This window comes from Condylostylus longicornis, unplaced genomic scaffold (assembly GCF_029603195.1).
Source record: "Condylostylus longicornis isolate FDR11 unplaced genomic scaffold, ASM2960319v2 ptg000080l, whole genome shotgun sequence".
In the NCBI taxonomy this organism is placed as follows: Eukaryota; Metazoa; Arthropoda; class Insecta; order Diptera; family Dolichopodidae; genus Condylostylus; species Condylostylus longicornis.
In genome coordinates, this window is record NW_026578048.1 from 961,907 (window position 1) to 1,250,264 (window position 288,358).

At 24.7% G+C, this 288,358-nt stretch overlaps 11 protein-coding genes and 2 long non-coding RNA genes across 16 annotated transcripts; 6 read left to right on the forward strand and 7 right to left on the reverse strand.

The window, feature by feature from the left end:
- Positions 1 to 13,592: 13,592 nt before the first annotated feature.
- Positions 13,593 to 16,467, reverse strand: LOC129613005 (centrosomal and chromosomal factor-like). The gene has a single exon (XM_055526881.1). The coding sequence runs from the start codon at positions 15,777 to 15,779 to the stop codon at positions 13,944 to 13,946; it is 1,836 nt and encodes a 611-aa protein (XP_055382856.1). The 5' UTR covers positions 15,780 to 16,467; the 3' UTR covers positions 13,593 to 13,943.
- Positions 16,468 to 19,881: 3,414 nt separating this feature from the next.
- Positions 19,882 to 23,161, reverse strand: LOC129613095 (heat shock 70 kDa protein cognate 4). Its single transcript, XM_055527016.1, has 2 exons — positions 23,006 to 23,161; positions 19,882 to 21,991 (listed from the first exon to the last, which is right to left on the reverse strand). Exon 2 carries the CDS (start codon positions 21,983 to 21,985, stop codon positions 20,033 to 20,035), a length of 1,953 nt encoding a protein of 650 aa, XP_055382991.1. The 5' UTR covers positions 21,986 to 21,991; positions 23,006 to 23,161; the 3' UTR covers positions 19,882 to 20,032.
- A 1,715-nt stretch (positions 23,162 to 24,876) lies between these two features.
- LOC129613097 (pseudouridylate synthase TRUB2, mitochondrial) lies at positions 24,877 to 26,575 on the reverse strand. Its single transcript, XM_055527018.1, has 3 exons — positions 26,334 to 26,575; positions 26,082 to 26,273; positions 24,877 to 26,023 (listed from the first exon to the last, which is right to left on the reverse strand). Exons 1-3 carry the CDS (start codon positions 26,458 to 26,460, stop codon positions 25,413 to 25,415), a joined length of 930 nt encoding a protein of 309 aa, XP_055382993.1. The 5' UTR covers positions 26,461 to 26,575; the 3' UTR covers positions 24,877 to 25,412.
- A 652-nt stretch (positions 26,576 to 27,227) lies between these two features.
- LOC129613098 (18S rRNA aminocarboxypropyltransferase) lies at positions 27,228 to 28,394 on the forward strand. Its single transcript, XM_055527019.1, has 4 exons — positions 27,228 to 27,532; positions 27,619 to 27,762; positions 27,824 to 27,892; positions 27,963 to 28,394. Exons 1-4 carry the CDS (start codon positions 27,388 to 27,390, stop codon positions 28,331 to 28,333), a joined length of 729 nt encoding a protein of 242 aa, XP_055382994.1. The 5' UTR covers positions 27,228 to 27,387; the 3' UTR covers positions 28,334 to 28,394.
- Positions 28,395 to 28,464: 70 nt separating this feature from the next.
- Positions 28,465 to 29,953, reverse strand: LOC129613096 (nuA4 complex subunit EAF3 homolog). The gene is made up of 5 exons (XM_055527017.1): positions 29,855 to 29,953; positions 29,679 to 29,797; positions 29,489 to 29,594; positions 29,177 to 29,429; positions 28,465 to 29,124 (listed from the first exon to the last, which is right to left on the reverse strand). Exons 1-5 carry the CDS (start codon positions 29,883 to 29,885, stop codon positions 28,548 to 28,550), a joined length of 1,086 nt encoding a protein of 361 aa, XP_055382992.1. The 5' UTR covers positions 29,886 to 29,953; the 3' UTR covers positions 28,465 to 28,547.
- An 890-nt stretch (positions 29,954 to 30,843) lies between these two features.
- On the forward strand, positions 30,844 to 35,540 carry LOC129613094 (centrosome-associated zinc finger protein CP190). 2 transcript variants are annotated; one of them, XM_055527015.1, is made up of 5 exons: positions 30,844 to 31,799; positions 32,041 to 32,149; positions 32,255 to 33,145; positions 33,202 to 34,313; positions 34,374 to 35,540. In XM_055527015.1, the coding sequence occupies exons 1-5, from the start codon at positions 31,389 to 31,391 to the stop codon at positions 35,229 to 35,231; spliced, it is 3,381 nt and encodes a 1,126-aa protein (XP_055382990.1). In that variant the 5' UTR covers positions 30,844 to 31,388; the 3' UTR covers positions 35,232 to 35,540. The 2 variants fall into 2 exon arrangements, with proteins under 2 accessions (XP_055382990.1, XP_055382989.1); XM_055527014.1 differs by having other exon boundaries at positions 32,041 to 33,145.
- A 173-nt stretch (positions 35,541 to 35,713) lies between these two features.
- LOC129613074 (cytochrome c oxidase assembly protein COX16 homolog, mitochondrial) lies at positions 35,714 to 36,214 on the reverse strand. Its single transcript, XM_055526992.1, has 2 exons — positions 35,998 to 36,214; positions 35,714 to 35,944 (listed from the first exon to the last, which is right to left on the reverse strand). The coding sequence occupies exons 1-2, from the start codon at positions 36,117 to 36,119 to the stop codon at positions 35,770 to 35,772; spliced, it is 297 nt and encodes a 98-aa protein (XP_055382967.1). The 5' UTR covers positions 36,120 to 36,214; the 3' UTR covers positions 35,714 to 35,769.
- Positions 36,215 to 37,715: 1,501 nt separating this feature from the next.
- Positions 37,716 to 38,337, forward strand: LOC129613031 (uncharacterized). The gene is made up of 2 exons (XR_008697289.1): positions 37,716 to 38,131; positions 38,226 to 38,337. It is a non-coding gene; the product is annotated as an uncharacterized LOC129613031 (long non-coding RNA).
- Positions 38,338 to 38,449: 112 nt separating this feature from the next.
- Positions 38,450 to 126,207, reverse strand: LOC129613030 (mucin-2). Of its 3 annotated transcripts, none has more exons than XM_055526915.1 (7): positions 126,161 to 126,207; positions 121,703 to 122,222; positions 88,754 to 88,951; positions 41,676 to 41,780; positions 41,449 to 41,599; positions 41,248 to 41,369; positions 38,450 to 41,182 (listed from the first exon to the last, which is right to left on the reverse strand). In XM_055526915.1, exons 3-7 carry the CDS (start codon positions 88,829 to 88,831, stop codon positions 39,203 to 39,205), a joined length of 2,436 nt encoding a protein of 811 aa, XP_055382890.1. In that variant the 5' UTR covers positions 88,832 to 88,951; positions 121,703 to 122,222; positions 126,161 to 126,207; the 3' UTR covers positions 38,450 to 39,202. The 3 variants fall into 3 exon arrangements, with proteins under 3 accessions (XP_055382890.1, XP_055382888.1, XP_055382889.1); XM_055526913.1 differs by having other exon boundaries at positions 38,450 to 41,185; XM_055526914.1 differs by lacking the exon at positions 126,161 to 126,207 and adding an exon at positions 123,157 to 123,367 and having other exon boundaries at positions 38,450 to 41,185.
- A 43,961-nt stretch (positions 126,208 to 170,168) lies between these two features.
- LOC129613009 (dual specificity mitogen-activated protein kinase kinase 4) lies at positions 170,169 to 173,271 on the reverse strand. Its single transcript, XM_055526884.1, has 6 exons — positions 173,044 to 173,271; positions 172,215 to 172,984; positions 172,018 to 172,158; positions 171,859 to 171,947; positions 171,556 to 171,725; positions 170,169 to 170,978 (listed from the first exon to the last, which is right to left on the reverse strand). The coding sequence occupies exons 1-6, from the start codon at positions 173,069 to 173,071 to the stop codon at positions 170,932 to 170,934; spliced, it is 1,245 nt and encodes a 414-aa protein (XP_055382859.1). The 5' UTR covers positions 173,072 to 173,271; the 3' UTR covers positions 170,169 to 170,931.
- Positions 173,272 to 173,846: 575 nt separating this feature from the next.
- LOC129613006 (BLOC-2 complex member HPS5 homolog) lies at positions 173,847 to 177,390 on the forward strand. The gene is made up of 4 exons (XM_055526882.1): positions 173,847 to 174,039; positions 174,091 to 174,453; positions 174,591 to 175,603; positions 175,943 to 177,390. The coding sequence occupies exons 1-4, from the start codon at positions 173,956 to 173,958 to the stop codon at positions 177,285 to 177,287; spliced, it is 2,805 nt and encodes a 934-aa protein (XP_055382857.1). The 5' UTR covers positions 173,847 to 173,955; the 3' UTR covers positions 177,288 to 177,390.
- Positions 177,391 to 181,160: 3,770 nt separating this feature from the next.
- Positions 181,161 to 183,701, forward strand: LOC129613091 (uncharacterized). The gene is made up of 3 exons (XR_008697291.1): positions 181,161 to 181,298; positions 181,844 to 182,432; positions 183,285 to 183,701. It is a non-coding gene; the product is annotated as an uncharacterized LOC129613091 (long non-coding RNA).
- Positions 183,702 to 266,954: 83,253 nt separating this feature from the next.
- On the forward strand, positions 266,955 to 269,791 carry LOC129613072 (intraflagellar transport protein 56). Its single transcript, XM_055526989.1, has 6 exons — positions 266,955 to 266,986; positions 267,092 to 267,226; positions 267,326 to 267,732; positions 268,448 to 268,895; positions 269,037 to 269,497; positions 269,572 to 269,791. The coding sequence occupies exons 1-6, from the start codon at positions 266,984 to 266,986 to the stop codon at positions 269,768 to 269,770; spliced, it is 1,653 nt and encodes a 550-aa protein (XP_055382964.1). The 5' UTR covers positions 266,955 to 266,983; the 3' UTR covers positions 269,771 to 269,791.
- The last annotated feature ends 18,567 nt before the right edge of the window (positions 269,792 to 288,358 follow it).

The window sequence follows — 288,358 nt, forward strand, 5'->3', positions numbered from 1 at the left end:
TAAAATGCTTATGGATCCCATAATAGGTGTGAATCTCATTTTTTTTTTTTTTTTTGTAAATCTACTTTAGTCAAAAAAAAAGAAGCAAAAGAAAAACGAGAATTATAACAAAATAGAGAATTAAAATAAGACAGCTGTATAGCACATTTTTTATTTCCTTTCTTTCTTTTCTCTGCCTATATCTTTCTCTTCTCTTTTTCTTTTTCTATTCACTACACATTCACATTCTTTTTACGTTCATTACAAAAACAATATAAAAGAAAAAAATGTAAACTATTTGTTTATACATAACAGCCATTTCAAAAATTTTACAAACCCATATACAAAATTAATTTCGAATTCGATATACAACTACAATTTTCTATTGCTGCTAAAACAACAAACAAAAAATTTAACTCATATTTTTACTCATATTCAGCACCTCAATTTTGTATACTAACTGGTTGTTCCTATCAAATATATTAAAGAAAATTCACTCAAATTACATTTGTGTGCTTCAAAACAAAATACTACATATTATAATAATATAATATGTTAAACTTTAATTTTGTAATTGTATTGCAATACTGCTGATTATTTGTTATACACATTCTTGCTTACTCTTTTTCTCACTACACCATATTTTAGATTTTTTTACTAATTTTACTTACGAATTAAATTTGTTTTTGTAAATAAACCAAACAGCTGTGTAATCAGATTTTTCTTTTAAATTTTTGTTGTTATACAATTTACCTTCAGAAATCAGAATACATACATACTACATATTTTTATACTGTCTTTTTTAACTTGTTTTTGTTATTTTATACTTATATACATACGTATAACTTTATAAATTTAGTAAGAATATTAGTGGGTATGTATTCTAAGATTTTTTACTCTATTTTTATTTATTTATTACTACATGTTTTATTCATTTACTTTTATTTGTATAATACTTTATTTTTACTTTTTATATTTAGATTTTAAACAAAAATAAAAGCATAAAAGAGACAGAGACAGCAGCAAATGAGAGATTTATTTTCTTAAGAAGAGAAAATAATTCTGCATTAGAGCTAATATATGTATAATAATATATTTTGTGTAGTTGTATGCAGTAGTGTAATTTAATTAATGTTAAAAGAAAATATAATATAAAAAAAATGTACAATGTAATACAAATTATACGATATATACTAGTATACTACTACTGTAAAATAATATCGGCAATTTTGGTTGCTGCGCATTGTTTATTATAGATCAGCTGATTGGCCAAAATACTTTAGTATTTTTTTTTAGTTTTTTTTTCTTTTTTAATTTTTTCGAATTCTTTCTACATTTTTTATTACTTTTGAATTATTTTTCTTTTTAATTTTCATTTTTACAACCTGCCATTTCATTTTCACAAAATGTATAGTAGTAAAAATGTATTTTTTGTAATATGGGTATACTATGTTGTATATATGAAGAAAATAGAAAAATATTCCATGCTCATATAATATGCACATACAATATATTATATTATATAATTACGATATATAGCAGTTAGTACATAGATGTAAGCAGATATATAAAAATTTAATATTTTAATAAAATGTTAGTACGTCCATCAATTCGTAAAAATGTATGCATGTTTGTATTTCATTGTAAATTTGTATAATATATTTTATTTAAAGTGCCTTGTCAATACGATATTTCATATACGTGCATATACCTATAAACTATACATGCACCATACACAATACTAAAGAAGATAAGAGGATATATGTATGTATATTTAAATGGATGTAAAATTAAGTAAGGATAACGAACAAGGTTTATTTTATTGTTTTCATAATTTTTTTTATTATTGTCCTTACTATAAAATTCTTTAGGGGGTATATAAAAGAATAACAATAAAAAATTAAAAAATCCAGATTTAATAAAAAATTATAAAAAAAAAAATTACGATATTTATGAAAAGGAAAACCAGAAAATTTTTGTAAGAAAAATATTAATTTATTTTCCTCTATAATTTTAGGGTACTTAATTGTATTTTTATTAATCATAAAAAGGTATAATATTAATTATGGTGAATTAGTAAACTTGTCGAATTCTCTTGACCTAATTCTCTTGTATTTGATATTGTGTATGGTGATTTTTACTCAATAACAGTATAGGAAATACACCATAAGTGAATTAAATTCCCGAATACTTGTCATACCTTATTTGTATTCGATAAGAATTTACCACACACATGACACCAAACTGTAACATTTGACTGATTCCTTAGCGGATTTGACATCCATTGTAAGCCTATTTACCTGATGACATATATTATGTATGTACACTTTAAAATTTGTAATTTTTACTGATTATTGAAATAGGATTATGTAAGTTCTTTCTTAATTCGACGTACACATAACAGAATGTAATGTATACCTTATTTATTTTAGCATAATTTTTTTACACATAAATAATAGGAGAGTACACCATATTTCGGCCGCTAGAAGTGAATGTAACAAAAACAACGTCATATAATAATAACAAGAAATCTTGAACTTTGACGGAAAAAAGTAGGTCTAGAATTTATTATAAACTAATGTATTAAGTACAATGTAGCATTTTTATTAAATAAAATAACTGTACTAATCTTTTAGTCCATTAACACTAATTTCAGTGTTTTCAATACATTTCAAGAACTCTTAACCTTACCCAACTCTAAAAAAAATCGTCATTTGGAATCCACCTATTGCGATTGGTTTTTTTTTGTTTATTGTTGTTAAATAATAACGTAAAATGCTTCTTCAAACCTGTGTTTGTACATATTATTTTTTGAAATACATAGTTGTATTTTAATAATGATATAATAATAATATGTGTTATTTATTGTTGTTCCAATTTCATCTAATTTAAATTTTCTGTTTTAATTAGCACAATGACTCCAAATTATAGGACCTCATTATAATGGTTGAAACGAATGGCTAAATAAATCAAATGAATTTGACAAATTCAGAAACATTTCAAATCATGATTTCATTTTACAACTCCAAAAATTATGCCACTTGTAGATATAAAAAAAAAAAATTTTTGTTTCATTAACACAACTTATCGTAGAGAATTTTTATTCAATGATTTCAGCAACTGATTTGCCTATAATTTAGGTCAATTCTTCAATTATTTTAGCAATTCCAAAAACTCAAATGTTATTCATTTCGCCGGTCATGATAACACCCATAATGAAGCCAACTGTATGCAGTAATTTTAATTTCTTATCACAAACAAATTTTTCTCATGATTGAGTACATACTTTATTTAGCTATCTACTTTGACGTTAAAAGCAACTCATGCTTGTTTTAAAGTGTGTTCTAAAATCAAATTTTCAAAGATTATATAAGTATGTTTCTTTTTTTTCGTTGTGTAAAATATTACAATTGCAATTTAAATTGTCTTACTAAATTAAATCTATTTTAATTTCGAAAAATTTTTCAAAAACATTAAAACTTCTGTTGCGAGAACAATACTTATAAAAACTCCTGTTTTACATTAAATCCCAATACTTCAATTAAATTTTAAAGCAACAACTTATAAAAAAAAAACACATTTTTTTTTTAAATTATTAGTTACACAATATCATGTTGCAAGACATGAAACTCGGGACCTTAATTCTCTGATAAAATTGAAATTTATTTAAAGAAACAATGAAACAATTTCATAGTATTATTGGTATGGCCTCTTTGACTAATTTTAACGATCTTATTTTATTATCTCTCTTTCTCTTTCTCTCAGACAGGTGATAAAGTAAGGTAGGTCTTTTACGAAAATATTTGTAGTTATTTTTTATTATTAAGAATGATATTTTATTGAAATATTCAAAAATTATGGTAAATAATTAAAAATAAAGAAAAAATTTTTATAAAAAATAAAATGGGCAACATTTCCTATGCTTCTATCCGCATATTTTGTGTTACTTTTTTTTTGCTTTTAATATTTTATAGGTAATTTTAGGGCTTGTCCATCAAAAACAATTGGGGGAAATAATCATTTTTTTCCTTTCTTTTCCTTCTTTTAGCTTGTACCTAAACCTATTTGTACTATAAAGTAATAAAGAAAAAATCATGTTTTTTTTTAATATTTTTATAATTTTTTTTATTTAATTTTTATATTTTTTTTAAGTTTTTTTTTTTTGATTTTCTATTTTTTGTTTTCCTTGTATTATATTTTCAATTTTTTATTTGTTTTGTTTTCTTTTATTTTTGTAATTTTTAGCCTATAATCAAATACTAATAATAAGGTAATTTGTTATTTTTTTTTTCATATTTCAATATTTTTTATTATTAATAATATTTTTTTTTTGTTTGTTTTTTATTAAATATTTTACAAATTACGTGTTTCTTATTTCTTTGGAACTTTTCTCATTTCTAATGTTTTAACTAATATTGTTTTTTTTTTTTTTGTTTTTCATAATTCTACTTTCATAATTTTTGCATTTTTCTTTATTTTTGTTTTTTTTTTTTAATTTTCATATAATTTAATTTATCGGCATATTTTTGTTTCTGTTTTTTTTTTTAATATATAAATATTTTTTGTAAATTTATTTGTTATATGTATATAATATGCTTGCTTTGTTTGTTTTCTTTTTTTTTTTCTTTGCTTCTTGTATGCAATCGAAATATTTTGTTTTTTATATAAGTATTATGTAGTTAGAGTGTGTAATATTTGTTTTGTTATTTTCTTACATATTTTTGCTATTTTAATAAAGTATTTAATAATTTCTTTATTTTATACATTGCATATTAAGTTTTTAGTTAGTTATACAATATTTATAATTCAGTGGTAGTATTTCAGTGATTTTTTTTCAATTACTTATATAAAAAAAATTTTGAATTAAAAATTTGAAAACTTAAAATGTTTTATTTTTTTTTTTAAATTTAAAATAAGCATTACAATTTTCTAATGAAATAAATTAGAACAGTAATTAAAATATACTAGTTATATCGAAAATTAAAGTAACATGTAAAATGACAGATAATGTCAAAATTTTCAAATTTGACAATTTTTGAATATAAATTATTAATTATGCAATTTTTCAACACAAGAGTTAAAAAAAATTTATTTATATATGCATATAGTTTCAGTGTGAATGAATACAGTTTTAGTTCAAAAATTAAGATAAGGATTACGTTTAAGAAAAATACAAAATTCTTGTACTTTTTTAAATAAAAGACATTTGATTTCCGTAAATTCAGAGAAATACAGTAGACTCATAATTATATTAACATGCACGAATATGAACGATAAGTAAATTATGTAAACGCAAAAATAATTATTTTATAAACAAAAATATAACCAAAGAAACATTTGTGTAAACTTATTTGAAAATCAATTCAATTTAATATTTCAATTACTCAATTAGTCTGTATATTTAATACCCATTTCATTTATATTGGGTTAACAATTTCGTTAGTTGAACCTTTTTTTGAAATTAATTATAGTTCATATAAGTAGGAATAATTATAGTTCACTGTATACATTTGCTTTTTTATTAAATTATTCAGAATAGAAAATTTTATAATTATAAAAATTTTAAATTTTATTTGTTAACAAAATTCTTGCAATACATAATACATAATTTAAATTATTTCAAAATTAAAAATAATTAATTTATATATACACAAACATTAAAATTTGATTGAATTTTTTTTAAGATTATTAATTGAATTCTGTACATTTTACACATACATAAGATCCACAATATTGCATATTTAGTATTAAAATTTTCCTATATACCCGCAGTTATGAATAGACAAAGAAAAAAAAATATTACTCATTTGTAATTCAAGAACTTTAATTTTTCTTTCAAGAACAAATTTCAAAAGAAAAAAATTAATAAGAAATTAAATATTTATCAATTTTTAAAGCTCTTATTTTTTTTACATTAAATTTATGAAAATTATGATAATTTTTTTAATTAATTTTTAAACAAACAATATGCGTCATTAATATTTGCTTACTTAAATATTTTAACTATTATTGTTAAATATGTGAATACAAAATTTAAAAGAATGAATATTAAATTTAAAAAAAAAAAAAAATAAAATATTTGTCATCACAACAATATTTTTTTCATCTCACTGTACAATAAAAATTAATCATCAAATTTCATTAAAAGAAGAATTTAAAATAGTTTTGGAAAATATTTTAGACTATTAAATTTTAAAATTAAAAAAAAAATATTGCATAAAATGCTTTGTTCATTTAAAATATTTAAAATATACACTGGTATTAATCATACATTGTATATATATATATAATTGTATAAATCTCAATGCATATCCTACTGACACATTTAAAATTAATCATCTCATTTAGCAGGTGTATTAAAAGAAGCCGGTAATATAGTTTTTCTTTTCCAAATTTTCGACATTGTTTTTCTCGTAAACTGTAAGTTATAGAAGAAGTCTACAATTATTACAGTTTGACAAAATTTGATATTACCGGAACAAAATTATTTTCCCTCTGGATACTTATATTAGAACAAAAATTATTATTATCATTACGAAATTAGCATAATTCCGCAAATTTTGCGAAATTAACAAAATTCTCTACTTTGTAAGCCATTTGAGCTTATTCTGAACAACTAATTACTAAATGATAATGACATATTTATGATAGTTTTAAAAACTTTATTTATACATACATAAATACTTTTGACTCATTTGTATGAATTTATTTGTGTTTACAATAATAATATAGAAATTTTTAGTCCCATGAATTTGATTCGAATTTATTTAACACAATGATCTTATTTAATTTGTGATAAATGGAATATTAAAAAAATAAAAACAGGCTGATCTATTAATATTGATAAAAAGAAAACACAATTCAGTATATGACTAATAGAAAACTAAATTGGAGAAATTTAATGGGAAAGAAATGATTTAAAGATTCTCCTGAAGTCTTTTTTGTAACAATATTAAATTCTAAGATACTAATTACTTATTTATTGAATTTTATGTAATACTAGGAATGTTATTGAAAACATTAATGCTTATCGTAAACGGAATATATTCTGTAATGTAAAACGTTGTAGCAGTATAAGAAACTGTTACCTTACTATAAATAATCCAATTACCATTAACATTAACAAATAAATGGTATAGCAAAAAACTTTTTATTTGCTATTGATTTTATCGAAACTTAAACGAAATTTTTGTCTGCGAATTGTACAATCTACTCATGATTTAGCCATGAGCAGACCATATCACAAAGGCCATAATTATTCAACAATGGCAAGCAAAAAAATAAATATTTTCCAAACAAAATTTAATTTTTCAATTTTAAACAATAAATTTTATTTACATATATGAATGTGTACATATGCCCGTGTTTTATTTCATTTTAAAATTGTAAAACCTTTAAAAATAAAAATACACCCATAATAAATGAATGTATATATATATATATATATATATATATATTGACATGTAATACTTTTCAAATTTATTCAAACTTCACATATTATAATTAAAAAAAAGTAAAAAAAAAAATAAAAATATTATTTAAATACTTTATATTCTGAATAATTAATTTGTTATTGGAATGTTTTACATACTCGTACATACATATGTATGTATATATATGTGCATATGTAAGTATGTATATACAATATTATTCTCATATTTAATTTGACCCTAAAGTTCGATTTTAATGCGTGCGCATAATTAAGTTTTTCTTTTCTGTTCTTTGTTCTTTTTCTTTTTTTTTTTTTTGTTGTGTTCTAAATTGTTATTTAAATTTTTTTGTTTTGCATTTATTTCATTAAAAAAAAATTTTGCTATGATGACACACTAAAAAAAAAATTGAATATGAAATTTATTTTTTTTTTTTCTTTTACAAATTTTTAGTAATTTTCAATTTTTCATACGTATGTACAATAAAAATTAAAAATATAATATTTAATTTATTCTTTTACAATAAGCAAATACTACGAAAACAAAAAAAAAATTTAAAATTTGACATTTAATTTAAAATTAAATTAAAACAAAAATGAGAAAAGATTTGCATTTTTTTTTTGTATTTTTCTTGTTTTTTAATTTAATTTCCATGTAACTTTTATACAATAATTCTACTATCACATTAAAACAGGGCAACAGAAAAGTTGCAATTATTATAAGTTTTTTATAAGTATTTATAAATTCTGTGTACATATGTATATATATATATATACATATATAATATATTACAAAGTAATTTAATTAATTATACATTATTACGAAAATTTAATTAAAAATTAAAAATACATACATATACACTTTTACTAATTTTTCTTTAAAATTTATCATATTTTTTCTTTTCTTTTTATTGTAGAAATTTTATTATTAAATAATAAATTTAATAAATTATAATTTTAATAATAATTATGGTGAATTTTATAATAATCACTTGAAAATATTAGGACAACAAATTTTAATTGATTCCTTAATAAATTTTCCTAAAACAAAAAAATTTAGTTATTTTTGAAATATATATGCTTAAAACAATATACATACATACATAGGAGGCTTTCGTTAATTTAGTTCTAAATCAGTTGTAACTTGCAGCATGCTGAAAAATTTTACGTCATTCGGAAATTGCTCAAGAAATATCAGAATAAATGACACATAGATGACAGAAACATGAGAACTTTCATTTTTTCGCTGTCGTGTGAGTTGTTTTTTTTTTTTATTTATATTTAAAAATTATAAAATTTCAAAATTTTAATTTTTATAACAATGGCATTTACATAATATGTCATTTTCGAATGGCTGATTATTTAAAATTTTCAGAATTTGCAGACTGTGTAAATATAAAAAAAACTTAACTGAAGTTAATGTTCTAATGTAAAAATTTAACCGTGTCGTACTCAAATGAAAATTGCCATTAATTGCTAAAGCTATTTAAGTATTTGAAATGGAATGAATATTAATTTATGAAAACTGAACAACAATACAATAATTATAAATTTAAATTATTTATTTTGCATTTTTGATTAAAATATTTTTGATTTCTTTTTGATCTAATAAAATATTTTTTGTTGATATTTTAATATTTTTTGTTTATTATTATTTATTTATTACTCTTATTAAATTCAAAAATAGAGAAGTGAATATTTAATATATTTATTGCAAATTACTTAATAAAAAAAATATTATAAAAAACAGAAATATTAAGTGGGACTTATTTGAAGTTAGCTTTAAGCACAAATTTTTTTCCATTAATAATTTACCTACAAATTTTTTTCCATTAATATTCAATCTAGGGGTACTAATCAATAGGGATTTTAAATATTCGATTTTTTTTTAACCTTTCTACTTGTGAATTAAATAATTTCAGTTTCTAACGAAAATTATTTTTATTTAATTAGTTTTTGATATTCATATTTATTTTTCTTTATTATGTTATTATCGTAATAATTGGTAATAAGTGGAATATTAATTATTTAAGGACTTAAAGTACTCCTTACACATTATACAGCAAAATCTAATTTTTTAATCTGTGTCTGATGCCGTATGTAAATGTAAATAATAGAAATTTTTGCTTCGGCAGACATCTAATTTTTAGTTTTGTAATTAGAGTTTGATTGCAAATTAATTGCGGGCATATTTAAGCAACTAAACTATTTGAAATTACTAAATTTCAAATAGAAAAATTAATTTAATAATTAATTTGTAAAAAAAATACAAACTGTTAATTGCATGCGATCACACAGTAGCATGTGTGGACGCGTAAACTTATAGAATCAAACAGTTACAAAATTAAAAATTGCATATCTGCATGGGCACTTATTTATCCTCATAAGCCAAGTAAAATTGCGAAAATTAAATTTTTTCTGAGAGTTTTTAATAGCAATCAACAGATTTTCATTTTAGTTATTATTTTGTTAGCAAATTTATTAAATTTTAAAGTAAAGTCTGAATTCAATCATATAATTTCAATCTGACATCTAACCAGTCATTAGACTTTGTCTTAGATTCTGTGATATATGTATGCAAGCAGCACCTTAGTAATGAATGTTGCGCATTATTGCATTTCTAAGGTTAAGACACACAAAATACTTGTTTTTTTTTCTTGTTAATTTTTTTTTTTTTTAAAGGGTATTTGAATTAGTTTTTTTGTTTTTGCCTAACTTTTAATTATATTGTATAAATTTTGCTGTTCTAATATTAGTCAAAAAAAATTTTCAATATACTTTGTATTTTTTATTGTTAATAAAATTTTGATTTTGTTTTCATTTTTATTTTTTTGTATATATGTATATGTAAGTATAGATGCAGCTATTTTGGTTTTCCTATACTTTGTTTGTTTGTAATATAATTTATTATTTTATTATTTTTTTCTCTAAAGTTAATTTATTTTTTATATATATATATCGTTTCAATATATAAATATGATAAATTTTAAATTTTTATTTTCTTTTGCAATATGTATACTTATATATATATATATATATATATATATATATATAGGTAATATAAAATATACACAATATATCAATTAATATATTAGTATGTACATAATATAATTTAATATATATATATATATATATATATATATATATTTATATTTATAAAGAAGTATATTTATTAAGATAATATATAAGTATATATATGTATATATGTATGCAATAATATAAGTATATATAAGTATATAGACTAGCTATTTGGTTCAATTAATTTTTTTTTTATTTTAATATTTTTTATTTTCTATTTTTCTTTTTGATAATTGTATTTAATTTAATAGTATTGTAGGTAGTTTTTTATTAACTATTTATTAATGATTTTTGTATGTTTTTATTAATATTTTTTTTAATAATATTTTTAATATTTAAATTATAAATCTGTTTCGTGTTTTGTTTGTATTTTTATTTTATTTTTTGTTGTTTTTAGTTTTAATATATAAAGTATCTATTTTCCATTAGTTTATATTTTTTATTATCATTATTTATATTATTATTATTTTTATTATTATTATTATTAATATTTTATAAAGCATTTACATATATGTATTTATATATATTGTTTGTATATATATATATATAAGTATATTATAATATATTGTACGGTATTTTTTTTTTTCTCTTGTAATATTAAATGTTATATTTTCTGGAACTTGTTATTTTTATCATTTTTTGTTCTTTTTTTCTTTCTCTCTTGTGTTTTTGTGTAATTTATTAATTTATAACATTCGTTTTTGTTAATATAGTAATTTTCTTTATGTTTTTTTTTTGCAATTATTTCATTTTTCATAATAATTCAATATTATATTTTATAAATGAAGCGTATATATTATTATATGTATATTATATATGTAATATATAATTTTTATTTTTTTTTTTTAATTTTATATTCTTGTAATTTTTTTTATTTTATTTTTAAATTCTATACCATTTTTTTTTTTTAAATATTATATTTCCCTTTTCAGCTACTCTATGAACTTTTAATATTCTTCCTATATAAGTAGGCTTTTGTTATATTATGTAGTAATTTACATATTATATTATGTGTATATTAAAATTTTTTAGTAAATTGGAAAAGAAAAAAAATTTTAATAATAAAATGAATAAGTATTAAAATTAACATTTTCATTTAATATAAATTTTCAATACTTAATTTTGGAATCAAAAAGATAACCAAAGCAAGGGAAAAAAGAAATCATATTTTATTAAATATTATTGACAAAAAAAAAAATTTCATCATCACTGATTGAAGAAAATTAATGAAATACACAAATACATATACTGGATTTAATAAATAAGAATTGCAGAAAGGAAATTTTTGAATTTATTTTAAAAATAAGTATTATTTTGTTATTAAAACAAGAAATTCACTAAATAAGAATATTAAAATTTCGTAATTATTAAATATTAATGAATAATAAATTATTAATTGTTTTTACCAAATTATATTTGTTCCATTAGCTAACGTAAATAACTATTGCAGGTAAAAAAAGACAACCCAATATATTCAAGCACTCTAGTTTATGAAAACATATATCAGTATGTATGGAATTACCTACAGGTGAGTTCTTTTTAAGTAAAAATAAAAAATTATAATTACTTAAGTGATTCTTGTAAAATTTTCAATTCCCTTATTACACATATACCAGTCAACTTGAAAATTTTAGTTATATTCAATAGAATAATTAGTTCTATTTAATAGAAATTTAGTTCTATTCAATAGGAAAAAAAGTCATAATTATTGAATTCACTGTATGGAAAATTTAAATTTAAGTAATAATTTAAAAGATCACTTACACACTTCTTTACCGTTTCTATTAAATATTTTTTATAAAATATTAAAATTCCCAAAAATTATGGGGTTGTTTCCACATTTAACATAATATGCGTACATATACATATACTTATACATATATATTATATATGTACATATATGTATATATATTATATATGTACATATATGTATATATATCATATAGGTATATGCCAAAATTGAAAATTATTAGCTAATTTGAATAGTTAGCTTTTTAACCCAACTAAGAACAATAATTGCAATAATAAATTACAGTAATCAGAACTGTTAAATTTTGTGTCAATTAATGTCAAAAATTATAAATCAATAAAGAAATGCTTCTCATTGATATCCGAACATTATTGAATCGAAATTTTAATATTCTTTTTGTGAATTTTGTAAATGAAATTAAAATTTTCCTTTCTAAGTATTCTTTTTTTTTTTTTCCTATAATTTTAAACGAAACGACATAAAAATTTTTCAACATAAAGGAATGACATTTTTCGTCCTATTTTTTTTATTGTTTCGGTATTAAGCAAGTATGACTGTTATATTATATACTATATAAGAAGTAAAAAAAAATCAATACAATTAATAAAAAAATTTTTATAATTACCTCGATAATTTTATTTTAAGTAATATAGAGTTGATTTGCATGTTTTAATCCATTAATGAATAAAATGTAATCCACATAATAATTGAAAAGCTTGTAGTATAAAAAAATTGAAATATTATTCTTGTTATACTTAAATAATTTAAATATTGTATATTTTTTTTTATCCATGTGTGTTTAAGGCTTAAACAAATAAATATATACATATATATATATATATATATGATGTGTGAATTATTATTTAAACTTTTAAAATAAGGCAAAAAAAAAAAAACTTTTATACTTGATGAATTTTTTTTATTTACAAAGAAGAACAAAAATAAAATTACCAGAAATTTTTCAACTTTAAATTTTAATTATTTTTTTAATACAAACATAAAAAATTAATTTACATTATTTAATTTTTTTTTCCATTATGCATTTATACATGTATTCTTGTGTATTATTATTAACAATATAAATTATTTAATCACTTTTATTCAATTAAATTTATATATATATATTTGTATATATTGTGTATGCTTATATATTTATGCAATAATTAATTTTTTTTTCATTGTTAAAGCATGTATATAGGTAATAATATTTTCTTTTCAGTAATTTTTTTATTATTAATAATTGTATTACAAATATAATACACAATATTATTAATATACTTATATTTATTTATTTTTTTTTAATTATATGTATGTATGTATGCATGTACATTTATATATATATATATATATACATATTTTGTTTCTAAACTATTTTCTCTATATTTTCGGATATAATTTTTCATTTTGAAATTTTTATCTTTTTTTTTCATTTTTCCAATAATAATCACTTTTCTGGTATATTTTTCAATTAATTTTAATTATTAATATTTTTTTTCATTTTCTATAATTTTCATTTTTAATTCAACTGCAATTTTTATTTTTTCAATAATAATTTTATTTTTCTATTTATATCACTAAATTTTTATATCCAAATATCACTAAAATATAGAATAAATAATTTTTTTTTTTTATTTTGGATATTTTATTTTAATATTAATAAATTTCATTTTAGTATGTATTTTTTTGTTTTGCAAGAAAATTTTAATGTTATACATTATAACAAGACATTTGTTGCATTTGTTGATGATGTGGAAAATTAGTTACAGATGCTAATTGAGAATATGTTGAACCTAAATTGCTTGTATTTGACATTAAATATGGATGAATTCTATGTGATTTTAAATACTGTCTATATTTTCCATTAATTTTATCATTATCAATAATATTACGATTTAATAATGCTGCAGTAGATGAAGCAGACGATGATGATGATCCAGATGATGTTGATGATTGTTGTAAAGATGATGTTAATGATGATAAAGATGTACTATTATATGGTATATTATTAATTATTGAAGTTGATGTAGTCTCTGGTCCAGCTTGATAATTACTAGGAACAGCTGCCATTGGACTACGATGAACAATTAAAGAATTTGATGCATCCCACATACGTAAATTAGTTGCTGTATCTATTAGTGATGTACAATTTGCACTATTACCATTATTAATTTTTGTAATATTATTATTGTTACTAATTCTATTATTGTTATTATTATTATTACTATTATTATTATTATTATTATTTTGATTACTAAAATTATTGCGATTATTATTTAAATGATTAGTGGTGTTGTTACAATTGTTGTTACTGTTACTAATATTATTATTATTGGTATTACTATTATTATTGTTGTTGTTACTGTTGACATTATTATTACTATTATTATTTGTAATAATATTATTGCTACTGCATTCACCAGATATCATAGCATCTCTTTTACCAACCGGTTTATTATTATAATTTGATGTTTTTCCTATTAAATTAACAGTTGGAACTATTGATGATGATGCCACTGATGATGGTAACGTATGATGCGCTGTTGTAGTTGATGGATGTGTTGAAATTGAAGATATCATACCTAAAGATGTTGAAGCTATTTTATCCCATTGAGGTATTTGTTGTTGTTTTTGATGTTGATGTTGTTGCTGTTGTTGTTGATACTGTTGTTGTTGTTGTTGTTGATTTACAGCTCTTGTTTGAATTATTGTAGCCCGTCTCATAGCTCTTTCATTATAATCATTATTTGTAATTGATGTTACTGATGATTGTACATTTGATGACGAAGATGATCCTAATGCTGATGCCTGTTGATGAGATTGTATATTTGAAATAATAGGATAACGGGCCTGTTGTGATAAATGTTGTTGTTGTATCTGTTGATTTAATAAATGATTTGAATTTTGAATGGAATGCAAACTTTGTGAATGATATTGTTGTTGCTGTTGTTGTTGTTGTTGTTGTTGACTCTGTTGATTAGCTAATGCTGTTGATGAATTCGTTATAACATGTTGCTGTTGTTGTGTTTGACGTTGTGAAGATCGTCTAACTGTTGACGATGATGATGTTGATGATGATGTTGAAGAAGATGATGATCCTAATAACGAAGATGAAGATGATGAAGATGTAGATAATATTAAAGCACTATTTCTTGTTGAATTTGGCATATTATTAATAAAAGGACTACGTCTTTGACTTTCCATTTTTCTAAAATAACATGGATGTATCATAAGTAAAGGTTCAATACGTTGACCAGCCGGAGGTTTTGGTTGATTTGGTAATTCATATTCAACACTACAATCGACATGTAATGGTATACTATAATCTTTTTGTTGTGCAACAATTGATGAAGATGCTGCCGCAGCTAATAATTCAGCAACTGATGATATTCGAGTCTGATGTTGAGATTGTTGCTGCTGTTGATGCTGTTGCTGTTGATGTTGTTGTGAATGTTCTTGATGCTGATGAACATGATGAGCATGTTGCGTCGGCAAATTATGAGATAAAGACATATCATAATTGGCATAACATGCAGCCATCATCATTTTTATTGAATTTTTGGTTTATTAAGCAATTTTTCTTTTTTATTTTTAAATTTAATTTTAAATTTTTTTTTTTAGTAATTGAAATTATAAAAAAAAAATATTTTTTTTTTGTTTTGTTATTTTTCTTCAAATTTGCATTCTTTCTTGGCACTATTTTTTTATTCTTTGCTTTCTTTCTTCTATTTTAAATAAAATTTTTTTAATTTGTTTTGTTTTTAATTTTTTTTATTTTGCAAAAATATATCATTTTTTTTTTATTTTATTTTAATTTAATTAATTTTATTTAACACACATTTTTTTTTAAATTGTTAACAAGGAGGAACATTTAATTCACTTTTTAAATATAATTTTTTTTTTTCTAAATTTATTTGTTGAATTTTATTTCGATTTTATAATTTTCAAATTAAAAAAAAAAAGTAGAAGAAACGGTGAATAGGGGACCATTATTTTTTTTTTGTTTAATTTCTTTTGTTGCTTGTAATTTTGTGTTTGGTAATCCAATGAATTTTTCTAATTTATTCACTATTCACTTTAAACAAAAAGCATATTTTTACATTATTATATTATTTAATTTACATATATATACATATCTGCATATTAGAGTATATATATGTATGTAAGTAGATATATAAATCTATTTATTTTTATTTTAAATTTATTTTTATTATTTAGGGCGTGTAATTTGTGGCTTTATGTACTTTTATTTACAGATTATTCAAAATTTTAACAATGTATTTATTTTATTATTTTATATATATATATTTTTAATTTTTTATTATATTTATGTATTATAGTGTTGTATAGGCTGCAAGAACTCAGTCTTTATAAAAAACATTTCTTTTTTTTTTTTTTTAATTTTTTTAATTTTTTTCTTTTTAGTAATAATGAATGATAAAAAAAATTTAATCCGTTTTATTTCTCTTGTTGTTTTTTTTTTTTTAGTTGTTCTGTAACCCGTTTAATATGTTCTTGAGCTCAGTCTTTATTTTCCCGTTATAATAGAAATGAAATTCTTATCCATAAAAATTTTGGTTATTCCGGTTTTGAAGTGTTCATCGATTTTTATTAATACACATATTAATGCATGTATATATATGAATGCACATATATATATATACTTATATATAACAATAGTCATATATATATTTTTTTTTTATATAATGCGGTATACACATAAATATGTACGTTAGAATGAAATAGAATATAAACCGACGTTTTGTCCTATTATCCCTTGCGTTTACAAGATATATACATATTTATGCTCATATATATATATTTATATATGTATATATTTTATTCTTTGGCACTTGAAAAAAAAAAAAAAAAAAAACAAAGACAAATTTTTCTTTTCAACGATTTTTCCTTTCTTATTTCTTTCTCTTTATGAATCGATTTTTCACGAGATAAGAACTTCCTTTTTTTTTTTTTTGGTATTAATTTTATAATTTGTTTCTCAATTAGTTTTTTTTTCAAATATAATTAATTGTTTTATTTCTTTTCTAATTTTGATGTTTTTTTTTTTTAAATAATATTCTTTATCACAAAAATTGAAAAAATTAATTTTATTTATTTTTTTTTTCTTTATATATAAAAACAAAAAAAAACCGAGCTTTGATTAGCTCTACTTTCTTTACTCGAGCCCAACTGCAGACTAAAAATATTTTCGAAAGTTGCTCATTTACTAAAATTTTTCTATATTTTCTTTTATGCTCTTTATTAAATAAAATAACCTAATCGTATATACCCTGTATGTAAATGTATTTGAAAATTGAAATATGCAAGTGTATTTCATGTTTAAAATAATTATACACATACACCAGTGCCAGTTAGGCTGTTAAGCTTGTGTTTATTTAGCTGTAGAAATTATATTTGAAAAAGAAGATGAAAAAAAAGAGTATATAAAATGGTTTAGAAAATTGTGTTTGTATATGAAATTTGAGGGGAAATGAGTGAAATTTTTTAACAAAAATATCTATAGTCATCTCTTTTTAGTTTTCTTAAAAAAGGAAATAAAGTAATTTATTGAGAACATAGGGTAAATTTGTGTAGAATAATTTTTTTGTATTATGTATTAAAAGAAATCAGTAAGTGACACAGAAAAAAAAAATTATGTGTTTTTTTACTACAAAAATATTTTGGTTTTATGGTCCTAGGTTCGACAAAATACGGTTTTTATAGCAACAAAAATTCATTCGTATACGGAAATTTTATGTAATTTTATATATTTTACAAAAATAAAATACAGATTGTTAGCGATCACAAGCAAATCCAAATAAATCAAAATGTTACAAAAATTAAAATTTCATAAATTTTAATTAAAATAATTAAAATTGAAATATTATTGGGACTAGCCATGTCATAACTTGGGCAACATGTCAAATAACCTTTATTTTCTAATTAATCCTTAAAAGTCAACAATATAAAATTAATTTCAACTATAATCGACTTAAGGCTGAATGTCAAAAATTTAAAAGGTTTTAAGTTTTATGCAAACTACAACCTAACTACAGTAAGATACAACGAAAAGTTTCCAAAACTTAACGAAAATTTTAAGAATATTATAAGCTAAATGTGTGATATTTTATATGCAATCATTTTCGTTAAAAGTCAATCAAATATCAAATTATGTATGCATGTTAACGTTTTTTATATCAGAACAGATTCAAAAATAGATCTGGGTTCGTTTACTACCTAAGAGCGCGCGAACTTAATAGTGAATTGGCGTTGTTGTTTTCAGATTTAATCATAACACTCAAATTTAACGGAGCTTCCACATAATTTTCACACTTTAAGTATAAAAAATTATTAAATGACAGCAAAAGCTTTATTGAGTTCGTCGTTAAAATCACGTGCATCAACCAAATTTTTCTTTCATTTGAAAAACTAAAAACCCCTACATCCATTTAAAATAAACTTTACCGAATGCCTTTTGCTTTATTTGTCACTGTTTACCTAAAAAAAAGAATAAGAGAAAAGGAAACAAAATATTTAAATCAGTTAAAATCGACAACTATTAGCGGTCGGCAGTTGGACAACTTATAAAACCATTTTTTTCTCTTTTATGTTTCTTCAATTTTTTGGGTCTATAAATATGAATAAACTTATAACACAAAAAAAAAATATACATATGACTACGAATTACGAACTTAGCTACGACACACACTTTTGAACAGTCATATTTGGTCGAATAATGTGTCTATCACTATTAGACAAAATACACATTTTATGCCAAATTTCAAAAACTTAGTAGCTAAAAGGAGTTTAGTTAAAAAACAAACAACTTTTATTTTTTTAACTTACAGCCTATAAATAAATATATAAATAAATGAAACCATCTTTTTAATATTCAAAATAAGAAATAATAAATTTACAAAATTTCAATCAGAGGCAATTGCTAAATAAAATAAATGTGATACATATGTCGCACAATCAAAGCTTGCAGTGAAACCTTTAAAACTTTTTTCTACAGATTTTTCAATTCTCTTTTAAAATGCTATTATGCCAAAAATTCTCTTGGCACAATCTTTAAAAAACTCAATGCAAAACTAAAATCCATTATGCCAAATTTTGCATTGAAATTGGTAATATAGCAACACTGCTTTTAAATGATCACAAATTCTTTTCCTAGAGATTATGAATCAGCAATGGTAGCACCATTTTTCGGAATCAACTGTCAAATGTTTATTCATTTTTTTATTGGTATTTTTACCAAGTAGCTTTTATAGGGGTATTCTCAAAAAATTTAAATCTTGACCAATATCTTCAAATCGCTTGTTACTTGCGATTATTTCTTTCGTACAATTTTAAAGGGTTCTACGAACGTAATTTTTTTACTCTTAAAAATATTCGGAAAATTTTAGAAATTTGAAATATAACATTCATAATTTTCTGAATTTCATGACTAATGTGGAAGTAGGGCCTTATCAATAACACCCCTTATAGCTCTGAGGGGTCCACAGTCTATTTTTAGTAAGGTCAAACTTCGAGGACTTCGCTGTTTTTTCTCTACGTTAGAGAACAACAAAAATAACCTAAATGGAAAGAAATTTAACTTTTACGTTTTGAAAAAATGAAAGCATCAGTTAAATAAGAAAAGTTTAAATATGATTTTAGCTATTTTTATTTTGTGAACAGCCCAGTTTTAAGCATTTTGGAGTTGCTATTACAAACCATTAACAAAAAATAAAATGCAAAAATTTAATGTTTCTCATATATGCAAAAATACTGCATTGGCTCTTTCTGCAACCGCATATTTAATCGACTTCTTCAATAGTTGGTCCGGCACCTGCACCAGCTCCAGCTCCTGGAGCAGCTCCACCAGCACCTGGGAAGCCACCTGGCATTCCACCTGGTGGGGCACCACCACTAGCTTGGTACAACTTGGTAATAATTGGATTACAAACAGCTTCCAATTCTTTTTGACGATGTTCAAATTCTTCTTTTTCAGCTAATTGATTGGCATCCATCCATTTGATTGTTTCATTACATTTTTCTAAAATAGTTGATTTGTCACTTTCGGAAATTTTATCTTTAAGGTTATCTTCATCCATCGTAGCTTTCATGTTGAAGCAATATGACTCTAAAGCATTTTTGGCAGCAATTGTTTCACGTTGTTTTTCATCTTCGCTGCGGTATTTCTCGGCGTCATTAACCATTCGTTCAATTTCTTCTTTGGACAAACGACCTTTGTCATTTGTAATAGTGATTTTGTTTTCTTTGTTAGTTGAGCGTTCTAATGCTGTTACATTTAAAATGCCATTAGCATCTATATCAAAAGTAACTTCAATTTGTGGTACGCCACGTGGTGCCGGGGGAATGCCTGATAACTCAAATTTACCCAATAAGTTATTATCTTTGGTCATAGCACGTTCACCTTCATAAACTTGAATTAAAACTCCAGGTTGATTATCCGAATAAGTCGTAAATGTCTGAGTTTGCTTAGTTGGAATGGTTGTATTACGTTTAATTAAAATACTCATTACACCACCAGCTGTTTCGATACCCAACGACAAGGGTGTAACGTCAAGAAGTAAAAGATCTTGAACTTCTTGGGATTTATCTCCGTGAAGAATGGCAGCTTGTACAGCAGCACCATAAGCTACAGCCTCATCAGGGTTGATAGATTTGTTCAATTCTTTTCCATTGAAGAAATCTTGAAGAAGACGTTGTACTTTTGGAATACGAGTGGATCCTCCAACAAGTACGATGTCGTGAATAGCAGCTTTATCCAATTTAGCATCACGAATTGCCTTTTCAACTGGTTCCATGGTTGAACGGAATAAATCAGCGTTTAATTCCTCAAAACGGGCACGTGTAATCGAAGTATAGAAATCGGTACCTTCAAATAAGGAATCGATTTCAATACTGGCTTGTGTTGATGATGAAAGTGTACGTTTTGCACGTTCGCATGCTGTTCTCAAACGACGAAGAGCTCGTTTATTCGAAGTCAAATCTTTTTTATGTTTGCGTTTGAATTCTTGAACAAAGTGATTGACAAGGCGGTTGTCGAAATCTTCACCGCCTAAATGTGTATCACCGGCTGTTGCTTTGACTTCGAAAATACCGTCATCAATGGAGAGAATTGATACATCAAAGGTGCCCCCACCCAAATCGAAAATTAAAACGTTGCGTTCACCAGATGTTTTTTTATCTAAACCATAAGCAATTGCAGCAGCAGTTGGTTCATTAATAATACGTAAAACATTTAAGCCTGCAATTGTGCCAGCATCTTTAGTAGCTTGACGTTGTGAGTCATTAAAATAAGCTGGTACAGTAATAACAGCATTCGTTACTGTTTTTCCTAAATAGGCTTCTGCAGTTTCCTTCATTTTGGTTAAAACCATGGAACTGATTTCTTCTGGGAAGAAAGTCTTCTTTTCATCTTTGTACATAACTTCGATTTTGGGTTTTCCTTCAACACTTACAACTTCAAATGGCCAATGTTTCATATCAGATTGAACAGCTTTTTCATCAAATTTGCGACCAATTAAACGTTTTGCGTCAAAAATTGTGTTTGTAGGATTCATGGCGACCTGATTTTTTGCGGCATCCCCAATGAGACGTTCAGTCTCTGTGAAGGCAACATATGATGGTGTTGTCCGATTACCTTGATCATTGGCAATAATTTCAACCTTTCCATGTTGGAATACACCAACACACGAGTAGGTTGTACCTAAATCAATACCAACAGCTGGAGCTTTAGACATTTTAATCTGAAATTCAAAATAAATTTCGAATCAACATTAAGAAAAACAAATAATTATAATATTCAGATATATATGTGTGTAGTTGTATTGGAGTACATTTTAAAATTAATTTCAACAAAAAAAAAATATTAAGGGCTTATCGATTAAACTTATACTTATAAGTATGTACATATGTATGTACATACTTATAAGTATATACATACTTATGAGTATGTACATATATTCGTATGTTGCATATTTTTAGACAATGCCTTTACATTAAAAAAAAAAAAAATCTTTTTCTTTTATTACAAAAAATCTGTAATGCGGTCTGTAAAATAATATATTTTTGAAATACCAATCACGTGTTGTTCTTCTGCATTACATGCGAATCGTTACACATGCAAGTATCTATGTATGTATTTCTGTATATAAGTGTAACTATTTCCCTATTAAATTCTAACTGAAATCCATTTAACTAGCTTCAAAAGCTAGATAAACCAATTTTACTTTTTACACACGATATGCATGTACAATGAAAATTTTAATATAGTGACGCAATTTGCTTATGCAGCATTTTCATTTTTGACTCATACACAAAGAAAAAAAAAATGGCAGACGCCATTTAAAAATTTTAATAAAATCAATGTTCACAAACGCACATACATATATGTACACAATTCCAAGTATAATATATGTATAAAGATATCTAATTCAGTGTATATATATAAATATACACTTAAATCAATATTAAAGAACACTACACATGCTGAAAGAACAATCTAGAAAATTCTTAACTCATGGCGATGAAAAAATAAAATTTTTCTTAGTAATTATTCTACTTATATATATATGTATGAATAAATAAATTTTTACAAAAATTACTGAAAAAATGTAGATATATTTTATTTTACAATTCAATGCAACTTTTTGATACGATGAAATCTCCCTTTTTCTATTTTGCAACATTCCATTTTTTTTTTTTAAATCAATTGTTACAAAACTTTACCTAATAAATGTTTTTAAAAAATAATTACTTACATTTTTTAATTGATTTTAATTTTAAACACAAAGTAAACGATTCTTTTGTAATTAAAATAATTTTCCACTTATATAAAATAAAACTTGATCAATAACCAGTTACAGCACTTCACTTTCAGAGAGACTTTTTAAAAATGTGATTTCGAATTAGTATGTACAAATATTTTATAATTTTTCATAGTACAAAACCAATACTGACAATTGACAAAATCCATTTTTCATGTTGGTAATATGAAGAATTTTCCAGAACTATAAAGTGCTGCCACTTGAAAAATTTTAGAACATATTTTTATTTTGGACACGAATCTTCTTATAATTTTATAATATGAAAAAATTTTTTAAATAATTTAATATGAAAAAAATGACAGCTTAAATGCCGGATAATTCTGTTTTTATCCAGATCTTAAATATTTAGTAATTCTGTTTGTTCTCATAGAAGGGGGATGGTGTTGGAACGGTCTCCTTATCCTCACAAGTTGCTTGAGTGGATCTCGAGCGTGTGTTGTAGGGCATGCCCCCGCTCGGATGGGGTGCACAATAGATTCTTATACGTAGTCGCGATGCACTGTTGCCCCCGTTGTACAAATCAACAAATCTACAAGTCTAATTCTATTTGTTACGCTTTTTACATAGTTTTTTTGTTTTAAATGTTTTTAGTTATTACGTTGTTATAGAGTAAATGACATTTGATTAAATAAAAAATGGAAAATCAAAGTAAGAGGTACGTTTTAAAATTTACTTAAAAATTTTTATTTCAAAAAAATTGCCATAATAAAAATTAAACAATTATGATTTTAGATTTATAATATAAAAATTAAATGTCAGAAATCAAAACGTTATTTTATGTAAACTTACCAACTTAAAAAATTTATAAAATTCAAAACTCGAAACGTTCTTTTGAATTTTAAAAAAACCAGGCCTTAAACCAGAGCAAAACAACACGGTTAATATAACATACACACGGAAACTGATGATGTAAAAAAAACCGCCAGTGGTAAAATAAGAATTTTAGGATAGAACTCATTTAAATACATATATGTATTCAACATGAGTTTTGACTTTTCGCCGCGACAAATCGCCTTTGCTCTGTTATTAACTTAAAAACGTTATCAAAATCTTTTTAATGCGTTGAAGGACCAATTACAGTAGTGGACAGGGCTGTTATTGGCTCTAATCGGAGCCATTTGGCTACGATTTGAAAATATATGACGCCGGTTCCTCCTTTTGCATTTTGACTTCGTTTTTGCTTTTTCCTCAGTTAAAATCAAAAAAACATGTTGATAATTATTCTTATAAAAAATTTTCAGTTGAAAAGTAAAAAAAAACTTTTTGTGCAATATAAATTTGTTTTCAAAATCTTAAGTGGAAGCTAAGTACATATCACTGCTGACAGAAATGATTTTTTGTAATGTCTAGGTACATACATGTTAATCAATTAACCACATTATGTACAAGTTAATCAATTAACCAAATAAAGTGCCAAAAACCGAACTTCTGAAAACGCGTCGACAGATAAAATCTGTTTGTGTAAGATTTTCACAATAAACGAAAATATTACAATTTATACAATCACTATAGCCCAAACTTTAAAAAATGTAAAAATGCATATGTCTGCTTACAGTATATGAAGTTTCATATAAAAAATATTATATATTTTAAGCTTAAGATTTTAATGTGGATTTATTTATTTTTTATTTTCGTGATTCTTTTTTTTTATGTGCTCTAATGTTAATAAATCGTTTTTATATGAAATATGGAAATTGGCTCCTTTTTTTTCGGCTTCCCATACAAAAAGTCAAACGACAGCCCTAGTAGTGGATTGCCAGAATAAAAGAAACAACAATATCAAATATGTATGCATTGAATTTATTTTAAAATAGATTCAAAAAATTTAAAAAATCTTAAATATTATTCTACTATAAATAATCTAATACGTTTGATAGGTTTTCAAAAAAATTTCAAAATTTAAAAAAATCTTGACAAATGTTAATTATCTTGCAGATTTATGATGTTAAAAAATTATCTTTCTTGACTCATAAGAACGTATTAAGTGGCTTGTTGAGAGCTGTTATTTTAACCTACCCACAAGCTTGCTTTTTCCGGTTTCAAGAACTTCGAAAAGTTTCTTAAATTCCATGTACAAACTTAATTTTTTGAAAGAAAAAAAAAGAGATGATTTATCCCCACAAGCCTGTAATTTTCAGATTGTACCGTGTATGGTTTTAATAAAACAATACACTTCGATATCGTATTTGTTATTTTACCAATTAACATTTTTTAATAAACGTTACGTTTAATATAATCAACTAACGAAATCCCATCGTCCTGATGAAAATGGCTTTATCTGCTTCAACATCTTTAAACTGAATTTCAACCCATTACCGTCAAATCCTTAGAATTTTCATCGTTAAAGATCAGTAGTAATTTTTATATTTTCCTGATTGGTAAAATTTTCATTACTTTCTATTAATTTCCTACAATGATGCATATTATCAATTATATTTTGTAAATGCCAATCCTTTCTTAATAATGTGTCGTTTACATTGAAATTACCATGGCGAATACATTGCAAATTACAACAATGGGCAACGGATTTTAATTCAATACCAATTTCATGAATTAAGGTTGCCAAGTATGATTGCGTTTCATTGATAGCATGAATTTCTAAAGTAAAATAAGGTCTTCTAAACTTAATTACTTTAATGGAATAAATTACTGGTTGTATATTGTTAGCTGGCCTAATTAATCCTTGACAAGCTAATTCATAAGCTGATTGAGACTGTATATCTACACCACACATCTCATACATTTTTCGAAGGTGGGAGGCCTGTAATGAAGCAACCAAGGAAGCTAATCTACTTGCACTAATATGTTTGTGTGTAGCTCGAGCAGTTATAGCAGAATCGGCTAAATGGTTTTCTGTTGCTGTTCCTAATTTTCCTGTCACACAATAAGCCCTAATTGCTCTTGCTTTTTGAATTTTGTTTGCTAGTTTAACTCCTGAATTTAATCCTAATACTAAAATAATAATAGTTTTGATCATTTAAAATATTTAAGTAATTTTAAAATAGTATACATAAAACTCCACTTGTGTACGTTTCTAAATTTACAGCAGGTCTAAATTTAAAATCTTCCATTTTATAACGAGGTCCTACAGCTAATATATCGTCTGATAAATCAGTTACATTTTTTAAAATTTGTCCATAAGATCCTCCTGGCGCTATGGCCATAAGCTTTCTAGGTTCCCGGATTTCTAATTCATTTAGCTCTGAAAGTGATTAAAATTGGTTTGAACATATTTTTTAAGCAACATTTATTTTTTACTTACCTTTGCATATGTTGTGTAGAATCGCATTGCGCACATGTATAACTTTTTTCCCTGCTGGTTTATATACCGCTAAGACACCGTTTAGATACTTAAATACAGTTGGTGCATCATAAACTTTAGTCAACATTTTTACATTTAATTTATTTTAACTAAAAACTCATAAAATCTGCAGCAAAATTTATTAACTTTTATTAAAAAACTCAAAACCTGAACATAAAGCGAATATGTACGAGTACTTGTGTCTATTGCCTAGTACATGCTGTTGTAATTATTAGAAATCAACATATTAAATATAATTTTATAAATATGAAAATCTCTATTATTTTGGACTTGCCGTTGTTCCATTTTATTCAGTCTATTAATATTTGACAGTGCACGATTTATTCGGTTTATAAAGTATGAAAGCCGTATAATATTATGTAATTTTTGGAAAAATAGTTAGTTTAAAATTTTTAATATTAATCGCCAAACATATCTCACTGTTTCTATAATATCCAAAACAGGCTAAGGGCTTATCTTTTTTTCTAAGGGCTTGTCTTTTTTTTAAGCAGATTTCTAATTCTTCCAATTGAATTTCTCATTTTTCTCAAAAGATTTGTGAAAAAAAATGAGATACACAATACAAAAATATCTTACTCGAAAATTAGAATGTATGATACTCAATCAGTTTTCTTTCATCTGTTGATTAAAAATAAAGATATACAGCTGATTAAGGCTGATTTCGACTAATGTCAAATGTTTTGATCTTCATTAATGTCAAAATTTGACATATTTTGATCGAAAATTAATATAAAATCTTGTGTTGTAAACTAACGAACATGATGTCTTTTAAATTGTCACTTGTTATAAAAAATGGTAAGACTTATAGCTTTTCAAAAAATTTTTCGCCTCGTGAGTTGCGATCATATGAGAATGAAATTTATTTTGTTTACAATTTGTAGAGTAAAACTATCGTAGTCCGTAGATAAATATTTCGGTTTCAATCAAAATTAACTACATATCTATACCACAAATACTACGATTTTAGTAACATTACAAGCACAAGATTGCAAAAATGAGTTCCAAAGGAAGGAAAAACCAAAAATTTAGAAATAGCAAACCAAATCATAGAAAAGAAAGAAACTTAGCGGAAACGTTAGCTGAAACAGTCAACCATAGTAGCTCCGATGAAGACAATGAACAAAATCGTTTTGAATCTGGTTATAAATTGTTTTTTTTTTTGTTTGATAGATCGTAGTATCTATTTAATTTAGTTAATTTTTTTTATATGTAATCTAAATTGCAGGTAAACCTGCAACATTTCCAGTTGCGATGTGGGATTTGAATCATTGTGATCCAAAGAAATGTAGTGGCAGGAAATTAGCCAGAATGGGATTAATAAGCAATTTAAGATTAGGACAAAAATTTCAAGGTCTACTTCTGACACCAGGTTAGGGCAAAATTGTGTTTGTACATATATAGTTTATTTTTCAAATGTGGGTTTTTAATAGTTGGAAGAAATTGTGTTAGCCCATTGGACCGCAACATTATGGAGGAAAAAGGAGTTGCAGTTGTAGATTGTAAGAATATTTTTTTTTATAAGTAATATGAATATTATGTAAAATTATGTTATGAAAATTTTTATAAAAGGTTCCTGGGCAAAATTAAGTGAAACCCCATTTGAGAGAATGAGAAGTCCTCATCCAAGACTATTGCCGTTTTTGGTTGCCGCTAATCCAATTAATTATGGAAAGCCCTGTCAATTGAGTTGTGTTGAAGCAATTGCTGCTGTGATGTATATAACAGGAATGAAAGAGGAGGCACAATTTTACATGAGTAAATTTTCGTGGGGGCATTCGTTTTTAGAATTGAATGAAAGTTTACTCGATAAATACGCCAGTTGTAAAGACAGTAAAGAAATTCTTGAAGTTCAAGACAAATACTTGAAAGAAGCAGAAGAAGAACGACAAATGGAACGTAAAATAGATTGGCCATCATCTTCTTCGGACGACGAAGATTAAAAACGAAAATCTCGAAATATTTCGTTTAAAATAGTTAATAAAAGTATTTTATGTTTCTAAACTTGTTAGTTGTTTTTTATATTAAAAATATCTTGAAATAATATTAAGCCTTTTTTTTAACGTATACTAACCTACAGGTATTTATTTCTGTTTATTTTTAGGAATACATAAAACAAGGCTTAGAGCACAAATATGTGATTTATAATACAAATTTTTATTGTGTTTGTCGTTGATATTCTGGACTTGAATTAACAAAATTTGACATACTAAAATAAGTTGCACTATTTTTTACCAAATATTTAAGGAAATCGTTCAAATGAATTAATAAAGTTTGCACTGATTTTTCGTCTAAATGTGTAAAAGCCAACATTGAACCCAGTTTTACAAATAATCTAAGTAAATGAAATCCTCCATATATTTTCGACATTGGTTTATCAGGATGTTGAGTCAAGATTTCGGAATACTGTGGCCTTTCGAATTTGTATAACAATTGCGAGCCCAGCATCACATTAAAATATTCAATAAGTCCATTTACTACATCATTAACAGCAATATCTTTGCTAGCACTAGTTGTTTTAGCTGATTTTTTGTATTCTAAATAACTATCCATAATTTTCTGCACCGTAATTTTTGCAGGTATTTCAATTAACTTATGTTGACGTGTAATAGCATCCCAGTCGTCTACAAGACATGGTTTGAGTTCTTCAGGAATTTTTATTTTTATTTCCACTTTTGTCAAAAATTGTTCTTCAGTTTCTACAGAAGAGTTTTCAATTTTCCCCCGTTTTTTCCTTAAAGAAAATAAATATTTATAAAAAATTATTTTTTAAAACAAAAGTTTACTTTGGCTCTTCTTCCTTTTCTTTTTCTTTGTCCTCTTTTTTAGAATCTTTTTCTTTATCCTTCTCTTTGGATGTTGCACTTGTGGAGTTATTTGCTGAATTAGATGTACCAGTGTTTCCAGTTGTTTTAATAGGTCTGCCACGTATAGGACCTGAAGGTGTAGAAGTTGCTCCCACATCTTTGGTTGTGATTTCTTTAGAAGGAGTTGACGCTCTTGAGTCACTGCTAGAATCTTTCTTCCCTTTTGACGCACCTACATTAAAAATAAATCACTACTATTTGCCATAAAGAAAATATTTTACAAACAATTACTTTTTTTATTTTTAGCTGCAAGTTTATGTTGTTTTGAAACTTCCTGTTGTTTTTGGACATTTGCTTCATTGTACTTCAGAACTCGATTTTCAGGAACCCATTCATCCTTTAAACAAAATTTTTTTATTGATTCATGAAATAAAAAAAATGTTACCCAGTTTATTGTTAAATGAAATAAAAGAAAAATTACCCAGTTTTTGTTCCATCCAGCGTAATGAATTAAATATTTTATTTGTTTATCCTGTACCTTAACTTTTAGTGCTTTTGCTTCATATATGAGAGGTCCATGAAAACACAAAACCTTCTCACCTGAATAAAAATAATCTTTAAATTTTTTTATAAAATTATTTTCTAACATATTTTTACCTTCAGCAAATTTAAACTTTTTATCAGTCATATTTAAGCATATAGAAGTTAATTTTTAAATTGTTTTGGATGCGTCTTTAGTCTTTACCCAATGTTTTCTCGATTGTCGATAAGTTTTACAATTCACTTTTTTATTCAAAAATTTATCGTTATTTAAAAATACAGAGTTGTTACTAGTTTGAGACCTTTTTGTAAAAAGCTTATTTGAAATTAAAAATTTGACGTTAGTGGGATAAATTTTGACAGCACTTTTGTGTAAACTGTAGGTACAGAATTTACCTGTTAAAACTGCTTATGAGTAACTAAAATTAACCACAAAAAGAATATCTTGAAAATATGCGTTGATAATCTGCGCAAATAAGGTGTTTTTTTTTGATTTGATGAAAATAGTATTTTTTATTTACAATAGGGGGATTGTGTGTTTTCGGAGTTATATTGGCATTTAATTATAATATTTAAATTGAAATGTATTTTTTTATTACAGACGACTTTAAGTAAGCTGCCATAATTACATATGTCAAAAAGTTTAACTCAAGTTAAAGTTGCTATGGTTATGACGCAGCGGAATATTAATAATTTCCATATCCATCATTGCCGTTCATATTATATCAGTAAAGAAGCTAACGCAATAAACGCAAAATAAGATAATCTCAATCGTTTACAATGGTAAACGTTCAAAATTGTCTTGAAATAATGCGGATGGTGTAGTATATGTACATATATACGAAAACGTAAAAACAGTGTAAAACTATTTTTGAAAATTTGTTATCAAAAAAATTTCTTTCCGATATTAACACAGAATTAAAGAATAAATTATTTTAAATTTAGTAGGTATTGAATAGCATGTCACAATTCTAAAAGTTGAAATTTTCTTTTTTTTTGTCATTTTGTCATTGCAGCCAATACATAGGATTAAAATGCATCGTCGTCATGAAATGGACGCCATGTCTATTTTTCATATTTTTAAATGTTGGCAATGTTATTTAGGTTAGCGTCCCTAAGGAGAGGTGTTTACAGTAAAATATCAGTTTTAAAAATAAATTCCCTAGGATTTTATATTTTTTTTGCGAATTTCAAAACAATTACATTAATAGTTTAAGTTTAAGTACATAAAAAATAGTTTTTGCTTTTGTGGAGCAAAATAATATTGGAAAGTTGCTCGTCTTAAGATTTGATGGTTTTGTAATTGATAAATTATTCGAATACGGCTACGTATGTATGCACATACATATATTTATTAGTACGTACATACGACATAATTACTTTTTTATTGTGCTATATACAAGTAATTACTGAAGGGAGTAGATAATTTAATATTTTTTTTTCGAAACACAATATAAATTATCGTTAATTTGGTTTAAAAACTAATATAAATGTAAAGTTTTGCATGCAACAAGAGTGGCAGCCATAACATCCTTGATTGTAGTGTGTTTATGTACATAAGTATAATAAATGGAGCCTTAAGTATAAAGTGTGTTTTCGGGATGTTAAATTTTTATTTTTAATTGAGTAACCTTTCCATATATAAATATAAATGAAATCAAAGAAATTGGAAAATATGGGTGAAATAAAATCAGTGAAAGTGGATAATTGGGGAGTATTCTTCCTCCAGAAATTACAAAACTTTTTTAATAAGACAGATTATTGCGATTTGACTTTACAATTTAATGATAATTCGCAGTTAAAAGTTCATAGATTAGTTCTTAATGCATGTACGGACTATTTTAATGTCTTAGAACAAACTTGTGAAATGATTGATGATGTTTTAATTATGCCGAATGAACTTCAGGCTGATTTAGTTGTACCAATTGTAAACTTTATGTATACAGGAACATTAGAATTCGAGTTAAAAATTTATGGAAAGCTGCTGAAAACTGCTAGAGATATGAACATGACCGTTTTGTTGAAGTTATTGGAGGCACATAGAAGAACGATGGAAACAAAAGTAAGTAAAATGTTTAGGATAATCTCCAAATAGAATAAAATAGAAATTAGTATGCAATATGTACATCCAAACTTCTGACACTCATTATCTATCTTGCAATGAAAGCCAAGAATAGTTGCGACGACTTTCTTATGAAAACACGAAAACAATTACGCATTATATGTAAAATTGAAATTTTGTGTATATTTATATATATTTGATTATACCTAAACTAAAGTTTTCAATTAAATTATGTTTTCAGCCAAAAAATCAGAAGCCTGCGAAAACAAGCAGTTTTCAACAAATGAAAACAGCGATGCCAAGCATTACTAAACCTTCTCAGCAAAAGAGCACAAATCGACCAGTTCTAGGTAACTCTGAATCAATTTATAAAACTTTGCAAATTAAGCCTTATAGTTCAAGCAATTTAAAACCCGGAACTATTTTGTCAAAATCTCAATCAAAAATTGTTCCAGTTAAAGGTCCAACCAGATTTGAATATGAAGCAGGTGAATCACTTACATCATTTGATCCAACATTTGATAACATTTCATATGAAAGCAAACCCCTTAAAGTAGATTACGGGGAACAGATCGGTCGAAGTGAAACGTCACCCTTCGAACAATTGAGACAAACTGGTTATAATAATAACAAAAGACCGGCTCAATCGTTATTAGAATCACCACCAACAAAAAAGCCTAATATTCAAGATGTTAAAGAATATGCTGAGCAACAGAGAATGCGCAAGCAAATTGCTGAAGATTATGGTGAGGAACCTGATTTCGATAGTATTTTAGATGATGAATTTCATAATGACGACGATGATGAGGAGTTTACTAGTATTCAGGAAAATACGAGACCAACAACATCTAAATCAACATATGTGCAGCAGACATCACCTCAAAAAACACAAGCTAGTTTAAGGAAAAGTGACTCTTCTACTCAACAAAAACCTACAATTGTTGTTAAGGAATGTTCTTCATCGAATGTTGATCATGCGAAAATTATAAGTGAAGTGCTCAGAAAATATCCACATTTAATAAAAAACAATAAAAATATTAAATTAAAAATCATGCCCACAACTAGCGGTGGTGGAGCTCAAAAGGTTTTCATCAAACAGGAGCCTAGTGAACAACGTTCCACTGCTCCTACAATCAAAACAGAACCTGTTTCTCCAAAAAAAATGAGCCAAGCGGTTTCAACGACCTTAATAAAATCTGAATCCTTGTCTCCGTCAGGTAAAAATTCACAACTAGTTGCACAGAAGCCTGCTGCGGTTTCAACCTCGTCTACTCCAAATCAGCCGAGAAGAATTGATAGTAAAACTATGAAACAATTGATAGCATTAGGCGCTGAAAATACAACAGGTTTAAATAAATTTTTTTTCGAAATATTTTTTAATATTTTTACTTTTATCTTCTAGGACCTTGGTTATGTTTGCGTTGTGGAGTGAATGGTCGTCCTATAAGTATTCCATCATATAGAGGTTTTAGAAGACATCTAGTTAATACGCATAAAGAGAAAATCGATCCAAGACTCTGTGAACACTGTGGTTGGCGCTCAATTAATCAAAAGGAATTAGTTTTCCATATGTTTACACAACATGACGTTCGCACATCTATAAGTTTTCCAAAATGTGAACATTGTGGCACAATTGTATTTGACATGCAAGCATTAGATCAGCATATAGATGATGTTCATCCAGAAGTTAAAGAGGATAATCAACAATGTATTTATTGCAATAAAACATTTTCCACAGAATTAATGCTTTACAATCATATGAAAGATCAACACAAAGAACGGGCGCGTGATGACGGCGTTATTGATTTTTCTGAAGAAGATGAAGCATATGAAGAATATGAGCAGAAAATGCAAAATATGACCGATGCAAAAAGTGGTTCAAAAATTCAAATATTGTCTGATATTGATCTACCGAAGTGTATATCATTGACTCAAATTACAAAACCTGATTCACATATACAGTTTGATGCAGATAATTTAGTGGAAATGCTTGGTCGAGATAGTCAAATTATGCAGCCGACAGACTTGATACCAACAATTTCTTCTGGAATGACGAGTGAACCGAAATTCATAAATGCAGACGGTAATGTTATGGAATTGACCCCAGCTCAAAGAGCTGAAATAATGTCTCAATTAGAACAAGGTGGAGACGGTGTAGTCATGGTTTTAGATGAGTCATTTAGCGAAAGAGTGACAGCTAAAATTATAGATAATACTGATGATGATGCTAGCCAAGAAGGGGCAGAACAAGATTCCGATCATAATATTGCAGATGTGAACAATATCGCTGAGGAAACTACGGAGCAAGTAGAAGAGCAGGTTATGGAAGAAGAAGCAGTTCAAGATTCAAATGAAGATAAACAAAATCAAACTCTAGCTGATGATTTGGAAGAGGAGTTAAATGCATGGAAACCCCCTGAAATATCCCGAAAAGAGAATACTAAAATTGATGATCCAGTTGACAAAGATGATTTGGATGAATCGAATGAGAATTTAGATGAACAACTAGAGAAGGTGAAATATTTTATTTTTATAGAAAACAGGTAAGAAACTGAAATTTAATTTTGATTTTAGTTAACTCAGATGACTCAACCACTACTGGAAACAAAAAAGGTTGAGAAAGTGTCTAAAGATGAGCTTGATGAAAGATTAAAAATGCTTACAAACGATTGGACTGATGATGAAGATGAGGAAGTAGATAACTCATTAACCAGTCAATCTACTTCAAATAAATTGGAAAAGGAGAAAAACGACGGCTCTAAAAAAGAAGTCAAAGATCATTCGAAAATTGGTGAAGACAACGAAAACATTGAGAAAGAGGAAAATATAGAAGATATCCTTAAGGGAGATTTGGAAGATAAGCCAGAAGAGCAATCTGATTCAAAGGACGATAAAGAAAATGAGAAAATTGAGAGCGAAACAAAAGAAAAAACGCCGGAAATAACATCGCAGAAAGATTCGGAAAGTGCAGATAATTCTTTGGTGGCCCAACAGGATTCGGGAGAATCAGATGATGAAGAAAAAGTTTTAAGAGAACAACCAATTTGTGCCACGGAGGAAGATACGCCAGTTGAAGATAATACTGATACTGATAAAAACATCGGCACGATTACACCACATAACACAGAAAATCAAAGCGATGGTGACAAAGACGAAGAAAAGTCTAAAACGTCAGATATTGAAAAAAATGAAAAATCTTGTGAATTGCTGAAAGATGAAATAAAATTTAAATCAGAGGAAAATGAGCATAAAAGCGAAATCAAAGAAGAAAATCTAGAGGTTGAAATTGAGAAAGATCATAAAACAAGTAGCAGTTCTGAAGAAAGCAAATTAAAGCCTCAAACTAAGGAAAAATCTCCGGAATCTAAAAAAGAAGAAATTAAAAGCATAATTAACGAATGGGATGATGGTAATGAGGATGATGATCTTTAAATAAAATTATTGCTATTAGAATTTGAAACTACTTTAAAGCATGAGAAATCGTTGTCTCTTTTTAACCTACTTATCCTTTCATCCGATTTTATTTTGAAGCAACTTGGTTTTAGGTGAAATAACAACTTTTTCTTTATTTTACTACAACACTATAGCTGTTATTAAATATTGATAAAAACAATTATGTTATGTAAAACCTTGTAAAAAATTAAAAAAATTGAGTAAAATATACATTACACTATACATATGATAACTGTAGATGAATACGTTAGAATAATACCATAACTGAATGGTAATAAAATGTTTCATAAAAAATTTAAATAAAAGTTTTTTTTGTTGATGAAATTTTGATTTTCAATTGTACTAAAAATGTAACGACAAATGTTCACATTCTTAGTCATTTATACTAATTCAACTTCGCAATGGTGCTCTTCAAAAATCCTTATGATTCTAATTTTTGCGGAATTCAGAAAAAAAAGGAATAAACTGAATAATAACTATACATATTTATTTGTCAACCTAAATATTTTCTATAAGATCATGTTTGTTCTTCCCATGGTCGTGGACCACGTTTATTTTCCCAATTTTCAATATCCAATTTTTTAATTTTTTCAAATTCACTATCTAATGTAACTTCCTTTGCATCCTTCATCTTAACACCTAACTTTTCCACTTCTTCTGGTGTAACTGTTTGCTTCTTTGAGTATTTGTATCTTAAATTAAACAATTTTAGCTAGTTATAATGAAAGTAAATGTTAAACTCTACCTAATACTTGTAAATTCTCTTAAAGCAAATGAACCTCCAACAACTAAAATTAAAAATGGTAAGCCATATTGCAAAAATTTGTTTTTTCTAACTGTGGGTTTTACACTATTTAAATATTTCATTTTAACTTTTTATGTCTCATTCAACAATGCAAGAAATTTTATGACAAGTTTAAAATGATAAAGAATAAGAAAAAAATATGTTATTGGCTTATATTAGGTTGACTGACACTTAACATATATAACAGGAATACATGTATTATCCATAATGAAAAATTTTGGAAGTTATGAATAAACGTCAAAAAAGCTAGATTATGCAATTCAAATTCAGCTAAAATATGTCAGGCTTATTAAGTTGGTATATGATACAGTCGTGCTTACGAAACTTAATTGCCAAAAATATTCATAAAATAAAATATGATGTGTCACGGCTGACAGCAAATACACGTTCAAGTTTCCAGGCCTGGATTGTAATGATGAAAACAGAACAAGATCGATTGCCGCGGCGAAATGTCAGACTTCATATACACATATTTAAAAAAGGATTGCTCAGAATCAAGCGAAATAAATCGACGCTTTTTTTAACCGCATATTATTACTGTAATAAAGATAGCTAGTAATTTTTTTATCAAGTTATTTCAAAAGTATTTTAAAAGTCCTTTTATGTAAATGTGTTAATTATTTTACATCTAGAGTCTTTATAATTTTTTTATATCGTTGAAACTGCGTAGTAGATTTAAAAAAAAACGAACGAAAAAAAATTAAAATTTTTCATCAAACAAAAACTAGTGTCAAAACATTTAACTTTCGTTAAATTTGCGTTAGATTAAAAAAACTATATGAAAAATGCATGATGTATAAACGTTGCATATCGCATTATTATCTGTTTATACTTTTTGAAAAGTTTTTATGGCAAGAGGAAAGAAACGCACCACAATTATTTATACAAAAGTCGTTGTGTAAACACAGGAATTTATGGATACTTTTAAATATTATTTTAATGCTTTTCGCCGTCACGTTTTAATAATTTGATAATGACACTGTCTATTTATCATTTTTGTATCATTAAAAGAATTAATTTTTAATTTCAATTACTAAGCATAAACCATTGACGGTAACTGCATACATATTTGTTTTTCAATTTTTTAATTTTTTTAAATTTTCAGGTTGTCAAAAATTTAATAAAAAGTACAAGCTTCAGTTCGTTATTTTTTCATAATATTGCGTATTTAGCTGTAAAAACATAAATGCCAATTGCCAACAAGAAATATATCCATAATAAAATGTTTTAAAGTAATCTGTAATTACTTTAAAATAAATATTTCATTATTAATTACAAAACAAATAAATTTATCTAAACAAAAAAAACTAGCAATTAACAAAAAAAAATCTGAAATTATATTCCTTTATTCTTTCGCCAATTTCAGTCAAAAGAGTCAAAATGGAAAAAAGGATCAAATTCTTCTGTTCGACTTAAAGGTGAACGTTCTTGCAATTCATTTCATTTCCTATTCATGGCAATAAATTATTTCATAATATGTACATATTATATACATTAATGTATTTTTAGTCCGGTAAAGCGCTGGCGACTCATAAATGACGATAAATTACATAATAGCGAGTCATGAATGACGATAAAAAATGAAATGGATATTTTTGACATCTTTCCACGTGCAAAATTTGACACTACACCGCTAATTAATCAAAGTCGAGACTCGCTCTAATTACAATACCAAACAATGGCATAATATAAACATGTTAGCTGGTAATCTCAGAATCAGAACCTTAGATTTACATGTTCAGAGTGTATTAATGATCCGACCGAATTCATAACAAAATTCTACTCAGAAAGGAGGCGGCTATTAATATTTAATATAAATTAATCTATTTCTAATTTTTTATTTTGATTGAATTGAAGCTTCACTAAGAAAAAAAGGATTTATAATTTTATTAAAGGAGAAAAAAAACGGAACAGTTTTAAGGATTTCCTATAATAAATAGAGCTAATCTGGAGAAGGTGATCTAAAGTTAATTTTGAGTTATGCACGCTCAACTTGTCCCTCGAGTAGTATTCTTTTCGAATTTCTATGGAAAGAAGATAAATCCGAGAATTTTAAGAATTACTTAAAATATAAGTAAGTAAAAATTAATATTAATGGATTTTGCAAACGCTATTTTATTTTTAAAAATATATTCGTAATTATAAATATGTATCTTTAATTCTAACAGGTTTTCTTACATGCAGTACAATTAACAACTAAATGATTTTTAATAAATTTTACATTTTGATTGTATTAAAAATATGGAAAATAAAATAAAATATTCTTTAATATAAAATCAATTTCGCATTTTTTAAATACATTTTTATACAATTGTGCGAGTAACTTTAAAAACAGTAAATTCTAGTTATTTATAACTCAGTTAAATTATGAAAAAATTTTATGAATTAGTAAGGCATTCAGATCTCTTATTAATCGATGTAATAATGTAAGGAAGTAATGCCTAAATTTTCCTAAATTGGTGAATTATCCTATATACATAAGTATGCTTAATTATATTAAATGTTATACACGTATATAAAACTAAATAAGATTATTCTTAAATATAAAAGAAATGAATACTTGTGACTTTACTTAACAAACTTATTAAAACTTGTGAAGCATACAATATTACAAAAAATGTATGTATGTATGTACATAAATGAATATTGCAGTTGTATATAGATTTGTAAGCAATATTGTTTAATCCATATTTATGTATTCCTTGTATATACATACATAGATATTCATATATGCGCATGAATTTTTCATATAAAATTTGCAAATTTATATTTTACATATATGTATGTATGTATGTATGTACACGCACATTATGTGGTGCATATGAACATACGAGTACATATATATGTGCACCCAATTTATTAGTATTGCTTCATAGAATAATTATGTATCCAGTTAGTTTGCGTAGGGCTTTTTTGAATATTCGCCAATATTCTGGAATTTTGTTTATTTATTGGTCAATAATTTGCAATAGTTATGAAAACAATGTGAACAGTTCTTGGTTCCACATGCACAATTTATCTTTTTTTTTTAATTTGGCTATGGTTACAAATGTTCTAGTCATAATGATGCTCATTTAATATACATATACATAGTACAATGTATGTATATATTTTATTAAGGAAAATTAAAATATAGGTAGAGAACTTATCGCCTTTTTATACATGGTTCACATGTTCCTGGTTTTGCAAAAGATGGATGGCATTCGGGGCATTCTGGGTTTTCACCGTACCATTTTGATTTATCGTCACTTCTCCGCTTGGGTATTTTAAGTTGAAAAGAATTTTTTGATTCATTAAAATCATAACCAGTTCTACCATTTTCTAAAGGAAATAAAAAGTCTGGAACAGATAATTGTCGTTTAAGTTGTTGAATTTGAAGCTCTGATGCTGGAGAATTTTTTTTATGATTTCCTGAAATTAACTCTCTTTTATTACTTGTTGAAAATGGCCTTGGAGATGATGTTGGTGTTTTTGTCGAAGAATTCACAGATCTTTGACTTTTTGTGGCTAGTGTAGATAGGAACGGATTGTGAGAAAATGGAAATGATTTGTTGTTTTCGCTTATAGAATCGTTAGAATTTGACGAAAAATCAAGATGATCACTAAATGGTGGTTGAAGATCTAAACTAGGAGTTTCAGGCGGAATACCTTGTAATTGTATTTTTTTACCAAATGAACCTTGTTTTAATTGTGAGTCCTGAAGTGAATGTGAATCGTCTGGTAGAAAAGTTGGCAAAACATTTTCCAAAGGAAGTTGCTGTTGTTCTAAAGGAAGTTTTTGTTCTTGTAACTGAGATTGATTAGTATTTCCTTTTTGTTTTTTCCTGAATTCTATTTCATATTCTGGCAAACGTCCTTCTGTTCCAATTGGGGGGTCTAATTTGGGTGGTTCCAGAGCATTTGATGGGATTTTCCAGTCATAATATATTGGTGGACCCTGGGTTGTTGCAATATCATGTTGAATATATTCAGGAAAAGGTGGAACTAGATCTAGAGATGGTGTAACAACTTCATTTAAGGATGTTTGCCCTGTAACTGATTTTAATGCAACACTACTTGGTTTAGAGAAAGATTTTGGAGTGTTTAATCTTTGGCTTTGAGGAATGTTATAGTCGAATATTGATTCTGGAATGTTTTCATTTTCATTAGAAGCTTCATCAGGTTGCGAGGCAACTACAATGGGTTTCTGATTTAATAATTGGGTATTTGACGTCTTTCTTTCTTTTAATTGTAAAGTAGTTGGTTTTGAGTTATATGAAGTTGAAGAAGTTTTACTTGATATTCTGGAAAAATCATAATTATTAAAAGATGTAGGTGCCCGATTTGAAGATTCTGATTGTTGTAAAGTTTCCAAAGAATTGGAGTATTTATCTGTAGCAGATTCGTACGATAAGGTTGTTGAAGCGGTATATTTTTGAGTAAACGGTTTGCCGGATGAAGTGGTTGGTCTGGTTATAGGAGGAGGTATTGGACGTGCCGTTGTAGCTGCTGTTGGTAATACTGAAAATGGTGCTGAAGTAGATATTATTCGAAATGGTGTTCTGGTGGTAGTTGTCGTAGAAATTACAGATTTCTCTGTAGTACTAGTTTTGCTTTCTTCAGATGCGGTGTAATTTTCATTCCAGATTGGGTATAAAAATGGGGGTTCATAAAGTTTTGAAGGAACTTTGATTTCCGTTTCCGATATTGCATTTGAAATTGGTTGTTTTGTAATGTGGAAAGATTTCGGGGATTGCGTTGTGGTAGTAATAGTTGGTTTTCTGTATACTGTGGGGCTATTTGTGGGTTTATAACTTTGATTTTTGGTCACAAATGTTTTCTGGTTATTTATTGTCGTCGAGGTTGACGTTGATGGCTTTGTAACAGTTTGAAATTTATCCTCTTCGCTAGAAACATCAGCTGATGTATTATAATTTGAACTAAAACTTGTACCTAAATCTGGATTAATATCATCTACATCGTCCATTCGACGAATTGATTGCGATGATGGTGGAAGTATATCTCGACTAGGTACAGATATCCTCCAACGTGTTGAAGAAGGTGGTGGGTTTAATTGAAAATGTTTTTTAGCAGCATTGTCTTCATCTTGATCTGAGCCATCAATTTGATTTAACACTTGAGGTACCTGCTAAATACATATTTAAGTTTACAAGAAATTTTCAAGTTTTTAAACAAGTTATTAAGTCATACTTCATATTGATTCCTAAATGACTCTCCTGAATAATCTGGTGCATATGGTCTATCAAGTAAATCTGGACGTGGAGTCCTTAAATGCTGCTCATCATCAGGAACAAAAGGTTTATCTTTCTGACCTAAAAATATGCAATGAAGTAATTAAATTAATTTTTTTAAAATTTCAAATCGATTTGTATGTATTAAAAAATAATTAACCAATTAATAAGTTTGCATCATAATCGCTTTCAGCTCTAGAACAATTCACCATGTACCAATGATCGCAAATTAACATCCTTTGCTGGAAAAGTGTTGTATTTGGGCAGGAATAGCTGAATTGTCTGCCGAGCCCGTCACACATGTGATAAACCTTAAATATTTTATACATAATTCATAATAAATTTTTTTAAAATATTAAAATTTTATTTAATTATAAAATATTTTACTTGGCAACCAGTTTCAATATCAGCATAATATCCAGTAGAACGTCCCTGACAGGAAAATGATGTTTTTCTATAAACCCTATGAGCGCCTATTGGTCCGTCATTTTTCTAAGAAAAAAACAAAAATAAAAATGTAAAATCAAAATTTTTCGAATTGGCAAAAATTTGTGCATTCTTAAATTTAGTTCGACAAATCTTCAATATATACATACATACATACATATGTATGTATATACATGCGATATGTAATATTAAAACCATATAAATAAAATAAGTAAGATAAATAAAAATAAGCAATCAATACAATATACGAAATATACATGCATGTAGGATCCTTTTTCTTAATCTGTTAACAATTTCAGTACATTTCACATTATTTTTGTACATTTATTTGAGTAGTGTAAACCATGCTTAACTTTTGTAGACTTTTTATTTGTTACTGTAAATTTTAAACAGCTCATATGAATTATAACTTTTCTTAACTTCTTTTAAAAAACTAAAAAGGTCATGCTGTAATTGCTTTATGCAAGAAATAGTGCCTCTTACTAGTAAAATATAAATTGAGAATTAAATTCTGTTTTATATATTTAAATTAAATTAAAATTGTTATTTTGAGTTACTAAAAAATAAATCAGTGAAAAATTATTAACTTTAAAAGTTTAAATATAGTTATTGTTCTTCTTCTTCACTATTATAATTCCGAAATTGAGAAGTATCATTAATTCAACCACCAACCAAAAAATTCAACCACTAACCGGAAGAATCCTACATTCATAAGCATGTATACATGTATATGTATATAAGTGCGATTATTGTTAATTACTTTATTAGTTTGTGGATCATTTTATTTCAGTGGAAAAAGAGCTAATATCGCGCAATTTACACTAGAATACCCGTTATTAAGTAGTTTTAGTGCCTTCTTTACAATATGGCAAAAATTTAAGAAATCAAAAATGAACAAAATAAATTAAAAAATTACAAAATTAATAGTTTTCAGCTATGAAATGAAATTACTATTAACTACATCCATACAAACATAATTATGTATATAAATCTATATAAGTAATAAAAAAGAAAAACAAAATATGTATGTACATATGTATGTAAATTATTCAATAATAATAAGTATTTAAAGTAACAATTAAGTCCTTTTCCTACGTTCCGTGCTTCTTAATGGTATATACGAGTATGTATGTATGTATGTCCTAATAAATACCTAATTATGTATGTTGTAATACATTGCTTAATGCATTTATTTGAATAATAATAAAAAGACAACTGATAATACATTCGTGCCAATAAAAAAATCAAAGCCCTTCTATTGCTTTTACTATTTATTTTATAAAAATTTAAAATCATAGTATAGCTGTATAGTTTTTCAAATTATTATACATAGTTTTATTATATTACAAATGCATAAAATGGAAAATTTTCAAAACTGAATTTAATTTTAAAATCTTACGATAAATTACTAAAATTAAATTGCCAACTTAAGTAAATAAGTTTAAAATTAAAGCATGAATAAAATATTAACAAAATTTACAAATAAAATCGTGATCCTTCAAACTGTTAAATTAATATGGGATTTAGACCAAATGTAGACACGAAAATGAAAATAAAGAGAAAAATACAATCAAGAGTTCAACACTTAACTAATCATGTACAGTGTGTCTCGTAATTGAAAGCATTATAATATTTTAATAGATGACAATCGGTAAAGAAAATTTCAAACAGTTCATTCTACAGATTTCTTTTATTTTATTATATGCAGACATCAAACATGAACAGTTATCAATAGCCTTTAATAATAGCCTTTAATTAAACAGTTTCCCATTGCTATATCAAATCGTAGTTGAAATATGCGTACATGCAGGCATTTCATTCTAGATGTTTCGATTTAGTTATAGTTTTCGTTAGTTTAAGATATTAATTTACTAAAATAAAAACGAATTGAATAAAATACGCTTTTATATTTCGGACTAAATGTGTAATAGTAGTGTTGTTAACAAATCTATAAAATTTTATTTAATTATTTTGTTTAATTTAAATAGAATAGAACGTATAGACGTGATGGTATCCTATCGTAACACATCATATGATATTTTTATGTGATAAAACTATCAGAATATTATTAAACTACACATGTGCATACATATATGTGATATTATAACCTTATGTACTAATTGGATGACTCTTTTTTTCATTATGTCGTTTTCCCCAAAAATAGAACTAAGTGGTTTTGCCGAAAAATAGAACTTAGTGCAGAAGCTAGGTACATACATAACGTAAATTGTTAAAATTTGTGGTAAACAGCTGTCAAAATTATGCGTCTTCTGTAATATAAGTATTAGCAAGGGGTTTGTTACACTCTGTTTCAAAGAATGAAAAGGTATAAATTTATGTATTTTAAATTTTATGATATTGAAATTTGATTTTGAATTTAAAACAAAAACAAACAAAAAAAATTAAAAGACAATTTTATCACACGAATCCGTCAGTCAATCCAAACATTTATATACATTAATATGTATGTATGGATGTACGATAGGAAAGCTAGCCATAGCAATTGCAGGAAAAAATTCTTACAAATTAAGGGAACTTGTAAGGGAATTTCAAAATTTCAGATTATTTATTCACTTTTTTTAATTTGTTTGTATGTGTAGTTTTAGTGTTTGCAATTTTTTTTCATTTAATTACTTTAATTGTATATTTGCAATAGACAAAATATCATCTGGTCCTATATTATTAAGTATGTATAGGTATACCTAGGTATTTATATAGAAAATGGTGTTAAGTATAATTTTTATTTAAAGTAATTGCATTTTGCGCCGGTAAAAAAAAATTGTAAAAATTATATCGAAATTTTGTAACATAATAATAAAAAAAAAAAGTGTTGACTGTAATAAATTAAATGCATCTGTTTAAAATTTCATTGTAAAATAATACTTGTGAGAATTAGAGTAGTTATACAATCTTTCATTGTAAATCCTGAATTAGTAGTCTTTTGTACAAGTATTAATATTTAAATTATATAATCATTTTGATTGGAAAGGAACACATGTTTTCGTCACATTAAATTTAATGCTTTAATTAAAGAAAAAATCAAAGTTTTTTAGGGAAATTTGAACAGATTTTTGAAACTCAATTTGAAATTTACATTATAAATAAATGCAAAAATTAAAAAATTATATTAGATAACTTCATTTAATTTTATGATTATAATTCAATATTGTGTATGCGAGTAAATTCTCAATTTGTAATATTTTCTAGCAGGTTGCAATTGACGTACATAAAAGTCAATATGCAGATATCTGTCCAAAAAACCCCGAAGATGGACAATTTAAATGGACTTTTAGAAGACAATTGAAAAAGGGAAATGCTTTTTGAGAAAAAAAGGGGATGAAAAAGGTACTCTTAGTATTTATTGCAAGTTTTTAAACTATTGATATCAAAAATGTGATTTTTGCAATTTCTGTCATAAATATGCATATGAGCTGTTAATTTTACATGTTCATTCAATACTTACATTTTAATTTTTTTTTCCAAAATATACATATACAAACATACATTTGTAGAAGTAATTCCGTAATTTTTTGTTCTGTCTTGAACCTCTTGTGGATTAATTAACAAAGAAAATCATCTGAATAAGTTCAAGTGGTGTAAGTACATAAGGTATTCATGTAAAATATGCTTAACTTTTATAATCAGTATCCTATATTCTAGTTCAATTAGCTTGTGTTTCTAAACTTAAATAAAAAATTTATTCTAACAAACTCATTATACAATTTTCTTTTACATAAATGTAAAAAAGTTGAGCCAAACTAATGGTTTGTAGAGAAGGACTTTTCTCTTAAACAATTAAAAATACGGTTTTTAAAAACAATCTAATACAACATTTCATTATTTAAATTACTACATTCATATACCAAAATAAAACGATTTATTGCATACATTTGGGATGAGGAAAAAAGAACTTGAAAGAAACGTTATCATAATGGTTGAATTGAACAGTTAGTGAATTAAGAAAAATAATTATACTTTTTGATTTACTGTTACATTTTCGTTTTTATCGAAATTTGGACAAGTTTATATGTAGTTCAAAAAGTAAAATTATTAGTAAAAAAATGGCATTTTTTCATTTTGAAGAGCTATAGCTTTTAAAGCGGGGGGATATAGATAAAAATTTTCTTCTAAAGAAATAAATTTTAAGTTAGAGTGTATTTATGTACAAAAATTTCATCTTTCTATCTCAAATTTCATCTTTCTATCTCTTAGTAGAAGTGTAAATCAGATGGATGGACGTATGGATGAACAGACTGAAACTAATAAGCATTATGTTTTTTTCAAATTTTTTTTTTTGGAAAAGTGCTACAAAGAAAGAGAAAACGAATAAAAACATTATGATTTTTAGTAATTATATGATTGTAAATATTGGAATAGAAAAATTTTTTTACTATTTGAAGTGCATATTAGCGCAGATGTGTAGTAAAGTGCTAAAGAGAGAGATGATTTAAAAATTGTTTTGAATTTGGAATCAAATAAAACAAAAAAACCCGAAAGAAAAGAAAATTAAAAGTAAAATATTTCAGAAAATTATTGAACCTTCACTATGTGCATAGGTCGCATAAATCTTAAAACATGAATCACGATTTTCTTTGTTTTTTAACCATTTTTAAATTATTTCGTTTAGTTTTTTTTTTGTGTAGTGTTATGTCTCAAGGGTTAAAAGATAATTTTTTTTTTCATCTACATATGAAAATTTTTCTTTGTTTTTATATCGGTAGAACAAGAAGTGACAAATATTTCAATTCATATAAGTAAATGTTATAATAATAATAAGGCATAATTGCATACTACCATTGTGTATGAAGTAAAACAAAAAAAATCTGATGTGGTCAGCACATAACCGACCGCATTGTGTATTGTCTAGTTAAATGAAAGTGTTACAGAATATTATAAAAATGTCTGTTAAATACTTCTTTTCAATTTTTAGGACTTTAGTAAGCTTATAGTTAACATACTTAGAAAAATGTAAATTTGGCTCTTAGTAGAGTTTCGCTTTGTGCTACTCGAATTCCCTGAAATGCTCGCCAGTTAGTTTCGGTAACAACCAGAACTCAAATATCAAATTTCAAGAAATTCCATCAATTTGTTCTGTGGATATGGTGAAAAATGTAAAATCGGCCCGCAAATCCGTTTTCGAGCCCTGATCTTTCCAAAAACTTTATATGTTCATTGTTTAAATACGAGGAATTCATATATTAAATTTCAATGAAGTTGGTTGATTATTTCTCTTTATATACACAAAAATGTATATTTGGCCCATAGTAAACGTCTAGTTGCCGATGCCTGATTTCTTCCAAAACATAGAAATTTTCGCGGACGGTTGAGCTGAGCTTATATATAAAATTTCAAGTAAATCGGTTGAATATTTTCTTCAAAATGTTCAAAAATGTAAAACAGGCCCGCTAAAAAGTGCAGTTCCCGAGGCCTAATATATACCAAAAGTTGATCGATCCGTGTCATGGTGGAAACAAACTTACATATAAAATTTCATCAAAATCGGTTCAGCCGATCTTGAAATACACGCGTGCACACACAGACCGACAGACCGACAGACCGACAGGTTGCTAAAAATAGTCTTCCCTACTATGGAGAAGTGCATTCCCACCGAAAACTCGATATGCAAAATTTGTTGCCATCACATAACCTACCTATTGTATACACAATACGGTCGGTAATAATTATTAATAACAAATATTTATCTGTCAATACTATGTACATATATATCCAATAAAAGCGTGTTTTAAAGGTTAAAAAGTATAAAAATTAGCAGAAAAAAAAAAAGATACGTATCAATTGAAAATTTGCCACTTCAGTTAATTTGCATAATGTACGTTAGAGGGATTTGGTTTAGTGAGGTAAGGTACACAAAATAATAATTCTATATGAATTATAAATCAGTCACAATTATGACAAAGATATTTTCTTATTGTGAATATGTACATATAAATATATGTAGGTAAGATGACATTTGAATTTATTATTAAATTAATTATTGGATCTTTTATTTCTATATATAAAGAAGAAGAATTTATTCTGGTAATTTTAACATTGAATATTTGCTTTATTATTTTTATATTACATTTAAAATTTAGGTTTTAGTTATATAATTCCTTTGAATCAGTAAGTTTCTTCGTGTCTGGAATTAAATAGATTGATGAGAAAATTTTAAGGACTTCCAAGAATATATTGTTTTCCGAATCGTCTTCTTAGATCGTCTGGTAAGAAATTTGATAATAAAAAAATTAAATTATTAAAGTTTTGAAATTGATTAGTTAATCACTAATAGTGAGGAAGGAAATAATGAATGTGTGACACCATACCTATTGACGTTGATCTCTTCTTTATTAGTGACTTATTTAAATATAAGGTACACAATCGAATACGCATATGTAGAAGTTAATACTTAAAAAAAAACTCGCTTAAAAACAGATTTTATCCCATTTTTTAATGTATGTCACGCTTTTTACAAATTTACACGGATACATGCAAAATTTGATTAAATATAATTGAATGCATCCGGAAAAAGTTAGTGTGTATTTAAATATTCGTGTTCGACTACATATTTTTCTTCGAAAATTTTGTGAATTGCAAAATTACTTGAAAACTTATTGTAAAACGTATAATATATTATGTAAATGATTATGTAATATACGTATGTATGTACAGGAATTTCAAAAATGAAAATATAACTTTGGTCACTTATATTTCGTACTATAATTAATTACACTTAAATGTACATAAAAAATTTATTACATTAGATTGACTACACTCGTCTTAAACGATTCATCAATAAGAATTTTAAATTGAAATAAATTAGTTAACAAGAACAAGTGACAATACAAACACTTTAAACGTAAATGCAATCACATTACTGTACATCATCTAAATTTTTGAAATTACATGTATGACAATGAATATAATATTAATTAATGTATAAACATACATATTTATGTACACATGTTATATTCCACTGTATAACTCTCCAGTCTCTTATAATAAACTGCCTACTACTTATATTAAACTACTTTATTTAGCATACCATGTAATTTATTACACAAAATATTAAATAATATTGTGTAAAAACCACAATTACAACATATTGTATAATATTGTATCTGTTTTTTTTATTAAATGTAATAATATACCTAATTATATACAAAAATTAACCATAAAAATCATATTTAACTAAATAAGATTGATGTAAAATACCTGTCAAAAAAAAATTCTGTAATATTTTAATTATAAAGCGTTAAGTGTGCCTATCTAGTCAAACTAATGTAAAGTATATAGCTTGTCAAATAAATTCCCATAAAAATGACCAAAATTTAACAAAAAAAAAAGAATAATTAATAGTAGTAAAAACCCAAAAAAAAAATTTGTGCGACCACCAAAACGTAAATGCAAAAAAAATAAACAACAGTTAATAAGTAAAATGTCAGATAATGAGATAAACCCAAATATTTAAGAAAAAAAAAACATAAGACAACAAAAAAACAAAAGATGAAGAATTAAATACATTTTTATTATTATTCCGTTATAAAATTTAATTCCCTTTTACCACAGCTACTGTTCAGCACATTATTTTCGCACTGCAATTCAATTCATCATACAAATTACTCAAATTTCTTATGTTTTTAAATTTATTTTGTTTACTGTTTGATTTTACGCGTTTCTACTTTTGACACAAGTGATTCTTTACAGTGTTGCCAACGTCAAATTGAATCAGTTTTATTCGAAAAATTCGATAGTGTGTTATAGTTGTCAATATTTCGGTCGAAATGTGTGAAAAAATGTTTTAAGATTGTGTTTTTCTATTGCAAACGATTACTTTTTCAATTTTTATAAAAATGATGCGTAAAATTAGCAAGTTTTGTATATATTTTTTTTAAATTTCTAAAGAATAAAGAAATCACCCATTATTTTTGCGTGAGTTAATAAAAACAGCGTGCCACACCGTTCAACTAAGCTTACTCATGAGAACATAATTCTTTCATTCTCTTACTCATTTCTGAAACCAGGGGTGTAATAGTTAATTTTTTTTTTTGCTACACCGAATATACTGTAAAAATTTTTTTTATTATGAAAATAGTAAAATACGAAAAATAACTTTGCTCATTATTTTGTTCAACACAAATTCAAAATAATTTTGAACTGTTGTCTAATTCACACTAAACTTAATATGCCTAATAAATATTTTTCTTATTAAATAAGGCTTTATGACTTTAGATTTCTAATCTCTCGTACATATTTGCTTAGTGTAAATTAGTTTTTGTTGTTTTATTACATGTTATTTAAAGAAGAAAAAAAAATTGTAATGAATTGTTGCGCTATTAATTTGCTTTTAATTTATGCAGAAAAATAATGTAAAAAAAAATTATTTAAAAACAATTATTACAAAATAATTTGTCATAAAAATTCATTAAAGATTTTTTAAAGGGGAGAAGTAGTATAATAATTGAGATATGTATAAGCAGTAATTTATTCATTGAAATAAAATATGAAAAATATTTTAATGTGCATATAAGAGGAGAGGCAAGAGAGGGAGGCGATTATTAAATTTGCATAATTTGTTTAAAGAAATCATCTTTGCAAATATACAAAATTTCATTTAAATTTTTCAACCTTGGTGAACAGAATTAGAGCATTTGACAACATCAAACGAATATGTAAGTATAATTATACGTATGTATAAGTATGAAAATTTTAATTGAAATTTATAACTCTTCTATTGATTTATATATTTCTTATAATCGAAATGTAAACTTTTATAGTTCATGTTGTATTGAAAATGTACGTTTAATAAAAAACAAATAATGGAATTAAGTTGATATTCGCCTATTAAGTTGAATTTTATCTAATCGAAAATTAGATTAAAATAATTTGAATTTTTAATGGTATATATAGAAAATTATTATCATGACCTTAGAAATCGTCATATTTGAAATAAAATACTTATAAAAGCAATGTGCATTATGGTAAAAATTTTGCTTCTGTTGTGAATAATTCAGTTTATGTATATGTATAAAAAATTATTTTGGAATGTGGTATATTGAATGTACAAGACTCAATTCAAACCCTACAGAATAAGAGTCGTATCAAACTGGTGTTCTAATATTTTATTTCCTTATAATATGTGATAAAATTCTCAGAAATAATGTTTATGGGTTAGAAATAAAAATAAGTAGAGCAATTAACCTACATTTTTCAGAGCGAAAACATTGGTTTGGCAAAAACTTTTGTTTGGCTCACATTAATTCGACAAGAAGTAATTGAGAACAAAAAATTAATTTTGAAAGAAGAATATAATTTGATTTGATGTCTTAAATTTCAAACAAAAAAGAAAATGTCATTGCATTTTCCATAATTATTTTCAAATTATTTCCGTGATAATTTTTTTCAAATGCATATAACAGCTTCATTCCATTTCAGAAGTATAGCTCTATGTAAGACATTTTAGTTTTAATATGATTTCTTTTATATCAATTTAGATGACAGAATAATTCGAAAATAGATATGAATAAAGATAACATTGAAAAGGTCATTGAAAATAATTTATATGCGTTATAGAATATGTAGATTTGGTCATGTTCCGATACCTTATTTGCTTATCTATAAATTTTAATATCAAGAAAACAACAACTCTAGTATAAGCTGTACATGCGTTATACTGTTATACAAATGAATTTTTTTTTTTCAAATTATCTAAGTCAACCCACATACAGGGAGGGTCAAGTTTTTTTTTTTCCTATTTTATTACTTAATTTTGAAATTTTTTGGATTCAGCTCTTTTTTGGAGACATCAACAAACATTTCTAAGAATTATTTTTTTCTGTTTTAAATAATCATCACTTTAAGTCAGGAAATTCCGCAGATAAAATATAACGTATAACTATATTGTGATGAAAAGTAAAATTTTTTTTTCCATTTTTAGTTTTTTTGATGAGATTACCAGAAGTATACACATTGTATTATGATTGACCGCAAATTATTTGAGTGTATGATCGACAAAAAAATTATTGTGAATGAAAAATAATTTTGAAAATTGATGAATTTTTTTATTCCGTTCCGTGGGAAGTTTACTAAGGCGACAATAATCAAAAATTAAATATTTTATTCATTAATTTGTTAAAAGCATATCGTTTTCTGCCGCACATACGATATTAATGTTGTTAGAACAATTCAATTAAATTTTCTTGTACAATTAATAATATAGCTCTTCTTATAACATTATAAATAAGAACCTAGTAGCTTGTTTTCGAATATAGAAAATAATATAGTAAAAATTTTATTTTATAAATATCTTATAGCTAAATCATTATTCAAAAATTAATCGCTTTGAATTGTTATGAATGCGTAAATTAATTTGTAGTTTCTCGCTTAAATCTTTTGAAATTTGGAATTTTATAAGCCACTTTTCCGTATTTTAATTCGAAAAAAAATTGTTCTTTGGAATGGAAGCCATATGCTTTATTGAATAGCACGTTTTTGTTTTGCCGCTTGAGCCTACATCTTGGGTTTTTGATATTAAAATAATTTCTAATATTCATACTAATTTTCTATTACAAATTCGAATCTAATACTAATTTTCTATTACAAATTTCTTATGTAGCATAAATTAAGGCGAGATTTAAAAAAATTTCTATTATATAAGTTGAATATAAAAATTTAATTCATTTGCTAATTAATTTAATTAAAGTGTAAGAGTATGAATCTTTTATGTCTCAGTTTAATCGATTGCAAGCACTTTTTTAGAAATTCTATGGAAACAATACAAAAATTTTGATATTAATTAAATCTGGTGTTAAAAATATCTGGTGTTATTAGGAGTTCTTAAACAAGAAAATTAGTTTCAAAATGCAATTGAAAATAAACGGAAAGAGTTGAAACCATATGCCTATTATAAAAGATATTTTCCAAAATGAATACAAGACAGAATTGCACTATGAAAATACTTTAATTACTGTATAGGAATTCTATAATTACTGTGCTCGAACTGCGTACGGCAAGCAAAGTCAAGACGACTTTATTGGATTTTAAATTGGATTTAAAACAATGAAGTGAAATTATTTTTTGAGAATTCATAAATATTTCTAATTATTTTAAAGTCACAATATTAACTTTAATTAAGTAACTTTAATCTTCATTTTGTGAAGCTCTGCATTTCGTGAATATTCTCTAGGTCAATGAATGCGGCCAAAAATATCGATATAAGAATAATTTATAAATAAATATGGGAAATACACCCAAGATATTTAGTGATCTTAAGTGATATTTATCCTGATTAAGTGATAAATTAAATATATGGCTTCATATATTTCCATATTACGTACTTATTAAAAATTTCACTCCACTTCAAATCACTTACGCTTTTTATGCTCAATTTCGCTTTCGCTTCAAAATCGCTTTTTTTGTTCAATTTCGCTTTCAATTTTGTTTTATTGCTGCTATAGTTTTTTTAATAGTATTTTAAACGAAAATGAAACAAAAAAGTAATAAAATTTCCGGCTTAATTTACATATTCGCGTATATTATTAAAATGCGAGCAACAAACAGCTGAAAAGCTGAAAAAACAAAACAAAATTTTAAGCGAACGTTAATGGTTTTAAAGCGTAACAAAATTTGTTTGTTCTCTTTGCTTTTCTTTTTAAATTTTTTTTTTGCTTTTTTGTCTTTGTCCATCTGCTTAAAATTTTTCTTAATAAAATTGGTGTTCGAGTGGTTTTCATGAAATTTTGCACTAATTAGATTTGAATTTTAGTTTAAGCAGTGTTTATAATGTCGATCTTCCATAAAATAATAATATGTAACAGTATTGTGGTTATTATGGCAAAGTTAGATTAGTTCAGTTTAATATAAACAACGCGTTATGTCCGTCCGGTACGCTATTGTTTATTTTTAATATTTGTTTTTTTCTTTTGTATTTTGTTTTTTCACATAAACTTGACCTAAATTCTATTTTTATATTTTCTTCCAAAATTAGTAAAATATGTAAAATCTTCCATTTATATACAAAAAAGAAAAACAATAAAAACAAACAAAAATTCTACTTTATTTTTTTATTATGATTTATTTTTATAGGTTATAGACGTGTTTATAAGTTAATGACGATTTCATAATCATCATCAACATCATCGTGATAATCGGAGATGGTAAGATTTCCATCGTGACTCTTGATTCAATCTGGATTTTTATTATAATTCCCATAATGTATAAATGGCATAAAAAAAGAAACTTATAGTTTGTTTATAGTTTTTGTTTTTTTTCCTTTTGTTTTTTTTGCAAAGTTTTATTGATGAGACAAACCCATGTAAGTAGCATTATGATAGGGTTACAATATTAATTGACGGACTGATGAATATTTAATGGAAAAAAATAAAAAAATAATAGAAATTTGAAAGAAGAGAAAAAAGTTCAGAAAAATAAACAAACGAATATTTCGAAAATTTCTCGATTTCGTTGAAAATTATCTGACAATTGTTTTTAGGGACAATTAATTTTCTATACATATGGAATACTATAAGCTTATATGCACATGATTTTATGAGTATGATTAGCTAATATTGTTTAGAATGTTAAGTTTGTTGTTTAAAGTGTCCTCAATTATGAGGTGCTCAAAAAAATAATTTGCATTTGTGACGAAATTAATTTGCTTTGATTATGAGTGCTTAAGTAGTTCACCTTTCATTTTTCATATGTTTGCAGAGAATATACTTATGGGTTAAAATATTTTATAAATATCAAAAATTAAGTAATAGCAAATGATTGTCAAAACAATCGAAAAATGTTTTGTTACTATTACATGAAATGTTAAGGATTTGACATAATTTTTCGCGGTAAAGATGGATTTCCCTTCAGTTCGGGCACTAGTATTTTTACACAATACAAAAATACTATGATATACGAAAACAAAATTGTTGATTTCCACTAATTCGGCAAAAATAACGTATTCAATTTTTTTTATCGAATGAAAACTTTTGACAAAAGTGACAGGTTTTTCGATTAGACTTTCATTTAAAAGTTGAATAATTTATTTTTAATTCAAAAAAGTGAACAAACCATTCAGCCAGTTTTTCATATATGTTAAAAAATACTGTAAAATTAAAAATTTTCCCCGAGTAATGGGGATTGACTCTTGTGAATTAGTAACACTCAATAAGCTAAAATTTAGCTTATTAAAACAATTTGGCATAAACAATGCAAGCAATTACGTCATCTTTATCGTCTAGAAGTGGAAATAATCGAAGTCGAAATTTGATAGCATTTTTCAGATTTGAGTCTATTCGTGATGTTTTGGCAAAGCACATTGATTACAAATTTCAAAAAGTGATGGCTGTATGACAACACATTTTGACATTTAATTTAAACGCTTTTGTTCTCAAAATCAACAATATACGTTTTTATATACGGTTAAGAAATTAAAAAAAAAATCTTAATTTCCTAAATTAATTTGACTTTATAAAATAATTAATTAATTTAGTTTTTATTCAAAATCAAGTCTTCCAAATAGATAATAAAAAAGTCGTATTTTATATAGGTTAGAAAAAAAAGGCAAAAAAATATGTTTGACTGTTTGTTTATTCAAAAGGGTTTCGGTTGAGCTCTTTTTTTCTCTTTATTTTCATAAAAAATTTTCTTTATTAAAATTATGAATAAATCAATCCATCATCATACTATAGATCTTAAATCTAAGTTTTTTAGACCATGTTTCTTCTTTTTTTTTTAAATAAATTTTATTTTCTATATTACACAAAGATTACAACTTGTCAGATTTTACAATTAAAATGAAATATTCCAATTTTGTATTTTTTATTTTATTTTCATTAAAATGAAACAAAAAATACATATAAGGTCATTGAATTTTTAATTCTTTCATAAATAAATTTGCTATAAAATTTTACAAGTTTTAAATTGATGTAAGAAAAACCAAAAAGCCAAAAGAAAAAAATTAAATTGAAGATTCCATCTAATATGGGATGAATCTGAAATTTTTAAAGATGAAATTTTTTTATTTTAAATCGTTAACGATGACGTTGTATCAATGTGTACATTAAAGTGTGACCTTCGATCACGAAAATACACAAAAAAAAATTTTTTTATATAAGTAGTTGTTTTTGTTTTGAATCTATTTCATTTATAGTTAAAACAGTTAGAATGTAGAGAATGGGAATATAATGGAATGTGAGTAGAATAATATTGTAAATTTTGATGATCTTGTATTAAAAATGTTCATTTTTAATGTCATTAATAATAATTTAGCAATTTTTCTAATATTTTTTTTCCGATCAGTCCAAAGAAATGAAAATGAAGATCGAGAAGAGAAAGAAATACAAGCCGCACTTACTGATACAAAATTTGACAAATTGCCATATTGCAAAACGGACGTGGAAAGCAGCAAACCATTGTCGAAAGAAATTAATTCCATGTATTTAAACAATTGAAATTTCTAATTTCAAATAATAAATGTGCTTTATTGGAACTAAATCATTATTGTCATAGTTTTTGACGTTTACAAAATTATGTTTATAGCTAACGTATAAATATACAATAATGCGCGGTAAAATTTTAGTTTTTCGCACAGGCAATGCAATAATTTTGATACGGAAAATAAATTAGAATTAATTCTACTTTGCTCATTTGTAAAAAATTAGTTTAAGACAAAGTTGAAAGTAAAGGTGAATAATACAAGAACAGCCAACAAAAGATAAAAATTGTCAATAAAGTTTTACAAATAAAATTCGTATAAATGGAGAGCCATGTATCTGTTATTTAATAAATTTCTTTTTGAGTTTCTTTTTAATTAGGCTCAAATTTTCTCAATAAAAGAGTGCTTTTTTGCCAGAATTTCAAGCTTAACAAAGGTTAAAGAAGTGATTGTTACTGACGGATCCCTTACATAATAAAGTTTATCATGTAGATTGAATAATTAAAAGAGTGAATTGGTGTTCTTCTATAATCAAATCGCGGCGCATCTTATACTTATATTTGTGTAAATCATTAGCTATGGTTCATTTTAAATTTAATATTTGGAAAATGTTATTGAATGTAAAATATTGCAGTTTGATGAACGTTCATCAGTTTGACCAACGTTCTTTGATACATACATACGTATATCATACATTCACATATTTATATGATAAGAAGATGATTTTTGTGGTTGAGATTTTTTTAATTTATTATTATTGCGTCTATAATAATAAATTTTCCAAATAAGATTTTAAATTCTTTAAAGAATTTTAATAATCTAGTTTTATTTTTGCGAAAAAAAAACTTAAATTATTATGCAATTTTTAATGAATTTTTGACAGATGTGTGTCAGTGCGAGCATAATAATATTAAAAATAATGAAATTGGTGATCAAGGTTAGTAAGTTTTCTTTGAGTTGAGAATTTGTTTTGTTGCTTTTAATGATGATATCTCGTAAAATTTAATTAAAAATGTTTTTATAGGTTAAGTATAAAATTCATGTTTTACTGATTAGTATATAAAAAACTGTTATCATAATAATATTGAGAGTATTTTTATTACTTTTGTTTAATAAAATGTCAAAAAGTGTAATTTATGTAAAAACTTTCACTAAAAAATTTCAATTTGATTTTATTTTAAAATTTAACTTTTGGAGAATTTGAAGATTTTTTGAGTTAATGGAAGGTAACCGATATAATACGAATTATTGAGTATAATATGATATAACCGCAGATCTGGAGCTTCAGTAAAGCTCTGAAGCAAAACTCTATATTAACATTGGACTGTTTGAATGGAATAGCAATAAAAATTCTTACAACACAATATTAAACGTCGCTATTTAATTATGAATTAATCAACTGTATGGAAAAAAGACTAAAGTATACTAATTATGTAATTTTTAAGGCTTTTATAGGTTTACATCATAATTATATCTATGTATATATTTGAGGATCATACTGAGAATTTTTGTTCAATATGTACAAATTAAACTAAATCGTTATTAACTTTAACAATCAATTAATATTTTTATTGAAGGTAATAAAATTGATTTTAAAAATTTTATTATTTTAATTAAATAATTTTTTTTAAACTAATCGTAATTTATTATGTTTTTTTAATGGTTCAGTTTAAACAAATTTTTATATGTGTATTGATGAATTTACGATAATTACAATTTTAAGATATTATGTGTTTCCGTTTACAAGATTTCAAACCCCCGCCTTAGTTAGCAAATTAAAATTTTTCACAATTTAATTTTCAGATTTTAGCTTCTAAAAATGTTGATTAATCTTCAAAACAGAACTATGTTTTCATCAGTTCATTAAAAAAAAATAAATGGCCTAATAAAATTTACTGTAGAATTATAATAATAATACAAAACTATACTCAATGTAAATATTTTAAATACTGATTGTATTAGGTCATTAGGAGGATATTATTCCTTAGGCTTAACAATAAATTAACTAACTAAATTATGGTTAATAGTTCTGCGAGAATGTAATTTTAAGTACAGATTTAAACAAAATGAAGTGTTTGTCATATTACCTGGTATTAACGGTACATGTCTCGAGAGTATAAGTCATAACAGTAAATATCATGATAGTAAATGTCGCGATAGTAACTGTAATGACAGCAAATTTCACTAAAGTAAATATCATGACAGTAAATGTTATATCAGTAAGTGCCATGACAGTAAATGTCATGACAGTAAATGCCGCGATAATAAATGCCATGACTGTAAATTCTGGTATAGAAACTAACTTTTCAGGGAATTTGGATGGTATAAAGCGAAACTCTACTATTAGCCAAATTCACACTTTTCACCGAATGTTTATTAAAAGCTTACTTGTGTCTTTAAAGTTGCAAAGAAGTGTTTAACATGCATTTTGATAATTTTCTGTAAATCTTTCGCTAACTAAATAATATACATTGAGATCGGTTTTGAGCTCTCCACATTAAAAATTCTTTTTTGAATTTCTAATGCGTATATATTTAAAGACTCAATTATAGTGAAATGTGGCATTTCACACAATATACATATTGGTAGAATTCTTCTATGTATACAAAGTGATATCTATTTAATTTCCTATATAATAACATTTTTAATTAAATAAATACTTATTTGCATAAAAAATTATTAAAATGAATTTAATTCGTTTATGCATATTATTTTAAGTGAATCTTCAAATTCATATTTTAAGTGAATAATTAAAATACACATATGTATCTCTTTATGTACAAAGTATGTTTGTACATTAATTATAATAAAAAATATACTTTATGATCTAAATGCATTTCATATACAACCAACATATATTTTATTAAATTGCAATTAATTATTATAAGAATATTGTCCTTCATGTGTAGCATCTGTATACGGTCTAAAATATTATACTATTAAGAAAATAGACAGAACAATTTTACATGTTAATTGTTCTCATTTAACAAAAAAAAAAATATTATTTGTATGCATTAATTTGTTATTCATTCCACCTAAACAGCACCAGCCTATTATACCAATAAAAATCTGCTTAAGATTTTCTTTTTGTAATTTTTATGTTTCCCAAACGATTTAACAAGAACAAAAGATTGTTTCAATTAAAATTAAATATTTCAACAACTTTAAATAATAACAGAATATGAAAAAAAAAACACTCAAATATGGGATGCTTTTATTATTTATTCATGTTTTTCTCATTATCAATTTTGAATTAAAAAAATAAAGTACAAAAAAAAATTATTTAATATTTTTTATTTAAAAAACAAAAAATTCTTTTATAATAGCGCGTTACGAGTATAAACAAAATCGCGTTCTTTTTTCAATTGGAAACACATGTGTGCATAGCATACTCGTATATGAGTACGTATATGTATGAGTTTGTAAATATAATTTCCTGTATACTTAAGCTGACAGTAAGATGTCAGTAAGAGAGAATAATAAAATGAAAATAAACGTTGATGACCTTCGCATTCAAATACCAATATGTTGGTAATGAAAAGTTCTAAAAGTTCGTAGATCTTAAATACTAAGTATAAATTTTTTTTTGTTTTTTATTATTTTTTCAATTTTTTATTATTTATTATCATTACTATTAATGTGTATTTAACAAAATTTATTTAACAATTGAATTAATTTCATCACGAGTTTATTTTATTGAAATTATTAACGCATCAATATTAAAAGATGAGTTGTATATGTATATGTGTAATGTAAAAATAAATTTTCAATATAATTTTGTTAAGAAAATAGACTATCGGTTTCTTTATGTTTGAAATTTGCTAATTTTAAAGGGCTATCAATGTAAGGACTATTATGTTTCTATATGCTTGATTTATACATGACAGTTAAATTATGAAATTGTCCAAATAAGTCGTCCAAATACAAGTAATAAATTATATAGTCGAAATAAAATGCTTGTAATAGAACGCTTTGCTGTATAGAAATTTTATTATATAAAATTAGCGGAACAAGTGAGGACAACTTTTACTGTCAATTTCTTTTTACGATGCGTACTACAGGCTAATACTTTTATAAAGAACAAAACCAATTTTCAAAGTGAGAGAACATGTTCTGAATACTCATGTCCCGTCTCAACATTCTAATTTTTGATAAGAATGAAAAATTGGCAAAGTCAACGCCAGTTAAATTATTTGCTCGTTTATACTTGTCAAACTTTTGAAAGCACTTTAATTCACACCGTTTTTCATATATAAATTTCCTATATATTGGAAAGAAAACTCCTTAGGGCCAAGACCATTGTAAAACAGCTGAATATGAAAAATAAACTTGAAATTTTTTTTTATGTAAAGCATAGAAATTGTCATATTGTGGTATACAAATATGTACATATATATAAATCATATAAATTGCGATGATTTACGATTTCAGATTATTGGTAATTTGTATTGCGAAAACATTTTATTATTAATTTTACAATAAACATTAAGAAAGAAGGAAAAAAATCAGGAAAATCTTTTAAGTTATTTTTAATATAAAACAAAATTTTTTTTTTTGTATTTCTATAAGAAAAACACACAATATTGCGTATATTTTTATGTAAATTCTATAAAAATAATTAATTATTTTATGAAAAAATATTAATTTAATTATATACACACATTCTAAATATTTAAGATATTCATATCATATTTCATGAAAGAGTCTTAAGGCTATTGTGTGAATTTTGTTATAAAAAAATAAAATAAAAATAGTTTTATATTTTAAAAATTTAATTCCAATTAATTTTATTTTCAAGATATTTATTTAATTTATCACTTGGGGCATAATATATGTATGTATGTACACATAATGAGACATTTGAATATCTGTTTGTATATGGTATTTTTTTTTGGTATATATAATTAAGTTATGGAAATTTTCCAGTTTTATCATTTCAACACAAAATTTTTAATCCCCATTTGAATTGTATGAATTTTGAAGATGCATGATTTTAAACCATAAATCACGTCTGTATATGAAAAGTTGTTTAATCCAAATGTTGACTAAAATTTAATTATATTGAATCAAGTGATTTTTATTGACAACGTAAGAAGAGGAAATTTTCAATATAACCTTATAGAACAAATTGATAATGTAAGTAAAAGAATGAGTTTTAAAGTTAAAAAATTTAAAACATTTTTTCTCCTTAAAATCGAATTGAATCCCAGTGACCCAGTATTTAAACGGCGCTCAAGCAAGTGGGTTATGAGAAGCTATAAAGAAATTAATTGCAACTTGTTCTCTATGTTTTTTTATATTATGATACATAGATTATTATTCTACATAGAATTCTGTCTATTTTCTTAAATTCATAAATTATTATTCTATTTTTACTCATTTAGACTAAAAATAGTACGAAAATAAATTTTATTGGTTAGTCCTTATGTTCATAATATTAAAATTTATATAAACCTGCAGATGTTTGTATAAACTTATGTAAATATATAAGTAAACATTTTTGTAAACAGCTCTAAAGTTACAAAAATGTTCCTGTTGTCTTTTAACAGAACGAATTGATGCACAATGTTCTTGGCGATAGTGAACGGGCTATGTCATGTATGTAACTATATGTGAAGTCTGGGTACCACGGGGGATTCAATGGTTAGTCCTGTACAAAAAAGAAGCAATTGGTTATATTTATAAGCAGACCATATATTACGAGAGAGTTCCATGCAACTGACTGAAAGAAAATCGGTATTATTTAGATAGTATTACATTCGAAAACATGAAATCGCAGAGCTAAACTACAGGAGTCTCTGATTTTCTAGTCTCTGATATTCTAGAGGCAACCTTTTATCTGCTGGCCTAATTCTTAGGGAAATAATAATATATTAATGATTGTTTTTTGTTATACATATTTTTAACAGATTTGGTTTAATTTTAGCTATGTGAAACCACCGTGTAAATTGTAAAGTTTTATATACCCTTTGTTTTTCCAATAATGGAAACAAATATTAATTAATTTTTATAAATATAATTATACATACATATTATATATTTGATATTGCAATGCCATAATGGCAATAAAATTTAATTTTTCCAAAATTAATTGTATTTTTTTTTTTGTCAAATTATTTGGCTTTTTTACCCCCTGTTAATTTTATATACATTCAATGAAATCACAACAACTATTACCTATATTAATTATTTTTTTTAATAAAAATTATCTAAGATCCAAGAAGTTCTTCCTATAAAATAACAACTACAATATTTTCAATTAATACTTAAGTTTATGCAAAACTTTGTTTCACCTTATACTAATAAAAATTTATAACCTTAACAATTAAGATAATCAAAAAATTATCCTGAAATTGCAGTAGATTGCAAAATTATTTCAGAAGGATTTAATTATTCTCATATAGATTTCATCCATCATAAAGATTGAACACAAATTTTTCATTGATAGTTTTGATTTCTAACACTTACGAGTAATAAACATTATTGAACCCGTATAAGTAATTAAATTTCAAAATTTATTTTTCAATTAAGACCAAAATTTTTTTTTTTTTAAATTATTTAAAAATTCGCGAAAAAAAAAAAATTGATATTTGTAATCAGAGTTTTCAAACAAAAATATTCTATAGTTCTTGTTGATGTGTGCATTATCAAAAGACCTGTTTGAAATGTAATGACTTTGAATGTCGTGAAACACTCCCAAAGGTCAATCAATAAAATAAAAATAAAATAGCAATTTACAAAGACAATAAAAAAAAAACAATAAATTTATTGTTGTGAGTTTGTCATCAATTAATTGAATTTAATCGATCAGTTCACAGGTAAATCAATTATATTACCGCCGGTTGAGTTACACGGGCTGTTATAATTTATAGAATTGTGATGATATCTAAATTCTAAATTGTATTTACGAGTATATGACTAGAATATGTATGTTTATATGTATGTATGTTCAATAAATGTAGCATTAAGGTTTGACAATTATTATTGTTGTCTTTTTTTTGTTTTGTGTTTCTTCTTTTCCACCTATTTTCCATATGTTCTAGAAGTTGGAGATTTGTTTTTCATTCAAAATGTTCATTTAATTCCATAGAGAATTAAAAAGATAGAATTTATTTGATAACAATGTTTATTATTCGGAAAATTCTAAATAAATTTTGCAAAAATTAGAAATATAAATAAATAAATAAAAAGTTTAATTATAAACAAAAAAAAACAATAAAAATTATCACGATTTTTTGCAATATTTTAAAAAAAATTATTTTATTTGTTTTTTTTTTTTTTTGTATTTTGTTAAATTGATTATTGCTCACGTCTTCTAATTAATACTTTGACAAATTTACAATTTGGATTTTATTGCGATTAGAATTTTACTAGATATATGGGATTTTGTGATTTTTTCTAATTTAGTAAATAATTTTTTGAAATTTTTAAAACACAAAATTTTTGCACAGTTTAATTGTAGAACGTTTTTAGTAAGCAAATTGTAAAAGTTTTAATAGGACCATAGAGCTTTACATCTGGAAATGCATGTACAAAATTTTGCAAGCATTGCAGTAAAAATTCTTTAGAACTTTTAAATGACATTGCTTTGTACTTGTAATTCTAAGAATAATCCAAATAAATCATAAAAATTATAAAAACCATCTTTTAAAAGAAATATAAAAGTGTTGATCAGGAACTGTAATTTTAAAAATGCTTTAAAAACTGTTAAATTTTCATTATTTTACGAAATTTACTCAGTAAGAATAAAAATATCATAACAATTCTGGTAAAATATTATTAAAATATTTAAAATAAATTATTTAAATATTAAATTTTTAAACTCTAATATTACTACTAATATTGTAATCTAATATTAGAGTAGCTGTTGAATTGACATTACTCTAATACTAGACTACTGTCACAGAAATGTATTAATTAGACCTTTGTTGTTTTTTTAAGATTGACATGTTTTGTTAAAAAAATATTTGTAAAACGCAAATTTCAATGAAATTTTTAACACGTGTATGTGCCAAACATGTAATTTTAGTAGAAATTTAAATTTTTATACATATACAAGACTCGCCTTTATTAGAGACGTTGTTATATCATGAAAACCATAATTCGAAAAAAGTATTTCCAAACCTGTAATTTAAGTTGAAGAAGCAACAAAACATCAAAAAAAAAAATCCCAAATCGCGGTCTAATTTTTTTAAGATCTTAATTTTTGGGCGGGTATAAAGGGCTATATTTTTTAAACTTTTATTTTTAATATTTAAGCTGCTCGAAAAAATCCAGCTATATCTATGTTTGAAACGATGTTTATGTATAATCAAACATCTGTATTATAATTATCATTTGATCAATTCGAGCAAGTACTAAAATCAAACATGATCGTTTATACATGATGTATGATTATGAAATTTTGATAATATAAAAAATTTGATCAAACAAATTTTTGATCAGTAATGATTGATAATAATTGGATCAAATATTAAAGTAGAAATTTTAAATTTATTTACAAAGAAGAATTTAAAATAATATTGTAAATAACTTTAATTAATAAAACTCATTTATTGTACCATGTATATGTATATGTAGTTGTACTAACATGTCTAAAGTTTTAATATAAGGTAAGGCACATTATTATGCGCTTTGTTAAATATCATTGTATCATATAGGTTAAAGTGTTGAATAAGGTTATCAATTACTGCTTAAAGTTGTCGTATAACACATTAATGTATGTGTACTACAACATAATATAAAAGATAATTTTAAGCCTGTTAAACATTTAAATTTTTTTTTTAACTATTATACACAAGATGTATGCTATGAACATATTTAAATTTTGAATTAAAATTAGTTAATTGAATTTATTTTTTTTTTGTTTTTTATTAAATTTTGTTTATATTTAATTTGTTAACTAAAATAAAGTAGAAAAATAATTTGTAAGTAGTTTCTTTGTACACATATACACATACACATATATATAAATTCAATTTTAAGGTCGATTTAAGCAGCGTACATAATTAGTATAACCTCAACTATATTATTAAAATATAAATAATATTAAAGAAAATTCTTCTTCTTATTTTAATGTTGTTAACATAAATTTCCTTCCTTTTCCCTTAATAATAATATAATGGAATTTTTATAAATTTTTATTTTTAAAGTAATTATTAAATGCACTGTACCTTTCATTCATGTTTTTATATATAAACTATTCAAATTTCCTTTTATTTTTTAATATTGTGACCTTTCATTTGAACTCTAAATATATGTATGTATGTATGTACATACCTCAAATTTAATTAATTAAAATTTGGATGAAGAATTTATTCTGTAGAAAATGTTGAATATTATCGAAATTCCATAAATATTTTCTATATTATTTATAGAAGACATTTTGTTTAATCTGGATCTTGTAACTATACTAATATTACATTAATGTTTAAACCTATTGTAGTTCAAATTGCATTATTCAAAAAAGCAAAAAGAACCGATTATGGTTCGTGAGTAATTAACCCTCTTCTGGTGTCTGCGTTAGAATTTTATTATTATTATAAATGTATGTAAGGTAAGCATTGTCATACAATAAAATATTTTAATATTTTATAAACGTAAGTAAGTAGAATAAATTATTATTAAATAAAATATTTGAATTAAATTTTCCAATTACTTAATTAATTTTAATATATTAAACGTATTAATTAGAATGTATAATAAATAATATAGTTTAATAATAAAGTTTATAAGTTATAATAGCTATATGAGTTATAAAATAACACACTTACACTGGTAGTAAATGTTTTATATATTTTATGCATCAAGACGTTTTCCCACTAACGTCATTTTTATATAATAGTATTTATTTCATTAATAGTAGAATAATTACAGTCGAATATTTATATAATAAAGAAAACTCTTTAAATTCAATAAATTTTATACGAGATGCATAGATTTCGCTAACACAATATAGAAAATGTTAAAAAAGAAATAAAAACTGCCAAACAAATTATTCTGTAAGAATATAGGGATAGATAGAGTGTTTACTATAACGAAATTTCACTGTATTTTATTATTCGTAACATACCAATATATATATAAACATTTTATGTGAGCTGTTATGACATAGACATTATTATGTAAGCTGTTATTTTCGAAATATGCTTAAATTTTTCGGTAGTTTTAAAAATGGAAGTCAAAAATACAAAGCATATATGCTCATTTACTTTCTACTTTTCTATAATTTGAGTTTGATAATATAGAAATTTTGAATGTCGGTACTACATATGAAGAATTGTTGTTAAAAGTTGGCAAGGGTTAAACCCCTCTTTACAAAAGAGAAAACCTTTCGAGCACATTTAGGTGGTAGTTAAACTGCATAGAATAGGTTTTATCAATGAAATATCGGTCATATTAATGGAGTTAGAATATAGAAGTTTGAAAAGATTTTATAAAACTATTCAGATTCCACACAACTCAGACACTAATGGAATCAAAGCTATATTAGATACAATAAAATTTAAAAAAATATTCTTTAATAAAAATTTTTAATTTAAATTCTTTAATTAATAATAGTGTTAAAATAAAATTATGATGTAGATTCAATACCATAATACAAATATCATAATTCTAGATTAAGATGTTCTATAAAGGCCATAATTAGTTTTGAATGAAATACAGACATGATATTCCACATTTAAAATTTTATATACTCGTAACAGCAAAATATTGTCAAAAATAATTTATGGTAATATGATGTCAACTCTTTGTTTATTAATTAATTGATATATAATTGATATATGAATATTTTATACATATATGGGAGCATATGAATGGAATTTTCAAGATTGGTTAATTCTACAATAGAATTTAAATATTTTTTAAATTCATGTATTCCAATAATGTTAATATTACGTTGTTTGTATAGTAGTTTGTATATGGATGATTTGAAAAGTACTTGTATACCTATAAATAAGACGTTGGTGTTAATGTGTGTTTAAGAGTCCTGATGAATTTAACAGCGTTATTTTTATAAAGAATGAGACGTCAATTCTAATGATAGATTTTCCAAAAAATAATTTTATAATAGTAAGATATTTTTCGTATATTTGTAATTAAAAAATATTTTTGACAAAAACTATTCTATTTAAATTTATTTATAATATACTTGAAAGTAATTTACGCGTATAATTAAACTTGATATTTACATCACGCATATTTTATACAAAAATGGATTTGTCACATAAAATGCGTGAAACGAACAACGAAATTCCAGCATTTTTAGTTTCAAAAATTCTAAAATTAATTACGGAAAGTGTAGTAGAGAAATATATATATACGTATACATTTGTTTCGAGAACGTGATAGGATTTTTAAATAATTATTTTAACAGTAACTCAAAAAATTATACGGTATGGTAGTTAGCTATAATAAAGAATATTGACGTTCTCCTTATTAAATTGACTTTATGACTGATCTATGAGAGTAAATCAATTCTGGTGCTTGGGAGACGTAATTTAGTCTTAAATGCTACAACACCTGCTATACGTAAGTTACTAAACTATTTAACATGGCTTTTAAATAAAGAATGTAATTCTATAAAACATAATCACAAATCTCGAAGAAGATTGCCAGACTCTAAAAATATATTTAAAAATAATTAATTATTGTCGTTTTAAAGTTGACATTCCCGAAATACAAGAAAAAGTTAGTCCATATTATTGTTTGTTGACTGTCTTAATGAATAAATTGCACTAAGAAATACTAAATTCATTCAACAGATGGCACAATATATAAATGCTTACAATTTGAAATTATATAAAACAAATGTAGGTCCGTTTTAAGCATCCAACAATTTCGTTTGCAACCATGAATTCACATTATATTGGGAAAAAGAAATGTATATGTATACGAAAACAGGGTGCAGCACTTTTTAGTAATATAATAATTTGTTTGATTGCAGCAACAAGTACATATGAATGAAATCTTATTCACAGTAACAGAGTATGTTATACTCTATAAACAATCACCATAAGGTTGTACACGATTTATTTCACTGGGATAAAATTATATAACAAAGGTTCTTATGACATTTTAAGAGTGTTCATAGAAAGTGAAAATATTTCAAGAATTAAAGTTTTTTTTAATTATGCAATGATTTTATTTTATGGTTACTGATATTATGAGACGAACACAAGGGTTAAAACAAATTATGTATAGTGTTCAACATTTTTGTATATTTTTTACATTAATTTTGTATGTAAAGTACATATTTACTATAAAGAAAAAGTATGTAGTGTAATATGCAAACTACAATTAATTGCATATATATACAGAATCCATAAAAATGGAAGATTTTAAGTGAATATAGACGACGACATCAATTTGAAGATGTTATTATGAGTGGAATTTTTTCTTTTTTGTTTCTTGCAATTTTTAAATCGTGACATATTGAAATACATACAAATATACATTAAATTTTTATTGTAGTTTTATTAAAAGTTGGTTTTGTTTTTCTACTATTTAGATTTTTGTTTTTAATTATGTAAAGATTTTGAAAGCATTGTTAAATACCGATAAGCGAAATAATTATTGAAATTAGTACAATAGTAAAATGGGTTACCGTTTTGTTATGTGGTTTTGCAAAGAAGTGAATGAATTTTTTTTTATTTTCGTTTTATTTATAGTTCAAAACAATAAATAAAATGTTTGAGTGAAAAAAAAATTGTGTATTTAAAAACATTATTAAGAAATTTTGCGATACACGGTTATAAGAGAAGAAAATCTTTTTTTGAAATTTTTTCTTGAAATTCTTTGAAATTTCATTGTTTATTCATAATTAAATGAAGACATTTTCAATTATATTCCCAAGGAAGATTACGAAAATGATGAAATTATGAAAAATTTTTATACATTAATAATATTATTAGAGTACCCTACATAAATAGGTACTAGAAAAGATATTTGAATATGTATATATGTATACTTGTGTAAAAATTAATAAAAATATTATTGTTTATTACATAAAATATAGTTATGGCTTGGAAATTAATTATACGTAGTAAATATTGGAAATCTCTATATTTAGCAAAGTATATTATCTTTCAAAAGGAGAAAAATTAATTTAAATTGAACTTTGACTGCAATTGATTGCCACTATAAACTTGCCAAGAAAAATTTAAAACAATTTAGTTGAATAATAAATTAAAAAATTTATAGGTAGGCATAAGTTTGTATATATAATTATTTAATTAGAGTTGTGGATGGCAAGTAAGTTATTAAAATTAAAAAATCTTAAAAAATTTTTTTAATTTTTTTTTGTTATGTTATTAAATTAAAAGCAGATTTTTCATTTTTGAACATATTTTTCGCTTAACCATATATTTGTTAGTCTGTTTGTGCACTCGTTTATTACAAAAGTTCCAGGTAAAAACAAAATTAAATTTTATGAACAAATAAATTCTACTTATATACACGTATTCTTCCAATAGCCTTTTGCAGCTCCACCCGGTCAAATCATTTCAAAATCCCAAATATGCTTTTCAATTTTAACAAGTTTTATAAAAAAAACTATAAGGAGGCTTTGAAGTCTGCAACTGGAAGTGTCCTACATATTTATTTATTATAGCTGAGAATAACCATTCTTTTAAACCGGATTTTTAAAGTCTCAAATACGATTTTTCTCCGAAACGACAAGTCCAAAATGTTTAAAATTTTGTTGTAAACATTAACAGTCTTACTTCCTGTTACATTAGATTTTTTTCCGTGTTCTTCCCTTTACAAAAATTTTTTCATTAAAAATTAAGACTGCATTTAATTTCTAAGATTTTGGCTAGAATGCTAGTACCTATGTACAATTTTTTTCAAAATGCATAAATTTTTTAATATTGCCCCTAAATGTATGCAAAAATGTACGCACAATTTTTTTGGACAACTGTCAAAGCAACTGCTTTGTACTTTTAAGCCCTTGTTGTTTTAAAGTTTATAAATACGTTAATTACTGTATGTCAGTAATATCAAAATATGCGGCACACGGAGAAGCCGAGGAATGGTAGAATGAGTCCAGACGAACACAAAATGTTGAGAGAAAAGCTTATTTACCGAATTCTCGATTTATTTGACATTCAAAATTACCTTCTTTCATGTCTATGATATGAAAATCTATTGGGAATGTATTAAAAAATTAATTTGCCAGAATCATAAATACTAGTTACGCATCTGATTGTATTATTAATTAGATTAACTCCTAAACAACCCCTTATTAAACATTATAGAAGAAACCTCTTATTAAATTTTAATAAAAAATTTTAAAAGAATTCCCAATAGTAAGATTTAATTAAAAATCATTTATGTTAATAAAAATATATAAAATGAAAAACAGAAAATATGCAAATAATACCTTAATTAATTACTATTAATTAATTTATACAAAATTACAATTTATTATTAATTTTTTTATTTTAATTTTTCTCTCACATTTTCTTAATTTATTCAATTTAACTCTTTCTATAAATATTTTTTCTATGTAAATTTTTACAATATTGTAAATATGAAAAAATATTTGAAATTTTTTGTTTTATAATTAACATTTTAATTGCACATACATTTAATTATGTAAAATATCGTTTTATAAAAATTATAAAATTTAATGATAATATTTTTTTTAATTTTCAATTATATTGGAATAAAATTGCATAATTTAAGAGTCACTTTCTTGACACTCACGTGTTTAAAAATTAAAATTTGCCATGTGAGATTCTTTTTTTTTTTTATCTCTACATCTTTATTATTTTTCTAATTAAGAATTCATTTAAAATAATAATAATTTGTTTAAAATATTACGACTATATTTAATTAAGTATGAAAGTAAAAAACTAATTACAATATTGAATTTCCTTTATAGAAGAATTTGAAATTAGAGAATATTGCCACTATATTCGACGATGCATAATTGTGAAAAAAGTACCTTTAAATTGTTGTGTCCTGGCTTCATTAATTTTTAGAGCAAAAATAAAAGTTTTATTATAGTAAAAACATTAAAATTTTTATTTACAACTTCATTTTAATGTCCAATTAAGAAAGATCTTATACGATTATTCATAAAAACTGAATGAAAGATTTATTATCTAAATGATCTGATAAATTTATAAATCATAAATCTTATAGAATTTAATATTGGTCACATTTACTAAATATAACTATACATATATTTGAAAAGTATTAAAGTACAGGTAAATATGGGTATGGTAAAAACACAATGTTAACGTGTGCATAAATACAAGTGTATTGTTTGTAAAGGGTGTTTTTTTTTGTATTTTTCTTCCAGTAAACTATAAGTGATAAAGATAAATGAAAGCAAAATGCGACTGCTAAAGAGAAGTTGGTTCTGTAAATTAAAACGTACACTATACTGAGTTTTTGACACAACAATTGCATTTACTTCGAATTTTCAATTCTAAGGGTACATTGTTGAAACTAAAACTTTGTTTTCATTGTTTTCGAAATTTTATATTCATAAGCCAATATGTATATTCGGCATGCATTATTTTGACGATACTGCGATAATTTTGATTACTGCATTTTGCATTCATTTACATTTAGGTCATTAATAAGCACCTTCAATATAGAGATACTGGCGCCCGAAGAGCATTTCAAAATTATTAAACTTTAACCAATATTAATAAAGACTGCTATTATTTCGTTTTGGGGCACGTAAAATATTTTATTTATATTGGCCATTTATTAATTAGGGTTTTGGAAGATAATTTTGATATTCGTGTGATTTAGTGGTCCGACCAAAATGTGCGTCCAAGTAACTTATAATTGAATCCTTTGAATGGAAAATATAAGACGTAGTCCAATATCTATATGAAATTATATTAAAAATTATTCAAAAACCAAACATTTTAAAAGAAAACCACCCTATATACATATCTACATATTTTCTTAAGCGATATTTTATGTTCATGTTAACTAATTGAGAAACTTATTAGCAGCATGTTTTTGAATACAAAATTACAAAATTATATTAATAATAATACAACAAAGTACAACACCATCTAAAAAATCTAACAGAATTATAGCGAACATAAAAGCTTATCTGAAGATAACAAACTGAAAGAACAGTAAGAAATCAAAAGAAAAACAAAACAAAAGAAACAACAAATCAACAGTATTTATTTGGGTAAAGGTCGAATATTGTTTCCGTTTTTTTTTTCCATTTCTTGTTTAGTGTCGTTGTTGTGATTTTGTTCTTTCTATGTAGCTTCTACACTTTTTTTTTGTTTTGTGTTTGAGAACACATTAAAAATGTGAATACAAGCTTACAAGAGTGTTGTCACATTAATCTGTATTGAAGGAGTTTTGTTGTTTTTGTCTTTTTTTTTTAAATACTTTTTGATTTATGACTAAAATGATGTTAAACAATTTTAAATATAGTTTATAACAACAAGAGTTATTCATTAATAATAAATAATTATATTTAATGAATTTTTATGTGATTATAGAGAACAATATTTTATGAACTTAAAGAAGGAAACGAGGTTATATAAGAGAAGTTTTATAAACCAAAATGCCATTGCTATGAGTTAGTATGAGTTAGTAGAAGATTTAAAACAGTATTCTAATGCAACAGTAAGTAATGAAATTTTAATATATAAATACAAGAGTGTAGCTACTAGAAACATGTAGTTAAGCTCGTTCTTATCTGAAGCTAAGTTCTTATTTAAATTTTATATCACAAGTTAAATAAAATTGTAAGTTTGGTTATTAAAGAACATCTTACTGTTCAAACTCATACAAAGTGTTGCTATGTTTGATTAGTTTTATAAAGTAATATGCAACATTTTACACAATGTGTAAATTACACAGCAATTAAAATTACCACTTGTAAAGATATGATCAGCTTCTTTTAGTTTTATCCAACTTAACTTTTGATAAGAAAATATATTTATATCCAACATTATATGTAATACATTTTGTATGATATAATATTACAATATGTTTTGTATTGAATATTAGAAAGTTTTATACTAGACTGTATATTAGACGCAGAAAAATATTAAAGAAAAATTAGTGAAAGCTTGGGGAACCGACGTTTTCATAGACATTTTAGACATTAGATTTGGTAAAGGGTGGAAGAAATAGAACGATACTGAAATAGAACGATACATTACATATTATGTGTGATTTGTACACATTATATTTTGTATGATTTGTATTATTTCCCTAACATACATACATATATCAAATGTATGAACATATTGCATAATTAAATGAAATTTCAGCAAAAATTCTATGTATGTACATACATACATAATATATGTACGTATAACAATCAATGTTTGATATTAATTTTTGTTTGATCTAATTTAATTGTTCTTTTGTAAGATGGAACAATTTTTAGTAGCAGTAATACAATTGATTTTTTAGCGATTGCTATAATTACAATTTTCATATAATTAATATTTTTTATTAAAATAAAAGTTTTCAGAATTCAAGTATATTAAGAGTGTATGTATGTTCTGGTAACACTATTGCTATAATTTAATTTTAATTATACATTATTTTTCACAAAGACTCTTTTTAAATTCTTAAAAATATTTTTGAGTAAATTTTAAATTATACTATACAATATATGTATGGTTGTATGTATATACCATCAAATGTACCATGTGATTTTAACTTCTATAACAGTGAATTTACATGTAACTAATCCTATATATGTACAAATATAATGTTTGTCTGTATATAAATGAAGAAAAAACAAAAGAATGAATTTGTGTTTACGCTTGACTTAAAAGGTTCACGTTATGAACACGAGTCTTGTATAACGTATATGAATTTTTGTTATGATTTTACAAAATAGCTATACTTAAGAATATTTTTGAATTTTTTGAATAAACTTTTGAGCCCAACCTGGATTTTTAGAGTTTTTTTTTATTTTTTAATTTTAAATTTTAAAATTGTTGATATCTTTAGCTTCTTTTTTTCTTTTAATTTTCTTTTAAAGATTTATGGAGGAAAAAATTAACTCATGAAGAAAAAACTCAAGAAGAAGACAATATAAATGCGGGTTTTGAATTCTTTTATAGTATTCGAAGAAGCTTTTTAATGCCTTTTTAAAGCTTCGCTGCAATATGCGTAATAATTGTTGGAGTAGACTTTATTTTTTAACAGTGATTTTAAGTGAACCTTTTAACTGTTATTGTTTTTATTAATTTCATCTTCTATGTTTTCTATATACACAAGTATGTATGTATGTAATTTACGGTCAGTCATCTAGATTAAATTGATTTTAATGTGTTTTTTGCGTTTTCTGTTGAAAATTTTCAATTCTTATGCTCAAAATTAAATGTGGTAGGTACAAATTATGATAAATTGTATTCTACATAATATTATTATCTGCATTGAACATTCCATGACAAAATCAAAAAAAAAAATTTAACAAAAATAATTTAATTCGCCCTTCATTTAAAAAAATTTTTTTTCAAAAATAACTTCTATTTTTTAAATTTTTTTGATTTAATGCCAAAAATTTTAGAATGACGTTATACTAAGAATGCGTTTATTATATATGAGGGTATATCATAAAAATAAGAAAATATGAAGGATAAAATAATAATTTTGTGCCTGGTTTAATATAGGTACACAAATTTTCTTGATGTATGAGGAATATGACAAAAAAAAAAAATAAGTAATTAATTTTAATTAATAAATTTCATTTATTATTGCTATTGTAGATTTTATATATAAGGTCAATTTAAAAGAAGATGATTATTAATTAAATAATTAATTAATTAATTAATGAAAATAATTGAAAATAATATTATATCATAATATGCATTATTTTCTTTTATTGCTGTCATTTTTTAAATGTTATCCTTGACTAAAAATTTGATTTTATGTCAATCAATAAATATGAATCTATTAAAATGCGTTCAAAGCGTGTACATACATAATTGCGCATATTTTAATGATGTATCACTTAATATGGATTTATTAGACAAAAATATAGAAATTAAAATATTAATTAGTAGCTAAATTAATTTTAAATATGAAGAGCTAAACAAGGTTACACGTGCCTGTTTATGTTCTGCAGGTTTTCACTTACATAATTTATTGAAATATATAGGAATTCGCTTAATGTTGTCATTCAAGTATGATTTTTCATAAAAATAGTTGAAATAGTAGCAACATGCTGTGCACAAAATATCCAAATTGTTTTTGAGTTCAAAAAGAATAAATTAGAGAAGAATAAAATTATAGGAAATTATTTGGGAGATTGATGGCGTTTAAAAAAAAATTAATTTATATATGAAATAGTAAACATAGAGAAATAACCAATTTATCGAATATTTTTCATACACAAACTCTATTTCATATTATTTGATCAAGGTATCACTAGTATAAATTTTATTTATACTTGTGAATTCATACTCCTACTCGTAATAGAACATTTTACTTCGCAGTTAAAAATATTTATTACGAATTGTGTCCATGAATTTTTGTTCATTACTTCATAAATTTCAATACGATATGCTTCTTAAATATTTGAATATATGACAGCTGTCATTTTTGACTATTGACTAATAATGTTTTTAACAAAAATACTCCTCATAATTCTGTACTCTTCAATTTACTCATCGATTTTTCACAACCTTTGTTAGTTTTGATAACAACTAGAGCTTCAGTATTAAATTCCAAGAAGAAATTTTCTGTAGGTATGTTAAAATATGTAAAATTGGTTCCTAGTTCGGTTTCGGAGCGCTGATCTTTCAAAAAAAAATTATCGGTACATTGCTGTAACACCCCGAATTTAAATAAAAAATTTTAGGAAATTTGGTTGGTAATTCCCCTTTATATATATATATATACAAAAATATTAAATCGGCCCGGAAAAAAAGTCAAGTTCCCGAGTCGGTTCAGCCGAACTTGTGATACACGCGAGTTATGTATAATACAGTTTTATTTCCCACAGAATTTTGAATAACAGGAAGTGTTGCGTCATTCATAGCTACTGTATTAACTGTACTAACTGTTTTATACGTAACTCGCGCGCACGCACAGACAGACAGGCAGACCGCCAGACCAACATCCAAAAATAGTTTATTTGGGCACCCATGGAAAATGCGTTCTCACTAAAAACTCGAGGTAACTCCGTCAGTAAAAAGTGCATATATAAGATTTGCATAACCATTTTCGAATTCACTTTATTTACGAAACCTATACTTATGAAAATGTGAATTATATTATGATGCGTTTTTACTTTGAGTTACGCAATTCAATTGTAATTTTGTTACAAGAATAATATAAAAATATTATATAATCGTTAATATTATCGTAAATTCCAATCAAAATTTCCTTTGCAATAAATTTTTTTTTTATTCGTTTTAATTTTATATGTAGAAAAATTTTCACTTCAGTTATCTTCCGTGTTTACTTTATAAATAACTAGAAGTACTTAGAGAGAGAAAAAAACAACAACAACAACAGATTATTAATACTAACATTGTTGTTTGTTTTTTTTTAGTATTTTCTTTTTAATGCAACGAAAATGTTAGTTAAATCAAAAAACAATAAATTCAAGATTTGAAAAAATTAAATTTTTCTTTTAAAATAGTAAACTGAACCACTCAACCACCCACCCACCTGTACACAGCAATAATGAAATTCTTTAAAGATGCAAAACAAAAAAAATTAAGTTCATAATCAGAAAAATCTCATAATCGTATAGACGAGTACTAAAAAAAAAAAATGTGTTGTACCAGTGATATCAAGAGATCATCTCGATTGCCATATTGTAACACTGACTCTTTGGCATATAGCCGAGCTACTATGTTGCTATTTTGCTGTATTATTTTGTTATTGTGGTGTGTGAGAAAATTACGCGTATTGTATGCAAATTTAATTTTTTTTTCATTTTATAAATTAAAATTTTAGTTTTTATTCTTTCACTCGTCTTAAAGACTTTGAAGACCTATTATGATTCAGGTGAATTCACGCTTAAAACATGACGGTTATAATGTTATGTTGGTTATAATGATTGAGAAAGAATGTGTTTTTTGTTTCATTTTTTTTTGGTTTTTGATGTTTAAAATTAATATGAGTTTTTTTTTTAGGTTATGTTGTTTCTTTTGCTTTTAAAACTCATTGAGATAAGAAATACATGAAAAACAAAAAAGTATAATGAAATTAACAAAAACAGAAAAGTTACTATGATGTTACGACGTTTAGAATTGCTCAATCATGGCATATGTATAAGACACTTGATTATGAATCAATATATGAGTAGTTAAAATGAGTTATTTTTCTAGTACTACCTATACCACATTTTTTACTTCTTTTCTAATTTAGTGTAATGAGTATTTTAAAAAAGTTTGTATTATACAGTGAAATTGGAATGTTTTCGAAAATTTAAAAATCACAGGGCAATGACAGGACAAAGTAATAGCATCCTATAGTATAAATACCTTTAAATTTTGTACAGCGCCATTGTGTACATTTTGCAAATAGTGTACGCATAAATCTAGTGGCTAGTAACGTAATTAACGCTCTTCACTTTATATTTTATTTACTAGGTTACAAATGGCCTGTTAATTGAACTACTACTTTGACAGATGAAGTAATCAATTTTTTAATTTGACAAAATTAGAATTTTTTTATGCCTGTTACATTAATTTATTTTCAATGAATATTTGACATTATTGCCGTCAATTTTTCACTATATAGAAACACATTACAACACACTAAAAATGTCATCTCAATTAATTAAGAGAGTAATTTTTATACAATTCGTATAAGACAGTGACATGAAAGTGTCGCTCTCTCTTATTATCTGAGATTTAACAATTCTATCTCTGATGTTGAAAAACTGAATGAAGTTCAAAGCTACTCATCTCGAACCTTGGTGACTTAAAAGTAGTACAAGTGAAATAGCAAGTAAAATGAAGTAAAAAATTTCATTCTCAATATTTTTAGTGTTATAATAAAGAAGATGATATCGTGTTGCTTTGCAACTCTTGTTAAATTCCTTGTAATAACACTAACAAGGAATTTAACAAGAATTCTCTAATTTCTTTTATTAATTTAAATGTAATTTAATCTCAATTAACCGCAAGTAAAAAAATTCTCAATTATTATAAATTAAATTAAATATAAAATTATAAAATTGTTTTTTAATTATAAAAATATTTTCCCAAAATTTTATCAACTTAACCTTAAAACCATAACTTTGCTAGATAGTACACAGACGTACTTATGTAGATTTCTATATTAATTATAAATTCAAATAAAAATGTTAGGATATCAAAAATTTTAATTAATATTTTTTAATTAGTACAAAATAAAGATTTTAGATAAACCGCGCTTTTAATTTATTTTTAAATTCAATTACTTTTTGTTTTTTTATTGTATATGCTCTAAATATTTTTTACAATATAAAAGTTAATAATTTTTGGGGTGACCGTATTTTAGAATTTGCAAAGCATTTTTTAATTTTTTTATATTAAATGAAATATTGCAATAACATTTTGCATTTATTATGAAATTTTGGAAATTAATAAAAGCGCAAACATGATTAACGCGTTTTGAAATTAAACCCATGAAATAGAATTGGTTTTGAAATTGAACCCATTTAAATTAATGAGTAAATGGGTAATTTTATAACGGAAATTCGGCAGTTTAGAAGTCGATAACTGATGGCGTTTTGTTATATGAAAATTTAAAGAAAATTTGAAAATAATATGGGAAACATAACCATATTGTTTTTGATACTCAGCTTAACTTGAATGTTATTAAAAACTGATTGAAAAGTGCGGCACTGCAATTTCTGAAAAAATGACGAAATTTTTAAATTAAAATTTTATTCAATTCAGATTCCAAACTCTTTATAAATTTTTTCTCATACGTACTGAAATTAATCAAATATCAGTTACACAAAATCTGTATACTACGCATTGAACTATATTTTAACAATTTTTTTCTATTTCAGTATAAGAACGCCTAAAAGGGCTCGAAAAATTTGTTATTATATTTCAAACTGATAGTTTTTTTTTAGCTTTTTTTCTTTGTCTTGTTCTAGCATAAATATATTGAATTAATTTGAATAATGCTGTGCATTTTGTTTTATTGTAGGATAATTATTTCGTGATGTTAATGCTACAACTAGATAACTCGCAATTATTGATTTAGAGTTATTGACTTTTAAAGATTTAGCAATAACAAATAATTTATCATGAAGATATATAGTTTTAGTATTATCATTTTCAGATATTTAAGAACACTTTTAAGCTTATAGATATTGGTCGCAGATGAAAGAGCATTCAGTTTTATGAAGCCTTCCATAATTATTTAAAAATATAAAATTTTTGAGTTATCTAGTTGTAGCATTAACTTCACGATTTTATTTCTAACTAGTTTCCGGTTCAACTCTAAAAATATCAACTCCTTGCATCATTTAGTTGTATAACAGTTTGTTAAATCAATTTGTTGCTTTCCAACCTTTATTTTTAAATGATTTTAACGCACGTTTATTTTATTTTAAGTTATTTTTAATTATTAATAAATTTTGAACGTGATTATAATATGTAATTTTTGGAATTTCACATTTAATTTCATGTGAAATTTGTATTTAATAGTAAAATTTTAATGTAAATAAAAAGTCAACAATTAATTTGTCAAATAAGTCTATCGTGATTTATCAGTTTATCCAAAACCATTTTTGATTTATTACTATTGAAAAATTATGATTATTATTAAATAGTAATTAATTATAGGTATTTTTAAATATATTTAAGTATTTTATATTTAAATGAATGGAATTTACTATTTGTAAACAAAAAAGATAATGTAAATTATTAAATTATAATAATAAGTAATAATGATTTAAAATTGGCCAGCCTGTACATTATTATTTCAGTATATCTTTATATAATTATAACTTTAGTGTTATAATCATGAATACATAAGTATATATAATCTGCATTTCATTTATACAAATTACTGTATTATTAAATTAGTGTAAAGAAAAATGTAATTAATACCAACTTATAATAATATAGTTAAAAATTAACAATTATTGCCCTATATAATATGTATATATGTATACAAAATATAATAATATACAATATAGATTGGTACTGTAAAACAAAATGTAAAAATCATTGTAATTATTCAGTTATTTAGATAAACTTAATTATGAGAGCTCATATTTTAATAATACCGCAATTAAAAGCTTTTTATTTTAATAGTATGCATACATACATTCATATGCAATTACAATGATAATACAATTATATATTTTTAATAATTCATGCTAATTTACATGGAAATTTATTAGTTATTATTAATATTAATATGTGTTATACCGTGGTGAACTAGGAATTAAACAATAATTGAGTCGCTTATGTAAATCATTTATTTATTTACTTATACAATATTATTTATTTATTATAATATTAGCAATACCTTCAGCTGCCAGGGGCCATTAGGGATTTAAAAAGTTAATTTACCTTAAATCTAAATCATATTGAAATGGTATAATATTATGGAATAAGAAATTATTGCATACTTTTAGGGTAGTCAGAAATATTAAGTGATTGATCAGGTTTGTATAATGTAATTTTCAAGTTAGAAGGTTATTTTGTGTATTCCAGTTTTTTTTTTTCAAAATCTATGCAAAATTTAATTATTTTTTGTTTTTGAAGATGAGAAATTTAATCGATAACTTAAAATAAAATGCAAAAACCAAAATGAAAGAGTGAGTAATTTTATTAGAAAAATTACATATGCAATTAGAAAAACTATAATTCTAAAAGTGAATTTTTAATGACAATAAATAAGGTGTTTGAAGAGGTGAGATACGTCATAATCAAGCTGTAAAATGAGTTAAAATAATGGTCGGACGCGATAATGGTCGGTCAATTCAGATAAATAATCATAATTTTTGATGAGAACACCACTTTTATATAAGAATTGCAAAAAAATTTTGCAATTTTTGAAACATAAGGGATGGGAAATTGAAATTTTTAATTTAGCTCAGATACTCGTACGTAAGATATACGAATACCTTTTATTCACTAATTCTTTTCAAAATTTTTTTCTTTACTTCATTACTTTAATAGGAGTAAAATATTTTTAAATGTACTTTAACCTTATGAAAAATATAAAATAACTTCTTTGCACACACAGATAACCTACATATTTTAATGCATATGGTGTTATAATTAAAATGATGACAACATTACCATTTTAATACAAATTTTTATAGTGGTTTGAAATGGGTTTAAAATTGCAAAAAAAAAAAAATGAAAAAAAAATTGGCAAACCAAAAACATTTTTCTTTAAATTTAAAAGTATTTTTATGAGATTTTTATTATATTTTAATAATAGTAATTGCAACAGATTATAATTGCTTTTGCAAAATTGTCACAAAAGCATTAAGGTACCTTTTATAATTTCTATAATAATGGTTGTGAAGAATGTTTATATATACCTAATACAGAAATATATACACACACTTACATACATCAGTGTAGCGGCATACATTTGTAATATTTTTTGAAAATTGGAAAATTAAAAAACTTGTATTTTATGCACAAGTTTAATTTTTTTTTCAATTTATTATTTTGATTAAAATTTTATTAAATAATTATTGTTGGCAAAATACAAACGCTAAATAAATATGATGAAAAAGGTTATTATGGTCAACATAAATATATGCGATATGATTTCGAAAGATTTAAGAGCTTTAATTTTGAAAGAGGTTTCCTCTTATAAAATTGTTATGTGCATAATTGTTATAATATAAAAATTATTTATTTGTATAGAAACATTTGTAAATTTATTTGTATAAAAGTAATTTGTAAACGAGAAATTCTGAAAAATTTTTAGAAGTTTCAAAAGCAGGAGAAAAATTGGCGTGCTACCCAAATAATCATATGACCAACACGACAATTGGTGGTTGTAATCAATTTTGTTTTAGCTTGAGATCAATAGTAGTCCCAGAATATACGCGTCTGTAAGTTTATTTCAAAATTTTTGATATAAAATCGGATTTATCGCAAATATGAAGGGTTTGGGCCAAATATCGTAATAATTCGGGATAACGTTCAAATTTTCCATAATTTTTTCTCTTCTTAATCACAATTCATACTCTTTCATAATTAAAATCACTGTCTACATGAAAAAAGTGTTATATTATGCTAGAAATATTTACCTTGTTAAAGGTTGTATAAAATTCTTCTAAGCTGTTATATGATATATGATGGGCATGATAAACTTACTCATTTTTACCGTAACTTATATTTTATTCTCTTGGTTGTTATAAATTTTAATAATAAAAGCCTTGGTTGTTCATACATTTTATGAAATATTTATGTATATAGAAAAGGCGTAATTAATATTTCAAATTTCACAACTAAAATCTTCTAGAATTATGATTGAAACTTCAAATTGATTGAAAATTAAGGGTGAACATTTTAAATTTTATTAACTAAAATTGTTAAGTGCTCTTGTCAAAAAGCTCAATAGCCTTAAAAAATATTGATAATTTTTAAAAATGAACAGAAAAATTGAGGTATGGAATCTGTTCTGGGGCTAAGTTATAACTGCCAATAATTTTTTGGGTTTACAAAATTTCTTAATTTTTTTTTATAGTAAAAAACAAAATTTTTCTTAAAAAAATTTTGATAATTTAAAAATTCCTACCATATACACAAGTATGTTTCTTTCTAATGCCTACCCTGTAACAAAATCGGTACGTGTGTTGTGTATGCTTTGTATAAATCTATCAATCAACACGAATAAGATTTTTGAGTTCATTTCAAAATTTAAAATAATATTCCAAGAATTGTAACGATATTTACACAATATTCAAATCTGTTATACTTATGAAAAAAATATTACGAAAATTAAAATTTTGAAATTTTGGAATTTTCAAAGCTCAAATTAAAAGAAAAATACCATCTCTTTATAGGAAAATGAAGAAGTCTTTCGTGCATATACTTTTGATATTTCGTTTGTATTTTAACTAAAAGTTAAAAAATTTTTAAATATTTTGACATTTAAGTTTTAATATCTTTACGTCTATTTACGACATTTAAAATATTGCACAAAATGTTAAATTAATATCGTACATCTGTATTTAGTACGAGTATGTTGCGTGTTAATAATCTCTTTAATTTTATCTTTCTTTATTAAATTGCGCTTGAAAGCCGACATTATAACAAATGATTAACCAGTTTTACAGAAGAAGCTTTGTTATATTAACATGTCTCTTTGACTTTTTGAACATTTATAAATAAAATTTTCTTAATGACATACAATACCTATGCATAACTACATTTATATGTGTATGATTGTGTATATTCAAAATTTTAACAGTTTTAACTGTTTTGAAATTTATTTATGTATATATAAAACTATGTTTTTTCGATTCTTATCAACAATTTTATAATACACACAATTGTACAAACAATAATTCATTCAAACAATTAAGTCAAAAACAAACAATATTTATGACTTTATTGTGTTTGTATTGACTTATAGAGGTATAATTTTGTATTATAAAGTATATATGTGTATACATACATACACAATTTGTGTTATTGGCTTTTGAATATAAAAGTAAAATATTTTTATTAATAATAAAGAAAATAATTAATTATAGTCTAAAATAATTAATTTTGTCCAACTTAAATTTGAGAATATGAAATATTTGATTAATACGCACAGGTTTATTTAACACAATTTTACAAGTACCTAAGAATTCAACTATTAATTTTTTAATACACAATTCAGCCATTACACATACAATAGAAATTTTGAAGTTAGGAATATTTCCGTTTATTAATAACCCCTTGAATACGACGTAAATAAACGGTAAACACGAGATTTTATTGGAAAATGTTTATTTTTAATAGTTAAATTCTTCAAAAAATATAAGATATGAGCAAAAGTTCTTGGTTTTTTGGAATTGACACATAAAATATGTTCTGATCCTAGCTTTTGTTATAATTTATTTTTCGGATTGTCAAACGAAATTTTCATATATAGGGTTTCGGCCCGAAATGAAATTGTTGCCGAGAAATACAAGATCTCAAAACTATACAAGATGCAAACATTCAAGTGGAAAAGTAAAATTGTGTTTAATGAGCGTATTATTCAATTTGCTCAATATGGCAGTTAATTTTCACTTTGAAAGCAATTTGTCTAAAAACCTATTTCAATTATTGCGTATCGATATTATTTAGTAGTAAAATTACGGGAAATCCAAATTGTTCCGCAGGATTTTTATGTTGCACTGGATTTGCTTATATTCTAAAATTTTAAATTTTTTTATAAAAATTTTATAGAAAGAACAATAATTTTTAGCAATTCGAATTTTCTATATACTTATTCGAATATTTAATTTATATTTCGGAAATCTATTCATTGATCTCAAAATATTTATTGGAGTAGAGATTTATTAAAGTAACTAAAATCAATTCTCTTCGATTGATGGTATTATTTGATACCATCAAATTAAAAAAAAGTTGCTGTAATGAACACCTGATATTCTTTTCGAACTTGTTTTCAATAAGAATTTTATTTTTTCAATTTTTTAAATTTTTTATAAAAGGCGAAAGATTTAGAATTAAATTTGCAGTAAAATAATGTAAAGAATAAAGCTTCTGTTTGTGATACAGAACATTATAAATGATAAAATTTTATTATTATTAATTTGAAGTTGTTCTGATCTTCCGTTCGACCGATCGTTTATCATCTTTAATTCTTCTAATTGGAATTGTTTTTTTTTTCGCTTTTTTCATACATTCTTTTTATTAGATTTTAATTTTTTTGTACAATATTCACGTCATATTAATGAATTTTTTAATGTGAACGCCATAGAAGTACATACATAAATGCTTTGCAATGCCACGTGCCTATATTTGATAGAAAATCAATGAAAACAGTCATTCTTACTTTAATATTTAAGCGGTGATGGTCTTTAATGTATTTTTTTTTCTTTTTATTTTTTAACTATTGTTTTTTTCTGTTTTTTATTTTCGACTTCTTTATTAGTTATTATTAAACGGTTGATTGGACCAACTAATGATGCGCTGATGGTTTGTTTTTTTTGCTCTTCTAAAACATTGTTAATGAATTTATACTTAAAATTAGCCGTTTAGCCTTCAATTTATGAATTAAATTTAGTTAAGATTTAAAAAATAAGGAAAATAAAATAAATAAAATAAATATTTAATATTAAAGATTGTGAATATTTTAATGTAATTAATGTTTAAATTTATTTGTGAGTACATAAATGTAGGCGCATATGCGTATTTTTTGGTTGAATTTGTAATTAAATTCAATTTTATTTGGAATATTATTTGAAAATGCCGTGTATTTTAATTATCAATTAGCACATTTTATAATGAATTTATAATTAAACACTCTTAAAAAGTTTAGAGAAAAAAAGAAGGCAGCTTTACATAACGTAAGTCAGGATTGGAGTTTCAAGTTAATCAAGTTTGAAAATTATAAAATCATATTTGGAGAAATTTGATAGACTTTAATTACATTCGAGTTTGTGGAAATTTTCGGTCAATATTTATTTACGTTTCTGTCAAATTTTAATCGATTTTATTCGAAGTCAACTTAGACGGTTTTGCTTTATTGCAATGAAATTTTAATGCAATAGATTTACAATCGGATAAAAAAATACAAAAACTAATTTTTTATATTTTTAATAAAAAAAAAATTATCAACTTTTCATATACTATTTCAGATTTTCAAAAGTAATGGAAGAATGAGAACTCTAGCTTAAAAAATGACTTGAAAGGTAACTAAAAATGTGAAATACAGAATGAAAATCTGCTTAAGCAAAGTTTTTCAATGGGTTAGAAAAAGTGCAGTAAATAAATGGAAATTAAATTATAATTATAAATTGTTTTTTCAATTTTCAGTAATGGTACAGAATTAATTAAAATGACTAGAGTTCAATTCTGCCTGCTTTGTTTTGATGAATTTTTGTTTAAAATATAATTAAATTGTACTGGCATTATCAAATCCGTCGAAAATTACAATTAATAATTGAAGAAAATTAAAATTTTTTTTTATTAACCTCAAACACGTAAAGAAACACATTTTCTTCAAGAAAATCAACTTATGTAAGTAGTAACAGAGTGCAACCACAATTATTTCGAAATATTAATAGAAATTGTGTGTTATACAAAAAGTTGCATTATCTGTCGAACTTGTGACAATTTCCATCTTAAGTAACAAAACAAGTATCTTTATACCATTAATAAATTTTACCAAAAAAAAAAAATATTGAAATTTAAATGTAAGAAAAATTTTTGTTTTTGTTGAACACGATAATCTCCTGTACATTACCAGTACATTGCTATTATTAATCATTTCAAGGTTTCCCTTAAAAACATGCTATAAAATTTGAAGTTAAAGTTTTTTTGTTACCGTCACGTAAAATTCATATTGCTTACATATTTCTTTGTAATTTGTCATTTTTAACTGTTATATTTGATCTTTTACTCCCATTTGTGGTTTGAGTAAATGATTCCAATTTTAATGCAACTCCTTCAACAGCATCACGTAAACTGATATACGAAATTTTTAAAAGAGGGTTTTCTCTTGTTGAATGTTTTCTTTTTCTTTAAAACTTCTTTAAATAAATTAATTGTCATATTTTTATTACAATAAATGTTTAATTTGTCACTGGAATGTTACGTGCAGTAAAAGTAATTTTTAACACCTACAATCTTAAACAATATAAACGATATTACATAATTTTAGTAACTTTTCCTCTTTTTTTCAATGGATAAAATTCACTTTTCAATTTTTGTTGAAACTTTTATTTTCATTCATAAATAAAAGTTATAAATTAAAAAAATAAAGGTTTTTTGTTATAATGGTTAAGTTTTGTAACTTTTTTTTGTTGTTTTTTTTGTTTTTGTCAAAAATGACATAAAGGCATGGGATGGCTATATTTGGATTTTTGTGGCTAAATTTGGCCGAATTTTTTTTTTGGTATTTTTGTTTTTTTAAATTCCATAAATTTGATTGTTCATTATTATTTCATTGAAATTGAATACAATAAAATTCCAAAGTAATTATTATCGAGACTAAACTATAATTGTTTTTGTTTTTTAATTTTCTTTGTGAGTTAATGGCGAATTTTATTGAATTTTTATTGCTTTATTTGTAAAGAATATAAAAGATGAGTAAAAGTTAATAATTTTCATGGTGCGTGCTATTATCTTTGACTAAAAATTTGTATTGTAATCGATTGAATGGGTAAATTTTATTAGAAAGATTTGGAAAATTTGCGAAGCTCGAAGCTTTGTGATATAATTTTTTTCTAAAATTATTGCATCTATTGTTATTCACCTATTTGATAAGACTAAACACATCTATAGCAAAAAAATTACTAAAAAATAAGAAAATTGTAAGTGCTTTTGATTCAGGCCGCTGTTACAATTTTATTAAGCATTTAAAGACATTTTTAAGGGTATATTTTACAGAAAAACGTGGCTATCGCACGTTACGTATGTACACATTGATATTTTTGGTTTATTTGTAAGACGCATATAAGTTTAACTGTGCCTCACTCTCTGTTCCAGAATTAATTCGAAAGCTAATTTAATTAAGTCATAATATAATTCAATAACTTATAATACAATAACAAATGTCAAAATCGTATTTATTTTTAATTTAATCGGTGCAGAGGTTCGAGGAACTACCATAAAACTTTAAAAGCAATTGGGCCACATTTCATAAGTTATTGAGGTATGGTATTGAAATTTAGAACAGCTACATGTTGTAAAAGAAACACTGTTATCACACTATGTTCTTGAGTTAGAAAATGTTCAAGTCACTGTTGCCTAGTTTAACACGAAATATTTTTGAAAAAAAACAGATACTCTAGATGTATTATATGCCACTAATAGAGTCATTCAATTCGTACTCACTGAATAAACTAGCTCGCTGTTGCTACGATCAACTTTACCTATTTTTTTTTTTTTCGTTAACCAAAATGCATTTTGATAAATAGAAACATAAATCACAATGCTTACTATAATCAACACTTTTATTTTAATTTAAAATTTCCAATGCCTATTTTTATATAACACTGAAATACAACGTCGGTGGCATATAATTAAAAATTTTCGAATTTTATACATATATAACACTACCCCGTTAATTAATTAATTTCTATGATAAAGACAAAGTATTATTTAATAAGTTAATTGTTTTGTTTTTTTTTTTGCTGGTTTTTTTGCAAATAAATAACATAATTAACAAATATTTTTATTTAAATTTTATAATTTTCTAATTATTACCATTTAAATGGTTTCTTTTCATTATTCTCTTTGTTAAAGATAAAAATGAATTTATTTTTGTTTTTATGCAATATGAATTTTTAATTTTAATTTTAATATTCGAAAAAAAAATAATATGAATATAGATGGCGTATAATTCTTTTGTTTTTATTTATTTATTTTACAGTTATAATCTGTCATTTTTGATAATAAAAATAATAAAATAAGAGAAAAAATTAGGGAAATAAAATTTTTAACTTTTACTTTTATAAATGTTATTTTTAACTTACCTGACATTGTGCTATATTAAGTATAACTGTTATACTACTCAGTAATAATAATATCGAATATATCCAATTTTCATTCATTTTCCAATTTTGGTTTTAAATATTAATGATGAAAACAAAAAAAAAAAAGCGATAAAAATTACAAAATTAAAATGAAAATGGGAATAACACTATTATTATATTAAATTTCGTGATGAAAATCTGTAAATAAAAAACAAAATAAAATTAAAATTAAAATAAAAATTAAAAAAAAAAAATAATAATTAAGAAAATTATGTCAAGTTTGCAAACATTTCAATTTTACATTTACAGTAACATACTACATTCAGTGATTTTGTTTTGCTTAAATTGCAGGAGATTCTGTTATGTTTGAGTTTGCTGTATTACTCTTGAGCTAACTGAAGTGCTTAATTTCTTCAAAATCCGTATACAAAAAAATTATTTTCAATATAACTCAAAATGTTTATCATAACTCAATATTATAATATCATCATTGAGTTTATAATAAGCTCAAATTTATCACTTTTGATTTTTATTCGTAATTCTTAACTTTTCTAATTTTAAAACTTCAAACCACCTACTTCCCTTATCAGAATATCGTAAAATTTCTTAAAATAGATTTTGACAATGACATATTATAAAATATTCTTTAATGTAGAGATTATGTTATTTGTCTGTAAAGTATGAAAAATATTAAAACAAATGAATGAGATAAAATGAGCATGATTTTTAAAATTACATTTTAATAAATTCCATAAAATATTTCAAGTAGTATTCAACTATTATATTCGTATACTACTGTTATATATGAATTGAAAATATTGGTAATTATTATATCAAACTTATTTTTCTTTAAATATAACTATTAAATTTTAATAATTGCTATAATAATAATTGATTATTAAACATGAATAAATATATATATGTATATAATTAATTTATAGATAAATTTCAGAACTATAAGTAAGTAACTATATATAACACACCAGGCGTGTATTGATGCTTATATTTTGTGGTACATAAGAGCTATTTTAAGATCAGATCTACAACCTTTAATTCGATTTATTTTTATGTCAGAAAATATTTTCGATATGTATCTATAAATATACAATATGACATTTTTTGTTTATATATGTATATACCTTAAATTCAGTGATGTCACATCATTAGTAAAGTCTTATTATTTCGTAATCAATAAAAATTTCTGTCAATTAAAGCATAATTTTAACAGCAACATAATAGTAATAAAATATTGGATTCTAAAATTTTAGTTTGAAAAAACTCAACGGCAAGATGATGACTTCAAAAGCTTTGTCGTTCTGTTCTGTAAAGTGTTAAAACATAACATTTTTTTGACAATTCTCGTAAATAAATTTTGTTTTTAATTTTTTGTAGTAATTTTATCATTTTATGGCAAAAAATTGGCAAGAACTCTTTGTTACTGCTTATGACTGAATTGAAATTAATTTGTTTCAAAACGTACATAATAAAGGATTCGAAAATTTAATTTAGCCAATAATTTCACTAAAAAATTTTGATATTTAAAGAAGTTCATCTTTAGTTCAAATTTCATTAAAAAATTTAAATTATTTAAAAATTACATTAATTTAGTAACACCAAAAAAAAAATAAAAATCTGTCTTAATAATTAATAAATAAAAGACCGAACACTATGTACATAAATTTTTTGCATTGAACAACCCATCATAATAAAGTAATTTGAGTCCAAAGTTCAATAGATTATTCTATTCTCTTGTACAACCAGGGAGTTCCTATAAAATTCTTAAATAGATACAATATTGTCATTGAATTTTACATTTCTTAAAAGCTCGTATACGAGTATCTGTACATGCAAACTTTAATTTAGTATACTTATACATATATTTGATTATCTAGATGTCATGTACATGAAAAATTACTATTTATGTTAATTAAATTGTAATTTGGGTATAATAATAAGGTACATACATGATTTATTTTTTCATCTATGTTAAAAAATAATCAGTAGTTATTATTATAATTAATTTATTAATAACTATTTCATATGAAAAACAAGAATAAAATACAATAGCAATTTAATTATCACATGATTTTAAATGAATAATGATACATACTTGTTATAAATAAATTAATGTTCAAGAAAATGTGCAGTACTATTTAAAGTTTAACTAATGATTTTAGGGTTTCAGTGTCATTCTGTCACTACATACCTATTATGTACCTAAGATTTTAAAATTTACTTGTGCAGACTCAATGATTTTTAATATGGAAAAATTGTAAAACAAAACCACATGAAAATATATTTGTCAGTTTATTTCATTAAAATTGAGTTAAAACTTTTGAAATATTTATTCAGTGTTTTTAGACTGAAGTGCTTTCCTTTAGACGAATATGAAGTACAACACTGAGTATACTGACATTTTCAAAATAAAAATATCGTCGACTTCAAAATTGCATATTTCAACACAATTCACAGCTATTCATCAATAAGAAATATTATGAGCCGAACTCCAATTTCAATGTGAGGTTACTATAAAATTGGTAATATTGAAATAAATGAATTAATTTTTGTCGAAATGGGAAATATGAAATATTTATAAGCTTTTTTGTAGCGTGGAAATGGCAAAATTGTAGTTGAAATTACCGTTATCTGAAACCCGTTTTTTTCCAAATTTTTGATATCGTTTTTCTTGTAAACAATAAGTTGCAGGGCTGTGAAAAACGTTAAATACCACGCATTCAAAAATATAATTATTTATCTTAACTCACGGAATTAACCCCTGAATCCATTTACACCTCTTTTTTCTGGTGTCATCCTAAATATATGCAATCGTTTAAAATATTTTGGTATATGAATGAAAGTTGTTGAAAAGAAAAGTGCTACTTTACATGCAATTGGTTTGACTTAACTTTTGTTATGAAAATATTGTAATAATTTTTGCGGTTTTCTTATTCTACATGGTGTACTTAATTTAACAATACACCACTTGCTTAATTTTATTTTATAATATACTATAATTTCTATAACGTCTAAAACTGCTGTAATGACCTCCAATAAATGTGTTTTATCTTTATATAGATTTTTAAGTTTTATTTAGGTTTTGAATCATAAAAATATTACTTTAATTTCAACTAAAATCAGTTCTTTTTTCAAGTGCATAATTATCAACGAGCAATTGTTGTGTAATTTGCGACTAATTTTCTAAAAATTTTAATTTCAAATAAATAGAAAAGGCGTTAGTCATAAATAGACGTCATTTTCACCGAAGACGTCATATTAAGCTGAGTATGAATAATTGTCTTATTTTTTTAAAAAATACAAATTTACTTACACTTTGCAAAGTAATATTAAGTTCCTGTTCCCTTAGTGTATTTAATTTGTTGTCATATTATTACAAATTCATATAGACATGTAGATAAGCGGATATTTTTGCAAAATTCATTAAATTATATAAATACATACATATGTATCTAGGTACTACCAAACACATAATTAAAGACAAATAATTTACTGTTAAATTAAAAATCTCCAATTTCATGTTGAAATGCAAATTTTTGTATTAAATGTTTATAGTTTTGTGTTAACAATGTACATACTCGTATTTAAATTAATAAACAAAAAAAAATTTTTTAAAAATTTAAAGATCATTTAATTAAAAATTATTTACAAAATTTTTTTCAACGTAAAGTTGAATAACCAGTTTTTTTTTCTTGCTATAAATTACGTTATTATATTGAAGAGGAAAATAACGGTTTTCATTTTTGTAATCGATTCTCGATTGATTCTGCAATCTGCAACAATGTTCTGCAAGTTTCATAAAACACAACAATTTAATTTTCAACACGTTCAGAATAATTTTATTTCTTTTTATCACGATTAATGATAATTTTACATTTTGTAAATAAATTAGCATTTTTAAAATTTATTGTTTTTTTTTATATTTAAACTGAAAATTTATTTATTGCTAAAAGTCATCGGTCTTCTAATAAATCAAATATAATCGATTTTCATCTATATGTATTTAAAATTAATTTTTGAATTAAATATTTCAAAACTCTAACCGGCGCCTATTAATTATGATATTTTTTTACCTACTATATTTAGTAAAGTTAACACGTTGTATTTGCGTATAATATACAAGTTTTTTTTATATATTTGCAGATAATTTACATAAATATGCCTATAATAATAATTTACATAATATGCCATATAGTTTTTTTTGGTAGGCTCTTTAAAGTTGTTCTTTGAATACATTTTGGGCCGAAAACAATAAATAACAGTTGATTCTGCAAATTATACTTTGAATCATTCGGGCGGCTTTTAAATCAAAATCCAAATTTCGGCAAATTTTTGTATGCAAAATTTTCGATTCGATCGATTTGATTTGATCTGTTTTAATGGCACAAGTAGTCCATCGTCAGTTACTGCTTGTCCACATGAAAAATGAGAGCCTAACGAGAAAAACCAATAGAATAACAAATACATAATTATTGAAGGATTCTTTTTTTGAATATAGTAGAAGCTCCGTTATTCTTCGTCGAGCAAGTCTAGGAATGAAAAATATTTGAACTATTAACTTAGTTTTTTTTTCTAGTTCAAAATAATTATATTAGTGCGACTGGTGCTGATCAATCACATACTTGTAAGTGAAGTGATTTGAAATAACTTTAATTTAAGTTGGACCGCATACATTTCAAAAGCGGTTTCGCACATTTAAACTTACTTATGTTTATTTGTTCATAATTCTTACGATCGCAATTGGTATGTTGATATATATAAGCCAACAATAATCCGGTTTTTCAAAATTTTAATAAATAAATTAACAACAAATTTGTAATCTGGGTGTAATATAATAAATAAAATTTAAATATTTGTTAAATTAAAAAAATAAAAACACACATTTGAAATACAAAAGCAAAATCCATTTTATATGAATATAATCTACTGTTTAAAATCCCATCAATATCAAAAAATAAATTCGTAAATTATCAAAAATTTGATTATAATGGAAAAAAGAGCAAAAAAAAAATTAAAAAATTATACATATTTACATAAATTTTTTCGAATTTTAACATAATCTGTGAGTGATATGTGTGTTTGAATATATTATAGTAAGTTATGACTCTTTTTCTTATTAAAAGCAAAATTTTTTAATATTACGAATAATGCTAGTGACACATTTTTGTTTATAAGCACATAGTGCCAATAATAAAATAAACTAATGAGACAACTGGTGCCAGTGTCATAAACTAAAAACAAAATAAGAAAAATTATTTAAAATCAAACTGTGAGTTATAAGGCAAAGTGTAAAATTTATGCCAATTAAAAAAACTAAATAAAAGCGAAAGGAAGTTTGAAATTTTTTGAACTCTTTTTTTTTTTATGACACCTACTTTTTGAATGGGAATTTATGGTGAAAAAATAATTTGAAAAAAATTATAATTATTATTAAACATTTTGTGCTTTAAATATTATTAATACAATTTGATTAATTTTCATAACAAAATTTCAGATTCGCACTCTATGACGTAATATTAAGCATATCACACATTTGTAACAGTGTGCTGTTGAAAAATCGTGATGATTTAATGAAGTTATTTAATATAATTAATTATAAAAAAAATATAGGTGAAATGTTTTTACATTTCTTTTACATTCATAAATATTTATGAATGTTTTCTTGTTAATAAATCATATACAATAGTATCCGGAGAAAGACTGCTGAATGACATAGTTTTGATATAGATTTTTTTTAAGTGATTAATTAATGTTGAAACACTATTACTTTTTTTCGTTTTGGCATGAAATAATGCTGGATTGAACGTGATTTATAAGTTTTGAATAAATATGAAGTGAAGATTTTATAATTATATTTTGGCAGTTTAAAATGCTGGTATAGTTATGAGCATTATACAAATAATTAATGAGTGTTTTATATTGAACTGAATCTTTTGGTGTTATCCGAATTAGTGAAATATTAAAAATCATCATTAGCATTGAAAATTGTACAATTTAAAAGGTAAGTAAAATATAATAATAATGTTAAATTTTGTATTTAATACAAAAAATATATAATTTTGGAATACAAATTGGTAAATAAAAGTATTACAGCAATTATCGAATCCAAAATGGACTCGTAATTGGTTAAACTCATTTGAATTGCTGAATCAGTTTCCAATTAAGTTACCCAGCTAGTAGTAAGCTTAAGAACGTCTCTGAATGACATATAAAAAATAATTTTATCTAGGCATACCGTAGAATAGTTTTCCGCTTAATTTAGTTTTTTTAGTGATGATATGAGCTTATGTGATCATTTTATGTCAGGAATTTTTTATTATTAAAACAATAAATACGATTTTTATTAATTTAAAATTATTACAATTTTTAATAACATTTTTTTTATACATATATGTGTTCGAAAAAAGAAATTCTTCTTTCCAGAGGAAAAATTCCAATAAAAATAAAATTCTTCTAATATAAAAAAAATCTCATAGTCAATAAAATCAATTGCCTTTATTGGTTGTTATTTTGTTATTTAATTTATATTCTTATTGATTATTGTAAAAAAACAAGAAAAAAAAATACTTTAATAAATAAATTAATTATAAAGAAAAGAAATTCCAATTGACAATTTTAGTTGTACAGCAAAGTAATAAAATGTCATTAGCTATAGCTGTCATTGTATATAATAGAATATAAGAACCACGCAATATAAATGAAATAAAACATTAAAATTTATGGTTTAGCGATCGCGTAGGCATTACTACTGTTCATAGATAAATAATTTTTCTAAAAGTATTTTTAAATAGATATTATTAAGTATTATTTATAGAAAAATATATAAATTTTAATGTATCATATAATAATTTTAATTTTTATAGTTTTAAATAAGAAAGAACACGGATTTTCGCATATTGTGTACACAAAAATAGCAAATACAAAAATGTGTAGATTGTAGAAGATTCAGAAGTGAGTGAGTGGAAGTTCAATAAAAAAAATATGTACAAAATTTTTTTTTAGGTTTGCTTCCGATTAATAAACTATATAATATTGGTTGTAATCAATGATAACCTTTTTTATAATATTTGAGCGCATTTTGTAGGAGTTTGACATTTTCTAAATTAATTAAAATTTTGAATAGATTACCTTTATTTTTTTGGAGTCAATGTCAATTTTTTGTTTTTTTTTTTATTGTTAAAAGAAATTTTATAATTTTGGAATAATTAAAATTATAAAAATAAGTCAAAAGAATGCATTTTATTTTTATAGCTTTTAAACACATACACATACTCATGTATGTTTTCAATATGTTTGAGTTTCATATTCTGTGGTTCGGTTATTACTACTCGTAATTCGGTTGTGTTGTACTGAGCGGAACAGAAAAAAATTGGTGAGTAATGAGTGAGAAAAATTAGTGAGTAAATTAGTCAGTCGCGCAATTTTTAATTCGTGTAATATGGTTTTCAAGTGAGAAGGAGAATGTTTTTCATATTATTGTACGCATTTGATTTTTTCAAAAAAACTAGTGAGTATTTGCAAAATTAAGTCACATTTTGTTTTGAAAAGTGGTAAGATTAGTCGAAATCTTATATAACATACATGAGAATTGTTAAGCATTATTATAGGAACGGAAAGAAGTCTTGTTACGAAAATGAGAAGTCTAATCTGGGAATTAATTGAAAATGTAGCTAGACAAAATCGAAATATTAATTGAACATATTGTAACATACAGAAAGAAGTTCATGTGGCACTATTCCTGACATAAGTATATAATATTACAAATTTCTTTGGGGCACAACCAAATTTGAACAATTTCCTATTATGAATGTCAAATTAAAAATACTCTATTATTGTATAAAATTTTCCATGAACTTAAGACTTTGAAAACGAGAGGCTGTTAAGAATTCTTATTATATTATTAACGAAATTGCATTTGGTCATAGTTGTCCATACAACTAAAAACGGAATCATACTACATAATATTATTCTTGATTCGATCAATATTCTTACATATGTGCATATACGTATGAGAGTTTTATTAACTACAAACAATTACAAGAGAATTATGTATCATTTTACCATTTATGCATATATAAGATTAAACATCTGATAATCTTTAAAATTTAATTGATATTTTAATATATAATAAACCAATATAAATGAATGAAATCTATCCACATTATATTGTCGGTTAATGCAATATTAATAATGGAAAATACAAAAAAAAAAAACAAAATCTGTACTGAAACTTTTCTATGGCTTCTATCTTTATATTCATATCTTAAATTTTTATTTCGAATTTCAATGGCGCTTAATGAGCTCATCAAATTATAAAGTAAAAAACTCTTAAAAAAATTGTAATAAAATGTTTTTTTTTTCACGTTAAACTATTATCGTATTAAAATTGCATTTTTATTCTGAATATTGCAATAAACATGGGTTTTAAATAAGAAAATACGATTTTTTTTTCTGCTTTACAACTTGTATTGCAATTTTAATGGTATATGATTCGATTTTTAAATTCGTTTGTAATATCGTTTTTATTGTGTTTAGGAGAAAAGAATTCCGTATATATGTATATACCAATCTCGTAATTTTCAATAATTTGTTATTAAGAGAAAACAGATGTCAAGCAAAAAATGAAAGTTTGTTACGTTTTTTTAAAAATCTACATGCTTGTACCTCTTAAATCATTGTGCTTCTAAGGTTATGCAAAGATCAGGCAGTATTGTTTTTTTTATTAAATCACCTATTTATAATTACTTGCAGTTACGTGTGTTTTTTTGATATTATATGTAACTGTTATTTAAAAAATGTACATCATTTGTAACTTATAAGATTTTATGCGATCATAGAATCAAGCTTCAATTTAACTTTAATTTAAATTTGATTGTTAGAAATTTATCCCGAAAACCGGAATTTATGTTATCGAAATACTTCCAATTTTCATAGAACAAAAACACCAAGCTACCTCAAAAAGTTTACTCTTAAATGAGTTGCATTGGTACTAAATACGCTCTTTGCCATTAAATATGTATAAGATACCTCAAGGTTTCTTTCACAACTATTTACTTACACTTAAATATTTTTGTTTTTGAACTGTAATTTAAAAAAAAAACCACAATCATAATAAATATTATATAAGTGATATTTGCCTCACACTTACTTTACCAATACAAATTTACTTTATAATATGGTTATATTAAAATTAAAGAGTATAGTTTTCAAAGTTGATGAAAATTTACAATTTAAAAATTTTAAAATACACACATACACAAACATAGTATAGATATGTATATATGACATTGCTAGAATTCACAGTACAAGCTCAAGATTGAAATTATTGCATAAAATTGTTATTTTTATTATCATTATTATTATTATTATCATATATACATAAATACATAGATTATAATATAACAGATATACTGATTTGTCCATTACCTATGTATAACATTATATATTGTTATATTCATTAATGGGTGATGCATTTTTATTTCTTGCACTTTTAATTTTTGTTTTTAGTAACTATAAAAGTTGATAATAATAAAAAAGTAACATATGTTATTACAATAATATAAAAGTTTTTTGTTTTTTTTATTATCTTTATATTATATTTTACTTATTTTATAATAGTTGTATTTGTATACTATATTCAAGCATTTTAAGATTGTCAATTCACAGTAGGAGAATAGATGTGAACAGATCGAAGTTTAATAAAATATTTACATATAATCTTTGTGAAAATTAAATAACGCCATCTGTGGTAATTTAGTTGCAATACTATTTTTGGTTATATACCAATGCATACATACATATGTATACATATTATACTGAATTGGTCGTACCTATACCGTATATCTATTACAAATTTGAATAATTTTATTTTAAAATTTAAGAATTTAATTTTTTTATTTGAGGACGCATGCATTAGTGTTTTGGGCACGCATACATGTATGTACTCGTATTAGTTAATAAAATTCAATAGTGTAATTTGAAATTTTTTGATGTTAATTTTTTCTTAAGTTTATTCTCCATTTACACGATATACGATATTGTATTTTATTTAAAAGTTTAATTGAATGTACGCATTCAATCTTTTAATTTATGAATTTTATAAATTGTATTTTAATGATTTTTTTCAAGTAGTAAATTTAATTTTTCTTTTAAATTTGTTTTTTTTTTTTTTAGTTTTTCAAAAGAGTGGGTTGGAAATTTTCTAATATCAAAAGATTTTTCTAAATGGAAATATTTTCAATATGAATATATACGGTATAGGTTGAAAACATTGTTGAATAAATAAATTTATGATTTTTGATTAGTAAACCAGGAAAAAAAATACATAAGGAGCGCGCTCTAATGTTATTTAAATATAAGAATTACTACTCATATAAATTCAAATAATATACATACATAAAATATGTTAGTCAAGGTGCTTGAAAAATTTAAATATAAATATAATATGTAAATAATTTGCTTAATATAAAATACGATTTTAATAGTTAGTTAGAGTTAAGTTAGTTCAAATACTATTTTGAAATCTTTGATATTGAAGATTTATAGGTTATAGATTATTGCAGTACCCGCATAAAATAGTGTTATTGAAAGGAGGTTAGAAAGATAATATTTATGATATTTTCGTTATTGTTTTATGTTTAATATAAATTTAGGGTTTCAAAGATTATACGATTAAATTTATAATCCATTTTTTTTACATACACATAAAATTACGGTATATGTAAGAGGTATAATACAATTTCAGTGCTAGTATAAGCACATAATGTGAGTGGTTGTCCATATGAGTACTTTAATCGTATTACAATTAAATTTTGTTAGAGTTCATACTTAATATTATTTTTATTGTAACACTCATGTTGCATTGAGAGTATGTGTGTATAAATTGAAAAATTGAAAAAGTACAGAATGTCATTTTTAAAATATTTTATTATATTTTGTATTATATTTTATGCTATAATTTATAGTATAAATGGTATAGATATTATATAACTTAATAAATTGTAATAAAATTTGTTAGGATTGTATGTATATGATACGAATTTCAAAAATATTATAGTAAAATCATGTACATACTAGTATTAAAGAAGAACAGAAGAGATCGCGTGCAAATCGCCAATTAAACAGGTCAAATTACCGTATATGGAGGTATACCATGTATAGCATTTATTATACATTCTAATACACATTATGAGAGAAGATGAAAAAAAAATTAATTTAGTAATAATGCAAGCATTCAACAGTGTACATATTATAATAATATTTCTAATGTCTAATCTGTTTGTAATAAGTACCTGAATTTTTCAATATAAACTGATTTTTTTATTTATTTTTCCAAAATTTCAGAGCTTTATGAGTCTAGTATGCTGCTTAAACGGCCTTATGGTTTATTATGTGACTTTAAATAACAATTATATTTTGTTTCTGCCACGGAAGGGCTGAAATATAGGTTCGGAAATTAAAGTCTAGAATTTTCAATATGACTTTTGAATTAATTAATAGTTTATAATTTTGTCGCAATAAAACTTATTTCAGCTTATTGATTCTTAAAAGGGTATTATAAAATTTTTAAAATCTATTAATGAGATCTTCAAGAGTTATAGAATTGAACTTGATAGAAAAATAAAGCCGGTTTGTAATACCTTTATCATAAAAATTTCTCTCGATCTTCCTAAAAAAATTCTTGCCCATAAAGCAGAATTTTATTACGGAATACAAATTAAAAAACAATTTGCGTTTATTTTCATTCTAGTTGTATTAAAAATTTATGTATAGAAGTTGATAAAAATTTTGTATAGTAAAATAAATAAATTTTGTTCGCCTAAAGAAAATTTGCAAATTTGCGAAAAAATTAAAAAAAAAATTAAATAAATTGTATTTTAAGCGATCACTTATGTTGGGTACATAAGATTTTATTATTTTAATTTTTTCTAATTCAAATGTTTAAGAAATAAATGGTTATTGAATAAAAAATTCTTGCCATACGTATACACATACTTGCTTTACATTACACCTTGTGTGTATGTAACTTGTGACTAATTTTTTTCTTACATAATTTTTGATTAATGATATAGGTGAAACCATTTGTTTTGTTTTTTTTCTTTTTTTCTTATGGTGACATTTTTAAATTAAAATATTTAAGGTGAGGTATTTTAATCATTTTTAAAATCATTTGTATAGTGACACTTTAAAATTTATAATATTAAAGTGAAAATTCAACTTTTTAGATCTTCTTTCAATTGCACGTTATATAGAAGAATGTTTGAGCAGATGAAGCTATTTGCCCACCGCACATACAAACGTTTTATTCGCACACATTTGAGGAATTTTCTTTTAAAAATAAACAACTTTAGTTTAATTATAAAATTACAAAAAATAATACGCTGCAAAAGTTTTTACTTAACAGCATCGTGTTAGCCTGAATGCCGAAATTTTGATTGTCACATGAATACATTAATTGAATCTTCAATTCTAAATTATCAGTTCAATCATCACAATTTTATCTTCTTTGAATTATCGAAATGCTAACATAGTTTTTCTCTTCAACCGCATTTCGTACAATAAGGGAGGTGGCGTGATTACATCAAATCGACGAGCCAACTTTTGAATATGAAAAAGAAATTGTACTTCTTGTGTAGGAGAATATTCTTAAATTGTCTAAATATCTGTCTGAATGACTGTCATTCTAAAAATTTCAGATTTTCAGACGATTATCAAAAGAATGATTTAGCAGGAGAAATTAGGACCCGGAAACTTTTGACCATATTTAAAAGAATTTTTTAAATTTCTATCCACCCGGTCGGTTTGCTCGTAGAAATTTTTCTGACAAGTATAGGATTTTAAAAATATAGGTCCCTTTTGCCGAATTTGTAAATATCATTTAGAAAATATAAAGGCAGATCAGTCAAACATCACACTGTAACACATTCGGGCATTGTATAACTAGTACATAAATATTGTCTAAGTAAAAAATATAAAAGATAATTGAAGTTCACATTAAACGACCATTGAAATATAAAAAATACTAAAGATTTTGTGAAAGAAAGTTCAAAACAAAACTTTCAAATCTCTATGAGCATAAATTTTTTTTTTTCTTTTCTGGGAAGATCACAATGATTTAGAAAATATTTCCTTATTAGTTTCGCAAATGTTGAACTGAATAAACTCTTCATACAAAACAACTAATAAGAAATTATCATCCTTTTATTTTTATTGTTCATCTCATAAGGCAATGAAACTTCATTATAGTAGGTTTGTACATTTTTTATTGACTAATTTTATTGTAATGTTTTACCATAACGAAAAATGTAACTTAATAAAATGCATATTGGTACTTATGCAACCATATATATATGGAGTATACATATGGGTACACAACTGTATTTTGAATGCGCCAACCAACGATTTGGCAATAATAATTTTCGTTCATAAATCTTCTTTTGTTGTTAACTTAAGTGATTTATTTAAAAATTTTTTTCATTTGGTTGTTTAATGGAGTAGTATGTGAAACTAAAATATGTATGTGAGTGGGTAAGTATAAAATTACATTGACCGCGATGATTCCAATTCTTAAATACAAAATTTGTAAAATAAAATTACTATAAGAATATGAAAATTAAAGGCTTCGAAAATGAATTATTTCATATATTCCTGACCTGGAAGAACTAAACATAATTATTCAACTTTAGTTAAATGCCTTTCTTTAAAATTCCTCATATACACCCATTGATTGCAAACATTGTATGACGTTCAATTAAAATATAATTGATGTTTTATTTTACGTTAGTGCACATACTAGATACTTTGTTTTCATACATACATTAAAAAATTAACCTACAAGTGATTATTTCCGTCAAGTATATTTCGTGAATAAAGTCCTTTATTACAAGCATTGTATGCCCAATAAATGGAATTTAAAACTCAAGATCCTTTTTCTGTACAAAAATTTAATAGCAAGTCAATTCTAATTATAACACCTTTATAAGGGTGTTTGTAAAAATAGTGTTACTAAATTATTTACAAGTATAAATCGATATAATAAAAATTTCTGTATCAAATTTATCAAGACCACAACAAGATGAAGTATCTCAAGGAAAACGTAATTGTAATTGACTTTTACTATAGTTCTAGCGAAGCTGAAATCTCTTTTTCTTGAACAATTCACATTTCGGACTGATATTTTACGATTTTATTGAGATAAAAACAGGAAATAAGTCGGAGAAAATGATTAAGATATAAAAGTACAAAATTTCCATTGTTTTTGTGACATTTCAACGCTAAATATGAATTCAATTTTGTGTGGTAAAAGGTTTTCAAGGAAACTATTATAAGACGTACCTCTTGTTTCTTTTTTCATTGACATGCTCATAAAAAGAAAACTCTTTAACGAATTCTTTAATAATTATCCTCAATTTTTCTCCTCAACGATGTATTCCGTACTGGGACAATGTATTTTGTATTTGCAGGGAAATCTACTGATTTTGTTAAAATTCAAATACTTTAAAAACTGAAACGTAAAAACAAATTGCTTGAGTGTCTAGATTAATCTAGAAACAATATTGTTAATTAAAAAATTTTACATTTTTCGAAGTATGTATGTGTATGACTCCTATTTAATTTTATGTTGTGACAGGAGAGAGAAGAAGAAAAAGAATGCTCACTTTCCAAAACGTTACTGTGTACATTTAAGAAAATTAATCAAGCAATCCAAAATTGCAATAAAATAAAAGCAAGGCATAAGAGGCGGAAGCAATATTTGTTTGCTATACGAAATGAGAAATTCAATTAAAACGTAAATTAGTTCCACTCAAATGAAAAATGAGTTCCACTTAAAATAATTCGATTTAAATGAGACAAAGCAAACAATTCGACTTAGTCATATGTAGGCCATCAAAAATCTAAATTCTAAACCAAGTATAATTCTAATTACTACGTAAATTGATCCACAAACTGGCACTTTTATATTTCGAGTAGAATAAAAAATTTTCATTTAAATTTTAAATTAAAAAAAAACTGGACATAACAACAAAACTTTTAACAAGAAACACAATGATAATACGCTTCTAACGCTTAATTTATTAAAACTAATTAACGATTATGAATAAAAGTATGTAAGTAATTTATGCCCCCCATTTTAATACATAATTTGCAAAAAAGCAAAACCGTTTTATTTATAAATATTAACGTCTATATTGAAATTTATAACAAAAAATAAAATTAATTTTTGAATATTAAAAAATGCTTAAAAAATATTATTATGAATATTCAAAAGGCAATTTTTTTTTCGGAAATAACGGTAAATAAAGCATGTTTTATTAATTTTCATTTTCAATCAATTTTGTGTATTTTTACTATTATTAATTCGCCCATGATTCATTTCAAATTCGTTCAAAGTTAATGTTTTAAGCTAAAACGAAAAAATGGGCAAAAGTCTTAACTAGTTTTCTGTTTTATTCAATATTTTATTTAAAATAGTTATTCCAAATTGAAATTATGTATTTTATTTGATTTTTTATTATTATTTCCCGTAATTATTCAAAAATAATTTTATAAAAAATAAAGAAAAAGCGAAAAATGTAACCATAATAAAAAAAAATGATTGAATATTCTTGAAAATTTTACTTGATCTTTTTTTTTCTTTGATGCACAAAATTTGCCTTGAGGTGAGACTTTTTTTTTATTATTTTTTACTATACATACCTACCAAATAGAATGAAAAAGTATTAATAAAGAAAAATTTGAATAGCCGGCATCAGTCAATAAACTGACCTTTAGATAAATCAAAAAGAAAAAAGACAAAGAATTTGAACCCACAAAACAATAAAAACAAATACAAAAGCGAGCTCAATATAAATTATTTTTGATAATGAATATTTGAATTTGATTAGTTGCTATATTTTTATTAAAATTCAAAAAAGACAAAAGAGAAGACGGCTACACTTAAAAGAAAAAAAAAATCAAATCAGAGCTTGTTAATGATTTTTCATAATTAGCTAGTTCATATTTTATAGATTGAAAATTCGATTTACTTAAATTTGATTGTGTTTTCAGCTGCGTGCGAAAAATTTATAATCCAATTAAATCGCAAACAGTTTTATTGATTTTTCTATAATGATACAGAAACAAAAACAAAAATTCCTACAGCATTACCATACCACCATGATCTTGTAATTTATGTTTGTTATTGCATTTAATGATAAAATTCATTTTTTATTTTGTTCATTATAAATTGTAAGTATGTTGTGTTGTATAACAAAGATTATTTTATAAAATTTTTAAAACAAAATCAACCTTCAAGACATCAAATTAATTTCAAAGTTAAAGAAGAAATAAAAGGCATTTTCATTAGCATATCGCACTGCTCATTTATGAATTAATTTAGTTAAAATATATATATGAAAAAATGTACAGTTAAAAAAAAATATGACGATCAAAAATAAAACCATTGATTTTTGTGATCAAGAACTGCCATATTTAAAATTATATAACAGTTATTTGCAATGAAATGCAACAAAATCACCATATTTTCTTTGAACTAATTTCTAAAAAAAAATTTTTAAGCTTTCTTCGAATTTTTTTGCATAAAATTTATTTTTATTAAAATTCATAAATAAATTTTTTTTATTATATACGAGTATATACTTAAAATTGTATACCATGAAATTGTTTATGATGATTATATAATGCAAATAATAAAAATATATTTAATAAATTATTTATACAAGGTGGAACAAAATGAATGATCTAATAATAATATGGTTATATTGGATAATAATAATTAAATAAGAATAACAAATTAAATTATGTAGTTTATTTAAATAAAAATGATTTAATGTAAATTTTTAATTGTATTTATGTTATTAAAATATATGTATGTATGTGAAAGAATAGATAAATTTCGGAGTTATTGTTAATGGTGTGAATTATTAATATTATAAATAATAATTTTATTCGATGTTTTTATTACCTTTTTTATTCAAAGATGAAGGACTCATGGGGAAACCTTAAAGAAAAATATGTAAGTATTTGAAAAATGCAATAGAAAAACTGTTATACTTGACTTGTTTTCATATATTTAGGTTGTATATAATTTATTGCTGATATAGGATTGAAATTATATAGGAGAACACTTGCACTACAATTACTGATACTCAATTAACTTCAATATTGAAATAACTTGAATATTAAATGAGGCCAAATGTAAACTATTTTTAAATTGAAAATATCTGAAAACTATTAATATAATTTAAAATTTTAGTAATGTCAATTTTTTTTCTCATCACACAAATTCCCAAAGATCCGCTTAAGTATAGCGTATGTTAACATAAAAAATTAAATATAATTTTTTCAAACTCTTGTTTCCAAGAATATTTAACACTAAACATACCATAACGGGTCAAATGACCCATTTTGAACTTTTGCATTGAAAATGCACGTATAATTTTATTGCGTTTGCACATTTGACTTCATGACTTTTTCTAAGTAATTAATGTACAGTTATAACAATTTTTTTTTTGTTTGTTTTGTTTTGTTTATTCTGAGTAATTCTTGTTGTATACCGATATCTACCACAATGGGTCATTTGACCCGCTATGGTAGAAATAGGTATATATTAAGTCTTGGTATGATTAGTGTTAAGTTTTTTGGAAACTGTTTGTAATTGTGCACGCATTATCAAATACTTTCAGTGTTTTCGGAAATATTCTGTATTAAATGTAAATGTGAATTTGTATTTAAAATTAAAAATGCTATAATACTCGTATCTTATACTAAAACTAACACTGCACAAACTGTACATGCAATAACAATCTATGTCTACATAAATAACAAATATATGTACTTATATAGTAGAATACTATTTGATGTCACAAAATAATCATTAAATGAGTAAAACAAGCGTGTGAAAATTTTCATTTGATTTTAATACTACTTAATTCAAGTTTGTACATAATAATCACCATGTTATAGTTGAGTAGTTCTTTTATAATAATTTATTTTAATATTTTTAAAAAATGTATGTCATATCATTCATAAATTTTAATGAACATCATGGCCAGTTAATAAATAATTGATTAATAAAAAATTTATGAATAATTAAATAAATAAAATTAGTGTTTATTTTATCAAAAAAAAAAAAACAACAATATTTTTTAAAAGTACTTGAGTAGACATTTGTGTTATGCATAAAATATTTGGGTTTAGTTTAATGGTCAAAAATATTATTTAACTATTTGACACAGAATAAATAATTTATAACGGTTAGATAAATAAATAAAAGTTGACAATTGGAAAGAGAGTAAAAATTTTGAAATGAAAGCAAATAATTATCTGAACTAATTTTAGACCTAATCGAATAATCGAATCTAATAATTCCAAATAAATTTTAATTTTTAACTTGATCCCAAAAATATGCAATATATGTGAATTATTTTGGTACATTGACGCATAATAATAGATTTAAGGAGATATTTTTTTATTAGAAAAGAAGTGTTTCCATTTGCTCAAGAGAAATGTGCTACTTTATATACTTTCAAATTTTTGAATTATGCATTTAAATTATGTAGATTAAGTTATAGATATTGGTTAATTTTTCTTCCAATATAAAACACGATTCCTTTGAATTAAAAAAAAATTTGGGTGGAAATAATAGTTTAAGTTCATTTAGTTTAAGCAAAAGGACAATGTCCTCTTAATCCCAGTTTTTTTTATTAATGAGTTTTAATTTATAAGTTTTAAATTTCAAAAAATATTAATAATTGTCAAAATTTTTAAAATACTTTTAATTAATTTTGACAAGTCATAAATAAAAAAAATTATTTTATTGTTTAATTTAAGATTTTCTCTTCTGTAAGGATTACGTTTTTAATTTATGAGTTTATTAAAGAATCTTTTATAATTTTATAATAATTGACTTTTCCTTTCGTTTGTGATGTTTAAGCTTTACATATTATGGATTTGCATTCAATATAAGGTCTATTTACACACTTTTTTAGCAGAAATTAAAAAAAAAGAGAGATGAGATTCGAAATTTAAGAGAATGTGAGAGAAAAAAAAAATTATGTTGAATTAATGAGAAAAATTACAGCAAGAACAACGAAGATCAACCGTTTATAACCTTTTTTTATAATTAAAATTTTCAATTTTTCCAAAAATAAAAATTTCATTGACAAAAATATTGAAAAGAGGGCAAAATTATTATATGCAGAGACATTTTTTGTGAATAACTATTATGAGAGCGAATTGAGGCATTGTGACTTTTATGACTCAATTTACTCTTTGTGTGAGTTCGAAAAGATTTCTTATTAAATTAATATCTTTAATAGCATAACTTTCTCATATCCTATAGTTTGACATAATGTATATTTACTTGAAAGAAACTTATTTGAAATCATTAATTATGTATGTATATGTGTTGCATATGCATTGAAAAATTTTCTAAAAACTTCAGAAGTAAAAATTATATTCGAACACATTAAAATTTATGATTGATTGATGATAAAATCAATTCTATTTTTATATTTTTGATGCCTCAAAATTATTTATTTGTGCATACAATTTTCCGTCTTACATTTTCGATTAAACAAATTATACATTATGCACTATACAAATATAATGAACAAAAATTAGTAATCATTTCAATTTAAAATATTATAAGTGGCAGTCCATCACATTATACTATGTACAATAAAACATGATTAGGCTTTCATATAATTTATCAGATTAAAAAGACAGAAAAACAAATAATTTGGTAACAAAAAAAAAAATTTAAAAATAAATTTAATGCAATAAATCAATCTTCAAATTAATGATTTGTTCAAAAATACACAACAATTGGTAAGATTTTATCTTAACAAATAATTGCAATTTTTATAAAATAAGAAGCAAATTGTCAGAAATTTTGAAGTTAAATAAAATTAAGAAAAAATGTGTCATAATTTTCAAGATCGTTGATTGCATTCTCGGTATAAGATTTTCATCATTTAATATGATGCTTTAAAAATGTCCCTAAATTTAAATTTTTAATTAGAATTTTGCAAAATTTATTGAATTATAAGATGTGAGCAACATATAAAATTTAGATTTTAAAATTTCGAGCACTCTCCAAAGAAAAATGTTGTTAAATTACTCAACATCATTTTGGAAATTTTTTTGAAAAATATTCAGTCTTCATTCTTAATAATTGTAATATTTCACGTTCAGACAAATGTCCGCTTGGGTTGTAGCACAGAAGCATTGACACCTTCTATTGTCTTGAAATAGAAAATGACGTATTTGCTTTGAGTTTGGCAAAGCAATTGCCAATGTTGTCAATAATTTATGATCATGATATAATTATCAATACAAATAATTTTTGGTACTCTGCAGCATTTTTTGATTGTTGTACAATGATTATTAATAAACATCGGAAGTTTCTGCTATGAAATAACACTTACTAACACTTATATTTCTTGTTTTATCATTACAAGAACCGGTAACATTTAAAATCTTTTTTCTCCTCTTTAAATTTTATTTTGGCTTGTTTATTAAGTTTTTTTGGTGTGACAACCACGGCATTATACAAAGTTGATGCATCATATAAGAAAACGTGAATTTATAAACTGTATGTACATGTGTACATACATATATGTAAACAGCAAATAATTTTAAAGTTTAAAATAACAATCAATAATTTGTTTAGGTGTACCAAAATAATAAGAGTATATTCAAACCTTCCTATGTCAACAAAATACTTGAAATACCTAAAGTTTTTTAATACTGAAAATTCAATACAAAAGAAAAATAAAAAACAACTAAAGTACTTGATGGTGGTATACTAATGTAATCATTGGTAATCAAATTCATTATGATTATTATGGGTACCTACCTATATAGATTTTTATTATTTACTTTCACTTTTAATAAATATGAAAAAGAAAAGGAAGAGAAATTACAATAAGAAATAATTGAGAAGGTTGTGAGCAGAAGATGAGCAAACATATTTTCAATTTCAAAATTAAAAAATGAACAAAAAAATTTAAGAAAGGAAATTCAAACATATATGGTAAATAAAGTGTGAGTGTGAGTGATAAAATGAATTTTATATGAATAAAAATTTAAAGTAGTATGTTTACTACATTATGATAAAAATCTACTATAATTACTTGTAACTAAATATTGTTATATACAATTAGATTGTTGTATAATATAAGAATTACTTAACAATATTTACAAATATTTAAATTTTATCAAAATTGGATAGAAGGCAATCAAATTGTATATTTTATTTATTGAATAAATAAATATAAACCCCTCAAATTTCCAGGTTTCGAAAATCGCATTTAAATCAGCAATTCGAAATTTTTGTTTTAAATCAGCAATTTTAATTTTTTTTTAAAGAATTATTTATAATATTGTAAATACGTATGCAATAGATGTCCTAGTTTCAATTTTTTACACTGCAAGTCTTATTATAGAATTAGTTCAATTTACTTCCGAGTATTGCCGAATATATCGTTTTTCAAAATATTTTTAAATTGCAGCGTCAAAATGTGAACCATTTTAATAAATCAATTTTTATACTATCGTATTTGTATGATCAATTATTATATAAATGCAACTGTTAACTGTTATATTATAAGAGTACAACTGTTGGTTTATAAACATAAATTTATTTCAGTTTAATTTAATTTAATAATTTAACAACATAAATTATTAAAATCAAATTTTAAAGTCTTGATTTTAATGATTGTGCGTCAGTTTTCAGGGAAAATTCTATCCGAGAATATTTAATTTATAGCAAACTTTTTTAAATTTAAAAATTTGAGAAATTTAATTGATTCACTCATTTAAACTGATAATGAGAGACAGTTTAATAAGATCATCCACAGCATTAATATTAATTACGTTCACAAAAATACCGTTAAGTTATGAAAATTTTCAACTAATTTTTGTCAACTTTTTATTTCTTTAATAACTACAAGTTATCTCGTTTTGTATATTGTTAAAAGCCTGCATTATAAATATTTAAAAAAAAATAACCAAAAACATAAATAGATAGATAGATTATTAAAATAGAAATAAATCATAAAAATAACTATGATTTTTTATTCCGGTAATCAAAATCTATAATATGCATAATTCAAAAAAAAAAAAAAAATGAAAAAAGATAAATGGTTTAAGAGAGTTCAAAGGTTTTTGGCCATTTCTCATAACAAAAGCAAAATTATATTATAAAATTTTATTGCTTCATGTATATAATATGTACGTACATATATATGCATTATATACATTTAGTTAAAAGCACATTATGCTATAAGAAATACAACAGTTCTTCCGGATTTATAATTGGTACCATGTATAAAGAAGTAGGAAAACAAGTATAATAAACGTGCATTTCTTTCCAAAGTCGTGTTGTGCATTGTATTCTCTGTATGAAAAACTTGAATTTTAAAATCATAAATTTAAATCTGATGCGCTAAAACTGATTACTAGACAATACAGGAATTCACACAAGTTTTTTTCTACTTTTTTCAAAAAAAAAAAAAAAATTTTTTTTTATAAGTTCATCTCTGTGTTCATTTTATTCATATAACTTTAAATATATATACTTAAGTATTTACCCGTATATATCTGATTTAAGCCTATCTATAAAATATGGGAAAACAAATTGTGTTATAGTGTCAAATAGGATAAACAGAAAAAAAAACCAGAAAATCAAAACAAAAATATTATAAAATGTTGCAAATACAACTTTCTTTGCGTAGGCAAATCAAACCTGTTTAGAAGTTATGTGTTTATTATAAAAAAAAAAAAAAATTTACTGTTGGTATATAAAGTTATTTAAATGTTTTAAATGGTTTTTTAATTAAACAGCGTCTTTCAGTTGAGTTGTTATGGTTTTCGGTTTTAGCATGAACTTTATGGTTATTATACACTTGAGTTGTTTTAGAATAATGCAATTTTTGACACAAACTTTTCTAATAAATCAATATTTTGGTTTTGGTCATTGCAGTTTTGGCAGTATCTCATACAAAATATTACAAAGTCGAACACATTTCTTTAAAACATTTTCAAAAAATTTTAGAAAACATGTCAATCGGTGGTCAGTGTGTCTGTTAAGGAAAAGTTGAAGATAAGAACCTTAATGAAAATGTTCACCTATCTTCAAATTTTTCCAAAAATCTAGTTCTTCAAAATTCTATAAATAATGCCAGTTTTCGGCCGTGCTAAAATCATGAGAAATTTTTTGAAATTTTTTAAAATTCTAAGATTGTTAGTTTTGTCATACAAATTATCGAAATGAAGGAACTTTAATTTTTAATAATTTATTATTAAAAATAATAATTTTAATTTACAATAAATTAAAACCTTAAATATTTTATAATATTTCAGGTTTTAGTAATCAGCTTTCACATCTCAAATCACCCATACTCGAAATATTAAATACTTATATAATTTAATTATAAAATCGCCGTCATATTGAAAATAGGGTAAATAAAATGTTATTTCCCTATTAAATTTTGTATGTTAGTTTTGATTTTTGCAACAATATTCGAAATTTATGTCACGACTATTGAACAACCTTGTCCTATATATATATATACGTTTTTATAAATATAAATTTTGCACATACATATTTAATTAGAATTCCTCAAGAAAACGAACATCTATACTTAAACATTTTGAATTTATTATAGTATAATATTAATGAATAAATTATAATTAAAAAAAAAAAATAATTAATTGTGAATTAAAGCTTTTTGAGTTATCATCTTAGTTTTGGAATAGTAAATTAAATATTCTTCTAATCAAAATTAATTTATTGCTAAATTTTATAACATTTACCTACATACTTAAATGAAAAATAAAAACTAATAAATAAACAATTTTCATTATTAATTCATGTCAATCAGGTTTATACTCGTATAGAAAAAAAATTTTTTTTTTTAATGAAAGTATAAATTTTTGACAAATAGATCATTCTTCAAAAGAAAAGATGAAAAAACAGGAAAATTATCACGTCTAATGATCAATTTTATCATATTTATTTATTCAGGTTACTGGTTACTGAGCTGGTTACTGATTTTATTTATCCATTTATTCAAATTAGTTCAGTTTATAATAACAATATTTTCATATTTTAATAATTTGGCTATTGTGAACCGATTTAATTAGATCTTTATAGAATATAGCGTTTATAGTGAACACATAAATATATATCTACATGTAGTTTTCCAATCCTGTTCTTTTGCTCGTTATTTCAATGCAGGTTGGTACAGTTTTCAAGCAGTGATTGAAAGTCTTTGTGTCATGGGTTTAAGTTTTGTGTTATTCCTAAATGGATGTGCCATGCGGAAACTTAAGAAAACTTAATTTACCTTAAAATTGCATTTACATTGACTTAATATATTTACACATATGTATACTTAAGCTTACATAATATTATTTTTGAGTAATGATATATTCAAATTAATATTACTAGTTAAATAAATCTTATGAAAATATATACTTGAAATTTATATATGTAATTTTTTTAAAAAATAATTAATTAACTAGTATGTAAAATTCTTAAATGTTGAACAATATTTTATTGTCAACAACGAACTTATTATTTACTGATCAACCATATCAAATTTTATTTAAATATATGTATACTTATAATATACATGCTATTTAAAAAGTGTGCAAGAAAAAGTGTGAGTTAATCGACAATAAATAAAGTAAAACACGGTAACATTAAGTACAAATTAAGCTTGTGGACCTGAAGGTACGAATTAAGTACAAATTAAGATTGTTAATCTTACTAATCCTTAGCATTCCAAAGTTGCCATCAATAATGCTGATATATTTTTAGATAAAAAAAAATTGACACTTCTGTAATTTTTGGAAATTGTCAGCTGGGTAAATTTTGGCGCCACAGTTGTTTCGTACTTGAAGAACTTTTACAGTTTGGTTGAAGTAATAATTTCTTCTTTTCACCGAGTTTTTAAGAATATTAAGTATATTATGGTACGTTTCAATTAAATTATACATACTCGTAATTATGTAACACCCCTTGTTTATACATACAAACGTACAAATTTATTTAACATATTCATAAGGAACCTTATAAAATTCTTATGTTACAAATTTTTTAGTAGTTTTATTATACTCGCATGAATGAATGTTGGAAGGGTATTATAAATTTGCCTTACCGTTTGTAACGCTATAAGAAATAACGATCTGATAATTCATTTTATTTCTTAATCGGTGTAATTAAAGTAATAGTCTGTTTCATAGTCAGCTATTGGCATATTTGTTCGCCTATATCCACCGTTGGCAAACTTTTGTGGGTTATGGTCAAATATGTGCTATGCGAGTAAGAGTATGCCCTACTCGAGTTTCTTACATTACGTACATACAAAAAGAAATGACATTTTCAACTGAGTTCTTAAAAATTTTTTGAAAAATTTTAATAGTCGCAATCGAATATATTTTTTTCTTGCAAGCAGAATAATTGGCCACATTTTGAACTTGGATGGCCCGCATTTTGCCTAAGACTGGCCTATAGAATAACAAGTTCTTATTAGTATCACAGAGTTGACAGGATCAACAATATTTTTTCTTGTTTTTTTTTTTAAATTTTTTTTGTGACATTTCTTCTGTTTTTTTTTTTGTGTGAAAAAGCGTGAAATGTTATTATTCATTTGGCAGGTTTATCTGGAATGTTGTTTTAATTTTTGACCATGTGATAGTGAATATATAAAACTTTATAATTCTTATTGTATTGTAGTTTTTTAACGGTTTTTTTCTCTCTGTATAATAAAAAAATGGAGTAATACAATAACGGAAAATTAATAAGGATAGTTTTGCTTTTTTTTAATTTATTAATGAATTTTAAATTGTTAATGAATTGGAAACAAAATGTATGTGTACATTAATGTATCTGCAGGGTGCCATAATTTAATTTTATTTTTTGAATATAAAAGCTTTTAGTTATTTGAGATCAATTGGTTTAATTGTTTTTTTTTTTTATGAATATTTTATTTTTTAAAATAATATTTACTTTCAATTTTATAAGCTTATCTTTGTGTTTATTTTCACTTTCAAATTGAAATTGAATGTAGTATTTGTGAAAGAAAAAGCTTTTTTGTATAATTTTATTAAATTAAGAATTAAGAATTTTCTACTTAAAAATGTTATGATTGATAAATTTTCAAATTTCTTAATGAAATACTTGGCATTGAGCCTATGTTATTTATAACACACTGTAGAGTCTTCGTATTAGTTGAAGCTAATTAAAATAACATTTAATAAAATTATGTTTGTTGATGTAATTTTATATTAAACATGCAATATGCATAGCTTCACTAATTTAATTACATAGAGTCTTAGATGTTTTCACTTGGGATCGTCAATTTTTTATCCTTTGTTTCTAACCACCATTCTTTTTAACTCTCTTTGAAGAAACACAGAAAATTTTTATCAAACGCAGTCATACAGTTGCGTGTCATAAGAGTAGCTCTCATCGAACATTTTGTATCACTTTCCGAATTTTATGTATTGTCAAATTCTATTATATTTCTAATACATACATATGCATACATACATACATATATACATAATATCTGCGTACCAATTTCATCATCAAAAATAAAAGCTTTGTAGCTTTTATCACCTTAATTTTTTGTGATTTTTTTGCTTTTAAATTTAATATGCCATTTTGAATTTAAATAACTATAACAATAAATCAAATTACAATATGAATTTCAATTAAGTATTAAACAACTGAAACTAATTTAATAGAAATGTAATAATTATTTAAAAAAAAAATAATTCCTCTATTAAAGCATTTTATATAAATTTTTTTTTTAGTAACATGTTGGCGCCACTTGTAACGCGACTTTTTAATCATTTTGAAATTCATTATAAAAAATATCATTTCATAATTTATTACCAAATTCGATTTATCATTTTATTAAGTTTTAAAACAATTTTTTTGTTAATTTATTCATTCATAATTAGATAAATTTATTGTATTCTAAATATTAATTTTTTATTTATTTGTTTTATTTGAATGGCATAATACGTTTTAAAAAAATGGTTTTTTAAATATTTGCTGTATTAAAGAAATTTTCTTTCAAATAATATTAGAAATTCCAAAAGTTTGATCATACATGATTTTATATAACATTGTATCACAAGACTTTTGGGATTAACTCTAAATCTAATATCTCTTTCTAAAATAAAAAAATATTTAAAAATCTTGTTTTCTCTATAAACAGAACTAAAGATTTTAAAAATTTTAAACGTCTTTGACAGAAAATTTATAAAATTATTTCGTAGATAAGCAACCTATAATTTTGATATAAGAAAGTTTTATAATAGTATAAAGTTTCTCCAAATGATTATATGAAAAATAGCTATTCCCTATAGAATTAACCATAACGCTGTCAAAATATTTACCAGTCAATTTAAACTGTTGGCAAAATTTTCTCACTTATATGGTGGTTTCATATTTGCAGTTCTAAGAAACAGCCCGTTGTTATTATTTTACTTTGTAAAGCAGTTCACTTCGGTTTGAATTGTAGTACTGTGGAAATTCTTTCCAGCTAAAAAATTAGTAGTTATTACTTTGCTATTTATTTATTTTTTCACAAGTTTTGCTTTTTTTGCTTTGATACTTTTTGGTTTCGACATCTGTTACAAATTGATGTTTTTGTTAGGGATCTACTAAATGGCTACCCCTCAGCGTTTTATGCGTGTATGGGTATCTACGAATTCTAGTACGCATGTACGCATAAGGTAATCGAATTTAGCACACCGTGTAGTGTAACATCTATTGTCAATTTGTATTATAATACAAATGTACCTACGACTCGTCAAACTCAAAAATTGCAGTGCGTTGCGTAGAGTCGCATATAGCTCATTTAGGTCACTTGATTAAAAATGTACGGGTATGAGAGCATTTTGAGACAAGCAGTTCGCTCGATTCATTTATGCATATGCCTGGGCGGTAGGTTCTAATTTTTTATTTTTAACGCCTTGTAGTTCTCAGTATATAAAATACGTTTTGAAATATAAACAAATACAAATATATATGTGAAATAATTTTATAACAATTATTTTTAATATATATATGTATATATTTATATATACACACATATATTTTTTTTTACCTCGAATCTGATTAATTATAATAGATCCAATAATAAATTGCACTAGGTATTATCGAGGAAAAAAAAACATGTTTTTTTCCACTATTTTCAATTAAATAAATTTAGAAGAAATATAGGGAGATGCTAGAAAACATAAAAAATATACATATGTACATATACGAGTATAATATATAAATTAATTAATACATAGTATGTACGTTTATGTTTGCGATAACCTCAAAGTTTAAATTTATTTTGTTATAAAAATCTTTTTAAACAAATGCTATATAACACGTTATAATTGCTTTTAGAACGACCGCAACACGTTTTAAGCTTTTTTTTTTCTTCTTTTATTATAAAATTCAAACGTTTTATTGTATTTAAACAGTTTGATATTAAAAATGTAATACATATACATATATTGTACATATACATGTATTTAAGGTACATATGTGCATGTAAATGTTAAATATTTTAGATAAACGTATAAGCACGGTTGTTTTATCCAAGCATATAAATTAGGATTAAATTTTTATTTGCGAATCGAATTACGGTTTATCAATTACAAAATATTTAACATTCATTTTGGTTTTTTTTTTACAGTTGGAATGCTAATATACATATGTATGTATGTTTATACATAGGCATGTATTAATATGTACAGATGTATAAATCTCCGTTTTATATCGTGTTTACATGTAGGTTAAAAGTGTTGCTCATCAATTTACAGTTTAATTGAAATTATTTCAATTTTAAATTCCGGTTTACTGTGATGATGATGATGAAAAGAAAAATCTAAAAATTTATTTATAATTAAAAAAAAAAAAAAATTTAATCTAAAAAGTATTAAAAGTATAATTTGTTTGCAAAATATGTACATATACTTTTATAATATTTGTGTGCTTGTGTGTTTGAACAAACTTTAGCAAAAATTGATTTTTTAATGTTAGTTTGTATATGAAGTTTGTAATTCAATGGCAAATGCATTACAATTTTATACATATGTGTTTAGGTATATATGTTTTGTTTACATTCATAGTAGTTTTTCGTATTCTTCTTAGGAAGGCGGTGTAGGTGTAAATTTCATATTTGCTTCAATAACATTTCTAAATATTTAATGTTTGGATTTTAAAATTTATTTACACAAAATATGATATGATTTAATTAAAATATTAAGTAAGTAAGTAATTGAAACATCCTTTGCATAACATGTATAACTGAAAACATATAGTTGCAAAATCAGGTTAAATTTAACTGAATTCAATACTTTTTAGTTCTAATAGTGCAAATAATATTTTTAATAAAAATTCTTTAAGTTGCTATTAGTATTGGAAACTTATATTACAAAATTCAATATTTCACTAGAAGCATTACATAAAATTAAGGCAAATATGTCTATATATAAACGTATGGATCCAAAGTAATTTCGTCAAATCAATTCATTTACGAAGATACCCTTAGAAAATTATTGTGTATTTCGAAAATATATATGTATGTACATATGTAAATTTTTTTGTAATAATTTTCAAATTTTGATTTTGATTATTCAATATGACAATTCAAATTCAATATTGTATTGTTATTCAAGTTTAATTTTTATTTAAGACAACAAATATTTTGTGGCTTTTTAGACAAAAATAAAGAACCTTAACCAAAAAAAGAAAAACCAAAAAAACAGAAACCATTTAATTAACAATACAATGGATAATACAATATTAAATATTAAACTAAAATAACAGTGAAAATAAAAATAATATTTGATAAAAATTTGGAACAGAATAATTTTTGTAAAAATTTAACGAAAGTGTAAACATGTGTAGAGGTCAAAAACATTTGACATTTTATAATATTGAATAGCTCGTTATTTTGAGTAGCTTTATTATGTAAGGACAGATAAACAAAAATTTGACATAATTAAGAAATTTTTAATAGTATGAATATGAAATATGAAAAAATAAATAAAATAAAAACATGAATAATGTCAATAATAAGGGCAAGTTTACCTTTAAATTAAATTTAATTAATAAAAATTTAAAAACTATAATGTCATTGCTATTGAACTTTAATATTTTTTAATGAATTTCATTATTATCTCATATTTTGTAAATTTATTTAAGTATTTTACGAACAATACCCGAGAATTAGTGCATCTAAATGAACTATCATTTTGAATGACGTTTACAAGTGTTTTAAATAATACTACATTAAATTTACATATGCATGTATAAAAATCCTAAAATTTTTAAAGAAAACACATAAATTTATTATTCAAGTAAAATTATTAAGATAAATTAAATGCTTTTATATTTTTTTATTTGCATTAATTCCTAATGTCAAAATAAAAAAAAAATATTTTGTTAAACCCTTTCTGTCACCAGTTCCTTATAAAAAACTAACTTTATTTTTTCTTATGATTCTGAAGTTTGGTAAGATAAATGGACTATTGAAATTGTAATTCAAACTTGTACTATTTATTGACGGTTTGTTAAAAAAATAAGTACTTCTTACTGGAAATTCAGCCCAAACATGACAGATCTACTGGAAATCCAGTCGAAATATGGTACTTCTAGTGGAAAAACCTTAGAATGGTTTATATGGCACTTTTTCAATTTTCGGACTTTTCTTGAATATCTACCCTTTTTCGATATTTTAGTTTGAACTAAGAATTGCGAACGTATAGTTCCGAAGGTGAACTCCCACTTGATGTTCGGGCAATAGTACTTGTACAAAATAAAGTAAATATTGTTACACGCAAATAAAAATGTCGATTCCAGTTATATTGAAAAGTTGACGTTATGCATTATGACGTCATAATTTTACGTAGATTGAGTAGAAATTCGCCTGGAATTTTCAAAAAAATCAATATAATCTTGTAAATAGATTGGTTGTCGAAAATTTTTTCTGTGTTCTTCTTTATATAGACGACGTACGTAAGAGTTAAAATTGATAATTTTATAAAATTCAAAAATTAAACAGAAATTTAATTAAAATTATTTAAGAAGCAAATTAATTCTATTTAATAAGTTTGATATTACGGTAATAGAAGCACGATTATTTTATTTTTTTCAGTAATCTTAAAATTTATATTAACGAAGTTTGCCAGACGAACGTTTGCGAAAAAAATGGATTTTAACAAAGGATTACTATTTTTCTTAATAGAAATTTTCACCATCTTATAATAATAGGTATTTTATTTTAATTCAGACCGTACACCATTTACAATTCTTCCCCATTATCAAATATTGAAATTATAATCTTTTAAAAGCCTGTGCAATATTTATGAACAAATATTTACATCACATTTTAACAAAAAAAAAACAGAAAAAATTGCTTTAAAATATTTTAAAAAAAGATTAAAATATAAAATTTTAAACCACTTATAATTTAAGCAATAATTCTATTTTGCAATAAAGATGGACGACCTTGCAAGGTTTTGCTATAATTTTTTTTCTTTCTGAATTCACAGTTCAAATTATATAATGTAATTCAATTATTTTGTGCGCACTTTAACTAAAAATTTTATATTAAAAATTGTATTTAAAAAATTGCAAAAAATTTCTTACACAGCTGACACACATTTCTTTAAAAGGCGACAAGGTATACGTAAATCTTATACTTTTTTTCTTGATTAAACGGAATATGATAAGGTACAATTTTGGTAACAAATGATTTTTTAAATATAATAAAATGTATAACAATATAATGTATATATAATATTGAAGTCAATTATATAATATCATAAAAATTAAAATAATAAAACAAACAAAATACATTGAAAGTCGTTTAATTTACATGATTGGTGCCATACACCGCAATAATAATAAAAGTGTGTGAATCATATCTTTCAGTGATATATCAAGGAGTAATAATAAAGTTTGTCTTATTATATAATAAAGCAATAATAAAGGAAAATGAAAAAGACATAATGTAGGCACTTACTATACGTTTAAACAGTCAACACTTTATAATATGGACGATTAACATAGATTTTCAATAACTTTTCCCAATTTCAGCTGCGCAGATATACCGCAATACTACAAAGTCCAAAGTTCAAAATTTCCCATTCACATAAATCCGCAAAATCTAAAATGTCACATAAAAATGTGCAGATAGTGACTATTTTGAGTGTAGAATTTACGTTACTGTCATGCCACCGCTTAACATGACAATAACGTAAATATATATTTAAAATTAAAAGAATTATTGCAGGATTATTAAAAATGTCAATATGTCGTTTATGTATTGCCTCAGCACTTTATGAACTTTATATACAATGCCAATAAATGCAATGCGTGTAACACTGTTATAACTATACTATTGGCAAACATAACATATCTGCGTTATACAGTACATATTTGGGCAGTGGAAGTTAGAGTTTACTTTGGATTTTAATACTACGATACTTTAATGTTACCTTGGAATTTTAATACTAGTACCATTTTTTGAAAAATGTGTATGTTGCAATTCATCTCTCATATCATCTTTTCATATAAGCTATACCTAAATGAAGCGTTGCACAGCAACTCAAAAACATGTAACTCAAATACGTGTACAATTACTGCTTAAAATTCTCTTAGAAATTTTTATGGAATTGTTGTCATACACCCCTAAAAGTAAATTGTTATGGTGAAAGTGTTTCGTGCAACTCATTCGGTATAAAGGTCGACTGAAACGGTTTTGTTTGTCAAATTAGTTTCTGTAAAAATTTGTTCTCACTGTATATTTTTAAAAATTAAAGATGTTTCATAATCAATATTTTGTGAATAATTTTGTGTATAAAATAAATGAAAAGGAAAAAAAATAAAAATAAATGTAAACATACCCAAAATTTTACAAAAATCCACAAGAAAAAAAAAACAAAAATAACTCTCTTTCGAGTGGTTTGTTTTTGTTTAACAACTGGTTACGTGTTTTGGTTTTTCATATATGTGAATATAAAAAAAATTCCTTAGCGGGAATTCTGCTGCTTGTTGTTTGCTTGGTGTCACTGATTGTTATTCTTTCGTGATTAATATTTTTTGATATATTAGTTTTTTTTAATTTTCTTTCTATTTTTAAAGAGTTTACAAATTCTTTTCGTATTTTTTTTTTTGTTTTAAAGAAAGAAGGTGTCTACACCTTCGCAATTTTACTTAACTTTTTTGGAATATTTTATTTTGTTTATTTTTTTTTTCATCGGCAGTAAATGTTAAATAACATATTAATTTTTTTTTTATTTAAAATTTTTATTTGTTTTTATTTTTTATTTTATAATTTTTAATTACAAAATTCCAATGTTATATAAGTAGTTTTTTAGTCCAAGTATATTTACATACATGAGTACAATTTTCATTGATATCCGCCTATAATATAGAGAAAAGCTGCACTAATATAAAAAATTTTAATATTATACTTATTATTTTCTTAAATATTATTTATTTCCAAGTTCTAATATCAAATATTCTATAATTTTATTCATGTTTGATTTACACAATAAATGCTCATTTATTGAACCACCCTTTCCTTCCGAATAACAAGTATAATTAAAATTAGGCATAGATAGTAGACACTCTGCTAGTCTATAAAGCAATTTATTAAAATTTTTCAATCCTAAAGCTTATATCCATAATATATAGTTGCCTATTTTATTAATATTTTTAGAATTTTTCCCCATACACAATTAATTTTCATATATGGGATTTTTTAATAAATTTATTCCTTTGCCAATAAAAATTTGTAATAACTACCGTAAAAATTTCTTAAAAAACTTCTTAACCAGTAATATTTTTTTGATAATAAAAATAATTAAAAAAAAAAAAGAATTACATACATATACACACATTTGCAATAAAGTTTGATTTAAAGATAATCAAAGTGCAAAAAAAGAGTTACCAAAAAATTATTTAAAACTGTTAAACAAGAATAACAAAAATACAAAAAAAAAATGAAGATTTGCTATAGGTGCTGCTCCCATATATCGAGCGCGCCGATTTTTATCTTCTGACTCTTATTTTTTTTTTTTGGTATCAAAACAGCTTCAAACGTTAGAAAAAGTAAGAAACAAGATTAAAACACTGCTGTTAATATCAAAGAATAAGTAAAAAAAGAAGAAGAATTACAAGAAATTTGAAAAGAGAAAAAAAAACAAATTTACTCTATCAGATAAAGACAAAAACAACAAAGAAAAAAAAAAACAGAAATTAGCAAATTCAAAAAAAAATTCTATTTTTTATTCTTTCTATTTCATTTTCAATGGTAATAATAGTACACAAATCTATACAAAACTATTCACTCAACTCTATCAAAACAAAATTTGCTGATGAACTGAACTGAAACCAATGACGATAACACGACGACAATGCGGTACGATGCACCCATGTACACTGATATTTTTATTTTTTATTTTCTTTATCTTTCCCTATTTTGTTATTCAAAATAATAATATGGTTATTGGTTATATGTACTATCAGTACGTATAAATGATAAAATGTTGTATGTCCTAAAAAATTTCGTTTTAAAGTTTTACAAATTTTTTGGGGAATAAATTTTGAGTTCACATACAAGGATTCAATTAAAAAATGTCAAGCATATGTGATGTTTTTCAAATAGACTTTTTGAATAAAAAATTTTTTTATTGCGCCTAATTATATGTAATATGTGTTCATATAAATATTTGAAATAAGATGGGAGTATATTAGTGAATTTCATTGATTAATTGAGCCCATGGAGAGTTGACTTGCGTAACAGATATTGTAGCCATTTCTTTATTAATAAATCAAATTTTAATTTATCATTTTGTATTTTTTAGCCTCAAGAATTTGCATTAAATTAAATTTTAGAGATAAGAAAGAGTAGGTACATGATAAATAATGAACTATTATTAAAATTGAAGCTTTACTATTTTTAATTATTAATTATTTATAGAATTTAATTAATATAAATAGTTAACATACATTTAGAATAAAAAATTTTAAAATATAGTATTCACAAAAATTTAATCGAAAATTTTTTAAAATAACATGTAATTGAAATTTGAAAATTTCCTGATTCGCGGTATTCCAATATTAAAAATCAAGTAAGAAACAAGCTTAAAAATTTTGTTATTTATGGAAAATATTTACATATAAACATTTTTATATTGTCCAACAGCTTCCAATTTTAATTTACTTGTATAACAATATTAATAATTATGAAAACTATATATATTAATAATTTACTGATATTGAATTTTTGTAATAATTTTAATGAATTTATTTTTAATAAAAATTTTTTTATCTTTGGGTTCGGCTTACACATATGAATTCATTAACAAAAGTGAAATTTTAATTTAAAATAAAATGAGTTGTTCGCTTTTTTCTTCACATTAATGTTATCCGGTTCAAGTAATTGTATAACAGTTGTAAATAATGTGATTATTATACTATTAAATATTAAGGACTGCGGGGAATTTATTTAAAATATTCTTACGAAACTGATAAGAAATTATTTTATTAAAATTGAACTTTTATGATTTTAATAATTATTAAATAATTTCGAAAATAATAACACGTAATTTGATATGAAATTAAAATTTAATTCAATATTTTGATTATAACTATTTTACATACTGGAATTAATAAGAAAATTGTGTGTTAATCTTATAAAATGTATTTTTATTACGTTTATGTAAGAGTTTAAGTATCTTATTTGTGACAATATTCGAATATTAACAATTTTTTCAAATTGGTATTGGATAGTTGCATCAGCATTAAATGAATATAGCAATTTCAAGTAAATTTGTAGTATTTTGGTACATAATTTAAATTTTTTTAAACAAATTGCAGTACACTTCAAGGAAAATATAAAAAAAATATCCGTACTATCCATAAAGAATAAATTTATATATTGTTCGAAGCAGACATTTTCTGTTTATTTCAACTTTACATTATGCTTAAAAAATTTGCAATTGAATAATATGAATCTTAATGGGCTACAAGTTTTTAATTTAATTATGCTTTATAAGTGAAAATATCTATTGTTATATTGAAAAATATAGGTATACAAACAAAATTATCCCTAAAATTATGCAATTTTTTCATTAATATGAAGATAACACGAGCATGTATTTAAATTTGACGCTTGTCTACCAACGTTATCATATATCGTATTCCTAGTCAGGATCAATAATAATTATCTAAGGTCGTAATACAAAAATAAACTCAATAAAAAATTTAATTTCCCATATATTGCATAATTAAATAATATTGTGATATAAAACATTTAAATTTTCAGTTGACAACATTTTCATATAGAAAATTAATAGAAAACTATAAAAATTATGTAGGTACAAAATACGACAACAACTACAACAACAAAAAAAAAAACAGAATAATAATAATTAAAAGCAATGAAGAAAAAAGAGAATAATATAAGCATAAAAAAAATCAATTGAATTTGAACATAGGCAAATCTGCATGTAATGCAGGTGAATTTTTAACATTGTTTTTTTTTTTTTGTTAAATTTTCAATAGTAGTGTACTTATACTCGTAGTTCTTTTTTTTTGCATATAATTTTTATTTTGCCATTGTTATTGTTATTTTTTTTTCTACGGAAATCATACCCATAGGTTTCATATATATACATATATATGCATATGTAATTTATGTTAATACGATATGTATAAAAATTTTATATTCATATTTTATTATGTTTATATATAAATTAATTATATTTGTGTTCACTATTATTTAACCTTTAATTGAAACATCTTTTTTTTTTTAAATTGACAATAAAAAAATTCAAAATACAATATATTTTTTTTTTCTCTGTGTATTCGTGCAATATTATTGCATTAGATTTTTCAATTTTTAATAATAATAAAATTAAAATTAAATTTTTGATTTAAAAATAAAATTATTTGAATTGAAAATTTCACAAAATTTTATTTTTTATCACAGAAATTAAAAGAACAACACTTTTATCGTAAATTTTATGATTTTTTTTTTCGTTTTGTTTTTTTAAATTCATTTGTAATTTAATTAATTAATTTAATTATTTTAATTTTATTTCTTACAAATTCATAAATTCTCTTATATAATCCAAATTGTTAATATTTTTAGAATTTTTCAAATTTTTTGCAAAACAAAAAAAAAATTTGAAAATTCGAAAGAAATAGAAAAATTTAAAAATCACGAATAAGGTGAATTTTATTGAAAATGCATTCAAATTTTAATATTCGAAATTCGAATTTTCGGAAATCTTACAATAAAAAAAAAATTTATTATACAATTTTAATTTTTGTTTTTTCTTCTTTACAATAACTTGTTTAATTTTTTTTTTAAAGATGCGACTGATTCGTTCGGTGATCTATTAAGAACTGAATCTTAAAAATTGAATTGTCTTTAAATTCAAATTAAAAATTAAAATTGAGCTTGAGCATAATAAAAAGCAAAAACCAAAAGAAAAAAAAATGAAAAAAACAAAAAACCATAAATTTTTAAGCAAATTTTTTTTTGTTTCTTATTTTTCTTTTTTTTTTTTTAATAATTCACAAAAATAGCGAGAAAAAAAGGGAATAAAAGCAGTAATCAAAACAAAAATGTTGCAAAATAAAAAACGAAAGAAAAAGTGATTTTTATTTTTTTTTTTCTTGTTGCTATTTTTCTTTTGTTGTTATTTCTATTTTGCGATAAAAGTTGCGATGCGATGATCGCCTTCGCATTTGTTTTTTTTTTTTCTTTTTCTTTTTATATAACAAACATTATTTAGATGGGAATTAGAGTTGTTAATTTTGAGTTGTTAAAGTTAGAGAGAGTATTAATTTTAAAATTCATTCCGTTATATGAGATCGGCAGTGCAAGAAGTTGAAAATAATGTAAAGAAGACGATTCAATGATGAAATGAATTTAAAGAAAAAGAGAAGAAAAAATGAAAGAGTAATTTTGTGTTATGGAATGTTGTACAATGATGTTGAACCTCGTTTGGTTTTAAGTTGCATTACGCACTCATCATTTTCGTTGTATATAATTTTTTGTTTCCCTTTTTTTCTTAAATTTATGGTGCACTATGTTCGCAGGGTATTATTAATTTAACATTACTCTTTGTATATAATATTGACGGCATACAATTTGTTGAATGAAAACGTACAATATGATACGCTTGTGTTGAGATATATACAATATAATGTGTTCTTGCTGGGCGTTCATTTTACAATTTTTTTTTGTCATTCATCTCCGACTTCGATCCTGTCTCCTTCTAGTCCTAATAGACAATGATTCGAGTAGAGCAAGTAATTACAATTTTCATAAAAAGTTCATCCTAAATAACTCAAAAATTATTAAAAATGTTTGTTTAACCAAATGTATGGGTACCAAATTCAAAATGTATGATTTCTTATAAATTTGATTATAAATTTCAATATCATTTTCTATCACCGTTATATCACCTAGTTGACACGGTCAAATCAATTTATTCTCGTTGTTTTTCTCTGTGTTTCTTGTATACAAATTTCGTTTGCTTTTTTAAGTGATTTCATTTTTTTTTTAATACAAATCTTATCTCTTGAGTTGGTGCTTTTCATCTTTTCTTTTGGTTTTATTTTCTACTAATCTCTCTTTAGTTCGGTTAACTTAAATTTAATTTGTATTACTACGTTCTTCTAATATTATTTAATACTTTTGAGTTTTGAGTCTTCTTCTTCTCATTAATTCGAATCTCTTTGAAAATTTTTGTCTTTCTTATCAAATTTTATTTTCTCTGAATATTTTCGTAAATTTTGTGGCTCTTCTTGTATAACGTTATGAGATAAGAGATTTTACTTTTGGCAATGCAAAATATAATATATTGGGGAAAACTTAAAGAGAAAATGGGAGAATATTTATTGTTTGATTAATTTAAAGAGAAAAACGTTCCTAAGTAACTGTTTATTTGAATACTCTACTCGTAATTTGTATCTTTTTTTCATAATTCTGTTTTATTTTTGTTCGCTGAAGATGAGAAGGGAATAATAAAGTTTTATTTCCGGATTTTGTTTCTTTTTTTAACTCACACATATTTTTTTCTATTCTGTTTTTTAAAAAATTTTTATAAAGCTTTAAATGATTGATAAGATGAATATCACGTAAATTGCATTAGTAACGGAAATCGATACATTGTTAAGCAGAAGAGACTTAGTTATACTAAGAGTTTACAAAATTATGTTTGTATGTTTATTCGTTTTGTATTTGAATAACAATTATGAGTCAAGAAAATCAGAAAAAAAATAAATTTTTTATAAATTAAAATTATAATGCGTATTTAATTATCGAAATTTTAGTATGGAAGATTTCTTGAACAGCTTACATTTAATATGTGAGCATGCAATATGTATAAGTAAATGCTGTGTATTGTATGTATGTATATACATACATGTACAAAAGGTAAAAAAATTGAATCCATGAATACAAGAATGCGTAATAACAATAACGATATAGAAATGGTTACAATTAAAATTTTAATTTCTATGCAAAACAATATTTTCGATAAAAGTTCTAATTTAAGTGTTGTGTTGAGTAATCATCCTCATAACTTATAGTCCATAACTTATAGCATGAGGAATCCATAGGTTTTTGATTTACGGATGCGGCACGAATTCTTCGTTCAAAGTCCTTCCTTCGGATTTCGAGCCTACTTAATGCAAAACCTAGGTGTTCGTATTCAGTTTTCAAAGGATGTTTTACAAGTGAGAATAAGAAGATTGACATCACAATGGACTTAACTGGCCTATGTACACCCTTTTTTTGACAAATGTAATTCAACAGAAATTTTGATATTTTTAAATGCCTATATACATTATATCACAGATGAACTACATTCTGTTCATCATTTTACCCCAACAGCTTACATGACTCATTAAAGAATTCGGAAAATCTCTGAATTTAGAAGAAATATTTTTAAGTTTAGTAAGTATAATTTGGAGTTTGAAATGTCCTAAGACATGAAATTTTTTAAGCTTCAATACTCAGAATTATGCATTACTAGTAACAAGTTAATTTTCTATTCTGAATTGTAAAACCTGTCATATATTCCGATTTATAAATAAAAATGTAAAATTTTTACGGTTTTCAGAAATTCCAACTTTGAGGCCTCATAACTCGAGAAGGATAGTCAAAAAAGCAAAATGTCACTGGATGTTTCTTGTTCGAATGGGGATATTCTATCACCTTACTGCAGTAGTACTGTTGATTCTCGAAAATCCTGCATACTATCTTAGTTTTCTATTCGAAAAAGATATGGATTGTGAGTATTTTTCGAGGAGTAAATCGGTATAAAAAGAATAAAATTTAACTAAATTTCTTTCAGCTTCTCTTTTTTATTTCGCTCTAGCACTCAGTTTATTGATTTAAATTAATACTATTTTATAAATACTTAATTTATTCAAATACTAAAATTTAATTAATATTTAAAATTTTTTCATGTATGCACAAGAATATGTACAACAAATAATATAATATAAATACATACATTAATTCTAGTATACAAAATATTTAATTGCTTTTAATTTATAATATTCAAGGAAGTTTATTACATTTATAGAAATAGTAAATGGTTAAAGGTTAATTATCCTTTTATATATGAGTAACTATTTATTAGAGTACGTATTAAAAATTTTTTTTTTCAATAATCCTTATTTATAGAATAAATTTATGAATATGATAATAGTTTTATTAACATATTATAGACTCAATATATTTATAGTACATTTTATATACAGAATTCATGTAAAATCAAAGAAAAAATAAAAATAAAGTAATGGAAAAAAAAAATTGCTTGTAATTGAAAATTAATTTTTACTTTTATTAATACCTTTATAACACCATATAGATAAAAATTTACCAATAAGATAATTTTTAAGTGATGACAGAATATTTTAATTTTAAAATAAATTCTTAAAAGTCATTTTTTTCTCTAGATAACTTTTACCTTGAATATTTTTTAAAATATTCTTTTTTATATACATATATATACGAGTACTATGTTTATAATTAAAATGGAAAATTTTTATATAAAAGAATAAAAAATCATTTTGAATAAAATAAATTTTTAAATCTTTTTAAATCGAAAGAAACAGAAGTCGAGGGTGGTGGCATAGCCAGATCAAGGTTATAAAAATATATGTATATATATTTTGTTTTTAATTATATATATAAATTTTCTTTCAATTGCTTTCAATTTTTTTTTTTAAATAATTTGAAATATCTCACAGTTATTATATGAATAAAATTAAGATAATCAAATACAAAAAAACAGTAGTTAATTTATCATGCGTATTTATTTTAAATTCTACAATGTACTCACTGTCTATATGTACACATGTACGTGAGTATGTAAATGGAATTATATTTTGTGTACACAATATGTACCATGTGGGTATTATCATTATCTATTTACATATATATTATAAAAGCCGAAGAATAAAATTATCTTTTTATTTTTGTTGAATTGTTCTACATTGTTGAAAATTTTGTGTTAATGTTAAAAAAAAAAGGTCCATACTATACGTATAAATGATCATAAAGTTTTTCCTCTTATTGTATATATATGCACACTTTTTAGAATCTTTCCGAGAAAAAATGTCAGTAAAAATATGGAATATTAGTTTGACTCTGTTTGTCCATCTATTCGTCTGTTTTTAAGAATAGTTGAAGCAAAAAATAAAATTTTTTTACTTAGAATAAAATGTTTTTGCTGACTCGATCTCCTCCAGGTTTTTTCAGTTTCTAAAATTTTCTAAGTTTTCAAAAAAAATTACTGTATCTATACTGAAAACAGCTTTTAAAACGTGAAACAAACTAACGTTGTTTAGAACCATTAATCATCTAATTTCCGCCGAAATTCTTCTCTAATTTACGGCAAGTTGTATTTGAAATTTTGGATGTTAACACTTTGAAAATACGAAACCAATAAAAACTTTGTTTTAAGATAGAACAAAATTTTTTGTAATTTCTCTGCAATCTTAGTTAGTACCTCTCTAAATTTGCAAAAACAACTATAAAAGCAATCTAAAGTAAATGTAATTGTTATTTTACCAAATAGTACACTCTCCTTATGTCTAAACTAAATTAATTAGCAGTGGCTACAATAATTATTGCCAAATAATTATTTACTCTAATATAATTGACATATTAACATAATACATAATTCTCATATTATTATTAATTCGTAATTAATAATAATATGAGAATTATTGGAAGAATCGTCTAAAGTTCGAAGTTCGAACTAAAGTTACTCTTTTACCATTTACAACATAATGTAAGCACTACCTCTATAGAATTAAATTGTTAAAAAGAAATGTGCCATTTTATAAAACATTGTCTTGATTGACTACTTTTTTTGTAATTATGGTAGGAAATGAATGAATTAAAATTTAAATAATTTTGTATTAATTTGTTTATATGCGAATATATTTTTCTTATTTTAATGTAATGAAACTGTTATAAAAATAATGGTTAAATATTTAGTTAAAAATTGTATAAATATAGTTACGTAACCTATTACCTGAATGTTAATATATTTTCCAATTGTTAAAGAAATAAATTACTCATAAATATTTTATATTATTCTTAAACTTATCCATTTTTAGTAAACAGAATTGATAGGGAAGCAAATTAAATGTTCTTTATTCTAGATTTAAAATCGATTCTTTGATTAATTTGTTCAAATTGTTTTGAGTTGAACAAATAAATTAATAACTATTAATTTTAAGCTATTCTTATTAGATTTTCATTAATCCTTTAATATTTTTATGTTTTTCCACAAATTTCCTGCATATTCACATCTAGAATAAATTATAATCAATTTTCACTTTCAATTTGAGTTTTATTAACAGAATGTTGTGAATGTTTGCTGTGTAAATCAAACAATATCGTTTTAAATCTTACGATTTTTTTTAGCAATTTGCAAATTTACAATAAATTTTGTAGAAAACTCTTTGATAAATTCGATTGTTTGATTTTGATTTCCTTAGACCGAACTCAGAGTCTAAAATGTGCTGAACCGAAGCGCGTTCCCATGCATGTTAGGCATTTTGTTTGTTCTATTTTTTTTTAACTTAGAGTACGCCAAAGACTCTATATTTACTCGAAGCCCTTTAAAATATCTAAAATATACTTATGAGCGATGAGTTTCTTTTATGAGTTCAACAATATGAACTCTAAAGAAAAATTCCCATTTGAAAAATTTTTCTGGTCTGTGATCTTGGTCTGTTGATAGATCAAAAAGTTGACTTTGGCACTTTTCCGCATCCACACTTTACAATTTTAATAAATCCATCTTCATACCAAAAAATTTTGAAAATCGATTTGGGAAATTAATTTTTGTAGAAATTTACTTGTGTTTGAAAAACTTAGGCCAATCTTAATCCTTTCGAGCATTTCTAATTAGGTTTGACTAACTCAATAATTGAATTTGGATTTGTCGAACTCATGTATTGAATCACCAAATCAATCAAAAAATTTATATCGGAACTTTTTAAAAATTTATTCAAGTTATTAAAATGTATGTGTGTATGTACCTACATAGCTGCTTTTAAAAGCAGTCGTAAGGAATATTTTCAAATTTTAGTTTTATTAATTCAAAATTATCAAAATTTAATTTGCATAATTATTAAAAAACACTAATAGATCACTGGATAGTCATCACCATTTAATCAAAATTCTGTTTGCACCACTTTGGGTAAATTTATTTGTATGTAATTTTAAATTGATGCAAAACTTTAATTTTCAAAATTGTAAAAGTATTCACATTTAAATTAAAAACACTAAATATCTAAACACACCACCAATTTTGTTACAAAATCTCATGAGTTTTATATGATTACTTTAAATTATAGGCCTTTTTTAAAGAGTACCTTTTAAAGAGCATCACCAATTAATTTTTACAACCTTTCCACTTTATACCTTTATTGTAAATATTAATTCTTTCTCTGCTCAAGTAATCAAGTTTTTTTTGTTTTTGTAATAAATTGGTGTGACTATGTCAAATTTACAATGTACCTATTCTCATATGCCAATATATGTTTTAGTTGGATGTGAACGGGTGTGTGTAAAGTAAAAATTTGGTAACAAATACGTGAATATGTAAATGTCATTCTATGCCATATGTTATTTATCTCGACTTAAAATATCATAGCAATGCAATAAAACGATTTAATCTTTTAGTCGAATCTTTAATGGTTATTTCAATCTTGAGAAATTCATATTTGGCAAATGAAAAAACAGTAAAGACATGAAGCTTCTTTATGGATGTATAAACGAACTATGTACATAAGTACATATTCGTAGAAAATTTCAAATTTGAAATTTGATTTGTAACGCTAAGTAAAAGGTATAAAATATGAAATATATAAAATATTATCGCGATTTACGTCAAATATTTTAGCAATTCAGTTGTGTACGCAGCTGTCAAATTATAATATAAAATTAGGTTCAACTGGGATTAAAACAAAATTTTCACAAAATCCCTAAGCTGTTCCAATAGGTCCATTTTGCTCAGATGCTGTTTCAATATTGACTCGGAATTCCTTTGTAGGGTTACAAGTGTCATATTAAACCCGCCATATTTAATAATAAATAACTTTTCATGAAAGCCCTATTTTAAAACTTTTAAAATCAGATTGTAATTATTTGAGTATAACAGAGTTGACATGCACAACTCCATTTAGACTCATTCTCTTTGAGTTGATTATGCGTGAGGTCGTGAACGCAGCTTTTAATGGAATTGTAAATGTGTGTCGTGCTTGCATATATAAATCAATATGACATCAATATGAACTTCAATGTAATGTTAAATTTTTTTTTTGTTAAAATAAACTTTTTAATTGTTATACTTGCTTCTGCTTTTTCATTCCTTTTTTGTCCATTTAGCATTATTTCTATACATGTATTCAGAGAGTATAATAAATTTCAAGATCAGTTTCGAATAATTATAACATTGAATAATAGCGATTTTTTTTAAATAAGCCACTTTGCAGCTTCAGCAATGAACACATACTTAAAAGGTTTATTTCCAAAGTTTCAGAAAATTATTGATTTTGTCTGTATCCGTGGCAGAATTCAACATAATTGCTTAAGTATATCTTTTAAGAAATTTTAAAAGTTAATAAATTCTTTAGAGCTAATATTAAAATTTTACCAACTTGAGCGTATCTTAATGTTGGGGCCAATCAATATCAGGTTTTTTTTATTACCTTTAATTAAATAATGAACGCAAATGCCTTTATTATGTTGTTTTTATGAAAATTTATGGACCATTTTTGTATTAAATCGAGTTTCTTTTGAATGAAGTGTTTATAAGAATGTTATAAGTTATATAACATAATTTCATCTTTAACAGGATTTAAATGAAGTAATTTAATGGCAGAAGAGTCACAAGGAATTTTCATTAAAATTATTGTGTAACAGCCTACTTATTTTCGTGTTCGTATATATTAAAGTAAACATTCAATAAAGCTTTCGATGGTAAATTATTCAATTCAGTGTGGGTATAATTAATTGTAATAGAGTGTCATCTGTAACTTGGTCTAAATATATAAGTTAGTCCAAAACCAATATACTAGCATATTGAACAATGTATTCAACAATTGTTAACAAAGCCTGTAGGCAATGAGAATGTAGCGTATGTCAATCATGAATGCAAAAGTCCTCGTGTAAACACAGGTACAATGAATGTATGTATTTTCTACAAAAATTCAAATTATTATTTCAGATTCTTAATTATGCAAGATTATGGTTACTTTTGCGCTACACACTCTTCTTATAAGATTATGGCTACTTGCGCTACTTTGCTTACACGTCTATCTTTATTGGGCTTTTATAGGACACTCGCTTTGAATTCAGACCTGCTATGAAGTGACAGTGTTGATCCTACTGCAATATGAAATTAGAAATTAACAATGTTTTTTAAAGATTTTACTAAATATAAAAATTTACCGTTATGCCGGAACAGAAAATGTTCTATTGTAATGACAATTATAAAATGAATATATGTACATACATACATATGTATATTAGAAAAAATGAAAAGTAAGCAAATGTAAAATTATTTGTGTTTTTATGAATGGTGTTGTAAATTTTTTATTATTATGCGTTGGGGACCAAATATTCAACTTCGTAAAAGCTTTATTTGCGATGTATGCTCATGAAATGTGTTCAATGTTCATCCTCATGATAATTGATCAAGTAAAATATCAACAAAATAATGTCACTCATAATATAAAATCCAAAATTTTGACAAACATATTTAATAAGCTAGTTATATTTTCGCAAGTTCTAATGAATATTACGCAACAGATCATAATTTCTGTATTTTTTTAAGATAGTCAATTCGGAATAAGAATTATAAAAAAAAATTATTTTGAATAATCTTATAAGTTGATAAAAATCTATAAAGAGTTTTAAATTGTGTTGAAATTTCTAATAATACCAAAATTTTGTGTAAAATGTTTAGTAACTTATGCGTAGTGAGCGCCATTATGTGAGAATAAAGCATGATAGTAATCTAAGTGCTGAAAATATGTATAAAACTTCTCAATTAATGTCAAATAAAATTCTAATGTGACTAACACGGTGACATTAACAAAATGTCAATGCGGTAATCATAACTTTTAATGTAATATTTAATAGTAAAGTTTTGTTTTGCAATACTGTTTAAAACTAGTCACATGCAATATATAACTATGCTATATTAAAATAAGAAAGTATATACATATATTATGAAAATCTGATGTTATACGAGTACAGAATTTCCCATGCCATAAAATTTTAAGTAGAAGGCATACTCGTATTAATAAGAAGTTGATAGTGTTATATTGAACGTTTTATGTTGGTACTTATTAGGAGTCTAATCAAACTATATTAAGCACATATTAAACACAAAACTGACTGAAAAAGTTAACTAGAATGTAAAAAATGACTTGGAAAGATATCACTGTTCTTAATGAATTGAATTTATCGCGGTCAATGTAGACTAGAAATTAATCAAATGTGAAATTCTACATAAAAGTGAAATGCGAAAGTAATTTTACTGTTGCAAAGAAAAATTCTATTATGGCTTTTGTTAATTAAAAAGAAATATTATATTGGAAGTAGAATGAGTTTACAATGCAGCAAAATAATTTAAATGTTTTCCATAATTTGGAAGCACGGCAATGTTGTAAGACGAGCGAAAGGCAAGTGCAAAAACTCAATACTTATAACTTGGGCTTCGATTACACCAGCTAAACAAAATTCTCGGGATATAATGCTAATAGTGGACTTATTTATAAATACATAATAAATTACATAGCTGTTATATTTAAGGTTTCCTTAGCTGATAATTTAGGTTTTTAAGATGCTTGTACATGAAACCTCATTATTTTTTGACCGCGCGCTCATATATGGTTTATTTTTGGAAAAATTTTACACGAAAATGTTTTTTTATATATTCAATTTATGTTTATTAAAATTCAACTTTTTATATGTACATATATAAATTCAAGCTCAATTATGTGGCATTCCCATTTTTAAAATTCTTAATAAAAAGATAATTTTTAATTAATATTGTTTTATAAAATAAAATTCTATGAAAATTTTGATCTTGATATATTTTAATTATACATTTACTAAATTATCTTTATTTAATTTACAAAACATTTTCTTATAAATCTTATATGCTATTAATTTAAATAGTATTAACAATAGTATACATGAACATATTCTAAGTTAAATATTTTTGTATATATACATACATAGGTAACCGGATGAATTAAAATGTTTTGAATATTATCTAAAGTGTCATCAATTTATAATGAATATAAAAAATTCTTTAAGTAATTTGAGAACATTAATTTTAAGTACCTATATACCTTTATAATGTAACGTATGTATGTATATAATAATAAGTACTTATCAATATTCTGTACTTGAAATTTTTAAATCGTAAAGTAAATTATTTGTAATTCTGTACATTAATTGTAATTTTCATTTTAGTTAAGTATTAACATTAGTTTATTACTACTACTATATTTATTATTACTGTTGATGATATTTTAATGGTTATCGATTATTGATAAATGAATAATAAAATCGAGTATTATTCGATGCTATGTTATTTTATTCTATATGTGAAAAATAATGATAATTACAAAAAAATTACTTAATTATATTAAAAATAATATTTAAAATATTCTTAGTAAAAAAAAAATATTCTTAGAAAATTTAAATTTATTCTAAAGATCGCAATATTGAACTTTTATTTAGCATTATAGATGAGTCATATATGGAAATAAGAGAAATAGTGCAGTGTTTGAATTTAGAAATGATTTTTTTTTTGTGTTGGAATGTTTTAATTAAATTTTTATATAAGATAAATTAGAGGTTGAATGTCTTTTAAGGGGGCATGTTGAATTTTTAATAGCAAATACATTTTGCTGAGGAGTGAATTTTCTAGAAACATTTTTAATTACTTACCTTTAAAAGTTACAACACCATCTTAAAGTCGAAAAAACGCTTTTGTGGCTTATTTATCGTATCGAAATCATTGTACAAACAAAATAATCGTCTCAATTAAATATCATCTTAAACCTGATTTTTCTTCGAAAAATCGTTTTTCTATAACACAGGACGTTAGTGAATAATTTATTTTAATAAAAGATTTTTTTCATTTTTTTTTGTAAATTAGCTTTTGTATAAACCATTGGTTTATTGCGAGCTTATTTTAATCTTGCAATGCTATAAATATTGTGATAATTACAAGATTACATCAGATTTAACCGAAAATTATCAGAAGAATAATGAAGTTCGTATAATTAATTTTTGGTTACGATTTTTATAAAAACTTTCTTTTGAAAATATATATGTATGTACATATATGTATGTAAATATAACATACATATTATGTAGGTTTGTAATTTAACCAAAATGATCGCATTATAATCAGTTTATTATACATATAGGTATAAGCAGATTATTAATATGTATAATAAATTGAATAACTACAATAAATTTGCTATGTCTTATAAAGAAAATAAAATATACATGATGTTATATAGACACACAAATACCTCACCACTTATTGACCAAATTTAGAAATTTTGTTGAATCTCTAAAATTATTTTCAATAACTTATATACCCAATATAGTTTATAAGAAAATTGAAAATTGCTCCAGTTAAACATTTTGTTATATGGCATAATGATAACAATGTGTTATAATGAGTGCTAAGTGTTTCTTTTGTGTTATATAAACCACTTAATATATATGTATATGGCACATTATCTCATATAGATCATTGTTGTGCTATGATGTTATTACAAAAAAGCCATCAACAGTGAAAATAAATGACAATCAATTGTTTTGATGGCACTACTGGAATGGCATTAATTTAGATTACGGAGAGGTATACTCTCAGTACTGTATAAAAGAAATAAGAAATGAAATTGAAAATTTTGAAGTGAAGCTTTAAATGAAAAAGTTGTTTTCAAGTGTTACAAGCAAATTGAAAGTAAATTTTTTTCTTAAATATTTTATGGTTGATTTATATGTATACAAGGTGAATGCAATATTTTGGTAATTTAATAGTAAATTATTTTGGAAGGTTTAATAGTAATTTAATTATTTTGGAATTTAATTTTTATCTTAGCACCTACTTTCTCAATTGAAAATTCGTCTGAAGTGATCAAAAATTCCCATACAAGCATAAAAAGTCATATTCTCCCTTGGAATGATTCACCTTACTTTTGGATAAGTGTAAACCAGGCAGCACATTCAACCATTTGAATCAATGGTGAGATTGGCATTAAACTCCACAAAATGTACGAGTATAATGTTCTAAAGAAAATCAAAACCGCAATCTTATTCCCAATACTAATTCAGTGTGGTCAACCTACAATTAAACTTGAAATTATTGCATATTATATTCCAAATTTTGTTAAATTTTTAACTTAATTTTATTTCGATATACATCTATATAGGTATGTATACAAATAATATTGCCAATCATATACATTTACACCCTGTTACAACATCTTATACATAATACTACGAGAAAAATATTCATTTGTATTGCAAAACAATCACTTGCTGCTGCTTGTCATTTAAAATTTTCGTCATAAAGAAAATCATAGGGAAAAGTGACTAAAAATATTAAAAAGATATGAAAAAAAAAACAAAAATACATAAAAAAAAATTAAATAAATAACGCCTTCCAGGTGAATTTCAACTTAATAACTTCCCATTAAAATGTTTCTATCATGATGATACCTTTTTAGGTAATCAAAATATTTATGAACAAAAAGTGCTTATGGGAATTTTAAATGATTCACAAAAGTACAAATATTAGAGTTAAATTTTACTATTATGTGAATTTAAGATTAATCAATATAATGGATGTGCGTGTGTATGTATATACTGTTATTTTACATGTTTATATGAAATACAGTTGTATTTAAAAGTATAAATCAAATTATATAAAATTTTTTTTTGTATTGTACATTCGTGTGTAGTAAAAGTAAAATGTTATTCATAATATAACGCATCTGTCACGCGTTTGAAGTTTTTTTCAGCTATGTTGTCCTTTATTTTCTGTAACAATCTGTTAGTAATAGACTATGACAATTCAGTGGTTACAATTTATAAGGTGATACGTGTATTAATATCGTTTAACTACAATTAATTATAAGTGTGCGTGAAAACGGAATAAAATATTAAATTTATTGCCTATATTCTTAGCGTATTTAATTCGCATTTAATTATATACTTAGCCAATTAATTTCTTATATAACTGTACATATTAGTTTAGAAGTATTTAAATTTAATATAGCTTTTATATTTTACCAATGAAATTTTGATTGATGGATGCCGACAGATGAATTGTGATTGCAATGCAATATTCGCTAAATTAATTATTATAAACGTCTGCTGTGAAGAGATCAAAAAAGTTGAAAACAAAAAATTTTTTTATTATTATATTTTTTTAGCATAGAAAATTTCATGCGTGCAAGATTTTTTTCTTAAAGGTTTTAGAGATTATTAAATTTTTTGAAAAATTTTGCAATTAAATAAGTTATTTTTTTTCGCATTTCATTTAAATATATACTTAAGTACACTCCTTAAAGTCCAGTATGTATGGTATTATGAATTGATTAAATCGGTCTTAAAACCGAGAATGGAAGATATAACCTATACTTGATCAACTTTTGAAAGCACACACACAGATTGCTGGTTTTCATACCATACCTATGTTTGACGCGTAGCATCAAAACATATGTTTTGCGCAAACATATTATGTCGTAATTGTATACCTGCATCATACGAAACAAATATATGACAGAGTGCAGTCGACATCGGTCGTCTAATGCCAAAACTGTATTAGCCGTATATGCTCTAAAGGTGATTTTGACTACGAAATTTTGACATGGTGGTGCATAGTAGAAGCTTAGATATTTAATTGTCAAAAGTACAATATCAAGGCAATAATACACAATTTTTTTAACAATTTAGTTTACAAAAAAAACATGGCCCATTTTATACAAACATCACAAACATTTAAATTTAAATGCTAAAATTTTTATAATTATTGGCAACAACTTGAAGTAATTTTTTTTTTGACAATTATAAATTTATAAATTTTCTCATTTTATTTGACGCAACCTATTATAGCTCAAAGTTGACTATGACAACTATATCTGTCAGTTGTCTCTGTTCATATTAGAATTCAAGAAGTTTTGTAATTACACTCTAATAAAAGATTTTTGAAAAACACAAAAAAAAAAAATTATCATCAACAGGAAGTTGCCATATTTTTAAATATTTTATTAATTTTTTTATTACTTACTTAATTTTTCTTTTTTTGTTATTTTTAATTACAAGAATGCATTGAGTAACGAAGTATAAATGTTAAAAATTAAATTTAAAAGCGTTGTAATAATCATGCAATAACGGGATTTTTTTAAAGTGCTACACGTAAAATACATTCAAATAAATCATTTTTTTGTTATAAATGATTAATTGATATTTACTTAAAAAAAAAGACAAGAGAAAAATAGAAGAAAACTTGAATAATTTTAATAGCCAAAAAAAAAATTTTTTTTAATGTTAAAAAGCGAATAAACATAAATAACTGCCATTAATTACATGAACTTAACATACATACATACATACTTCCTATTAAGTATGAATATTACTTAGTAAATTTCATAGTACAATTCGGAATACTCAATTAATATTAAATAAAATTTTTTAAAATTTTACTTATTAGTTTGGCAGCTAACGCTTTAATTATTTCGTGCATAAAGTGTAACAAAACTGTAGTCAAATTGATTCTATATGCTTTAAATGTTAAATTGTAATTAAAGATGCTTTGTTTTACAAATTATTGTAATTATGTGTTTAAAAAATAAATTATTTTAATTATGTATCAATTTGAAATTAAGTATAAATTAGAAATTATGGAGAAAATGGTCTCCTTTTAAGTGAATCATTGTAAAATTGTCATAATTTAACTCACTACAATAGCGTAATATCTGATCATTTGGAATGCAAATCAGTGTTGGATATTATATATATACATACCTGGACATCATTTAGTGAAAAAATAAGCTACCGTTTACTTCAAACAATCTTCAATAAATTGGAAACTAATTTAAATTGTTGGAACACTTGAACGGATATGAAAAAACTCATTAAAACGAAAGAGAGAGATTCGAGGCTCTATACATATATCTGTAATTGAAAAAATTTAAAATTTTGCTTCACTAATTGGCCTATCTTTTGTGTGTTGTGTTGAGAGTAACTGTCAGAAATAGTATTTAATAGCTTTGTTCAAATAGTAAAATATATATGTATGAGAATTGTATAATTTTAAAAATTCAAATATGACAACATTCTTATATACAGCTATCTAATAACTGAATCTATAACAGTTAAGTCAGATAGTAACAATTTAGCTTAGCTAAATATACAAAAGTTTGATTTAAATTTTATGTCGAATTCTGGAAAATCAAAAAAACCTTTATACTAAAGCTTTAAACTCTGAAAGTATAACATGATGATGCTTTCAGGATCCTTACTTTGAATGTCTTACTTCTTTTAGAACGAATATTATCGCAAAAAACTGTGAACAAATAGAATATAAATTTGGCGGAATTTCCATAAAGTGTTTGTATAACAGAAAACATTGAAATGCTTTAAATCACAATAAAAGTTTTAGTTATATAATTGTCCCGTATTTCAAATACGACCAAATTCAAAATTGTATATAAAATTCAACTATCTGATAATTTGATATTTAATTTAGAAGCCAACAAACCTATGTGCCCTTATTCAAGATTTCTTTAATCTTATTTAAATTTTTCTTCAGATTATATACAAATATTTGTTTTCGAATCAAAATATTTTCGCGGTTATTCTTATTTAAATTATTATTATTATAATAAGCTTCCTTATATATAATTCTAAATAATTTATATTATAGGGTAACATTCAAAGCTATTACCTTCGTTTAATACATTTTTGTATAAAAGTTAAAAATTATACCCTAAAATACTTAATAAAATTAAACTCATAGTAAAAATCCAAAATTATTACCTGAAATTTGTATACATAGAGAAAAGGTAAGAATTTTCTATAATTAATATAGATAATCGGTTTATTTGGTGACAAAGCATAATACAAAATTTCAAGGATTTCACTATTTTTAAACTCTTTTGAACTTGAATTAAATACCTTCTTGGAATGCTTTCTTTTTTAACAAATAAAGTTTGTGATAATTGAAAAACGAAGAGGAACCTTAAATTCCGAAACAGGAATTATGAAAAATGTAAGAAAAAACCTTGCTTATTATAAATTAATTTTTAAAATATAATATTTTTAATTTATATACATACTCGTAAAAGGCAGAGGAATTTAAAATTTTTGTAATACTGGCTAAAAATTAACTTAATCAGAAAATTGAATAAACCAAATTATTATGTTTTTAAGGAACTCCAAATTTTACAGCATTAGCAATCTTAGAGGATTGTGTGGAGACGGAATTGAACTATAAAATACTAGAAACATGACAGTTAAGCTAGATATACGAAAATACGGTATTATTCTTTGGCACTGTTGCCTGATAATTTTGAGATTATTAATGTGATGCTATTTAAATTTTAATCCTTGGCTAGGACAAATTTAATCATCATGTCGCATGCCATATGACAATATGATACCGCAAAATGAAAAATTTAGTCATAAATACTCTAAGTATAAGGAACTCGGATAAAAATAGTTGTCAGTGAAATTTCACCTTGCACATATATCGAAGATTAGCATCAGGGATTTAGGGAAATACCTTAAGAGGACTGGGTAGCTTAAAAAGGCCACCTGTAATCGTACGCCCAATGACGGCCTGACGGAGTATTAGTAGCAAAATGTAAGTTTGTGCTAATAAAAGTGCGCTGGATCTGCTGCCGTTTAAGAGCTCAAATGCTAAAATAATTTATGGAAATTGAATTTCTAATAAAAATTTCAACTCATTTTAAAGAATTAAAATCAATAACAAATAATGCATGTACTACTTCCATATACCTTCAAAAACGGTGTGTGGTCATCATTACTTGAAAATTAACTGTTAGAAAATTATTTAAATTTCATTGAGGGTATCTTAATCGTGTATATATATGTATTTTTTGTTATCCAATTCAGTTCAATTGATTTCCGTTTTGTGTTCTTTAAAATGAAATCAACAAATTTATATAGTATTGATATTCTGATTGAGACAGCAAAATTATTTCATTGACTTCTCATTTATGTATAGAATAATTTTTCTTTTTAAATTCAAATAGGTAATTTAATCGATCAACTCCTACACGAAATCTAATTTATTAAAAATGATTGGCAGGTTTTATAATTACGATAAAATGAATTAAAAAATTGTATAAATTATGATGGTTGCATCTACTGAATATTTCATATAAAATTTATTTTTTTTTCTCATTCATTTCAGAAAGTATTATACTACATTTAAACATTTTAAGAATCATTAGTATTTTGATATGCGGAATAATTGCGGAAAAATAATAAAAAAAATTTATCATTGAAATGGGCGCGTAATCGTGCGCAATTTCAATAAATAAAGATCATTTCAAAAGAAAGGTAAAAAAAATTTCATGAATTTAAAGTTCTAAAAGATTTTGTTTTAGTGATTGTGTATGTCATTATTACAATTTTATTGAATAGATCACAGCCGTTTGCTCAATTTAGAACACAGCTTCCGTTATTTTAATGAAACTGAGGCTTAATACTCTCAATTAATAATTGATTGCATAATGATCTGGTCAACGGGATGACTTCTACTGATTTTAAGAAAATTTTCTCATCAACTTTCATGTAAATATGTATACGTGATGAACAAATTTTTCACCTACATAAGAATTTCTAATTTGCCTTAACTACTTAAAATATTCTTAATGGTATCGACATTTATTTTATATATTCCTTTTAGTAATAACATTTTCCAAGTTCTTTTATTTTTTAAAATAGTTTAACGCCATTTGTATTACATGCCAATATTTTTAAAATATCCGTGCACGCACAATTATAAACCCACGAATAAATATTTAAAAAATGAGGTTAAAATTATTTTAAATAAGGTACAAGAAATACGATAATAAAATTTTATAAAAAATTATCAAGAATTTAAAAAGGAAAAGGAAAGAAACAAACCTCTAAGAGAATTCTTTGACAACCTCCACAATAATACCATTATTGCAATCCTCTTCATACAAATATGAGCAGAATCTCATATAATTTAGAAGTTCTCATTATTAATAGCGCATGTTATTATCATTATAAATTTTGAGATTCTTAATTTATTAATTATTGTAGGTAAATAACCTCATGTGCAATTAATAACACTATATACGTGAATAAATCGAATTTATTAAAAAAAATATATTTAGATTTTTAATTGAAACAATTGAATTTAATCAAGATATAAAACTCATTTTAATAAAAATTCAATAATGGAAAAAAGAATGTAAAAATAAAAATTCCCAAAAATTTTGGATTTTTTACGATTGAATTTTTCCACTTTTCATTACGTAAGACGTCATTATTATATTGAGTCATACAAGTACTAAAATATGAGAATATCCAAAAGATGCCAATAAAATTGAAAATATGATGAAAAAATTATGCTGAAAACTTAATAATTCGGAATTCGTGTTGAATTTTTTATGTATAAGGATGTTTTTCACGACATCAAATTGAATATTTATGATTTAATTGTTATACATTTGTATGTGTGTAATGTACGTTTAATAAAAAAGCAACTTATTTTAATTATTCTTGTGTATAATAGTTGAATAAAATATTTATAACGTTCCTGTTTCGTGAAATCATAAAGAAAATATTAATAAAATTAAAATTTTAAATAAAATTACCTTAATTATAACAGTTTCCTGACAAAGAGAAAACAATGAAGACCGGGCACCTCATTGACTTGACAAAAATTCATACAAAACAATGAGGACTAGCCACATTTTTTTTTTATGTGAAACCCAAAAGTTCTAAATATAAAGATCTCGTATGGAGAATGCCCATATACTAAAATTTTACTTGGTGTATAATAATTCGGAATTTGTGTTACAACTTAGAATTATCAGTGTCGGTAATTATATGCTGACCAGAAAATTTTAATTAAATTTCAAATAAAGTGGATGCTTCAACTAATAAGGTAGGTGAATTTTTTTTTATTATTGCCAAATTTATAGAGTTCAAAGCCCGTTTAATTTATTATTATAATATTATTCTAAACTTAAATTATAAATATTATTTCTTTTTACTATATTTGAGACTTTGCGATGGATTTTTCTATTTACTTTATGTGTTCGGTCTTAAAATGCAATTTATTTATAAAATAAGATACCGAGGCAATTGTATCTTTTGCAATATTAAGTGATATTAGCTATCAATAACCATGAAAAATTTAATAATTTGTGGTTGTGATTTAATTCGCAGAAGTAATAGTAAGGTATTGGTGTCATAAATTGTTTTTAAGAACACACAAGACTTAAGTTTCTCATTAATACCAAATCATTTCGAAAATATTTATTACCTGAAATAATAATTATTTAAAATATTACTTTAAGTTCAGCTCTAATTTTAAATTTCTTGTCCTTAAGAAAAAATCATTTTATATTAAATTTAATATGGTTAAGAAGTTTAGTATCGACTTTGAGGTGAATATTTCGATTCCATATAATTTTAAAAGTCAATATTCGCTAAAAAGTTTCCCGCTAGAGTCATTTGTTTTAATTTTATCAAAATGCTATAAAATATTTTTAGAGGGAAAATGCATTTATAATCCATAAGTATGTACAGGCCCGATTCGAGATTTGCAAAATTTGCACCACCTTTATAATTTGCGCCTGTATACTAAATCACTTTCGTGTAACGTTATCACTCTGAATGCAGAATTAGTCACAGAATTAAAGCCTAAAATTAAACTTTCAGCTTTTTGCAGTACTTATATACATGTTATCATGTTAATTTTGCCGTAAATAGAAACAAAAATATTTTTGGAAAACACGTAATGGAAAAAATTGGAAAAAATTTTGTTTTATAAGATTTAGTTATTTTTCTAGGATTTTAATGGCGCCCTCGTTTTTCGACGCCAATTGTAAATGCTCTGTTTGCATATATGATACATCCTGCGCTGAGTATATGGGTACATACTTGTTATTATAATAATTCAATTTAGTTTAGCATTGTAGTTTAGCATTGTAGTCTGTTTATTCTTCACAATAATCGGGAATATTTGCAGCAACAACGTTTGAAAACCCATACTGGTGATGACCTAGACCTATAACACAATATTTTAAACAAATCAAATTTTATGTATATTTAATATTCGATTTAGATTTCAGAATGATTTTGGAAAATTGCAAAATTTAAGATTTAATTTTTACTTTCACAAATTAATTTTTGTTATCAATTTTGGTTTACCTTCTATATTCAATTACTTTACGTTCATAATTCACTAAGAGTTTTGATTTCAGTATCGATTTTTTTTTATGTTTTTAATAATTTTAATTTATTTTTAAATATAGAATTTCATTAAAAAGGGGAAAAAATATAGACGCAATCTGATAAGAAACTTTATTTTTGCGCTTTCTTATTACTAAAGACAAAAAAAAAAACAAATTTTGTAAAAAAACAATTTTATTTTCAGAAATTTCCACTTGGGGGTCCTATAAAAGGCAAATAAAAATAAAAGTTATGAAAAATTATGTCATAAAATAGAGTTAAATTAAAAAAAAAAAATAATACGAAAAAATTCTTTATTTTACGACTTAAGGCATGGTGCAAAATGGTGTTTTTAATTTGTAAATTTTCTAGTTTTGTTGTTGATTTGCGTTATAATAAAAAAATTCAAATTATAGTTTATAGAGACATAATAATAAATTATTAAAAAAAAAATTTAGTTTAGTGTTTTTTTCCCAGCCAGTGTTATAAACAAGAAAATTTTTGTCCAAAATAAGAAAAAACAGTAAAAACAAACTAAATTAGCACATGGCTGTTCTAGAATAATTTTCAAAATAAAATAATGAAAGTATACTTATTATAGCTATGGGTATGAAAAGAAGAATTAAAAGATCTCAAGGTTATTTTACTCAATAAAATTTTTTTTTTAAATGTCATACCTTTAATGCAAAAGCGTCATAACAACATAAAAAAAAACGAGAAAAATTTTTAAAAATTTTTTAATGAAAATCAGGAATTTTGTTTTAATAGTCATAGAAAATCTACATAAATATGTAGGTATATACATATATGAAATCGCCTTGTCATTTAATCAAAGAATCAATAAATTCGATTTTAATCTCAAAAAAATTTTAATTTTATAATCGGCCACAAATGAATATTTTAAAATTAGAGCAAAATTAATATTGTGACTATTAAATTCGTCCGAATTCTGCAATATAATTTAAAAGTTATGGTAGAAGAACTCTCAAAATTTTATTAAACTATAAAAATTAAAAAAATGTTGGTAAATTTGTGAAATAGTCGAAAATTTCAAATGAAATTAAAACGAAAGCATTATAAAGATTCAATAGCCAATTCGGATCAAGTCAATGGTTCTTAGTGTAATCAATAATTATTGCATACTTCTTGTGTAACTACAATTAAATGAAACTTTGAAATAATAGCAATATTTCTAAAGCAATATTTTTTTGACTAAAAGCAAGTGAGATATTTTTGTAAATTTTCACATTAACTGGGGGGCAGACGAAAGATTAAACTTTAAAGATTAAGAACATATTATTTTTAAAGTATGTTGGAAATTAGACCAAAATCTTCAAAACTTTTCATCTTCCACAAAAATTAAGTTAAAAATTCTAATTCATCATTTTATTTGACAATTTTTTTTTATACCATTTTCTTTCACTTCATTTCAAAACTCCATCAATTTTTATTGTTAGAAATTGAAAGTATTATAAACAAAAAAGAAGTCATATGAATTTCCTACTTTCAAAAATTGCAAATTCCATACATTAAATTATTTTCGGAAAAATCCTCCAATTCAAAATTTATGAAGAAAGGAATTGCAATCATTTTCAATAAATTAAACATACTTCAAATACATACATAAATGGAATTATCTGATTAAATTTTAAAATTCCTCTCTATTTAATTACAAAACAAAAAAAAATGTTTTTAAAATAGCGATTACAAATTTCATTTTATACGAAAACATTTACTATAAGGCATTTTCTTAATGATATCATTAGCAATTCAGAATCTTATAAAATAATAGAAAATTACCTATTATTACATATAGAAACATTCAATTCATTCAGATGATCGTATTGTGTTTTTTTTTACCGCGCATAATATTCACATCAATAAATCTTTTTAAGGTTCCCATGTAAGGGTACCAGGAAGATAAAATTGAAAATGTATATATAATGAAAATATAGAAGAAAGAAAGAAAATAAATTAAGATGAACGAAAAAAAAAAAACAAATTTATATTTGTAACCTATAAACCTAGTAGACAGCACATATCAAACGTCATATCTGCCGTACAATATAAAATGCAATGACAATAATAAGCGCAGGTTAAAAAAAATTTTTTTTTTCTTATTACTTTTTTCATTATATTTTTGTATGATAATGGTAAAATAAATATTGTTTTCAAAAAAGCATAATTGAATTAAAATAAAGTTTAACATGTCAATTTGGTAAAGAAAATGAATATAATATGAGTGTAATTTTAATTGTGTGATGACAGCGCAATATATTACGACGCAAGAGAAAATTATTCGATCAATTGACATTAGTTATGCTATAATCAATAATTATCTCAAATATTAGTTCCCCATTGTATTACGGTCCCGAATAAAAGATAATTTCCATCAACTAAAATAGAAAAATACTAATGACAATTGAAGTCAATAAAAATCAACATAAAAATTTTACTGTCAACATTAAATAATCAATATCAAAAAAATTGTTTGTACCTAAACGCCACTTTGTTTTTTTTCCTGTTTGTGTAACTTTTATTTGTTAAATTCGCATTTGGGTTAATGCATTCCATGTAAATTTATAATAACACGACAAGCAATACTAGAACCTGCAAGAAAAATGTGCCATCGTCTTCGAGCGTCATAATTTCTGATATGTATGTACTTTATAATTGTCATGAATAATTTTTTACTGAAAAGTGAATTTTCATGAAAAGCTTCAATATACGAAATATAGAAATTTCAAATTAGTATGGAGTGTTTTTTTTTATTTATTATTATTTTTCATTATGATTGAAAGCTTCCTTTCATTAAAAATTTGTTGTTTTAGAAAATGTATAATGCAATAAATACATAGAAACATACATACATAATAAGTAAAAAGTAAGGAATCAAAATATTTCTTAAAAATTTTTATATGAAATCGATCATGCATCATTTATTATGCATGATGTGCTTATAAAATACAAAATATTATGTAATTTTATACTTTATGACCAATAATTCACCCGTTTTATATATTATTTTAGTTCCTACTTTTCAAATTCACCTAAAATAGGGGTTGGCGATCAAGCAATATTTGTTGTTAATTAGTATTTACTAAACATTTTGCGTCAAATCGTTCAATAATTTTTGAACCTCTTAAGTATAAAAACAACCAAAGCGATGAACGACACGGCGGAGGATTTCCGTTTTTAACACAGAAAAAGAGCGGAATAGCAAATCAACTGTTATTTTGCATGTAATGTAACACACAATATGCAAACAGATAGTGTGAAAAAAATGCCATCGGTAAAATAGAATTTTAGACTTTTTCACCGTGTTCGGTTAAATTTTTCGCCGTAATTTCACTTAATTCTGAATAGCTCCATTTGTATTGTTCTCATTTATATTTTATATGAATTTTAACTTTAAAATGGAAATATTTTATTGTGTTGTTTAACGCTTGTGCCGCTGAAGTTTTAATAATTCTGTTTGATATAGCGACAAAGTTACTAAATTGTTATTGCTGTTTAAGATTTTTATTTCATTTTAAAGCTCTCGTAATACATAATTATTATTGTGACAATACATATTTGTCAATATCAATATGCAAATTAATTACGAAACATAATGACATTTCAAATAAATTTATTTCACACTTAAAAAATTAGAAAAATCGTGAATGATTCCAAATACCCTGTTGACATATTTTAAATTTCATATTAAAAAAAAATAATGAACTAGAATAGATCAGAAATTTGTAATAATGTTAAGAGTCATTAATGTTTTTCTATATACTATATACCCACATTAAAAATAAAGAAACCAAAATACATAATAGGTTTTAAAGTGCTATACATAATGACACATACATATATAATTTTAATATCGCTATGACTCATTCAACAAGTTAGTACTTTGCCACTTTAAAAATAAATTACGTGCAATAATGTTATCGACCTCTTGAATTTTTTTTCACTTGTATCAAAACTCATAATAAAATTGGGAAAAAAAATCTATATACTTGCACTTAAACACTAAGTGGCATTCTTAATGTTAACATTTAATTTATTAATAGTTTAATAATTTTTTTTATTATTATTTTTAATATTTTTATTCTCGCTGTGTGGGATTTTTTTTTTTTAAGACATTCGTCAGCTTTTTGTTCACTTAGATCGTGATATTGCAAAAATTATTTCATATCAAAATGCTAAAAAAAACAATTTTTTTATAAATGTATTTTAAATTAGAAAATAATATGAATATGATTGATAAAATTAAAATTAAATATAGAAAAAAAAAATATTTGATTATTTTCTTTATGAAACATGACAAACGTATTATAAAAGTTGAGGCTTTATAAAAACCAGGAAAATTTGAAAAAAAAAATAAATAAAAATAATTTTTTTTTTTATTTTACGAGAATTTCTTTAAATCAAATTAATTAAATGTTTCCTAATAGGTGCGATGTAGGCAAATCAAAAAAAATTTATAACAAATTTTGTAATCTCGCCATTTTTGTTAAAATTTATTTTTATGTTAATAAAAATATGGTCAATATAAAGGGTACATCATATAAGGGAGTTGCTACTGATTTTAAACAAGCAATGTTGAAATAATATGATTTGACAACACTGTCTAGTTTAATATAATCAAAATTTTGACAGATGAAAAATATGGCCTTTTCTAGTACATTATATGGGAGAAGCTGAGGCTATTAATGAATCCTAATGCGACAAATTCTAATATGCCAAAAGTCAATTGCAAAAATTGCTTACTTGCAGATAATTGTCATTTGCAAAATCAAGTGAATGGCGTAGTTAACATATGATTGTCAAACTTTTGACATACTGGGAAACAACCTATAGCTTGAAAATATTAATTTTTAAGAATTTTTAAAATATGTATATGCTTTTATTCTGTACTCCATTAAATTGATTCAATGGACGATTACATTTGTTATTTTTCCAATTGCAGTGTTTATCGATTTATTATTTGATACATATTTGATGACAGTTGCAAAAAACTTGTCATCTTTTAAAAATAATGCTAAATTTGTAAAATATACTCAATAATATTTTTATATTCAAAGACTTCTGATACAACACTGCAACGCAAGATCTAATGGTCCAATATAGTGTTTGCCATTTCATATAGTCTGCTTGTTGGGGGATGATTGGGAGACAAAAATTTTGTAAAAAATTTAAAAATAATTTCAGTTTACCTTTCAAATATAACTTACGCAAATTAATGATATCCATAATATTCTAAAATTAATTTGTTAGTGACAATACAACATTATATTAGTAGTGTTTTTGTTAATTAAAACCCTATAAGATTGCCCGCAGCACATTTCAAAATAAATAAATAAAAAACTATTTTAAACAACAAATAAAATTAATATAGCTAATAAAAACAAGTAAACACGTATAATAAAATTTTTTGAGAGCCACATACATGTGTACAACACAAATATAGTAGGCCATAAAATATCACTTTAAAAAATCAATCATAGCTACTTACAATGAAATAAAGATTTCAACAAAAATTAATCTACGAAATTCTCTTAGATTGTTTAATAATAATTTCCTTAAATTTTTAGTTTTTTTTTGTTTCAAAAAAATTTTATAAAGTGACCGTGCTGTTTTGATATGTGAAATAAAAATTTATCAAAAATCTTCATGACAGTGAGGTGTTATGAAATCAACTGTTATCAAACAAATCAGTTTATAAATATTTTGATTTTTTTTTTATGTTATAAAAAATTTGAAGAAATAAAATAATGGTGTTTATAATGGTAAAAAGATATAATCTTCAACTGTAATGGCATAATGGTGTTAACTGAACAGTATAGTTATGTATTTTTAATATGTTCGAAATAAATAGCTATTTCGGGAACGCGTCTGAGCGTTTTGCTGGCGGAGGTGCATGCAATTTATATGTGTGTGCATTCTAATCTGGAACAGAGTTATTAAGCTCATGCTCAGTGACCTTCAGGGTGGTGTGCGCGTGTCTTGATAGACTAAATTAGTTAGGGTGAGCTGTCGCAGCTCAAGGATGTTCACGCCATTGTCACTGCAGAAGAAAAATAATGCAAATGGGTAGGAATCACCTCAAAACTTACATGAGGTGATTGCCACTTGCAAGTTCTGTGGGGAATAGGAGGTGACTTCAATGTACCCTCTTGGAGAATATGGAGCGTTTATCCACAGCAGAAGGGAGTCTCTAGATGGTTGCGTTCGCGCAGCAAGAGAGCTACGAGAATTTGATCTGAGGAAAATCTAAACTTGAAAAACTGTGACATGGATTTTGAAGTGAAATTGGTATTTTAAAATAAAAAGAAGAAGATCAATAGACCTTTAGTTTTCCCCAGACCGATACACTGTGCTGGACACTTTGTTGTCAATAAGTTAAGGAAGATTTTCATATTTATACTAAAATAGATACTTATGCTAGTTCGTGATTTATACAATCTTAAACTGTTCAAATATGCAAATTGTTCTGCTTATTATGCTGTCTATAAGGACGTCGTGTATTAACTTAAAAAAATATTTCAAGTATTCGTAGTTTATTACCCTAATATAAATTTTTTTAACAAAAAAAAAAAATCCAAAATACTCCAAAAATAGAAAAAAAAAGTTAATTTTTTCTTCTTTTTATGAACTTGTCATCTTATAATTGGAATATAACAGATTTCAAGCACATTTGAATATCTTACAGGTGATTTTTTTTTTGAATAAGAAAAAAAAAAGTCTATGATTTTAATTGCCTCTTCATTTGAGTACCATCATTATTATAATAGATTTAATAATAATCTTCAGCAATATAATTAAAAAGTTTCTTATTAATTTCCATATAATTATTATTTTTGGATTTTTCAAATTTTCTTTTGTTTTTGTCTCTTTAAATAAAATGTGATTTAACCTTGACCAAATAATGAATATTCTCTTTCTCTCTCTCTATTTTTTTGTGTTTTAATAATTTAAGAGAAAAATAATATTGGTCAAAGTAATGGTTTGTAAAGTAGCAATTTTCACCTGAACCAGTGAAAATTCCTATTAAAAAGAATCTATTACATTTTATACCAAAATATTTTAAAAAATTGCATACATTTCGGATGAGACAAAAAAAGAATGGAAAAGATGCTAACACAGTGGTCAAATTCAGAGGATAATTGCGTGATTTAAGAAAAATAATTATATTTTTTGATGGCATGTCATCTACCGCCAGCTTTCTGTATTTACAGAAATTTGCAAAAGTTTTCTCTTTTAAATATACAAGATGCCGAGATTTAAATTTTTAGGAATTTTAAGCGACGATTCCCGCTCAAGTTGGGAACGGACATGGAAAACAATTTTCTCACAACAAAGTTAATTATAAATCAATAAAGTTAATTATTTAATCAATCTGAAGGCAAACCAAAAATTTGAAAAAACGGATTTTAGGTAACGGTTAATTTCAGTTCCCATTTTGTAATTTTTATGCTCAATAATGCCTTGCCGCGATGGAAAAAGTCACTACTATTCTAAAGGTCTATTTATATGTAAAATTTTAGGTTCGTATTTTAAAGGTTGTAAAAATGTTATAAATAAATTCACTGGTGGATAAACAGACGGCACAAACAGAGTGAAACTAATAAGTACTTTTCAAAAAATTTTAGAAATGTACTAAAAAGAAAGCATATTTTGTAAGTGTGTATAAATTTTTAAAACGTTTATGTACCTATATTTACATACTACATGTATGATTCCAAAAATACTATTATGGAAAAGGGAGTTCAATTATAAACGTAGTTAATTTAAATACCCACAACCATCTCATGAGTAATTTAAAAAGATTTATGAATGTTGAAATTTCTGAACGACAAACAATGAAAATGTTTATGTTTATTTACTGTCTGTTTATATACGTACATACAAATTTGTACTAATATCTTTGTTGTCTTAATTGACAGGGTATATCACTCGAGAAAAAGATATTAAACCTTATGTCAGAGTTTACACTATATTTGTATGGTGACTCAAACAGTTGTTTGCAATCTTGCGGTACCATATGTGCGCCCACTTTAATATAATTTAGTGGACACCAATCAAGAACTAAAAATTGCGCGTGTGCCGAAGCTCAATTAATGATTTCAAATGATTGAATAATTAAAAATTTTGTTTTTTTTTATCAGAAAATGAAAAAATTTTAAAAATCAAATCTACGATGTACATAAAACATATAGCTACGTTGAAAAAATAATTTTGGACACAAATACAAAGCATTCATAATGAAATTTCTAAAATTTATTCATCTCAGCTCAGGCTCAGCTTTCAGTATTTGTTACTAAGTGACAAAGAAATCTAGGACAAAAATTTAAAGAAATTTAGAGAAAATAGAATCACTCTGTACTTTGATATTATTTTCCTTAACGTGCTTATATTGAATTTACAACGCGGGAAATATTTTGAACATTAGAAACGCTCATCTAAAATAATAATTTAATATTGTACTCGTACTCGTATGTATTGAGAATTGCTCAAGTATGTTTCAAATGTTATTTAAATTTGTTTTTTTTTCCCATTTTTTAATTAAACAAATTGTTACAGATTTTTGATTCATTGTGGGTGAAAAGAATGTGGTAATTGGTAAATTGTCTTCTTTTTAAATGTTTTAATAAAAATAATTTTAGCTCGAAGCATTTTTAAGCTGATGTTAAAATTTTTAAAAATAAAAAAATCTTGATTACCAATTTATGTGTGTTTTTGATTTCATTTGATTTCAAAATAAACGATTTGGTCTTGCTAATTAATGTAAAAGAACCCCAATGTATAAGCGGATTTCTGAATTATTTATTATGCAATTCTAACGAATAATTATATCAATGCATAATCATGAAGTTTATTTATGAAAGAAATTAGAAAATAATGTTGGAATTAATCACATGTGTATGTATTTGTAGTTTCATATATAATTAAGATGAAATTTTGAAATTGGAATTTCGATTTTGTAAATTTAGATCAAAAATTTGAATGAATGATGATGAAAGTATAGTCAATAATAAAATATTGTTAAAATAAATAAGAAAGGAAGATCAATAATGTCTAGTGTTAGAAAATGTGATATCGGACTGTGGAGGTTAATTTTTAACTACACTTCCGTGACATGCTTTTAATTGAAGAGTTATTGTTTTCTAGTTCAATGAACCAAATATTATAATTTTAAATCACGTCCTCCTCTTCATTAAGGATGTATGTATGTGTGTGTATGTGTACCCATTTGAACAGTGTTAAGCGTTTGATGAAAAACCTATTGTAATATGGAAGAAAGCTTTCTTTTGTAATTTCTTGTATAATTTTTTATTTCATATTCTAGTATTTGAAATCGATACTTAGGTCAAAGATTTTCATTAAACATATTAGAATTTCCAATATCGAAATTAATTTCATTCAGAAAATTATAAAATCTTTGAATAATATTCAATTACCTCAAGTGATGCGATTAAAAGAATATTGATGAATTTTAAAAAATATCCAATTTATTTAATTTTATTTTCAATGATTTTTTAAATTCGTTACTAAAATATGCAGCAGCAGACGTCGCTTTTGATAAACTAACTTGTACAAAATTTTTACTGATTTATAAAAGTTTTTCCAGATTTTGCAAAAACTAAATAAGAAAATCATAATTAAAATATTTACAAATTTTTCTACTGAATTTACCATTTTCATTTAGCTAGACAATTGTAAAAACCTTGTGTTAGCGACTTAGAAAATTCAAAGGAAATGAAATTATTTAATCAACCAGAATCATGTTGTACAGAATAACTAATTTTTATATTTAAAATCAGAAAAATTCAGTAACAATATTAACGTTCAGCCAAAATAATTATTGATTATTTGAATAAAATTAAATAAAAATAAACTTACTCAGTTCTCTTATAGTTTTAAAAAAATTACAAAAATTATATTGCCAAATCCGGCATTATCTAAAATTGTATGAAGAACTATATAGTTTCGTAAGTTACAGAAAATTTAGGAGCCCATGATGATAAAGTGGAATAATGAACAGCGGTTGCATTTTATTAGTAAGACTCTTGAACATTATTGCAATATAATTGTAAAATATAATTGACACTGGGGTTATAGTAATATTGCATATACAGCTTAGTTTTTAAGTGATAATTGTTCATTACATTATACAGTAGCGCATGAAATTCTAACATCAGGATTACTTATTAAAAAAGTTATCAGATTGTAAGTTGCATATTTTGAAGCTTTGAAAATATATTTTGTGCGCATCCATACATAATACTTGTGATTCTTAAACAACTCAATGCCATAAATATGCCATAAAAATGTCATCTATAATTTTGATATTCATTTATAGAAATAATGTCAATCACTTCTGTTTCTATTCTTACAACATTAGGTGCTAAAATTAAAATAAAGAAAAATTATTTGCTCATATTCAATATATTATTAACTTTTTCCAATTCACAATATCAATTTTGGTTTTATTATATAACTATAAAAATTACCATAAAAAGTTGTGTCAAAAAAATTAAATAACTCAATTCGCAAATTCTATATAACTTTCATCTTTCTAATCTCAAATAAAAAAATCTTCTAATTTATCCTATTTTCCGGTTAATAAAAAATTGATTTTGCAAATTGAATATTTTTTTTTTTATTTGTATTAAAATGTAAAAATTATACGAAACTTTTTTTAAAAAATTTTTTTTTTCCAAAATTAAATTTTATTTATTCGATTTTTTTTTTTTGTTGTGGCGCTTATGAATTTTAATGTGCATTTAAAACAAAAAAAAAAATAATAATAAATAAGCAATAAAATTGAATGCGGAAAATAATAAAAAACGACAAAAAAAAACAGTTATTAAGAAAAAAAATGGTGTCAGTAACCTTTAAAAAAAATTTTGTCAAAATAATAATTAAATATGCTAGTTTCAATCATTTTTAACACCTCCTGTTTAAAAAATTTCATTATTTATTTAAATAAAATATCAAGGAAAAGACGGATAACCTTATGAATTGAAGATTGCTAGTTAAGAAAATTATAGTTTAAAATAACATGAAAAAGTTGACAATTTCATTCATGGCAGTTATTTTTATTGAAGAGCTTCCGTATTTTATTGCTCCTTACAAAGAAAGATATCATAGATGCTTAAATTGTATCCAAGTTGCAATTTAATATGTGATTAATATAATTACAATTGTACTTAATAATATAACTATTGTGAATATAGTTTTACAGTACTACATAGAAAAATAATTTTTGCAATGACACAATAGAACTATTAATTTTTGAGTGGCTCTGTTTTTAAATTAAAAAACTTAGTACTTATTTGCGCTAGTCAAAAAATTAGTTCGCTGCAGTGTTGTTCATTTCATCTTGTTTTTCAGTAGCATTTTGTCCTAAAAAAAGTAGTATTGAGAGCTTTAGCGTAGTAATTTGGGGTGATCATTAACACCAAACAAAAAGTAAGGCATTTGACTAAATAGATGCATAGCAGGAAGTGCTTGTGTAAAAATTTATTTTTTTTTTGTTGTGCAAATGGTTTTTGTAACAGTACAATAATGTAGTTTTCATAAACAAATGCAAGTACTGAAATTTTTTAGTATAAAGATAAAAAAGTGGTAAAAATGACTTTGCTGTAGTATAGTAGTATAGAATGCCAAAATGTAGTAAAATACTACAATTGCAGTAAAATTAACATCACTGGTTCGCTGTGTAATTACAAAAATATTGTCTTCTGTATATTACTGTAAACTATACTCGTATACACAATAATGTAACTTAAAAATTTCTAATTAACAAATCTAGATGTTGTTACTGTAAAGTGCTTTTTCATTAAAACTTTTCGATTTGCCCCGCATTATGAGTACGTTATTTGTCAAAAATTGGAGACAATTTGAAAATTTATTTTAGCATTTAAGAAAAATTAGCTTGATATAGAAAAATTTTTATAGGTATTATTGAAATATATTCATTTTCAAACAAAATTTGGTTTTATTATAAAGATTTGTATAAAAAATAATTGGTAAAATATTTTTTTCCGATTATTTTTCTTCAATATAATATTTTTTTTGAAATTCTTTAAGAATTTGACTTGGTGGAATATCAGTTTCAATACGACTTGCTTTCCAATCTGAATTAATATTGAAATCAGAAATGATATCCGTTATAATACGAACTCCTTAAAGTAAAAACAAAAATTAATAAATGTACATACATACATATACATATTTAATTTTTAATTCTAAATTGTCTCTTCTGAAAAGCGTGTACGATGTATCGCGAACGTATATCGTTTCATATTATTAAATTTAATGTCAAATAAAATTTTTGACAAGTCAAAATGAGAAATAATTTTTTTTTTGTCTAAATATTTATTCTTTTTGTGGTTCAGAAGTTTCAAATTTTTTTTTATTATATCGAAATCAAAACCAAAAAAAATAGCAAATTATTGACGATTCCTGAAGAGATTTTCAGTCTTAAAGCTGATGAAAAAAAAATTTTAAGTATACCTTTTGGAGTTTTCGAAATAGTTGTCTTACTTTGGTATAATCTGTCAGAAACATCATCGCTTTTAATATCATTTGATTGAACCTCTCCTCTAGTTTCGTCATATTTCGAGCTTCCCTTTTCATAATTCAAATTTGTTAAAGATTTTTTAACAGAATTTCCACATATGAAGTCGTAATATGAGATAGGAAACTTACGAATCCTAATGGTGAAAATTTTCATTAAAAATACTAGTTATAGTCATAATAGTTATGATTCAGCACCAAATAGAAATATGTATACTTACTTCATAACTTGATTTTCTAATGAGATCTTCTGTAGATCGTCTTTATTTTTAAGGTGTTTGTTACATAAGACATTGTAATTTAAAATTTCTTTTTTAACAAGCTTAGCTTTATAATTTTTTTGATTAATATCATTTTTGGAATTAAAATAATCAAATTGGGTAATTGTTTGAATTCTTGAACAATTTTCAGTTGATGAAATCATTTTCGAATTGAATTGTTCTGCTTTATTTGATTTTATACTTGATGAAAAATCTAAACGCCTTGGAATCGTTCCTTCAATTTTAAATGTTGAATTTGGTTCATATTTTTCCATAATTGCACGAACATTTGGTGATATTCGACGATTTCGTCGTAATTCTGGTTTTTCGATACTCATTTCATTACTTGAAGATTCGTCTTGGTTTTCTATAATTTCTTGTATCGATTTATTTTTGAAATTTAGAGGTCTTTTATTGTTCTTGTATAAATTAGTAGCTTCCATTATTTGATAAAATATATAAAGACTATGGCCACGTTGAATAATTAAATACGAATGTCGTTCTTAAATTTCATCTGAATGAAAAATAGCTAGAAGGATTACGTTTGTAGTAGGTAAAAATTTTATGTGTACAATATTAAGTTGTATTAAAAACAAAATATAATTTTATGATTTTTTAATATTCAAAAAATATTGATGTTTTTTCAAAAAATTAAATGATTTATTTAAATTTAAAATTTTTTATTAGTTTTCAGCTAGGCAATCTAGACACACATATGTATACATACACACAAAAGATATTTTCCTTTAATCGTACAGAAACAGGTTTTCAATTTAAAGAATTCAAAAAAAGCAAACCCGTTAGTTTCTAAACACTAGAAATTGAAACGTTCTAACTTGCTTTTTTATTACATTTTTTAAAATTAAATGTTAATCACCCAGTAATTATGGTTTAAAATAAACTTGGAATATTTTAGTACAAATTAAATTCTGTTATATTAATATAAAAGTTTTATAAGTCAAGGTGAATTTACTTATGTGGGTATAGGTGCATTCTTATATTATATTCCTATAGTATGTGTATACCGTATATAGTATAACTACTTTTACCGACCGCACTGCGTACAATAATATGGGTTATGTCGAGCTCTTGGTGGAAACTTTTCCGGTGTGTGGAGCCGTTACCAAACTATTTTTAGACATGTCTGTCTGTGTAGATGTGCATCTCAATTTCAGTTGAACCGATTTCTATGAAAATATATGTACATGTATCTGAGTTTGCTTTGGTTATGTCACAAATTGATCAACTTTTGGAATATTTATAATCTTAGGAACTGGATCTTTACTACGGTCCGATTTATTATTTATTTAGTAATATTTAGATTAAAATTATATTTTATTATTTATTTCCGATTTATTATTTATTTAGTAATATTTAGATTAAGATATACGCCTCAGTTAACAGTGTAAGATACAACCCAACATTTGATAGACATCACGTGCCAGCAACTGGACATTACGGGGTAAGGTAAAATTTTTGCGCATATAAAGAGAAATAATCAACCGATTCAAAATTTACATTTTAATAGGTATTTAGCTAAAACCATAGCTAGCGGCATTAAAATTTGAAAAAAAGTAAATAAAGGAAATTTTCATAATCTTCTGTAATACTTTCACTAAACTATAGGCAATACACATTGCCATCGGTTGACAACATCAGAAATTTCAGTGCAGAACTGACAGTTCAATTTAGAATTAGTATAAGTTACATGCATAATACTTATATATTATGTATAGGCTCTATAGGTAGTAAACATTGATTAGCTTATATACGACAAAATTTATTATTGATTTATATGGTTAATTTATGCTGCTATTTATGAACGCTTGATAAATTTAGCATTTTCACAGACTAACAATAATAAAAGATATTTTAAATATATAGAAAATTAAATTATTTTTTATATTTATAGCAATAAAATTATATTAATATCGGAAATTACCTTATCTGATTATACATATTATTAAAATTATTATGAAATATAAAAATGATAACTGCAAAAGATTTTATAACCTTCGCTAAAAGTCGATCATATCCAAAGAAAGTAAGCAATATAAAATTAATATGGTGCATTTAATTAAAATGTTAAATTAAAAATTTTTATGATTATTTTTATATAGAAAGTAAAATAATTTTTGAATAAAACTTATAAGTATAAAGATATTAAAAATTTAACCTATTTCTCATGGTTAAAATCTGTTGAATTATAATGTTTTAAAGTCATGTAAGCGAATTTTAAAAACAAGATTGAATTTCTTTAATATTTAAGTAAATAACTGATAAATTATTAAAGCGAATAAACACAATTTTTATTAAAATTTACAATAAATTTGTCTTCCGATCAAATTCATTACAAATTTTATTCAATTCTATAATTAAATTTAAGTTAATATTTCAGTTAATATTTTCAATTTAAAATGCAAACCTTTGCCTAAGATCCCGATTGTGCAAATACCTTACACTATATAAATATTTTAATAAAATAAGAAATATAATTAAATATCAAACAACTTATTTGACACTCAAAAACATTTGCAGTACAAAATACGGTACTATAAAATACTTTTTAATTGCTTCTTTTGAGGAATAGAGCGTTCTCGATTGAAAATTTTATTTGCTATGTTGTGTTTTTGATAATATTCACTTCCAATTTAGTACTAAATGTTTCGTATACTTGGCAATCAAGTACTGAAGGTCAAGTACAGCACGCTGTCAAAAAAAAATGTTTAGTAATACGATACTATTTTTGTAGTTTATTTTACAACTACAACACTACAAGTTAAGATACACGCGCAACAACTGAGTTTGGTTTTTAATGCTGCGGAGACTATTTTGTACTTAAAATAAAATAATTTCGGATTTGGAGGATTAATCAAAGTAAGCTACTCTTAAATTTTGTTATTAATTTAATAAAAAAATTTAGTTTATATTTTAGTGAATTAAATAAAAATTCTGTGAGAGAAAGAAATTCTGAAAAACATACGACAACCTTAGAACTTTTTTTAACTTAGAGCTTAAGTTAAAAAATTTCGATTTTACGACAAGACAATTTTAAATTTACAACTAAATTCTGTTAAAATTTTTTTCTCTTCATAATCTTTTTTAATATTTTAATCGGAAAGTTAAGAGTTTTTATCTAAAATTATTGTGATTTATTTAAAAAAATAAAAAGAAAAAATTTAACTAAATAAAAATATTTTATAAATAACACCCACTAAAAATCCGTTTTCTGAAGGTTAAAAATGACTCATATAATTTGGATTTGATTCAGAAATTTCGAAAATATTCTTCTCATATTTAAGACTATTTGTTTTTACTTCATATATTTTTAAATTAATTAAAGTATTTCGTTTTCGAAAAACGAAAAATAAAAAGATTTTAATCAAAAAATTTTGTGATGAGAAATTAAAATGTTAAAAAGATTTGAAAAAAAATCTGAAAATTTAATTATAATTATTATTGCGTGAAAAGTTTATAATTTGCAATTTTATCATTTAAAAAATGGTATCTATATGATCAGTTTTGAAGGGGCTTATATAGTGAAAAAATGAAATGGTGAAAAAATATATTTTGTAATTTTCACACCATTTAAGTATTTTGCAGTTATTAAAATTCATAGAGTATACAGTATTTATTCACAATTTAGAAGACAAGCAGAAAAAATATAATTATAGTGTCAAAAAATAATTCATTTCTTCACAATTTTTCATCTCAGGCCAGATGAAAAATTATGAAGATGACGCTTGTTCTTTAAATTTAAAACTTTCGTATACCTATTTGTTTTTTGTTTTAATTTTATTAAAAAATTCAAAGACGACCCACATCTTGAATTAAAACAAAAAAAAAAAACTAAAATAAGAGAGTCATTGACTTTGTAATACTTACCGATTTGGTATCCATTCAATTTTAATAGACAATTATAAATAGTCGAGCTTGTTTTTACCATATTTTTAAAAGAAGTTTAATAAAAAAAAAAATTATACAATTATTATTGAATAAAAATAACATAGCCAACACATAGTGTGTTTAATTTGAATTAACATTCTTCTCTTCTATGTAGATAGCATTTAGGTCTCTTCACTCGAATTATAATTGTTTATATTACTACTTAAATAATTGTTCAATGTACAGAGTGTGTTCGAGATAAGTTATTGTACTTTTTAATTCAAAAAGCAATAAATGAACTTTAGATGTAAAAATCAGAAAAGAAGTTCAATAGTTTTGAATAATTTGTGTTTTGTGCATTTATTTTAAATTTTATCCCTTATAGTTTTTGGAAGAATTTTTAAATATAGTGATTTTTTTCGAACACAATTGTGAAAGAACGGTGTATTTTCAGAATTTAAAGTTGTTTCTATACACAATTGTTTTCTTTACAATTCAATGTAATCAATAGTTTCACTTCAATAGTCAGATTTAAACTCGAAGGTTTATGTATAAAATCAAATACGGACAGTAAAGTTTAATAAAATAAATTATTAATTAATATAAACCTTCGCGCTTGTTATTTTTGAGGCTTTTGTCATAATATTTGATATTAAAATGAACGCCATACATTCTGAATTATTAATAAACGTTAGAAGAGTTCAATTTTAGGAATTTTCAGAAAAAGAAAGGATTGCGAACACCTTGTACATGATATGTAAATATAAGGCATTCTGAAAATTACAGATTTCTCCTTTTAGATCATCTTTGCTCCTTATAGTATTTTTAGAGTCACAAACATAATTTTCATATTTGTAAAATTGTTCTTTAACGAAAATTTAGATTTTAGTATTTTCCAAATATGCTCTGTATCGCAAAATAAAAAATGAATATACAAAAATTCTTTATATTTGATTCATAAATTTTTTCATTATGCGTCACCCTATTTTGTCCATTATTAAAATCTTGAAATTTTTACATACTATTTTTATATGTAAAGTCTAATTTACGAAAGGAAGTTAGATTCAGTTTTTTTTTTTAAATTTGCAATTTTTCTATTTATTTTTTTTTTTTTTGTAACTTTTCGTAGGTGACCCAATAATTTATTATTATTATTAAATTTTTTTTAAGTTTTCATTGCGAATTATTATAAATAATAATAATGAAAATTTGCATTTAAAAATGTTCTGAAATATGGACTCTAAAATGTATATGTATGTTTATATGTTTTTGATCAGCGATCAATGTCCCAACGATAAGACAAAAACTAATTGTTTACCAAATTTTCACAAAAAAGATTTATAACAGTAAATGTCGGAACTTTATTTAACTATTGGATATGGTCAAGACAGTGACTTGGGTAACTGCCATAAAATTTCCAAAGTCATTTGTTTTGTATATTAGTATGAGTTTATGCGGTAACTGTCATATATGTTTAAACTAGCAGAACACATATAAAAAGAGATGGTTATGTGAAACATTGTGGCAATTACAATGTAAATTTTCATTCATTCCTGTGGGTATCACAAAATTGACACGGCGAACCACCCTTATCCAATCCGCTAACACCTATTCCAACTGATACTTTTATAATTCTTTGACTATTACCATCATTAATATTTATTTTTTTTATATTTTCTTATTTCGAAAGCAACAATGTATTTTCTTTATTTTATGTATATCTTAAGCATCATAAAAACTATCACGAATTTAAAATAATATAAAATGACATTACACAGCAAAAATAGTTTGGGAGGCTTCTATAAATCCTTTACTATTATTGTTATTGATATTTATACTTGCCGTCGTACGAAAGTATGTTCAAAGCATATTGGTACCAAAGTTTAGAAAACTGTTTATCAAAAATTTAAATTTAGAGTCTAAGGAATTTAAATTTTAATGTTAAAGTTTCAACACAGTAAGTATAAGCGAAAATTCCCATTGGTCGAACAAGCTACATTTGAAGATTTTGTTATTTTGATTAAGATCTATGTAACTTAGAACTGAATTTTCGAAAATCCCCAAATTAGGAAGGGTATTTAAATAATTTTTAAAATACTTTTATTTTTTTTATATATAATTTTTATTTTATGGAAATATTTTTTTTTTTTATAATAATAATAATTATTATTTAACATTTGATTTATTGTCTGGATGACATTTTAATTTATTAATTTTCTTTTCATTTTTTTTTTTTATTTAATAAATTTTTTTAAATTTCCTAAATGTATTCCATGTATTTTTTATTTTTATTTTGTTTAATGGTTTTAGTTTTTTTTTCCTTTTTTTAATTTTATTTAAAATTTTCATTTTCATCTAATTTTTTTTTTTTTGTTTTTGATTATTTCGTATATTTATTTTTTTCTTTTTTATAACTGATATTTAAAATCTAAGGTATTTTTTTTCTTGTTTTTATTTTAAATATTTTTAATTGTTTTATTTTTAAAAAGCTTTTCATTATTTTGCAAAAATAAAAAATAATTTTTTTTTGTTTCATTTTTGGGTTGTGACGAAGTTTCTAATTCTTTTTTTTTACATAGTTTAGTACGTAAGTGTGATAATGATGAAGTGTTTTGTGTGTTTCCTACGAAAAATATGTAATGTTTTTTTTTGCTTTAATAATTTTATTTTATTTAAATAGTGTGAATATTTTAGTTTTTGCTGAAAATTTTTAAAGATTAGCTAATTGTTTTGCTGTTTTTGTGTATTTTTTTTAATGAGTAATTTAGCATTTAAATATATATATATGTGTGTATATGTATTAATATATTTATTTAAATATAAAAAGTATATTAGTATAAAATACAATAATTTTATTAGTGCTGTTCAAAACTACGAAAAACTACGTACAGTATAAATTTCTTTATTTCATTTTTTTTTTGCTTCTTTTTATATTTTTTTTTTCTTCGCTTTTGTAATTTATTTTTGTACATTGATAAAAATTTTATGGTGTTTTAATAACTATTTATTTTTCATATTTAACTTTTATTTTATTTAAAATAACAGATTTTGGAAAATGTTTTGAATATTTTAATGTTTTCTCTACAATTTCTTTGTGAAAAATTAGTTTTTATAAAAATTTTTTTGTAAAGTGTTAGTTTTACAAAAAAAAAACGGACTTTGCTTTTTGTTTTTTTGTTCTATAACAATTTTTTTTTTATTTTATAAAAAAATTAAATTTTAATTTTTTATTTTTTTTTTAAATTTGAACAATTTGAAATTTTGTGGAGTTAAAACAAAAAAAAAATTTCGGTCAAATTCCGTAAAACAATAAATTATGTGAGTATGTAATTAACAAGAGCCAGCATAAAATTTTGAAATTAAATTAAAGGGGAACAAATTATGTTTTTAAATTTAGAATTAGAATTTTTATATTAAAAAGAGCTTCTAAAGGTTTACAACTAAATTTTATTGGAATTCAATTCTTAAAAAAAATCATAATTATTCTTAAAATACATGCACTTTTTGTCCAAATTATTTGTAATTTGTAAAATAATATTTTTTTTTTTCTTTATTTATTGATGTCGTAATGTATCACGATTTAATTTTTTTTTAATATAATTTTTATGCTTCCGCTTAATTTTACAATATGATTTGTATCTGGTAATATCAGATATGAAGCCGTTTTTCGTTTTTTTTTTTTCATAAAGAAACCAATTTTAAGTACGTGCAATAAAATAGTTGGTCTTTTTTATAGGGGCGCATACATACATATATAGTTTGAACCAATTAATTTAAATTTCTTAATTCAAAATTGTTTCATTTTTATAATAAATACATAGTTTGAAGAGTTTTAACTTGAAATTTGCAAATATTTTTAAAACGGAAATTATATTATGATTAAATTCTCAGTTATAAATTGTGTGTAAAAATTTTCTTTTATAAATTGTTGGTTTAAAAAGTCTTATCACAATTATCGAAATCGGCTTAGGTTTTTGGAAAACAAAGTTTTTTAATAAGAGAGTAATAAACATTGATATAATTTTATAATCAATAATTAATTATTATCTTAGTTATAAAAATTTGCAATTTTCAATTAAGACCAACTTTTATTAAAATAATATAGGGATTTAAAATTTGGAACGTAATATTAATTTTTTAATATTCAGGAATTTTACAATTTTCTATAATTTATTTATTTAAATTAATATAAAATTAACAGGCATGTGACTTAAAATTAAATTTTATTTAAAATCATTATTTTAAAACTTTTTGCTTATTTCTTTTAAAAAACATTTTTTTTTTCTTGATATTTATTGCTATATGAATGTAGTTTTTTTTATTTTTAATTAAAATAATTATTATTTTTATTGGCGTTTTTTTTGTTTATATTTATGGTGTGAAATATATTGCTGTTTATTTTTGTTTTGCTTTTAAAAATAATTAAGTTATTTTAAAAAAAATTATAAACTTTTTTTTTTTTATTATGGACGAAAATTTTGTATTTTTCTTTTTACACAAGTTTTATTTTTTCAATGTAAAATTTATAGAAATTCATAAAATTAAGGTACAACATTGTCTCATACTGTATTTAATATTTTATATTTATATTTTTTATTTTTTAAATTTTTGTAGCTACTAGAAATAAAATTCTGTTTTAATAAGAATTTTATATTATATTTAAATTTAATTTTGCTGCATTAATATCGTATATAATTCATTCTTTGAAATAAGAAAGGTTAAAAATTCTTTGAATTTAAAATATATTATTATTTTTATTTATTTTTAATATTTTAATGATTACGTATTTTTAATTTTTGTTATTTGTAAACTGCACTTCTATGGTGTTTTGATGATATTTGGATTTTTATATTTGATTTTTTTTTTTTAAATTCGTAAATATTTTGTGAGATTTTTTGATGCTGAAAGGAAAAATTTTTATTATTACAAATTTATTGATATAATTTGCACAAAGTATAAATCTTGAATGAGTTCTTTTTAGGCCAAAGTGATAATTTAAAAATCTAAAAGATTTTGAAGCAAAAAGTAAAAACTTAATAATATATTTAAATTTCTATTTATTTGAATATTTTGTTTTGGTTGAACAAAATAATATTTGGATAAATAAAGCGGATCAATTGTAACATGTAATCGTTTTTTTTAATTCATGTACTGCTTAAACATCTAAAATTTATGTGGAAATTTCGGCCAGTTAATATGCTATTTTTTTGATTCATTTAGAAAAGTAAATTAATATTTCTCCTAATATCAAATAATATTTTGCTTTTTTAAATTGATTACAATTTTTTAAAGTAATTTTTATTTTTTTTTCCAAATATGAATCTCTTTCAAAAGATATAAATGAATTTTTAATTTCAATCATTACAAATTTTTTTTTTTAAATGTTGCTTTTATAATATTTAATAAATGGAAAATATACTATATTTTGAATATTATTTAAGTAAAATATTTAATTAAAGAGAATAAAATTGATCACTTTGGATTTTCTTAATAATAAGATAATCAAATTAATAATAATTGTAATATTTAAAAATATCCAATTATTAATAATCATAATATTTATATATTGTGCATTTTATATTTTATATAAAATTTTTTATTTAAAATATTACATATATTACGTATTTATAAATATTTCTTATATATACAAGGTATTCAATATAATAATTTTTAAACTGCTTTTATAAAACAAAATTAAAGAACAAAAGCAAAAACAAAAACAATTAATTGATAAAACTTTAAAAACCATAATGAATATTGTTTTAATAATTACATACTTTAGTAAAAATTTAATTTTTTAAGAATTGTTGAAAAACTTCGATGGAATATCATTCAATAAGTTAAAATTTATATATTATTGATATTGGACGCAAATTGGAGTTATTAAAAGCTTCAAACAATTTTTAATAATTATTTACAAACTCCATCAAAATTTTAACATAAATATTTAAAATATTGCAAATATAAAAAACAAAAAAAAAACGATATTTAAAAATAAGAAAAATTAGAAAAAATTTATTATTTAATAAGGCAGTATTAAATTGTAGATAAAAAATTTTTAAAAATAATTACTAGTTTTAAAAAATGCTTTTATCAATAATATAATTATTTATATATATATTTTTTTGTTTTTGAAAATGTTAACATTAAGAAGTTTAATATTTTATTTAATTATTTTTAGTTTTTTCTTATTTTTGTTTATAAAAATAAATTGAATTTCCTTTTATTTTTTATTTATTTCAACCCTTTTTGGTTGGTGTTGATTTGTTGGCTTTTTTTTTATTAAGAAAGCAAATTGATAGTCACGATCTTTATTTTTTTTTCTAAAGATTTGTTTTTAAAATTTTTATTTAAAAAAAAAATTTTGATGTTGTTAGTTTATCTTATACTTCCAATTTCATTAATGAAATAAATTTACTAATTTTGCAAATAAAATGTCATAAGAAACAATTTTAATAACTAAAATAAATGAAAAAATGAAATAAAATAAAAATAAAAGAAATAAAACAAATTACAAAATAAAATTTTCTGTTTATATAATATATTATGTATTTTTTTTCTAAGCAAATTTATTTAAATAATTGTACAAATAATTGAAATTAAAATTTTTTTAAAATAAAAATTCTAAATTAAACATTTAAAAAAATTACATTCCACAAAATAATATAATCGAATAGCACTTTTTTTCATATATATTGAATAATTTTTTTTTCTGACAAAAACTTAAAAATATCAAAAATACTTTTGTCAACCACTTGAACAAGTTTTATTTAAAATTAAATTTTAACATAAAAAATAAACCAAGTTTGATATTTTAATAAAAATTTTTCAAAAGCTGGAGATTATATTCCAGTGATCTCGATCCTATTGTAATTACAAAACAAAAAAAAAAAATAAACTAAAAAAATTTAGAAAAACTTAAAATCTGCTATTAAACGTAATATTTCAACTAATATTTAGTCAATTTCTAAATAAAATCTAAGATATATTAAACTTAAGTCTTAATATTTTTAACAATAATAATGCTTCTTAAGATGTACAATCAGTTTTCTTTTTTGTATTAAATATTTAGCTTTTTTTTTTTTCAAATATCTTTTACTCTCATAATTATTTTATATGATTGCTATTAAATATGCACCATATAAATTTTATTATAACATTACGAAAACAAATTTTGTTTTCTATGAATGAATAATTAAAAAATATCACCTAAGTTTTAACGGCTGACAAACAATATTTTAATTTTCATACATTTTTTTTTTATATTTTCTTTTCTTCCTTTTTTAATTTCGTTATTTTATATATAATAAATCTTTTATGTAAAATTAAAATTGAGTAATTATATTATTAGTTACTTAAGCCATATAATGTAATTTCTTTCTTGCAGACAATAGATACCTAAGGCAAGTTAAAATAAATGTAGCATTTATATGTTAAATTTCAATATAAGATGGTTAAAACATTTAATAGTAATCAAAGTAAAAATTAAATAAGAATTGAAAATTTTGATTTCTAATAAAACAATTTAAAAAAAAAAAGTTTGTAAAAAATTCTAGTGTTTGAAAAAAAGCATATTGCTGTTAATCTTTAATTTAATTACGTTTCATTAAAGCAAAATATCTATAGACCCATTTAATTATTTGATACAAATAATTTATTTTCGTAACATTTTAAATTTTTTTTTGTTTCTGAACTCGAACTTTAATTTTCCCAAATAAAAAAATCTAAAAAAAAAAATATAGATCACAGATATGAAACAGCTCTATTTATTTTATAAATTTCTATACCCGAACAACTTTAAAATACCAGAATTTAAGCCTCTATCTTATTTATACTTTTTCCAAGATTATAAAAATTTTTACTTTGATTTACTTTGAAATGTTGCAATCATCTTTCAATTTTTTTTTTATTTAACATAAAATTATTTTTTAATTATCGAATATACTTTTAAAATATAAAAAAATATGTTATTAACTTTCGGCTGGCTGATTTGTTGTGAATTGAGTGATTCCGTCCATTTCCATTGATTCTAATACATCAGTAACATATGCAGATACATCTGTAAGACTACGTTCCCCACGCTGAATGAATGGCATTTGCAACAATTTACTATATTTAGGACGTTCACTTTCATCTTTAATTAAACTTTAAAAATACAAACATTATAAACTTTAGTCTTTAACATAAAAGCTAAATTATATAAATTTTAAAGATAGAAGCACAATTTGTAACCTATTCTGTAATTTTTTGATCCTATATTCAAATTTAAGCTACTTACCAGGTATTTACAAATTCAACAAATTCTTCAGAAAATTGTAAAGTATCGTTATAAGAAGCCGCTAATCTTGGTGGGTCACCTTGAACAACCTAAGAGCAATTTAATCAGTTGTGTTAAAAAATTTGACAAATTTTGTATTACTATACGTAACGAACTTACCTGACACAGCTGCTCAAATACAGAATCCCATTTTTTATAAGGAAAAGTCCCAGTCGCAACTTCCATTAAAGTTATACCCAAAGACCAAACATCACTGCGAACGTCATAACCTTTAGCTCTTTCAGGATCAATTCGCTCAGGCTATAATTAGTATCATCGTTCACTGATTTACATTTAGATTTCAAAATTTAACTTACAGCCATGTATGGTCTACATCCAGCATCCTTTGTTTTAGCTATGGAATCAACAAGCTGCCCTGAAATGCCAAAATCACATAATTTAATATCTCCACGCTTATGCAATAAAATATTGCTTGGCTTAACATCCCTATGTATAATTTTTAATTTTTCTTTTAAATAATTTAAAGCATTAACTGTGGCTACAGTAATTTTAGCTAAAATCGATTCTGGTATACGCTGCTGTTTCCTTTCGTATATGTATTTGTAAAATTTGTCCAAAGAAGTGTCCATCAGTTCCATGCAAATCCAACAATCTCCTTCTTTAAACAAAGCCCCATAAAATTGAACTATATAATTGCAATCGTTCGATTTCATTACAACCTCCAGGTCCATTAGTAATTGTTTTTGTTCCTTTTCGTCAACTGTTGAACGTATTCGTTTAACAGCCATTACCGTTCCCGTCGTGCGAAAAACCATTTTGTTAACAGCACCAAATCCTCCCCGTCCAATTTCACCTAAATCTTCCATATCATCAGAAGTAAAATGATATTCTTCTTTTGGATTATCTCCAAGTTGAAGTTTACCACTCGCTTGTATTTTAATTCTTTCCCTTGTTCTTTCATTTAATTGTACAGCAGCAGGTGCAGAAATAGCAGCCTGAGGTATGAGTGCTGACTCACCTGTACCATCTTGTAAACTTAATGCCAGTAAACGTTTATTTCTTGTTGGTGAGGATAAATTTAATGTATTAAATCCTAAATCACTAGGTGGAGGACGAGATCTGCTACCTAAGACAATTAAAACTAAGTTAATTTTTTGATTCAATATTGAATAAGTGAAAAAGTACTTGGTTGTTTTGACATATCGTCAGCCATATTTTCTTCTGCACAGCAGCAAAATAATCACAAGTTATCTTTAAAAAACAATTTGTGTTTTACACACATTACACATAATAATAAGGTGTTCACTTAAATTTACTAAAAAATAATTTAAGAATAATATAAACTTTTCTTATAGTTTAGTTTTCTTTGGAAGATGTTAATTATTCCAAAGCAAAGCATTCGTCAGACGTCAAGTGAATTTTACTGTCAATTTTTTTCCTTTGAAATTTCGAAAAAACGAAAATTTTTTTTCTTCAAAAAATATGACAGACAATTCTGCTATGTTCAGAACTCTACAACATTCATAAAAATGAAGAACATGGGATTGATGAAATAATGACTCAAATGATATTTGAACATACAGTATTTCAGATTTTGCTTTTAAATATTCGGTTCGTTCACGACAGAGAGTTCAGTTTTAAATCAATTATTTTTTTAAGAAATAATAAAGTTCGTGAACGCGCTTTTTTCTATTTAAAATAATTTTTTAATTTTTCGACTAGTTATACATGTAACATTATAGAAAAGTATTATGCGAGTTAGGTAAAAGTGATTTTTTACATTATTATTACGGTTTTTAAAAATACTTTTCGATACTCGAAAAATAAATAGATACGAATATATTTTGGGTATGAGAGAGATTGTGTAAAAGTTTAAAAATTCGTTCGACATTGTGGAAGTGTTCCGAAAAGTGTTTGTAAAATTTTTAAGCAATGGCAACACAAAGGTTTTGACATTTTATATGTCAAAATTACATTGAAACTAGAAGGTCTGTGTTTATTTTATCTTTGTTTTTGAATTTGCTTAATTTTTATTGAATATATCAAAAATTATTGAAAATCTAAATAAGTGGAATGTGCACAATTTAAAAAATAATTATGAATGACATATTTACTTTGTCGAACTATTTCGACTATACTTCTTTAATCAATGAACCACTCAAACATACGCAAAGGATTAAGGTAAAATGAAAAAAAGTAACAAAAATATTTAGTAAAAATTTGTGTTTTTAGTATACTTGCTTTGACGCATCACCAAAATACTTCATTTTCGGAGCCACGTCTGGTAGTTTATATTTATTCAATAGAAAACCCGGATTTTGTAAATTTTTGCATTTGATTCCAACAAAATATGGACCAATTAACCAAGTTTTGATATCCCCTGGGGAAAAGTTAGTGGCTTTTGCTACAACTAAGGGCGTAATTTGTGTTTATGTTATTAATTTATCAGCTAATTCTCCGCCTCAGATAATTACTACAGGATTTAATTCAGAAATATCGCAAATAACTAGTTTGCACTGGCATGCTGATGAACGGCAGTTTTATTTTGGTGACAAAAAAGGTCAAGTGAATTTAGTAACTCTGACATATTTTATGGTAAGATGTTAAAATATATATTTTTTGAAACTAATCTATTATTTATAAAATTACTGAATTTTTAAATATTATGTCGTACATGAAACAATATGAAAATCATTTTTTGTTAGTTATATAACCCTATTTTTGATTTTAAGGGAAGAACACTGCTGAATTTGTCAGTACATCCAATATTGTTTTTGGAATCTCCAGTTGTTCAAATAAGTGACTTTGAATCTCTGCTTTTAATTTCAAATAGCACCAAATGTATTTTATGTAATACTGAATACGAAGAATATAAACAAATAGGTAATAGACCAAGGGATGGTGACTATGGGGCTTGTTTTACTATATCATCAAATGAAAATGTTTTTCCTTCCCGTATATATTGTGCAAGACCAGGATCCAGGATATGGGAAGTTGATTTGGAGGGAAATGTGCTAAAAACACATCAATTTAAACAAGCTTTGGCTTGTCCACCGATTAATTTTCCTAAAATTTACACTTCATCTACTACAAGTTCAATTATGCCGTCAAAAGATGAAAGAAACAAGTCAGAAGAAATAGCCGATAACGATAGTGATTATCAAAATAAAGAAGTAATTGAATCTGGTGACGAAGTTGGTACTATAGATGTTGTTGAGTATTATCCTCAAAATTTACAATTTGCAAAACTTCAAACTATAAGAGGTGATTTCATATTCACATACACTGATAATGGATTATATATATTTGATATGCGGCAATCAAAAGTTGTTTTGTGGTCAAACCGTTTTGATAGGATAGCAGATTGTCGAATTGTTGGGGTAGATGAAATACTTGTTTTTACAGTTGGAGGTTTTATTTATTCTATGCGATTGCAAATTTTACAAACTTTAGCTGTGGAGTTAGTTCAACAAGCCAAATATTTGGAATGTAGTTGGTTAATGAAAAAAAATTTAAAGTATTTTGCTGAGAAAGCTAAAGAAGACTACGACTTAGTACTATTAAATGATATTAAGAGTTATTTAATGAACACCAATCAATATGAACTGTTAAATGATTTGTCAGTTATATTTGATAGTATAACACAAGCTGAAAATGAGTTGAGTAGTGGGAGTGGAAGTGGAAGTATACCCATTGATAGAAGAAGTAACAGTAGCAAAAAAAGTGGAAGTAGTAATAACAAAACGTAAGTTTTTTTTTGTATTAAAATATCAGTAGTGTTGAATCATGGCAGTTTATTGTAATAAAGCCGGGTAGAAAAACATTTTAAGCATTGTAAACATTTTTTTATTTCGAAAACATTGCGTCGATAAATTATTCACTAATAACATAATCTATTCAAAAGCTTTTATTCTGAACTAACATGATCTTGAAAATACCTAAAAATAGTTTGCTAACTTTTTTGAGTATGCGCCGTTAGTTATGTTACATTTCAATTTCATTAATATTCTATTTTTGTATTCTAAAATAAAAATTAAACGTCAAATGTTCAAAATGAAATATATAAAATTTTTTTGCATTGTAGTGATTTGGATCAACAGAGCATTAATAGTACGCTAAATGGAAGTGAGAACGGTGTTTATATTTTAGAAAATGCATTTTGTGATAATCTAAAACTTAATTCAGACCGTGAAAAACATTTTAAAGACGCACTTTTAACAGTGACTGGAAAATTTGGCAAAAATATTATCAAATATAAATTTAACATATTTAGTGATGAACAAAAAAAACTAGTAAATGACTTAATACCATCATCAGTTTCGGCAGTAAAATCAGTTGTATCCACAGCTTCTGGTCAAACAGGTAGTTCAAACAATCAGCTTAATTCAGAAATTATTTCGTCAGAAGAAAGAGATTTACATTATCAAAATATCAATTTTACTATGGATTCTAAAGATGATGAAGAAATCGTTGTGAAAAAATCGTCTCGAAAAGTGGCAGCGACATCTGATAATGACACAATCAATACCCTTGCTATAACTAATGAAGAGAAAACCATTTATAATTTATTTTTAATATGCCGATCTTCAAAAATAAGTAATACAAATTTTTTAGATCGGTACAGTTGTGTATTTGATTTGTATACTTCAAATGAAATAATAAATATACTTAATAAATTGGAAAAAGTAATGCGGGAGCATGGTGATGCAGAAATAGATGCAAAAGCTAATTGCTATGAAATGTACTTTAATTATTTAAAACCAGAGTTAATATATGAATTTGACAAAGAGTCCCTGGAATACATAATTAATGGATTTTGCCTCTTGAATACGCAAACATCAACACCTAGTGGTTCGACTCAAAATCAAACAATAATTAGATGTGATTCCTGTGATTTTCCTGTACGTTTTAGTAATAGCTGTCGTTATCATGAGCTTGGTGAGGTCTTATTTAAATTTTTATGGTCACGTAATGACCAACAACGCTGTTTTGATATATTAAAACAAGTTCCAGCAATGTTTGATGTTATTTGTCGTTTTTATATAACTGATATGAATTTTGCAAAAGTGATTCCAATTTCATTAAATTATTGCTCAGCACCAGTTTTTGAAGAAGCTGCAAAATACTATGATATAACAGCATGGAATAAATGTTTCGAAATATTTGCAATGATACAAAAAGGACAATTTAATTGTATTAACTGTGAAAAAGTTGTTAATATTAATGTTGATCGACATTTCTTTTACACGTGGAATTGTTTCTTAAATTTAGCTCTACAATTTTTAGATTCCGAAATAATTTTAGATTATATAGAAAATTATGCTCATCTTATACCAAATGACGCTATAGATAAAGATTTTTACCTTAAATGCTTAGCAAATGCTTCTATTGATTATGATCATGAATATAGTAACGATTCATTTTACTAAATATTTTCGTATATACATACATATGCTCATATATTTACAAATATTGTATTAAATCAATAATTTATTAATTGATAATGCTATTATTAAATAATTAGATATTTATTTCATAATACAATTTGGTGATTGTTTGATCACGAAATATTTTTAAAATATAAAATTTTTAATTTATAAAAATTTTTTAATTATATTATACAATCCTAAAAATAAAATTTAAAACTAAAATTTATTTATTCACTTAATTGACCAATATGATATCAAAAATGTATTTATTCAAAAACTGTTAATATTATCAAAAATAATTAACACTTTTTAAACCTAATTTAAGTGCTGATCTATACGTTTCCTTATTTATTTTATGATTTATTAGTTTAATCTGTATAATGTAAGAATAATCAATTAAATATTTGTTTAAAGTTTGACATGACCAAAAATTAAAATAATACTAGCGTCCTTTCAAATATTTTAATGGAAAACAAAAATTTATTTGCTTATATAAATACTTTAGAGAAATAACAAATTGTAGCTTTAATTGTATATAATTATATTTAAAGAAAATATTGTTTAAATACTTTAATAATATCAAAGATTTGTAATATTTTGCTTCAGTTTTGCAACTATGCTTTTTCAATTATTTGTTTAAAAAAAAAAAGAAAGCAAAAGCTAAAAAATATTAAAAATAGTTTTTTTAATTGTTCAACTAAAATTATTTTAAAAAGCTTGTTTGCAATTTTTAATTTTTTTAAGAAAAATTTCATTGTTTTACTTTTCAATCCGGAGAAAAGTTTTGATAAAATGTGACCGTCAAATGTTTTAACTAATTAATTTTTTAATAATTTAATTAACCAATTTCTTTTTTAATAATGAAAATTATTAAAAAACAATTGGTTAATTAAATTATTACTTCCCTCATACTGTTTCTAAAAATTTTTAAATTATAGATTTCACGCTCAATATTTATAAAGCTGATTTAAAAACTAAATAAACATTAACATTATTTTTAGCGGTCACAAATAGCTTATAAGTATAAATTGTGTAAATTAATTCGACTGATATTTACTTCATAATAATTAATTTTAAATAAAAAATTAAATTAAACTGAGAAAGATTCAAAATAATTAAAACAATAATAACATAATCTTTAAAATACAATAAAATATAAATTATCCCTTATACATACAAAAAATATTTCAATACAGTATTTATGCCAAAAAAAAATCTTGCTATAAATAACTCAGAAAAGAAAATTATGTGTACCAAGGAATAAATTAATAGAAATTAATAAATTAAGAATTAATTCAAAAATTATATATATACATATTAAATTTTACAATATAATAAATATTCAAAATAATAAAAGTTAATAAAATATTTTTTTAGGATAGTTTTGAGTAAATAAAAAGGGGTTCTTCCTTTTCATCTTTAAAATACCAATAAAAAGTATTGATTCAAGTTATATAATATTAATAATAATAATAATGGTATACTCATATTTATCAGAAGTATATAAAAATTTTACTAAGAAAGAAAACTCAAATTGTATTTCATTTCAACAATAATATATTTCAAAATAGTTCATACATAATATATTATGTGAATATTAAGTTACTAATATAAACTACCAAAAAAAAAACATAGAATTGAATTTTATTTATTTTAATTTATATATTTATTTTATTTTATATTACAGTTTAATAAAACTATTTCGAAATATTTCATATGATATCGCTTGCAGTCTTAAGAATATAATCTTTAAAATAACTTTCTTCAACAAATTTTACATTGATGTAAGGGCTTAGTTCATGAAATTCCACATCCTATTTTAGAAATAAATCAAAATGATAAGTTTAAATTAATATTATATATTTAGTTTTAAACAATATTGTAAAAACTTTTTTTATATTTTGAAATATTCACCTTTTGTACAATATTATTTTCAATATTTGCTATAATATTTAATTTTAATTTTAAATTTTCCTTTGCTGCTTTCATTATATTTAACAAATATTGTTCATCAAATAATCCAATTATATAAATATATTTTATGTTTGTTGTTTTTAAAAAATTTAAAAATTTTATTGAATTTGTTTCAAAACTATTAAAATATCCGGAATAATTAAGTATAAAACTAATTTTTAAAATTTTTAAATATTTTAAATCATTAAGAATTATCCAGTCTAAATTCCAAAAATCATAAAAAGAAATCAAATGTAATTCTTCTAAATTTATTAAGTTTATAATATCTTGTAATATCACATTACTATAATATGATGAAACATTAGTTTTATGTAATTTTAAAGTTTTTATAGTTTTTGGGAATTTACTAATGTTAGTAATCTCATAAAAATTTTCTTTAATTGATAATTTTTCTAAATTTTTAATATTTTCAACAAATTTTAAAAAAATATTTCTATTATCTGTACTTATAGCTAAATTTTGAACTGGTATTTTAAAATTTTCACATATTGTGTTAAAATTTAAAATTTGAACATTAGGTTCGAAAATGGAACGTATATCGAGTGTATGTATATTAATTAAATTTCTACATATAGTAAAAAAATATTTTGGTTTAATTGAATTATTCTTGAATAAAATTAAAATTTTTAATTTATTAAATTTTTCAATATATTTTCCAGTTATATAATTACAATCTGTTAAATCTAAATGTATTAAATTTTTGCATTTAAATGCAAATGTTTTTAATAGTTTATTTGGTTTTTCATTATTTTTCACATGCAGCTGTAATTTTTTTAATTTTTCTATATTTTTTGATTTTAAAATCAATTTATTAAGTGTATTATAATATTCAATTTCTAATTCATTTTCCAATTTTATTGTAAAATTATTTAAATGTTTACAATATTTCATTATAAATTTGAATATTCTTATTATTTCAATATTATTTTCTATCACAATAAATTCCATTTCCTGAATATATTTTCCAATTATTTTGAATGCATTTTCAATATCTGTAATATTCCAATTGTTAAAATACTTAATTGAAAATTTTCGATAATTTTTTGAAAAAGTTGCTTTTCTAGTTAAATTAGCCATCAGAAATCTAATTTGATCTTTAAGTTCTAAATAAGAGAAGATTTCATTTAAACAATAATCATCTAATCTTAAATATTCAATTGTATTTAAATCCATTTTAATATAATAAAAGTAAAATTAAAAAAAAAATATAATAAATATTTTTTTGTTTTTGAAAAAAAAACGAAAATAAGAAAAAAAATAATAATTAAATAAGTCTTAATATCACTGGTTCTTTTTATAAACTGATCGTTTTTATTTTGTTTATAAATTAATTCGTAAATGAACTAGGGAGCAAGTATTGGATTGATAGGAAGACTTAGATTTGATATGACTACTTATTTATTTCATTTATACTGCAAATTTTCTGATAGCTTGCTTTTTGTTTTTATAATTTTTGAATTGAGTAGATAAGGAATTTAAAAAAAGAACAAAGTACTAAATACTATCTTTACGTTTTTATAATTTTATTTTATTTATAAAAAGTTTTTTTGTTTTTTTTTTTCACCAACTTAAATTAAAAATATTTGTTTGGAGATACATACGTACGTATATTTGAGAATGTTATAAAGTGTGTTCACGTTTTAGTTTTACTTACATTAATTCATTCATATTTGTTTATAACTTTCGATAAACGTAAATTAAAAAATGATAATATAAAAGTTATTATTTCTTATTTATTTTAAACGAACTTTAAAAGAAAGAGAAAAAATTTTTTAATGAGCATGATAACATTAAATTAATCTTTTATTTGATTATACTTATAAACAAAGTGTTTAAGACTATATATGTAATTAATCCAATTCAGAGGATTGAGATTTCTTAGGTTTTACTTGAGGCAGTTTGAGTTATTAAGTGTGTTTAAATAGTTACAAATTTATTTGGTTGTTGAACTGTAAAATATGTAGTGTTTTTACTTTAATGTGTAAAGTACTACTTTAACCCTCATTTACGGGTTAAAAAATATTTGATAAACTTGTAGTAAGTACAATTTTTATATAAATTTGTTAAAAATTTAAATCAAGAGCAATATTAGTGTAAAGATCATTTTAATTTTAGAGTATAATTTTGTTTTTATGATTCATCCAAAGAATATTGAAAATTTCTGATTAAAATTGCAGACTACAATACAAAGTTCAATTACACAATTTTATTTTAACATTATTTCTGCCACAACTTTCATTTTCATTTACATTCATACACGTACACTTAATAATATTGGAACTGGAAGTGCTTTTAAGTCATTAATCCCAATTTACATTTATTATATATGAACAGTAGTAGTATTATTTTGCTCTTCGGTTCCATTATCTCGGAATTTTTAAAAAATTTTTTTTTTCAATTCAAGGTTTCTTGAAATTGATAAATTATTTTTTGTTGAAATTTCTATAATCAAATTATTTTAATTTACAAAATTTAATATAATCAGTACTAATTGAATTATAATAAAAAAAGGTTCTTTCTCTATAAATAATTAAAATGATAAAAAATCTTATTTTATTCATCATAATTTTAATTTATTTTAGTAATTCGATTCAATCATTAGAATTTAATGATTTACAAGGTGATTTGAATATTTTAGAAGCATTCGGTTTTAAAACTATAAACAATGATAATTTAAGTACATATATACGTTTAAAACAAAGTTATAATAATACAAATGCATATTATTGGAGAAGTGGTGGTTCATCTGAAATTCGAAAATTAAAATCATTTGCATTTGAATGTGTTTTTCGTATTGATGAAAATATTTTAAATAATTTACATAAAAATGAATTTATAATATTTTCATTAGAAAATGTTCAAGGTTCAAAAAATATTTTTGAAATTGGTTTAGATCAACAGCATTCATTAAAATTTAGTATTAAAAGTCAAAATTATAATGATAGTACGACAACATTTGATAAAGTTGGTGCAGGTAGTTGGCATAAATTATTATTATCATATGAAAATGGTAAAATTGAATATTGGTTCGATTGTATGTCAAAACAAATAGCAGAACAAATTTATCCAATTGAATTGGAAGTGCGTCATAGTTCAGCAATTGATTTTTTTGTTTTTATGGTTGGATATTTTAATGAAAATGGAGTTGCGGTTCGAAGAAATTTTGGAAATGTAAGTTTTTTTTTTTTGGTAAAATTTTTTATTATTATGGAAATTTTATTGTTTTTGGAAACTATTTTTTATTTGATGATGTATAAGTTTGATAAAGTGATTTTTAGTTAATTTTAATAAAGTACATTCGAATCGGCTCTCTAGCTCGTCGCAAAATTGCATGATTTTCGCTATTTATCTACATTTCTTATTAGTTTTGCATAAGCACAAATTTAATTTTTAAGTAAATTTTTTACTTATGAGGCAATAAGGTAAAAATTTTATGTAGAAGTGTAAATAAAATTTCCTAATAAATAATTGAGGGGCTCAGAAGCAAAGTGGCCTAACCATTACTCCCAAAATTTTTGCTCTTTGCTTGTGAGCCCCTTATTTTTTCTTGAAATTTTTGAAATAAAAATTAAGTACAAATGAATTAAGGCAAGGAAAACAACTGAATACAATGAATTTATTTTTATTCACAAAAGGAGTTTATCTTATATGTAGTGTTTAAATTAATCCTTATATATTATATACGTAGCTATGTTGAAAAATAATAGCCAATTGAGCGTACTCCTTGAATTAGAATTAAAAGTTATTTAATTGCGTGTTTTGCACTAAATAAATTCAAAGAAATTAAGGTATCAAATTTACATTGTAATTTTTTTTAATTCAGAATTAGTAAATTTATACATAAGTGTCCGAGAAAATAATGCAATTGAAATAAAGAAGTATCAAAGTGTTAGCCAAAAACTTTTTTAAAATTATAGAAATTTTTATTGCAATATTGAAAATTAAGCAAAATTTTATATTAAAGTGATTACACACATTATAAATAAATTTATACTTAAATAATTTTTTTTTTTATATTTTTAGTTGGATATTTCAAAATTGAAATTTTATAGTGGATATTTGCGGCCATCTGAATGGAATTGTTGTGATGTACCAAATGTTTGCAAATAAATTGAATTCCACAATTTTATATAATATTATTTTGCTTTTATAAATTTCATTTATAATAAATTATTAGTTAGTATGATTTGATTTATATATTATGTACCCTATGTTACCAATATTAGTTTTGTAATTTCATACAACAGTTTTGTAGATTTCGATTTGTAAAACGTAATACTCTAAACAGTTGCGATCAAAAAGGCAAAATATTGAAATTAAATTGTAAGAAACCTCAGAAACAGCCAAATCAATTATTTTAAAATTTTCAAAATACATTATGTATATGTGTTTGTTTATATATCGCTGTTTAGTTTGATTTCGTTTATATTGATTTGAATTAAAAAATACTTTTTTATTTTAAAGAATAACGAAAACTTAATAAAATAATTTTTGATTACCTAGATAATGAAATATTCTTAAAATTTATCGAAATTAATTGAATCTCAATTTTTTTTATAAATATTTTGTTAAAAGTTATCATAAAAGCTTAGATAATAAATTTTTTATAAAAAATTTTCCAAATTTTTTTGTAATTTTTTGGTTATGATTTTTCTATACTAAAACTCTTTAATATTTTTTTTTGTTTTGTTACTTTATAATCTTTTCATTTAAAGTAATAATTAAAAAGTTTATATAAGTGGTGGGTATAATCTTATAGAGAAAGTTCTATCGTTCAAAACTGACCAATAAAATTATTAACGTTTCTATGGAAAAATTTTGTAAGATTTTTTTTTTTGTTATTTTATATAGTTTAACCAACTTATAAGAGTAAATATAAACTATATATTATTTGTATATATACATATATTTTTTAAATTTATACCAGTGGTGTAAAATTTATTTTCGTCGTTTCAATTTTAAACTTTACAGGACCATAGAACAAATAATTATGTTATTGGAATTTCTTTTTCACATTAAACTTGTATAGGTAGCAAACGACGGCCGAAAAATTTTAAACTTTTTATTAGAATTTCATGCAAATAATATTTTTTGACATTGCAATTTTACTTTTATTGCTCTTCTTAAAATATAATATTTCGATTGTTTCGATTTTTTTTAATATTTTTCTTCTCTTGCTCTTTATACATTAGTAATATATGGATGTAGATATACATAAAACTTTAAAGTCATTTAAGATCCACGGTAGTAGAAATTGGTGTTGGGTTAGTGTTAAGGTTTCACTGTAACTTTAATAAATTTAAGTTAATATCGTATACCAATTAAATTTAATTGATATTTTCATATATTATGAATGATATGTTCTAGGATAACACGAGTATGTAGTAGTTCTATGAAATTGTGTCAATATATTAAAATTTTTTATAAATACAATTGTTAATTTACATTTATAAAAAAATTTTTATAATTATTTAACGCTAAAAGTTGCAATGCAATCAGTGTTCCTACTCGGTAAAAATAAAATGTATCCCATTTCCAGAAAAAAATTTTCCAAAATGTATTCAGCCTCTTAAAGTAGAATTATTTTACTAAGTCATCTTATTTTGTACAAATTGACTCATAATTAATATTAATTTATTTTATTCAATAATATGAGTTTTATTATTTATAGTAAATTCTATAATAAATCTCATACAACTTCTTTCACATTGTAAATGTAAAATTTAAAGTCATAAAATTTAGGTTTTGTATTTACGTTAAAGATGATTCACCATGAAAACGGACAAATGGATACAATTGTATTCAAGTGGAAACGCTGAATGCAATTACCAATCCATGTTGCCTTCACATAAAAAGTTCTCTAGCCTTAACTTTAATTTTTGTAATTATTAATTTTTTATAGTAATTTTTGAAAAACACTGATTTGCAGAGAAATTTGAAAATAAAGTGTAAAACTTAAAGAAAAATTTAAAGTTTATATAAAATATAAAAGTGAAATAAAAAAAAAAGTAAACCAATTTGGGTTAATATTATTTAATATCTAAAATTTGTAAAAATATTTTCAAAATATTGAATAAAGTATTAAAGCATCAAAAATAGTTTTTGTTATAAGAAAAGTTTCCGCAATAAGGTTTTATGGAAATGGGTGAAAAAATAAGAAAAAAATCAGCTTAGGCATAAAAAGTCTTCAAAATACTTTAAAAGTTAAAACTATTTACAGACGAAAATATTTTTGTTTTTGTTAATTTAAAAATTTTTCATACTTTTCCTGCAAAAGTTTAGTTTTTCCTTCATGTATCTAACAAGCGGCATTCTTTTTCGAAAATGCAGCTGGTCATACAATAAAGATAAATATGGTGCCAGCTATTGCGATATGATAATGCAGTTTTTTGTGCCAAAATTGCAAGATATGAATGTGAACGGTACATAGTTTCAACGAGACGGTGGCAAATGCAATACAGCCCGAGAAACAATTCAATTACTGTATGAGTCATTTTCTAGTTGTGTAATTTCCCGTTTTGGTGATCAGAACTGGCCGCCTAGATCATGCGATGCCAAGAAGCCGACGACCATTCACTTCTTGAAAGAGGAAATTTAGCGCTGTATCAACGAAATTCAGTCACATGTATGCAAAACGATCATGGAAAATTTCAACGAAAGAGTGCATACGTTCCAGCAAAGTCGTGGAGACCATTTACCCCATATGCTGTACAATACATAACCTTATCACTACTATTTAAATATAAATCAATAAAAAATTTACAATTTTTAATTTTAAAACCTGTGTTTTCTATATAAAAATTACTTCTTGCGTGAATTTCGGAACACCTTTTTATATGCATTGCAGCTTCATATGCATATTGAAGCCATATGAGTTACTTGTACTAATTAAATTTGAAATTTTGATTTATAAATTCAATAAATAACATAGTAAATTTTTAAGAAAACGCATTCAAGTAAATAATATAAGAGTTTAAGATTTTTTTTATGGTTTCATTTCATTCAAGTTCCTAAAATTCAAAAATATATTCATATTTTTTATGTATGGTAAAATATTGTAAATTAAGAGTAAAATTTCAATAATTTCACAAAATTTTATTAGGTTTACTTTTTGTAGATGGTAATTATTGTTTTTATGTAAAAATTTTTTGAAATGCGGCTAGTATTCACTGAACACATATAACATTTACACCAAAACTTAATAAGGTATCCTTAATTCAAAACTTATACAAAAAAGCACATTCATTATATTTCGATACACACGTAACAACTCGATTTTATCTCTATAGAAATAGCATCTTAATTATATCAACATTTTTGGGCATAATTTTAGATTTCAAATGAATGTATGTCAAATATGTAGAGCTTCATTTTTAGTACCAATATTTTTGTTAGCATAGAAATTGCTTAAATGGAACTGATAATATTTTTTTTTTTGTAATGTACGTGAATTAAGCTAATTTAAGTTTTCATTCATAAAATCGCAAAATTTTATACTAATGAATATAGTGACAAACACACACATATTTATATTTTTCTTACTGTTATTGAAATAGTAAATATTAGAAATCAAAATTTTCCACCACGAAAATGTTAAATATAATTGGGTATTGTGATGTTGTAAATTGTGAACAAATATTAGAAATATAATCTAGGCGTATTGTCTATATTAGAAATTTTTTCATACATAAATGAATTAGGTATATATGAATTTTTAATGCATTTAGAAAATTCGTTTATTGTTTTTGCATTTGTAGTGATTTTTGTTTAAAGAAATGAAAGTAAAGAGAACTATTTATGCATTTTTCATAATTATTCAAATTTGTGAAAATTTTTTCAAGTATAGTTATAGTAATGAATTCGGTTTGTTATAAAAACGAGGTCTTCACAAAAATGTATTCAAAATAATTATAAATTTTTAAGTACATAAAAACTTTTATGATAATTTATTAAAATTCGGGTATAATACCTATTCTCGTTATGTTTGGTAGTGAACTCGAAATTTAAGTATTTGAGGCATTGAAAACTTATAAACAATCCTCAATATTAATCAAGGATTTTGTTATTATTTTTATAATTTAAACGACTCTTGGTAGAATTTACATTAATTTTTGGAAATTGGTTTAACTAAAACTATTGTGAATTGATTGAATTTCTACTGTAATGTCGGTATCTACATCTCCGTATAACAGTATTTAAGGTACCTATACATTCCCAAATTATTTCGTAAAATTCGCGTATCTTATCATATTTTAAATTGGTGTATTTATTTTTCTATTTTTATTTTGCCTATTCGAAAATTATATATTTTGTAATAAATTGAAAGCGATTTATTATTTTTAATATTTATAATTAAATTAAATTAATCCAAATTAAATATAAATCGTTTGTATTATCATATTTCAAAAATAATAGCATAATTGAACAAAATGAAAATTTTAATGATTTCTTTTATTATAAAATTAAAAACAAAAATTATTATTTAAAATGTGTTCTGTTCAGCAAGGATCTTGCAGTTAACATTTGTTATTAATTAACCAATTAAATCAAACGCAAAGTTTATCTATGGTGCTTTTCAATTTTCAATTGAACATTTTTTTTTCTTTTATTTTAATGTTTGTATTATGTGAAACAAAAATTATTAATGAAATGTAGATTTGCTATCAAAATTATAAAGTACATACGTCAAATTAATTTCTTACTTGCGATCAGGCTCTTAAAAAATGAAGTCTTAATACTTAATATTGTTTTTAAAGAAACTATTGATGTTGGGAGAAAAATTTTGATTTATAATAGACATCAAACTTAATATTGTTATTACAAAATTTACGATATTTCGTTACATTCGATACATTCGGTACAAAATATTTGAATTCGGATATTTATTGGAAAAAATTGAACGAAATATTGAAATTTAATACATTTTAGCGGAATATATGTAGAATGTACATTTAAACTGCCTTGAAAATTACACAAATGAGGTGAAATTTATGACATTTAACCCTGCAGTAAATTTAATTTTTTCCGAACACCAATAGAATGTACTATAACATTATAATAATCAAAAGAAATTACTCAATTTATGTACAGTTTATATGTTTTTACTATACATATATATAAACTATACTCGTATTACTAAATTAGTCTGATAAGAAATATGTCATCAAATTTTGACAACTCTTCTAACTCCTACTCTACAACTACTACTGCATTTTTAATATTAAGATTAGCTTCTTTTATAAAATTGATATATTTTTGAACGACATTTTTATATTATGCAAATTGATGAAAATTAATGAAATCAATGTAATTTTTAATAAAATAGACCCTCAAGGTATGCAATTTTTTTTACATTTTATAATGATTTTTATTTTCAATCCGCTAGTATTGGGTTACTCTTTATTGGCAATTGCAAAATTTGTAGAAATTTTGATTCATATGGCATTAAAATAACTTTCAGCTCATAGGTATAGTATACGATTATATACTGTATATATACCTTATTACATATTTCAATTTTAAAGATTCAGAATCGGATTAATAATGATAATATTATTAATCGAAAAATTTTTTGAATAATTTTTTACGGCTCTTTGCTTTTTAAAACCCATAATTCAATTATCTAAATAGAATTGTCAATTTATCCTATATAAGAAGGTGTAACTATGCGTAATTGAGATTTACTTATTCCTATGTGGTTACCTTAAAAATATGTTTTTTTTTGTCTTTTAAATTATATGAACTACATTGTTATTATGTAAACATATAAAATATATTGAAATTTCTTATATAAGGAAATAGTATAATAAGTATACAAATATATAATAGGCTTTTGTGTATGTTGTGCGTTTATTATAATATTTTTTGTTATATATATGTATAAGGAATTAATATAAATGGAATTTTAATAAAGATTTATTCAGAAATTATTAAAATATTAGATTTATATTTCATTTAAAATTATATAACAATAGATGAAAATATTGAAGTAGATTTCTCATATTTCATTCAATTTTATATTATTATATTATATATAAAAGTATAGATCGTATATAATTATATATAATTATTACAATTTGGGATAATTTAAAATGCTAAAGTTAATGGAATATATTAAGTAAATATGCGGTTTAAACATCAAAGCGTAATATATAGGTTTTGTGTTATGATCCTTTTGTATTGGGTATATGCGTGTTCAGTGTTGGTCTTAAAAGGTTTTTTTTGTTTTCATAATAAAATATTCTTATATTAAATATACATTGTGTCCATACATAGTCTTATGTTATTAATTTTATGGAATAATATTTGAAATATTTACAAAATGCCTTTGTAGATTTTTGAAAAAAAACAAAAGAAATTAGTGGTATAAAATTTTCTTATTTCCTCATAATTATAATTTGATTTAATTTTTAGATTTTCGGGTGAAGAAATTATTTACAATACAATAAAAATAAGATATTTTTGCACGATTTGCAGAGGCGTTTTAAGAAAATAATTCTGCATTTTTACAATCTAAGTTTAAAAATTAATTTTTGAAAAATCTAAAATTTAGCTTTCATTGTTGTATACCAATTACCCGAAACTGTCAAACCACTTCATAGAAACTTCATGGATATGCCTGACCGATAATTGGACACACAAATGCCAAGTTTCATAAATCTAGGTTTATTATGTATGGCAGCCACCCAAACCAGTGCAGCTATTCCATTAAATTTTTTAGATCATATGTAAAATATAATTGGAGACAACTTTTTTAAAATTTAATGTTAGTATTTCTATTAGTTTTTGAAATATTTAAAATAACCTGTTGGAGTTGTGTGGTCCCTACCCGACCCCGTTTTCCGAATTGATCCAATTACAATAGCAGTCGTCCTATAGGCAGAAAAGAAACAATTTGTGAAAATTTGGTGTCGATTGCATTATTCACTTTTGAGTTATTGTTAAATCGGGCGGACGGAGGGACAGAAATGTCTAAATCAACGCAGAATTTTATGCTGTGCAAGAATGTATATACATGTTTATACTGGAGACGACGGATTCAAGTGGTTACAAACAATTCATACGAAAGTGAATATACACTTCACGAAGATGCAGGTAATAAAAACGTGTCAATACAAATTCACAGAAAATTTTAATAAATAATTTATTCGAATAATTAATTTTATAATAAAAATAAATTTATTACAACTGAATTGAATACTAAATTAAATTTTTTTTATCTTACATCGCTCCTGGGAGGATCATAGGGCTGTTCCATGATATTGTTGATAACCATGAACCAGTTTCTTATATCATTGAGTTTAGTAGGTAGGAGACGAGTCTACTGCAACTATATTAAATATAATAAATTGAAACTTAAATTAGTATTTTTTTTTGGAAAGAGTAAGATAAATAATAGATATTTTGTCTCAATTATTTTATGTCGTACAATCTCTAGCTTGTCCAATGTCCAATGCGACATGAAATTTGTCTTATAAAATCTGATTTTCTTAATTAGCGGGATTAAAATACTCTTTTCCCCCGTCGGTTGCTTACACAACAACTCAAAATAAATTAAATCTTAAAGCTTTTCTACAATACGCTATACTGTAATACACTTCTACAAATATACATATTCCCATTTACATACTAGGTTTTGAAATTTTTCAAAAAATTTTCAAAGATTTCACGATTTGTAACATGTTAAGTATTAAAAATTTTGATATTGACTATTATATTTACAAAACGGTACTGAATTTTCTTCCAATATATAATACATTTCTTTTATATATATCATCACTGTAATATTTAATAATTTCATCTAATTTCAAATATAACTTGTAGTATATATATGTACATAATCTAAAAACATCCTTTGGGATATTATAAAACCTTAATCATTTTTTAATATATTATAACATATTCTGTTATATTACAATATACTCAACAGTATATATTGCGTTTATTACATATATTACATATATATATATATATAACATACATGTATGAATTTTAGTATAAATTTGAATTAATTAGCAGCGGTTAATGTAAATTCTAAAAACTTTTGTTCTAACAATAAAATGGTCATGGGTAAAATATAAAATTTAAATATGTATAAGTACATTATATTTTATATAATAAATTTAGTTTTACAAATTAGTATATTATGTTAGTATATTAGTATACACGTCATGTTTATATTAATATTTATTTTTTGCGTTTGCATAAACCAAGTATATGTTTGAGATGTTCTTCTCTTTTACACTTATTTACTTAAATATATACATATTATTTACCTATGAATACAAAATTATATACATATAATAATATAAAAGGATAAGAAATATTTTACAAAAAAACAAATATACAAGAGTAAAATTCTGATTTATTTGAAGGATAATCAAAAATTTTATAATGAAAATGTGCAAATTTTTCTATCTTTTGGGTGTGATGAAAATTATACGAAAATTTATTGGTTTTTGGAAATTGTTATACATATTATATTCCAATATATTGTTTTGTATATCTTTTATTTAAATATTATTTTAAAAAATATTTATTAACAATATAAAATTGTTATAACATTTATATATTCTAGATCTTTTTTGAAAATTTTAGGAATATTGTGTATAACACAATGCATTCTAATAATATTGTAAATGTATTTAAAATTTGTGCGTTATACAATATTTTATTTGTTTTATACCATGTTTATATACATATATAAATATAAGAACATAATGTAATATAAAATTATAATATCAAAGATTAAGGGACTATAAAATTAGTACCTAAATTATAATAGTATATCCGAAATATGTATACGTACATAATATTCCTATAATAACATTGTATAACAGTTGTGTACCCTTTTATAATTCTGTTATTGTTTTTTTTGTATTTTTTGAATATTATAATGGGAATTATTATAATAGAGTGATTAAATAAAAATTATTAACATGTTTTATAAAAAAAAAAAAATTAAAAACAAAAAGACTATATAAGGCGCGGTATTATGAAAAATGATATATTAAATGCTTTTATACTATTTATGTCATTGCATAAAATTATTCATTATTATATGTATAGTATACGGTCATATTATATAACATAGTATATAATGTGTATATGTAAATGGGTATATGAAATCAATATAGAGTTTGAAGGGGTTTTTTTAATTAATTGCTATAAAAATTGTAATTTAGTTTAAATTGTTAGGAAAATAAAGGTGTGCTAAAAAAAGAGTTTAGAGAATAACATATACCGATATATGGTGATACTATTGTGGTATATATAGCAATAGCATAGAGAGTGCTTTCGTTTTTCTTTTTTAAAATAATGGCATGTAATTTGAAGTCTCCCTTTATTCATTGTAATAATGAATTCCCATATTATTCCCATATTATTTATATATAATGAGTTAATTTACTGGAATGGTGATGAAAACTTAATATGAGTTCATTAACAAAATTATAATTAATTTATTAAAATTTTGTGTATTCTATTTAATAAAACTGTATGTAGGTTAAAATATCCTCTTATAGTATAAATTTTTAAAAATCAATGGTTATTGTTGTTTTAATGTTAATTAGATTTAAAAAAAATTGTAATTATAAAATTATATGGTAAAGAATATTAAATTTTTAAATAATTTTTTGTTAACATTTTAGCACATTACGTAAAAACAAAAAATAGATTTAAAATAGAAAATTTATCTATTTGGGATTTCTTCGAATTTCTTTTAAATATATTGAATTATTGGATATATGGGATATAATTTTTTTATTCTAATAACCTACTTGAATCAGGTTTATAAGAAAATATTGAAATTCTTGTTAATTTTACAAGTTTTGGTCTTATACAAGGACCTGTACCCTATATAACAGAGTTTCTGGAAAAATGTACTCTAATTTAGGCGATGGTATTAATTAAGAGGTCTATTTGCCTGTGCTTTTGTTCACAAAACTTCTATAGAGTTGCAAAAATGAAAAAATTGCAATTAATATTGAAGTCTTTGCGGGAGATTTTATGTCAAAATATATTGAAGGCGAATTTCTTCTTCTTAAAAATTTCATTTCTACTATACAATGCGAATGAGAATAAGCAAACGTTACAATAACAAAGCGACTCATAAAATGAACACTAATTCAATCTTCTACAGTTATGTCTTTTTCCTGTCTCTTAAAATTATTTGAATTGCAAATTCTGGATCTTTCCTTTTAAGACCAAAAAAAAGAAGCAATAATATTTGTCTCTTGACATCAAAAAATTTTTTTACTATGACTAACATATTTGAGAGTCGGATCCGATTATTATTTTTTTGATATTTCTTCGTACTCTAAAAGTATGCAATAATTGTTTTTTTGTGTAATTGCCCTAATGCTAATCACTTGATTTTAAAAAATACTAGCAATACTGTTGATGTAGTAGCATTTAAAATTTTACAAACACCCCGTAAAATTATTCTCCCCGATGTCATTCTGATCGTTTAATGGAACAAACAAATTTTGAACATAAGTGGTAGTTGTATGTTTATTCCTAACCTAGTGAAATATTTTACGATAAGGGTTTATTGTACATCACAACTATTCCCTTTATTTCTTCGTTAAATTTTCATTCATAAAGATTTGTGACTTTTTTTCCATTTGATGGAATTTGTCTTCATAGTCTTAGTTTCATATCCGAATCGGATTCACTATTTTCACTTAAATCTCATTTAGTTTGTCTATTTCGATTTTCAGGGCAGAGTTTTTAAAACAGAAATCATACGATGACAGAAGTCACGTCATCTTCATGAGATATTTTTGGAAAAGCCCATTGTATGTATTTGAATGCGAAAGTTCTTCTATACTTTAGCAATTTAAGAAATTGTAAAAGTTTTTGTTACAAATATTTCTTTAAAAAAACTTAATTATCAATGAACCAGAGCAATATTGATAAGAGGAAACAGTTGCTTTTTTAAATTTAATTAGGAAAAAAGAAATTAATTAAAAAATTTTTACATGCCCTTTCGTTTTACAATTCTCTCATTTTTTTTTTTTTTTTTAAATTCAAATTTATAGAAAATTTTAAAAAATTCGATAATATTTTCGTTTTCTAACAGAACGTGTTACAAAGAATTTTTTTTTCTTTAGTTTTTAATTTTTATATTTTATTTATACGAGAAAGGAGAAAATGATGATAACATGGATATACATAAATATTTGACAAGGCATTTTCTATTTACATTCTATTTGGGTATGTAAGTGTGTATATGGAATATAATATTGACCCAAGATGATTGCAAATGCAATCCTTTTTTTTCTGTTTTGTACAAATTGAATTTAAAATCAAATATTTTGAATCCTTTATTTCAGTCTTCTTTTCAAACACAATATTGAACATAGAAAAGATGATGTATACGAATGAATGAAAATATCGAAGAAATTGTAGAATAAAAGAAAATTAAAAAAAAAGAAGGATAAATAGATTTAGATGACCAAAAAATTTAAACTAATTTTCTTTATGAAATAGATCAAAGTAAAAGAACGAAATGAAAAAAGAGGGAACCCTTTTCTACTTTATTTTTTTTTTTTTTTTTTATATTATTGTTCTTTTAATTTCTTATGATTATTATTAGTAAAGGATATATGGGTATATTAGGTATGTATACATTTCATTTTCAATTTTTTGGTATTTACCTTACCATTTTTATACCCATATGTTGGAGGGGTATAATAAATTTGCCTTATCATTTGTAACGCCAAGAAATAATGGTCTGAGATATAGACTCAAGTATATGTTTTTGATTAGCGTCGAATTCTGAGTCGATTTAGCTATGTCTGTCCATCTGCCTGTCTGCCATTCCGGACGATACCTCAATAACTAATTGAGCTAAGTTTACCGAATTTTCACAAAAAATTTATTGTAGTGAATGCCTGAATCCTATTTAAATTGGATATGATCGGAGTACTGGCTCGGGTAGCTGCCATACTTACAACTGCAACATTTATTTGACTATATCTTAGAAACTATAAAAGTTTTGGCGTTAAAATTTCGCACAATTAGGACCAATCTTAGTAGAACCAATATCTTTGATTAAAGTCGTTGAAATTGCTTGGCTCCTTCTGGTAGCTGCCATACAACTTGTAAAGTTTATCTCAAAAACTATTGGAGTTACAATATTGAAAATTTCGAGAAAATAAGTGTATTATTAGGGTTGCTATGTGTGATAAAAATCATTGAAAGTTCTTGACTCCTTGTGGTAGCGGCCATACAATTTCAATAGTAGTTTGGACACATCTTGGAAAATATTGAAAAGGAGTAAAATTTTGTAAACAAAAGTACACAGTACTAAAATTTTGCATAAATTAATATGGCAATACGACAACTTCTGTTTGTTCCATAGTCAGCAATGGCATATTTACTCACACTGAGCATAACAAATTCGTACGGGTATCACCGAGTTGACACGGTCAACTCTATTTTTTATAGTTTCAAAAATAAAATTGAATAAAAATTGATAATATCCTTAATTTTGAAGAAAAAAAAACCTTTCTTTTACAATTTTTCTATTTAATTTTTTTTTTCGTTTCTGTTTTTAGCAATCAAACACCTTAAGCATTAAAAAAAAAAATTATATTGTAAATGAAACGGGTGAATCCTTTAATTTGAATTTTTTTATTTTTCGTAATTTTATTTAATTTCTTTTTTTGTGTAGACCCTCTTTTTATTGTTAAAGAATAAAAAAAAAACAATATATGGACGTAGTTAATTTTTACAAATTGGAGACTTTATAGCATACACCATAGAACATGTATAGCGCAAGATCCTTTTCATAAAAGAGAAGAAAAACTAAGTAAGAGAATAAAAAGGGTTCTTTTGATAGAAGAGATGAAAATGTCTTGAAATTTTGTAGCCTTTCTTATGAATTCAATTGAATTTTTTTCAAGATTATATTTTATTATATAGGGCTCAATCAATAATATTAAATAAATAATTAGTTTTTTAGTTGAATTATTAAGTTTAACGTCGGGCTATACAAAATATGCTATAAGATTATTAAAGAAAATTTGAAGAATTATTGAATTAGGATTGTGTGTATGTGTTTGAAGAATTTTCAGTTTAAATTAAAATTTTTTAATATTTTGTTCTCTAATAATATTTTTAATTAAATTTAATTTTAAATAATAATTTTACTTTAATGTTAAAAGAATCTACTTAAGTTTTATAATATATAAAAAAAAATAATAATAAAATTAATTATAGAAGCATTACAGACACGTCGGACGTCGGTACTAGCTGTCCCGCATAGCAAATTTCCTGAGCATTCGAATAAGGATATTATAGGCGGGAGTTTGGAGAGACTACAATGGATCTGAGGATATGTCCTCTTGAGCAATTCGGTTCTCTTGGAATCTACAAATCTCCCAAGTTTAAGAAATTCTAGTGTAACATTTGATTTAATAACATTAATTTTTTGAACTATTTTACATAAAATAAGAATGTAGATGAGCAAATTTATAATTAAAGTGTATTTTCCTTTACAATTTACGTTTAGAATTTGCATTTATAGAATGATTTAGCTATAAATAGCTAGTAATAAAACACGGTTCCCTAGAATAAATTTTTTTTTAATTATATAATTTTGCATATATTTAGGAGTAATTTATTTTAAGAAACTATCTAGTCTATTAATCATAGATTACTGATCACTTTAATTATTCACTTCACTTACTGAAATATTATATTGGAGAATGAGGAAAGGATTATTGTAGTATACTTGGTATTATTTAAGTTTAATGGAAAATAAAATAATACCGTCTAAACAAAGGGTTGAAAATTTTAGAAATCTTTTAGAAAATAGCGTGTCCAGTATATGGCGTTAATAATCAGATTAGAGGAAATAACTCGAGTAATAAATAATAAGACTTTTAGGAAGAATAGTGCAGCAAATATGTTAAGACTCATGTGAAGATTTACCGCATTAAAGAAAAATCGCATCGAATATTAACGAAACGCCAGTATGAAATGATACGGTTAATTTGAAGAATTAATTTAATTAAAGTGGCATTTAATTATTTAGTTATGTCGGAAGAAATAAATTGGTCAACTTTCTGCGTAAGTAAGGTTTGGAAAATGCATTTCGTTCTTGAAATAGTAAAACGTAAAAGTGATAAGTTTTTTTTTCTCAAATGACTCTATTATATCATAAAGCATGATTTGACAACCGTTATATTCGAACACTTTTTATTGGATCCCCGCCCATTAGCCTCTATGTTATTATCTAATCTCCTATAATGTATTTAAAAAAATGTAAAAGGCAAAGTGAACCATTCAAATTTTCGAATTTCGCAAAAATATACAATTTTGCTTTATAAATTAGAAGAGTTTTTTTTTTATTTTACGTTTGTTAAACGTTATTGCAGTACTATTTTTTTAATATCGATTGTATAGTACTCATATAGCTGCATAGCGCAATGAAAAAATTCTAATGCGTATTTTTATTCTTGATTTGCATGCAATAATGCAAACGTAATTCTCTTTCAGTTTTTTTCTCTGGTAGTTTCACATGTATGTATATAAATCAATGAGCTTAGTTTATTTACCATTAAATGCGATTGTATTGATTATAATCTATTATTGAGCAAATATGTACATATAAAACGTATATATACTTACAATTACAACACATAATGAAATATCAACACTAAAAAATATTGGTTAACCAATTCATCATGATAATCTGGTTTGTTGTACTCTCAATAAAACAAAAATATAGTATTTTAATTGCTCTTGTGTACATGCAAAAAAGTGTGGGTATAGGACACAAAATCAAAAATCATAATTATTTTGAGGCTTTTCATGTATTTTAATTTAAGAAATGGAATTTTTGGCATTTTTAGATTTAAAGAAACGTACAGAACGTATTTGGAATCTGTTATTTTGTATTTTGTATCGGGTCAATATTTCTATAATAATTTTTTTTTATTATTCAATATTAATTATATATTCGTGTTAAATATTAAGTTGCCAATTTTACGCAACATATTTTCAATATCTGACCAGGATTCATTGATTCCGGGACTCTTCAACTGAAGAGACACAACCACTGTATCATTGGTCGATTCAGTTTCCAGGCATTTATTCGTATATTTATTCAAGAACATTACCAATTACACATTCAATATAAAGGATTACAATAAAAGAGTGTCAGTATCGATGTCAGTATCTTCATATTGTAAAATAAAAAATTAAACTGAGTTGATTTAGAATTGAAATTTGTAACGAATCAAGACTGAATATTTTAAAATAGAAAAGATGAAAAATGAGAATATCAATGTTTACATAGAGAAAGAGCAGTCCTTTGGTAATATTGAGAAACTTTGGAAGCTTTAAATACAAATTGATTGTGGGGTTTGTGTAAAACTTTTCATATAGTTTTTATTTTGAATACTGAAATATTATTAATATCCGCGAATTCCACTAGATTGATTGTAATCAAATTGTAAGTTGATTAATTTGAAGTTTCTTAAATTTTGTGAGGAATTACTGAATTTTCCTATTAATAAACTGCGTATAGCCGTGTGCTATTTAATAAAATAGCACTATAAATTAATAAATTAATATTTTAACTTACAATTCCATAAGGATTCATTAAACATTTCATAAATTTTGTTAAAATTTTCAATAATATAGAATTTATGAATAAGATTTTCTGTACTGATCCTAAAAAAAAAAATTAATTTAATCTTTACTAAATTACACATACATACATAGATTTTATAATTTTATTTTTTCTATATGCAATGCATTTGCAAAATATTGTTAATGTGGCAGAAAAGGTAAAAAAAAAAAACAAAAACAAAAATCGAAAAATAACAAAATCGAAGCAGCTATAAAATTTACTATTTGGTATTTAATAATGTTAAAAATTACATATATATACACGGAAAAAAATAAAAATTACAAAATATCATAAATAAAAACTGATTTTATTTCATCTGCATTGAAGTACAAATTCGATTAAATGTACATATATATACATACAAACAAATCCATATATACATAGATTACTTATTTATTTAGAAAATTCTCAAAAACATTGCACATAAATCTTTTCCAAAAAATCGCCTTCGGTTATGCAATCGTATGCATAATATAAAATCATGTGAAAATTTTCTAAACAATAAACAATATTTAGTCAAGCAAATTAAAACCTAGGATAATATGAAAAAATTTATATATATATATACGAAATGTAGATATGTAAATATAAAATGTGTGTATGTTTTATTAAATAAATAAAAATATTTGCAATAACATTGCATATAACTAAAAAAAATAATTTTTAAATAATTTTTAAAACACCATTAACAAAAATTTTATTTGTCAACTTCATTTAACCGTAAAAATTTTATACAAAAAAAAAATTAATAAAAATAATAACAAAAGGATAACATTTTTAAAAAATAATTCTAAATTCTAAAATCTTGGTGTACCTTTGTACTATATAGACCGCAATATAATTAAGTGAACGGAGTAAAAATGTGAGTTGAACAAAGCTGGTGAAATACAAAGACACTCATTAATATTAAAACAATGACCACATCTTTTTAATTTCGCAAATATGTAATAAATATTATGAGAGTTATCTTTCTCGTGGTTTACACATAACCGATTGCAAGATGTATTGTCCGATTTAGTGAAAGTGTTGCTTAACAAGATTATTAAAAACATCTATAACACTTCTTCCAAATTTTAATGACGCTATTAAACTTTTAGTTAACATAACTAGAAAAATGTATACAAGAATACAAGAATTCCCTGAAAATTTCACCAGTAAGTTTTGATAATCAATTCAACTTGAGATACTGATCTGCATAGAATAAACAACTCTTTAAAAATAGTTTATTTACGCGATTCTTTAGCATGAATAAACACATTTCTTGCCAAAAATTTGAAATCCGAAATGTGGTTCGATCATATAACCGATTTTATTGTATGCAATGGTCGGTAAAAATGGTGTGTCCTTTAATGAAATGGGGTGGGTGGCATTTCAGTGATTTAAAAAAAAATTAACTAAAAAATATAGAAAAAATTGTGTTTTCCAGTTTATTCTAGAATTGAAATTCAAATTTTAATGCTGAAATTTTATTAACAAGCAAGTTGTTTCTGCGAAAAGCTATAGTAAATGAACACTGTTCTGTTCACAGGTACGTTTTATTAACTACAGTAGTAATAGAAGGTAATAGATTTGAATTGTTTTAATTTTTTCCTTTAATATTCTGACATTCTTATAAAAATTTCTTATTATTTTTATTCAAGTGTTTTTAACAGGCTTGCCAACTTAAATTTAAAGCTGAAAGAACTACTTTTTTGATTATTGGTTAAATAAATTTTTGTGATGGTTGATGATTATAAATTTATGGTGATGATTATAAAGATGGTGAATATATTATCATCAACTCTGTGTATTTGTAAATTATTAATGTCATACTTAATTTTTTTTTCTTCCAGTACCAGATACGATTCGAAAAAATTTTTAATTGACATAATGCTTGCAATATCGCATCAACATTTATGACGTTCTGCTTTCAGTGTTTTTCAACAAATAAGTATGGATTAGGTAAGAATGATCTTTTTTTACAGTAGTAAGTTCCATAAAATCCTTGTGGAATTTATTAGTTTTCATTTATATGCAAAAAAAATGTTGTACTTTTCACGACTTTGCACGAAATTTTTCCTTATTAATTTCTTTATGCTCATCCTAAATCTATGCAATTACTTGAAATATTTTGGTAGTAGAGTAAAAGTAGTAGATTATATTTTTTCAAAAAATACATACACTTGCACTTGTTTAAGAGAAAACTCCTGCTTTACAAGCAATTGATTTAATCCGAATTTATTTGAAGGGTTTTCGTTTGTTCAATATAAAATGCTAGTTCACAAACCATTGGTTTGATTCAAATTTTTGATTTAATATTTGCGGTATATATGCAATTGAATTCTTACACGACCCGTTTAATTTTCTAACCTACTTTCTATATATTCCATTTATATTTCTCTATTATTTGTATGTTAGAGCTTTAATATTAGTTTGCCTTTAAATCCAAATGAGAAAACCAAAAAGTAGGGCAAAAAATTTAAGAAAAAATTAATTTCCAATTTCGTACAGAACATAGAAAATTAATTTAAATCTATTTTTATACCCTGCACTTCGTGAAGGGTATATTAACTTTGGTATGGAGTTTGTAACTACTTGAAGGAGTCATCTGCGGTATGGACATATATATATATTCTTGCTCAGCGTAAAATTCTGAGTCGATTTAGACATGTCCGTCTGTCCGTCCGTCCGTCCGTCCGTCCGTCCGTCCGTCCGTCCGTCCGTCCGTCCGTCCGTCCGATCGCACGATAACTCAAAAACGCATAATGCAATCGACACCAAACTTTCACAAGTTTTTTCTTTTGTACCAAGGACGAGCCCTATTGTTATTGGACTAATTCGGACAACGGGTTCGGGTAGCTGCCATACAACTCAAAGAGTTTATTTTAAATATTTCAAAAACTAATAAAGCTATAAATATAAAATTTTGTATACATGTGTCCAATTATATTCTACACATGCTCTAAAAATTATAATGGGGTAGCTGCACCGGTTCGGGTGGCTGCCATACAACTCCAACAGCAAATTTTTTATATTCGGCAAAATAATAAAGTCAGATCCATGAAACTTGGCAGTCATGTGTCCAATTATAGGTTAAATATATTTCTGAAGTTTTAGAGGAATCGCTTGACAGGTTCGGGTACCTGACATACAACTCCAGAAGCAAATTTTAAATATTTAGAAAAATAATAAAGTCAGATTCATGAAACTTGGCAATCATGTGTCCAATTATGGCTCAAATATATTTCTGAAGTTTTGGTGGAATTGCTCGACAGGTTCGAGTAGCTCCCATACAAGTCTAAAAGCTTATTTTAAATATTTGGAAAAATAATAAAGTCAAATTCATGAGACTTGGCAGTCGTGTGTCCAATTATAGGCCAGACATATTTCTAAAGTTTTGGTGCGATTGCTTGACAGGTTCGAGTAGCTCCCATGCAAGTCTAAAAGCTTAATCTTAATATTTGGAAAAATAATAAAGTCAGATTCATGAAACTTGGCAGTTGTGTGTCCGATTATAGATCAAATATATTTGTGAAGTTTTGATGGAATTGCTTGACAGGTTCGGGTACTTGCCATACAACTCCAAAAGCTTATTTTACATATTTGGAAAAATAATAAAGTCAGATTCATGAAACTTGGCAGTTGTATGTCGAGTTATAGGTCACATATATTTCTGAAGTTTTGGTGGAATTGCTTAACAGATTCGAGTAGATCCCATACAAGTTTAAAAGCTTATTCTTAATATTTGAAAAAATAATAAAGTCAGATTCATGAAACTTGGCAGTTGTGTGTCCGATTATAGATCTGATATATTTGTGAAGTTTTGGTGGAATTGCTTGGCAGGTTCAGGTACTTACCATACAACTCCAAAAGCTAATTTTAAATATTTGGAAAAATTATAAGGTCAGATTCATGAAACTTGGCAGTCGGATGTCCAATTATGGGTCAGACATGTCCGTGAAGTTTCTATAGAATGATTTTAGAGGTTCAAGTAATTGCTACACAATAACGAAAGGTGCAGGGTATAATTCAATCGGTTTATACCGACTGAAACGTTTTTACTTGTTTTTCTTGTTATTCTCCTTTTTCTGATTACCACAATTTACCAATGTTTACACTTATTTATTTTTAGATGTTAGAATATTAAACATTTTTTTTTGGTTAAAATTTCATATTGCATAATATTAATTTTATTAATGAATTAAAGAAACATTCTCAAAAAAAAAAAAATCGGATTAAAGATATAAATTGAAAATTAATATTTATATACAAAATGTAGGTCCAGTTAGCAATACAGGAATAAAGAATAAAAAATAAATTACGGAACTATGATATAAAATTAAACAAGGTGTATAGCACACATGTATCCCGGAATAAAATTCACATATATATATAAAATATTTTCTGTTATTTCCTCTTGTTCTCATAAATATTGTATAAGTCATACATATGAGCGAATGTGCATAACATTATTGTAAAATTTCTATACATATTATATAAAAAGGATGTAGCAAAATGTCAAAATATTCTGTGAATATACACACATATAAAACAAAATCTAAAAATATGCAGTCTACGTAATATTAATAAAATTCCCAAATGTTACCTTGTGCATTAGAGTATTTTACTATATAGTTTATATCCTTTGAGAATATCAACTAAAAAACACAATAACAAAAATAATGTTAAAGAAAATAAATAATACAAAATATCATATTCAATTTAAAATATATGTAGATATGTATGTGTTCTTATATGTACCTATATCTTAATATCTTATATATAGTTGAGGGTATTTTGTGTTAAGTTGAAAATTTGAAAATTTTCATTGATTTCTGCAATAGAAAAAAAAAATTTCGATAATTGCTTGTTTCGAATTTTTGTATACATACATCACTTATCTAAAATTAGGTAAGTATATTTATCTAATTCTTATACTACTCCAATATCTTATAGTTGGATTTAAGTAGTTTTAATTATTTTAGTAATATTAATAAAATGGTTGTTATTTCTGCTGATGTGACGATCTTAATTTAATTATTTGGATAATTATTTGAACTCCATGAAAATATCGTAAAAGTAGGAATTGAGAAAATTGTTATACCTGCTAATTATATTATTTTCAAACTTCCTATTTCTTTTTCGAAGAATTTTATTATTTTCGAAATTTATTGTTAAAATTTTCGGTACTTTCTCGTTCTCAAAATTTTGTAATTTTCTCTTTTCTCATTGTGAAAATATTCTTTTCTAATCCTGTTACAATTTCTTTTTACTCTTCAAAAGTTTACTTTTTACAGAAAATTTCTATTATCATTTTGCTAATTATGATATGCTGAATTACGAATTATTTATTCGTCTATTTTGCCTCAACTCTAAGAGCCCTAATACTCATAAAAATTAATAAAATACAAATTTGTTCCAAATTGTCATTAAATATTTTTATTTTGAAATTTCCTGTTAAATTTTAAAATTTTTGTCGCTCTCATTTTAAAATTTCCTGTTCCTATTTTTAGAATTTCTCTTCGAATTTTCTCAATAATACGAGTACTAACTGTGTTCTCAATTTCTTATTAAAAGTTCTCATTTTGTTCCATTTTTTTTTAAATTTTAAAAATAATTACTCTCATATTGAATTTCATACTGTTACCATTTTGCAGATCTCTATTCTCATTTTTCAATTTACTCTCATTTCATTATGAATTTCAAATTTCCATTCAAATTTTATAGTTGGAAAGTAAAATTTTTTTCAAATTATACCATTTAAATTTTGAAGTTTCTGTTATTGCATACATACAAATATGACTGGTTAATATCGTATTTTAAATTTACTTTAAATTGAGTAAAAATTTACATTTAATATAATTTTTATATTGAATTATATTAAAAGTTATAATATATTTACTCCAATTGTAATTAATTAAGCTCGTACAAAATTTTATTGCATAAATTACACATGTAAAACATTAATTCAGAATCATCGAACGAGAATTATTTATTTGGAATCCTTTTTCAATATGAAAATTTTTGCATACATTTACAAAATTTTTATTATTTTTTCGATGTTTTTCTTTTCTTTTTTGTTGATCTATTTTCATTTGGCTAAACAAGTGTTATTATTTTTCGTTATTATAAAAAGGTATTTATTAATGCGAAATCACAACATCAAAAACAAATATTTTTACATAAATATATATACGATAAAATACAATATGGAAACACCTGAATTAAACATTTGTTAAACATTGGAAAGGTGGTAAGAAAAATAAAAAAAGAAGTGAAAAATGAACAATGCAAACAAAATAAACATGAGATGGGCTCCCATATTAAATAAAATATGCGTTGCGTTGTTTATCAACCAGTAAATAATTTGCAAGATACAAATTCTCTATATAATACTTTTATATACACACATATATACATATATACTTGATTTTATTTTTTTAATATTTAGACGATTTATCATTGAATTCATTATAATATATGGAATCGATAAAGAAAATAAAGGATGTTAAAAAACAATAACCAAAAAAAAATTAAAATAAATTTTTGAATTTTTCCGTGCTTAATATGTGAATGTCGCGATTCTTTAATAAAAATATTCTAATATTTTTCATATATGTTATATATTTTTTATATAGAATTTTTTTCTTTCTCAAATTTATAAATAATTTGTGATTATGCTCTAGTGCAGATAGAGATTATGTTTAATATTCATATATATATTTTTAATATTAGATTTTTATTCAATTATTTGTATTTAAAGAATAAAGAAGAATCTAGGGAAAGTTTTAGTATATTATGCGTTTTTATATATGTAAGTAATTGTAGAGTATGGGATTATTAATTGTGAGAATTGAATAACAATTCAAAAACTTGTCATAAAAATCGCAACATCACCTTAATTTTATTCAGTTGATAATTTTTTTTCTTTTTTTTGTTTAAACTCTAATATTCAATTGAATGCAATAATGCATTATGTATGTAAATATTAGAAAAAAAATTTTTTTTTCCGTGTAGGATTTGATAAGTGGTATAGAAATATTGTTATGAAGCGTGATTAATTATAAAAATTTCCATTATACCGGCGAGATGAGAAATTAGTGGAATTGATTAAATAAATTAGTTTTATATTTTTGCATAAATTTGAAGTGGTACGATTAGTTTTTTAGTATATGAATAAATAATTTATTTTAAATTGAAAAAAAAAAAATGAATATGTTGACAATTTTGTAAAAATTTTTAATTAAATTTCAAAAATTTGATTTTTTTAAAATAAATTTACTTGAGTATATGGAATACAATAATGATCATTATTTCAACAAAATGTAGTAAGTAGGTTTATATAATTTGGTTGAAAATGGAATAAAGAATAGATCTCGGGGACAAAGAATTATAATCCTTATATTCGATATAATGGAACGTAGTTTTCGATTCGAAATTAATTCTATAATTTTAACTTACAATGTATTAGCGTTTTTTTCTTTATCTGTGGATGGAGCGGAGCGTGTGGGCTGTATGCTAAATAATGCTTATCTATCGTTATCCACCTGGTGATGACTTTTTCTTTGCAATTCATTCACTATTTTGTGACTTTTTTAACGGTCTTTATTACTATTTTAATTATTCTGATCCAGAGCAGTCTTTTTATAATTTCGAAATAGTTTTTACTGAATACCGATTAATATATTTACATGTTTATGTTTCCGTACTTTCTAACATCATACAACATAATATTGTATTTAGGGTCCTGACGGGGAATATTCTATCATATTTCTGTATTTTTAAGAAAACTATTTATAAAAGATATTTCAAAAACATTTGTGTAATACTTGCAGATTTGAAAATTTTGTTTAAAAATTATTTGGGGACTCTTTTTTAGCACTTTTCCAAAAAATTTTTTGAAAAAAGTGCTTATTAGTTTCACTCTGTCCGTCCGTCCGTCCGTCCGTCCGTCCGTCCGTGGACACTTTTTTTGTTTACAAAACTTCTACACCCTTGAAGATAGAAAGCTGAAATTTTATATGTACATAGATCTTTACTAGAAACTTACTTCCGTAGAACAAAATTTTTACCTATCTCCCCCCCCTCTAGAAGTTATACCCCCCCAAAACCTTAAAAATGGCCTTTTTTAACTTTTTGTTGCAATGAAACCATAAGCATTTTTGAAATTTTGCAAACGCAGAAAGGCAGTGGCTTGCTTCCCCTAGCGCGGTATGCTATAGTCAAAATTTAGAAAAACAAAATGGCCGTTCAAATTTACCGTTATCTAAAGTCCTTTTTTTCTAAATTTTTGATGTCATTTTTCTTCTAGACCCCAGACTGCAGAAGCTTGAAATTTTAGGAGCTTTTAGACATTAACAAATAGTTCATTTCGTTAGAAGAAAATTTTTTTCCATCTCCACCCCCTCTCAAGTTATCACCTCTTGAAATTCGTAAAATTTGAATTTTTGACACCTTATATTTCCGAAATCGTACGTTTTTTCAAATTTCTATAAACGCAAAAAGCTAACGGTAAATTCCATGACATTAAAAAATATAATTATTTTCCTTAACTCACACAATTAACCCTTAAAATCGAGCAATATGTTAACCCCTTTTTATATTAATTTTTGCTTTATTTCAAAGACTGCATAAATCGTTCATCCTAAATATATGCAATCCTAGAAAGAGTTTTGTATATGAATGAAAATAATTTTAAGAATGTGTGATAGGTATACATAGACTGTATTTAAAAGCAGAATTTTCACTTGTTGAAGGGAAAAGTGCTACAATACAAACCATTGGTTTGACCCAACTTTATTCCTTTGTTAATTTCTTTAAAATCATACTGCAATGCAGGTTGAATAATTATTCTTGTTGAATATTTAATGGCAGTATATGATATAATAAATTGGGTTAAAATCAATAAAGGTTTGCAAATAATCGCATTTTTCTTTCGAACGATTGCAAACACTTTAATAAATAAACTATATCCTCTTCTTAATATTCTCTTAATTTCACAATTTATTGCATACTTTGAGGTTGACATTTTCTGACAGCAAGACATTTGATAAAAATTAATAATATATTGAGGTCTAAATCTGGTAAAATATTCGGCTTTATTTTCCCGTCTAAGTTATTTATAAAAATGTCTAGTTTACTGGACAACATTTTATCAAAATAGTTAGAAATTTTGGTCTATAATTTCTAAATAGGAAGAGGAAAATGTAATTAAATTTTGTTTTCTAGAAAAACAGAGTTCTTGCGAATTTCTAATTTTATTTTACTTAGTTTTATAAGCAGAAGCACGCAGGCAGAATATACTGAACAAGCGAAGTAATAGATCTAAACTAACAAGAGCAGTTTTTTTAATTGTGATAAAAATTTGTTAAAAATTAAATTCCTAACACATTTTTGACTTTCATCATTATGAATTTAAATTTTTTGGCATTAATTATTATTAAATTATTGAAAGCTAGATTAAAATTATAATAGGCCTCTTACTTATTCTTTTGATATTTTCAAATACAATTTACTATTTTTTTTTGTTAAGATTTCAAATCCGTATTTTGTGGAAGTTTTAATTTATGATTATTTTAAATTTTATTTCTATTGTATTTTCGTATATGTTCATACATACAGGAGATACGTATTTATATTAGCACGCTCACATGTGTCAAATTATCAATGCGAACCCAAAAATTATTGGAATTGGACTAACACCCATTTATGGTTCTAAGATTAACTGGTGGGGTCGTTGCCCAGGAATGACGCAATCCAAATAATTCGTGAGCTGCCTCAGGGAGGGGGAGAGAAATCTGATCTGTTTGAGTAGTTCAAATTTGAGGCTGCTGATTGGTGTCCACACGGGACATTGCCTCACTATGGTTTATCTGCATCTTCTATGCGAGTGAGAGGCTGTGGTCCGGCTAAGGCTCAAGTACTTAGGTCGAAGCTTTTTTACTCCTTCGGAGATTTCACATTGTACATTGTGTACATTACATATAGTTTCTGGCAAGTCTTTGACATGGCTACATGTTATATTATATAAAGGATGCAAGTCTATTATTATTTGAAAATCAATTGAATTATCAACCAAATTATTTCTTAGTCTATTGAATACCCGCTTTAATTATAATTATAGTTCGGTTATTTGAAGTCCTTCTGTTCATAAAAAATTAGATTTTACTGTATATGTACGTATAATTATAGTTATATTTTTTAATTTATGTTTCACTCAAACTCTCAAAATTTATATTTGTTTTATATATGAAAAACTCATTCACAATATCCGTTCTAAAAAAAAAAAATAGAAGAAATTTATGTAAAATTCGTAAATCGTAAATCTTATTTTAAAAATCGTTTATAAATGTACATACATATATTTTTTCCCGTTATATTATAAATATATCCTATTTACATAATACTCATTCATACTATATACAAATTATACATAAAATTATAAAATCATTAAAAACATTCAAATTCAAAAATTTTTTTTTTTATATAAAATATTTCAATTTTATTGTAACAATGCCATAACACCAACATTCAATTCATCTTTGCTTTATACAAAATATATTTTATGGGCAATATAAATGTGTAAAAAAAAACAAAACAATAAAAAAGGGTTTCAATATTTAAATGTAAACATTCATGTGTGTAATAAAAGTCTTTTAGACATTTTATAAATTTGCATAATAAAGCTCTAAATTATTAAATTTTCATTGAAATGAAAACATTTATGTATACGCATTTATTTATAAACATCAACACAATATTATATACATAATATTATTGAATTTACGAATATAATAAATGTATGTTTGTATGTATATATAAAGTATTTTAAATATATTCTCAAATATTCATGTAAAGCGTCGTATGAATCAAATACATACATACAATCATGAACATATATACAATATGCATGTGTAAATTTGAAAATATTCGAAAACAATATCACAATTAAAAACATTACCATAATTTGATATTAAGATTTAATTTACTTACTTGTTGAGATAAAGTGTTGCCAATGTTATTGAAATTTATCAATTGAAAATTTATCAATGTTATTAAAATTAATTAAGTGAGAAGAGAAGAGTTCCGAGAATGTTACACAGAAGAGATACGCTTTGTAAAATGTCAAAATTTCTTGTGATGCGAAAAAGCATATGATCCAAATAAATTTTTTTAGTAATTTCCACTGGTACATACATTCATATTAGCAAGTGTTTGCAAATTACAATTAAGAATTAATTTGCATTTATTAAATTTTTTAGAATTGGATTTTTTGGATTCTTCAATATTGTTGAGTTTTATTATTGAGCGAAATTATATTTCGTTAAATGACGCATACAGTCAGCTATTATTGCTTTACAGTTACCCCGCAAGCATATTTGTTTAAAAATAACTATGCTATAATTATAATATTTAATTCCAAATTTCAATATAGTTAACCAGATAAATTAAAAATAACTTTAACATAGCCATATACATTATTACAGGCCTTTATCGAGCCCCATACCTGGCAATACTGATTAGCGTATGACTTAAAATGAAAAAATAAAAAGAGAAAATGATTAAACAAGAGCATTATAATGAGAATTAAAACCAGAAAACAAAAATTACTGTTTTTTTTTCTTTCTTTATAAATTTCAAGGACTTGGTTGTTTAATTTATCGCAATATGACGAAGAATATTTACAATCAAATTCTAAACCACATACACATGTACATTTGTAGCAATATACACGTACGCATACGTTAACAGATTTATCAAGATTTAAACAAAACGAAATATAAAACTTTCAATATTTGCATAATTATAATATGACATTTATATAACAGTATTTGAATATAATAAGTTTGTAAGTTCGCAATATAAGTGTTATACTTATACAAGTATATATTTAAATGTATTCGAATTTCAATGCACACATAATTTGCGTATGAATGCAGAAAATTGTTTTTTTTTTATCCTATTTTATACAAATTAAATTAACTTGTATTAAAAATGTAAATTTTTATCCAGATTTTAAAAAAATATTTTAATAAGAGAAAAAACATTCAGTATTGCATATTATGAAATACGTTTAGTTTAATATTCAAAAGTATTTAGAGATTTTATAAATTCTATCCCTTATGTATATATAATATTTATGTATTTTAAATATATTATGAACATAAATATTTAAAAAACATTCCGAAATAAATGTTGCCGTTTCAATTAAATTAATGTAATGCAAAATGCAGTAAATATTTATAATTTAAATTATTAAAATAGTGAGATTATCATAAACGCAATAGTTTATACTAAACAATAACGGTAAAATGTGATGAGTATGCAATATATTTTGGACTGGTTTGCAAAAGCAAAGCGGTTCATATGACTTCACTGCGCTGCTCATAACAATTTGATTATATGTATATATTGTTATGAGCAATGTATATGAAAAAACTAGATTAGCAACATTTGTTTATGAAAATTTGTTTATGTGCATTACGATTTATGATATATGTACTTGAAAATATCAGCCATGTTGGTTTTTTTGTTGATTGGTATTTTTATAATATACTCTGTTAAAAAAAAAAAATTCTACTATGTATTTTAGAGTAATTATAATTGGGTACATAATTTGATGGAAGTGGTCTGCATAATGAATAATGCATAGTTGACTACATTAATGTATATAATTAAATAAAAAAAATTTCCTGCATATTGTAAAGTAAGTGCAAATAATAATAATAGAGTAATATTGTGTTACATTTTAAGGGTACATGCATTTCTGTATAATACTTACTTATATTTCAAATTATAATTAATGTTGAGTCAAGCTATTTTTCATTATTATAAATATTATATTGATTTAAAAATATAAAACAAAACTTCAAATTATGCCATATTATATTACAGACCTCTGATAATTATTATTATAGCAATATTAAAATACAGCTAGAATATTGAAGAATCTGATGATAATGATTATCGCAATAGTAAAATGCAGTTACAATATTGAAGAATCTATATAGTTTGAAGTAAAGTATAATAAAATGATCAAATTAAAAAAATGTCAACATTTTTTTTAATATACAAAATTACTTTATATACATAATTATCATTTGTTATAATGTAATTATATTATAATTATGTATACCAATTATGTTGATATATTCAAGTAGTAGTAAAAAGAGTAAAATATGATAATTCAATTAGACAACACTATATATAATTAAATATAATTTTAATTTACATAATTATATTCGATTTCATTAATACATATTATATAATATTAAACTACAAATTATTTCCATATTGCGTATGCATATTGATGATCACAGTACTTTGGAAATTAATTTAAAATATTGTACATACACGTACATACATAAATTATAAATGGGTATAACAGAATATAAAAGAAATAATGATAATAATAATTTAGTCTGAATCGGAACTAATGAAATACACAAATTTGCAATAAATATAGTCTCAGTAGAGTCTATACTCTAGAAAACAAACAATATAAATGAATTTTAAATATCCAATTCCCCTTAGTTGCTTATGCGTTTATATAACATTTTAATAATATTAATGTATTGACGCATTTTTGCATAAAAATATAGATTTAATTTTTATTTTATTTAATTTATGCTTTTCTATGTTCAATGAAATTAATTTCAAAAATTATTTTAATATTTTGAGTTTATGATGGTTTTAGAAATTCATTGAGAGAAAAAATAGAATTCTATGATTTGTTTATTTTTTGTTATATGCGAATTTATTATACGTATATATTGAATTTGGAACTGAAAATTTATAAAAAATTCCAATTTTAAAAATTTCTTTAAAATGTAAAATTCCTTTTATCTAATATTAATTAAAAGAGGGAAAACAAAATATCCTTGTGTCTTGCAAGTGTTATTGAATATAAGTTTTGTGCATAAAAAGAAATCTTGTACCTTGTAAGAAATGTTTTCTTTTTTCAAATAATTTCGATATAATTGGTTTCTTTAATAGTAACACTGCTTCTCAGATGTTGTATTATAAAATTAAAAATTCGAAAAATTTACTGTTAACATTGAAATTTCTAACTCGTATCACATCAACTGGTCAAAATATGCTGTGGGTTTTAAAAGAATTTTTAAAATAAAGAAATATCAATAAAATTGCATACTTTTAGGAGTTCAGAAAAAAGTTTTCTTGAAGTTAATGTGACAATTTCTTGAAGTTTTCAAAGATGAATGGCAATAAAACAATAAAATTTTAAAGAACAGACACAGTAAAGGTGTAAAAAACAAAAAAAAAAAGTCAACAAATCGCATGTTTGTTTTGTGAGGAAGGCAAGGTGTTATAGTAAAATTTAGAGTTTATTAATATGAAAGATATTGTGTGTATATACGAAAAATAAAGAAAATAAGATATAAATGAGCAAAAAGATTAAAAATACTACAACTCCAAATTTGAATTTAAGGCATTCTTTTACTAATATGAAAGCAATTGAAATTATAATTGGCATCTTGCAACATCTTCCTAGTTTTCGGTGGTCATAGTATAGTCATTCGATAATTTTCGTAGTTAGTGACTCAATTTACAATGTATAACCAACATTTATTTAAAATTTATAATACTTGAATAATTTTTTTACAATTATTACTCAATAATGGAAATTTGTTTAATATATTTTAGAATAATAATTATATAATACAACGAAATTATCCTTCTTTTTCTATTCTTAAACAATTCCTTTTTTTATATAACAGAATAATTTCAAAAAAAAATTTTTTTCTATAATCATTTTAAGTATATATAATTGTTTCGCATCTTGAATTCACAATAATATATAAAAATTTAATTTAACATTCTGTGGCCTCTTTAATTAAATATAAGCAGAACTGAACAGAACATCCATACAAACATTCATACTTTCCCTTATATAACATAAGTGTTTGAAATTCGAAATGTTTCTAATATAAATCTTCATCAATTCAATATGATACTCGTAGCAAATAATATTGCTAGAGATGTGGAAAAAAAAGTGAAAAATTCGAAATCAATTGTTAAATATTTTCACTTTGCTTTTGACTATTTATATATGAATTTCGAAACTCATTGTTCTACTCATTTTGAAGGAATTCAATTTTTAGTTGTTTTGGTATATGATAACATACATATATGTATATGTATATATATATGAGTTCTATACAATTCAATTATTTTTATATGAACGTTTTTAATGCACGTTTATCTATTTTTATTTGATTTCATTTGTCTATTTTATTATATTTTTTTGTTATACTTGCTTAAAATTATGTTTTATTTTTATTATTATATATATATATTTATGTAGGTGTATATCTTTATATTTAGAATCTCTAATGTGCAAATATTATATAAGTGAATTAAAGTTATACAGTATCTAATAATGAAAACAAAACGTGTGCAATAGCCGTAACCAGTATCACGTGAAACATTAGATAAAATAATATTGGCGTAAAATCCATAAATCAATACAGATGTGTATCTTATTGGCATTCAACAAGAGTATATAACCATAGTATAATGAAAAAAAAAAAAAAAATAAAGAAGAAAAACAAAAAGCTATCTGTACAATATGTTACCAATATAATTTTTGATGATGGTAAATAATAATTTGTGGTATGATGGGTTTGAATTCAAAATTGGTCAGTATATCTAGGTGTTTTATATAATATTATAATATAAAAGGTAAAATAGTTTTTATTATTATTTTTATTTTATATAGTAATTTTGCAAAAATTTTTTTTTAATGTATGAAGGAATATATGAAATAATAATCAGTGTTTCTCATACATTTTTAATAAATGATAAAGTTAATTGAAATTTTTGGAGTTCTTGTACAATTTTAATATAAGAATATTTATTATATATTGAAAATGTAGTCTGGAATTTTGTAATTCAAAAAATTGTGTACTTTAAACCTCACTTTATTAGTCTTGTTCCCAATTAGTTCAATAATTTCTGTAAAATTTTAATACCTAATCGGTTAATATTTTTTTTAATGACGCTTCATACAATAACCACTCATATATCACAATGATTACTACATTTACGTGTCACTTGATTTTATTATTGAAATTTACCATTTCTTTTGAGAAATGTTCCAACCTGAATATCTGGAAATCCAAAACCAGATACCTTCAACATTTCAATTTCTTAGTATGAAAATTTTTAAATAGGGTTGCAAATTATTATTAACTAATTATTGTTCTGTTTCGTAACCAATTACTAATTTGAAAAATTTTCCAATTAAATAAAACTTAGATCAACTAATGAATATTCTAGTTATACTAGTGTATAAAAAATGAGAGGAATATGAATTATATTTGCATCGGGGTACAATAATGGTCTCTAATAGCAATTCTTTTTTATTGTTAGTGAAACTCTAAAAATCATTTAGAAAAATATTTTTATATTCTAATATATTTTCTATTTTAATATTTTATGCATGAAAAATAAAAGGATCCGAAAAAAAAATATTAAATTTCAATTTATTTCGTAAATAATTTTATGCCTTTCTTCTGTTTGTATTTTTTTTTTGGAATGTGTTCAGGTTTATGCGTATTCAGTTTTATAAAAATATTTTTACCGCACAGAAAGAGATCACATATACATTCACATCAAAATTTTGTATATTCTTCATTAGTATATAATTCATGTTTCGTATAACATACATGAAGGATTCAAGTATCCAAAATACGTGAGTAGGTGTTTGTTTTTCTAATGTTTTGAATTTTGATGAAAAATAATACGAGTAAGAAGAGAATTTTTAATGCCCTGCAGATGTGGTTATTGCCATTATATTAACCTTAAACTTCAAAAAACAAATTTTTCTGATTAAAAAATTTTTTGTAAAAGGTGAGTTTTTATTACGTCGATTATAATATAATTCAAAGTTTTTTAATAAAATAAAACTTTTTTTTTATTTTTATTGAATGCGAAATTTTCCTAAATCGTTTAATACTCGTATATGATTTTTTAAATTATTTGCTTAAAAAATTCAAATTTTTACAATAAAAGTTTTCAATATTAATTCCAAAAATAATAAATTGCATTTACATTTATGTTTAGTAAAAGTTTTAGTAGAATAAAACTGTGCTATTTGTTTTGGGAATTTTTAGTTTGTTTAATTCATGATAGTATGAATTATGACTTAAAGTTGTATTATTTTTTTTTTAATTAGACATTGAACTTAAGACAACGTACTCTATCAACTCAGCTGTTATAAATTATAGGCGTCTTTAACGGATTTTTTAATGAGCAGAATTGTTGCATTTTTGTACACGCTATATTTCGAAAACTGTAAAATTTCAATGCTGCTTTCACGCCAGTAGTTTTACCGAATTTGATTTCTTTAAAAATTGGGCTCCTGTTATTAAATTTACTCGGACAAGAACTTGGTTTAAATAAGAATTGCTCTAGTTCGACGATTTTTTAAATTTGAACTTTGAACTTTAAAAATTGGTTTCCAAATTCGTGCATTTTGACAAAAATGTCGATAACTTTATATGATTTATGGGTGCTAAATCATCTAAAAATTAAAAAATTCAAATTCAATATTTTTTTGTGTTACGTGTGATTTCAATACATTTCAGTGTACTGAATACACCCCATATTTTGGTTGTTTGTTCTATGGTTAAATTTTATTGTAAATAAAAATCATTTTTATTTGTTTTTTTTTTTTAAGTGTAAATGAGCAGTAAAACTGTTTATATTAAATATTTATGATTGGTGTTTATTATTAAATTAAAATATTGAAAATTTTTATGGTTTGATTTTTATGACGAAGGACGACGACTATAATATTATTTAATTATTTAATTTCGTCTTTGAAATTCTAAAAATAATGTTAAACTGTTTTTTTTTAAATTTCTCTATATGGTTTTATTAATAATTAAAAAATATTTAATGTTCGTCACATTTGTAGAGAATATTTTTTTTTATATTATATAGGTAACAAACATATGTTGATGATTGCAGAGTGTTTTATTAAAGTTAAATGAATACTCTTCTACTTGTATTTTTTATTATATTTCGATTATACACAGATGAACCTATAAATATCCAAAATTATACACCAGGTTCTTTGCATTATTGGATTATTGTTAATAGAAACTTAAATCTACAATTGCTTTTGTTATCTAAGCAATTGTACAATAAACTAATTAAGATATACACTGCTATAAGTGCGTTTATAGTTTAGTATAACAATATATATAAAAGGATTCAATGAAATATAAATGCATGAAGATATTATAAACTTTGCGTATTGCAATCTTGTAAAACTATACATTTCCAAATAATTTCGTCCCGATCTGTTCGAGACGTAGTCAGTTTCTTCTTCTTCTTAGCATCACAGCTCTTGATGAACCATTGCTACGTGAACGTAGTCAGTTTATTCAGAAATTTTTTAAGTGAATGCTGATTATTTCTTTTTTACGATAATAGTATCTGCCCAGAAGGGTGAGCGGAGCGGGAATGATTTTTACGTATGTACTAGTGTCTTATGTGTATCAAGTTATTTTTTGTATTAAAATTAAATTTTTTGAAATCGAAGTATGACACAAACAGTAAGCAATTTGCAAATTCAGTAAATTCTAAAAGATGAAAATTTTTTATATTGTGTTTTTAAAAATCAGCAGAAAAGGTGAGTATATTGAATAAATCCCCCAAATTAAATGTTAATTAACTGAGTTGTTAGTTGTTTTAACGTTTATTAACTCAGGGGTTTGGAATTTGAACTGCTATAATTATTTTATTTTGTTAGAGCAAAATATAACATGTTTAATTTTTTATAGTATAAGAGAGGGTTCGTGCAACTAATTAATTTTTTATTAATTCGCATGCCTTAAAACATTCTAAAATTAAAAGTCTCGTTTTGACATCAGGGAATTGTGAAACGAAAACTTAAAATGTGTCAATTTGACTTTCACAACACTGCTTTAGATCACAAATCAAATCACATATTAATCAAAACTGTTAAACATACCCAAATAAAAGTAAAATTCGTTAATCAGATAATCTTATTGAATTAAAATTTTTAAGGATCTCTTAAGTGCTGATAAAAATCAATCTCGATATCCTTGTTAAATTTCAAATTTTTTATAATTCCCATTTTATTTTTAACCTCAACATATTATTTGAGAAAATTCAATTGTATTTCAATTTCCAAAATAAATGAAACAAAATATTTCTTCTTATATTTTAATATAAATGTAAGGGTAAAGGACAAAGAGTAGAAAAAAAAAGAAATAGAAAGAAATTAAGAAATTAAAATTTTTTTTTTTTACTTTATTTTTTTCCTTCTATGCAGCAATTAATTTGGTATTAAATTTTCAGGGTTTATTTCACTCCAGTTATAATAGCATGAAGACTTTTTTTTTATCTTTATAGTCGTCGATTCAAACATAATATCATTCACATTATTGTGTGTATATATAGACGTATATTATGTACATAGGTGACATGATTTGATGTAGAAGCACTTATACACATGGAGTATGTGTTTATGTTTGTATTAAACTTTTCTCTTCTAATTGATTTCTTCATTTCTTTTGATCCTGGATATTTTTTCTCATCTTTTTTTTTTGTTCTTTTGTTGTTTTTTTTGCTTTAGTATTATAATATTTTAGTTTTAATTTTTTTTTTGGTTTTGTACTTAAGATGAAATAGAAACCACAGAAGCTATCAACCATATGATTAGATGAAATGAAATATTTCACAAATCTTCTGATAATATTATTGAAAACACATACATGTAACAGAATATACTTAAGTATAAATAGATATAATATTTGTTTGTATAGAAATATGTTATAGAATCGAATAAATATAAAGGGTTTTCCAAAAATGTGGACTAAGATTATTATTATATTATATGGGGACCAGAAGACCGTAACTCCGCCACCGTTAGAGCAAAGCTTCCCAGCACCTCCTCCCTCCTACGAGCAAGAGCATCACACTCCCTTAGGAGGTGCACTGAGGTCTCTCCATACTCCCCACAGAATCTGCAAGTATCCTCATTTTCCAGGCTCAGCCGACTGAGGTGTCCCCTAAGCCTGCAGTGACCCGTCAAAATGCCGGTGAGGACTCTCACCTGGTTTTTGCCCATCCCTATAATTTTCTTAAATCGCTTCTGGTCATAATCTCCCAGGAGCTCTTTGGCTTGCCGCAGCCCCGGAAGACTTCTCCAGCGCTCCGACCGCCTTCTTTCTGATTCCTTCCTTAATTCCCAACGAATCGTATGTGGTCCATTCCCGCAGAAGCTCTCCGGCCCAAGAAGAGTTGTGCTTGCCCCCTTCCTCGCAAGCGCATCAGCGGCCTCATTTCCTTCCACGTCCACATGGGCCGGCACCCAACACAGTGTGACCCGGTTGCATCTGCCTAACTCATTGAGCTTCTCAAGACAGCCCCATACTGCTGCGGAGGCTACTGAAAACGAGTTCAGCGCTACGATCGCAGCCCGGCTATCCGACATAATCATTATTTCCTTTCCCCGGTACCCCCTTTCTAGGCTGAACCGTACGCACATTTCAATGGCGTGCAACACAGCCCGAAACACACTCGAAAAAGTTCCCATAGGTTCGGAGAATTTGGTCCTTGACCCAAATACCCCCGCACCCGTCCCAGTACTGGTCTTCGACTCATCTGCGTACCATCTAATAACGTCTCTAGGCATCGATCTAATGTCGTCTCTAGGCATCGATAGGTGCGGAACCTCCCCGACAAGACGACCCCGATCTCTCACACCGATTATTCCGGCTCCATTTCTCCCCAACCTGAAAATGGCAGCCTTCGCTGCCATCTCCACAACAAGGTGCAAGGGGGTTAGTCCCAAAATCACCTCCATTGCCGCCGTTGGACAAGTTCTCATAGCCCCTGTGATGCAGACGCATGCGAGTCTCTGCAATCGTTCCAGGTTCCTTCTAGCCGTACCAAGAGCCACCCTTTTTGCCCATGCCACTGCTCCATAAGTTAGGAGCGGCACGACCATCATGGTATACATCCACCACATGACAGACGGGGAGCAGCCCCACCACCTGCCCGAGATGGCCCTGCAGACCATAAGTGCCGGGGTTGCCCGTGTACATAACACAAGTTTGGAATCAAACACCACTCCTAAGTATTTGACCTCCGATTTTCTCTCTACAGCCGCTTCGCACACATATATTGTGCGCAGATGCTCCAGATTCCTTCTCCTAGTGAAAGGCACCAGGGTCGTCTTGTCAGGGTTAAGCCTGAGGCCCACTGTATCGCACCAGGTCCGGGCCACCCGTAATCCCCTTTGGACTATATCACAAAGAGTTCCCTCAAACTTACCTCTAGCGATGATGACTATATCATCGGCATAAGCCTGGACACCGATTCCCTGACGAAGCAGCTCATCAAGGAGTTCATCCACCACCAAACTCCACATTAGCTGGGACAGAACCCCACCCTGTGGACATCTCCTGGCCACGCGCATTCTTAGGGTGCTCTGCCCCACAGCAGTCTCTGCTACCCTCGTAGCCAACATATTGGATATCCATAGAGAGGTGCCATCATCTACGTCTCTACGCCTCAGGGCGCCCGCAATCGCTTCATGGGAAGTGTTGTCGAAGGCCCCCTCGATGTCCAGAAACGCGCATAGCGCCACCTCTCCCTGTTCTATTGTGCTTTCTAGGGCACTGGCAAGGCGAAACAGAGCAGTCTCTTTTGACCTCCCCTTTGGAACTAGATTTAGTAGAAAACAAAAATTTTTTTAAATATTTGCACGACCCCCTACTTTGTCAAAAAAAAAAATTTTTAAAAATTTTTGCACGACCCCCTACCTTGTCAAAAAAGAAAAACTTTTTAAAACTTTTGCACGACCCCTACCTCGTCAAAAAACAAAATTTTTTTTAAATTTTTGCACGACCCTCTACCTTGTCAAAAAACAAAAATTTTTTAATGTTTTTGCACGACTCCCTACCTCGTCAAAAAACAAATTTTTTTTTAAATTTTTGCACGACCCCTTACCTTGTCAAAAAACAAGAATTTTTAAAAATTTTTGCACGACCCCCTACCTCGTCAAAAAACAAACTTTTTTTTAAATTTTTGCACGACCCTCTACCTTGTCAAAACAACAAAAATTTTTTTAAATTTTTGCACGACTCCCTACCTTGTCAAAAACAAAAATTTTTTTAAATTTTTGCACCTTGTCAAAAAACTAAAATTTTTTAGAATTGGTAGTCGAACTAGATAACGGGACATCACGTCGAAACTCGATGTTTTCCATGGTCTTCTAAGTCCATTGATTTCTAGGAACATTACTTTTTCAAATCGCAGACTATATTCACATGACAAAATACGGAGGAGGTCTTTGAGAGATTTTCTTGAAAAAATCAACCACAATATTTTGAAGAATTTCGTCGAAATAGCTCTCAAACTGTTTTGCAATTATACCTTTTGTATTAAGAGATCCTATACCTTTAACAATATATATTCGCAAACATATATTCGCATAAAAATCAATGTGTATGTGTGTGTGTAGCAATAAAAAAATTGTCATACTTTTATGTTTTAGTTTGAACAAGTCCTTAAAATTACTTGTTGTTTTCAGTTTTTTTTTCTAATTTTACTTTTTATGTCCTTAATTGCAAAAGATTCAAACCAAAAGATAAAAAGATTTCTGTCAAGTGTATGAAATCTTTTTTTGTTTTTTTATTTTTTGTCTTCTCCTTGAACATTACTTTGGTTTAGTTGTTACTATACTATATTCTTCGTAAACGAATTTTCTATATTTTATAATATGCTATTGACATAATTCATGTATAAGTATGTTGGTGAAGTATGTCAGGCGGCATGAATGAGTGTATGGAGGGAGAGAGAGATATTTATAAAAAGTTCTGCTTTTTTTTGTCTTATAAGTGTGTAAATGTATAATAGCGTAGATAAGTAGGTACATTTGGGTCATATACAGTTATGCATAATATATTTTGTATTCATAAGTGTATATTGTGCTTGAATACATAATGTATACAAACAATATAAATAACCATATGGTTTGAATATGTAGAAGAGTATATATACTTGAGAAAAGTTTATGTTGTTTGATCCTGTTGTCGGTTGATTTGAGTTGGTTTGAAGCTACTTTACGTTTTTGTAACTTTTTTTTTTGTTCTCATTCTTAGTATTTTGTTAGTAATTTCCTTCTATATATCTTTTGTAATTTTATGGTCAATTGATTTGGTATTTAGTCAGCATATCCAAGAATACAAAAAAAAAAAATTAAATGAGTCGTTGATGGTTATGTTTTGTTTTTGTTTTTAATATTATATAATTTATTTTATATTGTGTAATTGATGATATGGAAGATAAATCAAACCATTTTATAGATTGGTCCAATAAATTTTATGAATATTGTAATAATTTTAATATTATCTAAAATATTGCATATATTTTGGAGTAATAAATAATTTTTTCTCAAAACTGACTAATGATGTTAAATTTTTTTATTTAAAAATTAAACTTTTATTCTCCACTCAAAATACAGAACAGATTAGGGCAATAAGCACTGTGAAGTTGTTAGCGATTTAAAAGGAAATGCTTTTCTAGGCATATGTGTGGTTATATTTTGAATTATGTATATTCACCGCTGTCTGAAGCTGTTTACAGCTGGTTGAATTCGCTATAGTTACGCATGTCTTGTTAAATGACCAAAGCTTTTTTTTCAGGCAGGTGAACATATGAAGCTGTCCACTTTCATTAAAGCCACCACGTGTGAAACCCAAAATCTGATGCACAACGTAATTTTCGTTTGTTTTTATGTCATACCGGAACAGTACTGTTCTCATTATTAATTTTCATAAATGTCATGCAAATTGTGCGGGAAAAAAATAATTTTAAAGTATAAGAAAATGTTGAAGTTGAAAACCAAAGTATTTATCTATGTATTGTTGGCCCAATCTTAAATAAATAATCTGTGATTATCTTTATATATTTGTCAATGTAAAGTTTTTTCTGTAATGCTATTAGTTTTCAATAGTTTCTATCGAACAATAAATAATTTTTATTCTTTTCCTCTTTTCCTGGTGATACTTATAGATTAGCGTGTCAATATTTTTTCATCTCTTTCATAATACTTTACATGTGTGAAAGATTGAACTTTTCTAATACCCTACTTTTAACAAGGATATGAACAAGGATTTCTCTTTTTTTTTCTCTTTTTTTATTATTATTATTTTAAAACTCAAGGGTAAGCTGTAGTATAGTCTGAAGATTTTGTTTTTAAATCTACCCAATATTATGATTTAATTTACATAGTTGTACAAGAATATAAATGTTATCAGACTATTTAGAATTTCAATAAAAGTTTTATAAACAATTCAATTTTTTTTTTAAAAGATTGTAGGGCTTTTAAGTGTAGGTAAGTGTTACATTTGAAATTACTTTAATAGAACTATAATGGATTCGAAATATAAACGCTCAAGCAGTATAATTGGTTGACAGAAGTAAATTTGGTACATTCGAAAATTATGTGTGTCAAATACAAAAAAAAAAAAAACAAATTGAATTAAAAGATAGAGGTAAGGTAAACATTGGGTGTTAAGCTCGTTACCCGTGTCAACCGTACGAATACCCGTACGAATATTTCCTTAAAGAGTTATAAGACAGCCGACGAAAATATTCTGTTTATTGTTGCTTAAGATTGTCGATTCTGTTTATTTTCACTCTTAGAATTAGTACTCTTAGAAGATAAGCTCATACTGATTATTAGTAATTCTTTTGATTAAATTAAAAAGAAACGGTATAATTTATTTTCAAAAAGTTAAAGTTGCGTTGATGTTATTTTAGAATGATTATCGGAAGCTTACATTTAATATTTTCAAACGGGTTTGTGCTTAATAACCTGGTCTTAGATTGATTTGATTTTAGTTATTCTAAAATTTTTGTGTATCTAGATAAAATTTGTTTTTGAGTCTTAATTGTTGGTTATATAGAAAATTAACTAAAAATTATTTTTATAAATTGAAGATTTTAATTGTTTGCTTTATATTTTTTTATCTTTAATGAAATTCCTAAGATTTGTACCACAAAATATAGCTGCAAAAATCTTATTTTCTATTTTAAGAAAAATTAATGAAAATTTCTCACAATTTAATTCTATTTTCATTTGTTTCTTTTGCTATACAATGCAATATAAATCAATAATATGAAATAATGTTTATAAACGCATGTAGTTCTGAAAATTTTATAAAGTAAAATGAGAGTTGGAAAAAATTAGTCAGAATTTTTCTTTTAATTAAATAACAGAATATAGGAAAAAAAAACGATTAAGAACCTGAAGGATTTTAATTTTCCCGTCTTGTTATTTCTTAAGATTGAAGTAAGTTATACTATAAGTATAACTAGTAAGTTTATAACATAATGGCAATCTTAAGACATTATTTCCCTATAATTTTTAATAACCATATTTCATTGTGTTTTTTTTACTAAAGAATAGTGATAATAAAAAATAGAGGAAATTTTAAATTATTTATTGTTCTCTACAAATTATTCTAAGATTGTTAAACGTCCTTCAAATTTTGAAAATTGATTTTCTGACAAGTTATTGCGACGAGATCAGAAACACTTCCACAACCTTAAATTCCGTAAACGTAAAAATATTTGAATACCTTTTTTTCTTGCACAAAATGGAAATTCCCGGAAAATATTAATGTAGTAAAATAACTGGTCGAATTAATTAAAAAAACATATCGTAGCGCTATTACAAATTTTTGGTTTGTCCGTCCGTCTGTCTGCTCGCTCCTCCGTCAGTTCATCAATTTATCCCTTCGTATATAGGTACTTCCATTCATTTGTCCCAGTAGTAACTCAATAACGTAATACAGTAGTACGTATAACCAAATTTTCACATATTATGTAATGTTGTAAATGTGAGAATTCTATTAAATTTGAATTCGACTAAAGAACCGATGAGAGTAGCTTCCATAGAACTCCAGAAATAATATGATCATATCTTGGAAGATATAAAAAAATCAGGTTTGTTTAAATATATCTTTCACGTAGCGCTGTCATTTCATCTGTCACTCGAAATAATATCGGGAAAATAATTGTCCGATTATAATTAAAAAATAAAATTCTTTTTGAAAAAAATTGTGATAAGATTTTGTTCTTCTTGTTTTAGTCGTTTAATTTCAAAGAAATTCCGGGTTTTTTTTTTTTAATTCGATTCTTCATTAACTGGAAAAGTTTGCCCGGGTAATAAAAAACTTTTCGTTTTTTTTTGAAATAACTGCGAACGAAAACCAACATTAAATTCAGATTGACTTAAATTCGATTTTGAAAATAAAATTTATTAGGAGAAAAATTGTAAAGGAAATCAAATGTTCACTTTGGGATAACAATAACCCAATAACAAATTAAAAAGTTGATGAAAAACTGAAAATTTCATTTGGGTTTTGTAAAGGATTTCAAACGTTAGAAGAAGTTTTCTATTGTTGGTTGATGGTTGAAATTAACTTTGGTATTTTAATAGAAAATCCATATTGATTGAATTGCCTTTACTTATAGTTTAGAAAAAAAAGTGGAATTCTGTAGAAAAGTTTTGTCGTCCGTTATTTATAAATAAAACAGAAAATTAGAAAATAGGATTAAAATTTTTTAAACTGCAATTTCCGTAATGCTACAAAAATATTGGATTAAAAGCGAGCAACGATAATTTTATTTTCTGTGTGTTGTGAGATTAAACAAATGAATAAAAGCGTTGACTAACAATGGGTTTTAATATTCAATTGGAAAAAATTAAAAAAATTAAAAATCATAATTTTGTTAGTTTACAAAAATTTATTAAGGCTTTCGAAAATTGGACGTAGAAATGATTCTTTTTTGCTCTATCTCTTGCATTATAAAACGTATTTTAACGGTAAATTACTTAAATTAAAGCTTAAGCAGCTGGGCAAAATTCTGTTAAGAGAATTTTGGTAGTTTCAAAAAAAATTTATGAGAAATTGTCAGGACAAAAAAAAATAAAAAAATAGAAGATGAGGAATATTGGAATTTTTCAAGTCCGAATGCTTGTATTTCTGAAAAAATGCGTAAAAGCAAATAACCCGCTGCTCTTTATTTAAAGCCCTCTTAAACTTTTTTCAAAAACTATTTGCTTGAAACTTCTACCTTTTTTGGAACGGATGTTATAAGCAAAAAAAACTTAAGTATGTTAAAATTTCGCCATTTTTTTTTTAAAATCCCTGTAACTCCGAAACTGTTCCGATTTCACACTTTATTTCGAACAAAAATTTTACTCATTTTCAACTCTATATGACTCTCTGTCCGACGGTATACGGCTCCTAACTTGTTGGTAAATCATCCTGTAGAATTCGAGACGGTATAGCTGTATCAAAATTTCTAAAATCAACAAATTATTTGTTAAAAAGGGCTATTACGCGAGATAGAATGAACTCTCTTTAACTTTTTAAAACTTTAATAAAAGAAACTTTAAAATATGCAAAGAACTGTTCAATCTCATAACTTCTTACACAATTTTGTTACTTTATTATTCAAATCGTTCATTTTATGCAATAAAATAAGTTAATCATGAGAAACAAAACAATACAATAGAAAAAATAATAAAATTTTCCATAAGAATTGCATAAGAAAACGTTAAAATTAGGGATAATTGGTGATGAGAAGGAGCAATAATGAATAAATTCGAATAAAACTAACGGTTTTTTAAAAAGCACTTTTCCTTTGAACAAGCGGAAATGTGTTTTTTTTAATAAGAATTCGTTTACTTAAATCATTTCATTGATAGCTATGTTGTTATACTAAAAATGCATGAAAAAAAATGCATACCCTTTGGCGAAAAAAAAAAAAAATAATGATCAAATTAATAATTATATTTTTTTGCTGAAAACCTTTCAGTTCTTATATTTGTTTATAAAATTCCAGCTTTCTATCTTAAAGGATGTGGAAGTTTTGGAAGCAGACACACGAACCTTTAAGAATTTTTTAAAATTTCATTAAGGGATGCTAAAAAATGAAATAAAATTTAAAAATAAGTGAAATTGTTGTAAAAAGAAACAAGAAGAATAAGAAGAAGAAACGTCAAATAATAAAAACCAATCGAGACGTTTGAATGAAATGCAAAACCCACAAATCCACTTCAAGACGAAAATAGAAAACAAAAATAAGAAGACAACGAAGAAGAAGACGAACACGTTTTTTTTTCTTTTTTTCATTCTCTATTCGTCATAGTTGCAGTTTTCTTACAGAACTTAATTAAAACTTTTTTTTTCCTACTTCTTCGATTAGTAACTTTTAGTTTCCGTTTTACTTATTTTCTGGATGCATGGAAATGAATGATTCCTCGTCCTTTCTTGCACAAAACCAAAAAAAAAAAATAAATAAAAATTATTAAAAAAATTTGTAAAGCAAATGGAATGAAAGTGCTTTTTCTTGTAACCAAATTAAAAATAAATATGAAAGAGAAGATGATATGCATACGAAAAAAAAAGAGAAAAAAAAAGGAACAAGGAGAAAAAGGATTAAATAATAATAATAATTTTTTTTAGTGAAATTTGCAAGAAAAAATTAAATGCGATACATAATTAAAAAGTGAAAATTTTTTTGTTAAAAGAAAACTGGGAAAAAATTTTTTACTGAAATTATACGATTTCAGACTTTGCCTTTTTTCTTTTTCTATTCACGCGGAGACATCGAGAACTAAATGATTAATTTATTTATGAAAAATGTGAAAATTTTATAATTTAAATTTTTATATTAAATTTTTATAATATTATAAAGATTTTAATACCTCAAAAATTTATAAAAATTTTAGAAAATTTCTTAAAAATTTTACCACTTTGATTCCTAGTGTATCATAGCCGAAGAAATCTAAAATATCAGCTAAGATAACAGAAAAATGTGGTCAAGGTTTCCAAAAAATGTGATGTCATTGGTACTTAACGTAAATCCTAATACGGCCGGTCTGAAGGGTTAATTCTTTCGGTTTGGATTTCAATCTTTATGTTCACGAAAATCTTTTATTCAGTTGATTTCTAAATTTTGTACAAATAAAATTGTTTCAAATTTGGAATGACACAAAGTTTCCTTACTTTTACTAGAAATTGTATAATTAATAACTTTAAAATTTCCAATTTTATTGCAGACAACCGATCAGTTAACACTCGCAACACTAAATATACCAGTGATTTTGTAATTACAGAAAAAGCATTTACCTTCAAAACGGATAGTCCTTACGAATTCGAACTTAGCAGTTCTATCTACGTAGTTACTTATTTTATTCATGAAATTTCAGACACGATTTTTTTTTGTGATTTAATGGCATAAAAGGTTTGGGATTTGTAGAATATGTAAGCAAAAAGAAATATCCAAATTATATTGTATGAATGTGTAATAAAGAATAGAATTTAGTAAGAAAAGAATTAGTTTATTGAATTTAAAAAAAAATTTTAGAAAATCATTTAGAATTTCAAATAATTTTATTGAAAATTGAAATAGTGAAGATTTCAACACCTGGGTATTGAAAAATTTGACATTTATTAGATTTTTCTGCAAATGTATTTTTTTAAAAAGAAGCTTTGGCATCTTTAAAATTTTTTTCAAAGAAAAATTTTTATTATTTCAAGATTGAATTTAAATCTAACTCTAAATTTAATTTATTCTTCATAAGAATAGCTACATTGTATAAAATATTGTTAAAATTATAAAAATGGAATTTTTATTTCAATTTATGCTACACTTATATTTGTGCAGTTATATTTTGAGTCCCGAATGAGAAAGAAATCCTTACATTTTTTAGAATGCAATGATTTTAATTTGATTCAATATTGCATACAAGCAAGTATGAGAAAATGTTTAATATGACTGTTATCTAAACTGAATTATTCAATAAACCGTTGTCTGATCTCTGGTTTTTATTTAAATTTTGGATAATGATTTTCTTCTAGACAGTATTTCAGTATAGAAACTGAAATTTTAACAGCATTTAGACACTAATAAATAAATTATTTTCTTAGAACAGAGAATACCACCACCTCGTAAATTATCGCTTCGAAATTTTTAAAATTTGAATTTTCGGAACCTTATATTTCTAAAACTGAGAGATTTTCAAAATTTATATAAAACAAGAAAGGTATAACGAAAAATGTCATGCCACCAAAAAAAATATAATTATTTATCTTAAATCACTTACACAATCTTCACTTACTTGAAATTTTTTTTTTGCTCATCCTAAATGTAGGCAATAATTTGGTATGTTTTGACATATGAGTGAAAGAAATTAAAATATAATGTAGTAGATTTTTACTTGTCCAAGGCACAAGTACAAGTGTTACTTTACAAAACATCGGTGTGATCCAACTTTTGTTTTAATAATTTTTAAGGGATTGTCGTACAACTGTGAAAATTTGACATGAAAATGATATCTTCTGATAGGCTTTTGGAATTTCCTGCTCAAATTAATTATTTTTCACAATAATATAGAAAATATTATTTCTAATTTTTAATTAATTTCTTATACATATCAAATTTAAAGCACCAGGAAATAAAGTGTTCATTCAGATTTATACTACACTTAGAATATTAGTAATATGAGTAAGAATCATACAGAATTATTACAGTACCTCGTAATACTCGTAGAATGAAATACAATTTTAATAGAAATTATGAGAACCTTAAACTCTTTAATAAACAGTAAGAAAAATAACACTTTCGTTTTACCCTTACAATTGAAATACAAAAGTAAAGAAAGTTTCTCTTTTGCAATTAAGAAATAGAAGTTAAAGCCAAAAAAAAAAGTTCCATACTTCTTGAGTTTAATATATTTTTTTTTGCTCCGTACTTATTCTTTTCGAAAAAGTAGTATTTTTTGCAGAAAGTAATCCTTACATAACTCATTCGTTTCCTGTGTTCATTAACTAATTTATACTACACAGAATTTTATTCCATTTGACTTTTTTTTTTCTATTTTTTTTTATAATTTCTTCAACACTATGTTTATTCTTCCTACATTTTATTTTCCATTGATCCTTTCAGCTTAGATTCTAACAATTTTTGTTTTTCGTTTGGTCTATTTATAGAAAATGATTACAAAAATATATTCAAGCGGGAATGGTATAACAGAAACATTTTTCCATTTAGAATTCTTCTATCTTTTCAATCTGAATAAGTATGTTAATAGATGAAATAAGTATGTTAATAGAATTCAGATTGAAAAGATGAAATTCTTCTATCTTTTCAATCTGAATAAGTATGTTAATAGATAGATGTTAAGCGACTGCAACAATTCAAAGAGTTAAAATAATAATGTGGTCATTTTATCATATGACAGGTGTGCCATTAAATTTTCAAAATTTTGACGACAATAAGAAAACAACACCAACATAATTCAAGTGAAATTAATATAAGGGTATGCAGTGATGAGTAGAGGAAGTCAAAAGTTTTAAATTTTATTGTATTGTTGAAAACTATTCGGTAACATTGATTTTTTTTATCATGCCCGTAATGTTACAATGACGTTACTCTTTGATGTTATAAATTTATTTACTAAAAATAACCAAATTTTACTTTTAGTCGGTCATTTAGTTCAAAATTCGGACAATCAAATGTTACCTTCCACTATTTTGGTTAATAACCATGAGTTGCAACCGTATTTGCTGTTTATTTTTAATAAAGTCCCCGGTTTCAAATGAATTTGTGAATTATGGAGCTATGAGTATTTAAAATAAATCGTTAAAACTTAAACTCCTTTTTCTATAATGTTTTTAACATGACAGTTGGCAGGAGAAGCAATTTTCTACATTTTTTTACGTCTTTTTTTCACGTTCACTTGTTAGTTGTTTTTTTTGTTTATTTTTATGTTAAAGTTTAAAAGATCGGTAAATGAATATTTTCCCAATTTTTTGTTTTTTTTAATTTTACTTTTGTACAAATTTTTTAAATTTTTTTCCTTATTGAAATTTTGGCATCGGTTTTCTCTGTTACACACTTTCTTCATTCCCCTTGTTCGTTTTGTTTTTATTTCGTAGATCTCTTTAGTTTTTATTTACTTGAATATCACAGAGCACAGACTATCATTTTACAAGTATAAAAACCACACATCCGTAACAAAAAGCTTCCGTTTCAATTTAGAAATAATATGAATTTTCGAAATAGTTATTTTCAATGTTTCTAAATAGTGAGGAATTCCAATGATTCTAAAATTGTTTTATTGCTATAATTATTTCTATATTATCGTATATTGATCTAGTAGGAATTATTTTTACCTTATAAATCATTGTTAGTGGAAAAACCTACGGTGCGAGTTTTAGGCAACAAGGTGCATTAATTTAAGTTTTTCAAGAGATTTCTTTGAAGGGATTTGTGTGAATTAGATAGATTTTGCGGTCTCTAAAAAACTCTTCTTTAAAATACAAAAACAATTTGTGTCAATTGATTAAACAGTTCATATTAATTGATTTTTATTCAAAAATTGTGACATAAATGCCAATAAAATTTTCATTAAAATTAAATTAAATAATAATTAATTATTCTGAAATTAATTAAATGAATTGAATTTTTTTAAAAGAATTTAAATTTAATTCAATATTTTTTATTATAATGGTTGAACTATGTTAAAATTCCCTATAAGTATTTGCAATTTAATATAATACGTAGATACATATTAAATAAATTGTCTGCTTTATGGCTATCTACATAGTACACCGGCCGTTGTGGTGTTGGGCTGGATTTGCCCTTAAACACAACGTGTCGCAGTCGTCAAGAAATGAACCAAAAGCAGACCATTTTTCAATAACATTTCTAGTGTCCGGGTGGAGCCAGATTGGTCACAACAATTGGTAGAGCACATGTGACGGAATTGGGCGAGATTTATCAAGGTATGCGAATGTCTTAGATAGATCATCTATAATCGTATACTTACAGGTTGATCGACTTTGTGATCGCGGGCTAGTGGTAGCAAGACGACAGACTTGTTTTCATTTAGGAGCGGTAGACGTATTAAATCTGCCACGTCAACCAAACAACTAACCAAAAAAATTTATGTATGAAAATCAAGTGTTAAAGCCTAGTATGTTACAGAAAATTTTTGTTTAAAGTTATTATTCTATAATAATCTCTGTACATATTGTTAATATCACTTAAATAATTTGATAATACTGGTATTACTGTGGATTTTTCATTTTAAAATATTTTTCTAATGAATAATAAAGATAAAAACCGATATTTTTTAATAATTTAATGCAAAGATTACAAAATAAAGAGGAGATTAATAATAAATTTATAGTATAATAAAGCAAATGTTCAATAAGGCAGAGATTTTTATTAAAAATATTAAATTTCCTTTATATCAGAAATCGTTATTCATGAAATATGTCAGTACCATGTCATTTATGAATTTTTTATTACAAAATGTTAATTATGATTATTATATTTCTTTCGAATTAAAATTAAAAAAACCCATTTTTTTAAAATGTGGAGTTATGTACTTTGCTATGATTTTAATTTTTCCAACAAGAATTAAAATGCAAATTCATTTCAAACATAGGTTTATAATTATATCATCCTTGTTACAATTTACAAAACATTTATTAACAATTTCCATCACTAAAATAACTAGAATGACAACATCTCTTTACAAATTTGTTCTCAATTGAAAATCTTTCCGTTTCTCAATATTCATGTCAATTGGAGTCCGTGGAATATTTTTCAATACCTACGGCAGAAAATATGTGAGGCTACTGTAAAGCCGTGGTTACTTTGATCCAAATGTACTAATTTGGAATTTTCTTTGGATGTAAAATTGGAACAAAACAATCAATTGGTTTGATAATTGCAATAAAATTAATATTGCAAAATTAGCCTTACAGGTATAGGTACAGTTATATAAATTAACCTTACGTTAATAGTACAGTTTTCAAATTGACTTAAAAAACCATTTCTTGATTTTTTAAAATTGTTATACTTCCTTAGTAAATGTATTTCATTTCTCTTTTAAATATCAAACCGGATTCCAATTTATGTGAGTACTAATTTAAAACCCTTAGTTATTTTCAATTTAGTTTTTTTGATTAAATATTCAGATCAAAATCAGACGGAGCTTTCCGTTTCAAAATTGGGAAATGGGAAGAGTCAGGGCTTTGGTGAGGCAGAATCAAATTTGAATAAACTTTTTCAATTAGCATGTTGAAAAAAACTGCAGGTTCGGAACAAACTCGACCCGAATACAAAGTCAACCCGATTTTGAATTAGTTTTTAAAATTTTTGAGCATCACTTTTATATTATAGAGCAGAGAATGAGAAATAATTTCGTTTTTATCGAACTTTTTATTATTATTTTCTCCTTTACTTGCTGTTTTAGGTTTTTATCTTGATAGCAACCGTTTCCGGTTCCTTTTTTATTTGCAAGTTTTTTTTTTCGAAATTTAGTTTTGTTTTTTCTCTTTTGTTTTTTTTGTGAACAAGTCCAGAGGAGTCTGTTGCGGTTTTGTGTCTTTTTTTTTCATTTTTTAATTGTATTTTGTTTTGTTTCTTGTTTTATTATTTTTAAGAGCCCACAAATTTTCGTATTATAAATAAACTAAAAAGTACAAACATGTATTGGTAAAAAGCTATTAGACAAGAAAACGGAAATTTCTTTGGAAAAAAGACTTTGGAAATTATTTTTTGTTTTTTTAATTTTTAATTTTAATGTTTCAACTTTTGAGTAAACCTTTGGGAAAGTAAAAAAATCAATTTTCAATTCTTTTAATTTACGCTGTTGGAAAAAGTTAAAAAAAAAAAAAAAAAACACAAAAAAAAACATCACCTTTAAGCTATGTGTAGGCTACCGTGTTAAAAAGGAAATTTTAAGGATATTTGACTTGCAGTATTTTCAATTACCTAGTAAATTTTTTTTTAGAAGTTTGCCAGGAAGCGGGAATTATATTTTTTCCTTTCTAAGGGAATTTTTCTTTTTTTCTTGTAATTTACAAGGAAAAGTTTTTTCTTCGTTTTTTTTTGTTAAAAATTTTTATTTATGTTGTAAAGTAAAAGGTTGTAGGTTTTTTATTTTTAATAATTTAAAAATCAAATTTAATAGGCGTTAATGAAGACACATTTAATAAAATATTAATGAAATTTTGAAGTTGATATTTCATAAGTGTATTTGTGGAAATAACTCATTCTACTATTTTTGGAAATGGAAAATGACTGACGTGAGGAGTAATTATTATAATTTACAAATTTAGGATGACATTTAATTTATTAATTTCAGTGAAATTATGACATGCTAATAAATTTTTGGTTTAATATTGATTATATGAAGATATAAGATAACCCCTCTTACAAATTTTTTAAAAGAATTATATTTTATGACTGCAATAAAGAAAACAAGAGTGACTCCAGTGTGACTCCTCATTCGATTGCAAATTTCTAGTAAATTTTTGTAAAATATTTTATACAAAATTAAATTCGTATAATCGTATAATGTAATTTTCAAGTGAATCACTTTTTCATAAACAAAAAAATACAAAATTTGAACTTCATTTAGTCAATTGATTAAGGAAGGCATAATCGAAAGATTCATTGTTTTAACACCTTAAATTTAAATATTAAATTTTAATGAAACTGCTTGATTGTTTCTCATTATATGCGAAAAACTGTAAAATTAGCTCTCAAAAAGGTTCTCGAGGCCTGACAGACGGACATCTCTCTAAAAATATTTTATTTACACTTCCCTATTATAGAGAAGTGCGTTTTCACACCGAAAACACGACATACCAAATTTGATGCCATTACATTGTATTTGCATTATACAAATTAATAATGAACCTGTAAATTTTTGGAAAAGTCAAGGCTTGGTAAACCGATTAGGGTCCAATTTTACATTTTCGACGTTATTGAGTTTTGTTTGTTTTGCCGTAACTAATTAGCGAATTTTTATAGGAAATTGGGTGACTTAAAACGAAACCCTACTGATAGCCAAATTTTCATTTTTCTAAGTATGTTAACAAAAAGCATACTATAACTTGCTTAAAATTCGAAAGAATATTGTTTTCAAAAACATTTAAAATAAAATGCTTATTTGTATTATTCTTTTAGTGTGTTTGAGAAGGAGACACTTCTTAACAGTGTCATATAGCTATCACACTTTCTTTATATAAAATATTTTCTTGAAATTTACTTAAAAAATTTCTGTAAAATTAGTATAGAAAAATCCCTTTAATATTCAAAAATTTATTTTGCATTTGCATATCATATTGCTTTTATAATAATGTTTACTAACTTTAAACATAATTTCCTTTAATCTTAATCCTATTTTTTGTTCTATTAAAATTAAATTTAAGTTTTACATCTACATATTCCATTATCTGTTTAGGTATGCAAATGTGTCTGTTATTATTGGAATTACAATCAATCATAGTAGTGTGATATAGTAACATAGTTTAAATTTGGAAAAGAATACACAAATAAATTTTGATTCAATCGTTCGAGCATAAAAATCTTACAATTCAGATAGAGAAGAAGTAAAGGAGGTTTGTTCTGATTTCTCAAAGTAAATTCTCTTTTATACATGCATATATCATAGATTTTCTTCATATTTTTCAGAAATATTCTCAATATTTTCTAAAAATATAAAACGAGTATAAAAAATAAGTACGATTTTTTTTACTTCTCCCTATTTTTTTATGTTTTTTACCTTAAATACCGTTTATTTTTTTTTTTGGTTCTATCTATAAAAATGTTTACTGTATGAATGTATGAGAGAGTGATGTTTTTTTCCCTGTCTTTTTTATATTTTTGCATAGGTAAATACTTTTTTTTCGATAATATTTGCGATATTTGTAAAAGAAACGCTCCAAATAACTGAAAGAAAAAAATTTCACTTTTGTCGTGCAATGCGAGAAACTGTTTTTGCTATTTTTATAGCAACAAGGATACAAAAAAAATTGTGTAAATTTTTATATAAATTCATTTTGCATAATATAAAGTTGAATTAAATTACGTTTTTAAAATCATTTATCAAAAAAAAGAAAGAACACAAAAAAATGCCATGAAAACAACGTGTGTATAAAGTGAAAAAAGCAAGGGAGGGAAATAAAATGACGACGGTTATGTAAACATCAGGAGTATGTCAAATATTTACATTTGCACGAATCAATTCTATAAGGATTTTTACTATTTTCTTGATTTTTTTTATATGTTTGTTTTTATTGAATTTTTGAATTTTCGAATTTTTGCTTATTCAAATAAATTTTTATATATCCGGTTAAGTTCATTTTATTCTGCATAATTTAATAATATTTCCGTTTAGAAGTTCGTTAAAATTATCGCTTCTTTTTAGTTTTACTATAAAATTTAAGACTTTATTTGAAAATGAGCAAAATAATTGAGAAAGCTGGAAATTCAAAAATTAGGCCGAAATAGACCGAAATAGTCCGAAATATCAGAAATAGCCAGAAATTGACCGAAATAACTACTTTTTGCTAATCAAAAACTAATTTGATGTCGCAAATCGATTAAAAGATCTAGTCGTCCGTTAAGACTTGAGCACGAATATTTTCTTCTCGAAAATGGATTCTTCTAGATCTTCTTCTAGACTCCCTTTTGTGCTTCTAGATTTTCAGTTCGCCGAAAAGAAATTGGAAAATTATTGTAATCTATAAAGAACACGATATGAAGTGTGATAGAATTTTGATAATCCAGATTTGAGGCTATTGGTTGAAATGCTCACTGGACATTGTCTCGCCATGATTTATTTGAAAAGGATGGACGAAGTGGAGAGTGAACTGCTTCGAAAAGAATGAGCATGTGACGGCAGAGTATCTGCTAAATGAGTGTGAGGCCCGCTTAAGGCTAGGTGCTACGGGTGGGGCTTTGTGTCCTTTCCGAAGATCCTATGGGTGGCGGTGAGAAGGGCCGCGTTGGTGCTTAAGGATGAAATATTAACCATATAATGTGCAGCTCAAGTGCATAATGTGTACAACTATATTTTTTGCTCCTTATTACATAAATATTGAATTTAAAAAACAAAAAACTCTTGCAATAGTGTTTATAAGGCTTAAAAGTTTGGTTCATGAATTTGCAATTACTACAAAATTTAAAATACTTAATAAATGACGATTTTTTTTTTGTGTTTATGGTTAGTGTTTGTGTATTTTGTAAAAATAATATTAAAGCCTTGATTATTTGTGAATTGATAACAAAATTTTTGAAATTAAATTAAATTGCTACTGTTTATATACAAATATATATATAAGAAATAGGATGTTGTTAATTAAAAATAGAGTATTTCAAGTTAATCCTAGAATTGTAAGCATTAGGTGTGTGAGGCTAATATAGCTGTAATTTAAAAAAAAATAATTATTTTTTTCGGCATAAATTTTATAAATAATTTTCGGTAAGACGATAATAAATAGAGTTTGCTGCAAAACTACTTTTACTAATAAACTTGATTCAAATCAATGATTTGTGAAACATCATGTAATTCTTAATTAAATAAAATTATATAATTCTTTTTTGATTCACGTCATTGATATCCAAAATTTTATCAATAGAATTACTTCTTTTATTGCATACACATAGGGGCAGAAGAAAAAAATTAAAATTAAAAAAATAATATAAATGGAAAATTAGACTGGTTCTTAATTTCGTCGAAATATTTAATTATTTTATCTGATTGTTCACTTTTACTCACTTGTTTTTGTAGAAATTCGGCTAAGCTTATAAATGTAGTTCCTAAGAAATAATGTGTTGAAAAATGAAATTTTCTTAAATTTTGAGCGACATAATAAAATATGGACGAGAAACAAGGAAGTAATAAAAATTGTTCACGTAAATTAATCAAAATAATTTTTTTTTTTCAGTAAAAGTATTAAAAGCAGATACTTGTGCTGGCGGACAGATTCATATTAAAATGTACAATGGGAGATGTTCACGAAATTTAATTTTTTATTACTGAAAAATTGATGTAAGGAAATTGCTTTAAAATGTTAAAAATAATTGCTAAAAACTTCATTTATAAAAATTATTCATTAAAATAGAATAAAAATTATAGATATTTAGACCGGCACCAAATTGTACCGTTACCGTAATTTGGAAAAGGATACTTTAATATACCAATTATTCAATAAATGTGCATTTCTGGTTTATTAAATTTAAATTCATTATATAAGGGCTTCCATTAAGACATTAAAATTATAATTATAAAAGAAAATTATGTAAAAATTATAAGAAAAATTAAAAAAAAAAAATTAGTGATTTTCCAAGTATCTTAGAGTTGAAGCGAATATGGACTACACAAAGTGTTATATGTATAATTTTATAACAAGTTTAAGGAAAAAAGAAAAATCTTTGTTTTACAAAAGACTCTAAATTTCATTATCATGTTAACGTACTTCTATAATATAAACAAAGTCCTTAAGGATTTCTTAGATTTAAGAACAAAAGTATACTTCAACTTTTCACATTTTTATTTTATTTTCATTTTTTCTCTTCTTATATATAAATGAGATGAAAATTATGTTAGAAAACTTACTAGTTTAATACAATATAAAGGAACGGAAATTTAACTAAAATTCTTGTATCCGTTATATCTTATATTTATTAAGTTAAAATTTCCATTTATGAATGTATACAATCTAAAAATTGTGTGCATATAAAATGCTTTTCCACCTACAATCTCTAATGATTTTTTAATATTAACGCGAAAAAAAAAATTTATAAGAAAAGAAAAATTGTATAGTGACAACGAGAACTCATTTTTTATGCAATCGGCATTAAAAACAACAAAAAATAATGCAGAGAATCAGAATAACATGAGAAAAATAAATATAAGAATACAAAGGTAAACATTTTATAAGAAAAAAAAAAGAGAAAGGGTGGTGGTCGATGAGTGACGACAGAAGAAATTGTTAAAATAATTTTTTGTTGTTTTTCACCTCGCTCTTCAGTAAAAATTTTTACGAATCCTTTGGGGTAGAACGAAGTACATATACGAGTATGTTATGTATACAATATGAGCAAAAAAAAAAAGCACTAAAGTAAAAAATTATAAATTTTTTTTTTTTCTTAAAAAAGGATACTAAAGCCTTTTTGTAGAAAAGTTATGCACACAAGCAATACCATAAGTATATTTTGTAAATTTAAAATTTATCTTAATACATGTACATATATACATACATATATGCATCGTAAGGATAACATAGAAATTTTGTAATGCAAAAAAGAATTACTTTTCGAAGAGAGGAGAAAATAAAATGTAGTAGATAAAAATAATATGGTTTGTTAAATAGCACATTTAATGGTTTGTAGCACAGTTATAACAAGCAACTTATATTTGTTATATATAATATAACAAATATAAGTTTAAATTATGTGGCAGAAAATTTCATTAAAATTATTCTATATTTTTTATGATTACACTAAAATAATTGAATTTATTTAGAAGTGATATTAGAAAAAAATTGTATTAGTATAACAGTTATGTATATTAGGCAGAATTCGATTAACAGTTGAATCTCAAATTTGAAACGAAAAAATTTTATTTTTGCTTGGAAATTTTTTTGCATTTGAAACATTCAGAAGCTTTGGCAGAATTTTCGCATTATAACTTACCAAAAACTGGTATTTTTTAGAAATTTTGAAAAGCTGAAATTCGGAAGAAAATAAAGTAGGTAAAATTCTTATTGTACGTTTTTGAAACGGTCACAGGAAAAGACAGAGGGACAAACGAAACTAAATCATTTTAAATAGTAATATTTTTTGGAATTTTCTTGAAAGTTAAAAGCATAGCGAAAAAATAAAAAAAATTTCTGAAAGTAAAGCACAGCGAAAAAATAAAGAAAAAAAGGATAGCAGGGATAGGATCAAATTCTGCAGTGTTAAAAAAAAAAAATTTTTTTTTTCAAAAATTCAATTTAATTTTTCCCTTGGTTGGTTTATTTCAAACGATGGAGAATATTTTCGCTTTTGTGTCGATTTTCCTTATTTTATTATTCGTGAGTAAAAGAATTTGTGCCTTATAACTCCTTATGGATTTAAATTTTAAGAAAAAGTTTTAAAAATATTTTTTTTTTTCACTGTCTTGTTGATACTTTTCGGTGTTTTGTTATTGCTTTTCTTTTTTGAATTTGAAAGAATAATTTAAAATTCATATAAATTAAATCACTTTACCTAAACACCATTACCGTCTCGATTAAATTGATAATTAAATTCAGAAAATTGCTTCAATTAATATTAGAAGTGTGGTATAGAAGTTTTCCTTTTTTTTTTTCGTTTTTTTAACCCTTATAATATTATATTGGGCTTTTTGTTTTTGAATATTAGATTAGATTAGAGATTTATGGAAAGAGGACTGCCATACAATTTTAGTTGTATAACATTTTGTTTGAATGTGTTAGTGTTATTTCTAATTAAAGCAAGTAGAAAAATTTTCCTTAATTTTTATTTAAATAATGTTATACGTATATGAAAGTTAATTGGGAAAATTATTAATATATAATAATAAAATAAAGACCATTGAAGGCTCGTTCAGTTCATAAGCATATTTTCGTGTACATGTAATTAAGAGTTAACTTTATACTGAAACTTTGAATGCGAGTATTTAGCTTGCTATTCACTCAGTTATTGTAAGACATTTTCAAATTTTTTCTATAAATTACCATATAGAGAAATGGTTCCACATAAATGAAGACAACAAAAATAGTAGCTTTCGATTGTATATATTTTCAAAACAAAGCAGTAAACAGAGAAGTAACGTATGACATAAAAATCTTTTTGATCAATTAAACTAAATTTTTTTACGATAACAATTTTTTAATGTAAAATTTAATATCGATTTCATATAGATAATTGGAAATTTTTGTAAATGAACGCTTTAAATAAAAAATAAATCTTGAATTTTCTGAGACTCTACTCACAAAAGCCTATTTAACGTGTTTTTTTTTAAATATTCTAGAATTACCCGTAGCTTTTCGTACTTCAGAAGTAGCTACATATATGTATGTGTATAACATAAATCTGGATGATTTTAAATAATTATACAAATTATCATTAAATAATGGAAAAGGATGTATTAATTCAAGGTGACAAGCAGCGCAGTGATTAGTGCAGCAGCTTGATAACCAAAAGTTTGTTGAGTTCAATTCAGTATTCATACTGTAGTACTTGTTCCTTGCAATTTCCATCTAAAATTTAGTAAGTATCCCGAAATTTCAAAGTTTAAGGGTTAATTTTTTTTGTTAGTATTAAATTTTATAAAATTCTAAAAAATTTTATTTAAAATTTTACAAAGATTTATATAATTACGAAAACTGAATTAATAAATAATAATAAACATAAAATATATCAATACACACATACATATATGTATAACAGTATGCCTGTATATGCAAAATTATAATAATTATGTGAGTGTATGTAGTACACTAATTTTGTGATAATAAATTTTGGAAAGTATTTTGTAATTTTTTTTCTCTTGCGTTTTTTTTTTTTAAATTTTAATCTTATTATCATCGCATTAGATTGTTAATTTAATATCAAAGTTATTTTGCTTCTATTTTTGTTTTTTTTTTTGTTAAAGTTCTCTAGTTTCAAAAAAAAGAAGAAAATTTAAACAAAATTTAGAAAAAAAGTTCTGGCAATAAATTAAACTTTTAAAGAGGAAAAACGCTTAGAAACTTTAAACAAAAACTAAAGAAGAAAAAAATTTTTTTTTTATTAATTCGATTTGTTGTATAGCATTACCAGACGTTATTTACCTGTGCGATATTTCTTAGAAAATTTATATTTGTAGAGTATGTAAACTGTTATACACATAGTAAGTATTATGAGTTTGAGAATGTTTCATTATTACGTAGTATGTACATTATTATAATAAGCAATTCTAATATTAACGGAGAGAGAGAGAGAGAGAGAAATATAGAGAGAGACAGAGAACATTAGTGAAATATTTTAGAACCCTTTCCTTCTTTGTTTTTGTTTCTTCTGTTTTAAAATGTTAACACCAAAAAAAAAAATATTTATAATTTTGGAAAATTAAGAAAGAAATTAAAAAGTATAGGTTATTTGTTTGTGTTGTTGTTATTGTTTTTTTTTCACCTCGTCTCTTAAGCTTTGGTCTTCTATTCGTTTCTTTCTTTCGTATTATGTTTTTCGTATATTATGTATTTTTGTTATATGTATATAAAAACTTATCTTTCAAGTAAAAAAGTTTCAGCATGTCATACCAAAAATTTTTTAACTGGAAAATATTGGTACAATATAGGAAGGGGAAAATATGCGGCAAATATAATTTGCCAGATGTTGGCTATAATTTTGTCTGCTGTCACTAGAAATTTTATGATATTCAAAACTTTTGTTTAGTGTTGAGAACTTTACAAATTTTTTTGTTTCTGTTTTCGTTTTTTAATTTCTGTTTTTGTATTTTGTGTTTTAATTGTGGTAGCAGTGTTAGAACTGTACTGAAATTAAATTAAAAATTCTATTATTGTAAAAATTGTGTTTTTAATTAATTTACGTGAAATGTGCGTTGTTTATTGTCGGAAAACAAAGACAAAATGGCAATACTGAATATTCATTCATTTTTCAAAGTTGCATTCATGTGATGTCAGAAGCGGCTTCAAATTCTTAAGTTTTTTTGTATTTGGAATTTATAAGAGTAATAAAAATTGATGTGACATTCGTAAGATAACTGTAAATTCGAAGTGATTTGTCGAAAATTGATATTAAAAATTAAACCTTTAAAAACTATATCTGAGATTTGCTCATATTATATCTGCCCATCTTTATTACAAAATTATTGGAAATTTAATAAGTTGTACTTACCCGAGAATATTAATTTTTTTTTATTTTTTGTTTTTGTATCAACAATCCTTTTCACTAATATTTCAATAGAGTTTTAATTTTTTTCTGTTTTTTTTTGTTTTTGTTTATATTTTTCGTTTACAAAGTTAAATATTAGATGTCAGGTTGCTTGTTTGCTTATTTTATGAAATTTTCATAAAAATTTAAAATATTTTTGTCGGTAGAATTTTAGAAACATTTTGGAAAAATTTTCACATAAAAAAGTTATGAATTTATGGCAAAAAAAGTTTCTGATTGTATGTATGTACCTAAATATTTTGTACATATTTTACTTTTAATTCGGTTGGTATTTTAGACTTAACAATTTTATATAAATATAAAGTATGAAAGTTGCATATTTTTATTAGAATTCAATATTTCACAATTCGTTAATATTTTGTCAGTGCAATTGTAGGAGACAACGGAATATTATAAAATGTCTAAATAGTTTTTAAACTAATGATGCTATCAAGGGTTAAATTAATAATTTTTTAATAGAAGTTTTAATTCTAAAGATGTCTGAGATTTGTTCAAAATATTTACCCTATTTTACTTTGGAAAATTATTCGAAATTTAATAAAATATAATTGTTATATTGATCTTAAAATTGTGCCGATCAACTTCTACATTAGCCACCTTATTTTTGAGTATGCACTTTTATTTATTTCTATAGTTTACTAAATATTATAATGAATTTTTTTGGTTTTTTCATGAAGATTTTTGCTTAAAAGATGTTATGCCCTAAATTTTGGAAAAAAAAGAGAAGTCTATATACCATAAAAACTATTTAGCGAAGTTTTCTATAGTTGAAAAGTTTATAGTTTTTTTTTCGTCTCTTTTTAGATGAATAGAAAAAAAATTTTCTGCATTTATAGTATAAATTTGTCATTATAATGTGTGTACCTCGTTGCATTTTATATAATGATTGTATAAAAGTTTTTATTAAAAATATTTTAAATTTTGTTTTTTTTTTTTGAGAAAAAGAAAAAAATCATTGTATACCTTTCACAAAATTTAATAAAACTTTGTAAATATAAAACTTTTATTAATATTTTAAAGGCTTAGAATTCAAAAATTTATGTTATTGAAAAAAATCGAAATTTTCAATAGCTATAGCTAGGCTAGCTAATATTAAAAAATAACAATAAAGAATTTCAGTGAATTTGATTTAAACAAAAAATTTGAAGGTTTTTATTATTGAAACTTTTATGAATTCAAAATTTTTAAAAATTTTATTAAATATTCTTGTACAATATTAAAGTGGGGTAATTTATGTAAACTATATTTGAAAAGTTTTTGGAACCATAATAATAATTATTATAGTTTTGTAACCATAACGATTTTCTAATTTATATTCTCATTTAAAAATATAAAATCATATTGTTTGTGTGTTTAATCAAAATTATTAATCTAGTGAAACGGAGATGATTGAACAAACTTTATCTTTACAGTTATTGAAGTAATTTTAGAAATTTGTGTATCAGAAACAATTTATAAACGAAAACTCTTTGAAATGTAAGTGATCGCACATATGATTTGTAAAATAGCAAGTTCCCCTTTAAGAATTTAAGTTAAGAAGTATTTTCACATTTAAACGAAAATAAGTAGAACTGACTATGTCAGCTCTGTTATATCCCTACGAATTATGAATGATCTTAAGAGTTGTGATGTAATTTGTTGTGCCACACTGTTTTACACGATATTGTTTTTTTGTATGTATATAGTGCTATTTTATGGATATATGGCATTTACCAATTAATTCGTTTATAAATACATTATTATTTCTTTTTTCATTATTCATAGTTTTCGAGCTATGATTGGGATGGACAGACGGATAGAACTGATCAACTCAGAACTCGACGGATTAACTCAGAATTCGACGCAGATTAAAAACATACAGTTATATCTATGTCTCAGACCATTATTTCTTGGCGTTTCAACAAACATACGTTCGTACGGGTATAAAAATAAAAATGACAAGCTTCCTTAAATTAATATTTTGTTTTTATTACCAAATAATTTGCATAAATCTAGGATAAATTTTACACTATTAACGTACATAAAAATTTTGTAAACAGACGGCCAAATGAAGAAACTCACAGACGGATAAATAGAGAAATCGACATTGTTTTAAAAAATGTTTGAGAATGTCCTAGAAATGAGAGTTGCTGTTAATTACAAAATATATAAATATATATACATTCTACTATTTTGCACTGGTCATTTATGTGGACATTAAATGAATACAAAAACAAAAAAATCCTTAATGGTTACTTTTATAAATTCAAAAATAGATTTATAAAGGATTTCATACTTTGAACATAAAAAATATTCTAAAGTAAACTAATAAAATACATTTGGTTTGTATTTTATTCTGCATACAAATTGAAATTTTCTCATTGCAATTTTAAAAGTACAAATTAATAAGGATCACGTCCATTTTATATAACTTAAGTGATTGTGTATTTCACTTATTTATATAATTATAGTAATAAAACTACTATTACTAAGAACATGGACATATTCAACTCGTCCATATATAATAATTTGCCTTATGATATTTTTTCCAGTCGCCTTTTCAAACATCAATTGTCAGTGCATCATAATGATATCTATGAGTAGCAGACTTGAAAATTTCAAAATGTTGCATTATAAAATGTAGCCTGTCATTATGAATCTTTTAACAAAATTAAAACAAAAATATTCTATAATACTTGTATATCGCTAGCTCCATATAATATAAAATATTTAAGCGTCATAGACATGTTTGTGAAACACAAATAATGTTAAAAACGTTTGTTCGATGATTTTGAAAGATATTGATTGAAAAGGAGAGATTTATTAATATTTATGATTAAAATGATAATAGTGACAATTGACGTCTAAAAACGATTTTGAAGTCATTGTTGTGTTAAATGCAGAATTTGAACAGTACGGTTTCCTTAATTTTTGTCAAATTCACTTTAATTTGACGGAATGATTAAAAATGATTATGATTTTAGGTTCAAAAATATTCTCAAATAATGTCAGAATCAAAAATATTTCAAAAACATGTCAAAAATAATTTTTATTGTTAATTATTTTGCAACAATATCTCTAATATTAAATTTAAATTTTTAATTTAAAATAATTTCAATATGTAAATCTTAACCAGAATAATTTTGAAATTTTTTGAAAAATCCATATAATACAGACACAATTTCTTACGCAGTACTCTGTATAGAACAGAAGGTAGTTTTTTCAAGTGTACATCTCATCAAGTGTACAAAATGATGGAAAGATAATGATAAAAGGAAAGAGAAGAACAAAAACGAAAAGAAATTAGAGTATTAGACAACTAGATAGCTGGGCTAGTGTTAGGATATTATAATGATGATGATGATGATGATAATGATGGTGATGAATAATGGTGCAAATATGTTACTACTACACACTATGAATTTAAATTTCTTTTCTATCCTTATGTCATTACTAAGAGTTTGACTAGTGCATAAGACAAAATAACAAAAATTTCTTTTTGCAGCTTTAAAGTGTCTCAAATGAGTACTCCAATATTAGGTACGAAACGGATGATAATCTGTATAAAGTGTGGACAGTTTGACATGTTTTAAATGAAAATTGTTGTTTTTTTTTGTCATTCTGTTTTCTACTTAAAATTTAATATTGAAAATTCTGTATAAAAGACTGTAAAAGAAAATTTTCTCTTTTTACTTTTAAAATTTTTCGTTTAATTTGAAAAAATTTCTGTTCTAGCTTAAAAGAAAAAATTAATAAAAATTTTAAATTGAAATTTTTTAGGTTTGGAATTTTTTTTGAAATAATTTTAGGTTTCTTATAATTTTCTGATTATGAGAAGGCCAACATTGTCTTAAAAATTGTCTCAGCTGGAAATTGTTATGAGTTGCAAACAAAATATTCCCCAAACAATTTTTTACTAATGAACGGTACACAAAACAGTAATACATAAATTTATCTAGTATAATACCGGAGGATTCTGCACAAAATTCAATTTCATTATAGAAATCCAAAGGATTTGTTCAATATGTAATGGAATATAATGATATACAATTCATATAATAAAGACAAACTGTTCACTTCCAATTTCCATGATACGAGTACTAAAATTTCTGCCTCAATTTGAAATCTGCAAAATAAGCAAATTTTTAAATGGTGGCTTTTGTGAGTTTTCTGTAAACTCATCAACTTTAAAAAAATTCAATGATAACTCCCGCTTAATCTCCGTACAGCAATAAATATAATCACATTCTATATATAACAAAAAATATAAAGTGTCTTGAAGTCAAATGTGAAAAGTTATACAAAAGTTTTATTAAATTATTTAGCAAAAAAAAAAAACAACAACATCCTATATTACTTACAAACTTAAAAGTCATCTTGTTAATTATTGATTTTAACGTTTACATTTTATTTTAATTAAAAATTATAATTTGAGATAATATACTTGTATTATAATAAAAGTAATTACCTTGATAATCCTATTAAATAAAATGCAACCCTTTTAATATAAAGAATTACTCAAAGGCTTCAAATTATACAATATTTTTTTGTATTTATAAATGTAGACGCGTAGCTCTAGCTAGGTTTGTTTTGAACATTTACAGTCTTTATCTTTTTAAACTTAATAAGAATATACACACACTCTGAGGGTAAGAATTAAAATTTCCTTTACTTACTGTTTTTGGGTTGAAAAAGAAACATCACAGGTAAAAGTTTAACAAAGAAAATCTATATAGTAAGTTAATTCAATAATTATGCAAAGAGATGAGACGTATACGTATATTTTATGTGTAAGGTATCATGTACTCATATATATAGCATGATATGATAGTAAAATAAAAAGAGAAACTTTCAAATTTTAAACTATATTTGAAATTTACAAAGGATTCTCTAAAGTTTGCAATCAAACGACTGTATAACACTTATTGGAGTGTGAGTTACGAAGATATTTTAAACTATGAAATCATCGTCTGTATGCATATTTCTAGAATCTTATATAAGTTTTTTCTTTGTTTTCCCAGTTGATCTACAATTTTTATCTTATTTCTTTTTTGTTATATGCTTAGATTGTGTTATTGTGTTTTTATATATATGTTTGAGATTTACTTATAATAAAAAAAACAGTCATTTCAAACGTACCAGAAACGAACACACTCTATATTATTCAGTTGGGATTTTCTATGGGAAAAAAATAAGTGCGTTAATGTATTCGGTTATAGACGCATAGACTGTAATTGAAATTTACAATACAAATACATTTTTTTTTAAAAAACTACAATGATTGCAAATCTGTTTGTTGATGTTAGTTTTGCAAGTAATTCGAAAGTTTAGCCTGAAAATAACTACAAATGAAATTTGAGTTGAAGCGCCAAACACTGCTGTTACAGCAGCCAGTTTAATTTAAGTCAAATAGTCGGACCTCTGTACCTATAATATAAACGCCGTAAAAATTAACTTAAATTAACTAAAAAAATTCTCGTTTTTTTAACTTGAGTTATATTAACATGAGCTACATAACCGCAGTCGAGCTAAATAACTTGATCTAAATAACTGCAGGATAAACACCAACATGATCTGCAAATATTACAGAATCCTTTGAAAATTTCAATACATGTGAAAATTTCATACACGTTTAAAATTTGACGTACATATTATTTTTAATAACGGTTTTATTGGATCAAATGTTTTTCACCCCTTTACAATATCTTTGCTTTATTAGTTTTATAACGAAACACAGACAGTTTTTGTTATCAACATGTCTACTTTCATCCATCAAATTTTAATAGTGTATATATGTATGTATGAATTGTTATGTATGTATTCCAATATGTATATAGTGTATTTTTACGTCAATATATAAAATTTATATAAAATTACGTATGTAACTGTATGGCGTACTTTTATAATTTTAAATAGCTTTCGGCTGGCACACTATTCATTATAAATTAATTAATGAAAATACAAGATGTGAAAAACTGAGTCAATAGAGTTTTGTTATTGTATTTTGTATAACTGTTCTTAATTTTCTTTAAAATCATAATAATTAAAACAAAAATAATAACAGTACAAAAGCATATATACAACACGTACAGTTTACAGTTTGTCAAACAAAAAAAAAACATTTGTACATACATAGTGTGTACATGTGTATCTGAGCGTTTACATTGAAAAAAAAGTAAAATAAAATAAGAAGGGTTGTAAAAATTTTACCATCAGAGTAACGGTAATAAAGATTGTAATAAAATGGTGTGAGTGAAAGATTTCACTTAACACGACTGTTCGGCGTTTTTTTTTCCAACTTTAATGAAAAATTTTCTTTTAATATTTTCGGATAATATTTTAAATAATTGTATTCATAGTGTTGTGTGTATTTGTTTGTCATGATGTTTCCCAGTAGGACTTTTTTGGTTACCCCATGATCACTAGGTCGTTATTGAGTGTACGACTTATCTTAGTTACCCCACTCTTAAGAGGAATCTATCAGAAAACCCGATGCCAATCTTCGATACATCTTCGTGTTTCATAACACTTACTCTGCCACACTCTGGCTTGCCTAGAGCCGCAAATTCGTGGAAATAGTGAAAAATAGTCCCGTTCTTGTCAATCAGATGATAACAAGGTGAGCCTTCATTATATACATTTTTACACTTAATATAGAATCAAAAATATGTACGCAGTAATATATGTAATTAATTTTTCTGCCTTTAACTCGTTCCTTTGATTACGTCATCCATCTGTTCTGCAGTTGCATGAAGAAATTTCCATTAGGTTAAATGTACGCAGTTCTTAAAATCAAAGAATTGTAAAAATATTAAGTACTTTTTAGAAAATTTTTTTTAATAATTGGTTATAATTTTATTTATCGCCCTTAAATGTGACAGTAACCACTGAAGCGTTTTTGTCTTAGGTTTTTTATATCGATCTTTTGTATTTCAATCTTCTATTTTCATCTTTATTTTCCAAGTACCCAAATTTTCGTCAACTTAGTATCTTAAACTTTTTACAAATTTTACAAAATGCGCTAAAACCGTTTCAATAACGTTAATTTTTTAGCAAAGTTTATTCTTCACAATAAAATATTTTAATATTGATAAGATTTTAGTAAAACTATGGAGTAAAAATATTAAAATTCTTCAAAACGTATTTTGAAGAGTAGTTTCATGAAGTAAAATCAAAGACTTCGAACCCAAGATTTCTTTCCTTCCCCCGCTTTATATATTATTATATTCTATACATATTTACTTACTTTTGTTTTTTCATGAAATCTATAAAAAATTCAATTTTTCAGAAAATATTTTTGTGTCATTTCCCAGTTACAAGCAACAGCGACACTTTTTAAATTCAATTGGGATTCATTCTATCTTTATCACCATATGTATACAGCAAGTATGCAAACAAATGTATGCAAGATGCGGATTAATCTCTTATCTCATATATGAAAATAAATTTGAAAAAATTTTCATCAGCTTAAAAAAGCCTCTACTAAAAAAGGCTGCTACGATTTTTATTAACAAAAAAAAACAAAAACTCTGTTTATTTAATCTGGGAAAACAATTTAATTAACATTTAAATCGTTTTTGACTTATGCGTACCCAAACTAGACCATACGAGTATAAGCACTCTTATATTTTTATAGCTTGACGTACAATATTACGATTGTTATACGAGAAAGGGATGTCCTTTTTTACACATTTAATTATTACTATTATTTTTATTATTATTGTGCATGTGTGTGAAATGGAAAAATATGCAAAAAAGAAACCTTTCATCACTCAATTCCACATTTGATTTTTTCTCGTCTTTTTTTTTTAATTCATGAATATTTAAAGTAAAAAAATTGTACTTATTGTTGACATTGTATAAAGAATTAAAAATTATACAATAAAAACCAAAATTCTTAATTCTTATTTTAATTTTTCCGCTCACAATTTTCTTTCTTTGCTTTTTAAAAATTTAATCCAGATAAAAGAAGAAAAAAAACACGGAAGCGGTTAAAACAGAATTTTTATGATGTTTGTGTTTGTCACGAGGAAAATGTTACTTTAATTTTACAAAATGCAAACAGAACCAGGTTGTGCCATAGTGAAAATGGTGAATGAAAAGTCTTTAAAAACAAAAAATATTTTAAAGCTGGTGTAATAAAAATTTCTTATGAAAAATGAGAATCTCAAAATTTTGTGGCTGCACGTTTTTCTATACCAAATTTTTAAATCTTAATCGTAACCCTGAATTGTTATTTTCAGTATTTTTATAGTTGATCTTTTTTTACAAATCAATAATAAAGTAATTATGTGTATTTGACTGCATACAATATGACGAAGTTTGCATAGGGTCAAAAGAATTAAATACACCGATTAAAAATTATACCATCGGCTAGAGGGTCAAAAATGGGTAAAACATTTTTTCTGGACTAGGTGCTCTATTTCACGACTTTACAAGTTACAGGGATTTTAAGGAATTTAAGGAGTTGATTTCAAGCCCTTTTCTAGGAAAGGTCTAGAAAAGGGCTTGAAATCAACATGTTACTTGATTTTGTATTTTATGTATTTTCGGAATATAAAGCACTCGCACTCTAGAAAGAATCAAATATTTTCCTTTTTTTTATTTGCATAGAAGATATAACATAAAAAACCATTTCGATATGTCAAAATTTTAAGTGTTCTAATATAAAAAATCAAAAAATTTTCATTATTTTTGATATTTATTGATTTTAACTGCTGTAATTATTCATATATCCCAGATTTAGTTCAATATATTTCACATTTCGAACATTTGAAAAGAATTGAACTCCTGATTGTTGTTACTTTAAGAGATTATTATTTTCGAATATTTTATAGTTATTGTCTAGATGTGGACAGCGTTATTTAATATCCTCAATGTTTGATTTAAGTTCTTGGTTAAATAGAATTTTAAGTTAAATCACTTAATTATTATTACATTTAAATTTAACAATTTGCTACTTTTAAATAACAGAAATTTTTATTCTTCAAAAATATTTCAGCTAGTTTTATTATTTTTTTTAAAGAGGTTATTTACACTTTATATAGAAAACTGCTAATAATTTCGAGGTACAATATAGCATAAATTTATCCAAGAATAGTGGCAACAACACGTGGTGGTAAAGCAAAAGCTGCTGTTTCATTATTAAATTCATAATCTGGTAACAGTTGTGTAGTAGTTTCAATTGTACCTAATTGAGGAATATCTACAGGGTTGCTTTCACTAAAATATTTAAATTGTTTAATTTCAATAAATTTTAGTACATTTTCTAATACTTACGTAGTAAATGGATTAGCATTCACTAAGGAAATCAATAAAATAACAAAAAACTGGAAATTGTAAAAAAAATATAGATATACACTATTACATATATAAAGAAAACTTACAAAATATAACAAAATCTTCATAGTATCAAAGGTATTTTGGTCTTCTTTATTGAAAAGTTAAGAAACAACTGAGAGTTTTTTGAAAAATTTCGCCAGTTTTTAGTTTGTCTAAAAATTATTTTGGTTTGCTAATTCAATATTTATCTTTTTGGTTTTTTGTTTTTTTTTTAAATTTTGAAATTTAAATAATATTAAAAATACAAATAAAAACCGGTTATTTATTAAGAAGATTTTAAATTCAATGACAATTCAATAATCGATTATTGAAAAAAAAAAACAAACAAAAACAAATAAGTATTTGTAGTAAGCACATTTCAATTTAGTGAATGAAATTTTTGGAAAATTAATATATATATAAATGAGGGGGACTCAGGAGCAAATTGGCTAATTCTCACTTCTAAAATTTTTGCCAAAATATGTGGTTTATACCGCTTTTGCACTAGAAAAAATTAAATTTTGGTTTAAGCAAAAAAAAAAATAGTGGAATATAGGAAATATTTGACTCTTTTGTCGAAAAAATTTATTTTGAGACCTAATTTTACATTTCTAACAAAAAAAGCAAAAATTTAAGGGTTAATAAAATCTTCAATGATATTTCAGACATAAAACTCAGTTAGTCATTGGAGAAGGGTATTGTTATTTTACAATATTGAAGTTCTTATCAAAAATTCAACATCATGTCGCTATATTATTATAGAAAAATTAAAATTAATATTATTAATTGAAATTATGATCTTTGAAAAACTACAAAAAACTGTTAAAATTATTGTATAAATTTTGGCAAATTTTTTGTTTTTTTTATAAATTTTTGCGTTTTTATGCATAACATCATTGTAATAGAAATTTATTTTTGTTATAGTTATGTTAATGTGAGATGAGTAATTGTTTGATTTTATTGTTTATTCTATTGTTGATTCTATTGTTAGCTAAAATGCAAATCATATTAGAAAACATATTGATTTTTATATTGGTTTGAATTATTTACGTTTCGCAATTATGTCTGAGATATTTTTAACAGAATCCAAAAGAAATTTTGTTTGATATTTTTACGTTCTATCCGCCTTGGTATTCATTCATGGAATTTCATTAGGAAAAACTGAAACTTCACATACAATGTGATCTTACTTAATAAATTTTCATTAATATCGCTTTTTTTAATTGGCAGTTACTTAATTTAATTCTATTACTCTTACTCACTCTTAAAGTACTCGACATGACAAAATTTGATTTAAAAGTTAAGCAAGTCATAAATGTATATTTCATTTTATTAAAAGCAGTCATTTCACTCTTTTCTATTTTGCTGTTTTTATTTCTGAGCCTCATAAATTTGAAGAAATTTAAATTTTTTGGCAAGTTAAAATTAGCTGTGTTGGACTTCTAATTAAAGTGAGATTCTAGTAGAAAATCTTTTCTGATTAAAAATTAAAATTACAATAATTCTTACCTAACATTTCTAGCATTTCGCCTTAATGTATGCAACAATTTTTTTTTATAAATAAACAGGTTAGGGTTTTTTGAAATTTTGGTCTATAAGATTGTAATTAAAATTATTGAAATGAAATTCAAAATTATTGAAATGAAATTGTTATTTTACAAATCAATATTGACCATCTCTATTATTTTGAATTTCTCCATTTCTCTGCCTTTTTCATTAGAAAGTACAACAATGTACAGTAAGTAATAGTAATTGCTTATACTCTCCTCGTTAAAAAAAACATATTTCAAAATATGAGTTTTGAATTGTTATACATTTTAAACTCATAGACTGGAAAATTACACGCGGACTTAATTTTATTCTGAAACCAATTTGTACTGTAAATTTAAGGACTAGTAAACAAATTTTATATCCAGTATAAACTCCAATTTTAATACTTAATGTATGCTAAACACATTTCACAAAAAAAGAGTGGAAACAAAATTTTAGATCATATTTAATTATACATTTATATAACAACGAAAAAAAAGAAAAATACAAAAATTTTGAAAATTAGTAGTAAATTTTCTTCCATGTGAATTTTTACCTCTGCCATTATCTTAAACCGCATACACACTCCATGAACATAAAATACCGAAATGCCATGAAAAGAGCATAAGGAAAAACAAGAAAAACAAAATTTATATAATAAAAATAATACAGGAATAAATTTTTGTTAACCCATTCTCTCCATGGAATAATTTAGTCCTGTTTTTTTTCTATGTTGTTTCGTTTTGAAAGTTATAAGGATTAAAAAAGGATGTCTGAACAAAAGAGGTGGGCAATAGTAAATTTTGTTGTTATTTTTTTTTTCCTAAATATTATTCTGGATTCTTTAGAGCGTAATTAAAATTTCAAGTTAAATTTATATTTTATTAATGGTGCAACAACTACTAAAAACCCCTTCATTAAACATTAAAAAAAGAAATTCCATGTTTTATGAAAAGTATAGCATAGTAATATGGATGGGGATGGGTTAAGTATGAGGATACTAAATTGGCAGAAAAATATAAGGAATAAAAAAAAATACCAAAAGTTTTCTATTGGATTTTCACTTTTTTTTTATATTAAAGGATTTTAAATAGTTTATACCTAATTTTCGTATTTTGGTAAGGATAGGGTTGGTCAATAAAATGAGTTTCTTTTGGAAAAAGGGGAAGAATTAGAAAATTTCTCTGAATTGATCAAATTCTTATGAATGAAGCCATTTTTGGCGTGTGTTAACTACAATTTTAGATTATAGATAACGAGGCTTCATACTAGTACTAAAATTGCCCTGGTAATTAGTTTAATAATTACGTGCTAAATATATTTTGGCACCAAAGAAATGCTCATTGCTGTTTAATTGAGAATTTCAGTAGCCAAAACTGAGATTGTTGAAAGATATAGCGTTGTTTTGCAGTTATGCAGTAGTAATTTTTTTTTTTTACTGCATATAAAAATTCGAAGTTCCTGCAAAGGTACTGTACTTACTAATTGCTGAGTATAGTTTAATATGACTTTAGATCTGTAATTACTTAAGTATTTGCTTAAATTAATTACTTAAATATTAATTATTATTGCGTATTACTTAAATTAATTTAGAGCTAATAATTTATATCATAAATATTGAAAGACTGTGTGTTTCAAATTTAGTTAAGTTTTCTTATTCACTTGCATATTAATTTACTGAGTAAATTTTCTCATAAGAAAAGGTTAATACTTTGGTGTGTATATAAGAATGATTTATGAGAGGAAAAAGGAAAGGTGATAGCGACGGAGAATTTTCATAAGAATTTCTTTTAACTTAAATTTTTCTTCTTACTGCTATAAATTCTATAAAATATTTTATTTGTATAAAGAATTTAAAGGAAGAATTTATTCTAGTTTATAATGTAATTGATACAAGAAATATTTTTATTTAATTAAAAATTTATAGATGTACGAGTAATGTGCAGCCATAAGCATGTATATAATATGTAATTTATTTGCAAAGTTTTATGCAATTTTAGGAATAAAATTTAATTATGGAATGCTATAGAACTCGAATTCGGAAAATAGTTTTTCATTAATAAAATTCTAAAGCTGTTATAATATTTACCCCAAAATATTAGAATTTCATATGAGTACTTACATAATTTAGTCCTTTCATTATGAATTGAAATTTTAACTAAAGCGGTTTTATTGGATTTTTAATTATATTTTGTTAGAAAACATAGAACAGTTAAGTAGCATTTATTTTGTTACAAAATTAAAAATTTCCCGTTACTGATACTTAGAAAAGTATTGTTTATTTGCGTGCTGTTTGATGACGTTTGTGAAACGTAAAATTATTCAATCACATCAGTTTTTAGTATGATGTGATGTGCTTCTCTTGAAAGGCCAAAAATTGTTCTATTACGAAAAATTTAGAAGGAATAATAATGAGTAAAAGTAAATTTCATAAAAGTACTATTTGACTTTCGAAATTTTAGGCTTATTTAGACCTTAGAAATTAACTTAATGTTGAAAGGAGCTAGTATATTTTTTCAGAGCCTGAATTTTATCTACTCAGATTATATACGGTTCGAAGAGAATTAAGGAGAGAATTGTACGGGACATGGAATCAAATGAATTTTTCCTATATGGTCTGCCACGGAAATATGAGAACTGAAATATATTCGACCACATTCTTCGAGGATAGATAGATCTTATTTGATTGTATATTTTAAAATTTTAGTATTGTAGTTTTAATAATTTATAATATACTACCGAATTGGTTTTAAGTGCTTTTAGATGCTGCGTGTTCCACTGTTTCAATTATACCCAAGTAAATATTTTTTTATATAATAAATATTTAATAAACAGTATAATAAATATTTTTCCGTATATTCTAGATATTTTCAATTATAAACCAATTTGTAAGAATTTTATGAAATTATCCCAACCAGTTTTTGAATTACTGGGACAATCGGCCAGGCATGACTGAATTTGATTGGGAGTGTCTTATTCTCAGCGTTATAAATGGAATATTATACAATCATAGTTTGACAATATTATTTGTAAGTAGTTCACAAAATATTAAATTAATGCATTGTGCTTATAAAAATTAATGATTCCAGATATTTATGCATAATAAGCCGATAAGGGCTTATGCAAACATGGAATTTTTAGTTATTGCTTTTAGTTATTGTGTCAATTCAAATTGAATGTGTTAAATAAAAATTGCAATCAGTTTGTAAAAAATTACAAATTGTTTGATTGTTTAATTGAATGTGACCATACAGTTGCATTTGTGTGCGCTTCAATATAAACCTAATATGAAATACAAATAAGCAATCAAAGAGGTGCAATACTAAAAATTCTATTCGTCTATCTGAGCCCTAATTGCGGTTATGAAAATTGCAAATGAATAATTTGTGATTTCAATTTAGAATATTATAGTCACTATGGTAATTCTTAGTTACCAAAATCAGTAACAAATTTTGAATAAGTGAGTTGAATTCTTAAGTATTCTTTGATTAACCCCTTTTAATTTTAACTTTGAATTTATTGTAATTTTTATTGTCAAAAAAAAAAGTTAGAAAAAGGAAAACGAAAATTTTATGATCACAATTTGTTAAAATTTTTGTTTTTTGTTCATTCTCCTATATTTCGTTCTTATTTGCTGGAATAAAGTTTCCAATATGATTTTCATTCTTTTTTTTTTTGCAATTTATTGTTTTGATTTACCGGAAATTCTTTCTGAAATTTTAAATTGAATTGGAAATTTTTTATAGAAAACAAAATACAATAGAAAAAAAAAATTTTTTTTTATTTTGAAATTCAAAGATTTTAACAATAAAAACCAAAAATTTTGTAAGTGTATTGTACCTAGAAGTAAGAATTTTTCTTCCTTTAAAAGCAATTTTTCGTTCATTGTCAGGATGAAGAGTTTTTTTACTTTGTTTTTTTTTTGTTTTCATATTTTTATTTTGTTTTTTATATTTTGTTACAGTGTTTCCATATATTGAATTTTGCAAAAGGAAGTTGAGATACGATTTTTATTTTTGCTTTAACAAAAAAAAAAGGATATTTGATGATAAAATTCCTCTAGGATTCCAAAATATGTGAAAAATAAAAAAAAAAAAAAGAAAAATGCAAAATTATTCTGTTTAATTTTTCTCCCATTATCGTTCACCTGTAAAGTCATCAGTTTTTCTCTTATATATTTGTTTTTTTTTTTGTTTTGTATAAAAACGAACCTCAAAACAAAAATACTATGGGACAGACTACAAAAAAAAAAAAAAACAACAACATTTTTTTTTTAAACTATACTTAAATTACATAAATTTAAAGAGAAAGAGTGTTAATCGGAATGGCCGAATATAGTGGCATGAAAGTTACATACAAGTTTTTTACAGCAATTTCTCCATGCAGCCCTTTCCGATAACCGCGAATTTCGAACGGAATAATATGGGCTACCATTAAATTTTATGTGAATTTGCAACTAAATTAAACAAGACTTGGTCCGCTCCTCTCCCCTTATATTCTTTTCTTTTTTTTTATTTCGGCTCCTGAGAGGAGCATAGGGTTGGTGCATAATATCACGAATAATCGTGAACAAGTTTCTTTCGTCTTTTGGTTTACTGGGTAAGTGACGAGTCTACAGTAATTTTTTCTTTATATTTTTGTGGTGTTTTTAATGTTGGATATTATGGAAATATGGTAATTTGTTAATATTAAGTTTTTCATTTTATATGTAATGTATACTCGTATTAAACTATATAATATGGAATATAATTGTTAGAAGGACCTGACGGGGCTTTGAATCCGACACTCTCTCTCCCCTCTTCTTACTCCATAATAATGAATTTACGCTTTTGTTTGAAAAAAAAAAACAAAAATTACTGTATCAGGCTAATATCAAGTGAATCTACCATATATCGCAAAAATTATCTAGAGTATCAATCATCGCTCGAATGCATATACTTGACTGCTGTACACTTCAATATAAATTAATCATAGATGTATCAGAATATCATATTATGCAATACTCAAATTAACAAGAACGATTTTAGTCAAATTCTGCAGATTCTGGGTCTGTGGACCCAGTTAATATTATGATGAATTCTACTATTTTCATTTTAATGGTACAAAAGTGAGGTTTATTGATGGCATGCGAATAAGTTAATTATGAATGCTAGCCAATTGTGCTCATTTAATTTTGAAAACATTTGTCCAAAATAAAAACCATTATAATATTTAATATAAAATATATTTATTATACGTAAATCCTGTAAAATATGTATTCTATTATATATACTGTTTCGAAATAAGGACAGAAACAGGAAGAATTGAAAAACCAAAATGAAAATTGAGGTTCTTATAAGTTTTTCTTTTATCTATCTTTTACAGGATTGATATTCTCATGACAATTTGTATGTCGAGTTTAATGCGTAAATGGAAAATGTAATAAAAATTTTTTTTTTATAAAGCTGAAAGTTTATATGCAAGTGTGTAAATATGTTTAGATTTGGACTCACAAATATATGTCTATATATGTATAAGCAAATACACGTATACAATTTAAGATTTCAGAATTTTTCATTTTTTTTTTTTATATTTTGAGTTGTAAACTTAGTATATTTCCTTTTGCTTTCATTCATTGTGTTTCCCTGAAGTTGAATGAATGGTTTTGATTTCTCAAAAGACTTATAAAAAGGAAAGAACAACTTTTTTCCTATAGAACACTAAATTTTTGAGTAATTTAAAAATAAACTTTTTGTTACTGAATTATTGGTTTTTTTTTTATAAAGAACAGTAATTTTTATCTACTCTCTATATGATTTAGGATATATTAGCATAAAGGAAAGAAAAATGAACTTCATATGTACGCATAAATAGTATACAATTAGAAAATATATATGTAGGTCTATAGATGTTTTCTTTAATATTGTAATATTTGAAATTTAAGGAATATTTTTTTTTGTTTTTGAAATATGAAGTTGAATTGTTAGTTGGTTACCGCATTTGCATGCCTTTTATATGTGAGAATTTTGAAAGTTGTATATTTGGTACTTAATTAAGACTATAATTCTTGGACTCATTAAGCACCTGTTTGGAATATTTGATTAGAAAATAATTATTTAACATTAATTATGTTTTAAAATAAAGAAAAAAAAATTTCCTTACCAAATTTGTAATTTTCGCGCTTATCATTCAAAACAACGTGTTAACTGGAAGAGGGGCATTCTTCCCAATTAACGACCTGCTTCTTCTCAGTTAAGAAGAATATGAGTCAAAAATCGAAAGGTTTCCTTCATTAAAACATGCCAATTTTATATATTGCATTGCAGGAAAAATAATTGTAAATGAAAATTCCCCTAAAAGTATGCAAATTTCTTAATACAAATTATTTCTGTCATTATTTAGAACAAAAGTATTGTATTTTAATATAACAAATGAAAATTAGTAGCTCATTAGATAAAGTATCCGTCTGGTAAAGGATAAGTGACTGGCTCGAGTCCAGTTTGAAGAACAAAATTTTCTAATTTTAACTTGTTCCTTTGGCTTTATATTATTCATATTATCAAAAAACAAAGATTTTTCGAAGATATGAACTTCTGGTTCTAATAATGAGTGCCACTTTTACGTACATATCGGGAAACACTTAGCATATATTATTATCTAAGCAGTCGCTCTTAAAATTTAAGAATCTACCATACAACAAAGTACCTTGTTTTGGAAAGTTTTTGTGTTTAGGAAACATACATTTTATTGTATATTGTCAATTTAGACTCAAGATTTAAGAATGTGCTACGACAAGCTATGGATTTGATTGACTATATTTTTACTATATGCAAAAATTGAAAGTATCGTGTTTAAGATGAACTGTTTTTAGACCAAATTTAGACCAAGACATTTTGATATATTTTCAATTTTCTTTTTAATTTTTTTTTCCTAAATTTGAGACAAAAGAAATTGTAATAATGGAAATTAGTAATTTTAACCAACTGGTACACTTCTCAATCTAATTCTAAAATTTTCTAAATAATATGCAAATTAAAATCTTTCATTGCAATTTCTATATAAAATATGGAAAAGTAGTTAAGAGTCACTTAGTTTTTTCTTAATCAGAAAGAATTCTTTTCTTTTTTTATTATTTTATTAAAATATATAGAGACAGTAGGTTTTCTCCCTCAAGAATTATAATAATATTTTAATTTTAAATAAATATATCAGATTCAATTATATATATAGATAGTTTATATAGAACTATAAAGAAGAGAGAAAATTCCTTTTAGTAATAAAAGTATTCTGTGCATATTTAATAATGTAGGAAAATGAAAAAAATAAAAACAAAAATATTTTGCCATAATATTGACAATTTGAATTCTAGAACATCTTGCATTTGCATAATAAACCCACGTATTTCGTAGAATAAAATGAAAATTAAAATATAATAATTTTTGTTGGCGGCGAACGAGACTTATGCGAACATTATTATGCAGTTAACTTAATATAAAACTGAAAGATAACACCTATCTAGAATGTGAAGAATAAAGAAAAACGAGAATAGGTAAAGTTGACCGTGTCTACTTTGCGATACCCGTACGAGTAAATGATTTTAAATGTTGTATTTAAATGCCACGTCACTTCACACATATTTTTGGTTATTAATATTATATTGCTGTTTATGACAGTTATTACATATACTCATACTGTCCTAAAGAAATTTTATTGAAAATCGTATTCGTTTATGCAAAATTTCAGCACTGTAATTTCAATAGTTTCCATAATAAATGACTTTCGATGTTGTACGCAGCTACCATGACAAATCAATAATTTTCAATTAGATTTATTAAATATAAGAGTCCTAATAAATTATACGTTCTTGCCAAATTTAAATACTGAAGATTCTATAATTGCTGTAGCCAAATAACTTTTGAAGTTGTATGGCAGGTATCAACAGCGCTCGTGATATTTTAACTACTTCTACCGAAAATAATAGCCATTTTACAATAGTTGTTTTTGCAAAATTTCAGTACTGTAGCTTCACCAATTATTTCTAAATTATGACCATGTTACTTTAGAAGTTGTATGGCAGCTACCACAAGGAGTCAATAAAATTTAAAAGATTTTTAACACACATAACAGCTCTAATAATATGTTTGCTTGTCTGATATTTGAATAATATAGCTTCAATATTTTCTAAGGTATAGCCAAACAGTTTATGAATTGTTGAACAGCTGTCCGAACTTGAATTCGGCACCGATCTGAAATATACCCTTACTTCTCTATCTTAGATCATTATTTGTTAGCGTTACAAACGTACGTACGTAAACATAATATTGAATCTTGTGGAAAAAAATACAAAAAGTAAAAGAGAAACTGCAACTGGAGAGAAGACATGAAAAGCAACTTAACAAACATTTAGAAAAGTGCATCACCTTCTTCTTCATTTATTTTCTCATGATTTCATTCGTACCTATACATATGTATGTATAAACACTTTCATTTATATTATTGTACATACACTATTTTTAAACATACATATATATATATTAATATACATTTTTTATTGTTAACTGATTGTCTGTTTCCCATTTTAATATTTCTTCGAAAATATTTTTGATGAGTGAACTGTTTATTGGCAACAATTTTTGTTTTTGATAAAATGACAAAACAAGCAAAAAAACTTTTAAGTTTAATCTTAATAACTATAAGGCAGCATGATAAAAATCCGTTCCATATTATTTTACGATAATGCTATGGCTTATAAGTATATGTATTTTTAAAAATGTCCGAAAATTTGTACAGATATGTTGGGAAGGAATGTTGAGACTGAATATTGAGGAATGAATGGGAAGACTGAATATTACAAGAGAAAGGACGCAGATAGTAAATATGACAACTGCAATACGTCAAGTATGCATGATTTCGGATTGTACTGTTATACAAGAAACGTAAATCTGGGGTTTTCTTTATTTACAGTTTCATACGAAGGCAGACGGGCGTGACTCCAAATTTGTGACTCATTTCGGTCACCCGTTGCAGTCGCTTCTAAATTCTCATATTTTCTATTTATTGTTAAACAGACAGGATGTAGAATGACGTCCATAATATTCATTAGCAACTCACAAGTTTTAGTCATCTTCTGATGTTAAAAGCATTTGTCGAGAATACAATATCATCAAATTTGGGTCACAAGATGTAAAACCATTAAAAAAATGAGATGAGCTAGAATTTAACGTATGAAATTTTCACATAAAGTGTTTCAGATGGAAAAATAAATTTTTTATTAGATGTTCGAAAATAAAAGTTCGGGTATCTATATTAAAAAAGAATAGTAGATGAGGATTTACTCTACTCTTTTTTCTACTCTTTCAAAGAACAAATGAAAAATCCGGGGAAAAAAATTATACTGCACTTTAAATCGAAAAAAATAAAATAAAAGAAGAACAAGAGATACAAAAGGAACAAAAATAAAATAAAAATTATATGCAACTGGCACAAATGTGTTTCTAAAATTTTCCAAGATATTTTCAATTTTTCCGCTTTTCAAATTTATTTATTCCTTTTCTTGATTTTGATTTTCTTTTCTTTATTTGAAACAGAATTTTATTTTTTATGGCAATGGTTTATACAATTTTATACATACATATGTATGTACATATGTATATATAGTGAGGAGAATGTTGATAGTGTGAAGTATATGTATGAGTTAGTACACACAATGATAGGATACTTATCATAACTGGCTACAAGCAGAAAGAAAATAAATTTTATGTGCCAATTTACTTTATTCATAGTGTATGTTTCCTATTCTTTTGAAATTATTGCATGAAATATGAAAAATAAGTATGGTTTTTAGATACATACAAACTTCTATACCTATACAATAAAGTAAATCAGTGCATTTCAAAGATTTTGTACGTGAATTTATTTTGTTTAAGTTTGTGATTTATGTACGTACTTGCAATGATATCCATAAACTTGTTTTTCTTTTACAATGGCCTTCTTCTATATTAGCAATATCTGGCCTTTCCATACGTCATGTCTATCTGTTTGTCTATTCGTCATGTCTATTCGTTTGAGAATAACTAGACGGTTCATTAGAACGAGTAACCCCCCATAAAAGAGATCACAGGAAGAACTTTAAAAAAAATTATCAAATATTATAGTCGTACGAAATACAGTTGAACAATTTTCGGAAATCTTTACACCATTCATTGAACGAGAGATAACTCTTTTTGAAATTTGGTGTTGCCGGATGTCAAACCTAAGAAGGGTCCTTTAAAATGAATTTAATAAAGGTTTTATGTCGGATTACTGAAAAGTTAATTGAAAACGGTGGGTATTTCAATTTTAGCACACTCTGTTTAAGTACGTATTTCTGCCGTTTTATATAGAAATATTAGAATTTAATCGGCCAAATGAAGGAAAATAATATATAAATTACAAAGTAGAAAGCGTTGAAAATGAAATTTCTTGAAAATTCATAGTGCATTGATGAAACCATACTACATTTTATTTTAGTATGCAACACTCATACAAATCTTTTGTTATATGCATATAAGAATAAATTTCTGAATGTATATGTATACATATATAGTAATGCGGTGAAAAATATCATGATAATATAACGAACTCTTCCATTATTTAATTCTTCTGCATTTTCATTTTTTAGCACAGAAACATTAGAAAACAAAAAATAACATAAAAAATAAGGAAAAATTAAAATAAAATTCAAATTGTTAATAATTTTTTTTCTCTTTCTTCTGCTGTAGGTACTTTTGAATGAAAAATGTTTAAATCGTGGAATTTCTAAATGCTTTACTCCATCTGACCGTTTTTCCATCTCTATCTTTCTGTTTTTGCTAATTTTCTATTTTTCTATTCGACAAGAATTTTTCAATTATTGTGTATTTTATTTTTTAATTTTTTTCATTTTTTAAGTCTTTTATTGTCTTCAATTTTGATCAAAACTTAAAGTGCTTACGTGAAGTATTTTTAGACTTTTGGTTTTTTTTCTCTTTTTCTTTTAGTTTTTTAAGTTTATATCATTTGAAAAATATTAAGCTAAAATTAGGCGTGCCAAGCAGGACTGGTTGAAGAAAGAATGTGACGAATTAGAGAAACTGCAACATCTACATGATGATTTCAATGTCCACAAAAAAATTAAAGAAATCACGGGTACAAATCATAAAAAACTTACCGCTGCATTAACAAACGAACAAGGTCAACTTATAACTGATGTAAATGAGGAACAAAAAACCTGGGAAAATTATGTTCAACAGTTATTTCAAGATCAAAGGAGAACAATAAACAACAATAACACTAACATACTACCTTTTGGATTTCCAATAACAAAAGAAGAAGTTAAAAAGGCCGTATTGTCATCAAAAAACAATAAAACTACAGGTCCGGATGATTTACCAGCAGAAATAATAAAGTTAATAGATTATGATAATTTAGATATATTGGTCAACATTTTTAATCAAATTTATGACACAGGTGATTTCCCAGAAGATTGGCTAAAGTCGACATTTATTGCACTACCGAAAAAAGCGAATGCTAAAAGCTGTAAAGATCACCGTCTGATAAGTTTAATGAGTCATGCGCTTAAAATCTTTCTTAAAATACTGCAAAGTCGAATGTATTCCAAGTGTGAAGCACATATGGGAAAAACTCAGTTCGGATTTAAACAAGGCACAGGCACGAAAGAAGCTCTCTTTGGCGTAAATATACTAGTACAAAACTGCAAAGATGTTCAGAAGGATGTTTTTCTCTGTTTCCTTGATTACGAAAAAGCTTTCGATAGGGTGCAGCATGAAAAGTTGATAGAAATTTTAAGTGCATTAGATATCGAAGAAAAAACTATAAACTGTATCAGAAATCTTTATTGGAATCAGACAGCTAACGTAAAAACTCAGCATGGCTTAACGGATAGCATTGCAATTCAAAGAGGTGTACGTCAGGGCTGTATTTTGTCACCAATGCTCTTTAACTTATATGCGGAAACTATCTTCGTGGAGGCACTAGCTGATGTGGAAGTAGGCGTAAAAGTTAATGGCACGTTTTTAAATAATATAAGATATGCTGACGATACGACGTTAATAGCTGATAATATTATCGATTTACAACATATAGTAGATAGAGTCAACCACTACAGTAACAATTTTGGGCTTAACATCAACACTCAAAAAACGAAATTGATGATAGTCAGCAGAAATAGAAATCCGTATCCTGGTGCGACTATTACAATTAACAACAGTCAAATTGAAAAAGTGTCCACTTTCAAGTACCTTGGATGTTGGCTAAACGAAGACTGGAGTTGTAATGGGGAAATAAAGTGCCGAATTGAAATGGCCAGGAAGGCATTTCTTAAATATAAGGAGCTTTTCTACAGCAGGAACCTCAGCATGAAGCTGCGGATACGTTTCGTTAAATGTTATGTCTGGTCTGTTTTATTATATGGTGTGGAAGCATGGACATTAAAAGTAAAAGACATGAACAAGCTGGAAGCATTCGAAATGTGGATATATAGAAGAAGGCTCAAGATTTCATGGGTAGACCGTGTGTCGAACGAGGAGGTTCTCAGAAGAATGAATGTGACAAGAGAACTAATCACAACTGTTAAACGTCGAAAAACAGCATACTTTGGCCATGTAATGAGGAGTGCGAAATACGAGATGTTGCAGCTCATCGTGCAGGGGAAGATCGAAGGACGCAGAGGAGTTGGTAGAAAGCAATTGTCTTGGCTCCGAAATATCAGGAATTGGACTGGCATATCGGAAGTTGGTGCACTGGTAGAATCAGCAAGGGACAGGGAGCGGTACAAACAAATCACACAAACTATCATATGACGCTAACATTCTGTTGTTCTAGTTTCATGCGGTAGCCGATCTTACAGTTTCAAATAATATTGATTTTAACTTACTTTTCACAACTCGTGGTCATATATTAACATATTGGACAAAACATATTATTCTTCCTCACACTACTGCTTAGAGCATTCATTTATTAATTTAATTAAAGCATACATTGTTAAAATTTTCATTTAATTTTCAAGAATTTCCAAATATTTGAATAGAAGAAAATTTTTATTTTGAACTATTGAGGAAAACAAAAAGTAGGCCGGCATTCTTGACATCCAAATTCGGAAAGTGACAAAAAAATAAATGATAAAATTTATTACTAATTTTGTTAATATCCGAGTTTGTTGAACCAAACTTATTTTTTATTTATTTTAAAAATTTCGCCCTTATGGCGCATGTATAAATTAATCGAATGGATTTTGATTGAAGACAACTATTTGTATGCACCCTTGTTGCTATGCAACATTGTTGTGGCAAACAATTTTGTTTGTAATTCGATTTGCCTCATATTTAATCATTAAATAGTCTTTTAGAATTATTTGCTGTAGCAATGTTAAAGAGAAATCAATCTGTAATTCAATATGGTAAGTTAAAATAAAAATTTTAAAAATTTATTAAACAAAATGAAAATTTAAAAATATAATATTAAATGTGATAAAAAAAATATATATATTATTTATATTATGTAGATCTTATCGAGGGGGAAAAACGATTCAGCAAATTCAAGGCATACGTCAGCCAACAATTATTCAAAGAAAAATTTACCTCAATTCGAAGATTTTATTCTTCAAAGAGATTATACAGGTGGAAGAGCCTTTCTTGAAGTAAGTTATAAAATATTGCATTTATAATTAGAAAAGCCAAAGTATTGAAATAATATATTGCATCTATATATTAATTGTGAATCAAATTTGAAATTTTAGTTTTCGAACGATGAAAATGAAGACCAAATAAATTTAAGGGACCAATGGATAGCATTTTGTAGTTTTCATTTAGGAGATTATCAACAGGCCCTAGAACAATATTTAAAATTAAAAAATATTGATCCAACTATTAAGGATATTAAATTAAATATAGCTGTATGCATGTTCTATTTGGGAATGTATGAAGAAGCATATAGTTTAATGGAAGAAATACCAAATACAGGATTAAAAATACGATTATTATTCCATTTAGCACATAAATTGGATCGTGAAGAAGAATTAATGGAATTACATGAATCACTTAAAGATGATGTTAAAGATGCATTAAGTTTAGCTTGTTTGCATTATTTAAGAGCACATTATCAAGAAGCTATTGATATATATAAAAGGATATTGTTGGATAATAAGTAAATATTTGTATTCAATTGTTTTAATTGCAGGAATTGTTTTTAAAATTTCAGTTTAATTAAAATTTAATGAAAGTTTGGTATGTAAACGCTTGTGGAATCGGTTAATGAGAAAGGATCCTTGAAAGTTTCATTTAACAAAGTTGATGAATTTTGTTTTACGTTTAAAATTTATCTAAGTTTTAAGAATGGACAAAATATAATAGAGTTTCATAGGGTAACAGTTCCACCGCAATATCTTTTTTCGAAGTTAGATTCTCCATGTGCCCAGTAATAAAATAACTGTTTTTATTTAACGATCTTAAGTCTCTTTCGGAATGATTATCTGAATTTTTAATATATTCAACCAATTTATTTTCACATTATCGACGTGATGAATTAATTTATAATCAATTCTCAATATAACGAAAGCATAATATTATAGAAGGGGGCTTATTGTATTCTAATTATATGATAATATAAACCCCATATAACGTACTTCACACCACACATTTCTAAATTTATTGAAGCTAAAGATTTAGAGTTATAATTTATCACCCCCAGACAAAAATTATTTATTCAATTGGAAAAAATAAATGTCTTCAAGATTTTAAAGAAAGTCAACAATTTTATTTTTTTATCCGCTTGCTTGAATTTTTTTTTATCACAGAAATTTGTACATACTTTTTTTTTATACATGCAGTACATAAGTATTTTTCATTTAATTTTTTTCCAGAGAATTTCTTGCTCTCAATGTATATTTAGCATTGTGTTTCTACAAGCTCGATTATTATGATATGTCTCAAGAAGTTCTTGATATTTATTTGAATCAACATCCTGATAGTACAATTGCTATTAATTTAAAAGCATGTAATCGATTTCGTTTATTTAATGGTAGAGTTGCTGAACAGGAAATCAATAATATTGCTGACAATGGAACATTTGGTGCTGATTTAATTAAACATAATTTAGTGGTTTTTCGTAATGGTGAAGGTGCATTACAAACATTTCCATCATTATTAAATATTGTACCGGAAGCACGTTTAAATTTAGCAATATTTCATTTAAAACGTAATAATATACAGGAAGCTCATAGTTTAATGAAACAAGTTGAACCAACTGTTCCACATGAATATATACTTAAAGGTGTTGTACATGCTGCCTTAGGACAACAACTTGGATCAGTAAATACAATTTTTTTTTTTATAAACGAAAATGCACTAAAAATAGTTTTATAATAATAAACATGCTTGCTAGATCACATTGCCTGTTTAGAATATCAATAACAATTAATTTAGAATAGCAAAATTTTTAAATTTTTTTAGAAAGAGCACTTAAAAACAGCACAACAAAATCTACATTTAGTTGGAAGTTCAGCATCAGAGTGCGATACAATACCCGGACGTCAAAGTATGGCATCAGCTTTCTTTCTATATGGTCAATTCGAAGAAGTTTTAGTATATTTAAATTCGATACGTAGCTATTTTATAAATGATGATACATTTAATTTTAATTATGCACAAGCAAAAGCTGCCACAGGTTATTATAAAGAAGCTGAAGAATTATTTGTACAAATAAATGATTTAGATATAAGAAATTCACACACATATTGTATGATATTAGCTCGATGTCATATAAATGCTGGGCATCCAGAACAAGCCTGGAATTTATTTGTAACAAGAGATACAAATTCAGAAGCATTTGTATTATTACAATTGATTGCAAATGATTGTTATAAATGTGAAGAATTTTGGGTGGCTGCGAAAGCATTCGATATGCTAGAGAAGTAAGTTAATTGCTTATGTATATATTGTAGATGTAAATTGAAATTTTAATTAATTTTTCATTTGTAATTTTCAGATTAGATCCGAGTCCAGAAAATTGGGAAGGTAAACGTGGTGCATGTGCTGGTGTTTTATATGCTATGGTATCTGATGCGAAAAAAGGTAAACCACCAAATGGTATCGGTGATGTTATATCGTTATTAAGAGATTCAGATAATCAACAAGCTGAATCAATGCTGAAAACTATACGGAAACATGCATCAATTTTTAAATAAGTGCAAATTTCCGTCTTAAATTAAAAAATTATAGCCTTAAATTTTAAGCACAAGATACAAAAATAAAACTTGCAAAATAATAAAAAATTGAGCACTTGCAAATTTAATATTAAAGGTATAAGCATAAAACTAAGTATTACTGTACATATTAAGAAATTTTCAAAAATACGTCTGCCCATATATGTGCTTTTTGACATTATATCTATTATCACTTGCACAAATTGGGACAATCCGAAAACCGTTTCTGTAGATTTTGCCGTGATGAAGATGAGACGGCTGAGCATATTCTTTGCTTTTGTGAAGCATTTGCCAGGACGGGACTGGTTTACTTGTGGGGAGACGTAGTGGCGATCTCGAACTTGTAGGAGATAGTGCTTTGAGTGATAGCCCTAGCTAGCATTTTATAAACGGTGCCATATAACAATAAATTGGCAAAGCTGCAGTGACTCAATCTGAGCTTGATCTCTTCTAATCTTTGCTTTAGATTTCCAGAATGGGTTGAACGAGTAACGCAATATGCAATATTATTAAAAAGTGGGATTACTCAAAAATTTGTTATGTTAGGAATGTGAAGGCGTCATGAAATTAAATTTCAGATAGAATACAATCTCAATTTAGAAAAATTACATAAAAAGTTTTCCATTGCATGTCCGTTTTGATTTTTAAATTAGTAAATCAAATATCAAATTAAAATCTTAAATAAAATTTGGTACTTCACAATTAAATCTATTGCAAATAACTTGAATTCAACTATGTTATTAATTCAATTGAACTTTAAAGAAAAACCTTGAGTGCACTTACTATCCATTCTGAATAAACCAGAAATTTTATTTATTTTGTTACTTCACTTATATCATCCTTTTTGACTTATTTTTTTTTTTTTTTTTTTGAAATTCAACTTATAAGATTTACATGTTAAAATATCAAAAACAGAAAAAGTGAAATGAAATGAGATCAAAGTTAAAGTTAGAATTTATAACTCAAAAGAAAAGAATGGAATTTGATTTTCTATAATGTCATTTGGATTTCTGTTACCGGTGGCTGATTTTCTTTTGTAATAAAATCCCTGATCACATAGAAGGTTTTCTTGATCAAAAAATATATTCATTTAACAATGGTATATGCGATACTAAATTTTTTTTTTGTTTAAAATGTAAGAGCTTAAAATATAAGAGCAAAAATCCAGATGCTGATTTAATACTCAATCATGCACTGAAAATACCTTTTTCTTTCCTTTATACTCTTATATAATCAATAGATATGATATGTAGATAAGTATAAGATGTTGTATTTGTGCATGTTACTATTATTATTGAATCATCATTCATCTCAATCAAGAATCAATTTTTTTTTTCATTTTTATCTTTTACTCTTATATTTTAGGGATTTTTGCTTTCAAATTCTTATGTGTTGTAAATTGATGTTGTATTTACAGCATAAGAAAATGACGGAAAAAGACCCTTGCTGAAGGAAAATTACAAGGTGTACTAAAATTGGTATACTAAAGTAATAATGGAATCAAAAATTTTATATATTATATAAATATTTTTCTAGATATGATAAAACGAATTAAGTAATAAGGATCTACTTGACAATGTTTTGAATTTCATCTTAAACTTAAGTTATTTTTCTATCGTAATTTATAGCCTTTACTAAAGAAGTAGATTTACGTTTTATGATATAAGCATCAGTTTACAAAAAAAATTTTGCATTTACAGTCGAACACGCATAATATCACATAGAAAAATGTCCAAGAATTTGTAATTTTAACTAAGTTGTAAAATTAAGCAATGTTCGAATAAATTCACATTATGTGAAATTAAGCGAACTTACAAAATATTGAATACGTACGTACTCGCATTGAAATGAGTTGAAAACGTTTTTAAACAACAAAAATATTGAAACAAATAGAAAAACTAAAAACAATGACAACAATAAATCGTATTTCAACTGGTACATTCTAAGGAAAAATGCGTTCACATTTAAAAAATTGCCAATAGATGATGTAAACAATAAAGTTGGGTCAAACCAATGGTTTGTATTGTAGCACTTTTCCCTTCAACAAGTGCAAATTCTGCTTTTAAATACAGTCTATGTATTGCTATCACACTATTAAAATTATTTTCATTCATATACAAAACTATTTCTAGGATTGCATATATTTAGAATGACGCATATATGCAGTCTTTGAAATAAAGCAAAAATTAATATAAAAAGGAGTTAACATAATGCTCGATTTTAAGGGTTAATTGTGTGAGTTAAGAAAAATAATTATATTTTTTAATTTCACGGAATTTACCGTTAGCTTTTTGCGTTTATAAAAATTTGGAAAATCTTGCGGTTTCGGAAATATAAGGTGTCAAAAATTCAAATTTTACGAATTTCAAGAGGTGATAACTTGAGAGGGGGTGGAGATGGAAAAAAATTTTCTTCTAACAAAATGAACTATTTATTAATATCTAAAAGCTTCTAAAATTTCTACAGTCTGGGGTCTAGAAGAAAAACGACATCAAAAATTTGGAAAAAAGGACTTTAAATAACGGTAAATTTGAGCGGCCATTTTGTTTTTCTTAAGTTAAACTATAGTATACCGCGCAAGGGGAAGCAAGTCACTGCCTTTCTGCGTTTGCAAAATTTCAAAAATGCTTATGGTTTCATTGCAACAAATATTTAATAAAGGCCATTTTTAGGGTTTTGGGGAGGTATAACTTCTAGAGGGGGGGAGATAGGTAAAAATTTTGTTCTACGGAAATAAGTTTCTTGTGAAGATCTATGTACGTATTAAATTTCAGCTTTCTATCTTCAAAGGTGTAGAAGTTTTGTAAACAAAAAAAGTGTCCACGGACGGACGGACGGACGGACAGAGTGAAACTAATAAGCACTTTTTTCAAAAAATTTTTTGGAAAAGTGCTAAAAAGTAAGAATAATTGTTCCTTTGGATTTTTTTCGTAATTTTTATTATGTGACTTTATCGATAGCGAGCGATATTCGGCTATGACTAAAAGTGTATAGAAGTTTTTCTTGTCAAATATTTTATGAATATAATCGAGTTGTGATATTAAACAGATTTGACTGTAAATTGTGTTATTTGTAAAGTTGAAAGAAGTTCAAAGATAATGATCGTAATATTTTAGGATGTTCTTTAACCAAAAATTACATATTATATTATGCTAATGCAATAAAATAATTGTGGAATTCTTTCAAAATTGGTGAATTCGACGGCTAGCTACGCGTATTAAGATAAGCAATTCAGAAATTCAAAAAAGTTTTAAATTTCGAAAAAGTAAAAAGCTCAAAAATTTGATATTTTTATGAGTGGTGGCAATTTTTAATAGAATACCAACAAAATTAAAAAATGATAAAATAACATTATATTTGACTTCTTGGACAAAAATTTAATTCACAAAATTTTCTTAATTCTCTTGATTAAAAAGTTCTCCATGTGAACCCCTTTCTTTTCATAATCAATAAGAGATATTTTTTGTATTAACTCTCCCTGTATTTTGCCCATGTTAAAAAAAAAACAAGCAAATTGTTGCCATATCTCTTATATTTTCAATTTTTCCCCTATTTTTATTATTGTTCAAATAACCACAAAATAGTTTATATGCTGTAGCAGAATCTACCTACATGCATATGTAAGTATAACAAAGGGTTTCTTTTCAAATAAAAAAAAAATATAAAGCTTTACTCTTATACCGAATTGCACTGCATCAGTGCAAAAGTCCTTTAAATTCATTTTAAGATAAATAAATAAAAAAAAAAGACATAAACAACAAGAAAATTTGGAATAAATTTCTGATAAAAAAAAAGAAAATTAAATATTTTTCCTTTATAAATAATAAAAAGAAAAAAAAATACGAAGGGAAAATCTTTATCCGATATTGGTATCTAAAATAGGAAATCCGATTTCCATAGATTTTTTTTTATATTCATTTTTGTTTTTTGTTAATTTTCTTTCTGAATTTTCTCTTCCATATTATACAGAAACATATACAAAAGGACATTTAAAACATAAACTGAGAAGATGAAAAATTTTTCTGTGTAATGTGGAAACGAATTTTTTTTTTCAATTTTGTAACCATTATTTCTTAAAACTTTAAAAAAAAACCAATCCTGCAATAGAAAACCAAAATAAAAAAAAATTTCATTGAAATCCTCATCGAATTCAAGTGGTAAGAATACAAGTAGCAAGAATCCAAGAACCACTGAAGAATGTACACATTTTATGTTCATATGAAGATAAGAAAAAATAAAAAAGGAACTTTTTTACTTCCGGATTTTAAAGGTATCCATTTTTTATTTGGAAACTGTTTTTTTTATTTTAAGTTACTTTGTAACAAGAGACAATAATCATTCTTTATTGGTTTAGTTTCACTTTTAAAATTTTCGAAATGAACCGTTTTTGACTTGAAAACTGAACCATCTTTTAAAATTGGAAAAAGAATTTAAAATTCTTTTAGAATTTCTCAGGTTCATATTGGAAACAATTCTCGTACTGACCACGTACATGGGTCTGACACAAGACTGTAAATGAAGAACGTTATTTTACGCTGCTTTTGGTAATTTGTGCAGAAAAAAAATTCAATAATATAAAAGTATTAAGGATATTTTATAAAACAAGTCTGGAATTTATAAGAAACATAGGGCGCGTTGGGAACAGCATGTTAAGGTCGAAGCCGCATAAAGTATCGCGACAGCGGAATTTATAAACATAAAAATACGCTAGAGCAAAACTAATGGTTCGTCAGTTTGACAAATTTTGAGTGTTTATGATCACATCATAAACATTGTGATCAACACTGATTATTGGTTTGGTTTCGGCTATATCAAAAAAAAAATTAATTCTTAAAAATTTTTACAAATAAGGTTTCATTTATACTGAGAAAGCTTATTTGGTTTTAATTTATATCATAGAAATGAATGAAAAATATGCAATAGGCACTCCATTTGGGATTTATCCAAATAAAATATTTACATTTCAAGAATCATTTTATTTTCTATGTCGATTTATGTACCACAACCATTGCCCTGGTTAATATATACACCGCTCAATAACCTGGAAAGTGTATGTGCCTATTAAGCAACAAATTATTTTAATGAAAATATTGTAAATTTATTTTTTAAAAAGAGCTTTCTCACACTCTTTCTATTCTCTATATATGAGAAAATTACATTAAAAATTTTTCTTTTATTCTCCCAAATTTCAAATTTCTTTTAATTTCAAAAAATTTTAATAAAAAAAACTGTACAACCGGACTTAAGGCATATATTTTTAAGTATTTTACAATTTCTCTCAACTCCTTTGATTGTGTTTGTGTTACTAAAACTTGTATTGCATATAAAATGAAAATTTCCCACCCTAAAAATTAATTTTAAATAAAAAATTTCACACTCATGTACAAGTTTCACACTTTTTTTTTTGTTTTCCTCGTTGATTTTATGTAATTCGATCGTTGTTACTAGTTCTTGTATTAAATAAAATATATTTTCAGGATTTATTCCTTTTACATACTAAATAATATTATTACAAAATATAAATTTGACATATGTATGTATGCGATTCTAAAAATGCATATAGCAAGAATGTTCACATTGTGTATATAACAACTTCGAAGATATCTTTTTTGAATATATGCCATAAGAGGAAAAAAAAAATGAGAAAAATAATGCAATAATAAAACAAAAATTTTAGAAAAGGAATCGAAATCTATAAAAAATAAAAATAATAAAAAATATTTTAAAAAAATACAAGCATTACAGAAAAGCATTACTATTTTCATCTCTTATATAGTTTAAGGATTTTATAAATGGTCTCACTAGCTACGACGATCCTTTTATGTGCCTCCATTACAAAGTATACATTATATTTGTAAATTTAATGTATAAGGATTATCCTTTTTTTTTGAAAAAAGAAGAAAAAAAAATATAAAATTAAAGAAGAACTAAAAATTTTCTTATTTTTCTGCTTCAACTGATTTAATATCTATGTAGATATACACACAAACACAGATACGTACAGAATTTTTTTTTTTTCAGAAAGAAACATAAAAATTTAAAAGTTCGCCACATATATATACGGATGCAACTTGTTAAAATCAACTGTTACATATAGGAATTTACAAGATCCTTCCTTATTCCTTATTTAATATACGTTTATACAAAGTGATTATGGCAATGTACACAATATGTGATGTGAATTATATTATATGCATACATGTATACTACGTATACAGGTTATGTAAGTATATTTTGGTGTTGTTCTATCTTAGTTTAAACGTCGTTACACACATTTCTCATAATATATATTTATAATTTTTTATTTGTTATACGAATTTTCTATAACTATAGCAGGCAAACATTTGTACATACATGTAAGCATTCGAGGTTGATTTGTTGACGTGAAAATTTTTTTTTCTCTCTTTGTCTTGTTTTTGTTATTTGGTCCTAAAAAAATAAATACAAATTTTAAAAGAAGAATGCAAATAAAAAGAAAAAATAAATTTAAAATTTAAAAAAATTTTTTTTTTTTTGGAAAAAAATTAATCAAAGTTTCTTATGTGTTACAAACATTTCCCTCTGTTGACAGTTTTCTCATCCAAATATACATATTCCATCTTTTTCTATTCTGTCGTGAAAATTTTACACATTGTACAAAAAAAAACAAAGACAAAAAACATTCATATATAGTGCCAACTGAAGCAGACAAACAAATGTCAAAATGTTTAAAAGAACGAATGAGATTAAAAAGAAAATTGGAGATTCAAAGGAGTGTGAGTTTAAAATACAAATCATGAATGAAACTAATAATATAAATTAAGGATATTTCCTAAAAGTAAATTTTATGGGTATGAGAAGTAGTTTTTCTCAACAATAGAGAAGTAGATGCGTCTATTGACAAAATTTTCTCTTATTTCTACTTGTTGCAAACTATTCACACAATAAATTCTACTAGTTGGGGCCTAACTATGTAATTTGATTTTCGTAAAACGATTTTGGTATTCGTAAAAATTGTAAGGTAGTACAAATCAAATTGTATGGCACTATATTTGTAATAAGTATAAACTATATCGTTTCTAAGTTTTTTCAAGGAAATTACAAAATTCGTGGGATTCCTATTAAATGGATGAAAATATTACAGCCATCAAGCAATACAAATGACTGAAATATAATTTATAATTCTCATAAAGAAGAATTAGGGAATTTGGAAAAGAAGGAATTAGAATTACACAATATTATGTCAAATACTCAAAATCACGGCTAAGCCCGAATTTGTTACTTCAATGAATTTAATGAAAAAAGAATTCTATGCTTAATATTTTTTGTATAAAATAAGGGGCTCTAATTAATAATTTTTATCAGCGAAAGATACATCAGGCTCTACCGGATCCGGAAAACTGTACTTTAAATTGACAGTTAGACATAATTTAATTTTCCAATAAGCACATTATTTTCGAAATTATTAAATTTTTTTTTGTAAATTTGACGAAAATCTATATGTATTAACATTTTATTTCAAAAAAACTATACAAAGAAAATTCCAAATAGAGTGTCATAAGTGATTTCGATTAGATTGAATTTGCAGTTAACTGGATTATAAGGACCGTCCTATATGTTATACTTCTGAAAGCGTATATAGGAAATCAAATTATATTGCAATTTATTTAAGTTTTAAATATTTTTTCTTTTGAAAATTTTTTGAAAGATTTTCACTATCTATTTTTTTTTATTTGATTTTTTACAAATTGAAGTTACATAGTATAAGTACTTTACAATTGTATTGATCTTTAAAAATTGCAATTTTTTCGAGCAAATTTAATAGTACAATTTCTGACGATTTACTGACCCGAGCACGTTCAATCACGTAATTTGTGTGCATATCGTTTCTTAAATTGAGAGATTTTGAAATTTGTAATATGTACATGATAAAGGTCTCGTTCTAACAAAAAAAAACGATAAATGTAACATGTAGAATATTTTTTTAAAAATAAAAATCTTAGCTTGGTGTAAAGAAGTTGAGTAATTTGAGAGAGTTTAATTCTCTTCCAGCAACATTTAATATATTACATTTATTTTAAGCTTAAAACTATTTGCTATACCAATATTATTCGCTTCACTTTAGTGACTAAGTAAGGCTTATGTGTAAATTAAAAGTCGAACTAGAAAAAATAGAGCAATTTTAAGTCATTTTTGTGATCACCGGGAATCCGCAGATTCTGCCAATATATGATAACAGGCTATAGCAAAAATAATTTTGGAGATATTTAAAAAAATCTTTTGGAAAACTTTAAACGCGTTTTCTTGCTAAACTAGAAGAGATAGAGCGATTTTAAGTGTTTTTTGTGATCACTGGGAATCCACAGATTCTGCTAATATATGATAATAGGCTGCAGCAGAAATATTTTTCGAGATATTTAAAAAAATCTTTTGGGAAACTTTAAACGCGTTTTCTGGCTAAACTAGAACAGATAGAGCGATTTTTGTGATCACTGGGAATCCACAGATTTTGCCAATATACGATAATAGGCTGCAGCAGAAATATTTTTGGAGGTATTTAAAAAAATCTTTTGGGAAACTTTAAACGCGTTTTCTTGCTAAACTAGAAGAGATAGAGCGATTTTAAGTGTTTTTTGTGATCACTGGGAATCCACAGATTCTGCTAATATATGATAATAGGCTGCAGCAGAAATATTTTTCGAGATATTTAAAAAAATCTTTTGGGAAACTTTAAACGCGTTTTCTGGCTAAACTAGAACAGATAGAGCGATTTTTGTGATCACTGGGAATCCACAGATTTTGCCAATATACGATAATAGGCTGCAGCAGAAATATTTTTGGAGATATTTAAAAAAATCTTTTGGGAAACTTTAAACGCGTTTTTTGGCTAAACTAGAACAGATAGAGCGATTTTTGTGATCACTGGGAATCCACAGATTCTGCCAATATATGATTGTTCTGTAGGTTGTAGCAGAAATATTTTTGGAGATATTTAAAAAAATCTTTTGGGAAACTTTAAACGCGTTTTCTGGCTAAACTAGAACAGATAGAGCGATTTTTGTGATCACTGGGAATCCACAGATTTTGCCAATATACGATAATAGGCTGCAGCAGAAATATTTTTGGAGGTATTTAAAAAAATCTTTTGGGAAACTTTAAACGCGTTTTCTTGCTAAACTAGAAGAGATAGAGCGATTTTAAGTGTTTTTTGTGATCACTGGGAATCCACAGATTCTGCTAATATATGATAATAGGCTGCAGCAGAAATATTTTTGGAGGTGTTTAAAAAAATCTTTTGGGAAACTTTAAACGCGTTTTCTTGCTAAACTAGAAGAGATAGAGCGATTTTAAGTGTTTTTTGTGATCACTGGGAATCCACAGATTCTGCTAATATATGATAATAGGCTGCAGCAGAAATATTTTTCGAGATATTTAAAAAAATCTTTTGGGAAACTTTAAACGCGTTTTCTGCCTAAACTAGAACAGATAGAGCGATTTTTGTGATCACTGGGAATCCACAGATTCTGCCAATATATGATAGGTTCTGTAGGTTGTAGCAGAAATATTTTTGGAGATATTTAAAAAAATCTTTTGGAAAACTTTAAACGCGTTGTCTTGCTAAACTAGAACAGATAGAGCGATTTTTGTGATCACTGGGAATCCACAGATTTTGCCAATATACGATAATAGGCTGCAGCAGAAATATTTTTGGAGGTATTTAAAAAAATCTTTTGGGAAACTTTAAACGCGTTTTCTTGCTAAACTAGAAGAGATAGAGCGATTTTAAGTGTTTTTTGTGATCACTGGGAATCCACAGATTCTGCTAATATATGATAATAGGCTGCAGCAGAAATATTTTTGGAGATATTTAAAAAAATCTTTTGGGAAACTTTAAACGCGTTTTCTGGCTAAACTAGAACAGATAGAGCGATTTTTGTGATCACTGGGAATCCACAGATTCTGCCAATATATGATAGGTTCTGTAGGTTGTAGCAGAAATATTTTTGGAGATATTTAAAAAAATCTTTTGGAAAACTTTAAACGCGTTTTCTTGCTAAACTAGAACAGATAGAGCGATTTTTGTGATCACTGGGAATCCACAGATTTTGCCAATATACGATAATAGGCTGCAGCAGAAATATTTTTGGAGGTATTTAAAAAAATCTTTTGGGAAACTTTAAACGCGTTTTCTTGCTAAACTAGAAGAGATAGAGCGATTTTAAGTGTTTTTTGTGATCACTGGGAATCCACAGATTCTGCTAATATATGATAATAGGCTGCAGCAGAAATATTTTTCGAGATATTTAAAAAAATCTTTTGGGAAACTTTAAACGCGTTTTCTGGCTAAACTAGAAGAGATAGAGCGATTTTAAGTGTTTTTTGTGATCACTGGGAATCCACAGATTCTGCTATGATAATAGGCTGCAGCAGAAATATTTTTGGAGATATTTAAAAAAATCTTTTGGAAAACTTTAAACGCGTTTTCTGGGTAAACTAGAGGAGATAGAGCGATTTTAAGTTATTTTTGTGATCACTGGGAATCCACAGATTCTGCCAATATATGATAATAGGCTGCAGCAGAAATATTTTTGGAGATATTTAAAAAAATATTTTGGAAAACTTGAAACGCTGATGAACATTGATGACGTTAGATGAACATCAAATAATTGAAATAAATAATGGCGAAATAGGGATTCATTTTGTGAAAAATTTTTGTACCAAACTGCGTTACAAAAATATTATTTTGTACCATTGCATTATATCTGAAGTTCGAACTTAGTCATATTCCAGGAAATATTTTGTAAAGAATTGTCCTCGTTTTTTATGCTAATCGATAAGTTATATTCTATCAATTGGCCTAGGATGGACGTTATTTTATATGATTTATGACGATCTTGATAAAGAAAAAATTAGCTTGTCTCCAAATAGTCAAGATAAAGCGTACCAATTGAATTCAGTATTATTGTATTCTATTCAATCTATGTAATTGCTGTTAAATAAGTAAGAGTAATTTTTACTAGCTAAGATCGATTTAAACTAATTGACCAATTTTCTGGTATCGGTATAATTTACGATATTTGTCTACGATATTGTATAATATATTTTATTTATTTTATTTCAAAGCGATTGACTAATAATCTGGTATCGGTATAATATACGATATTTAATTACGATATTGTTTTGATACATTTTATTCACTTTACTTGTATAGAAAAATTATGTTTGTTTTATTTTTATTATGGTAAACTATTTGGAAAATGTAAAAGCTAATGTAAAATTATTCTTATTTGACCTAGTTTTTTTTCTGGCTATACTTAAATTTTACATATATGTACATATATGTATAATATATAAAATAAATAATTCTTTAATCTTAAAGTCAAATATCTATACATATTTAAATTTAAGTGCCTTAAGACTCTTTGAAACTGACTAAATAACAATTATAATAAAACTTAGTTATTATTTCTCTAATAAAATTTTTTGAATTTCATTTAATATTATGAATTTTATTCAAGAATGCAGAAAATTACCGAAAAATTTCTCTTAACTTCTTTTTTTTTTGGATTAATAATATTCAAAAAAATTTAATATTTCTGAAAGTTACTTAATATTTATTAAAATGTATATGATATTTCCATATGTTACATTTTCAAACCACAAAATAAGCGTAACCTTTAACCATCACAAATTATTAAATGTATAAAAGCAACAGTTAATATTATACATATATATGTATGGAATTACCACAAAAACAACTAATACTCCTTCCACCATTTTATATTTTGCCTTACATTTGCTTTAACAACATATTGTTGCCTCACATTTTGTATATGTATATATACCAACAGACAAGACAAATATAATACCTACATTTAAACTTAAAATAGAATTGAATGAATATTTTTCTTTTCTTTCGGATGTATCGAAAATCTTGACGAGCAAATTATTATAAAACATAAAGAAAAAATATCATAATATTATTATTTAAATCCAGTTCATTACCCTAATATAATGACTGCCATTATATTCTAGTATTTCCATTTAACATTCTCTTTGTATATAACACTATGAATTGAAAAAGTTTAAAAGTGATGAACGAAAAAAAATGTATATAATATGATGTTAATAAGAAGCGGAGGGGCGAAATTGAAGGATATATATACCTAACTCCATTTTTTATATAATACGTACGTATTTTTGCGATTTTCTCCCCAATTTCAAATTTCTGAAGAAAGATTCTGAAAGAAGAGGAGAAAAGGACTATTAAATTGGCCTTAAAAATTCTATTTTTTTTTTCTCTTTTTCATTTTTTTTTTTTTTTGTTATACTTAATACTAAACTTAACGCTTTTCTTATATTTTCTTTCTCTTTTTTGTTTTATGATGGGTTTGCGCGTAAATTTATTTTGTTAAAGAAAATTATTATAGAATGAGCCATCAAGCTAGACTGTGCTTGCTAAAAAGGAAAGTAAAGGTATGTATATTATGATAATATCGTAAATTTTAGTGATTAGAAATTCAAGTTATGAGCTCAATATCGTTATATTGTTATTATTATTGTTATCATTGTTATTATTTTTATATCATCATACCATTATAATATTAAATGGAAAATTTGTTTTAGTTAAAATATTTAAGAGAAATATAAATATAAGTATATTATGTTGCTTGTGTGTTAAAAATTTAAATGAGTGAATTAATTAAAATTGTAGGGGGAAATATTAAAAATGTGAGTAAAATATATGTACGAGTACCAATATAGTTTAATTTTAACATGTTATATATAAAATAAAATATGAAAATTAAGGAGACTTGAATAAAAGAAGTATAAGTATATTTGTATTAGTGCAATGGCATTTTGTCATAAAATTATAAATGTGTATATGTGTGTATATAAAAAAAATTAATTTGATAGTATTTCAATTAACGCATAATGGTTTTATAAAATATTTAGCTCAAAAATTAAATGAACTGTTAAGTGATCTATTTTAACAGTTTAAAGATATAAAAGGTTGATAAACTTTTTTTTAGTAATTGTACTTATATTAGATTTTTTTAAAGTTCTTTAAAAATTTTAAGAAAATAATATTCATAAGACCCGATTCAAGATGTTAAGTGAGAATGTGTAGAATTTGTTGTTGACTTATTTATTTAATATTATTGTAATCAGTACGTTTTCAATTGGTTCGGTGTACCATAGTTTATCAGAAGCAATTTGTGAAGGTGATAAAGAGGAGCAAGACATGAGAGGGAATTCTTTAAAGAATTTTGTTAAAGAGAAAAAATATAGAAATCTGGGCTTACAAAATGTCTTCATGGGTGACGAGGGCGGGATAGATGGGATTTGAATAAAGTAATTATAGGATTCACTAACTTGTGTTGGCGAGATTGCAGTTTTCTTACTCTAACAAGTTTCTTATTCACATCAAGATCGTAGATAGTTCAGCAGATGTTAGGTGTATTATTGTAATTTTATGTGCAAATCGCAGAGCGTGGTACATAAAATACATAATTCAGTATTTCCAATTTACCTGCAAGATAATATTTGAAACTATTTTTATATTTTAATTATAAACATATTTTGTGGAACTGAATCTTGCCAAAGTTTATAAATCAAGTTTTTGGTCAATTTTAGTTAGTAGTGAAAATCAAATGCGCTATAACATCTTTATTTTGTCACAAGCCGGAGAAACTAGTTTATAAAATAGTTATTAATAAAGCAAATAACAAGAACTGTTACATGTATGAAAAACTCAAAAACAATTAAAATTTCGAAGTATATTCCAGTTTTCCCGTATAATTACACATAGAATTTATTTCCAATATCTTGCTTAAGTATTTGAACAACATAAAGCCATAATTTAATTCAAATGCTTTTGTATGAATACAAAAAATATCAAATAATTTTCATATGTTAGCTCCAGATTATCTAAATTCATAGAGGTATATTGGTATGATCGGATTGTTTACTTTTGCACCTATAATCTACTTAAATTCTCCTAGATTTATACACATAACAACTAATTTTAAATAATGCATATAAATCGATTATAAAAGTGTTAAAAATGTGAAAATAAAAAAGTGAGAAATTCAAATGCAATTTACAACTCAGATTTTTATCTATATCTATATTATAATTATGTACATATGTATACATATATGTAATAGTTTGTATATAATTTTTTGGAATTGTGGTGTCAACATTTTAAAAAAATTTCTCGTTTTTCCTTAATTAAATTTTTATAATGAGGGAAATTTAATCTTTATAATTTTGCAAATTGGATACAAAAAAAAAATTTAGTCGTTATTTAAACTTATTAGAGTTGTATAAATTATATTGTGTATGTAAATGCATTATGCACATACACGGGTATATGAAAATCAAATATTCAAATTAAAGGTAAAAAATAAGTACGTGCTAACAATGATAAAATTTTTAAAAACTCGAATTGTAATGTAGAAATTTAATGAATAATTTAATTAATATTCGGTTATTCAATCCAAATCAATTAAATTTCAGCATTAATGATTGTATCATTAAAAACAAAACTTTTTAAATAATAAAAAAAATTGCATCATAATTACGATAATTATTGAAATTCCGTTTTTAAAGAGTTCAAAAGTATAACTAGTATGTCCACGTTTATTATACATATATAATTTTATTTTGGAATAATGAAGATTTGAAATTTATATTCATGTACATTTATATACAGAGTATCCCTCCTTAAATGGCATTCCTAAAGCAGAGTGATTAGCAGGATGGATAAATGAACCCGAACGAACAAAAAATGCTGATTTGCACTTTCTGTTTTCTGCCTTTCTTCTCGAATTATTGAACATGTTAAAGTTCGTTTTCGTTCTTCTTCTTGTTTACCATCTTCATATTATGTTCTTACATTTTAAACATAATTGATATATTATAACAGATAAAGTCAAATTTATGGTTAGTTTATCGAATATTCTAGCGTTGTATCATTAAAATTCAAAACTTTTTTAATTTTACGAAATTTTTAAGTGCAAAATCGAAAATTTAAAAGGCATTTTCGTAAAAGCTTTACTATTTTGTGTGCTTCTTACATGAAACTTTATGGTAGTAAAATACTATATAATATGAAAGGTGTATTTTAGGCCGACCAGCCTTGAAGGTTAATAATATTGAGAAAATAAAGAAAAAAATGGAAAACGCCTCTTATTGTTTGATGACCATTCTTACATTTTTAAGGAATGCCATAAACACTCTGTATATGTATTGTAAAAATAAAGAATTCTGTGTGGATATGGTGAGTATGGCCATAAACAAAGAACTAATTGAATAATCATATAATATAGTTATATATAATATAATAATATATATAATTGAGATTTTTTTTTACAAATTTCGAAAATAATTATGAAAACTGAATAAATTTCTTAAAATTATTTGATTGCATTAATAAACATAAATTAGTTATGTGTAAATAGCTATGTAGTAATGGAGAAGGTAAATCCTTTCGTCATTATGAAAAGTAAATCATAAAATTAAATGTACAATAAAATAATATTATAAGGGTCCTATTTTTTATTAGTGCATAGTTTTTTTTAATTCATTACTATTCTATATTATTATATTGCCAATTATGTATGCATGTCACATATTATACGCATATAACTTTATAAATATATATTATTAAATATATCTCTGCAATATATAATACCCGTGATGTGATATGAGAGTTTACATAAAGTGAAATAATACTCATCATTCTTTTGAACTAGTGATACTTGAATACTTCAATTATATACCAAACAAATATATGTTTAAATATATATAAATATTATGTACATATGTACATTATATAGTAATCATAGGTATTTACGTATGCGAAGCGCACATTAACACTAATTAACCCTTATGATAAAATTTTTCACAATACATGTATACTTAATTGTTGAAAAATTAAAGAGCACCCATATAAAACCGCATCGTACAATATTACAAGTATACAATATTGTTATACATATAATACTTGTATTTTATTATAATACAGTTTACAATTATTAACGATATTGTATGTAAGTTTGTTGCATAATTTATATCTATTACAGTGATGTCGAACGTTGTAGTTTTGGAATATTTTCGGAGCACGGGGTATTATAGGTGTACAGATGCATTGTGTATTATAATTAGCCAAGTCAAAATAATGAGTTCAATTAAATTTATTTTAATGAATTATTCTTTAAAATCTATGCTACATTTTTTAAATAACATTAAAATTTTTGACTGTGTTGCATTAAGCATGATTTTAATAATAAATAATTTTTAATAATTTAGTTAAGCAAGACAATCTTTGCATAGGTTTTTCAGAACTGTTGAAATCTATATTATTGGATATGTGTTTAAAAATTACGATAATATTTTATATATACAGGGTGATTCAAAAAGTTATACAATCCCATATACCATTGCTTAGAAAATTCGAAATGGTTAAAACTTTTGTTCCGAACTGGATGGCAAACCCCAAGGGTTTCCGAATTCCAGGGAAGGAATTTTAAGGAATTTTCGAGAAATTTAGTATAGTATATTTGTTGTTGTGTAATTTTCTGAATAACCCTGTATATACATATATGAAGGTATTAATATATTCTCTCTCCCCCTCTCTCAAACAAAAATGTTTATTAAAACAAAAGCATCTGTTATAACAGTTTTTTTTATATAGTTACGTTACATTTGTTACCTATAATAGCACTTTATTAGGATAATATACATATACATCTACACAAACTTACATATAATTTTATTCAACATGTATGTTACAGAGTACATAAACTATATTAAGTTAAATGATATGAGTATAAAATAAAAATAGTAAAAAATAGAACAAAAATCAACACCGTAATTCTGTTAAAGGCAGTTAAAGCGAGGTAATAACGTTAAAATTCTGGTTAGAATTATTTAACAGAAGAAAAACAGTGAAAAAAAGAAAACTTTATAACAGCGGATCGGTTTTTGTTTAAAAAAATTTGTTTTTTTTTTTTTTTTTATTTATAGCTTGTTACGGAGTAGAATTGAAGAGGTGGTTGTATTGGCTGATTCACGCTTTATAGAAAAAACCTCATTACTTATATTTTGTTTTTTGTTTTTTTTAATTTTCTTGATCCCTTTATTGATTGAAGTTAGAATATTATCCTGACAAAGTGTTGCTCTTCTATAATATTACCTCACATATCACTATGTATAGACAGATTTTATAAAGGTCATGATTGTCTGCAGAAGTACCTAATATAGGTATGAGTACATTGTATATGGTGCTGTTTAGAAATATGGTCATATACTCATATGTACTATGTATGCATGCACATATGAAGGTATAGTTATTTTATTATGTGCAAAGAATTTAATATAGAGCATAGAGTGTAATGTGTAAAAGGATATGAATTGTGTTATTATGTGTCAGGATTAAATTTAGGTTTATTACTTACCGAGAATTCTATTTTGTTTTTTTTCGCTGCTGTTGTGCTATTCTTTTCGTCTTTTATTAATATAGAGGAATAGAAAATTATTTTAAATATTTTTTTGTGTTTTTTGCTAGTATATTCTAAGATTATGTTCGAATGACTTTTATGTTTGGTGTGTAATTAAAAATTTTATGCGATAAAAAACAAAAAAAAATTAAATTAATTAAAATTAAAATATTAATTTAGAATGAAAGTTAAAGTTTTTAAGCATTCGCGGTATAAAGTAATAATAAATGGGCACCATTTAATATAGAATTTGATAGAGAGAGTGTGTTGTGTATAAAGCAATAAAATTTAAGAAATTAAATTAAAAATTTTCTAATTAAAAAAAGTAAAATTTATGTACGACAGGACTTAATTATACAGTGGGTCTTTTAATTTAACTACAACGTTTTAATCCCTTTTATTTTGAGTGTGCGGAAGCAGGACTTGTATTACTTGATCAAAACAAGATTATCTTGGATGCATAAATTTTTTTTCTGTATATGAAAAAATTATGATGTTTTTGAAAATTTAATATTGTTATGGAAGTTTTTCTGAAATAATTGAAATTTTCAATATTAATTTTTATTCTTAAATATAATATTACTTTCAACAGAGATTGTATACGTACACTTAATATCTCAGAATTTTTTTAAGAATTTCTTTTAGGAAAAATTTGCTGACTACCCTTGAAGTAAAAGCCAAGCTAATGATTTTAATGTAAGCAATTTCTTTTTCATCATTATCCCTATAATTTTCAATATTTTAACTTGTTAAAATTTTATCCAACATAAAACTATTTTGAGGTTAATTTGCGAGTTTTAATTAAGAACTAAATTTTTACAAAATACTTGATTTAAGGGTATTTATTGGGTTTTTTTTTTGCAAAATTTTTATTATTTAAATCTAATGACTTTTAATAGGTGTAGAAAACGTTTTGCTCATAATCTTAAAAACATTCAATAGGCACAATCCTATAAAATATATATGTTCTTGTTATTGTGTGTTTCAATAGTAGATTGTATGTAGCAATCAATGTAAACAAAACAAATACTTAGTAATCATGTGAATTACAGTATAAACAATGTAGAGAACATTTTTCGTCGGC

Bases quoted from the DNA above. Each gene is read 5' to 3' on its own strand.
- LOC129613098 (XM_055527019.1), top strand. From the start codon at position 27,388: ATGAGTTCCAAAGGAAGGAAAAACCAAAAATTTAGAAATAGCAAACCA. The intron at 27,533-27,618 runs GTTATAAATTGT...TCTAAATTGCAG, and splicing joins ACAAAATCGTTTTGAATCTG to GTAAACCTGCAACATTTCCA. The intron at 27,763-27,823 runs GTTAGGGCAAAA...GGTTTTTAATAG, and splicing joins AGGTCTACTTCTGACACCAG to TTGGAAGAAATTGTGTTAGC.
- LOC129613005 (XM_055526881.1), bottom strand. From the start codon at position 15,779: ATGATGATGGCTGCATGTTATGCCAATTATGATATGTCTTTATCTCAT.
- LOC129613096 (XM_055527017.1), bottom strand. From the start codon at position 29,885: ATGACTGATAAAAAGTTTAAATTTGCTGAAG. The intron at 29,595-29,678 runs GTAATTTTTCTT...TTTTGTTTAAAG, and splicing joins CTGGATGGAACAAAAACTGG to GATGAATGGGTTCCTGAAAA. The intron at 29,430-29,488 runs GTAATTGTTTGT...TTTTTAATGTAG, and splicing joins TGCAGCTAAAAATAAAAAAA to GTGCGTCAAAAGGGAAGAAA.
- LOC129613030 (XM_055526913.1), bottom strand. From the start codon at position 88,831: ATGAATGAAAATTGGATATATTCGATATTATTATTACTGAGTAGTATA. The intron at 41,781-88,753 runs GTAAGTTAAAAA...TTTTTTTCTTAG, and splicing joins TTAATATAGCACAATGTCAG to AAAAATGACGGACCAATAGG. The intron at 41,370-41,448 runs GTTAATTATTTT...GCATATTTTTAG, and splicing joins TGATGCAAACTTATTAATTG to GTCAGAAAGATAAACCTTTT.
- LOC129613009 (XM_055526884.1), bottom strand. From the start codon at position 173,071: ATGGCTGACGATATGTCAAAACAACCAA. The intron at 171,948-172,017 runs GTAAGTTCGTTA...AATTGCTCTTAG, and splicing joins TATTTGAGCAGCTGTGTCAG to GTTGTTCAAGGTGACCCACC. The intron at 171,726-171,858 runs GTAAGTAGCTTA...GTATTTTTAAAG, and splicing joins GTTGAATTTGTAAATACCTG to TTTAATTAAAGATGAAAGTG.
- LOC129613072 (XM_055526989.1), top strand. The intron at 267,227-267,325 runs GTAAGTTATAAA...TTGAAATTTTAG, and splicing joins GTGGAAGAGCCTTTCTTGAA to TTTTCGAACGATGAAAATGA. The intron at 268,896-269,036 runs GTAAATACAATT...AAATTTTTTTAG, and splicing joins TAGGACAACAACTTGGATCA to AAAGAGCACTTAAAAACAGC.
- LOC129613006 (XM_055526882.1), top strand. From the start codon at position 173,956: ATGAATGACATATTTACTTTGTCGAACTATTTCGACTATACTTCTTTA. The intron at 174,454-174,590 runs GTAAGATGTTAA...TTTGATTTTAAG, and splicing joins TAACTCTGACATATTTTATG to GGAAGAACACTGCTGAATTT. The intron at 175,604-175,942 runs GTAAGTTTTTTT...TTTGCATTGTAG, and splicing joins GGAAGTAGTAATAACAAAAC to TGATTTGGATCAACAGAGCA.
- LOC129613095 (XM_055527016.1), bottom strand. From the start codon at position 21,985: ATGTCTAAAGCTCCAGCTGTTGGTATTGATTTAGGTACAACCTACTCG.
- LOC129613074 (XM_055526992.1), bottom strand. From the start codon at position 36,119: ATGAAATATTTAAATAGTGTAAAACCCACAGTTAGAAAAAACAAATTT. The intron at 35,945-35,997 runs GTAGAGTTTAAC...GTTTAATTTAAG, and splicing joins AGAGAATTTACAAGTATTAG to ATACAAATACTCAAAGAAGC.
- LOC129613094 (XM_055527014.1), top strand. From the start codon at position 31,389: ATGAAATCAAAGAAATTGGAAAATATGGGTGAAATAAAATCAGTGAAA. The intron at 31,800-32,040 runs GTAAGTAAAATG...TTATGTTTTCAG, and splicing joins GAAGAACGATGGAAACAAAA to CCAAAAAATCAGAAGCCTGC. The intron at 33,146-33,201 runs GTTTAAATAAAT...TTTATCTTCTAG, and splicing joins AGGCGCTGAAAATACAACAG to GACCTTGGTTATGTTTGCGT.
- LOC129613097 (XM_055527018.1), bottom strand. From the start codon at position 26,460: ATGTTGACTAAAGTTTATGATGCACCAACTGTATTTAAGTATCTAAAC. The intron at 26,274-26,333 runs GTAAGTAAAAAA...AATCACTTTCAG, and splicing joins TCTACACAACATATGCAAAG to AGCTAAATGAATTAGAAATC. The intron at 26,024-26,081 runs GTATACTATTTT...TTATTATTTTAG, and splicing joins GTACACAAGTGGAGTTTTAT to TATTAGGATTAAATTCAGGA.